Source organism: Pipistrellus kuhlii, unplaced genomic scaffold (assembly GCF_014108245.1).
Source record: "Pipistrellus kuhlii isolate mPipKuh1 unplaced genomic scaffold, mPipKuh1.p scaffold_m20_p_5, whole genome shotgun sequence".
NCBI lineage: Eukaryota > Metazoa > Chordata > Mammalia > Chiroptera > Vespertilionidae > Pipistrellus > Pipistrellus kuhlii.
In genome coordinates this window covers 31,946,226-32,148,245 of record NW_023425551.1, presented here as the reverse complement: position 1 = coordinate 32,148,245, position 202,020 = coordinate 31,946,226, and the positions used below count along the sequence as shown (strand labels likewise).

At 45.0% G+C, this 202,020-nt stretch overlaps 1 protein-coding gene across 1 annotated transcript; it reads left to right on the top strand.

Annotated features, from left to right (window-relative positions):
- The first annotated feature begins 2,020 nt into the window (after nt 1–2,020).
- Nucleotides 2,021–164,226, top strand: LOC118705740 (sine oculis binding protein homolog). The gene is made up of 7 exons (XM_045572786.1): nt 2,021–2,686; nt 16,058–16,196; nt 18,226–18,411; nt 46,243–46,394; nt 98,129–98,224; nt 144,024–146,060; nt 164,088–164,226. Exons 1-6 carry the CDS (start codon nt 2,591–2,593, stop codon nt 146,055–146,057), a joined length of 2,703 nt encoding a protein of 900 aa, XP_045428742.1. The 5' UTR covers nt 2,021–2,590; the 3' UTR covers nt 146,058–146,060; nt 164,088–164,226.
- Nucleotides 164,227–202,020: the final 37,794 nt, after the last annotated feature.

Below are 202,020 nucleotides of genomic sequence, written 5' to 3'. Positions count from 1 at the left end.
GGGGACTTAAATATGTTTCCAGAAGACAAAAAGCTCTTCTTTGTGTACAATTTACAACGTATGCTGCACTTTTAGAATATTCAAAAGTCCATAAAAAGTTTTCTCACTACTTCTCATTAAAGACCAAAAGGACAAAAACAGAAAACAAACTTATTCCAACCCACATAGTATCGATATTTATCAGATTTTTAGATGAAATTCAGACTGAAAACCACCGAAGACCTCCAGGTCTTCTCCCCCTTCCGGTAACAGCATTAGGATGGTATTCCTCACTGGGAAATGCACACACTCTCACGCACGTGTGTTATGTCGGTGCAGGAAGGGGCTGGGGGTGGAGTAGTGTTAGTGCAAACAGCTTTGGGCTCTTCTAGCTTCCTTGCTCACGGGTCATCTTAGGTTCGCTGTGGGCAACAGCAGGCTTTGCGACTGGGCCAGAGGGCTTGGCTCACCACCTGTGTACACCTGGGTACGTTCTCTGAAGCTACTGGAAAAATCTGTCACAGGGAACGCTGTGCGCTCCCTAACATCTCACATGCTCCTGGCTTTTGGGGTCCTGGATAACCGCCCCAGGATGTTTAACATTTCTCCTGGGGAGAGTTTCTCCCTGACAGGGGACCCCGAAGGACACACCCAAATATCTCTGATTTGACGATTAAGAAAGAAAAGGATGCTAAGATGCAAATGAGACAAAGTAACACCCAGAAATGAGCCTCGTTTGACAGGCCAAACTGATGTTTTAATGGAACGCTAACACATATCCCCCCAACGACGAATTCATTCTATCGTTTAAGTGAAAAATGATGTGTAATTTTAACTTCCACCACTGTCCTAAGAAACACCCCACAGTAACGAGCCGAGGAACAATGGACACCCCCACATCGCATTGTCAGGTAACGGCGAAGTGTGGCGGCGGGGGACCTCGAAGCCCGGCACGTGGGCGTGTCCCCCGCAGCGGGACGGGGTTCGGGGCTGCGCGGCTCACCGAAGCCCCAGCAAACCGTCCGTGCCAACGCCTCAGCCCGGAGAGGGACACACCGTCCCAGCTCGGCCCTGGAGGGCCAGCGAGGGGGCGCGGGGGCGCAGAGGGGGAGCGAGGCTCGGAGGAGCGGGCGCGCGAAGACAAGTCCGGGCGGAGTGGGGAGGACCCTCCGGGCGCGGCGCGGGCGTCCCGGCTCTCGGGTCTAAGGGGGTCCCTGCGCTCACAGAAGTACGCGATTTGGGGGGTTAAACTCCGGGTAGCGGGACAGGGTAAAGCTGAGACAAGTATGTGTCACACACACACACACACACACACACACACACACACACGAGGGACAAGAAGAAAAAGGAAAAGAGGCTGGATGCCCGGGTGTCCTGCTCCCGAGTGGCTCATTGAGAGGCAAAAGCTTTCTTGCAAGCGCGACCGCAGCCCGCGTCGCGCTGGGGACCAGCCGGGCAGGGTGCAGGACCTATCCCGGGGACCCCCAGCCTCCACCGCCCCGAGGGTGCCCTAAGGTCCCCCGCAGGGGGGTCCTCTATTCTGGGGAGGTCAGGGCGGTGGGTTCCTCCCCCGGGGCCCCGGCCCTGCCGTGGGAGGCGGCGGCAATGTGTGCTTAGTCGGCCTGGCCCCGGCTTAGGAAGGCGGGCGGCTGGCATGGCGACCTCAGGACCCCACGCCCTCCCACCGCTCAGCCTCCTCCCTGCACCCCCATTCATTATTTTTTCCTCCGCAGCTCCTGGTGCGGCCGCCCGCCCGCGGCCGGGAGCTCCGGGGGACGCCCGGGGGGGGGGGAGGCAGCAGGCCCGGTGGGGGGGGTGGTGATCGCGCGGAGGTAGCGGCCGCGGGGGGCGCCGCGGAGGAGCCGGGCGGCCGCGCGCAGCCCCCGGAGCCGCGCAGCCACGGCGGCCACGGCGGCAGCGGGGGAAGCCACGCCCGCTCCGGAGCCGGGGGCCGTCCCAGGCCCCCCACCTCCCCCCTCCTCCGCCCCTCCCGGCCCGGCTCCCTCCCTCCCTCCCTCCCCCTCCGCCCGCCGGCCCCGGCCCGCCCCCGGCTCGGCTCGCGGGAGGGAGGCTCGGGCGCCGGGGCTGGCGCGCTCCGGGGCGCACACACATCCGCGCACGCACCCCCCGAGCAGCTCTCCCCGCGCCCGCCCGGCCCTCGTCCCCCGCGTCCCCCTCGCCCATGCGGACGGACGGAGCGGCGGAAGATGGCTGACGACTCCACGGGGCACCGAGGATGCAGCCCGGCGCCGGCGGCGGCGTTGGCGGCGGCGTTGGCGGCGGCCGGAGCGGCGGCGGCGGCAGGGGCAGCGGCGGCGTTGGCGGCGGCGGCCGGAGCGGCAGCAGCGGGAGCAGGAGCGGCGGCGGCGGCATCCCCGAGCCTCCTCGAGCCTCCTTCCCCTCTGACAGCCTCTGACGTCCTCCGCCGCTAGGAGAGACCCCGCTTCCCCGGCGCCTTCCCTCCCCGCCCCCAGCCCAGCCCCGCGACACCGCTACCTCCGCCGGCGCTGCCACCATCAGCACCACCTCCACCGCCGCCGCCGCCACCGCCACCGCCACCGCCGGCGGCGGCAGCAGCCATTTCATCTCCCCAGAAACCAGACACAAAAACATGGCAGAAATGGAGAAAGAAGGGAGACCTCCGGAAAATAAGAGGAGCAGGAAGCCGGCTCACCCCGTGAAAAGGGAGATCAATGAGGAAATGAAGGTATTTTTTTGGGGGGGGCTCCGGGGCTGGAGAAGACCGAGCTCTTTTCTTCCGCCCGCTCCTCCCTGTCGGGCCGCGGCGTGGCTCTGGGGGTGCAGGGGGAGCGCTTGTCAGTTTTGGGAGGATGCCCCGGACGCCTCGGCGGCGGCTCCTCCAGGTGCAGAACGGGGAGGCCAGCTCGCAGGCTGCATGCATCCTCGGGGTTTGCCGACCTGCCGTTGGATGGGGTTGGGGGGGGGTGGCCGGAGGACCTCAGACCGTTTAACCGTGTGGACCCCAGGCTGGTGCAGGCGTGATGGAGGGGGAGGGAGGCGTCCGGCAGCCCAAGTGGCACGGCGGAGAGGCTTTCCTAGTCGGGGGGTGTAGTTATTTCCCCCGCTTCTGGATCCCTCCAAAGTTAGGAGCCGCCGGGCCGAGGCACCGGGGAGCGCTCCATTCCCCTGTCTCCCGGGTTCGTCTCCCCCCAAGCAGCCAGCTGTGCGGTGCAAAGAGGCTGTCAGTGCCGGGCGGCGCGGGTCTGGGTACCGTTTTTGACGTCCGGCTCGCCTCGCCCGCCCCTGCCCGCTCCCCTCTCTCTCGAGGCTGCCTCCGCCGCTCCTCTCTCTCTCTCGCCTTTGCATGCTTCACTTGTCCGTGAAGCAGACGCGGGCCAGCCCGGCTCACAGACAGCTGTCGGAGGGGCGGCCTGCGAAGAGCCCCTGCCCATTGTTCGCCGAGGCCAGCCCCGAGTCCGCCTGGCGAGGCCGGGCTCCCCGCCAGGCCAGCGGTGCTCCAGAGGTGGCGAGCGCGGCCGCCCGCTGCTCCAGCTGTGCCCGCCGGAGCGATTGCACCGAGCGGGCGCCGCTCAGCTCCAGACCCTCCTCGGCGCCCCCCCCCCCCCCCTTATTTTCCATGAAGTTGCAGCTTTTGCCCCGCGAGGGGTTTATTCTGTGATTACAGGAGCCTCTCCGGCTTTTTTTTTTTTTTTTTAAAGATTATTTTATTTACTTTTTTTTTTTCCTCTCTGAGTTATACACAAGTAGCACATGTGGGGGGACCTTCGTTTTCATCCTGCAGCTGTCTTAGGTCTCCCATCTTCTGCATAGAATCCTGAGCACTGCCGGCTGACATGGTCAGGGTGGCTAAGTTTGTATGTAAAAGACAAACTGAATGAAAACACAGCGCGCCACTGAGTTGGATTTATCGCATGTTGATGTTTTCTTCCTTAGGACAAGCATATTCTATGAGAGTGCCTTGTATGAAGCCCATGCTTAGAGAGGGACACATGGATACTATATCCTATATGTGCACCCCTGGAAAATTTCCATACAATCCACATTTTGAACTTAAGGCTCTTATTTTCTGGGTGAGGAACTTAGTGAGTGGAAGTAGGAGGTACAGGTTCAGTCCTAAGAGAGTGAAGAAAGATTTGCTTTGGAAATCAATGTCATTCTTTGGGATGGAAACCACCATTGATTCCAATCATAGTTTAAAAGAGAGAGAGAGAGAAAGAGAGAGAGAGAGAGAGAGAGAGAGAGAGAGAGAGAGAGAGAGACAGACCAGTAGTTGTCCTCCAAAGGGGCTGGAATTCAAACAATCTACAATAACCATTCTTCCTCACTTACCCTTCCTGCGTTTCCAGATCACTTTTCCATTTCATTTTAAATTGGGGGTGGAGGAAGAGGAGAGAGGTGAAGTAACCAGGAAATCAGTGTGCACTGGCCCTTTAAAACACTGCCTAATGTGATCTATATGGATGGCAGCTTTTAAGTTTCATAGGTTCTAGAATTACAAATTAGCTAATTTTAATCAAAACATGTGAAATGTTATCCCGGCTGGATATAAAGGCTGACTGTGCTCGATGCTCGGGGCTCGCGTTGTTGACTTTGGCTGCGGGTGCACTCCGTGGTTTGGGAGATAGTTGTCCTTCTACAGTATAACAGATGTTTGTCTGAACTGGTGAGGAAGAAACAAAAACAACATTGTGTGAAGGGGAAAAATTACACAGTTTTTAGCCAGTGCTACAGGACTAAGTATAGAATTAACCTCTGTGCACAGAATTTCCCTTTTGAAACTGTTATTTTCCTTTTAAATCACCACCTCCTATTTGAAGTTTTAATCCTTATTGTCTCAACCCAGAGCAGCAGTAAATGAAAAGTTTCAGCCAGCCAATAGCTGAGTTGCCTGTAGCATGGCGTTTCCTCTCTGGGTTGGAACAATGTGTCAGAGACCCCCCTGGCCAAAACCTTCAGTCCTGTCAAAGCACAGCACGCCAGGGAGTCGTGAAATCCCGTTCCTAGTGGAATTGTTCCTTGGGCATCCCTCTAATATGATAGCACGAAAAGTCCTCATTTTGAAAGGGATTTTTTTCAAAGACAAAAGGTGACAGGGTTATTTCGAACTCATTAAAATTGTTCCGTTTTTAAGGGTCATAACCATATCAATAAGACCCATCCCCAAACCTCATGGCGTAGTTACCCCTCCATCTGAAGTGTAGAGGAACATAGCAAGTCGGCTGCCCTGTGTAAAAATATGTGCAACAAAATGTCACCGAGAACACAATGTGGCCTTGTGCAGCTTCATATCGGTGCCGCTGGAGCTGCCTGGCTGTGTTTGCCTTCATCTGAACGGCTTTCATCTGGACCAGTGTAAACTAAGCCCTGGTAAGTAATCACTGCCCGGCAGAAAGAAAGGAATGTATACAGCTAGCACGGCCTAAGCTGTAAAAACGGAAACTTGAGCCCCCACCAGGATCACATATCAAGGCTGGAAGGTAGGGGAAATGAAAGGGGGAAAGAGGAGAGAGCGAATGGAAAAGTCAGCCTGGGAAGTGGAGGATCAGGAGGAGGCCCCCCTTGGGGAGATTTGGCTCCGGGATTAGGGAGTTTTATCATGGTGTACAGTGACCTACTCGGGTTTCAACACTGGTTGGATCAAGTTGCCTCTCTCTGCAAGCTGAAAGAAAAAGGGCTGGTGTGTATGTGATTTTTTCTCTCCCCCACCCTCCCTTCGGTAATAGAAAGGACATTGGTACCAGTGTCTATTTTAAGTACAGCCAATGCAGGGCACTGAGAACAAACAACAAAATTACCTCCTCATAGAGACTTCCTTCAGGGTTTCCTAAATGCGATGGTCACACATGTATTTGAAATCGGCTGGAGAAGACTGACGGGCTGAGGTTTCGCTGACACCAGTAATGGCATTGGGGATTGTCTTCCTGTGGCTGGCAGCTAATATTGGTTGCTGTTTCACTAGATCAGATATTGAGTTACATTTTCCTTATCACTGGTTTAATGTACATGGCAGTTGTAACAAATTTAAATTTGATACAATATAAATTTGTGTGTGAGGAGGACATGACTTGGCATAGCTAGCTTGGAGTGTAACTTCAGTGACAGTATCTTCCAGCAGAAATGTTTGTCTCATTATGACCTTTACAATGACTCTTTTATCTTTCCTCTTCTTCTTCCTCCCTCCCTCCTGGGTTTTTTAATTGATGAAAAAGACTCATTACTTTACTATATGTGTAATTAGTATGCCTTATTGAATTAGTGGCCAACAAAGGAAATTTGAAAAAAAAAAAGGTAATCCATATTTTGATTACTTTTGGTTTCAAAATTGAATATTGTGATTGTATCTAATGTAATATGTCTTCGTTATGCTGTCAACTCATGAGTATCATAATCAATGCATGTGAGGAGGGAATTCTGACATAGGGAAGGGTTAATTTGTTTTAGGAGTTCATCTAGAGCATGGTCGTTGTAATATAAAAACTGGTTTGTGTTGTTGGATGTGTAAATGTATATAGATGCATAAGTGTAAATAGAGTTCACTTACAGTTATGTATTGTGTGCACATAGATCTTAGGGAACAGATTCATTCAGTGGTTATCAAACAGTAATGCAACTAGAAAATCTATACCATGAGTAAAGATAAAGAGTTGAATTTTTACCTTTTAAAACTCTTTGGCAAAACCAGCATGATTACATCAAGCACTCTGCCCTGGGAACTTGCCTAAACAAACCATAATTAATGCATTTACAACGTTTGGCTACTTTATCAATTGCTAAACTACAAGATAATATATGTTAAACATCTAAGGTCTTCTCTTTTGCGGAGGAAGTTTTCTGTCTATAAATATTCTCAGTAAGTAATTTGTACCTAAAATTATGTGTCAGTCCTGATGCCTACAGCTAGAGTCAGTCACATCTGTTAGAGTTTAGTAGTAAACTCACCGCAAGATTTTCTAGTTTGGTTCCTGATGGTCTCCATTTGGCATTAAAAATGAACTGTGTCAGTTGCGTAGATGATAAAACAAGTTGCAGAGCTGAGCTGGTGACTGCCATGAGATATATAAATAGGTTGGCTTTATTAAAAAAATGAAAGGGAGAAATCAGAGTATGGATTAGAAAAGTTAGCATGGGTTAAAATCAATTTGTTATTAAAACTTGTATATTTTAAGTTTTGCTGTTGAAACACATCCTTAGTGTCAGACCCGGTAAGTCTCAGGAACCTAGGAAGTGGGCTCAGGACCAGATCACACGGGGGCCTTCACAAATGATGTCACACCTCTCCGCCTCAGGTGTGTCATGTGGCAGGACTGGGGGCCAATGTTAGTCGAGACATTAGTCCCAGTTCTTTCCCCTTGGGAGGTGGAATAGGATGTTCCTGAGCCCACCGGCCCTGTTCTCTGCATTGCTTTCAGTCTTCCAGCTCAATGCTCCGGTGCTAAGCCCCTGGGAGATGATCCCAGAAGGGCAGGAGAGCTGTGAATTCTGCTCTGTTTAACGGGAGGTTTTCTGAAGAGTCTCCATCTGTGAACCTGTGAGCATGATGTGTGGTGAGAGAGATTCTCCAAGCCTTATACAACTCGCAGGTTCCAGAGACAAGGAAATGGAAAGGAACCACTCCACTTCCTCCCAAATCTGAAATAAACATTTGAACTAGAAGAAAATGAGTCTGACAGACTCATTCCCTTCTGCGTTTCCTGCCTCTGTGCTTGCCAAGCACCGCTCTGAGAAGCCAAGCCCTACTCTCCTTGTGTGAAAGACAGACTTACAGAAACCAAGAGGCAACAGAGTTTTTAAAGGAAAGTAGAAAAAAACAAAAACAAAAACCCGAAAAACCAACAAAGCCTCAAAAAGCGTAAATATCAGTGAGGGCAAGTGACTATCTGAAAAAAGGGGAGTTCTAGGGACCTATAATGTCTTGTCAGGGGGGCCAGACTTTTTATATCTTCTAAGGAAGAATTCTTTTTATTAAGTCTTTTTTACTTCTTTTGAAAAATATTATTGGAAGTGGTAGAAGGTGGGTCACATAAAAATCTCTGAAGTCTACAACTTCCTCTTGCGGGATGGGAAGTCAGCCACAGCTGCACTCTCCAGCTAATAAGATTATTGAATATTTTCCTAAAATGAGAAAAAGCTAGAGTACTTTGTTTTTGCTGGTGCCAGTTGAAACATGTAAACAGACATGAAAGCCTGGGGCGAGTGAGATTTGGATATATTTTAGGATGTGTAGACTGATGGGTGTTAATATCTCTTGTGTAACCAAAGGGCTGTGGAACTCTGTCCGGCTTTAGGACCAGGGCCTTTGGCACAGCCAGGAAAACAATGTAGCAGGTCTTGGTGATTTTGAAAAGATAAGGACCCAGGTCCCAGCTGCACCCAGCTGCACACCTGCCCAGCCTGCCACCACATTAGCCCGAGGGCTGCTATCCCCAATTTCACAGCATTTGTTTGACCTTTCTAGGACAATTGATGTCTTGGCCAAAGATTAAAATGTGAGGACATAAGTTGTCTGCTCTGTGTTACAAGAAGACTGTAAACCAACATGGATTCTGTATGTGGAAGCACACAAGTTTGATTTCATATGCCAGTTACCATATACAACCATCCAATTCAGAATGTATCAGTAGGACAATCAGACTTTCTTTCCAGGCCTGCTGGAGGCTGGGGTTAGATGCTAGTGCTGTGATGTGTCCTCTGCTCGTAAAACTGCATTGTAGTAATTGTGTTGTGGCTGAGAACAATGCTGCAAAGTGACCCACATGGAGTGCTGTGGCCATCTTCAAAGGACTTCAAGCTAAAAATGGTGCCATTCAGGTAAAACCAGCAGGGCTCAGTGGGTAAAGTCTGCATCAGGAATGCGGACCTGGCTGCTCTTGTTATTTTATGCATGTGCATGACCCTCTCAGGGTCATCTGTGCAGGGTGGATGGTCCTTAGGATACCATCTGATCTAGAGGGATCATGAATGTGGAACTACTTGTGATCTCTAATGGGCTCTTCCAATATTTCTTTGGCACTGTTTAAATTTTACCTCCCACCTTCTTGGCAGAACCATAAAATAAAATCCATCCACTTGATCTGCATTAACAGAGATGATATATTATAGATTCAGCCCTAGACCAGACCTGGGTATAGAGGGAGGTGCTGCCTTCTAATCAAGTTCAACGCCTACTTTCTACAAAAGACATGGTCTCTCTCCTCTACCTCCTGTTTGAATCTCAATGAGTGAGTCCAATGATTCTTAACAGAAATCTACCTCAGAAGTTAGTACACAGGGAGGTAAAAGGGAGATAAAGTATTTTCCAGAAACAATTATAATTCTATTGTTAATAACCTTAACTAGTGAGATATTCACATTTCCCCCCCACCTTGTAAAATTGTTCAGGATTGGGGTTTCCTTTTCCTTTGAAAATATTTATCATATGCTCCACTTTCTTGGATGATGTATGTCAGAATGTTTTGAAGTTAAGTAATATAGCTGGCAGATCCTCTACTGTCATTAGGATTGTGAATTTGGCTGGCATGGTTGTCTATGAGAAGACTGTTAATTTTTAATTAGAACTATTTTTATTTTTACAAAAATAATACATGGACATGACAGAAATAGTAAAATAAGCAATACAAAAAAACAAAACAAAACAAAAAACCCCAAAACCTATAATTTTCCCACCCAGACACAATTACTGTCAACATTATGATATACATCCTTTCATGCCCTTTTCTATGTATTATATATAGTTTTTTTTTTAAAAAAACAAAACAAAATGGTCTTATAGTGTACTAACCTTCCTTTTAAAACTTAATATATTGTTAATATTTTTTATGGCAGTAAAAATTTATCGACAGAATATATTTTACTAATAAAATAGTATTCCATGACTAAGCTGTAATTTACCGTATTTAACCAAATTATTGTTTGGCATTATAGTATGCTTCTAAGAAAAATAACGCTGAGATAACTGAACATTGCATATTTTTATACTTATTTCCTTAGACTAGCTACTATAATGACTAGACATAATATTCCTGAATCAAGGGGTATGTACATTTTTAAGATTTTTAATGCATAGAGTTAAATTACCTTTTCTAAATGTATCAACTTCAATTCTCAACACTAGGAGAGTGCTCATTAACACTGGCTATTATAAATTTTTAATGTGCAAATATTTATTTTTAGAATCAGTTTTAAAAATTTTTGTTTGATCATTTCTCTGTACTTATACATTTTTAAAATATTTGTGAATGCATTCAAATGGATTAGCACATTTCTTGAGTATATTCTAAATGCCAGGCATGGTGCTAGGTGAGGCATAAAATGAAATAAAAGGTTTTTGCCCTCAAGTAACTTTTAGTGTATTTGGGATAGATGACACCTTTTATTAGAACTGGAAGTTGGGGCCCTGGCTGGGTGGTTCAGTTAGTTGGAACACTGTCCCTATAACACCAAAAGGTTGTGGGTTTGATTCCTGGTCAGGGCACACACACAAGTTGTGAGTTCGAACCCCCATGGGGATGCCCACAGGAGGCAAGTGAATGATCTAAAAATTGATGAAAACATATCCTCAGGTGAGGATTGAAAATAAAAAGAACTGGAAGTTGGAGGGAAAATGGGAATTATGTGGGGAGGAGGACATGGCGTTTTCTTTATTTCAATGGGTCATTGGGAACTCTGTGAAAGCTTTCTGCTCTCTTGGGTAGGATTGGATACGAAGTTGAAAACCCATTGACTTCAGTTATGTAAGGCCTGGGATGAAAGAAATCAGTGGTACTTATGCATACTTTAAAATTTGCTTGCTGTTTTAAAAATAAAATCATTAATCCTTTTGGAAGACCTTGAAATATTTGTGCTTCAGAGGTATTTTGAGAATTTGTAATAATTGTTATTTTCAAAGTGCCTTGAAGCCAAGTCTTTATTGGTAAAATGTTCAATTGAAAATCGTTAGATTGAACTTGCAGTACTTCCAGTTGAATTCACAACAGTGCCTAATTAATGTCCTGGGGATTCAGTTCTGATAAAAAGTAAAGTTTGCCAGTGTATAAAGAGCTCAGAGGAGTGGAGAAATAGTAAAATTTCCTGCCTTTCCACCATCTTTCTGCGATTTTTTTTTTTTTTTAATTCAAGGAAGAGATTATGCTTTCACACTAAATGTTAGGGTTGTCTTCTTACCTTAGGAATCCTGGTGGTGAGAGAGAGACTGTAAAGGGTGAGGGAGAGGAATGGGAGTAAGAGGCGTGCAAAGCAATTAGAGTCAGAAGTGATGTCAAAAACTGTCAAGTGACAAGGTTAAATTTTAATTATAAAATTTGAGCAACCCCATTTCAACAGTACACATAATTAAGGAGAGTAGGGCCTAATGATAAAACCTGAAAGTGAAGTTTTAACAGAGGTAGAGGTGCCCTGTCTTGAATATGTGATATTGACATCCTACGGGATGAACGCTTTGGTCCAAGAAGGCAGCTTCTGTGGAATTGCTGATACATTGGACCTTACAGAGGAGGTTATAACAGAAAGAGACCTGATATAAGAACTTGTATTTTCATGCTGACTCTCCTGGGTGATCTCTCATGCCTGTCTACCTTCTGGGTGCTTTCATTTCTGTTGTAAAATGAGGATGTTACATAGGTTCACCAAAAGTTTATTGTGGAAATCAAATACCCAATTCATAGGGCTATTGAAAGGAACAGGAGACGTTTAAAGGATGTGGAAACACTATAAAGTGCTATAAGAGTGTTAGACATTATCATTATAATTATAGTGACCTATTTTCCAAACCCAAATTGGACCACATGGTATGAGAGAGGATTTTTGTGCCACTTCCAAGGGCGAGAGGCAGTCTGCAAAATGTGGTTCAGATGCCAGGATATTGAAATTTCTGGCACATTTTGATGGTTTATGGGAGCAATGATAAAATATCTGAAATAGTGGCTGTTCAGTAAAATTTATGATGTGTGATCACTATAATTATATTTCTTTGCAAAAGGTATTTCATTTCTCATATAAGCAGAAGTTCGTTGGTTTAACAAAATCTCAGAGCCTGGAGAGACTTTCAAAAACTCTACTTCAGTTTCATATTCTAAGTCTCCAGAACAAATGGTGGGTGAAGATTAAGGGGGGGCACAAATTTTATAGTCTTCCTCGGTACAGTAGCTTCTCTTATTATTGAACATCATTACCTCAGAATCTCTGTACTTTAACTGTTAACACCTTTATTTTTCACCTTAAAAACAACACATAACTGACATAGCCTTATATAGGAAAAGAATAATTCTTTTAATAGAATTTTTTTTTTTTTGTAAAGGATAACAATACAAAAAGTTGAAAAAATGACTGTTGGAACTCTCTGGCAGAAGGGCTTAAACCCCTTATGGGCCATAAACATTGAATTCATTTTTCCTAGAATATATTATGTTTCTTGGATGATAACTATAAAAGTATATTTCATTTCCTTTGGTTTAGCACCATAATGAGTCCATATGATATCTGGCATCAAATCCTACCTAGAAATTAACATTTTTAAGTTATTTATTCCTTGGGGTTCTTTGATTTCCTTCATTATTATTTCTTCTTCTTCTTCTTCTTCTTCTTCTTCTTCTTCTTCTTCTTCTTCTTCTTCTTCTTCTTCTTCTTCTTCCTCCTCCTCCTCCTCCTCCTCCTCTTCCTCCTCCTCCTCTTCCTCCTCCTCCTCCTCCTCCTCCTCCTCCTCCTCCTCCTCTTCCTCTTCCTCTTCCTCTTCCTCCTCTTCTTCAATAGAGAGAGAAACATAATTTATTGTTCCACTTACTTATGCATTCATTGGTTGATTTTTGTATATACCCTGAATAGGGATCAAACCCACAACCTTGGCTTATTGGGACAATGCTCTGACCAACTGTAGAACATGTCTTAATTGATTTTTAGAGAGAAAGGAAGGGAAGAAGGGAAGGGTGGAGGGAGGGAGGGAGGGAGGGAGAGAATGAGAGAGAGAGAGAGAGAGAGAGAGAGAGAGAGAGAGAGAGAGAAAGAGAGAGAGAGAGAGAGAGTTGTGAGAAACATCAGTCGGTTGCCTCCTGTACATGCCTGACCCAGGCTTAAACTGGAAACCCAGGTATGTGCCCTGGGTTTTGAAGCCACAACATTTTGGTGAATGGGACAACGCTCCAACCGATTGAGCCACCTGGCTAGGGCAGGGCTGCTTTCTTAATACAACAGTGTGAAAGTCAGAGGTAATAGTCTATTTCTTGTGCTTACACTAAAAGGAAACTTTGGTGTTTGTTTTCCTTTTCTTTCAATGAAAGTCTTGTTCCTGTCATGAAAGGTTTGAGATTTATGGCTTGAGGCTTTATAAACCCTTTGTTTTCTACTTTTGAAGTCATATATTGAAACATTAAGGAGTTTATTTTCTTTTCAATGACAAGAAAGGGAATGTTTTAGAGTGTATTTTCACTGATACTTATAGTAACTTGAATATCATAGAATAGATCAAGTTCATATTGATTCATGAAGTGTCTGAGTTTTCAGCACAAACCATAAACTAAGTGATGCAGTTACGATGCCCAAATAATATGAATTTGGTGTTAATAATCCAATTGAAGTTTTAGTTTTTTATCTAAATGTGTGAAACTTCTGGATTTCATCCATGGGATTGGTTCTGAACGAATGAATGGATTTGCAGCTCAACTAACACAGACACATCTATATGCTGCCTGGAAGGCTGCTCCATGAATTATGCATCTGTAGTCTTTTGTGTCACTTCAGAGGTTCGGCAGAACTGGAGAGAGAGGTGCCCAGATTCAAATGGTCTAAAAAATTGGATATGGTGGCCAGGAGTCACTATTGCAGAAGATTTTCTGTCTTGGCACGGTTCTGTGAGAGATTGGGGCAAATAGCCCATAGACCAATAGGATGGCTTGAACTTGGCCTTTAAAACTGTTTATTTTTTATTTTTTATTTATTTTTTATTTTTATTTTTTAATGCAAGGTGTAATCCTTATCCTTGGAGATTTCTGCTGCCAGACCACTGATGGAGGACTTCGGGGTGTGTGCTTAGGGACTGTCATTCTCCAGTCCAGGCACTGAGCTCAGTGAAAGAAATTAAGTGTTAGGGGAGACTGAGGCCTCATTAAAGTGATCACATTTGATTGAGCAGAGCAGCATTTAGCTGAGTCCCCCTCAGTGGTATTCCAGAAGTTGCTGAGCTTATTATACATATCGATCATATCATCTTTGTGCATTCATGAAAGGAATGTCTATTTAATGTGGACATGACCAGCCATCAGCAAGAATAAATGCCTCACTAGAGCTTGCTATGGATGACTGTTGGCCTCATGGATGGTAACCCTGAATCAATCTGGCTAGATTTTTTTTTTAATTGCTTGTGCACCGTACCATCACAGGTTAACCCTGTTGGGGCTCTAAGCTTAAGTGAGCGCTAAAGCAAAAAATCTAGCATTCTGTGGGTAGTTGGAAATGCCAGGTTTGTTTTTGTGGAGTCGTAGTGTAATACCATTTAAAAAAAAATAATGCAACCTCTGCTTAATTCTAGTTGTGAAATTTAAGAGAACATGGAACTCACACGTTGAGCCTGTGAGCACTTTGGTTTAATCTGGGTTCTTTGTTTCAGGTATATAAATTATACATCCCAGTGTAATGCGGATATGACAGCTTCTATGGACAATGAGAAATGACTTTGAAAAGATAGAGAAGGTTAGAATATACAGATTTCTAGCTCAGACTAGGAGGCTCAGGCTGCCTTGTCAGATAGAGATGCTTTTAAAAATTAATTCAATAAACATTTATTAAGCTCTTACTCTGTAATGTAGACTCCTTCTTTTTATTTTAAAATTTTCCCACTTTATTGAGTTATAATTGACACATAACTGTGTAAGTTTAAGGTGTACAGGGGTTGGTTTGATACATTTATGTATTTCAAAATTATTACCACTATAACATTAGCTACTACCTCCATCTGTCACATAGTTTAACGTTTCCTTTTGTGGTCAGAACATGTAAGATCTACTTTCTTAGCAACATTCAAGTATGTGATATAGGATTATTAGTTGTAATCATTATGCTGTAAATTATATCTCCAAATTTTTATATCTTATAACTGGAAGTTTGTACCCATTTACTAACATCTCTCTATTTCCCTGGATAGAGATTCTTTAAGGCCCATGCAAACATTAAGATAATTAACAAACACAGCCTCCCGTTTTGCTTCCAGATCTAACAGTTGATAAATTCATAAAACACAGTCACCTAATAGAAAGGTTTTAAATCTGTCCAAGTAGATTCATTATTTTCACAGTTTGATAGCTATAATAACAACAGCACCTTATAGTTAGATATTAATTTATAACTCAGAAGGTTTTCATACGTTATCCAAAATTTGGGTGGGCTGGAAACGTTAAAGTTATTTGGTACTTTTATATTACACGTCAAAAGACAATCACAGTGTCCTTTGATTTCATGGAGGAAGAATCTGTCACTAAATGAAACTGATAAAGCAAATTCTGCATTTATTTTTAAAGAATACTCTTGAAAAGGGAAAGCAAAAAAGGGAAGCTTGTCACTCAGTGTTACTATTAATAACATTTTTCTCCATTCATTAAAATAAAGGGAGAACCTTGTAGCCTACTTACCTTTCTATGTGGTAGTGTACAATTAAATCATTTCTCTGCTGAGGTTTTGCTTTATCTGAAATGAATTAGAAAGCAGTTCTAACTTACATTCATCCGAGCCACAAAAGGTCAATTAGTTGTTTTCATTTTCAAAATAAAAATTTTTAGCTGTTTTTTTGCTATACCTTTCAATATTTTTGTATTAGTGTGGTATGGACTTTGTAGAGGAAGATGCTAAAACTGTGTTTCTGTTTGTAAGCAAAATGAATACCTTTTTTTCTTATTATCTTTAAATTGCAAATGTCTGAAGGCCTGTCATAGTTTGACATGCCACCCTGAGATTTAAATGCATTACAATTTTGAACAGGAGTTGAAAAATGAACATGCCCCTGGGGGAGGTGGGTCGAGGCTGGCAGAAAGCGGGCAGTGCAAAGGGGTTTTGATTTATGCATCCTTTTCAAATAGTTATCAATAATATAAATAAGTAGCTTCTGCTTCTCTTTCAGAACTTTGCAGAAAACACCATGAATGAACTCCTTGGCTGGTATGGCTACGATAAGGTTGAATTGAAAGATGGTGAAGATATTGAATTCAGGAGCTACCCCACAGACGGAGAGAGCCGGCAGCACATTTCTGTTCTCAAAGGTAATGACATTTAATGTGCCTGTGCTCATGCCAAGAAGGATTAACTATCTCAACTTGCCAGAATTGAGCTGCTTTGGGACTCATTTTGTTGATTATGCCAATGGTTGATTTACACGCACATCCCCAGTGGTGTTTTCCCATAAGCAGAATTCCACGGAATATAAGAGCACAACATAAAACAAAGGTAGACGCAGCCTGATCTTCCAGCAACGGGAGAACTAGCTAGACAAGGGCTAGGGACCTTGAGTGCTCTCGTCCTGCCCACATATGTATAGAAAGGGATAATATTTGCTAACTTCTCCTGCTTTTCTTGTCTTTTAAAAAAATATATTTTATTGATTTTTTACAGAGAGGAAGGGAGAGGGATAGAGAGGTAGAAACATTGATGAGAGAGAAGCATCGATCAGCTGCCTCCTGCACACCCTCTACTGAGGATGTACCTGCAACCAAGGTACATGCCCTTCACCGGAATCGAACTTGGGACCCTTGAGTCATAGGCCAACACTCTATCTGAGCCAAACCAGCTAGGGCTATCCTGCTTTTCTAAGCCCTTTGATATATGAATTGTTGGAGACTGGTGCTTTCTGTGATGTAAAATGCTAGGTTTAGATTTTCAGATGCAAGAGAGTATCATGGTCATTTTGGTAATTCCTCCGACCCTTTTTTGTTGGTGGGAATTCTAAAGAAAAGCCCTATTTCTGTTTCGTGTTTGAAGTTTTTACCCTTCCCACATCCCCAACATCTGTGGGTGGGGTAGGTAGAGGAGTAAGAACATAGTAGATGGTTGGATCCTGTATTATTCTACAAGAAGTTCCTTAAAGCTCAGCCAAAGAGTGGAAATTAGAGGCTTGACAGAGTTGAATTAACACTGATTCTGCTGGTGGTAGTAGAATCAGATGTCTCATCATCAGGGAGCTTAGGATCATTGGGAGGTGTTGTATGGATACTGAACTTATGAACCTAAATTTGGAAGGAATGTCCAAGAAAAGAAGAGGAATATGTGAAGAAGCAATTTGAGGAACTTTAATAAAATGTGGGTAAAACTAATTGTTTGTTGTCTTTGGCAATTTGATTAGTATTTGCATTGCTTTCTGAGATTATTGGCATAAACTACCTGTTCATGCATTTTGTTTCCAGTCTCTAAAATAGCATTTTTCCTTCTTATATGCCAAACCACAAACTACAAATGAGCTGTCCTGCAGGCATGTGGAATTAAATGTACGTGACAAATTTTACGTTAAGCTTGCTATGAAATTGTACACATCATGTTGTAGCAATAGTACCAATGTCACTTGTAAATGAAAAATACGAGTTATGAGTTCATATTCTATAAACTAATAGCTCATAAAATACTTGGTCTAGGTCATAATCTTTCCCTCTGTGGAACAGGGTACCAGGATATGTGACTAAAGGGACTAAGTTGTTTTCTATGGTTAAGGTATTTGTTTGTTTGCTTTAAATGATGGACACGCAAAGATAAAATTCACAAAGTTCATGCTATTGTACGTTTTATTTATTTTCATTTTTAATTGATATTGATGGGTTAATTTAATGGGTCTACCTTGTGCAACAACAGTTTTGTTCCTAATCATTTGTTTATTTTCTTTTGATTAGAGTATGGACCAAGTTTATAATACACTGGGACTTAGTTACAGTGCTGGGTGGGTGGGGCACTTCTTCAGCTTTCCCCCGCTAGACAGAGAGTGGTGCCTGCTATACATCACTTTGTACACGGAAAAGGTTAATTGCCTCTCAATTTTCTACGGGCTTTTATAGTACTAAAATTCATCATCATGATGCAATTGGGATGTTAGCTATCATAGCAGGGCAAATTATAAAGGAGCCCATTGGAGATTTATGGCAACAAGTCTGAACAGGTCCTGGATGGTTTGTAGTGTTCTGGTAAAGTGTTTAAAGGTTTGCTAGGAAAATGAGTTTTTGCTACACAGATATTTTACTTGAGAAAATGTGGTCATAAGGGAAATAAAGTTCTGTTGTCGTGTTGAATGTGATTTCTTTTCTTTTACAGAAAATTCCTTGCCAAAACCAAAATTACCCGAGGACAGTGTTATTTCACCATACAATATAAGCACAGGCTATTCAGGGCTTGCCACAGGAAATGGACTCAGTGACTCACCTGCAGGGTCAAAGGATCATGGCAACGTGCCCATTATTGTACCTTTAATTCCTCCACCTTTCATAAAGCCACCAGCAGGTAAGTCATGACTGGGGTTCCCAACAATAATGACTCATAGAAAGTTGTTTTAACTATCTTAAAAATAATGATCAAGCTCGAGTTAATTTTGGAAAAGACTTTTAGAAACTTTGTAGATAAGAAATGTGAATGCATGTATTCTTTAAAGTAGTATTGCCATTTTAAGCAAACTCTCCCATCTATTGCTTAGGCTGTAAACTTTGAACCTATAGTACATTTTTTTCTGCCACTGGCTACAAAAACGTATTTTCCTCCTCTGAAACCATCTGTTTGAAATAAAAAGGGATGAAATAATTTTTAAAATAAGATCTATACTGACGGGTTAGCAAGAAAAGAAGTAAGCATGGCTGGTAGTGGCTTGAGGGCCAGGTCTGCTGTGTGGGTTTCTAAAGGAAGGGGCAGTTTTGTAAAGCTCTCAAAGACCTTTCTAGGAATCAGAAAGAACTCTATGGCAGAGATGGGTAATCAAGGCTGTTTCTTAAGTGGGCTTAGAAGAAGGAACTTTGAAGAACATGTGAAATGGCTTTCTGCAAGACCCATTTTGCATAGGCCAACTGAAAAGGAGAGGGGTGACTAATTTTATAAATGTAAGGTTCATGCCTGAATGGATGTCCAGTGGCTTAGGTGAGTGATGACGACAGTGAGGGTATCATTAAGGCAGTGCGACTCAGTGAAAAGAACACAGCTTTCAGATTTAGGCAGCGTCACTTACCATCTTTGTGAACATGGATAAATTACATAAACTCTCTTCTCAGTGTCCCCATCTGTAAAATGGGGATCGTAGTTCCATACCAGGGGATTTGCCTTGTCCCTGAGCTGAGAAAATGTATGCAAAGCTCCTTAACATGGTGCCTGCCAAACAAAAGCCATTTAATTTTTTCCTTTTTTCAGTTTCAGTCGGCCCTAGAGTTATCATGCACATAATTTGTGCATGAAAGGTGTGCATCCAAATGCAAATTCCCTCCTAAGATTTATTTGAGCAAAAGCAAACAGCTTTCGAAATTAGCATAGCTGAGGCTAACGTGAGTTTGGCATGCCAAAAAACCTGCCCTGGAGTTTCCTGCTGAGCCAGCCACGTGGAATTCAAGCACACAGCTCCTATTTAATTCTAATTCCACATCAGATCAGGAAATAAATATGCAAAGGGATAGAGGCCAAAAACTGAGCCTTGGAAGTCTTAGACGTTGGAACTCGGAGGAATTACAAGCCAGAGTAACCCAACACCAGTGGTTTTATGCTGTCTTCCATGTGACTCCAAGGTGCTCATCTGTTCAAAGCAAAATGTAGGGAAGGACATGTTTAATTTTCTGTATCTGCTCTCAACCTGACTCGATCCTACTCCTGGGCTCTATAGGAAAAGACAAAGATACAGAAAGGTTCTCTGCTTTCAAGGCCCTTACCCTACTCGTTCCTAAGCAGAAATGAGCAGGAGAGATGAATTTTCATTTAGTCATATTATCTAATTCAGGGATTAGCAACCTTTTTTCTACATAGGGCCAGGTAGGAATTTGGGCTTGGGCGTTGTACTGTCCCTATCACAACTGCTGAACTCTGCTGTGCTCGCAGGAGAGCGGCCATGGGTGATACGTAAACAGATGATCATGGCTGGGTTCCAATAAAACTTTATATTAAAAAAGGCAGTGAGCAGGATTTGGCCAGGGACATAGTTCGGTAACCCTCACCTTAGGGTAAGGTTGGTAAAAGTCTCGTGATAACTGGAAGGTGAATAGCATTTCTAAAAGTCAGGCTGTGAGCTTTGCCAAGGTCCTCTGTACAATGGCATAAGGGACAGTAACAAGGGCTGGAAAACAGTGGGGTTTTCAGGGTATGTGGTGAGCTCTGACACACAGTGGGTGCTCCACCAACAGTTGTTGAATAAATGAATACTATTCAAATTCCTGTGGCCCACATATAAGACGGCACAGGCTACTCCGTTGTTGAATGAGTCCCAGCCTGTCTGACCTCGACCATAGTCTCTCCGACAGTTATGTGAGTAATTCCCTGTGGAGAAGCAAAGTCCACAACTTATCCAGAGACTTCCGTCTCGTTAATCACTTCAGTTCTTTCTTTTACTAAAACGTATACCAGAGTTGTTTGTTATTCAGGGTCATAGAGCTGAGGCACTCTCACTGAGAGTTTTGTAGCCAACTGTAGGTTAACCTGGCATTCCTGAGGTTGTCTAGAAGCAACAGGCCCCTCGATAACCTGCCCCTGAATAGTTTAGAGCTGACGGTATCATGCAAGTGTCCACCTCTCAGGAGAGGAAAGATGCGGGTCCTAGGTGTGCTTTGGATTCCTGGAGAGAAAATAGTGATCAGTGTTTGAATTATTGTTGTACTGTGAACTGACCATGTGAGAATGCTAATAATAGTACCTATGTTTGTATTAAATCCTCTACAGTGTATGAAACTCATTGATGCTTGCTATTTTATTTTATTTGATCTTTACAGTAGCCCTGGGAATTAGCATGTTTGATAGTACTACATAAAAAACTAAAGCTCAAATTGGTTAAGTGGCTTTATCGGGGCCATGTGATTTCTAAGTACTTGAGCCAAGACTAGTACGAAGGTCTTCTGACTCCTAATCCAATGCTTTTTAACACAGAGCTGCACTTCTAGCAAGAATACTTACTAATCTTCTACTTCCCCAGGGACAGGGGGTACAATTTATTCCTGCGAAAGGCTATTTTATTTTAAAAAGTCCACATCTTTTGGAAGACCCGATGAGCTCTCTCCCCCTGAGAACCCGTGGTTCTGTGAACTGGGGCGACCGAGCAGGGGCGAAACCCCAGTTTGGTGTGAAAGTGATTGCCATCCTGAGGCAAGCTGCTGCTTCTCCGAGGTACCAGAGGGCTCTGTCTGGCCGGGCGCTGGTTCCAGGCATGTTTCATGTACTCAGGCTGACCACTGGACCTCGTCCACATTTGGCAGGCTGTGGGCCCAGTGGAATACTCGTGATTGGGAACACGGTGATACCACATGCTCTTGGATTTCCCCTCTCCTCTCGCACAGCTGCATACAGAAGTGTGGGTGTAGCTTGCTTCTGTGCCTGGGGATCTGCTTTTTTGTTCCTGCCCCCTTTTTCTTCAGAGGAGGGGAACTCCCTGTGCTTTGGTGATCACCACAAGCATTGACCCTCCTTTGGCCACACATGTTTGTATCCGATTTCACCCGATTTCTGAGGCTAAGCTGCCCTTCCCCACTCAGAGACAGAATTTGGCCCTTGGTATTGGGTTTGTGACATCACAGTTGTTACTATGGTAATAGACTTGTTATAAACACAGGATAATAGCCCCAATTTTGCTTTTTTATTTTTTTCTCCCCTCTCCAAGCAGTGAAGGGAATCATCATAATCCTTAAATAAGAATCATAGGCTTTTTTGCAGACTCTAGGAGGTAGACCGAATAAGGCTTTGCCATACAGAGCAGTCATTAAAAAAACACTATTATCAGAATAGTATTAGAAAATAATCAAAAGTGTTAACCAACGCCTTCTTTTTATGCAAAGATTCGTGTGTTCTTTTAGTTTGAATGAATATGAAAACCTCATTCTTTTCTAATTTTAAAAATCACAGCATGAGCATAGTCTGAAGTGGCAGACTGCCTATCAGCGAGAGTTTTGAAAGATAACTCAGGTTAATTATATCGTAACCTTGCTGTAATTCTTCTCATATTAGAGATTTTAATATGAATCCAACCCTTTGGGACTTCATTCAAAGAGAACCGTGCTAGTAAAGGACTTTTCTGTATGAAACGAGTTAGAGTGAATCTCCCTCAAAATACTAGGCCTACTCTACTCCCCTGCAAGTTTGACTGTTGAAGTAAAGACATTCAAAATAAAGTCCTTACTAGTAGATTGGTCTTTGCTGCTTTACAAGTGAAATAGCACTTGGCTCCATTGATCTGCCATCAGTCTCGTGCAGTGGTTGGGCAGGTTTGGGTCTCCCCACTGAGTCTACCTCTGGTCAAAGTAACCAGCTGGGACTCAAACGAGGATTTTTTTTTATATCTCAGTCTCAGACTTGCCCTATAACAGCATTTTTTGCTCCCAAGAATTAAGTAAAAATCAATAAAAACTATCAGAGTCATTATTTCCCTTTTCCGGAGGAAAAGATGAAATGCAGCCACTTTCTAATGAAAGTTTTACCGAGCGCTGCTGCAGAAAACAGTGTATCTAGGAAACGACATTTTAGATCCCAGTCTTTGGACAGGTTTTCCCAGAGGCGTACAAGTTGCCTGTTGTAAGCCCAGACTCCCTCTTAGTCCCCGATTACTTTTAAATGAAATGAAATGTGAAAGAAGAAGGGGCTGTATTTCTCTGGATGCGTTTACGTGGCAATCTTGAATAAAACGTCTTTGACCTTAAATGGTAAACGATTGTATTCTCATCCCCCACCATGCTCCTCCGTGTGAGGTGAAGGGCAGGGCCCACACAGGACACGCAGGTTTGTGTGGAGGGAGATGAGATCAAGCCCCTGAGACGGGCTTGATTTCCTGTGTGCAGGAGCGTCTTGCCTTTCTTTGAAAACAATGACCATTTCCTGTCCTCCAGGATAGTTTGCTCTCAGTGAGCGTTCCAAATATGTGTTCAGGCATGGTCATGGAAATATGATATATTTTTTCAGGCAAATCTTGAAATTCTTAAGGGGTTGTAGGAACGGGGCTCTAAGGAACCATTAGCTTAGCTGAGAATGTGGAAACATTCACGTGATCTGCTAAGCTCTATGTATAAAGCTGAGTAACCCACAGTTAATAAGCATGTTACTTTTTGGCTCTTGTAATTCTTACATGGAGTCATACTTGCAGGGAAATGGGAATCAGAATGTGGTTTGCATTATGATCATTATTTATTTTATCTGTTATTCAATATTCTTGGGGCTTGCATATGCATGCTGTATTCCAAGTAGCCATCGAGAAAACAGGATTTAATCAAAATTGCTTTGCCACTTATTTGTGTGTCCAACTTTTAAAATATGATTATTAAATAAAATTACCTTGAGCTAATGGGATTTGGATGACTTACTGTTTATGTAACAGATACATTTCTCAAAGAAGAGGCTCACTGAACCCTCAGATTTGGAGTTTTCCAAGTCATGTAGGACAAGGACAGGAGGAATGAATGGCAGGACAAGAGTAGTTAGTAACAGTAATGATGTAATCTCATCACTGCTAATAATTTTTTGAGCACTTATTATGAGGCAGTTGTTGTTTAAACAGATTATCTCATTTGACTTTTTTTTTTTTTTTTTTTTTAACAACTCTGCGTGGTTGCGGTTGCTATCCTTAACTTTGTTTTATATCTGAGGAAACTGACACCCAGAAAAGCTAAGCAACGTACCCGAGGTCACACAGGTAATACGTGGCAGAGCTGATATGTGAACCTAGGCATGATGTCTTCTTAAACCACACTTACAACCACCAGGTTATCCAAATGCTATGTCAGCCTTCCAGTCACTTATGTATTTACTGAATGTTTTTCACATTGCACCAGATAATATCAATATCTATTATCATCATCCCTGGGCACCAAGAACTTAAGAGTATAGCCGGAATATAATCAGCTCTGCTTGGGAAAGTCAGTATAGTTTTAGCAGCCTGTGGATAGTGCATGGTGTGGGCAGACAGGCCAGGAAAGTGGAGTAGCAGAAGGTCTTTAGGCAGACAGGACTTGCTATATTTGTACAGTTGAGATGTGGGATCGGAAACACAATGTAGGCTAGAAGACAGTAATTTAAAATTCAAAGTGATTAAAAAGACACAAAAACCTAAAAATGTTATTTACTATGAGATGTGTCCGGTTTTATCTTTCTTTATATAATTAGGGGGTCTTAAAGAGTTGTAGACCAGTATGCTCAGTCATTCTTAGTGCCAAGTGGGATGTGTAGTCTGAATGGGAAGATTGCTGGAGCAAGAACCAGGAGGCCCGGGTTGTTCATGTCAGCTCTGCCACTTACTGGTCATGTAACCGTAGAGAAGTCACTTAGCTTCTGTGAGCCTCAGTGTCTTTGTCTGAAAGATGTATTTATTTTAGGTAATCTGTAATTTTCCTGCATTTATTAAATCCTGATTTATAACTTGTATAATGAACTTCCCACCTGATTCTATGATTTGAAAGGATCTACTTTAATATGCCATAATATGTACTTGTTAATCGATTGAACATATTTAAAGCAAACTCAGCTGTGTGTGTAGTTATGGCAGCCAAGATGAAAGATTTATGCTACTTAGGCCAGCTTTCAATGATTGTTAATTTTTACTCTGAAAGAGTGAATAACTTGAAATAATAGCTTTAGAATTTATGAAAAGTATCAAAAATGTGAAATGTGAGTGGATAAAAAAGATTATATCACACATATGTTATTAGTCCAAATCATTTGTTACATATAAGTAGTGATCATTGTGAGTAATTATGGGAATTTCTGCAAAAGAGAAGTCACATTATGTCTAACTTAATTCACCAAAACAAGAACAGGGAGAAATAGAAAACTTGAATAGTCCTACATCTATTTAATTAATTAATTAATTAATTATTTTTTTACAAAGAATATTCTAGACTCAGCTTCAGTGGTAAATTCTGCTAAACATTGAAGGAAAAAAATAGATTCCATCACATGACAAGGGCATTAGAAGTAAGGAAAATAATAATTTAATGTAACTGGGTTACATTAAAATGGTAAACTTCTATTTATCATGATCACTGATTAAAAAATTCTGAACATAATCGTAGCAAACTAAAGCCAGTGATATATGTGCAACAGGATATTACATCATGACTAGGAGTTATTTTTAGGAATATAAGAGTTAAAATGTAAAAACCAGTAAATATAATTAACCACATTAACAGAATAAAATAAAACCTCTTACAATATTCTCAATAGGTGCAGAAACATAATTGGATAAAACTTAACACAATAAATACTAAAAAACTCTTGGCAAAGTAAGGGTAGAATGGAACTTCCTTAATATGACAAAAAGTATCCACAAAAAACTTACAACAAACATTATACTTAATGTTAAATATTGAAAACTTTTCTTGAGATCAAGAATGAAATAGCTGAAACCAGTTTGGCTCAGTGGATAGAGCATCAGTCTGCGGACTGAAAAGGTCCCAAGTTCGATTCCGGTCAAGAGCATGTACATTGGTTGTGGGCATATCCCCAGTAGGGGGTGTGCAAGAGGCAGCTGGTCGATGTTTCTCTCTCATCGATGTTTCTAACTCTCTATCCCTCTCCCTTCCTCTCTGTAGAAAAATCAATAAAATAAAAAAAAGAATGAAATAAAGAAGACCACTATAACCAATTCTATTTAATGTTGTCCAATTACATAAATAATGTAATAAGGCAAGAAAAACAAACAAACAAAAAAAGATTTGAAAGATAGAAATGACGTTTTGTTTAGGACAGAATGCCTCCTCCACCAGCGGATAGGCAAACATCAGAGATAGTGTGGCTTTGGTTCCAGACCACCATACTAAAATGAGTATTGCAGTAAAGCAAGTCGCACGAAATTTTTGGTTTCTCAGTGCATCTAAAAGTTTATTCTATTCTGTAGTCTACTGAGTGTGCAATAGCATTACTTATTTAAAAAGTATATACCTTAATTTATAAAAATACTGTATTGCTAGTGGTGGTTCTTGCCTGGATATTGATGAAAATGCTGTATCTGCAAAGCACAATAAAGTGAAGCTCAATAAAATGAGATATGCCTATTATGTTTAATGAGTCCATTAATCAAGGTCTCTAACACAGTTGATATGCCCAAATCCATTATGTTTCTATATACCAATTACAAAAAAATTTAAATCTAAACTTAAAAATATCTACAAATTCCATTTATTTTATTTTTTAAAAAGCTGTTTAAAAAGATATTTTTTATTGATTTTAGAGAGGAAGGGAAAGGGAGAGAGAGAGAGAGAGATTGAAACATCAATGATGAGAGAGAATCATTGATTGGCCACCTCCTGCAAGCCCCCCAATGAAGATCAAGTTCATAACCTGAGCATGTGCCCTGACTGGGAATTGAACCTCTATCTCCTGGTTCAAAGGTGCTCAACCACTGAGCCACGCCAGATTCCATTTAAAATATCATCAAACTGTCAAATATCCAAAGAGGAAAAAATCTAACAAAAATATGTGCAAGATTGTTACACAGAGAATGATAAATATGGCTGAGAGAAATAAAAGAAGACCTAAGTCAGTGGAGGGACACACCATGTTTATGGATTGGAGACTAAATATCCTAAAAAGACAGATTCTTTCTAAATTGATTCACAATTTAATGCTATAAAAATCTCAGCATAAAATTTTGTGGAAATTAAAATGCTGTTTCTAAAATTTACATGGAGATGCAATGGGGAAAGAATAGGCAAGACAAATAGAAGAAAATGAAAAATAAAAATGGAAGAATTATACTGCCAGACCTCAACAATTATTATAAGACTATAACAATTAATAATTAAATAATTTCATTTTACTATTGGTGCTAATTGTTGATGCTGTTGTGAACTTGGAAGCTGCTTTTGATATGGTATAAAGTGGAGAGACAGGGAAGTGACAAGAATAGAATACACAATACACCATTGGTTCTTCTCAGGTTTTGCCCCCCAGAAGACATTTAGCAATATTTCAGATACTTTTGGTTGTCACAACTTGTAGAGGGGGCGCTGCTATGTATTGAGTAGAGGCCAGGCATATGGCGAGCAGAGGCTAGAAAGGATGCTAAACATTCTACAATGCACAGAACAGTCCCACAACAAGGAATTACCTGGTTGAAAATGTCAACAGCGTTGAGGTTGAGAACCGCTTAATGGTGATGACAACTCTAGGTATGGGACACTTCGAGTACACCACTCCAGATCCTCTGGCCCACATCTGACTCCAGTGATTATTTAGCTGTTATTTGGAGCACTCTGACAGCTTACGCATGTGCATTCTGAAAGGGCCTTGCCTCACACCTGTCTCTAGCTTCTAGTTCTGGCTTCTCTGATATGGCAGCATGGACATCGCATACATCCTTTCAACACTCACTCACACATGTGCAAACCAGAAGTGTGGGGGAAATGAACACACCAGACCAATGGGACATGAGAGTTGATGAATAAATACTTTTTTCCTTTGCCTCCTGTGTGAGTGGTTATAAAATGTATTTCACAAACTCCAAAAAATGTTCTTTATGATTGAATACCAGTCCCCTTAGTGGTGGCCAACTCAATAACACATTGTTTTGTTGGCTTCTCCACCTCCCCAGGTTCATTTCCCTGTCCCTCACTCCCACTTCCTGGAATCACATGCCCAATAGATTCACCTACATGTATGTCTTTGTCTCAGATTCTGTTTTATGGGAAACTCAAGATAAAAATACCATGTGTGGCAGTACAAGGTGAAAGATCAGAAATCAATGGAAAAGAATATTAAAATAGAATTTTAAGAACATTCATGTTTCTCCCTTTATAGTCAAGCATAAATATATAATAGAGGAGTAAAAAAGAGGGTACCAGGTTCTTGGTGGTGCAAATATTGGAGAACTTAGAAAGGGCCACTTCTAAAATTGTCCCATTAGCCAAGGAATTTTTTAATCCTCTTATGGTAAAGGCAAGGGACAATGATGGTGGCTATATAGAAGGAGAAAAAGGAAAAAATATTAATTCAGGGATTCAAGAAAAATAGGAAAGAAAAAGGAATATCCTGTGTTATAAATTCTTTTAAATGGATCTTGTTATTTTGAGAGATTTAGAATCCTAGAATTTTAATTAGAAGGGACCTGAGGGATCATTTAGCTAAATGTCCTGTTTTACAGATGAAGAAAATGAGGCCCCGTGAGGCTTAATGACCTTCTCAAGGTCATTCAAATGGATTAATGGAAGAATCAGAGCCAAAATTCACTTCTGAAGTGGAGACACAATCTTAAACATGAAATCTAAATCACACGTGTCTGATCCCTGAGGCAGTTCATAACTTCTCATGGCATTACCTCACTTTAGGGATGTATGACCTAGCTGGGATAATACTTTCAGAACACTCTGCCTCAGTTCACCAAAGAGCTAAGATGCTGACAGGAAACAAGAGGAAATGTCAATTGTGCTTTCCCTTGCTTGTGGAGGGTGACTGTATTTCTGAATTAACGTAGTTCAGTCTGAAAAAACTGAACTATTTGCTATTATTTGGAGGTACACAGTTTGGTTAAGAGAGAAATGATGAAGTTGGTAACTCTTGTTATTCTAGGGACATTCCCAATACTGACTTCTCAAAGTTCCTATTAAATTGAGAAGGCTTAGTTCATGAACTTGGCCAAGGAGAGTGGAAATAACGATTGCATTCTGTTCTGGGCTTTTAAGTGGTGTTTCCCTCTAAGGCAGCTTTGTTCTGAGTGATTACTACAGATGGTGTCTTTGGCTCCTCCTGCTCCCCTACTCCCACTGGGAGTCATTCAAGTGCACCTTGTAAGGATTCTGCTTTTCTCCTTTTTATGCTGAGGCCCAAAGTAGACATTATATTCTATTGATCAAGACAGACATGGCCCCTGTCTTAACTGGCTCACAATCTGGTGGAGGAGACATGTTAAAAAGAAATCTCAATCAAGTCTGAAGATGATCAGTGTAAGGGCTCTGTGAGATCTGACCAGGTTTGGGGCCAGGAAAAATCTTCCTAAAGTGAGGCTTAAGATAAGATATGAAGGAGCAATAGTATACTCAATCATTCAAGGATTTTGGGGTTGTGGGTGAGATAGCAGCACATAGAAAGGCTCAGAAAGGAGAGAGAGAGGTTCAAGGAAAGTAAAAAGAATCTACAGTCCTAGGAGTTGACAAGTTGAGAATGCTGGCCTGGTCATGGGAGTCAAGGAAGCTATGACCAGGAATTCCAACTTCTTGAGGGCAGTAGATGACACTAAGGGATTTAAAAAAATATATATTTTATTGATTTTTTTTTGCCCCCCTCCTTCCCTCCCACACATCCCCTCCCTCCCCAGGGTTTTGTGTCCATTGGTTGTACTTATATGCATGTATAAAAGTCCTTCGGTTGATCTATTATCTCTCCCAGATCTTCCTCCCCTCCCCGTTGTAATTTGACAGTCTACTTGTTGATATACTGTCTCTATATCTATCTTTTGGTTCATCAGTTTATAATGTTCTTTATCATCCACAAATGAGTGAGGTCATGTGGTGTTTCTCTTTCATTGATTGGCTTATTTCACTCAGCATGATGTTCTCCAATTCCATCCAGGTTGCTGCAAATGATGAGAATTCCTTCTTTTTTATGGCAGCACAGTATTCCATTGTATAGATGTACCATAGTTTTTGGATCCAATCATCTGCTGACGGGCACCTAGGTTGTTTCCAAATTCTGGCTATTGTAGATTGTGCTGCTATGAACATAGGGGTGCATATATCCTTTCTGATTGGTGTTTCTAGTTTCTTGGGATATATTCCTAGAAGTGGGATTAGTGGGTCAAATGGGAGTTCCATTTTCAGTTTTTTGAGGAAACTCCACACTGTTCTCCACAGTGGTTGCAACAGTCTGCATTCCCACCAGCAGTGCACGAGGGTTCCTTTTTCTCCACAACCTCGCCAACACTTGTCGTTTGTTGACTTGTTGATGTTGGCCATTCTGACAGGTGTGAGATGGTACCGCATTGTTGTTTTGATTTGCATCTCTCGGACAATTAGTGACTTTGAGCATGTTTTCATGTGCCTTTTGGCCTTCCTTCTGTCTTCTTTTGAAAATGTTCTATTTAGGTCCATTGCCCATTTTTTAATTGGATTATTCATCTTCCTTTTATTTAGTTGTATAAGCTGTTTGTAGATGTTGGAGATTAAACCTTTATCAGTGGTATCATTTGCAAATATGTTCTCCCACACAGTGGGCTTTCTTGTTGTTTTGTTGATGGTTTCTTTTGCTGCAAAAAAGCTTTTTATTTTTATGTAGTCCCATTTATTTATTTTCTCTTTAGCTTCCATTGCCCTAGGGGTAGCATCAGTGAAGAAGTTCTTTTGGCATACGTCTGAGATTTTGCTGCCTGTGGATGCTTCTAGTATTTTTGTGGTTTCCCGTCTGATGTTTAAGTCCTGTATCCATTTTGAGTTTATTTTTGTGAATGGTGTAAGTTGGTGATCTATAATAGTTTCATTCTTTTGCAAGTGTCTGTCCAATTTCCCAACACCATTTATTGAAGAAACTGTCTTGACTCCATTGTATATTCATGCCTCCTTTGTCAAATATTAATTGAGCATAGTGATTTGGGTTGATATCTGGGTTCTCAATTCGATTCCATTGATCTATATGTCTGTTCTTGTGCCAGTACCAGGCTGTTTTGAGAACAGTGGCTTTGTAATATAGTTTGAAGTCTGGTATTGAGATCCCCCCTACTTTACTCTTCTTTCTCAGGATTGCTGTGGCTATTCGGGGTCTTTTATTGTTCCAAATGAACTTTTGGAGAGTTCTTTCTATGTCAGTGAAATATGTCGTTGGTATTTTAATGGGGAGTGCATTGAACCTATAGATTGTTTTAGGAAGTATGGACATTTTGATGATGTTGATTCTACCAATCCATGAACATGGTATGTTCTTCCATGTCCTTACATCTTCCTCTATCTCTTTTTTCAGTGTTGTGTAGTTTTCCGCAAATAGGTCCTTTACTTCCTTAGTTAAATCTATTCCTAGGTATCTTAATTTTTTTGGTGCTATGGTAAATGGAATTGCTTTTTTAGTCTCTGTTTCTGCAGTTTCACTGTTGGTGTATAGAAATGCCATGGATTTCTTGGCATTAATTTTGTATCCTGCTACATTGCCAAATTCATTTATTAAGTCAATTAGTTTTTTAATGGAGTCTTTTGGGTTTTTTATGTACAATATCATGTCATCTGCAAATAAGGATAACTTTACTTCTTCTTTTCCAATTTGGATGCCTTTTATTTCCTCCTCTTGTCTAATTGCAATGGCTAGTACTTCCAGTACTATGTCAAACAGGAGTGGTGAGAGTGGGCATCCCTGTCTTGTTCCTGTTCTTAGAGGGAATGGTTTTAGTTTTTGCCCATTGAGTATAATGTTGGCTGTGGGTTTATCATATATAGCTTTTATTATGTTGAGGTATGATCCTTGTACTCCCACCTTGTTAAGAGTTTTTATCAGAAAAGGGTGTTGGATTTTATCGAATGCTTTTTCTGCATCAATTGATATGACTATATGATTTTTATCTTTCAATTTGTTTATGTGATGTATCACGTTTATTGATTTGCGGATATTGTACCATCCTTGCATTCCTGGAATAAATCCTACTTGGTCGTGGTGTATGATCTTTGTGATGTTCTTCTGGAGTCGATTTGCTAGAATTTTGTTGAGGATTTTGGCATCTATGTTCATGAGGGATATTGGCCTGTAATTCTCTTTCATTGAGTTGTCTTTATCTGGTTTTGGTATTAGGGTGATGCTGGCTTCATAGAAAGAGTTTGGAAGTGTTCCTTCCTCTTGGATTTTTTGGAATAGTCTGAGGAGGATAGGTTTAATTCTTCCTTGAATGTTTGGTAAAACTCTCCTGTGAAGCCATCTGGCCCTGGGCTTTTGTTTGCTGGAAGCTTTTGGATGATTGTTTCAATTTCTTCCCACGTCACTGGTCTATTGAGATTTTTAGATTCTTCCTGATTGAGTTTTGGCAGTTTGTATTTTTCTAGGAATATGTCCATTTCCTCCAGGTTGTTCAGTTTGTTGGAATAGAGTTGTTCGTAGTATCGGGTCTAGTAATAATTAATGTCGTTTTAAAACATTCATTTAAAATCTTGCTTGGCGTTGACTTGTATTGACATAACCTTCAAACACGTGGTATCTACAGAACGTGTGAAGTGCAATTAACAAATTTTGCTTGAAAAAGTTTGTGTTTGGTTTGGTTTTTGTTGCAAAACTAGGGCTAAGAAGATGGCGGATGAAGAGCATATTTGGCACTGCATGCTTTACGAGTTCCAATTAGGAAGAAAAGCAAGTGAGGCTGCAAAAAACATCTGTAGTGCTCTTGGTCAAGATGCAGTTAGCGCCAGAAAATGCCAGCGTTGGTTGGTTTGAGAAATTTCGTGAGGGAAATTTTTCGTTAGATGACAAGAGTGGTCGAGGCCGTGTGTCCAATTTTGATCAAGAAGCTCTTCAAGCTCTTTTGGTGTAAAATCCTCAAATTACCCAACAAGAGCTTGCGACAACTTTAAATTGTTCACAAAAAACGATTTCCAATCAATTGCGTGCACTTGGCAAAGTCCAAAAGTTTGGAAAATGGGTTCCTCATGAGTTGACCGACAACAACCGTAATCAAAGAGTCACAATTTGCAGTTCGCTCCTCTCTCGTCAAAACCGTTTGCCGTTTTTAGAGCAAATTGTTACCGGCAATGAAAAATGGGTGCTGTATGTTAATTTGAAAAGGCGGCCTCAATGGTTGGACAAAAATGAGGCTCCGCAGCCCACGCCAAAACCTGACTTGCATGCGAAAAAAGTGATGTTGTGTGTTTGGTGGAATTTTAAAGGAATTCTTCATTATGAACTTTTACCATCTAACCCAGGCATCTTCAAACTACGGCCCACGGGCCACATGCGGCCCGCAGAGGAGTCTGATCCGGCCCGCCAGGTTTTTTGGGCAGTGAGCGCAGCCGAGGTGTTACAGTCGGAAGTAGTAGTTCATATAGTCCGGCCCTCCAGCTCTCTGAGGGACCGTGATCTGGCCCCCACTTTAAAAGTTTGAGGTCGCCTGAACCAAACCATTACAAGTGCAGTGTATAGTGCCCAATTGGAAAGGTTAGCCTAAGCTTTAAGAGAAAAAGAACCCGCGCTGATTAATCAGAAGGGCGTAATTCTTCACCACGATAACGCACGACCGCATACTGCAAGAATCACTGCTGAAAAACTGTGCCAGTTGGAATGGGAAGTTCTCTCTCAACCTGCATATTCTCCTGATATTGCCCCTTCCAATTACCATTTGTTCTGTTCTTTGCAAAACTTTCTTCTTGGAAAAAAATTTAATAATGAAGAATGCCTCAAAAATGCATTGACCGAATTTTTTGCATCAAAATCACAAGAATTTTACAATAGAGGGATTAAAATGCTTCCTGAGCATTGGGCACAAGTAGTAAACAACAGCAACTATATTGTTGATTAAATTTTGTTGTATTGTTTAAATAAATTCGATTTAAAAAAGTATTAGAAAACGACATTATTACTAGACCTAATATTTTGTAACAATCCGTTGTATTTTGGTGGGGTCTGTTGTTATTTCACCTCTTTCATTTCTGATTTTGTTTATTTGGGTCCTCTCTCTTTGTTTCTTGGTTAGCCTGGCTAGAGGTCCATCTATCCTGTGTTTCCTTTCAAAGAACCAGCTCTTGGTTTTGTTGATCTTATGTATTGTTTCTTTGGTCTCTATGTCGTTTATCTGTGCTCTGATTTTTGTTATTTCCTTCCTTCTGCTTACACTGGGCTTTTTTTTGTTGCTCTTTTTCTAACTCTTTGAGTTGTAGAGTTAGATCATCTGTTACCATTTTTTCTAGTTTTTTGCAATAGGCTTGTAAGGATATGAACTTCCCTCTCAAAACTGCTTTTGCTGTGTCCCATAGATTTTGGATTGTTGTGTTTTCATTGTCATTTGTTTCCAGGATGTTTTTAATTTCTTCCTTGATTTCTCTGGTAACCCAGTCCTTGTTTAATAGCATGTTGTTTAGTCTCCATGTGTTTGATTTCTTTGGATTATTTTTATTGTAGTTAATTTCCAGTTTTATGCCATTATGATCTGAGAAGATGCTTGATATGATTTCTATCTTCTTGAATTTGAAAAGACTTTGCCTATGTCCCAAAATGTGGTCTATCTTTGAGAATGTCCCATGTGCACTTGAGAAGAATGTATATTCTGTGGCTTTGGGGTAGAATGTTCTGAAGATGTCAATTAATTCCATCTGGTCTAGTGAGTCGTTTAGGATTGATATTTCTTTGCTGATTTTTTGTTTAGATGATTTGTCGAAGGGTGACAGTGGGGTATTAAAATCTCCTTCTATGATTGTATTGCTATTAATCTCTCCCTTAATGTCCTCCAGCAGTTTTTTTTTTAATGTATTTGGGTGCTCCTGTATTGGGTGCATATATATTTACCAGGGTTATTTCTTCTTGTTGGATTGTTCCCTTTAGTATTATGAAGTGGCCTTCATTATCTCTTGTTATGTCCTTCACTCTGAGATCTAATTTGTCAGATATAAGTATTGCTACCCCAGCTTTTTTTCCATTTCCATTTGCCTAGAAAACTTTTTTCCATCCCTTCACCCTCAGTCTGTGTGCATCTTTTTTTCTGAGGTGGGTTTCTTATAGACAACAGATGTATGGGTCTTGCACCCTATGTCTTTTGATTGGAGCATTTAATCCATTTACATTTAAGGTTATTATTGATAGGTACTCATTTGACGCCATTTTTATTCTATACCGGTGTTCCTTCTTCACTTCCTATTTCTTTATTTTTACAGTAGACCCTTTAGCATTTCTTGCATTGCTGGTTTGGTGGAGATAAATTCCTTCAGTCTTTTTTTTGTCTGTGAAACTCCTGATTTCCCCTTCAATTTTGATTGATAGCCTTGCTGGGTACAGTATTCTTGGATTCAGACCCTTCCTTTGCATGACTTTGTATATTTCATCCCATTCCCTTCTGGCTTGATATGTTTCTGTTGAGAAATCAGTTGCTAGTCTGATGGGGGTTCCTTTGTATGTAACTTTCTGTCTCTCTCTGGCTGCTTTTAAGATTCTTACTTTGTCATTGTTGTTTGCCACTTTAATTATAATGTGCCTTGGCGTCTGTCTTCTGGGATTCATTTTGCTTGGGACTCTGCGGGCATCTTGGATTTGTGTGGGTTTTTTCTTCTCTATCTCAGGAAAGTTTTCTGTCATTATTTCTTGAAATACTTTTTCCATGTCTACCTCAGTTTCCTTTCCTTCTGGAACCCCTATTATTTGAATATTATTTTGTTTTGTATTGTCCCAAAGCTCCTGTAGGCTCTCCTCCTGCTTTTTAATCTTTTTTTCTAGAAGCTGCTCTATTTGGGTATTTTTTTCCATCTTGTCTTCTAGCTCACTGATGCGGTCCTCTGCTTCATCTAGTCTACTCTTGATGCATTCTATTGAGTTCTTCATAGTAGTGATGTCATTTTTCATTTCTTCTTGGTTCTTCTTCAGTTCCTCTTGGTTCTTCTTCAATTCCTCATGGTTCTTCTTCACTTCCTTATGGTTCTTCCTCATTTCTTCTTGGTTATTGTCAAATTTCTCTTCCATTCTTTTTAGCCAACCTATGATCATTATTCTGAACTCTTGCTCTGGTAGGCTGCTTGCCTCTGACTCGTTTACTTCCTTTTCTGGTGATGCCTGCTTTTCTTTCATGTGCGGGGTATTTTTTTGTCTTCCCATGGTATCTCTTTTCAGGATGTCTTGTTATGTGGTGTTCCTTCTCTTGCGTTGATTTAAAGCTTTCTGTGGGTAGCCGATGAACTCAGTTGAATCCACGCATTTGCGCCGATTGGGGCGTCACAGGTGCTCGAAGGACTCCTCCCCTGTGGGTTTTCCAGGCCTCAGAGATGCTCTTCCTTTCCTGGTAGGGTGGTGCAGCCTTTGCGCCGAGGCCGCTCCGGGAAAAGTCGGCAGTGCTGGCCGCTTGGTCAGGAAATCCTGTCCAGCGGACCCTTCCTTACTTTCCTAGAGAGATCCGCTGCCCCTTACCTGCTAATCAATATTCCCTGAGCTACTCAGACTCTGCCTTTATGTTTTGGGAACGGAGTCAGAACAAGTCCATCTGTTCAGTCGCCATCTTCAAGCTCCGCCCCCTCCGACACTAAGGGATTTTGAGCAAGTGACAGCAGTGATAGGATTTGTGTCTCAATAGAATTTCCTTCATGCAGGGAATGGATTGGACGGGAGTGAGATAGGAGGCTATATGTAGTAGGGGCAAGAGGTGTTGGTGGCTTCCCTGGAATAGACAGCAGTTAACTTCCTGAGGATGGAGCACCTAGAATAGTGTTTGGGACGTAAGTATACTTAATAGGTATATATTGAATGAATGAATGAATGAATGAGTATATTATGAAAATATTTAGGAAAATCTGGTGATTAATTAGAATGTGGGAGGAAAGCAGGAGGGAAGTGGCAGAAAAGATGCTTGGTTTCTGCTACCAGGTAACTGCATGGATGGTAGGGCCAGGAACTGAGAAGGGAAACACAGTGAAGGGGCAGGTTATGGGAGAGGTATGTGTGCCCTTTTGGATATGACAAGTTGTCTAGGAGGCCTTTGGAAATATCTCATGAAAGATGACTATTGATTTGGAAGTCTTCATTTCATGGATGATAACTGGAGTCACAAGAGTACATAGGTTACATGACCCAAGGGAATGTGAAGAAAGAAGAGAGGAGGACTCTGAAAGGTTCCCATTGGTGTGGCCTCCACTTTGCCCATGGCTGGCATGCTCTGTCTCATCATATTCCTGAATAAGGATTGGAATGGGTCCCTTTCAGAGAGTCCTTCCATCATTAATGATTCTCATTCAAGAAATCTAAATAAGTATTTCAAGATCAGAAGGATGAAGAGGGAAATAAATTATATTGTGGACAATGTTCCAGCAGGTTCACCTTGGTTCTTTTAACAAATTCAGTACAGTGAACTTCTTACTCTTCAATCTATTCAACTTGTACTTCAGAGCATGAAGGGAAGAAGTGCCTAGGAGGAGAGAAGTAAGTGCTTTATGTGAGCGCTTTAACCCTTCCAAGTATCCCTCTGACCTGAGGCTCTAGCCCGTCAATTCCTTTCCCGTGGAATGGTAGTCCCAGCATGGGATGCTACTGCAGGAACGACTAAAATGTTAAGGTGAGACTTGCCTGCTGATCAGTCACCATGAGGCTGCTTATAGCCCCTTCTGTGTTCACCACGGAAACCTGGCTTCTGTGACCTCCTACTGGTGACAGAGCCCTGGGAGAAAGCATGGCTTTTCCATAGACCTTTTCTACTGCATGTTGGCATTTTACACTGGGGGCAGCCATCGAAAGCTCCTTGAGGGCTGAGATCATGTCTGTTTTGTTCACAGTGTATTTTCCAGCTCCTGGTGCAGCGCCTGGCACAAAGTTGAGTAAATAAGTGAATTCTCTGTCTACAATTAAGGTTTCCCCTTTGGGGAGATTTGTCAACCACCGTGGGGCCCAGTGAGTGTAATTAATGGGAAAACCAGATTTCAGAAGGGGAAAGGAGTCCTTCACATAAATAGTAGGTGTTGGGAATACTTTTTTTGCTCTGACATCCTATATAAAGCACTTTGGCTCTTTAGTCCTATTACGCTGCTATTGTATTTCTTTGGCGATGACGCCCCTGTTTGCTCTGCAGGGGCTTGGAATTACTTTTCCAGCAGTGATGGATTTGCCGGTGCACAATCTTTGACCTTGTCCCCCGTCCTTAATCATGTTCATTTGTCAGCTAGCTGCTGGGGCTCAGTGACTGGTCTTCAGCCCAGTACGACAGAGAGGTCCGGTGTCGAGCAAACCCATGGTTACAGTGTCATTGTTGCAGGGCCTCATAGATTGGTCAGACCCAGGGCTTAGGGAAAGGGGACAGATTTTACTTGAGTTCTTTTTCCATACCCAGTGAACATGAATTATTAAGTGTCAAGAGCAGAATTACTCTTCTGCCTTACTTGGGATTTCTGTCATTATCTCTGTAGGACGAGAAGAGGGTGCCTTGTCTGTATTTGATACAGATAGCTTATGCTACAGGATTTTGTGTATCATGGGTGTGTTAGTTCAGTCTGGCAGTATTTATGAGGACTGGGAAGCATTGTTCAGCACACCTAGGATTGGCCAAATGGCCACAGGCCTTGTCTTTCTGCCCAGCACAGACAAAGGAGGCTCCTGAAAAGAAAGATCCAATTTTGGGCAAAAGAGAAGAAACCTTCCTGATAATTATGATCCTCGTGGAAGAGCTCATGCTTTGGTGCTAATATAGGGCAGTGGGGCAGCATGTCCCAGGGAAACTTTCTCAGCAGTCCAGTCTTGTGAATTCTCAGTGGAAAGACATGTTCATGGTCCAAATGGTGAAATACAGCATACTCTGTCTCCCCCTCTTGAAGATCATATATACATTATACATTCCAAAAAATCTTAAAGAAACTGTTATTTAACTTTGTTTGCCAGTATCTTCCATACATATTTCACCATGGAAGTCTTTAAAAAATAACACCATTTAAATATCCCATAGGATCAGTGTTCTGTGGCATGTGCTTTCAGAAATATTACATAGAGGATTCTGGGTTTTCCATAATCTAAAGTTCTAAACTTTTCTTATTCCAGTTCCTTAGGATGAGAAAGTTAGAAAAGACTAACTTTCTACAGTTAGTTTTAAGAAGTGGAGGTGAGGTTGGCCAAGAGGTTTACAAGCAGACATATCTCCACTGGCAAAGCATTGTAACTGTGGGGAGACAGTCAAGTTAATGCTGAGGAGCTGCAGGCCCCTGAGCTTAGTGTCTTGTCAAAGAATTCAAGTCAGTATGATGTTCAGGAGAGAATTACTACTTGGTGACTTTATGGGATTTCCTTTTGTTCTTCTTTTCATTTTCACTATTACTCTATTGGGTTGGAACTCATCCCTTTCCTCTCAATCATCTATCCATCCATCCATCCATCCACTCACCCATCCACCCACCTACCCACCCACCTATTCATCTGTCCTTTTATTCATTCACCCAGCATAATTTAAGCACTGCTATGTGGTAGGCACTGAACACACAAAGGTGAATGGTCATGGAGCATGCTCTCATGTTGCTTACTGAGGCTTCCAGATGTGGAACAAGATTCCAGTCTTTGCAAAATCTGATCTACCCTCCTGGAGGAACAGTTACGATCCTGTTATGTCCTACTGAGATGTATTCCAGACCTCTGTATGACCCGTGGAACAAAGATGAGCTCCTCCTGCCCCATAGCAGAATGCCATTCTAGCGACTCCTTGTTCAGGCTCCTCTGGCTCCAGTATAATCTCCCACTTTGTCTTCTCACAATTTTGGTCAACTGCATGACTTCAGGAATCCTCCCCATCCTTGACTCCTGCTGTTCCTTCTCTTGAAATTTCTCTCCCTCCAATCCTTCAAGACCTAACTCTGTGGGCTCTCACAGGTTTCTGAACCTATCTCTTCTATCTGCTACACACGTACCCATCTGTTCTCTCTCTTTGTTTCCTATCTGTTCTCCTAGCCATGTCCTATTCAAGTCAGCATTCTTGACCAGTTTCCTAGTGCGGGGACCTGCATGTAAATATTTAGTTCATTCTGCAGTCACATCTTTTACATGTATATATCAATATCTATTTATATATCTACATATCATACATGTATAAATAATGAACAATTGCTAGAAAATTTCATTAGAAAATTAATTAAAAAAATTTATCATTTTTTTCTGTCATTTTGTGTAATATATGCTTATTTCTGTAACTTACTGGAACTAATTATAGTTTTGTATAATGATTTAGATTTAATTTTTCTGTCAAATACTACTCTAGTTAGAGGGTTGCAAACTATTTAAATGTTTGAAATCACTTCAAATATAATTCTATTTCCAAAATAAAAATAGGGATAATTTTAGGTACTACAAAGAATCATAGTTGTGTGAACTGTTATCGTTTAATTGCATGTACCTTTTTAACTAACAAGTGCAATAAAATTTTATTAATTTGGACTCTATTACTTGGCAGTTTTTGATAGTTAAGATGGCAGACATTTTCAGTTGTTACTATGATGCTTTTTAAAAGAGCGAATTTCTCAGGCACTTAGAAAGATCCACCCATGTGTGGATAGTTGATGTAATAATTACAAGGAATTCCTATCTATTAATCACAGAATATTTGGCAGTACTGTGATATATTTGGCAACACCTTGTCAACTATTAATTCAAGTTAAGAAATTTTTTGAAAGAATAGCTGTAAATGAAGCTTTTAATAAATCTAACGGCTTTATTCTTAAATAGTTTGAGTTAGTGAAAATTAAGCAATTACTAGTTGGTTCTTTGTATTCAAAGATAGTGGTTCTAGAGATGCCATCCATGGGAGGGAATGTAATTGAAGTGACTGGTGCCTGGTCATCTGGCCTGTCCAATTGTATATAGCTGACACCTACCCTCTTATGGGTCTAATTGCCAGTAGTTCTAAGGAAGGCTTATTTACATGTAGAATGTTCCTACTTTCTCTCATTTGATCCTCACCACAGCTATACTTAGGTGAGCATTACTGTCCCCTTAGTGACTTGCCCAGGTTACACAACCGGGAGGGGCAGTTTAATACTTTACTTATGGCCTCTGTCTCTATGTCTCTGCGCTTCACCACACACTGTCTTTCAAATATTAACAGTGACTCAGGTTTGCAAAGCAGTGTTTATCTGTGACCTCACTTGCTTAAAAAAGTTACCCCCTTGAGACTGTAGTAAGTGGATCTGCCTGTTGCTTTTCTTTCCTAGTGATCCTTAGCTATATGCCATTTCTTCCTCCTCCTTCAACTTCTACTGTGGTTTATATTCACATTTAAAAGGTTCTCTGAAAATATTTCACATTGTGCCACGGTATGATTGCATTGTATTTTCCTCTGTCCACTCTGCCCTCAGCTTGCTATACCTTGGTCCAGGGAGAGACATAGCAAAGTAATGACCAGAGGTGTCTTGTGCCCTAGTACCTTCTATCTCTGCTTTCCATGTTTCTTATTAGAAGCCGATATTCAGCTCTTCTCCCCATTCTCTGGGGAAGCCCTCAGAAAAAAATAACTCATGTTAAAGCATAAATGATTGCTGAAAAATGTATATTAAACTTTCTTGCTTTCAGGGAACTTGTATTTTAATGGGATATAAGAAATATTTAGTCAAATAAGGTCTTCTCTAATGGTAGAACTTAATTTTAGTGAGCAGTTGAGGGATAATTTTTGAAGCGGAGATATTCTTATTGGGATCTTTGAAATTATAAATGTAAGTGATTACTCACTTGACCCACATGGAAAGTCAGTCTTATCCATGTCCTACTGTTGGTCCCCCTCCTTACAAAAGAGAAAGCTGGGAAGACTATTGCTTGCCTGTGGGTAGAATGACTGCTGCGATCCAGGTATTCTTGGTTCTTTGTCATCATTGAATGCTTAAGTGGAACTTGCTAGTGAACGTGCAGATAGAATGTTTGCAGCAAATTCAAGTCCCATAGTCATAAAGGCTTGCATTGCAGGCCTTTACCTTTTTTTTTTTTTTTTTTAAGTCAGTGGACAAATATTGATTGAGTAACATTTCAGCTGTCTCCTCAAAGACATTTTGACCCTTTTGGTTCCATTTTCTTTGTTAGTGTGTCCTGGAACAGTGTCCTGTGTACGTAGCAGAACCTGTGGCAGCTTTCTGTAGAAGGAAGTATGTGTGGATGGTGTGCAGCCTCCCATGCTTAGAAAGGCTGTATGCTTTAAGGTGTAGTGGTCAAGAGCTTGGGCTTGGCAGCAGATGGCCTGGTCTTCATCTAGGCTTTGGTATGTATTGGCTGTGTTATCTGGAGCAAATTACTTACCTTCTCAACCTCGCTTTCCCTGTCTGCACAGTGGGGATAATGTTAGTACCTGCCTGTGGTTAGTGGTTGTGATTAAGATTAAATGATGGATTTAAAGAATTTTGCATTGTGCCTGGCACCTACTAAATACTGAATAAGGCTAGCTACAATTATTTTCTTTTTGGATCAGTGATTCAAATTTTCTCCGACTATCCTTAAATGTTCATGTTTAGAACACAGGAAATTGTACAGAAGCATCTATAGAACTTGATGGAAACTTTTAAATTGGACTTCCCTAGAGCTTTTGGAATTGAATTATTCCAAAAAAGAGCTGATAAGAAAGCACACTTTAACTATAGTTTCTTGCCTGCCTTCCAGACCACATCTTCATTTTGTTCTTAAGTATAGCTGCTCCAACAAATAGTTTGACCTAGTGCCGCCCATGCCATAGCTCTAATTTATGGTAGGGAGAACTCGCAGGAGTCACTTCAGACTAACTTGTAACTTGCTTCAAATATGATTCAAGTCTTGAAATGAGTATCTGCACATGTACATTCTAGGAATTATTGGAGGAGAGAAATGTCACTAGCAAATATTTTCAGATTTCCCCCTTTAGTCTTGGATTCCCATGAAAACTACAAAGGGATGATAAATCTACAGTTTAATCACTTGGGGTCCATTAAGGCCCTTCTGATTGTCTTTGGGCTCTGTCACTTAAACTAGTATGCAAATTCATAGCCAATCCAAATGCCCCGAGAATGCCACTGGCCAATGGCCATCCTTATTTTTAATAGTCATCAAATAGTGCACTTCCTCAAACAACTTCAGCAAGGCATTCCAGAAATGCTTGACATCATACTTCTCTGCACTGTGCAAACACAATTTTGATTTCATCTCAGAGTAATTAATCTGAACTTCTCCTTCTGGGATGTAAAATAGAATAATTTTCTATAGTTCTTCGAACATTAGATTGGAAAGAAAATGCCCTAAACATCTTGCTTAATTAAATCCTAAAGAGGTAGTACAAACTTCATGATTAATTGAAACATGCATATTTTTACTGATGCATATTTATGTGACATTATCATATGAAAATTTTTATCATGTTATACAAACTATTCAATTTGGGAATGTGATTTAATACTATAAATATTTTGCATTTGTTGTTGCATTGTTCATTATGAAAAATACATGGGCTAATAGCAGTAAGGAAAAATATGTTCCATGAGTCTTTTTTGAGGTAATCTCAAGTCTCAAAATCTCACAGACCTTGAACCTAAATATAAGACAGCGTATCAGGTTTTCCCTAGTTTGAAGAAATACGTTTTAAATAAAGAAATTTGAATCAGATCAAATTAAAAAAGCTGAAGTGCTGGGGCCTTCTATTTTGCCAATATAAGGCATGTACATAAGTTCCAGGTTTCAGCACTAAAGAAAAGCTCACTTTTCTAGGGGTGCAGTCATCCTGCTTAAGGTGGGACACCATCTCATGTCTGGTGGCAGAATCTTGAGTTATGCTTTCACTGACAAAATTAATGTATATAATTGAAGATCTTTCTTAGTTTCCTAAATATACTATTAATAAAACTGACTTCTATTAAGACTAGAATACCTAAGACATGTAAAAATGTTTTCTTGAACTTGTGGAATAATCCATTTATCAGACTCTTCTCTGGAGCATTAGCTATTGATAACAGTTTGATGACAGAAAAAGAGAAATCTCATGGAAGTTTTCCAAAATGTTTGCCTTTATGAAGTGGAGTTTTATGAAAAAACGGATGGGAATACTGAATTATTTAACAAGACAGATGCTAACCATTTCCAATTTTCAGATACACATTTTTTTTTGTTTCATCTTCTCTTGTTGTTACTTCATAGTACAAATGATTTATAAAAATAATCTGCTTTAAAATTCTACTTTTTGTCCATTTGTTAGGTCTATTGTTTGTAGGGAAGTATCCTTGCCTCCCTTAAAAAGTGACAAATGGTCTGTCTGGTATTGATGGAGGAAGCATGAGGAAGACCCACCAGTGGCCTTTTTGTTCCAAATGTCATTCCTCTGGGCAGGCAATCGCAGGCCAATCACCACCCGTTACAGCTTTGTGCTCTGTTCTCTGTCATCTCAGTTTTAGATAATTTAAATGAAGGAAACGATGAGGGAAACCTAATGTATGTCCTAAAGTTCCTCCTTGAATGCCGAGGCCAAATAATTTCTCGCATAAAGTATTTTTCCTTACAGATTTCACCAGAATCAAGGTTATTGCCGACGGATCATTTGTGAGAGAGAGTTCTGCTGTACCATCTTCTTTTTTTCAGGAATTTAAGATTATAAAGCAGCTAATAGCTTGGGAAAATAAGAAACTATTAGTGCTAGTGAGTTTAGTAATGATAGATGGTTATTTAAAAGGTATAACATTTCTAATCTAATTTAAAAAACCCTCTGTACTATAAGGTAAATTATAGAGTTTTGTTATTTCTTCATACATGTACAATGTCTAAAGACAGATGCCATATTAGAGGTGATATAAAACACAAAGCTTTCTTTGAATAGAACAAATTATTAAATACAGTAATTGTATAATATTTGAACTCACGTTGACTCCATTTAAAGAAACTTATGTTATAAAAAATGTTTGATTAACATCAAAGGTCATTGTTACACTGTCTCATTTATTATTAATTGTAATAAATCACAATATGTAATTATAAAATAAAGTGGTGATTAAAATGACAATATTCCATTAAAGTAAATAAAATGCTGCACATGGTTCTGAGTGGTGATCCTCAGGGAAAAAAGCTGTATCACTGCACTTCAAATTAGTTTGCTTCTAATTTTGCAGGCTGATGACCACACTGCCTCAAACCAAATCTTTCCCCTGGAAATGGAATGATTGCATGACAGGTTCTGTGAACCATGAATATGTCAACAGCTCATGGACCAGGCCTTGCTTAGCAATTAGTCTTTGGGGGATTTTACTCAGAATCAGACAACACTATATCAGAGCTTGTTGGGGATTTTGTGATTACCCTTCAGGTCTGGAGCATGAGTCTGGGTTAATAATTAAAAAAATATATCCATAAAGAGATGTGGCTAATAGTGGCAACCAGTCAGACACACTTTGTCATTTGGGAGGACCAAGGAAACTAGAGATATAGCCAGAGCACACAGGAAATGGCAAGGGAATATTTCTCAGACCTGTACTTAAGATCTATGCTTAGTCACCCACCAAAGTTTCCCAGACTTCAGTCATTTGAATATCACCATCCCATGTTTGTCTTAACATCTTGCTACCTGCACTGTAATTACTATTACATTTCATTTACTGGCTCACGTTAAAAGTCTTTGTTTGTTTTAAGCCGTAGTATTTGTGATGTCATGGACTTGTACTACTTAAATTTGTTTCCTTTTCTTACAAAGGAAAAGAAATACAGCATTTAAAAATATTTGCAAACCACCTCACATCATTCTGAGTATCTCCATGACACGGGTGACAGGTCCCCCTGGAGCTGTGAGGACCACCCGCCTGGCCAAGAGTGATCTGGGCAGCTGTGTGAGCTCAGGGCTCATGGCTGACACCCCATGACTATCCCTCCATCCAGGGACCATGAGTCACACACATCTCACAGAGGAGAATTTCAATCAGGCCTGTGCCTGCCTGTCTGGGACCCCATGTGGGAAGGCTGCATCACAGGAGACCACCGAGTGAGCAGGGCCACTGCCTTTCTACCAGCAGAATCTGGCCACTCACATCTCTCTGTTGTTGACTAACCATACCATTTGGGAATCACTGTATTGCAAAAGTAAACAATAGTACTCCATATGTAACATGTGATAGGGAACATGCCAAGATTGGTCCTGGCTCCTGACTGTCAAGGTTCACATTAGGACATCACACATGTGGGTGTGGTGTCCTCCCCCATATGCAGATCCCATAGGCTGTCAGTGGCACCTTTGAAGAAATGGCCCATTCTATAAGCTTCATTAGTACTGAGCCTGCTATAACCAGGCAGAATAAGCATTTTCACCACGCTAAGCAGCCCCGGGAACTCTCATGGCTCTGTAGCCATGATCTGGTTTTTAAGTAAGTGATGTTTTTGGAAACTTAAAAGCCAACAGGGAAAAAAAAAAAAAAAAAAAAAAAGCACTGAGTCCTCCCCCAAGAGCTGGCTATTCTCCTAGGTCAGAACACGGTGAGATGCGGAGATTGAAATCAGGCCTCGAGTAGCTCTTTCAGGTTCAGGGTGTGACTTAAGCTTGAAGGGATGTTTGCTTCTGATATGAACATTTCTCTTATACTTTTATTATAGAAGATGATGTGTCAAATGTACAAATAATGTGTGCCTGGTGCCAGAAAGTGGGGATCAAGCGCTATTCCCTGAGTATGGGAAGTGAGGTGAAAAGCTTCTGCAGCGAGAAGTGCTTTGCCGCCTGCCGACGAGCCTACTTCAAGAGAAATAAGGTAAGAGCACGTAGAGAGGCGGCCCGCAGCCTCCCCCGCCCACGTGCGCATGTGCCTCTTAGCCTCTAGCTGGAAACACTGTGCACCTTTTATTCTTTCTGTTTTATTTTTATTTTTTTTCTGTTCTCTTTCTCTGTCATACTTAACCTTTTGGGATAAGGGATCCCCTTCTAATGTATGTAATAACCTGTTCTTCAGTGTCTCTGGTCTTGGTGTTTGAATTCTGAGAGGGTGAATGAATCTGATGAGGACACGGTGATGGCAGCTGGTACCCTAAGTGACAAGGACTCCCCAGCAGTAGAACACGCAAACTAGGATCTGGCAGGCTAAGTGGTAGGGATTCCTGAGGAGCTAGCCACAGGCCATGCATGGCCAGGAAGCTTCAGTGCACTCAGTTTCCTGGCTCCCAATGGGACTATTGCTCTGGCTCTTTCCAAAATCCAACCCACAAATTCTAATCAAGAAACATGTCAAGTCTCTCTTGACACCTTATATTAAAGTTGATTGATATTGAGAAAAGGTGAAAGAATGAATTCATGAACCAGCATTGCTCATATAGCCAAGCATTGAGAGGCATGGTGTCAACACAGGAATGGCCATAGTCATAGTTTTGTGGTTTTTGTTTTTTTGTTATGTTTTGTTTATTTTAAGACATCTCAGATTTGAAAATGTCCCTTTAAAGAACAGGATTAGCCACCACTGATGGGAAATGGAATGCATGATGGTTTTACAATCCCCCACATACATGTACACACACAGCTAATTTCTTAATCTTTAAAGAACTTCTATAGCATTTTGCCACCAATCACTGAAGTAAATTGCTAGTTCTTGATTATTTCCATTGATCTGTAAAGCTTCCTTAATTCATAAAACGGTCCACACTTTGCTGAGCATTTCCATTTCCATAATACAAGAAAGAGCAAAACCTGTCCTTTCTATAAGCAAATACAATAGTAATTATTTTTTAAGTCTGATATTCGCAATCCTGAAATGCTCATCTCGGGCTCATTGCATTACAAGGAGCACTGTTGCAGCAAATTATCTCCTGCAATTTTGGGTCACATCATTCTGCCAAAAAACATAACGCTGAGAGAATTAGGCTGCAGAATCCAGTAGGGTGGAATTTAGTAGCAGCCTCTAAGAATTAGGCTCATAATCTTCCCTGGGACAGGAAGGCAAGGAAGGAAACTGCAGTTCTTTTGGAACAGTCACAGTCAAGTTCACTTTCCCTTGTGTGGTAGGAGGGGCAGTGAAGCTTCAGAAGAGGGTGGTAAGAGCAATGCGTGGAGACATGGTTTGCTTTAATATACGGGGATGCAATGATCTCTGAGACCCTGGGCCCACCCTTCCGAATGCTGAGCGCTGGGGTAACAATCACAGGAACAGCCCCAGCGCTTCAGTCTTCAAAGCCCTGCTTACCACAACAAAATACTTGGCATTCCACCCTGGAAGATGGCTAGACAACAGGTTTTCTTTTTGTCTTTCTATGGTTCTGAAAGGTTATGGGTCTGAATCTTGATGGACTGCCTGTAGTGAATACAATCCAGCAAGATGAACTTGTTACAATCCTGGCGATACTTGTTATATTTTGCAAAGTGGTTTCACTTTAGTGAGCCTTTGAAGGAAGACACCTGACCCAATTGGAAAACAACTTAGACTAATCTACCTATATCTATATATCTACATATATACTTATATATACAATTATATGTGTGTGTGTAGAATATGAATATATATATTCTACACATATATATAGGTCTACATAGGTCTAAACATAGCTATATAAAATACCATATATAATAATACCATATGTAAATTTAAATAACTGTAAGTCATATGTAATATTACATCATTATAAAGTTTAAGGTCAACCTTCCATAGCATACGGTTTTGAAAACCGGGCAACTGGGGACCGAGATAAGAGTTAGCACGTGGGATACTTAGTCTGCTGCAGGGTTGTCCGAGAAGGCCTCTGAGCAGCCTGCAAGACCTGGGTGCCACCCTGGCTTGAAGTTTGCCGGCTGATCCCAGCAGCCCATTAGTGTACACATACCATGCCTGTCTTCTCCGCAGTCTTCATGCTTATTTATGTATCAAAAGCTCTGCCACACTATAGACGTTCTCGTTTTTCAAATAGAGAAATAAACCGGTCACATCACTTGCTGGGTTCTTTTTTTTATTTTTTATTTTAAGAGTGTTATCTCTGTAACAATATCCTCTTGTATTACAATAAACATGTACAGCTGCTGCATTTCTGTGAACTGATAGGATTTTGTGGTCATTTCATTTAGGGCTTGGGTTTCTTAATGGATTGTATTGGATCCCAGGCTCCATCCTGCCGTTTCTAAGAAGTGCTGTCATCAGCCCCAGGGTGTTCCCCACCGAAGACAATAGCAAACAGTTACTTCTCTTGTATCATTGAACAAAGTCTCTGGTCCAAATTATTAGAATGGCGGACTTCCTTAATCATAGAAAAAGGGCAAAAATTCTCCCATTCCTTCATAAAAGGTTTTCTGGCTAAACGCTACACTTTTAAATATTGAGAAGTGGATGGAAAACAGAGTGAGCGATGTGTGTGCAGAACAGAATTTTGCCTTAGGTATGATGTAGATTAAAAAAAAAAAAACCCACACACACAACCATGTAAAATTAACTATGCTGTAAATTATGCTTTATAATGACAGCCCGATTCTTAGCGGATAGCATGCTGGGATCTAAAAATGGTCTCTAAGTTGAACCCAAATTGCATGCATAACTTCACAAAGGAAAATCCTTGTGAAAAAGGTAGCTAATTAGGAGCAGTATTCAACTGACCTCTGTTTTGTGTCTGTGCAACACCTGCATTTGTGAATGTAAATTGGACAGCTGTGCCCGTGTTTTCCCTGCTCTCCTCTTCTCAGATGCTTGGGGGGTAGAAGCAGGAGCTGATTTTTCTTCTAAAAACAAGGACAAAAATAACCCAACTCTCAAAATGAAGGCCCCCTGAAAATTGACTCTTTAAATTTATCACTTGCTTCTCGAACCTTCTTCCTCTTTGATGGAGTAGTATAAGAATGTCACATCCCTCTCATACATACTCTGGCACTGTGAAGTAAGGTGGGATGGACTGAGGTCAAAGTAACCCTTTATGGCATGCAGCTGATATTTTTAAACCAAATTAGTTTTATATGAAGAGTTGTTTGGATTGCTACAAGAATGTAGGCTGTCTTCAGAATGCTTCTTCTAGGGGAGGACTGTGAGTCACAGCTGTGTTCATATCATGAGCCCAACTACCAGCGTATACAGTTCAGGATGTCAGCTCTAAGACATGTACAGTGTTAATTAATAATTGTATTTTGCGGAGTCCTTATTCCAAACAGGCTCACTTGCTGCCTCAAAAGTTTTTGAAGCAGTGGGTATGAAAAATAGTTTTGTAGTCTGTGGGCATTGGCTGAACAATGGGATGTCAGCTCATTACTAGATGCACTAGAGACTTATCATGGAACTAATAGCTCACGCTTTTCCCAGCCCCCCTTTGAGACACAAGTAGAGAAGGAATTGGGAACATTTCTAGATAGCTTAGTGATTCACCGAGGAGCTGGCAAGTTGCAGGGACTTCTTGGTGGTTTTGCAGGAGATGCTGAAGTGTTTAGTCCAACTAATGCAGGTTTTACTTTCTACCATAACACACACTTAAAACTGTTCTTTACTAAGGGAGTAATGTCTTGTAAACATTATCCCTTGAAGAGCGAGAGTAACAAACAGGACTACAAATAGTAATCATTTCTAAATATCCCGTGTTTGTGTTTTTCCTTCTGCATGGGAAATGTCCTGTTGTTTAAATCAAGCAGGAAATCAAAACTCAAGACAGATGGTTTGTGCAGGCAATGTCAAGGATGATTGTTTTCTGTCCTTGTTCAGATCTAAAGTCTATATAGCATTCTCTTAAAAAAAAAAAAGTATTTTTATTGATTTCAGAGGGAGAGAGAGATAGAAACATCAATGATGAGAGAGAATTATTGATCAGCTGCTTCCTGCACACCTCACACTGAATCCCAGGTGTGTGCCTTGGCCGAAATTGAACCTGGGACCCTTCAGTCTGCAGGCTGATGCTTTATCCACTGAGCCAAACCAGCTAGAGCTATAGCATTCTTTATGGATTAGGGGCATTGGTACTTCAGTCATAAACACAAATTCCTAAGAGCACTAAAATTTTGCTTCCTTCTTCTAGTTTTTATATAATTTGAGACAAGAATATGTAGAAATATTTCTTCAATATCATAATGTTGCTGTTTTCCCAACAAACAGTAGTGGGAAGAAACCTATGCGAATAAGAGATAAGGATAAGGATAAATCTTACTAATAAGAGCCTAGGTGGTCCTCACGCCATCACAAGATGACTGCATGCCCAGTGGAGGTGAGGTTCCCACGGCCGCGTGCGTGCCATGGAGGTGGGGTCCCAGAGGCCACTCTTCACGGCTCCTGCCAGGGTTCCTGTGGGGGCCCCCCCCCTCTTGTGCACTGTTCTCCTGCACTGTGAGAGGACACAGGCCAAGCTGGGGGACCCTCCCTCCCGCCCCCGAGTGCACAAATTTTATGCACTGGGCCTCTAGAAAAAAAAAAATAATAAAAAGATTATATAAACAAACAACATTTGCAGATGATGTCATTAAGATCTCCTAACAATCATGATAATAGTATCCAGTGATGGAAATATTGTATAAGCAGCATTTCTTTTACTTTAAAACTATATCCCTGGATACACAGCAATCTCTTCTTCTTAGATGAGCTCTCTTTTGGAAGAATCTGTAGCTAGTTAACATGTATCATCCTATTAGTTGGAGTTACGTTTTATTTAGACTTTTATTACACTTGAATATATCCTGGGAAAGATTCTCAGGTTCAGAGGTAATTATAGAACCTACTAGTGATGAAGAAATTGCAACAATTGCCCTGTTAATCTAGTGATTAACCTGTCCACTTTTTTTTCCTTTAAACACCTGCAAGATTTAATTTGCAAGAAGGCTATCAGTCATGATGGTTTGGGGAATGACATTTAGAAATTACTTGTAACTAATGTCCCCTGACTGCCTGAAGCTCAGGCCACACACTTGCTTTTGCCAGTTGCTTGCAAATATTCTTGATTGACAAGTAAATGTGCCCACACGGAGCACCAGCGTTCTTCCCCTGGATTCACCTTGTTTTTATGGGTCACCCAGGAGGCTGTCGGGTCTGTCTTTCTGCAGGGTGGTTGCGCTGGTTCTGCAGTGACCTTTGGAACTGTGCCTGCATCTAGGGTGGCCTCTGCCTCCCAGGCTTGAGCCTGCAGGCCAGGGACTGAGTTCCCTTTTGGTCACAACACACAGGGAAGCTCTGGGGAGAGAACAACAAACCCAGTGGTTTTCTCGTTCCCTGGTATTTTGGAATATGGAATGGATTATGATGAGCTCCTGAAAGTAAGAACCTATGAAAAAAGCAAGAGCAGAGGGAGGGAAAGGGGGAACACATTTAGGCTGGGGTTAGAGCAGGAGCATTCTGGCCTGGGAAGTAAGATGTAGGTCAGGTTAAGGTGATGCCTAGGCTCGTGAAGAAGCTAGAAGGAGTGCCAGGCCAAGTGGGACACCATGCCCTAGGAAGTCGTCAGAAGCTCTGGGGGAGACATATGTGATGGCCTTGTTCACAGAACACTTGAGAAATAGTGGTCGAAGGGATATCGGGAACAAACACAGGGGGCAAAGGGGTTTATTAAAAGAAAATAGCAACGACACCTAGTTTTTTGTTTTGTTTTGTTTTTTAAATATATCTTATTAAATTTTTTACAGAGAGGAAGATAGAGGGATAGAGAGTTAGTTAGAAACATCAATGAGAGAGAAACATCCATCAGCTACCTCCTGCACACCCCCTATTGGGGATGTGCCTGAAATCAAGGTACATGCCCTTGACTGGAATCCAATCTGGGACCTTTCAGTCCGCAGGCTGATGCTCTATGTACTGAGCCACACCGGTTTCGGCGACACCTAGTTTTTAATGGGCTACATTTAGGGAGGTTGTGAGGGAAATACAAATAATTCTAATCAATTTCCCAGAATGGATGTCAACTTCTGAACAATAATAGACATTTAGATCAAATACGAAGATACAACAAAAATCCAAAGAGCTTCAAGTCCCAATCTTCGTTCATTGTTTCCCCCTCCCTAACTCTCCCAATGAACAGGAGGAAGAGGGGGATTTTTAATAGCTCTGAATTCAGTCCCCTGGAGATCAATACACAGGGCTATTGACATATATGCTTGAATGTTAGTTTTCAGACACAGTCTCTGGTGATAGCTCATGCTCTACCCTTAAATCAAGTTTTTTCTCATCCGAACTGCCAGTAATTATCCAATCCATCTCACAGGCACGCTCCCTTTCAACATTAACCACAGTGTCAAATTGCATCAGCTGCATTGTGTTCTGGTGGCTGCGGCCGCAGAGTGATGAATGCGTGCGCTTTGAGCTCCTGGTCCGGTTGCCTGTTTGGACACCGGGCAGCTCAGTGCAGCAAATGACCGGGAAGGGATCTCGTTATTTGGGACATGCATCCTCCTTATCGATCTAGTCACTTGCATTGCCAGCTACCTCACCCTGCTGTTAGCAGTGTTCAGGCTTATCTGAGGAATAAGCATTTAAAGAATTATCTAATGGGCCATTTTAATGCCCTTTCCCCAGCATCTCTAAGCACAGCGCTACTCTTTGTGCCTGACTATAAAAGGAATGAGACATTATTATGTTAAAGTAAAGACCAGAGGAAGGAGACGTTTATAAGAGGTCTTAGCACGCTGTCCGGAGAAACCAGTGAGAGAATGATTGTGCATTTTCCTTGTTATACTCGGTTAATTAAAATGTTTTGTTAAAAAAAATGTTAACTGTCTAAATAATTGCATGCATAAGACAGGCCAGGTGGTTTGTCTTGAGATATTTTAAGGTAGTAGTTTGAGTCCAGAATTTCTCTCATATACTTGCAGTATCTGGTCTCAAACCTGAATCCTCTCAAGAGTGGCCTATGCAGGAGATGCACACAGTAGGCACACCGTGCTTATTTTTATTTCTCCTCCATCTCGGTATCCCTGGATGGCTTTTGCTCACGTCAGATTGGGACTCGAAGCTCTTTGGATTTTTGTGTGAACTGGGAAGGCCCCCTCGGAACTCTGTGTTCCTTGGGCTCCTTGCTCGTTGTGTGTGTTATCGCAGATGAGGATGGAATAAAGAAGATCTTGTTGTGGATGGCCACTTAATTTCTGTCCCCACAGTTCAGGCGGAGAATGGCAAATGCTCTGTGCTACAATCCACTCTTCCCACGACCGTGCACACAGTGGAATCTAATGTCTACTGACAAGACTGCCTTTGGAGATTACAAACACCAGTCTGTTGCGTTCTCTGTAAACACAGGCTGTGGGCACTACTAGAAGCTCTAGAAGGCAGATCAGTGGTTTAATGAATCTATAAAAAGATGCTTGAACTCAGCTGCAATTTACTGAGCACTCCAGTTAAATGAAGCTCCTGTAGTCTTTAACAAAGATAGAGGTAATCAGTGGCCGGGGAGGGAAGCCAATGTCCAGTCACAACAAAACCTCCCAGAATTTGTGTTGTCATCTCACTGCTCACAGAGGTTAGGCCGGCTCAGGCTGCGAGGTTTGAGCTGCATTTCGCCCAGAGATGACATAATCATAGTAGCGTTGCTTCTGTGAGGAATATTTTTTAAAAAGCAATGAAATATTATTTGAATAATATTTCTTTAAAGCAACAAGATTAAGCTTAGGAATTAAATTTATTCTAACATGGAGTGTCTTTGTCAGGCATCCCCATGATGAAAAGTAAATAAGGGAATAAAATTCATTCATGATTAAGTCTTCAAAATGTCAAATTGCTTCATGTTAGAGAGCCCTGATTAATCCTTCCTGGTAAAATATTCCTCATTAGTTCGCTATGGCTAAGAGTTAACCACTCTTATTATAAATTCAGACATTAATGTATTTTCTGCTTAATTCGTCTTCTAATAGAGGAAAATATAGTTGGAAGATATTAATTTTTTACTTCCAAATGTGCTTTGGAAACATTATACTGATTTATGAGAGAGATTGGGGACATGTAGGAGAATTGCTTCATAAATATGTTGAAATGTATTTAAAAGTATTTAACCACTTTTGATTGTCGAAAAACTACTGCCCTGACTTTGAAATGATTCCCCCCTTCTCCTCCCCGCCTCGGCCCCATAGAGTTAGAATTAATAATATAATCCAAAGATTTTTATATCTAATTTTGGTCACATGAACTTACTTAGTGTTTCACTTTCTTGATTAGCTAATTAACATTCAGAGCTGGATCCAACCCCAGTAAGTGTATGTGGGAGGTTCAGTGGGTAATAGGAATTTTGAAGTCTGATAACTGTTGATCAGCTTCACGGGCCTTTTGCCAAACATTTCGTGACAAAGTAGTGACTTATCTTGTAATCTGTTTTGATACAATGACTTTGTATTTTAAGATATGGTGAGCAGTTCTATGATTGCACAACCAACTCTGTTATAAGAACCTTTGAAGGCCCTGGCACTTTCTGTGATCATCTGTAGGGTTGTATGTTTCCTTAGTTGGAGCAATTTAAGTTATTGGTGTCAAAGGACTTAGGGAGGCAGAGACTCCGGGGTAGGTGAGATAAAGCTGGGCAAATAGTTGAAGACCAGGATATTTGCCCAACAGAAGGCAAGTTCCTCTGTGATGATTTTTTGTTTGTTTTTAGCCAAGATTAAAAAACAAAACAAAACCTTGTTATTTATTTATCCACTTATTATTATTGTTATTGTTATTTTTGTTAATTCTTACCCAAGGATATATTTCTATTGACTTTCAGAGAATAGGAGGGAGAGGAAGGGATATATAGAGAGAAACATCAGTGTAAGAGAGGCACATCAATTGGTTGCCTTCTGCATATGCCCTGACCAGGGCCAGGGATTGAGCCTGTAACCCAGGTATGTGCCCTTGACCGGAATTGAACCCAGGACCCGTTAGTTCACGGGCCCATGCTCTATCCACTAGGGCCATCCATTAATTATTTGGAAAATAAAATAAAAAGACATATTGAATGCCTATATCATGTGCTATGCACTGTTTTAGGTTTGGTGGATTATTATTAAATAAGAAAAAAGTCCCTGCCTTAAAGGGACTTACATTCTATTCTCTAAGGGAGATAGTAATTTATAAGTTAAAAATATGTAAATATATATCACAACTTCAGGTAGTGATAACTGCTGTGGAAAAAAAGGAGGGTGGAGGGATGGATAGAGATTAGATGTTGTTACATCTGGGGGTCACAGAGGTTATCTTTGAGGAGGTGACATGTTGGGTAGGGACAAAATGAATTGGTACAGCTAGTCATTTGAAGAGCTTATAGCAGAGTTTCAGAGAGGAGGGGAGCAAGTGAAAAGCAGAGATCTTTGGGCAAGAATAGGCTTGATATTTCTGTCAAGGAAGTCAGGCTGCAGTTGAACAATCAAGGTTGTCAGGGCTTGAGCACACAGGCAAGAGAAGTAATAATTTGAATTTTATCCCAAATGTGAGGGCAGCTATTGGGAAGTGTGACATATCTGATTTTCTTTGTTGCTTGAATCTCTGTTAAGAAAGTAATACATTTAAAATTTAAGATCCTGGATGCAAAGGGGATTTGGAGAGCAACAAAGGCAACAGCATTCTCATTAAAATTGAGTGTGTCTGGCAATAGAAAACTAAAAATATAATATTCACTGAATTATTCACTAGTGGTTATGAAACGTTTCCCAGTAGCAAAAGTGTGTTGAACCAATTTAGTTAGTTTTTTTTTCAAAAGTGTTGGAGAAAATGAACCAAGGATGGACATGGTAGGCTAAATGCTGACACAGTGATTTTACTTCTCTACAGTAGACGGAGCTTACCCCCAACAAGGTTGTGCAACCATAGCACTGCTCACCATATCTTAAAACACAAAGTGGGAGGTTAAGGCCTCAGAAGGCAAGCTCAGCACAGAAATCAAGTCTTTAGCATCCACAGTCCTTCTCAAGCCCTACCCCTAGACGTGTTGTGATGATAAAGAGATGGGACTTCGAAGGGAACATCTTTGGGTAAAGGAATTATTCTGAAGTTTATTTTATTCTAAGAGTAGACTTCATTTGTTGATTACTTATAAGATGTATCAGGAATTTTTATGCAACTAACAGAAGACTCAGCTCAAACTGGTTTAAATATTTAAGGCATCTTTTCTTTGGTGGAACTGTGGAGTCCTGTAAGTTAGGGCATACTTCAGGTGGGTTGATCCCGCAGGGTAGTGGTCTTAGCATGGTCTCATGTCTTCCCATTTCTGTATTCTTCTGCACAGAGTGTTGGCTAGTTTCTAAGACAAGTTCCTCAGAGATCATGGGATAACTACTGCAGTGATCAGGGCTATGTGCTTCTTTATCACATCCAATAGAAGATAGAGTGACTAGCAATCCATGCAGGAATCTTGAAATGTCCACTCTCTATCTATACTTTGGTCACATACTCATGCTTGAACTGGAGATTATGACAAGAGCAATTGATTTTTTTAAATTAGTTAAGCCACTTAGAGTTTTCTTCAGATGTTGGGGTTGGATTCATTTTCCTCTAAAGCCTGCATGGGGAAGGGAAGTCACCAGAAAGAAAATCTGGAAACTGTTACGAGAGGAAGGGGTCAGAATGATAGCGGATGGCAGGTGCTAGCAAATGCCCACTGGAGAGAAGAAGAGGTGATCTCCTGAGGTTATCCCATGAAGTTGAATTCTTTACCCAATGAACATCTACTCTTGTCATATGGAGGAAGGAATCTGGAATCCAAGTGTGGATTGAAAGATAAAAAATGTGGTCACCATTCATCATGGGGCACTTAGATGAGCGACTTCTTCCAGCTAGGACCAGAGGCTTTGCAAACCTGATTAGAATGTTGGCTTTAGTGCCCAGACCAAAGTGATGTCCTTTTCTGTATTTTTTTGTGCTCTGTAGAACATGAGATTGCTCAAAACTAAGACGAAGGGATTGTGGTTAGCTATGAGATGTGCTCATTTATGAAGAGGGAACAATGGTGCAGTTAAAACAGCAAGTCCAGTAAATATGGGTTAGGCACAAGTAGGATTACAGTTACTTGTGTGAAAAGTAATAAAATAATTAATAAATAATAATATAAGAATAAGCTCTGTGTCTCACATATGTACAAACTGCAAACCTACTTTGCCCTACCCTGTAGTTTCTTCATCGGTGTAAGTGGCCGGGGAGGTGTTGGCCAAGGACCATATTGAATGTAGGGAGGCAGATGCCTGGGATGGGATGCATGATGGGACGACGCAGCTGTTAACCATCAAGAGTCAGCCTGCCCACCCACACATTTAAGCTACTTCCTCTGTGGCTGGAAACTGTGTGCGCTAAACAGAAGGGAAAGGGGAGTGTTCAAGCAAATTGTGATTTAGTCTGAGGCTGAATGCATTAAGTGCAGATGGCCCATGGAGCAGAGACCATGAAGGCTGCAACTTTCACAGTTATTAAGTTCAACACATATTTGTTGAACAGCCACTGTGCGCCAGGCCCTCTGCTAGTTGTACTGGATTTCATTTCAGATTTTCATTCAACAAGAACCTGTTTCCTACCCTCAAGAAGCTTATAGTCCAGTGGGAGACATTTATTCAAAGAATAACACAGATGTGAAATTGCCACGGTGACCAGTGCTATGGTGGCGTGGGCACAGTGCTAAGAGAGGCTCTGGCAGGGAGATCTGACTAGTCAGGAGATCTGGAAGGTTCCCTACGGAAGTAGTACTTGGACTGAAATAATAAGGATGAAGAGATGTTAAGTAGGTAAGGAGGGTAGGAAAGAGTTTTTGGGCTGAGGACACGGCAGCATGATATTGACTTCTGGCCCCAATTTGCCACTTTTTTTTGCTAATTTCACATAGTCTGTGAAGGAATTGAATATTACCTACAAACAAGAAAACAAACAAATATCCCCTGGAACGATAAATCCCATTTACCTATTTGTTTTAGTAGTCATTCATTCATTCATTCATTGGGGATTCATTGGCTTCTGCCTTCCCTGACTTCACTCAGCCATAGGTAGCATATTATTATTATTAATTTATTTCAGGGGTTATATTGACAGCTTGTAACTCCTGGAGGCAGACGCATTTTATAAAGAAATAAAATAATAAAAATAGTGATAACTATTATATAAAAGCACAAATATTTTTAAGGATCAAATGTATCAGAAAAGCAACAATGGCAACAGAGAAAAAAAGATTGGGTGAAAATGCGCTGATGTGAGAGAGGGGATAGTGTAATTACTATCTGACCAACCTGGTTGGATGATTGAAAATAAATGGGGTAAGTTACTGTTTGATGGGAAGAGCCACAGAAAAGGCAGATCCTGCGTTCTCCCTCCTGCCAGGTGTGGGGAGAGATGTGGTTTTGTTACAGAGAGAAAGAACCACAGAGCAATGTTCACATCAATGCGAGGGCACACAGGAAGTGGGGGTGATCATACGTGCCGGGAGAGAGGACTGCTTATTGACGCTCAGGTCCCCAGACTAGACGACGGTGATAAAGTGGAAACAGAACAGCATGTCTGCTGGCACAATGACACAGGACGGTTCTCATGGCACAGCAGTGTGGCGGGCAGGAAGGAATCTTCCCGCGCTTCTTTGTGTTCTTTGTTTCAGCTTTGTATCTCACTGAGTGCGTAGGTTCGTGATGACAGCTCCGTAGACATGTAGGGATAAGTGAATAGGCAGGTAATTCAGATTTTTATCATCCGGGGTCTTCACTGGGTGATGTGGAGGTGTGTGCCTCCAGTGAAAGGCATCTGTGTCGCTCTCTATGATGCCAAAGGGAAGACCTGACTCTCACCGAGGCTCATCAGGCCTGCACCTGCCTCCGATGGCTGCGTGGGGACCGCAGGAAGTTCAGCGGGAGGCTGCGGCCCCTCTCCAGTTCCAGTAACTTCTGAAAAACCTCATCGAGTGATGGTCGTTTCCAAAAGAGGCTGATTTTAAAACTGTGATGAAAATGGCTAACAGCAGGCTGAAGGTTAAAGTAAAAAACTTAAAAACCATAAAATCTGCCTGGAGGCTATTTAAGCAAACTGTTTTAGAGGCACAGATGGTTCATATACCTCTGAGCCAAAAACAAAAAAAGTAAAAAGGGGACAGTAAAGCTGGCGCGATTAAGCAGACAAATATGAAAGTTTTATTAGTACTAAAAAGGCATCCTTTAGAAAAATGAAAAATCTATCTCTGGAAGCTTGGAAGACCTGTTAAAGCCAGTGGGAAATGGAGAGGTCAAACAGATGACACATTAAAGTGCAATCAAAGGTAGTGAAAAATTACAATATGCCTACGTCCAGTGGAGGGATGTGCCCTGAGGAGATCTGACAGTGTCAGACATCAAATAATCATAAAGACTTAAATGTTTAGTAATAGGGAATTATTCAATAAATTGTGCCACCTTTTATTGTGAAATACTGTGTATTCATGTAAATATGGCCTTGTAAAAATATTTAATGATGTATAAGCATATACATATTTATGTGTTATATACATATGTATATGTAAAACGAACTAAATATCTGCTCCTATCTTAATGTAATCCATTCCAAAGATTTTAGCATGCATATTAGGAAAGTATAATTCATCAGGATAAAATAGTTGGTCAGAAGTAACATGACAATATGTGTTTGTAACTAAATATTTGACCACATTCATAATTCTGGTGAATAAATACATATGGATGAATATATAGAAATTTCTATTTAGAATAAATATGTAGACTAAACATATAGAGATGGCATTGTTGGATCAATGTAGCCTATATAATAAAAGTCTAATATGCAAATCGACTGAACAATGGAACTGCCAGTTGGAAGGGAGTGGGGTGTGGGCTGGTGTGAGTGGTGCCAGGACAGCCGAGGCAGGTGCCAGCAGGCAGAGGGAGTGGACAGCGATCAGGGGGCGGTGTTGACCAGCGGTGGCAAGGCAATGGGGAGCAGGGCCAGCCCCCAGTCACCTCCTGCAAAAGGAGGCCATGGATGGTGGTAGGGCCGTGATGGGCGCAGTCCCCCAGTTGGACCACCAGTCACCTCCCACAGAGAGAGGCCACCAGTGGTGGTGGCATTTGACCCTCTGGTCTCCTACCATGGACTGTGGCTTAGGCCAGACTGTGGCTTAAGTACGTTCCCCATGGGAGTTGTCAGTCAGTTGGACATCCCCCCAAGGGCTCCTGGACTGTGAGAGGGTGCTGGCCGAGCTGAGAGACTCCCCCCCCCCCCCCCCCCAGGCCTCTAGTATACAATATTTTAAATTTTGGTTATGAATATCAAATTCTCATTCAGAAATTCTATCAATTTATTGTACATTCCTATAAACACAACTTGGAGAAAAAGAAAGAAAGAAAGCAATGCAAGAGAAAGATACAGTATGTGGACAGTGGGTGTGGCTTCCCTGCCTTGTATTTTTTATGTAGAAGAGCATTTGTAGGGATTTTGATGCAACTTAAATAGTGATTCAAGTCTCCGAGGAAAATCAGCTTGGAGCAAATTTGAGGAGCTTAAGTGCCATAAATCAGAAGGTCCAAAGCATGGGAGGAAATAAAGTATGGGGTTGCTGGTAGTGTTGTTAAACATTATAAGCAGTCCTGAGAACTGGGAAATCTGTGGGGTTGGAGGGCCCCCAGCCTCCTCCAGGGGGACTGCTGAGTGCTCCTGCATGCAAACTCCACGCAAGTTCCTGTGCCCGCCGGGGCGCACACATACCCGCACAGACAGTCACTGGGGTTTCCACTGGTGAGCTGCCATTATAATTTTGAGAAAAGTCAGACTCTGGAGAATAACAGAACAGTTTGCAGGATTGCTATTTAAGAAGCCTTTTCTGAGGAAAGAAAAACAGTACTTGTGTCTTGAGTTGGCATTCAGTATAAACCTGTATAAAAGTGACCAAATATAGCCACGCAGAAGGTAAGGTAAGTTGTCTGGCTTTTCAAAAACCCAAAGTATTCACTTAGAGTTTGGCCTACTCCCTCCCAAAGGACCCTTGAGGAAAATAAATAACCGAGGCAAGGAAGGAAGCCTTGCGTGGGATTAAGAAGCTGGGTAAGGAGGGAATGCCATTCCTCCGAGTACAGGTGAATTCACAGACAACACCCCAGGGATTTATATTAGGAAGAGTGACACTTAATGCGCTGGTTGCTTATTTGGAAGGAAATGGCAGGAAGGAGGGGGAGTTTGCTACTTTCTCTAAGTTGCTTTCATTTCAAAAACCACAGAGGATTACCTCTCCCTCCCATCCCCCCAGAAACAAGCCCTGCTCTACAGATATATAAATGTAGAGAGGTAACCCGGCTTTAGACGCATTTTCATTCACTGAGCTGTCAGCTAGCTCACAGGAACAGAAAGTTCCGCCCTCACACTTCCTGATACAGGCTGCCTCTCAGCATCCCCAGCGAGGGAGCTTGGTCCAGAGTGAAGGGGGCTCAGTTGTGTTTCTTGAATAAAGAAATAAAAAAATTTTTTTTTGAAGGGTTTGCATTAAAGAAAGTTTAAAAAAGTGGGCAAAAGTACATCAACCAATGATCATCAGGCTTTGTCCCAGCTTCAGAGGAAATGTGTAGTTCATCCTCCTTTAACCTGTTTTTTACAAAAAGGCTAAGGCTAAACTTTAGGAGAATTGACATAGAGGATTAAATATATTTTCATGAGACTCCAGCCTATACACATATGGGATACAAGAGCCCGAGAAGGCATACTGCCTGTGGAGGACAAAAGATCCAATAATAAAATGAAGGAGTTGGGAAAGGTAAATGGAGTGAAAGTGTACTCTGCCTCCTAACACTCAGGGGTAACCTCTGTAGTTGACCACCTTGGAGAAGGACCGGGTCTAACCTCTGGCAGATGGTTTAATGCCTCGTGCATCTATCACTCCACCGAGGCGGCCCTGGAAACGCAAGCAGGTTGTCAGGGATCGTGGGCAGCAGTTGTGATGCTCCCGCTCTTCAGATTCACGCTTTGGGGCTGGAGCGGAGTGTTTCTGGTGGAGAAAGCATTTCCTGTGTGTTACGGCACAGCGGGTGAAGTGTGCTCGGGGAGGGGTGGCTTAGACCGCGCTGGGTGGATGGAAGGGAGAAAGTGGAGTCACACCCCAAGCACACGGTTTAGTTTCACGACTTCTTCTGGATGAAGTGGTACCATAGAGAGTCCATCAAGTATGAGGAATTTGTGAATCAGATGTGAAGGCAGCAGACACGATTGCTGTAAATCTAATGGCAGGTAGAGCAGGATATTCAAGTCAATACTGATCTAAAAAAAAGAAGCAGCCTCAATCCCATGGCCTGGTGGCACTGCCTTGTACCAATGACATCTTTTCCCGTTTGCTTTGCCCTAAATTGTTGAATAAGTAGAAAAAAAGATATTGGCCTCCCAATTCCAGAGCATTAAACTTGACTTAAAGAGTAAATTAAAAACACATAAACCCGGAGAATTATGAGGAGGCATCCACCCAAGCCCTCTACCAGGCACGGAGCTCGTAGAAAATACTTGTATTTATTGAGACTTAAATCAAGACAACCAGAATTAAATAGAAAGCTGGGTGAGATTTAGGGCACTGTGTCGTCGTAAATGTGAGGAGAGAAGAACATTAAAGGGCATGAAAGTAAACAGAGGTAGAGCTCAAGTGAACATTTCCATCCCCCCACAAGCAGAGCTCCCCTCCTCAATCAAGCCCATCTGCTCACTTCCTTTACATTTCTAATGCAGCCATTTAGCACTTAATAAAGATCAGTTACATTTAATTCTCCAGGACCCTGCCATGCAGCTCTGGCCAAGGAGGTTTGCTGCATCCCCAGGGCCTACATATTTGGCTGTGGATGTGTTCAGCATTGGTAATGGTGATGTGGACCTCAATTGCTTCCTCCCTATGTAGATAGGGACATAGGGTGACACATTGACTAAATCCTATGCCCAAGTGATTATTACAGTTTGCCCCCATCACCTGTGCTCCTTAGGGGACGTCCAGGGGCAACTGCTGTGGTGTGCGAAACCAGCTGTGCCTGGGAGGAGAGGTGGAGAGATGGGCCTCCTTCACTCCTGGCAGCCCCGCACCTCTGGGGCCTTCTTGTCCGCACCTGGAAGGCTGAGCTTGCTCCTAGTGCGGACAGGAAAGAGATTGGTTTCTTCCATCTTGACTTGGGGTCCTCAGGCGAAAGTCTGGCTGACACTCAGCCCCTTGCCAGGGGCTGCAGTTAGCAGGGCCCGGGCCAGTGGGTTTAGGCCAAGGTGCTGGAATAGGATGGGGGAGTAAAAGGCTGGAGAAGGGCACAGCGATGCGTATTTGGGTGCAGATCCAAGTCTGTGCAGCTCGCGGAGGAACCAGCCACTCAGCTAACCCTCACAGGCCGGGACCTATCTCAGGGCTGACTGCCATGGGACACAGAAACCTGAGACTCGGTTTTTGCTCTCAAGAATATCTGCCTGACCAGGTCCGAAGCAGCCGGGCCCGGAACAGCTCGCTCCTCACCTGCCCCTGCCCCACGGCTGCCTCTCAGACATGGCTGGAAACTTTTGGGGGAACTTGAGGATCTGCTGAATCAAGTGATGAAGGCTTAGATCTGGATGTGTTGAGTTATTATAGCGCTGGGGTGTTGATCTGTGAGTGCCTTGTGTGGGGTCTGGATGAGGTTGGTTGATCTATTTGGAAGTGTCTTTTGTGTGAAGTGTATCCTTGGGCATGTGGAGGTATTATTGATATGAGAAAATACTAAGTAATTGATTTACTACCTGAAAAATTTAAAGTTCTGATAGTTTAAGGTCTCTTGCCAAAAAGAGGTTTTAAAGCTAACACCTTAATTTCAATGGAGAAAGGGGAGGACAAGCCCTTCCTACCCAGAACAGGTAATCCAATTCCAGACAGCAACTATCTTGCTAGCCTTTTGATAGCCTAAGGGCAAGTTTACATGTAAACAAGTTTGCTTCTCAGTTCCCAGGGCAGAAAAAACAAGGTTTAAAATTATTAGATTTTAAAATTTATTCTTAAAAATATAAAAGTTTATTAATTAAAAAAAACAAGGAAATTAAAAAAACCTGATGAACAATATTAACTGTTGATTATAATAGAATCAGAGATACGGGAGGGGAGTGGACTGACAATTCTCCGGGGGAAAAGGGGAGTGGGGGGTGCGGGAAGAGACTGAACATAAACTGTGCACCTATGGATGAGGACAATGGGGAATGGGAAGGGGGCGGAGGGTGGGGTGGAAACCTGGTGGAGGGGGGAAGAAATGAGGAACCCTTGTAATAATATGAACAATAAAGATTGGTTAAAAAAATAATAAAATTAAATTAAAAAAAAATAAAAAGGAAACAAGCATATTTTAAAACAGAAAAAGGATTGAGTAGGTTCACCATTTGACCCAAGGGAATCACTTTGTGGTCTTCTTTCTCCAGCTATAAAAAAAAAAGAGGAAATTATAGCAATCGTTTCAGAAGGTGTCGTAAATACAGCCTACAAAGGACAACACAATTGTAGAAGAAATATTAATAAAATAATGTAAGCTCAAAAAAAAAAAAAAAAGAATGTCTGCTTGAGTGTGCGCGTTCTCCTGTGCTTGTGTGGAAATGGGCCTCATGCTGCACATTTACTCACTTATTTACTCAGCGTCCTCCGCACGCTGGGCATTGTTCTGTGGCCGGGGATGCAAAGATAAATAAGGGAGGCCTCGAAGGCTCGCATAGTTGAATAAGGAGGCCAACAAGTAATCAAATGGCGTCCTCCCCATCCCAGGGGCCAGGCTCTGTGCCCGAGTGAGCACCTGCTAGGCCGGAGACTGACATACAGATTCAGGAAATGGGATGGAGAGGAAAAACGCCAGGGACAGGGAGGTGGAAAAAAGGATCCGAGTCAGGAGGGAGAGCTCCACATCACATATTACATTTTTGATTCTTATATTTCCAGTAGGACATGATCTCACTCATCTGGGGGAAATGGTGAACAACATAGACTGATGAACAAGAACAGACCCAGAGATAAGGAGCCATGGGTCAGACTGTTGGACCTCAGAGGGAGGGTGGGGATAAAAGGGAGAGATCAACCAAAGGACTTGTGTGCATACATATGAGCCTAACCAGTGGTCAAAGACAATAGGGGGGTGGGGGCATGAGTGGGGAGGGGTGGGGGATTGGAATGAGGGGTTGAGGATAAATATGTGATACCTTAATCAATAAAGAAATAAAAAAATCAAGTGTATAATCCTATTGTAATTCCCACGTTATATTTTCCCATTTAAAAACATCACAAGATTTATAGGAATATTTAAAGCCATATGACACGCCTTAGACGTTGGTTTTTGGACATCCTTTTGTCTTCGGGTTGTAGCTGAGGAAGCCTACCAGAGTAAAGGGGGCAGAGAAGCAGAGAACAGTCAGCTGGGGCTCCTGGCAGACGTGTGAGGAGATGGATGCTTGTCTCTATGCTTTCCGGACTGTTCAGGCTGAAAGTGCTTTTAGAAAGATGTTTTCCTTTTACGAATGAGAGAGAGAACCGTGTTCCTGAGAAGGGAAGTGACTGGCAGGGGTGACACCGTGAGTGAGGAGCTAAGACAGGGGTGTGGTCTCTGACGTCAACAAGGGGAGAATCGTAATGGCAGTTGTCCAAAGGGCAAGAGAAATGGCTCTTCTTTAGGTTAGATGATACTCAGTGAGTATCATGCACAGGTAAACTCTGGAGAAGGGCGCATTGTGCCATTTTTTAACCTGAGCCCGGAGTAGTAAGAAATACATTTTTGCTTTACAATTTAGTTCTCATTCTCTCTCTCTTTCCCGCTCTCTCTTCCTTTTCATTGTCTCAAAGTCTCTTGGATGCTGGCATTTTTTTGATTTTACCAGAAAGTGTCAACAGAAGATTTTCTCAGAGTTATGTCACAACTGCAACCTAGCTGACAACAATTGTAAAATATATCACGATTTCAGTGTTATTACAATATGAAAAGTGGTTAGAATACACAATACAGGATATATCTATTTCAAAGTAAAACGCAGATTTCATGAAACGATACTATATTTCTGTGTGATGCTCTTTGATATTCTCTGCTTTGTTCTATTCTATTTCATTAAAAAATTGCCTGTTGGGACTCATTAATGGGCTGAGAACCCAGCTTGAAAACAATAGATAAATAGATCAATTTGTATGAAATGTAATTATTGTGGCAGAATAGCGGGGCCTTCAAGGTCTCACCACTGGATTCTTCTTTACCTTAACACTGCACATTAATCTGAGTATTTCTATCAGTTATTCTAAACTTTCATTGTGGGCTCTCTTAATAGGTCAGATTTATCTCTTACAATGGTCAGTGGCTGCTCCATTTATCATTTGTTGTAAAGTATGCACTTGTCTTGATGGAAAACTGGGGGTGATGGTGTATTGATTCGACAGTAAAAGAAGGTGCACAAATTTTAAAATGTGCAACGTCCAGCACTTGTACCAGGTGAGAGGGAAGTACAGGAAGGCGGAGATGGGGAGGGGAGAAGAGCAAGGATAAGAAAGCTGGGAGTGGAGGAAGACTAGATAGGCAGAGGCGCCAGACCAGTGGAGTGAAGGAGGGGGAGGAGCCTGCAAGCAGCTGCCCACTGCAGTCCTGAGCCTTGGGCCAAGGAAATGAGGAGTGACCTAGAGGGATAGACTCTTGCCATGATTGGTTGGTCTTCATGCCATAGTCAAAGAGAGGATGCCGAAGCCTGTTCTGCAGAGCTGTGCTATTAATTGTGGCCCCAGGCGTTCTCTCTCTCTCTCTCTCTCTCTCTCTCTCTCTCTCTCTCTCTGTCTCTGTCTCTGTCTCTCTCTCTCTCTCTCTCAGGGCTGGCCTACATCAGGGAGCTGTTGGGAAGACAAATTGGCTACTAAGGAGAAAGAGTGGTTGAACCTGTTTCAAAGTAGGCTGATAAATAACAGCTAATGCTTCCCCATTTAAATAATTAGATACTCACAGCCAGATTGCAGGCAAGGTGGGGGTGGAGTGAGGCATAAAACTGCATAGAAAACTGGGGCAGAGGTGCTTCACCTCTTTAAAATTAAAAAAAAAAAAAAGATTTCAGAGAGGAAGGGAGAGGGACAGAAAGATAGAAACATCAGTGATGAGAAAGCATCGTTGGTGGCTGCCTTCTGCACACTGCACACTGGGGATTGAGCCTGCAACCCGGGCATGTGCCACCCGACTGGGAATCAAACTATGACCCTCCTGGTTCACAGGCTGACACTCAACCATTGATCCATGCTGGTTGGGTAGTGCTTAACCTCTTGTTTGAATCATGGCCTTCTAGGATAATCCAAAGACAACTTAAGGATAGACCCCTACCCCTTCTCCAATAAATATATATACACAGAGAACTTTACAGATCATTTCATGGATTCAGGCACTTTCTGAATTGAAATTTATTTTTGGGCCTTTTGAATCCAGGTTTAGAACCCTACGTAAAGATTATTGGATGTGGGTGAATTCAGCTCCCCATCTACTCTCCTAAAAACTACAGTCCTTCCCTTAAATTAGAGATGGAAGAGGGAAGGTTTTTGACCTCTGCAGCCTGGAACGGTGGTTCAGAAGAGGTGGAGGTGAGCTGTAAACCTGTCCCCAGGAGGGGGAGTGAAAGCAGACAAGGGGTAGCTAAGTACCACTTGGTGTCCCGAAGCAGATTTCTGGAATATTAAGCATCCAACAGTAACCTTCACAGCACAGGAGAGAGGGCCGTGCCTCAGTGCTGGAGACGATGCTTCTTGTACCATATAGAACTTGAGAATCAAATGACACAGTTTTTCAGCAACTTGTCCAATCCTCAGAGCAGACATTCTTCTCAAAATGGATGTCAGTAAAGTCACAAACCAGGGATATGATGGACAGATTCTTCCATTCGCATCTCAGGGACATACAGATGTGGGAGGCCCCAGCCTTAGCTAGCTGTTGGGTTAAACAGTGTTTGCTGTCTGCGTGTGCTGTCAGATGCATTGGAATGCTTAACAGAACTTGCCTCCTCTTCAAGGAATTTAAACTGACAGCCCATTTGCCGCTCATCACTAATGTGATGTTTTTTTTAGAGGAAGCCACTTAGCTTGATTTACCAAGATAGTGCTTCCTGTCTAGGGGAGGAGTCCATTGGTGTTGCCCCTTTGCAGAAGCCGGGGACACATAGGACAATGCCATGGTCCCTGTGGCATTTCTTCAGAAAAAGCAATGCCACCCTGCTTTTGTCCGCACTTCTGCTCTGGAAGAAACTGACATTCATGCCACTGTTCCAATAACACGGGAATGGTCTCAGGCAGTTTGTCTTGAGTTTCTGGAATGGTCCAAGCATTGACCACTTTTCCTCGTGGAGTCCGGAGAAGCGATTGCCTGGAGAGCCTGCCTGTGGCTGCCGCGTGAGGTCTGGCAAGGACAGCAGCATCTTCGTGCTGCAGTTAGCGCTTTTACTCTCCTCACCCACCCCCAATCCCCCTCGGAGGGAAATCTGTGATTACATTTCCCCCCCTCTGCACAGGTGCTAGCATGCATTGCGCAAATACAAACATATCCCACTTCATGAGGAAATTTGGAAGTCATTTTCCTTCCATCTGTCTGAAGTAAACCGAGCTCTAAAACTGGCCACCCACCCACCCATTCTCCCACGCACCTTCCCGGTGACAAAGAGGAGATGGCATTGTAAGAGAATGGAAAGAAAGAAAGAAAAAAAAAAAGACAAACCCTGCAAGGCTTGACAAGAATGGCTTGTTAGTATCCTTTGGACAGCTACGAATAACACACAATATTACCGTAGCTTCTGGGACTGCCTGCTATTCGCGGGAGAGGAGCCTTCATTTCCCCCCTCTCCTCTTTGCCATCCCAATGTGCCTTTATCACAGATACCTTTTCCCATTTAATTCCCGAATCCTGGCCGAACCAGCGTGTTCTTTGATCACAGATCATTTTCTCAGGTCCACAGCGAGCAGGTAGGTAACGGTGACCTTTTAGGAAGGGGGTGGGGGTGGGCAGTGCTGCCCGTGTCCGGAGGACGCGGCAGCTGCGGGCGCCGCGCAGCCAGACAATCAGAGGCCCAGCAGGGCACCTCCGAGCGCAGCTGCACAGCCTCCTCGCGAGCTCTCCCAGGCTCCGCGCCCTACGTGCGGATTCCAAGCTACATTTAACACAATTGCCCATCAGCACTTAGGAAGCAGTTACCACAGAAACCCAGCGGAGACCAATTAGTCACATGATTAAATTAATTAAAATAACCCAGGGCATCTGCCATCTTGCCTCTTTCTGCAGCAGATAAGCTCGTGGTCCAGACAGACCCGAGATGGGTTAGCAGTCCTGTTGTGTCTCCTCGTCCCGGAATCGTCTTCTTCCCGGGGGGAGGGGCTCTCCCGATTTTGCTCCTCTTTCCACAAGGACTCTCGGTTGTTTTGGAAGAGATTTCTCCCCTGTAAGCCAGGCAGTATCGAATTTACAAAACATCAGGTTTAATAAACAATGGGGTTTGTTCTGTTGGGGATAAGAGGATTTGAAAACATTTTCATGTGCACCGTTGAAAACTTTTGGAGGGTTTTTTTTTTAATTTATTTTTTATTTTTTTTATGAGGGCTGTGAGGGTGCTCCGTGATACGCATTTACACTTGACCTGAGAATCCGGTGACAAGTCAGGGAAACCAGACCATGGCTCTGCTTGTTAAAATAACAGCGGTGTCGCACGGGGCACGGGTGGCCTGTGTTCTGAGGCAGTCCTTGGTCAAAGGTGGTGTCTAATGATCCCACTCAGTGGCTCATCATTTGTAAAAGGCAAGAAATTCGCATTCTGAAGCGAGTGCTGTGCATCAGCGCTTTGTTCGGGATGTGCTGAGTGACCCAATAATGGCCTCTATTATAGTGTACCAGTGCCATCCTTCCTACACACACACACACACCGGCTTACCTAGATCTCACAGTGCTCACAGCAGCATGTCAGGCACTTTCTAGAGACCCGATTCATTGAACCTGAGAGCAAACGACCGCACACAATTTGGAGATGCCACAGGAGGTAATGGTGTGGTTCCCCAGAGCTCTTTCTCTGCGAATGGGCTTGACAAAAGGGCCTAAGTTATCTAGTTCGGTCACATTGATCTCATCTACAAGTCTTGACTCTGAGCGGGAGGATCGCGGTTCTACATGAAAAAGAGGTAGTGCCAGCAGGGACAGGTCTTTCAGCAGCTGTAGGCACTGGTCTGGTTGGAGGCTTGCTTCTTCCTGGGTGAGTCAGAGTCTAGTCCGACCTCAGAGCAGATGTGTCCACCTGGCAGTTGTGAAAATCAGGTGGCTGGTAGAAGAGAGCCATACGGTAGTTAAAAAAGCCGTGGCCTAACTATCACATAACTAGCTTCAAAGGAAATTAATTGGTGGGGATATAAGCAATAGCAATAATAAGAATATATATTTGTATCACATTTTATAATTTATAAAGCATTTGCATACTTTCATAGTTCAATTAATCTCTCCTCTGATTTTCATTAATTCTCTTATTTAATGTATATATATTTTGTGTGCACTTGGCACACACTTTTATAATCTGTTCAAGTGGCTATTTTGTGAATAAAATAAACATAGCATGCATGCAAAGCAGAGCTAAAACAGTTATAGGAAATATATTTTTCATTTTAGAGAGTCTCCCTTTGAAATTAACAGAAAAAAAGAAAACATTTTTTTTTTGCATAAGTGATTAATGAATAACCCTGCTAGAAATGATTTGAAAAAGATAATTTTAAACCTTTTATTATTAAATACAATATTAATAAATGTTTATTAAATAAACAGTAGTGCTTCTGTGAGCTATCGACTTGCTTTTACAAGCAGATATCTGTTTCTACTATATATAAAATTGTTCTCAAACTATTAAAAACTACTAACAACTATTTTGAAGCTATTAATGACGACTGGTTGGGGAATGGCAAAATGAACCACAAATCAAAGCGTATATATCAGGCTTGGTCAAAATGTGTCAAGCGTTTGGAAAGTTATTACACAATGTTTTAATAGACAGACCCTGCATGCCATGTAGTGAATTTGAAACAGAGATTCGACTTTATTTGCTCACATTTGTATTGACTACAATTGTTACCCACGAATTGAGTTTTCACAGCAACACAAGGGGCTGCCTGTCCTCATCATTCTGAATTCTGGCTGCTGAGAGGAACTTTGAGGGGCTGACTGGTCATGGAGGGGGTATTGGCTGTGCATGTTCCATTGCAATTTTTAGGTTATTCTTTGTCTCACATCATGAAGCTTCCTCCCATTCTACCAAGGAGGATCAGCAAAAGATGCCTCTGCATCATTTATGAATCATTCCTCCCTTCCTTTGGCCCCTCCCCTCCCCTGTGATATTGACATTCATTGTCTACTGCTAGAATGCAACATATGAATGTTTTAGGATTAGGTTGTTGACTCACTGATCAAACCTGAGATGCTTCTAAGACTGATAACACTGTGGGGGGAAAAACTTACAAAGTTAGATTTCTATGAAAATTGCGATTATTAGAAGCACTTGCTGCCTGTATTGATTTTTAGCCTTTTCATTTCATCTTCCTGGAAAATCTTGGTTCTGAGTGCTTACTGCCACACTTAAATTGTCAAGGAAATCAACTTCAGATGACAGAAAATGAGATAGTTTAGAAACGAGTTTTTGTCTCTATTATTTTCATAAAGATTTAATAGCAAAGGGGCAGGGCAATTTGGGCAATTAGGAGCCTGGTAGGTCTGCCATAAATCCCTTCTGAAAGTCAATTCATAAAAAAAAGTTGAATAAGTAATACTGCAGAATATTATGGCCAGCATGTTTGTGCTAACGTGCTAATTCACACTCAGGAGATAAAGAAAAAATTTAGAAGTTGGCTTAGTGATATTACAAATTGGGCATTTATTATTTTATTCAACAAATACCAGTACCCATTTAGATCAGCAGCTGTCATTTCTCTGTCACTTCTTACAACTGTTTTTGTTTTTAGAAGATATAATAATACTAGCATATATTTTATAGCTGTTTGTCTATTGTCCATACTTCCTATTATAATAAACCCCCACGAAGATAGTGATTTTTGTCTGTCTTATTTGCTGCTCTATGTTCAATGTTTAAAACTGCGACAACCATATAAAAGAGTTTGATAAATATTCATTGATTGAATGAATAAAAAGGTTTGAATTAAATAAATCAGGCTCGACTTTTTAGAACAAAGAGCATTGAAAGGAACATTAATTTGTTTATAAGTTAGATTTATTAAATGTTAAAAAGAGTTGGTTTGGGTACAGTAAGTGTTGGGTGCAATTGTTGAAACTGGGAATCTGTCCATATAGAGGATGTGGAGGCTGCAAAATAAAGGGTAGACCAGTTGATTGCCCTGATTTTCTTTTCTTTTTCAATGTACAAATCCTTTAGCACAAAGAATCTAAATGGATCAGAGATAAAAATTCACATGGAATTTATTTTAACTTAGAAAACAATAGAGACAGCCATAAAATAAGAAAAAGAGGAGATATTGGTAAAAGACTGAGAATTATAATGCGTGAGTAATCCTGTCTGGGCTACTGGGACGCAGACTGAGGGGGTTCTTAATCTCCTGATCACTCATCCACAGAGCTTTGTCCCTAAACCATTGGTTGTATAAAACCTTTGCAGATTAACTAACTGTCTTCCCGGGCTGTAGTAGGAGGAATAATTATTTTATTCTCAGCCATGCAGTGGCGTTGCCATATAAAACTTTTATTTTGTATTGTGTGTAAGAGAATATGGATTTGGTTGACCCTCAGATCTGATTCCCCCCTCCTCCCCTTAATACTATCCACATGTAGTTTGTACCTTGAAGCAAACACAGACTTATAATCTAAAGGAAAAATCTCAGTCATCATTCACTCACTGGCTTGCAAAATACGCATCAATTTCTTTCTCCTTTGAAAAGGAACTGTGTTTAATGCATTGCATAGAACTGACTTATAACCTTAGGGAGGCACCTTTTTTTTGGGGTGGGGGGTGGTCTGATGCCCCTGTGTATATCAAATGGAACCCAGAAAAAGGTAGAAAATAACTAATTCACAATGACCTTATCAACCGTTGAAATGATGCTATGTTCCACAAAACAACTTTCTCCCCCCCCACCCTCTTGTCTGTCTGGTGGTTTCTACTTTCTTATTGGCTTCCTGCCTACATCTTACCAATTAGCTTGTAAGAAAGACAATTTGGGGAGTCTGACTTACCCCTCTCCTTCCCAAGTAATGTTCACATAAGCTTTCTGCAGCTCTTTCTCCTGAGTGCCCTGCTAGATCCTCATGGGAAGGCTAGACCAGCCCAGGGAGGATTTGAGGACCTGCCTGTGGGGCCATGAATCGCCAGGAGAGTGGTCAGCCTTGTTCAGGCACTCCCCCTGCTCCCCCTGCAGGGTCTCACCTCTGCCCACCCACCAGGGATTTGTTCCTCTCCTTCTAGGGCTTGGCTCCCAAGATCCATCCTCTCCCGAAATCCTGGCTCTTGAACTCTTCTTGCCCCTCACGGGTTAGCATGTTAGTAGCCTCTCCATTCACCTGTGGATACTCACAGTTCCTCCCAATTTAAATGTTCTTCTTACATCCGACACTGGGCTAAGAGTCAGAGAAGCTCAGTAAGTTACTCAGGTCAGAACGCCCTGTGACCAGGCTGGGAATGGACTCCATCCTCCTTCTCCATCAGATGGTGCTTGCGACTCTCCCTGAATCAGGCTTCGTAAGGCCAGGGGGGCACCGGTGCCCTGTACCTGGTCCCTGCCCTGTTCTCCTCATCTTGTCTCCTATGGACACAACTTAACTCCCTGGAAAAGCCCAACCACCTTTTCAGGCTTTTCCTGAGGGTCTCAGAAATGTGTGCTTGCAGCAGTGAGAACCTGCCAATGGCAGACTTGCTTTCGGTTTCATAAACACTTCCGATGCCCTCTCTCTGGAAAGGTCTCTGTCTGGGGAGTCTGACCTATCAGGGCTGCTCCTAATCTATCAGTTTAAAGACAGTTGGCATCTCCAGAGTCTTCCTAGAGAATGTCCCAGCTAGTAGATACAAGTTTAGGTGGTTGTTTCTTCCTTGAAACATTACAGCTTAATTTGAGCTGGAAGGCATTATGAAAAGGCTTCTTTAAATGGAAGAAAGAAAGGTAGGGAGAAGGAAGGTAGGAAGAAAAGAAGGAAGGAAGGAAGGAAGGAAGGAAGGAAGGAAGGAAGGAAGGAAGGAAGGAAGGAAGAGGGGAGGGAGGGAGGAAGGGAGGAAAAGAAGGAAGGAAGGAAGGAAGGAAGGAAGGAAGGAAGGAAGGAAGGAAAGAGGGAGAGAGGAAGGAATGGAGGCAGAGAGAGAGGAAGAGAGGGAGGGAGGGAAGGAGGGAGGTAGGGAGGGAGGGAGAAGAGAAGTCTAAGTTAAAATTTCATCATTGTCTGGAGAGAAGTTGGACTTAGTGTTTCAGCCAGATGTGTGGACAGTTTCTCCAACTGTAGCTCTTTCCTGGGAATGACATTTCCCACAGCCGCTCATTTCCTTGGAGATTCTGTGCTCGCAGAGCATGGCTTCCAACACCCTGCCCAGCTGAGGAAGCCTCTCGCCCTGGAGCTGAGGCCGCCACTGGGCTGGGCTGGGCAGGGCCGCTCCTCTGGGGGCGGCACTTTTCCTAACCATGTCCTGTTCCGTACAGAGCTGCCTGGTGAGGATCTGAATGTAATAAAGGAACTTGGCTGGCCAGATTCCTTGTCAAGTTAAGGAGCCCTTTGTTTCTGTTTAGTTTTCTGAAACAAGACAAATTATGATATTTTCTGTTAATTTCTTTCCATAATGAGTTTCATTAAACTCAAAGCTTCCAGTAGACTGCGCCTTGACAGCTGTCTGAGGGCTGTTTCATTTACTGGGGGCTGCTCGGACGGAATAATTATTACAGCTCGGTAGTTTAAAAAGAAATAAGAACAACAGAGAGAAACGTGTGTTACATGTTTCTGTTTCTTTCCCATGTCTGGGATGCTGTGGTGTTCAAAAGAGATCATTAAAACCGTGTATTCTTTGAACTGAAATATTACTAAATCATCACACGTTTGCTTCTTAATGGCTTCCCAGTTCTGAAATACTGAATTGCATTAAATGAAGGTATATTTAAAGGAAGCCTTTTAGAGGTTAATAAAGGAAATTTTAAAGGAAAGGTTGTCTTAGGCACTGGCAGGTCAGGATGTCTTGGTGAGAACATGGGCAGCAGCATCTTTTATCTCATGGTTACTGAGTAAGTATAGCAATGCACACTCACTTATCTCCACAAAATAATTTTAAAAATACATTTTTGTTAATTTCAGAGAGGAAGGGAGATGGAGAGAGAGAGAGAAACATCAGTGATGAGAGAGAATCATTGATCAGCTGCCTCCTGCCTGCCCCCAACTGGTGATCAAGCCTGCAGCCCGGGCATATGCCCTGACCAGGAATTTACTATGATCTCCTGGTTCATAAGTGGACTCACAACCACTGAGCCATGCTGGCTGGACTCCCCCAGATAATTTATATATGGCAACTTGCTGTAATAAAAAAGACTTTAAATTCATAGCCAGAATTCCATCTTTAGAGTGTTCTTATTTGTGAATCAAACTGCCCCCATGTTGAAATGCTGAGGTCTCAAAAAAGGAAAATAAAATAATGTCAAAATTAAAACCTGATAGAATGAAATTTATATTGCTGTATGTAGGGATGAAATGATTCAGAATTAATGCAAATATTTTTGTGAGGAAAAAAAATGAAAAGAAGTGATGGATGAAGTAAGTGGGTTGAAAATTTGATAATTGTTGAAGCTGAGTGATGGGAATTTGGAGACTCACTGTTCTGTCGTTCTTATTTTTGTACATATGTAAAATTTTATGATAAAAGTGTTAAAAATGATGCAATGCTAATAGAAACATGATAGGTAATAGGTAAGGGATGAAAAGAAAAGGAATTGTGGATTGTAAGAATTTGATGGACCAAAATAATTTCACAACAAAAGCTTTAAAGTGAAGAAAGAAAGAAAAAATTTGAGAAAAAGTTAATGAGATGCAACTCTAGAATCCTTAAGGTTCTGTTTTTTTTTGTTTTGTTTTGTTTTGTTTTTCCCTCACAGCAGATATAAAGTTAATATAGGAGAACTTAAGCTGGAGAAATACTCTATCTGGGGGAAGAATTTCTAGGAGCAGATTTAAATTTCACAAAGAAAGCACCATTAGTAAAAATGAGTTTAGTGGCTCATGTGGAGGAAAAGCAAGTAGGGTATAAATGGCGAAGGAACACACTGCAGAAAAGAATATGCATTTTCATTGTTCTTATTTTATCCCCAGCTTCTTAAAGAACCTGTAACAGAGAAAGGGGCGTTGCGGGAGGAGGCACCAGTGTGCCCAGGACAGCCGCACTCCGCAGGCATGAGGAGGTGCAGGGAAGCAGAGGGCGGCCCCCACAACCTGAGAGAGAGAGCCCACCAGCCCCCGGCCCTCCCTCTGGGGAGGAATCCTTCCTCTGGCTGCGGTAGCCCTTGATAACACCCCGTAGGACTGCTTTGGGCCACTTCCAAAGACCGGTTTCCATTTTCCTATCATTCTACGTGGCAATGGAGTTGGATGTGTACTTGGACCAGGGAGTCTCTAAGTGTCCTTTAGATTCTGAGATTCTGTGATTATGTAAGACAAAGAGAAAGGAAAACATCCTCAGCGGTAACAGTTGGAGGCAAGATAGGTGTGTCTGGATGCGTGTGGCTCTCCACGTTCCCCGTAAAGGAAGACGTAGCCATATTGTGAGCGGTGGGCTGGCTGCCCACCAAGTAGCAGACTGAATGTAATCTGGCCCTTCTAGTTCTTAAAGCTTTTAATACGGAGGAGCCTGGTCTCACTCAGGAACTCCTCATTAAAGTATAAAACACTCTCCCGTAGTGTCGACGCTGGGAAGGCACTCTCCCTCCACAAAGTCTATCACTATCTTACAGAAATCTCTCCCCCAGGAGGTCCCGGAGCCCAGGGCTGCAGCTGTGTTTTAATAAGGGCTGGATAATTTTATGACCAATAACATTTGTCGTTACACATGCTACAAGATGGTTAATCAAATCTCAGCCTTCAGGGCATAATCCGGATTCCCACAGGAATTTTCCTGCAGGATTCTGTGTTTGGCCAGGGAAGCTCACTTCCCTCCTTACAAACCAGTTGTTGACCATGGCTTCATAACTCTGGATTTGTGCCACGATTGTTTCTCTTACTGTCACCAGAAATTTCGGTATTAACATAGTTTTTGGGGGCACAAATCCGAAAACTCTCCTTTCGAAAGCTGGCTTTTTAGAGCTCTATGTTTTCAGGCCGATACTTTTATTTTTCAACTCGTAACTTTAGTGAGACTGGAATATTCAATCTATCTGTTTCATTTGGGTCGAGGAGCCAAAAGTTGAAGGCAACTTTCAGACCTGAGATACCAAATATTTTTCCAGCATTTCTCTGTTGCTTAGGAAACTCATAAACTGGTTCAAACATCTCACTTGGGGAAATATTGAAGTGACATTTAACTCAGAAACAAACTGCCTTTGGTCTGCTAAAGAAAACAGCATCGCTGCCTGAGAGGGCACCCGATCAAAAAAAAGGGTAAGAGAGAGAGAGAAGAGATGGCCATGGAAAGCTGAGGTGTGGATGCCTGCAATACAAATTTTGAGAACATCCTGGTGTTTTTTATTTTTCATTTTATTGATTTTTTACAGAGAGGAAGGGAGAGGGATAGAGAGTTAGAAACATCGATGAGAGAGGAACATCGATCAGCTGCCCCCCCCCCCCCCCCCCCTGCAATGGGTACTAAGGTACATGCCCCTGATCGGGAATTGAACCTAGGACCCTTCAGTCTGCAGACTGACTCTCTATCCACTGAGCCAAACCGGTTTCGGCGTCGTGTTTTACTTTGGTTTGGATTATATGCACAGATCAGCCTGTGACATTTCAACTGCTGTTAATGAAGGAGTGAAGTCTCTGTCATTGAAGGGTCTGGAGACCCCCAAAAGTCTTCTACTCAGAATTAAGTGGTGTTTCATGCAGCAAGGGACATAGACAATCAGAAGTAGGTCATAGCTGCTTTGGGTTCCAGAGCCTCTGTCCAGTCCTATGGAGCTGTTCTCTGTCCCAGTCTACTGTAGGCTGTTTGCACAAGGCTGCCCTCAGGCTCCATCTGATTGAGGCCAGGTCTCGGAGTCTGAAGCAAGGTAGGAGTTCTACCTATACCTCCCACTCCTGCCTCCTCACGCTGGGTTCTCCAAACCCAGTACAAGGCAGGTGCAAAGGGTCTCACTCAAGACGGAGGGATTACTGGAAGGTGTGTGTGTGTGTGTGTGTGTGTGTGTGTGTGTGTGTGTGAGAGAGAGAGAGAGAGAGAGAGAGAGAGAGACTAAAAGGACTCAGTTTCCATATGGTCATCTAGGTAGGAGGTGACTTGGGCCTATTCTAGGCTCCCAGGCTCATGAGCTGAGAATGGAGCAGGGCAGGTGTGGGAAGGGGTGGGTGGAGCCCAAGAAGAGGAGGTAGAGCTCAGGGAGTTACTCCTTGCTCCTTGGTACTTTCATGGATTTCGGCTATATGCTAGAGCTATCTGGAGACAAGTGGAATGTATAAATAATATTAACTAAAACAACAACAACAACAACAACAAAACACCCAAAAAACAAACACAGAAACGAGGTTCTATTAAATTGTAGACTAACCAAAGTGCACCTGAAAGTGAGCCTAATCTGAGAATTCAGATTAATCGACCAGTCTCTGTACCTCCCGAGACTCTGACCTATGAAATGGAAAAAGGGAGACCAGGGAGGGAAGGCATCCTGGCTCATCCACCCTCTACACTGTAGAGTCTACAGTGAAGGCGCTTGAAGTTCTCCAGTGGCTTCCAGCATAATCTTGTACTTTCCCCCCAGTGACTTTCGGCTCAGCCTGTGTCAGCTTATTTGTACAAACAGATTTTTTAAAAAATTGTCCCTTGCTAAGGGACCTGACATCTTGCCACTCTCAGAAATTAGAAGTGATGGATGCCCTGAAGGGTGAAAGGCCTCGGCTGATTTTCTGTAAATAATAGAACCCACCCCGACCCCACCCTTCACCAACAGACAGCGATGTCTAAATTGCACATTTAGTGGCCCGTCCAGGTACTGAAGGAAATAGCACAGCCTGGCTCTGCTTGTTCACACTGCTGTTTTCTCCTGCAAAGCAAAACCAAGGCCATGCACGCTCCTGCCTTCCCTTTCTCAGGTTTAATGCAGTGCCCAGTTGACGGGAGCCAGCAGGTGATGGAGGTTTCTGATGAGACACTTAGTGGGTCTGAAACCCTCATGCTTGCTCGCCCTTTGAGGGGCCTTCCACCCACAGTGGCCACGTCCCCTCTCCGCCGTGGGAGAGAAAGAAAACAAGCAGCAAGACTTTTGAAAGGGAAGGGAGTGGAGTTAAATTGAAGACAGAAGATGTTCGTGTCTATTTTAGCCTGGCTTTTTAGGAAGGGGATGGGGGGTGGGGGGCAGGAATTGGAACCAGAAAGCTGTGAGAACTAAGGCAGCTTTAGGGCTTGGCTTCTCTCCACCTCCTCTCTCATGGTTCTGATTTTCTCTGGCTGTCTGCTCTGTGTTTTTCTCTGTGTCAACCAGATTTCTTTGCTTCCCCGAAGTCCCTGGTCCTTATCACTTCAGCGTGCACACCTCCATCACGGTGTCACCAGCGCCTCCAACACTGTGCCCTTTCGGTTCAGGTCCTGTCATTACCTGCTGGAGTCTTCCCGTGTATTCTAGTTCTTGTTCCTGAGACAGGAAGTCTGAATCCATCAGTTTATCTTTTTTTGCAACAGACCATGTCATGGGTTGCTGGACACACCTAATCTAATAGTGGCTGCCTTTGGGTCATGTGCACGTTTTGTGGTCCAGCCAGCTGAGGCTGGATCACACGGCACAAAACATGGCACACAGCCCCTCAGAAGGGGATGTGGTGGGCAGGCACCTTGATTGCTGCCTCAGGGCCACTGTCCAACATTCATCGAGTGTTCACCTGTGTCAGGTACTGTGCTAGGTATCAAGGGAGATCAAAAGTCTTTCCTTCATTTCCTATTTAGGTAGTAAAGAGGGAAGGGCCACACCTGGAAGCAGATAAGAAATAGCAGGGAGCACGTGGGAAGATGGTAGAAATGTAGGCTTCATACGCGATAACCAAAACCCAGAACACACTTTCTTCCTCTGCAGTCTGTTCCTTGAGTGTGACTGTGGAAGGTGGATAGGCCCTTAACAATGAATAAAATTCCAATGGAAAGCCTACACCCAGGGCTCATCCCATTTCCTCCTGACTACTCCAGCCCACGCGGTTGTCCCTTCCTCCCTGCCTGGCCTAGCAACTACATTTCAGTAAGAATCTGCCACTACTTCTCCCCCCTCCTTTATGAGTACAATTAGGCAGGAAGCTCCTAGAACGGACCAGATCTTGAGTGCTTCTTCCCTACAGTCCCCAGGGCTGACATTCTGTGAATTGAGGTGAAATGCAGTCAGACAGCTGGAATGGGCTTCTCTAGGAGGAGCCTTGGTCAATGACTGAAAATACTATGCATTAAATGCAGTCCAGTCCCAGCCTTGGTTAGTAAAATTGTGATGATACAAAACAAAACAGCAGTCCTTGAGAAGCCCAGGAATATAGACTGTGAGGGGTGATTTCTTGATCGAGTGGGGACATGGTGCAGAATGTCGTTGCTCATAGAAGGGTGAGCTGTGATGCTGATGGTGCTGCCTTTGTCCCGGGAGGCCTGGCCCACCAGGGCAGCTCTGAAGACCCTGCCAGGAGCGGGTGTGTGGAAGGAGGGGCAGCATTTACATTCAACTGGCTGGTTCTCTCATGACCTTTGTGCAGAGGTCCATTCAAAGAGCCTGGGGCTGTGTCCAAGCATGTAGCAGTCCTTTCCCTTCAGTTCATATATACTGTTCAGAACCCTCCATCGAAGCATTTCAGATATAGCAACACCAATTACCACACATTAATCGTCCTAGATAGACTTAAATGGCAAGACTCATTTCCAGTTACTGATGTTACTATCGTTTCTGTGTATCTCAACCCATTTTTTTTTTTTTAAAAAGAGAAGGCAACCATCAACACAAAACAGAGAGGAATATAGCTGCACAGTGGGAAGAGCGGCAGGTTTGCCTGCGGAGTTCATATGAAACACCATCTTTTAAATATGCATTTCATTGTTTCTAGCAACTTGACAGACTAAAACCATATTGAAAACGAACATGTGACCGAAACGAGCCGGAGCATGCCTCAGGCAACTCAGCACTTCCGCCAGTTTGGGGTTCACCTCCCTCACTCCTAACGTTTGTGAGGGGGCGAGTCTAAATAACGTGGAAACGAAATCATGAATTCCACACGCAGGACAAATGAGGCGAGGAGCCACACATGCTTTGGCATGATTAAGCTTGCTGCTCCTCCCCAACCTCTGATGCTGCTCAGACGAGAGGTCAGGAGGGGAGAGATGTGTCCCTGAATGAGAAGGAGCTGCCAGCAGATGGTGGGGACCATGTGAGCCATCACTCCAGGCTCCCTCTGAGCTTTTCCTTTTGTATCCTAAGCAGCCAGCACCCTGCCCTGTGATGACCCCACATTACAATTTTTCTATACATGCGATTGGATCACCTGGCTACCTCTCAGTGGCTTCATTGTGAAGCAGGAAGCATCGCCCTTCTCTGCAGGCTGGAAAGGAGCGACAGGGGCCTTGATGCCTTGACCCCTGTTAAAAAATTGTCTTCGTTTATTAAAGAACTCTTCACATTCTCATGTTCTCCCCCCCCCTTCCCCAACTTGCATACAAGACTAGTAGAAAAGAAGACACATCTCTGAAGCAAGAAAGGATTTTTATATCAATTTCCTTCATGAGGGGCCAGCTGCTTTAAAAACCATTCCTTTATTTGGGGGTCAGGCAAAGATGGAAGGTCAGAACAGTCTGCCCCTTATGCTCCTTTTATATCCCACATATACAGGGAGCTCAGAACCCCATGCGGTTTTTGCTTTGAGAAACCCTTAGGAAGTGAAAATGGTAGCAGTGGCCTGCTAAGGGCAATGGCAAACCATTGCAGGGTGGTGGGCTGATGACCTCAAAACAAAATGGAGGACAAAAATAGCAATTTCATCACAATCCCCCCCCAAGGTAAATCTGGGAAATGTCACTGAAAGAATTTCCATATCAATTTTAAACGCTCCCCAAAACAGCAGCAGATGCCGGTGGCGGTTCCCAGAGAGCCTGTGTGTGTGGAAGGGAAGCCGCTCCCCGGGCTGAAGCACGGGGTGAAGGGTCATGAAGTAAACGCCGCCGCCAGGCCCCGCCGCGCAGAGCGGCCTTTGTTGCAATGAGTGTGAAGCACGTGCCTTAACTTTTCGTTACTTTTGGCTTTTTTGGCTCTGGTGTCACATCTTATAAGTCACAGTCTAGCTTCTCCTGTCCGTATCTTTACTGCACAGAAGGTTTCCCAATTTGCAAGCCTTTGCAGCACGGCTGGGCCTGGAGATAAAACAGAATGCGTGTGCAGTACAGTATGCATTCAACTGATGCACGAGATTCTTCCCACCATATGGGCAAAGTAGTGTGCTTTTCACTCGAGGCGGCCCTGCCAAGACTGCCAGGAGCACATGACTACGTGCAGGGACCTCCCTCCCAACACCAGGCCCCGCCCCTCCTTAGAAGGAGGTCCTTGCTTTTAGCAGCCGCCTGCATGGTTGTGCCCCCCTCCTCTCCCCTTTTAGCTCATTGGTCACAATATTTTCTACTCACCTTTACACATCCTTCCTAACCTCATCCTTTCCCTCAGCCCTGCCCCTGGTGTCAGCCACCATTGAGGTCAGCGTGGAGTTCGGGTTGCCCTGCCTGTAGGAGAGGAGAGGGGGTAATTAGCATTTATGCTAATGAGGATGACAAGACTGCGGTTAAAAACTCATCAGTTACATTAATGACACGAGCCAAACCAGCTGATGTTTTTTTCCTTCCCCTTCAATGTTTATTGTCCTTCATCTCAGGCAAAGCAGACCGTGCCAAGCCTTTTTGCTGGGAAGTAACATTGGTCTGGTCCTTGTAGATAAATCTTCCAGGGGAACATCTTTCAGGATCAGGAAAAAAAGGAAGTGAGTGATAGAGAGTAATTGTGTTGCTCACTCACCTCTTGGAATCTGTCTTGAATCTCCTTGTATCCTTTAGCCTATAAAACCCACCAAGAGATTTTTTTGAAAAAAAAATTTTTTTTTTTTTTTACTTCAATGTTTACTGCCTAAACTTTGAATCATCGCCTCCTTTGGCTTTACTGAAGAATTAATATTTGTTTGAAAGCATACAGTATTTCTGACCAAAAGATATCAGTGGACACCTAGCTCAGACTCTTTTCTTGAGCGAGGTCATCGGTGTTACGTGGCATGTACAACCACTCTCATTCAACCAAGTATGGGTAGCAAGCAGTAGCCCCACTTCACAGATGGGAAACAAAGTCACTGGCAGTAGCTTCCTTTCATCTGTCCTTCAACTTCTCAGCCACCAGTCTGGGAGATAGACTCCTCTACCCACGAGTCCTGCAACAGGGTATGTCCCTTGGACAAGAGTGGTTGGTGTGGTTTAAAAAAAAAAATCTATATATCTATATCTATATCTGTATATGTATATGTATATATATATTTTATTGATTTTTACAGAGAGGAAGGGAGTGGGATAGAGAGAAACATCAATGAGAGAGAAACATCAATCAGCTGCCTCCTGCACACCCACTACTGGGGATGCGCTTGCAACCAAGGTCCATGCCCTTGACCGGCATCGAGCCTGGGACCCTTGAGTCCGCAGCCGATACTCTATTCACTGAGCCAAATTGGTAAGGGCAATCGGTCTGTTTTTGATGAAGGTCACCTACGTGTAATAACAGTGCTATTAGAATCCATAACAGTTGCAAATAAGTAATTATCTCAACTCTCTACATCAGTGTTTCCCAAACTTCTCTCATGATGAGAATCACCTGGTGGAGTTGTTAAAATACAGATTCCTGAATCCCAACTAAGAAGTGCTAAACTAGAATTTTTGGGAACATATAGGTAAAATTGTATACTTAAGCTTAGAGCACTAGTTAAGTATACAATTTTACCTACTATATGAGAGAAGTTTGGGAAACACTGCTCTACATGGACCTCATTTCTATTATCTGCAGACATTCCCCCCAACATGTGAACCAATGACCTTTGTGCAATAGAAAGTGTGATGTGTGTGTGTGTGTGTGTGTGCGCGTGCTTACATTTTTCATGAATGCTAAAGGTTCACTGCTCCTGACTGTATCTACAACACAGAGCACTGCGCGGCTCTGTGAGCTATGCCACCTCTTCTGCCCCATAGACCCTGGGAATTCTTTGCCTGTGAGGGAACCCTGAGGATGACGGTGCTTTGGGGTTTTAGCATTGTCCTTGGTCAGTGTGGGTGTGGTGGAGGGAGATGTCCACCACAGGGGAAAGAGCAGGTGGAAGGTAGACCCTGCCATGTTCATGTGGACGTCTGAGTGGGAAGGGAGACAGCTGGGCTAGCGGGTGCTCAGAGAAAGGTGGGAGCGATGTGTTCTGGAAAGATCCAGGACAGGAGATGGTAGGAACGTTGAGTTGCCCGGGGAATCTGACAGACCATCACGCTGGCCCTGTTGGAATCTTCATTCCAGAGGAGAATATGCCTGCATTTTAGCAAATTCCCTGCAGAGCGGGACTGGCCCCGGAGCCTTGGAGGGCGCCCTTGGCCAGTTAGGGGCCTCAGAGCGCCCCCTGAAGCCCTGGCTTTGGATGCACATCATCACCTTGCAGGGGTGGTGAGTCACCTGGAGCTCGGCTCTCATTCACCCAGAAATTGGTTATTTTCACACAGACTGTGACTGAGGAACATGATTACACACCTGTCACCACATGACGGGAAAGAGAGCTGTCTGTGAGCTGAGGAACGGGCGTGCTTCCACCCGGTCTCCGTGGAGTCTCCTTCATCAAAGATGTCATTTTTCATTTTTTACCTCGAAACACGACAGACATTACGGCTACGGCCTTGTCTGTATCATTTAGAGGAATTGCTGCCACAGATGCTAATCTAAGCTAATACGATTTTGTTTTGATTATATCTCTGTAGACCTTGGGTCCCAGAGCACAGGCGGCGGGACATGGTATGAAGAAGCGCGTGTGGCACCTGTAGAGCAGCTTCCTGTGACAGAGCAAGGGGTGGGGAGAAATAGAGATGAGAACGCTTCACACAGGAGGACGATTTAAGATGAAATAAATCTTTAAAATAGAAGAAAGCCGTCTGTGAATGCACAGGTGACTGAGGGAGGGGATTCTCATTCATGGAGAAGAGATCGCCCAGTGACTCCGAGTCCTAAAGGAGAGATGATGTGTCAGAAATGGGGACGAACACAATAAAAGCAACAAAACTCAAAGGCAACAGTTTTGAGCTGCATGCTAAAACCAACAAGGACTTAATAGATGCTGCAACACTTAGTTTTTACAAAAAGCCCTAGCCTTTCCAATAAAAATATAATATGCACTCATTTGCACATGTGCTGAAAATGGTGAGCCAACTGCAGTGCTAGATTGTTTGGAGATGCACCCCTCCTCCCCCCCCCCCCCCCCCCATCTGGTCTGCACCTGTCTGGTTCTGCCGTTCAGCTTGGGAAGAGCCTGGGTCACAGTGTGTGCGTACCCAAGCCTTGCTGAGCACTTCAGTCGGCAAGCGACATGGGTATCCTCTGTCACTCCATAAGAAACGAGGTTGACACGTGGTTAAGTTCGTAGCTGGGAAATAAAGAATGAAGGGATATGGCATGAATGGTAATGAAGGTAACCAACGGTAAAACCTTGGCTAAGTTACAGGGACCTCCGTGTCCGCATCTTCACATCCAACAGTTCAACTGAGAATTGAAAATTCGGGGGAAAGAGTCATGTAGTTGTGAATGTGTACTAGGTAGTGAATATGTGCAGGTTTTCCCTTTGTCATTATTGTCTAAAAAACACAGTATAACAGCCATTTCCATGACATGTATAGCATCAGATCTTGTAAGTAACCTAGAGCTGATCGAAAGCACATGGGAGGGGGGTGTGTAGTTTATATGCAAATACCATGCCATTTTGTATAAGGGACTTAAGCATCTGCAGAGTTTTGGTATCTGCAGGGGGTCCTGGAACTCACAGGGACAATGAGCCGTGACTTCTTTCTCTGCCTTCTAGCAATCTCCATGGTTCTCGTGGCTCATGGTCAGCCACGATGCTTCTGTTGATGGTGCCGCAGTGGAAGGGCCAGTGTGGGGCGGGGGTTGAGCCTGTGCCTGGTGTCACCACACGCGTGTTCAGAGCCCAGCTTTGCCATTCATTTATAAGCTCTTTTTTAGCTTTGGACAAGTTACTTAACTTCCCTACACTTCAGATTCCTTGAAGGCAAAATGGAGGTGGGAATGGTAGCACAGACCTGGAAAGATTTGGAGAGCTTTAACGTCACGTTGTCAAGGGACTTCTATACTGAGTTCTCTTCCCTCTGGGTGACAGCTCTGTGAGGCAGGCATTGAGCTGGAAGTTTCTGGAAGTGGTGATAGTCTCTCCAGTCGGGTCCAGTCTGTGGTTCAAGAACCTCCTTCCAGTGTGGCTCCCAGGTAGCTCGGAGCTAGAACTGCCCTGGGCAGTGAGATAGCGGGGTTTGGAGGAATGGGCTCCATTGGGAATGTTGGTAACCAGAAAGGCTGGGTGAGGGAGGCTACGTGTCCTCTGATACCTTTTGGCCAGAAATACTGTATGTGTTCAAACAAATATTAAATCTTCAGTAAAGTCAAAGGAGGTGATGATTCAAATTTGGAGCAAATAGGAAGGGAGGGGCTGCTCACTGTGCAGGGAAAAACCACACCTTGTTCCCAGTTTTACACTAAAAAGCGAGATGATGTGGAAACTCGGATTACTTTTTGTCTTTTGTCACCTGGATTTCAATTCTATAAGATATATACCTCCTGGAAATGTAATAATAATAGTGGTAACAATGGTAACAATGAGACAGAGGAGCAACTTTTAGATGAGGTTATCATCTAAAAATGGACCTTAAACCGATTCTCAGCTGTTGGCTTCGACAGACGCTTCTCTGAGCACCCAATTCTGCTCCAGCGATTACCCTCTATTTAAACACGCCACACTCCCACCTTTTATTACCTCCATTCATCATCGGGCAGAATGGCTGGGATTTAAAGTTAAGACTCCGGAGAGAGCCATTTGAGCAGAGGCTGTTATTTCTGACGCCCCTTTGCTGCTATCTTTGCACTCGGCTCCTCAGACAGGCTGATTGGTCCCGGGTTTAGGCAATTTAGACTTTGCTCTTCGAAGCCCCTGTTAACAGGTCAGGTGCACATGGATTGTCATTGAAGTTGTCAGGAGGACCATCCTGTTCGGAGGCACACTTCCCCTCACCCAGGGACAGGGGGAAACAGAGGTGTCTCCCTGTCTTTCTCCTTCGCCTGCTTCCTCTGGCATCAATCACAGCCTCACCCCGCGTTGGTCAGGACACTCGTGTGGACAGTGCACACAGTCGGGATTTTACTCCTGGTCCTGGTCTTCTTCATGTTCAGGCCAATTTTAGATCTTTACAGACATTGAATAACTCTCACTTCCATTTCTTACGGAAGAAGTCTTATCATTAAGATGAATTGTATATGGGGCGCCATTGTAGGATGTTGACTATAAAACTGTCCCAGGCCAGAGTAGTGACCCTCTTGTGGTGTCCAGAGTGGAGGACTAGGGTGACCGGTCCAAAGTGATGTCAGTGAGCAAGCTCCAGCCAGGCCAACTGTACAGGCCAGAGGGCCCAGGGCAGGACAAGAGTCAGGGTGAAAGTCCAGAGCTGGGGATGGTGTGGAAGTGGGCTCGAACTGGAGCTGGTCGGGAACCAGTGACAGGAGTACAGGGGGATTACTGAGAGCACATTGAGGCACCTGTAAGCCCACTCTGTAGGTTGATGGGCACTCAGAGATGGGGTGGACTGAAGTTTAGTCTATGAATCATCCAGAGAGAATGTAGGCAGCACTGCTGTACCCAGACCCTGTTTATGGCATTTCTGTAGTTGCTGGTGGGAGTAAAGAAAGCTAAGTTGGGCAGAGGAGGGAACCTTTCTTACAGATAACAATTGTGACATCATGGTCTTTGAAAAGGATTGCAGCTAATTCAGAGCTTAGAGTCCTTGACCTCAGAATTAGAAGCTAATTCAGGGACACCCCTTGTTTTAGTCTGTCCATGGCCATCATCAGTGGGGTATGCCCTTTGAGTCATTTCTTCTGTACGTAGGGGTGTGAGTTGTGCACCAGTTCTGCACATCCTCTCCCATGTTCCAATGTCTGTCTCCTCTTTGCCAAGACCTGTACGTGTAGGATATGGCAGGCCATGAGGAAGGGTGACCGGGACACACAGCAGGCTAACTCTCCCGGGAAGACTGTGACCCAAGTCTCACTGGCCTGATCAGGTTGCATCACTGCTGCTCTGTCTCTGTTTCTAGGAGTGGAGGGGGTAGCGGTATTGAGCAGAGGCTGGTGAACTGGCCTCCGCATCTGCATCCCCGCACTGTCCAGCTAGGCAAGTCCGCAGACGCAGTCTCATCCATTTGTCCAAGAGTCTCCACAGCTTCAATGAACCGAATCATGTTAACCAAAGCCACAGTCCCATTTATGTATCAGAGAGCAAAGACTTGATGAGCTAAGACACACAGGCATCCTTTATAGTCTGTACAGCATCATTTATGGTATCAATGAAAATGATATAATATTGATAATGCTATTAGAAATTCGCCAAGGACATTGTGATAAAGGATCTGAATTGCTGAGTGAGCTGTGTAAGCATGTCCTTCTGGAATTGATGGACTCAGGTATCCGAGGTTACTTAACAAGAATCAGGTTAAAGAGGCCTGGTTTGTTTTATGAATTAATTTTATAAAATTTGAAGTACCATCTCCCTTAGGCTGTGCTAGAGACCTGCTGACTCATGCTCACTCTGGCCTCTCTTTTCCTAGGTCCTCGCAGACCACCTTGCCCCCTTCAGTTTTATTTGCCATTAAATACCCTCCTTTCTCCATTTCCTTGCTGTATTCACTCTTGGAATGCTAAAACCAAGGAATTATGAAAACCTACCTTCATTAATAACACATTTTAAAATTAATGACATTAGTATTTTCAAGTTATTCCACATTTATTTATCATTCTTCCCACTAGCAGGGTTTAGAGAGAGGACTCTGGAGGCAGACAGCTTGAGTTCGAATGCTGGTTCCACTACTTTCTAGCTGTGTGACTTTGCATAAATAACAGTCTCTCTTCGGAGGTCCAATTCGCTCATACGCAAATGGAGGCTAGTACCTACCTCATCAGTTCCAATTTTGGTTTTGGTATTTGTATGGGTGAGTGTTAAAGGGGTTGAAACATATACAGCACTTAGAATGGTGTCTGATGTATACACGTAAGAGCTGCAGGAATGTTAGCTGTTACTCTGAGTTCCTGAAAATATCCAGAGCAGTTTCTTCATCTGGTTCTAGTGTGTTTCCTATTCCCCTGGGAGACTGGGTTGCTTGGGGGAGACTTCCTGTGGGTAGTAAATCGCCTCCATGACATCTGGATCCTCCCCTCGCCTTGCAGATGGGTCCTTTCCTAGCCTTGCAGCCCCTGCCTGTTTCACATCATCTCTAATTTCTCAGGCTCATCACGAGGCCTGTGCACACAGACACGAGTCCAGTCCCTTCTGCCTCGTGATGGCAGGGAAAGGGAACAAAAGGGCCACCTGAAATGCCTAGATTAGGCCAATTATTGGAGCATTTTATAGGCGCCAGCCAGTAGCAGAGTGGAATCATCTGCATTTCCCTGCCTTTTGTTTCCCTCACGGGTCCCTGGGTAATAGATGCAAATGAATAGTAAAAAAAAAAAAAAAAAAAAAAGCAAAAGGCAGGCGGTGGACAGAGGCAGGAGGTGGGGAAGGGGTGTTCTCAAGTAGCCTGGATAATCCACCATGGATCAAGGGTCCTGGGATAATCAGGAGCTGCCTGGGATGTGATGGCCGTGGGCGTGGCTTTCGCAGAGAGAGAAGAGAAATGACCTGGACTGCGTGCTCTGGCTGCTAGGCCTTACCTGTGGACCCTTTGGAAAAAAAACACACAAAAAAAACCCAGTTCTTCCCGCAAACAAAGACACTGGGCTGACCTGACAAAGAGCAGTGCCAGATACATCCAGGAGGGCCACCTGTCTAATAAAGGAGAAGATAGATTAGGAAAAAGGAGAAGCAGAAACAAGGATTTTTCAGGTCCGCTTAGCAACGGCTCCGATGATTCCAGGCACAGCTGGAATGTGCTGGGAGGAGCATGATGGATTTCGGTCCGCGAGGTGGCTGTAATTCAGGCTGATGTGGGATCTGCCACCGTAACTGTCACGCAGTCCATTAGGGCCCCTGAGTGAGGGAAGCCATTCATCAGGCCCGGGATCAGCCTGCCGCCCCACAGGCCCACAGCGCCCTGACATCGTTTAGGAGATGCTCACGGAGGCTGTAAACATGATTCGATTCCCATTATCTTCATGTTGCATAGTCGTTGCCATTATTCTTTGAAGACACCAACTTGGATATTAAAAATTTATGATATATATAAAGGTTTGCAGGGAGTGGGGGGAAAAAATAGCTGCCGTCAATCAGTCCTCACCATCCATCAGAGACGGGTGAGCTGTCAGAGGAGCCACGAGGGGTGTGGAGAACCCCTCTGCCGGCCGGGCGGGGCGGATGGAGAGAGAACATCACTGGGGAAGCAGCTTCCCCCTGGGCCCGCAGGCAGCGTGGACCTTCAAATACATTTTGTTACAGAGTAAAACAGCATCACTGCAGGAACCCCGTAGCCAGTCTTCAAGGACGAGCTATTGAAAGGGTGGGCAAGGCCTCCTGGTGCAACGATTAGCAGTGACGTGAATCTGAGCAGATGCCTGGGTCCGCACGTTCGTGTGTCTGGGTGCCTGGGGTACCTCCAGCGTAGGGAACGGGATGCTGGGTGGGAGTCCTCTGTCCAGGAGAAGGGCCTCTACCCACGCTGCGTGCACATGCAGTCCTGTCCCCGGAGCCCTGCCTCTCTTCGACCTGTGCAGCCACCTGGATATTTGCATTCAGGCAATTCATAATTAAGAAGTATTCATTTTGGAAGTAGGCAGCTCACAGGGAGAGAAACAAAACACTCCTGAGCCCGCCCCTGGCTTTCAGAGGAGCAAAGTGTTGAAGAACCCATTTAACACGTATGTACAGGAATGTTGGTTACGCGGTGTGCTCTGCTGAGCATGGGGCTTCATCCGTAAGGCGTGGTCTCTGCCTTCAAGCAGTGTCCAGTCTGGCAGGGCAGATCAGACATGAGTCACAACCAGACCAGGATGAGCTACCCCAGGAGACCCAGACTAACTGGGCCACTATTTTATTTAAAATATATTTTATTGATTTTTTTTTACGGAGAGGAAAGTAGAGGGACAGAGAGTTAGAAATATCGATGAGAGAGAAACATTAATCTGCTGCCAAGGTACATGCCCTTGACTGGAATCGAACCTGGGACCTTTCAGTCCGCAGACCGATGCTCTATCTATCCATTGAGCCAAACCAGTTTCGGCTGACTGGGCCACTATTACCAGGTGAGATGCAGAAAGCAAGGCACCAGATTGGCTAATCTAGGAATGGACTTTCGGGGATGAGACAAAAAGCAGAGGTTAGATTTACCTTTGTTAGGCAAAGGTCAGGTTAGGGGGAAGCAGAAGAGAGAATCCTGCGGGACAAAAGGATTATTGGCCCACTATTGACTTGAGTACAATATCTGCAGTGAGGTTAAGACCCTTGGGGGTAACCAAATGGGAAGGATGGGTGTTGGGCAGAAGTGCATGGGACAGTCAGTGCAGGTCCAGCTGTGAGACAGGTGTGATCAGTCCCTGGCAGAGGCCTGCTGAGTCTCAGGTATGAAAACAACTCCTGAGGTTCAGGGGGCAGAACACTTACTTTTGGGGACTGAAGTGCAAGGCAGAATGCCTACTTGCTAGGGTTAAAGGATAGGAACCCATTCATTCATTTACTCATCATTTAAGGGGCCCTCATAATATGCCAGGAACTAGATGAGGCTCTAGAGATTTGCAGCTGCGTAGAACACAGTTCCTGCACTCACGGACCCCACAGATTTCTGGGGAAGGCAAACATAGGTGGTCCTAAGACGGTGTGATGGATGGAATGGTTATAGACAGGGACAGGGGCACAGGAGGAAGGGGTCTTGAATGGCTTCCTAGAGGCGCTGCAGTCTGAACTAAGGCTTGAAGGACGCATATGAATTTTCCAGAAGTGAGGAAGAGAGGTGGAATCTGGTTTTACCCTCAGAAAATGAGGTAAAGGACAGGAACGCAATTGAAGTGAACTGGGACATTAGTCATGAGGAGTTGGACTACCAAGATGAGAATAACTGGGCAATGACTCACGTGGGCACAGAGCTACTCTGCAGGCTTCTGCATGCTATTCCAGCCCGGGGAACGTCACTGAGGGGCAGAGAAACATGGGCTGACCTATGTCACATTCACAACATACTGAAAGGCTGCACCTGACAGCTGCTGTGTATTCCTCTCTGAGCCTCCCCAAGAGAATGTGCATAGGCATTTCATCAGGGAAGGATAGGCCAGACATGGGATATCATAACTCAATTCTAACAGTTTTCAGAAGTGGTATTCCCCCTGCTTTTATCTTGAATTTTGAAAAAGAAATTCTATTACTTTCGGTTCAAATAGTTATTTATAAAGTGTAATAACCCCCCCCACCCCCCCCACCCCCCCCCCCGCCCCACCACCCCAGAACTAGTTGTCTCTAAACTTATTCCCACGACACTGAGATGTACTATTTTTGAGGCTCCCAAGTCTGGGAGCAACACCACATGTGTGAGCTGCCATGAGCCGCATCTGCCGCAGCCTTGGAAGGCTGAGCTTGGAGGCTCTGCAGAGCTCGCCCAGCTCTCCTGCCAGCCAGAACCTCTCCTTGTTTCCAAAGGAAATTCTGGAATCACGACAACACAGAGGTGCAGACTCCTGTTCACCGCAGGGAGGTGGCGACTCTGTAGCCTGATGACCGTTAGACTGAAATGGCAACGGTGTTCACCTTTCCCTGGGGTCAGAAACAGCTCCCTTTTCTGGGGTGGGCGGGTGAAGCTGTGTTTAGAAGGTCCCGCCTTGTCTAGAGGAGTCTTCCTGAGGAGAAGGACTGTTGCTCTTGCTTGAATAGGCACAAGGCACCCAGACTTTGGCCCAAGGAAGAAGCAGGTTCTTTGAAAGAGCACGAAAGATTGGTGCGGGGAAGATTAAAAGTAAAAGAGTGAGTTAGTGATGACTCACAGGGAAAGAGGGGAGAAGACAAAGTCTGTTTAAGCCATGGATTTTTGAGGTAGAGAGGCAGTGAGTCTAAGTTGCTCACCTAACCTAGTATTTATTCAAATGCTACGCACAGCATGAGAACGGATGAATGGCTGTCAGCAAGATGGGGAAATCTCCTTGCAGTTTAATTTGAAGGCTTTTAATTTTTACTTCTATTTGATGGCAGAAGTAAAGATGTCTTAGAATAACAGAGCAAAAATGCACCTTTGGTCTGACAATCACATTTGTAAGTCAAAGGCAAAACGATAGTTTCCCATTTGCTTTTCCCCATGGTTGGCATACAAGTCCTAATATGTTAGGATGAGGCTGCTGAGAATAAGACACATGGAGAGAGTTAGTTCATTATGACCAGCTGGACATTTCTTATGTTAGGATGGGTCCTTCCAGAACAAAGTCAGACATCAACACGGTCTGGCCCAGTGGATCCCAAGAGCTGACAGTAGGGTAGTCTGCCCGAGACAGGCTATTAGAGAGGCATCGTCCGTAGAGAGTTTAGGAACACTAATAAGACAAGCTGAACGTCGACTGGCTTTATACTATTAACATGACCGGTGATTCTGAGCATCTTCAGGGCTCAAACACCCCTCTCTAAAGGGGTCATCAGCTCTCTCGGTCCCCTCACCTCCCACATGGCAGATCTTATTGTCTGCCAGCCCAAAAGGGACAGATGGAGAAGGTGGCCCTGGCTTCCCTGTATATGGGGTTCTAAAATGATTTGACATGGAGGGTAAGGAAGTTCCCTCAGATTTTGTCTACTACTGTCACCAAGTTGCTGCCGTGGAATGATGATGGAACTCACACCTGCAGAACACTTACTGCGTACCCAGCCGTGTCTCCACCATCCTCCCTCAGGAAGCTTCCAGTCTAGTGAAAGAGGCAAACATCCCACCAGCAGAAGGTGCACCAGTGCCTCGACCAAGAGAGGGCAGAGTGGAAACATGGGATTTGGTTCGAGAGGCCCAGGAAGTGTCTAGTAGTTCTTCTAAGATAATTCATTATACCAGAAACTAATAAACTAAACTAGTCAAGTCACTTCTTGAATCTTTAGGGTGAGACCCACCTCAGGGGCCACATCCTATCTCCTCCTAGTGTTGCGAGCAGGTCAATCCGGTGTGGTTAGAGAATGTTCTGAAGACTCTGCCAAGACCCTTCTCCTGATACCAGCCCCACCTGAACATCACCATCACCTGGGAGCTTTTTATTTAAAAACAAAAACAAAAACACCTACAAAAACACTCTGGACCAATTAAGTCAGGATCTTGGAAAGGTGAGGGGAGGTCAGGGACCAACATGTTAGAAAAACAATCAATCCAGATGATCCTAACATGCAGCCAGTATAAAGAACTACTGCCATACACACAAGAGATCAGTTTACTTTAGCCAGGTGAGAATAATAGAACATTTTACCATAAAAATCTTCAGGATGCACAGGGAGCCACTTTGGAGACAGGTGTGTGAGTGTGTGCATGCGCACACCCATGTGGGGTGGTCGTGCCTGTCTCCCTGCACGCCATGCGCTTTCCATCTCTGGCACGTGGTGGAAACATGTCCAGCGGCGTTCCCTGGGCCCTGGAGTCAGGTTGATTGTCAGAGGCAGAGCATGCCCAGGGCCCTGGGAGTTTGCTGCAGAGACAGATACAAGTCTCAATAAAGAAGCAAGTGTCCAGCGTTCTGTCTCCACTTCCAACCACCGCATACCCCCTTTCCTGTCTCTTCCGCTGCTGCTTTCCTTAACCTCCTGATCATGAGGCTTTATATGAAACCCATAGCCTTTTTGAGGAAGCACATGCAAGCCTTAGATTTGTTTTCTTCCTTTAAAACACATAAAAAGCCCTGTAAGCACCTTACATATAAGCAGAACGAATGTATTTTCCCCACTAATGTTGAAAATATCCCCAGGCATCTGGTGTGTATGAATGTGTATAGATAGTACATGCATAATAAACATATTCCACCTTATGAATATTTATACACAAGTTACATATATATTGAGTGTAGACGTATATATGTAAATAGTAGCCCTTGTAAACTATCTGCAAAGTGTGTTTCCAAGCATATGTATTCCAGTGCATCAGGAATATAATACACCTCCCACCAAACTTAGCATATTTTGAGGTGGCATTTTCTACAGAGTTGTTTATGGTAGGGTCTAGTTACAATCCTTGTATGGTTCCCCCCCCCCCCCCCCCCATCACCTAAATGTTAAGTATCGACTAAAAATAAGGCACTGGGCATGGTAGAGTAAGAAAGATAAGAAAGATGCCCTTGCCTTCGAAAGACCTGTGCCTCACAGAGTGGCTTACATTTCAGCTATGAGGAATCTGACATTGTCGTGCCCATCAGCATTTTACTGCCTTCTTACACCTGCCTTTGTGTATACACTCCACATTAACACAAGCCCCCTTTAAGGCGATGTGAAATCCTCATGGAGCTGCGAACTACCGGTAGTACCAATGCAGAGAGAAGGAACATCATTGGTTACTCTATCACATGCAGTTCAATCTTTTTTAAAAATATATATATTTTATTCATTTTTTACAGAGAGGAAGGGAGAGGGATAGAGAGTTAGAAACATCAATGAGAGAGAAACATTGATCAGCCACCTCCTGCACCCCCCCCCTCCACTGGGTATGTGCCCATAACCAAGGTACATGCCCTTGACCGGAACCAAACCTGGGACCCTTGAGTCCACAGGCCGATGCTCTATCCACTGAGGCAAACTGGTTTCATCTGTAGTCCAACCTTTTAACTGTGTTTTTATTTTACTCTGGGCGGCGGTGGTGGTGGTGGTGGGGTACCATACAAAGGAACTAAATCCCAGCGATATTAATCAACCTCAAAAATGAAACAAAACAGAGCCATTCTTCCCCCTCACAAACTTCTCAAAACCCACATATTACCGTCTATGACATAACACTTCCAAACTGAATCCAGTTCCCTCCCTGCCATGAGTAGCAGAAGCCTTTATTAAAAACAAGCTACCCATTCTCAATGGCACCGAATATGGATCCCTTTCTAGAAGGACAATCCCCGTCGGGCCCAGGAGCTCTGAGTGACACTTGTCAGCAGGAAGATTTCACTCCGTTAGGGGAGAAGCAACCCCTGGGCGCTGTCATTGCGGTGCCTCATTGTTTCCTCCGCCACCATCCATACATCACAACAGGTAGTTCTCAGCTGCTCCCTTGGTGCCAGACATACATTTTATCTAAAGAGACAGCAGACAGAACTACCTGCTGCTTCCTGTGCAGCTCTGCCTGTGTTTCTCTCCTCTTTCCTACTTCACTTGGGCTTTTAAAAACCAGCTGGCAGGGAGCCAGGATCTCATCATTTTAATGCAGTGCAAAATGGAATATGCATAATTATATGCAAGCCATATGTGAGGGAGACAGCTCAGCTGTGAATTTCAGGAGGCCAGGAAGGAGGGAACAGTTAGGGCTACGATGAGATGAGAGCAGAGCGGAGTGCAAGTGTCACCCAAATGAGTGATTTAATGAGTGTGCTGCAGCCACGCCTCCTTTCACCTACCTCTCCCTTCTCTTGGACTCCAAACCAGCACCCACCAGGGGGAGATTAGAAAGAGAAGACTGTATGCAAGCGGTGTTGCTGATGGGTTCTGTTCATGTCTCCATGTACACTTCAGCTTTCTTAATTAACAGCGTAGATCAAAATAACCAGTAACTTTTAATGCAGCTTCTTAATTAAATCCATTTTTTTACTGCATTTGATTGAAGAATCATTGTTCTTATGAGACCATTGCTCCTTTCGGATTTTTATTTAAAAATCAAGGGGAATCAGTTTATCTCTAATAGTATTACGATGCAAAATATAACTATGCCAATTGCTTTTCTTATGGCCTTGCTATCAGAATTTTTTTTTAAAGTGCATTATCTAGAGATTGCTTAAGCATGCCAAAAAAGTTTAAACACATATGTATGTCAGATAATCCTAAACGTACAATCAAAGTCAACGAAAGACTGTGAAGTGGTGGCAATTTCCAACAAAATTATTTTGTGTTGGTTTGCTTAGTATTTAAAAACGTTAAATAGTGCACCACAAGGAATTTGCATGTTCAAACAAAACTATGTAAAGAAAAATAAAGCCCAAATTTTGATATCAAAAAAGGCATACTGCGTGTTTAAACAAACTTCTTAATGATGTTGTTATTTCTGGATCCCGTTTGTTTAATGATCTGAGCTGTTATGCTTTTAGCTTTTTTTTTTTTTTCCTTCCATTATTTGTAAGTCCCTAAATAGGCCATTATATTTCCCTTCAGGCTAGAGATGAAGATGGACATGCTGAAAATTTCCCCCAGCAGCACTATGCTAAGGAAACTCCAAGGCTTGCCTTCAAGAATAACTGCGAACTACTTGTAAGAATAATATACTTACAACAAGTCTAGAATGTTACTTTAGCACAGTGAAAACAGTTTTTGAAAGGGTTTGTTCATTATTACATAATTTATGAAGTATTATAGTTTTTTTTTCTGTGTAGAGTTCTAAATGCTAATTCTGATATCACTGAATATTAATTATAAGATCTCAAGTTGTTTGCAAATCTTTTTATATCTGATTATAGAGCTTGGATGGCCCTGTCTTTTATTAGCTTGTTTTGTATAGCAGTTTATAAGCAGCCGTTTGGAGAATGGCTAGTAAAGTTAAAAATATAGAGAAATGCAGTTGATTACATGGAGCTTGGAAAAAAAACCAAAAACCAGTCCCACCCCCACCCTCCTCCTACTTCCTAATTGTACACTATTTTAGGAGACGACACGGTAATATTTTGTTCTGCGGGGAGAGATAGCGGGGTTGACATGCAGTACTCCCTCTAGCATTCAAGTATTCCTACAGCCTCTTGCCAAACTCAATCAGGCACTTTCGTCTCTCCTAAGCAGAAGTCAAAGCAGCGACAGGATGCGGGGATGTTTACAAGTCGTGAGAGAGAGAGGGTATCAGCTGTGACAGGGACTCCGTTCCAACGCAGGGTTAATTTGCTGTTCATTTTAGCATTTACAGCGAGAGACAAGATGAAAAGCAAGCAGGAATGCCTATTATATTTCTATTAAATGAATCTGTCGGGGCCTAATGTTTCTGATTAGCGTTTGAGAATGAGCACTCTGCAATGCGTTTTCTGTTTACCTAAAGTAAACAGAGAATGAATTGTCATTTATTTAGAGATGCGCATATTGCTTTGGAAAATGAAGCTTTATGAGGGATTGAACTATGCTGTCCCAAAAATGTTCTTTTCTTTTCAGTTGCATTGAAGCAACACATTTGCTCCCACTAAATGGAAACGCAGAGAGAGAGAGAGAGAGAGAGAGAGAGAACGAGGATGCCCGGTTGTTGCATTTCGAGGTAGTCTCTTATTCCTGTTCAGTTTTTTGGCAGAACACACTGCCGCTCTGCCAGGTCTCCGCATTAGGAAATCCCACATGGAACGGTGTTTGGACTCGGCTCTGATACCAAGTATTCATTAAACACAAAGTGTCCAAAGAGCAGGAGAAGAGAGGAAAACACAGTTTTTACCCAGGCCAGCCGCAGCAGTCAGATGCTGACAGCGAGACACTCCTTTCCCTGCCCCACCATCTGCGCGGCGACAATAGCACCCCTCATGCTTTGCATGGAGTCCCTGGACCAGCCACTCCGCAGGCACATTTGCTGCTTGTAAATGCAGTTTTTCCCCCTGAAAAGGGAGCTACCTTGTGTTTTATCTTAGGGCTCTTAAGCTCCCAGGCCTGCTAGCAGCATTACCTCTCTGGGAGAAACCCTTTACATATGGTTCTGTTTGAATGTCATCCGGCAGGAAACCAGAGGGGGCCATGGAGGCTGTGTTTTGGTGTCAGAATGTTTTGGGGAGTCACTTACTGCTTTTTGGATGCATTGTTACAAGTACTATGCCCTATTTGTTTTAGTTTTTTTTCTTTTTACTAGAAAAAATGAATGTGCCCGAGTCTCGGTGGTGGTCATTGTATACTAGAGGAAAAGCAAAACGTACATGTGAAGTGTCGTTCAGCTGTCTTTATGGGAAATATATGGTTAGCCCTTGCTGTGCTTAAGCACAACATTGTGTTGGCAGTAGTTTTGAGAGATTGGTACAATCTTAGCTCTCCTAAGCCACTGTTAGAAATGTTTTGTTTTGGTCAGCATATGATAAAAGAAAAAGGAGAAGAAGAAAAAAGGAAAAAACAAACAAATAAGTAAGTAAGTGTATGTCTCCAAGGATAAATCAGATTTTTTTTTTTTTTTTTTTTTTTAGCTGAAGAGAAGCAGTGGTTTTTGGCTGGTTAGGAGGCCCTGAGAAGCTTTGCTTCTATATGGAGGAGACCTGTTCGTTATTAAGAAAGAAATAGGAAGTCCTTGGAGTTTTCTTAGTGCAGCTCAGGGCAAATTCACGAGAGGAGATTGCAGGCTCGCTCCAAAGTGCTTTCTAAGCTTGAGGGTGGTTCTGCCGTCCTCACGGCAGCAAGAGCAGTGGGCAGTTTACAAAGTGGGAGGGACGAGTCCTGGGGGTGGCAATGGTTCTTAGGAAAAGCATTGAGGGCACAGGTGACTTCTAGGTGCCCAGGTGATCAGGAGCCCATGGGTGGAAGTCGAACCCTTTGCTCCAAATTTCAACACCAATGTTGGTCCTTTTACCATTATTGCCACATTCTTTTGGGACTAGGCCTTCTCATTTCCTCAATGAAAATGCTCATAACGATGGTGGGAGTTGGATGAAGAGTTAGAGAGGAGAACCTTCATCATATTATGAGCTCACACCTTCTCATCAGCCACTACTTTCTCAGTTCCAGAGAGCCAGCTGGGAGTAAGACCTGGCAGAGTCACAACATTAGCAGGGTCCTTGGAGGGAGAAGACTGTAGCTAGAAGAGAAATATTGAAAGGGTTTGGGGGAAGGAACTGAAGGCAACTGAGCCTATTCCCCAAGTGTTTAGGGCCAGTCCATAGAGCATCACTGCATTCAGAAAGAAGTTCCAACTATAGTCAAAGAACAGCATCAATGATGTGGTGTAATTTGATTGGAAAGAAAGCAGGTTCAGGAAGTCTGAAAGGGGAAGTAAGAGGAAGGAAACTCAGGGTGTGGGTGGAGTGGGGAGGAGAATCAGCCTGTCTTCCTCAGATTCAGATTCCCAAGACATTATCTAGACAAAGTCCGACTCTCTTGGCATTCTCTAAGGCTGTGAGGGAGGGGGTTCACAGAGGGAGAGGGAGGGACCCACAGCTGGGAGGTGAATAAAAATAGCACAGGGAAGAACTCTTTCTGGTCACTTACAGTGCCAGCAGAGGGAGAAGGTAACTATTTTAATTTCTTGGCCTTCTGGACATACTGGGAGATGTTGGGGAGGAGAGATGCTTAGGCAGTTCAAGGGGATGATTTCCATCTCATTTCCTGCAGGCAGATAGGTAGATGACAAGAACTGGACCAGTCCTTCTTCAGTGAACACAGATAGCTCTGTAGTAATACCGGGGGCAGTTAACAAGACATTATGGGGCATCTTCTGTGTATAAGGCACTACACCAGACCGTGCTTCTGGGAACACAAAATAGAAAAAGGCCCAGGCCCTGCCCTGAAGGAGCTCACAATTCAGTAGGAAGATGAGGCTCTACAGTCTTACAGTCATCAGGAACATGGACGCTCAGGTCTTTCTGAAAGTCAGAATTTTGTCCCAGCTAGACTTGACTTTACTCTACGTCACTCTGACAGGATGGCTTAAGGATCATGGGCACAAAGACTTAACATTTATGGCGCCACATCTGGCATCACATCACGTTGGATTTGTTTCACCCTTGGATTTCTCCGAGCTTCAGATCTTCACCTGTTCAATGTAATAATAAATGGTAGTAACCTCAGAGGTCGTTGTAAGGATTGAAAGTGATGGCATACTTCAAGTGCCTGGCACACCGTAACGTATTAGCTGCTATTATGATGATTCTTCTTATTCTCATGACTGTGATCATTACCCAGTAAGCTGTGCCCCAGGAGAGCACAGGCAAAGCTCTGGAGTCCACGGGAGGAAGAGATTACTTCCATATGCAGTAATAACAGACTTACCAAAGGGGATAGCTTTGATCTAGGCCTTACATGGGTTGGATTTTGATAGTCGGAGCAGGGGTATAAGGGGACAGGGGTTCCAGACAGAGGGAAATAGCATGGGGAAAGGCAAGGAGGTGGGAAAGTACAGGCCAGGTGACTCACACCTCACTTGGCATCTAGGTTGGCTGGAGGGTAGGATACTTGAAGGCTAAGTATCCTACAAGTATGGTGGTCCATTTGTAGGATACTTATGAATACAGTTGGCAGGTGGTCCATGTGCAGAGGTGTCAGTAACTGACCCCACGCTAGCAAGTCTGGACATAAGTAATTGTACTTCATGGAAACTCCTAGTACTTCTGTGGATTAAAAAAAAAATTATTATGGAATATGTCCAACATACACAAAAGTAGAATAGACAGTCATATGGTGAAGCCCATATACCTGTCATTCAGCTCCAACAATGATTAATTTTTATTGCTTCATCTATCCCTTTTCCCTCAACCCAACCTCCCTACCTCCTTTTATTCTGCTGGACTATTGCAAAGCCAAACTATTTGTTTGCTTGTTCTTCTGTAAACACTTTAGCACCCCACTTCCCTGTCTGGAAATAATTCATTGGGGGATTGGAGCTTTGGGACAATGTATACATAAAACAAAGTTGGTTACCCACTTTTCTTTTCCCTCCTGCTCAGCCCAACCTTGTAAGGCTGAGATAGTCAGATCCAGTTAAAAAAGCCCTTGTGTTGAAAAACATACCATGGTGCCAGTGAAGACTTGAGTCTTCTTCATGCTCAGGCCCCTGATTCTAAATGCATTTATTTAAAAACCAGAGGCCTAGTGCACGACATTCGTGCACTGGGTGTGTGTGGGGGGCTGGGGGGTCCCTCAGCCCAGACTGCTCCCTCTTGCAGTCCTGGACCCCTCAGGGGATAGCCAGCAGGCAGACATCCTCTGAGGAGTCCTTAGTGCTGCCAGGAGGTGGCAGAGACTCCCCCCCTGCCTCTGCATTGGCCAGTCCTAAGTTGGCTTCTGGCTGAGCAGTGCTCCCCCTGTGGGAGCGCACTGACCACCAGGGGGCAGCTCAGGCATTGAGCGTCTTTCCCCTGGTGGTCGTACGCAGGTTGGTCGATTTGCATATTAGCTTGTATTATACAGGGTAAGAGCAGCTGTTTTTGCAGCCCAGCCCAGCTCTCTGATGCAGCAATGAGGAGAAATTATGGCTCGCGGTCACACCCTAGCTGTTGTTAGAACTTTCCTGCTAGAGCACGGGGACATAATGGGAGCCTCCAAAAGGTGAGGGAAGCTGCCACATTTCACCCAAAACTTGATAAGCTTTTCAAAGTGGGCACAATTAACCAACACCCCCTCGGCCCCCTTACAGGAAGCCAGATTCATGTCCCAGCTCAACTTGAATGTGTACAGTTTCTTTGATGTTGCCGCTGAGGACCACTGGCACTGAGAATTCAAATTCCTGGTGACACCACTCGGCCTCCTGTCATAACATAAAGTGTCATATGACATATGCATAGATATAGTACTCTGTGTACCAGTTTCCTGACAGAGAAATAATAGTGAAAGCCCCCAAAGGGTAAAATGACCCAGAAAAACCCTTGAGTGTTCTAATGCCACTTCTTCAAAATAGACTCTCCCAGGCCAAAAACTGACTTCTGCCCCTGGGCCACAAAGTTTCAGTCTCACTGTACGTACACACCCACACATGGTATTTTGTGGCAGAGCCACAGTCAAGGGGCCAAAGAGCCACATGTGGCTCGTGAGCCGAGGTTTGCCGACCACTGGCCTAGCCCACCACTTTTCCTCTCATCCTCTAGTTCCCTTTAGTCGGGGGGCGATTGTGCACCTCCAGTTTTCTGAACTATGCTTGAGAAAAATAAAACTTTTTAGAAAGACATGGATCAACATGAGATTGAGCCAGGACATGTCCAATAAAGGTAGCACAGAAGGTAGACCATCTAGGCTTTAGCTCAGCGAGAGGGGTGGAGTCTGCATAAGCCATCCTGTCACCTGCTCATTCCTCAGCTTCCATCTGTGCCTTGTTTCACCTCACTCTCCAGCTGGGTCTGCTGCTTCTCTCTCTTTCTTTACAGCCTCTTGGCTCTCACAGTGGTGACGGTCTCGTGGTTCCAGAGCCTTCGTGTCTTATACAAAGACCCTCTGTACCACGGTAGACCATCTGCCTTCACCTCCCACCCATGCAATCCCCTTTTTAACTCGTTATTTTTAGTGTGTTTGGAGGAGAAGCCATCTGGGGGAGGACTAGAGTTCCCCAGCCTCTGCCCTGGTGAAAGGATTTTTCTTAAGGCCAGGGAGCCTGATTTGCTTGGCGATCCTGGTTCCTGGCATGGAGATCTTTGCCTTTCTAGTTTCATGGCCACTGCACAAAAATATCAGAGGCATCGTGGTTTGGGCTTCATGCTGGCTTCTCACACAGTGCACTGCAGTGGTTCGTAGAGCCAGAGAGAGGTGCCAGGGACCATGTGTTCTTCCAGGGGGACCCCATGGTATGATGGGTAAGAGTGGGTGCTTGATCCCAGCTCTGTAGATACACCAGTTTGCAACCTGAGCACGTTTCTTATCTGCTCTGAGCCCAGTGTCTTTATCAATAAAATGAGGATAAGTTACAGTATCTTTCTCCTGGATTCATTTTGAGGAGAAAGCAAGATCATGTCTATGAAGGACTTAGTATGCCTGGCATGCAATGAAGGTTTAGTAAGCAGTAGTCTTATTACTAATAAAATGGAGCTAGAAGGTGGCATTAATTTATTTGTAATCTTAGGCAGGTGCTGGGAGTACTTGCCTTTATTCTGTAACCAGAGTCTCTTCCTAACTGGTTTGGATAGAAGCCCATAGGCAATATTTTAATTTAGAATAAAGAGCTTCAGAGAAACCCCTGGCCATCCTCCCAGTTGCCTGTTTATGCTGAGGGTACTAGAGATGCTGTTGATTGGATAGCAGACGTTGCTGATTTGTGAGGTACCATGATGTTGGAATACTTTTCAAGAAGAATAAAAAAAAAATTCCAAGAAATAGTATGGTATTGGAGTGAAGAGCTTGGACTCTTGAGCCTGGCTGTTTGGTTCAAATTCAGGAATCTCTACCACTCCACCCACTGGCCATGAGACTTTGGGCAAGTCACTGGATCTCTCTGTGTCCTTATCTATAAAATGAGGACAGTTTTACCTATCTGATAGGATTGGTGTGAGCTCTAAATGAATTAATACCCATAGATACTTAGAATGGTATTTGGCAAACAGTTGGCACTCAATCAATGTTTCGATTATGATTATTTCTTCTAAGGTTGCTTACTTTCAAGCATAGTATAAACTACTGCTTGGCCAAATTTTCTAGCAATAGGTTATCTGAAAATCTTGAGTAGACATATTTACATGCAAATGCCACAGAATTTCCTTGTGGACAGTAAGTTGGACAAGATACATTATGCAGATAATTCTTTGAGCTGAAGCTTTTATATATATATAAAAGGCCAGTGCACAAATTCATGCATGGATGGGATCCTTCAGCCTGGCTGGTAATTGAGGCCTTTTTGGGGGGCCCCCTGGCCTGGGGGAAGGAGAATTTGGCTGGCCCCCTGGTCAGGGCCGATGGGGCTGGCTGGCCCAGGGGGTAGGCCTAGTGGAGGTAGACCAGCCAGGGGGAAGGGCCAAGGAAGGTTGGCTGTGGAAGCACACTGACCACCAGGGGGCAGCTCCTGTGTTGAGCATCTGCTCCCTGGTGGTCAGTGGGCATCCTGGTTGACCAGTTGTTCCAGTTGTTCAGTCATAATGCTCACTTAGACTTTTATATATTTAGATAAAACTCTCAAGGAAGACTCTCTACATGATCCAGGAACTCTTCATCTTACCCTACCATTTAATAGTAAAATATTTAATCTTAGAAATATGTAACTAAAAAAAATAAATGCAAAGGAAAGGTAAAAATGTAATTTATATGTGGAAGTATCTACAATAGCAAAGAGTTGTGCATCTGATGATCCTGTGAAGGGAAGAAGACAGGAAACCATCCTTTATGGGATGCCTCCAATGGGCTAGCACTGTGCCCAGTCTTTACAGGCTCTTTTGAGATTCTTTATTCTCCATAGCTTTGCTAAGTTGGTAGATATTGCTATTTTCATTCTACAAGTGTGGAATTAAAATTCAGAGGTGCTACTCTTTGCTCTGGAGGAGGGAGGAGAGGGTAATAGAGCTGAGGCTTGACCCACATCTCTGGCCTATTCTTAGGACAAGACAGACTCACTGCCACCTTCTTAGGGTGGCAGCCAGGTGTGATGCAGTGTTCCTCTCAGGGCTACCGAAGGGATTCAATCTATGGTTTGGGGAATGAATGAATTAAGAAATTAATTCAGAATCACATTTCCTAGCTTCCTTATAGTAACAACTCATTTGTAGAATTCTGAAGCTAGAGAGTATATCAGTGGGAATATTAGGAAGGGGAATTTATTCAGAAAGACATGCCAGTGTTTGAGGATTCCCAGTGCATAATACATTGAAGGAAAAGGAATCAAAACATATGTTTTAATTTGGTAGACTATAGAAAACATACTTTTCAATGTGATATAAGCTTTTGAGTGTATTATTTTTATCTGACAGCAATACATCATGCATAAGTGCTAATGCTCCTTTTGAAGATTTTGATTTCTTTTTGTAATGAGTAAGGTTTTTTTTTTTTGTTTGTTTGTTTTTTGTTTGTTTGTTTGTTTGTTTTTTTTAAAGGCTTGGGCTCTTTTGATTTGTTGCAATTGTTTTCTGTAGAGTGCACTGATCTATTATCTAAGAGGATTCTAGCCAACAAGTAGCATACTGGAGTCAGATGTCAATCACATTTCATCTCATTGTTTTAATTGCTAAATCTGAACAGTTACCTAAAATACCAAAGAGAATTTGGCTTTGATGGCTTCATGGAAACACTAGGTCATATAGTAAGCAAAACCAGAAAATCAGATAGGATATCAGTTATCAATATAAAATTGTGCAAGTAACCAGCCAGAGCTAATATTAATCATATTCAGTCATGTGCTTGATTTATGGCTTAGAAGAACAAGCTAATGGATGTCTCTTGGGAGACAAAGGAAAAGGGTATAAAAAAAACATTTGGAGTTGAAATGAATGACATATGTGAGTAATAAAGGAGACAAAAAATTGGAGATGGGGATGTGGAGATGGGGGACTGGTGAGAGGGAATTTTAAAAGGGAAGAAGGAAGATAGAAGCCCATGGTTAAGCTGCAAGTGAGGAGATTCAGGCAAACTAGAGTCTTTAAAATAATGTACATTCTCATTGCATTTGGCTTGAAGTTTCTTTAATGATCGTGTTTTTTTTTATGCTTCTTGCTCCTCTGGTTCGAGGTGTCAGGCTTTTCTGGAGGGCTTTTTCCTAGCTGCTTCTCCCTCCTGCGTGGCCACAAATAACCAGGTGTGGAGATACCTTGTAATTCCAGACGAGGCTCCCTCTGGCTGAGGGCTCTGTGGGGCAGGAGCTTTCGTGTCCTCGCTGTGCCCCTGAGCATCCTGCATGCCCACACCGTGTTTCATGGAGTCTCAGAGACACTTTTCCTTTCAAACATTTTAGCATCTCAGACATGGGATTGCATATTACCATTGATTGCATAGCACAAATGAGAAAAACATCTTTAATCGGCTGTGTTTTTCCCTAGTGGTAGAACAGAATGGCACCTTAATCAATGGTGTTATAGATTTAATGAACTGCGGAGGGAGGTGCTCAGTTATACTTTGTTGAATAAATGTATGCAATAACTTATCCCCTTGGTTCTAGTTCGGGTAAAAAGGAAATGCTGAAGGTTGGTTCTGGATTGTGCGCCAGCCACTGACAAGGCAGAGCAGAGGGTTGGACTGTGGTTGTCCTGGCTGAACATGTTGCTGCTGTGTGTATACTTACCCTTCCATGGAGCTGGTATATGGCTTGCTCATTCTTTCAAGTGAAATGTTGGATCAATTAAGACATACTCTCTGAGTAGCCAGTTTTAAAATAATAAGCAGTGCTTTTGTCTTCATTGTCCATAAAGTGCTTAATGTTCTACTTTGGATTGAATATCTATGAATATTTCTCTTGAATTTCACGAAGATACATTGGTAGAGGAGCAATTATTTCTTTCAACAGAACAAACTGTATATTTCATTGGGACAAAATAACTGTTTTTAATAAATTAGGATCCCCATATTCATTATCCTTGCCTTTACCATCATCTCTTAGGTTCCCAACTGATAGAAGAGACGAGTAGTACACGTGGGAGCATTTCCTACCCTTCCAATTTTAGAATCCACACTCAAAACGTCAACTTGTGTAGGTAACATCCCACCCTAAGCTTAGTGTGTGGAATACTCTGCTGTTCTTTAGTGTTCAGATCTCAATATAGGGTGGTTTTCTTTGAATGGAAAATTTGAATCTGTCTCTGATATTGCAGCAGGATCTGTTATACACTTCTTTGTGTGAACAGGTCGGGAGAAACCACAGGAATATACGTACGCAATTGTCAATGCCTGAGATGGGAAGGGAGGCAGTGTGTAAATACTAAGCATGTGCTAGGGTAAGGCCTTTTTATAAAAGGTGTCTGCATTATTAAGATATATGAAGTACTTATATTGGGGGCATCTGTTATAAGCCATTTAAACAAGTGGTGCTTTTAACTTCTAAATTGTTTGATAAATGTGTAAGTAGACTCTCAGGGAACTAAACACCATTTGTGGCTTAGATAAATATTTATATATTTGCCAGGTAGCTTGAATTATGAAAATATGCAATATCGCTGCATATACACACACATAAAATGCAATATCTGAAGGCAAATGTGTATGTCTTATTTAGAAATATGTCTGGGATATAAAGGAAAATGAAAGTAGAACATTGTAGAAGTGCTTATCAGCTTATGGCAGTGACATCTTGATCACTGATGCAGTAGTTTTTCTATAATAATTTGATGTTTACATATGAGTACATAAAAGTAAATAACATGGAAAAAGACAGTTGTAATGAAGTTTTTATTTTCATTTTTCCCTTAGCATTTTAATTTTTTAAACACTGTTCTGACTGTCATCAAATCAGCCGAGTTGAAAATTGAGTTGCATTGATGGAGACAGCCAATTTTGATCATTCAGCCCCCAAAGACTCTTTCTTGAGGGATATTTCCTCCCTGGTTTATTGGGTCTGAATAGTTTTTTATATCTCTAATTTATTCTTTTGTACACACCGCATGAACATAATGTCTATAAAGACTTAAAACTGATTTTTAAAATCTGGGTATTTGGTGTCATGGACACATCTCAAAAAGTGGGAAGAATGTGAGACTGGGTGCCTGCCCCAGGTTTTGAAGACATTGGTCTTTCGGTCTCCCCAGTGCTGTCCTACAGAGTCAGTTGCAGTGCAAACAAAGTATAAAACTTGGGCCTGTCTCATCAGGAGTTTACTAGCAAACTGTGCTTATAGGAACTAACAGTGTAGAGTGCCGGATGGGGTGGGGGGTGGGGTGGTGATTAGAGAATAGAAATACATATTAACATGGTCTATGTGCAATAAGGAAGTAGAAGGCCCTTTGATGGGGAAGAGATGGCAGCTGGAGCCGTCAGGAGTAGATGCATAGAGGAGGTGGCGTCTGGGCTGGTCCTTGGAGGGTGGGTGGGAATGGGTGTCCCTGGATGGACTGATGGTGAGGGAGATGAGCAGCCAGTAGTACATGGGGGACCAGTAGAGAGATTGCCTGGACTGACATCTCTTTAAAAGTGGTGAGGATAGCAGTAACTTGGTAGGTTGTGGTCAGATAATAAAAACAGTGAGAACTAAGCAATTAATTTTACACTTGGCGTTTCAGGCGAAGGGGATCTATATTAGGTACCCGCGCCGGAGAGCACCGTTATGAAAGCAGTGCTTTCACAGGTTGGCAGCAGGGAGCCTTCAGGAAGGCGGCTGGAACAGTCCAGGCACATCAGCATGAGGACAGAGGCTTCTCACAGCTGGGAAGACGAGGACGAGACGGCAGACGATTGTCCAAAAGTATTGATTGCCGAGTTCTCATGGCCATGCGATATAAATAACTGGCCAAGATTTCATCTTAAGGCTTGTTTGTAAATTTAGATTTTGGACAACAGAGCAGCTACTTGTGTGCAATGAGAAAAACAGGGTCAGTGGAGAAGCAAGCAACGGAAGCTCAAAATCTTTCTGATCCAGAACGACTCAGGAATCGGTATGATTTAAACTGTAAAAATATAAAGCAGGGTAAAAAAGCTTCTTACATTTGGATAATTTCACAAGGAATGGAACCTCCCTTTACAAGAAGGCCTCCACCTCTGGCCCCTGAACACAGCACAAGGGAGGCAGTGTAAGATGTGGGCCCTGGAATGATCCTGGCCGGGTCCACTTCCTGGCTACTAGCTTTGTGGCCTTGGGAAGGCCCGTTTCTGCATCTCTAACACAGAAATAATAGCTGTATACGCCACTGAGAGTTCCTGCAAAAGCTGAAGGAGACACTCCATATACAGTGCGTGGCATAGAATGAGCACGCAATAAAAGGTAACAAAGGGAATATAATCTCTTTTTTGGTACTCAACTTTTCCCCCCAGTAGTTTATTTTTTTTTCTTTATTGATTAAGATATTACATATGTGTCCTTATCCCATTATTGCTACACCCCACCTCTCAGCTTGTGCCCTCACCCCCCTACTGTCTGTGTCCATTGGTTAGGCTTATATGCATGCATATAAGTCCTTTGGTTGGTCTCTTCCCATTCCCTTCACCCTGCCCTGCCTTTCCTCTGAGGCTTGACCATCTGATTGATTCTTCTCTGTCTCTGGATCTGTTTTTGTTCATCAGTTTATGTTGTTCATTATATTCCACAAAAGAGTGAGATCATGTGGTATTTTTCTTTCATTGCCTGGCTTATTTCGCTTAGCATAATGCTCTCCAGGTCTGTCCATGCTGTTGCAAATGGTAGGAGTTCAGCAGCATAGTATTCCATTGTGTAGATGTACCACAGTTTTCTAATTCACTCATCTGCTGATGGGCACTTAGGCTGTTTCCAAATCTTAGTTATTGTCAATTGTGCTGCTGTGAACACAGGGATGCATATATCCTTTCTGATGTTTCTATTTTATTGGAAAATATACCTAGAAGTGGGATCATAGGGTCAAATGGGAGTTCCATTCTTTAGTTTTTTGAGGAAACTCCCTGCTGTTCTCCCCAGTGGCTGCATCAGTCTGCATTCTCACCAGCAGTGCATGAGGGTTCCTTTTTCTCCACATCCTCACCAGCATTTGTTGTTCTGACAGGTGTGAGATGGTACCTCATTGTCGTTTTGATTTGCATCTCTCGGATGATTAGTAACTTTGAGCATGTTTTCACATGTCTCTTAGCCGCTGTATATCCTCTTTGAAAAGGGTCTATTTAGGTCCTTTGCCCGTTTTTTTGATTGGATTGTTTATCTTCCTTTTGTTAAGTTCTATGAGTTCCCTTTGTACTCAACTTTTAAGAAAAAGAAGGAAATGTCAATAAGTGAGACTCACATGAGAATTCAGAATCCTTGTCTTTTCAAAAGGAAGAGAAAAAGCTTATGATATATAGCTTTCGATTGTGTGGACTTAGCTTATTCTTTACAATTTGCGCCTGTATAGACTCTAAAAGAAGATCTGGGATTGCTCCAGTAATGATGCTAAAGATTTTCAAGGATCTTCATCAAAGAAAACTCATTTTATTGAATATATTGTGTTTACTAAGATAGAACATTAGATTAATAGAAAATGATTTGGGAGGAATGACTCACCCCAAAATCTCCCAAATTAAATTTCTTATAATCCTACGTTCCCAGATTCTTCTCAGTACCTCCCACTTTTCTTTTGGAAGTGAACACCATCACCCCCTGCTTTGGTCATCTTTTGTTCATATGTTGGTAAGTTTCGGAATATATCAATCAGATATTTCATTGATTTGATAAATCAGTTTTCTTTTAGTGTGACTGTCTGGAATACATTGGGATTTGTAACAGTTGTAAAAATGAAAAACAAAGAAACAAATCCAAAATAATGTGAGCAAGATGTCACTTAACTGATCATGATAAAACCAGAGCTTGTCTGCCTTGGTTAGAACTCTTTGAAAGAGTTGGGCTGCCTCTTCACAGATGACTGAGGTTCCGCTGAAGATTAAAATGAGCTGTGGGACAATAAATGACCCATTGCAGCAGCAAAACGTGCAATCAGAAAAAGAGATCTAATGTCTTTCTGCACACTCTGATTTTGTTTTTTTGTTAGCCTAATATACCTATTTAGCCTACTTTACTTTTGGCTTTCATTATGCTTTCTAAAATTACAATGTGTGCATGAAGATTGGAATGTTTTCCTCTAGCATAGGGGTGTCGAACTCAATCAGAGAAGGGGCCAAAATCTAAAATCCAGCCTAAATCGCGGGCCGAATGGTTTACTGAACAGTCATAAACTGTCATTGTGATGGAAACACAGCGGAGTGCAGTGATGACAGCGCAGTGCGGGCCACATTGCAAGGCCTGGCGGGACGGATTTGGCCCGAGGGCCTTGTGTTTGACACATGTGCTCTAGCAGGAATTAGGGTGTATGTAAAATGCTTTTCTCCCTGCTTTCGGGGAATGGTCAAGCGTCACATATCTCTCTTGCTGTCTCTATGTCTGGTCAGGCTGCAGTAGGAACACATCTCATGGGACCATGATGGCAATGGCGCCCCCCCCCCCCGCCCCCTCCTGGAACCAGCAGCCCCACAGTCTTGTATCTAGAAGACTGGCTTATGTCATCAAAGTGTTAGCAGCAGTAAACAAGGGAAGTACAACCATTTCTTTTTAGATTGTGAAACTAACCATACAAAGTTATTTTTAGATTTGGTACAAGTTTAGAAAATAAATGTGGTCGACTCTACTTTCTTTAAAAAAAAAAAGACAACAAAACATGGGTTTGCATTTTAAGTTTTAGATTGCAAGAGAGAAATGACAGGGCTGTTAAGAATGCTGATGGTTAGAGCAGAAACCTGGGAACACGTCAAGGTTCTGAAATCAGTTCTTCACTCTCAGCTGCCGCTATCACCATCTTTTTGGCTTATCTGGGCCAAGTGCTAACATTTCTGAACTGTTTCCCATAAATTATATAGAGAACTTTGAGCAAGTGCCACACACTCCCCTGCTTGCCTCAAAGCCCATGTGATTGATTCCTCCCATCATTCAGTCAGCAAGTTTTTATTGAGTGCCTACTATGTGCAGGGCACAAGATCACCTTGGATGGGTGCAAAATGGACAACATCTTGACAGAATTCCACCTCTAGTTTGAACGAGACCTTTGTATGTTTACTTTACAGTGTATAGATACACATAGATAGATAGATATAAAACCATCCTAACGAAGGCTTTGAATAGGAGCTCTAGAAACACGTACTGTAAGAATACATGAACGAACCATACTGGTGTGGCTTCCACTGGCACTTTTCCACAGCCTGCTCAGACGCCAAGGTCTCTCCTGAGACGGAAGTGTCAGGAACGTCAGGAATGCGGCAGCGTTGGCGAGTTAGTTCCTCTCGGACACATTTCTGAGCCGACCAGTTCCTTGGGCAGAATGAATAGTGGCAGATGATGTGGAAGCCACCTGTGGACTGTGAGAACTCTCCGTGACTCCCTCCCTGAACTCTGGCATATCCCCTCCTCTCGGCCACCCCAACAGCCCGAGCTCGTTTCCCCAGTGAGCGGGTAGGGGCTGGGAAGAATTTTCTCCAAATTACATTCAACTCTCCATACTCATGCTTATGTTTGAATTTAGCTACAAGAAAAGGCATCAAATGTAGTACTCAAGACATTAGGTTTAACAATATGTTTAGATTAATATTTTATTTTTAAAATTTTATTTTTCAATTGCAATTGACATTCAACATTATTTTATATTAGTTTCAGGTGTACAGCATAGTACATATGCTTTACAAAGCATTCCCCCTGTTTTTTTTTTTCTTTTTTTCTTTTTTTCCAGCACTCCCCTAGTATTATACATAGTGCAACATTATTGACTATATTCTCTCTGTTGTACTATATACATCCCTGTGACTATTTTATAACTACCAATTTGTACTTCTTAATCCCTTCACCTGTTTTACCCAGTCCTGAGTAGACAATTAAGATTAAGATTTTAAATGAAAGAATTACTTTGAAAACACTAATACATCTCCAGGCTGAAGTAAGACAGTCCCTCTGGTTGGTCTAGAATGACAAGCAGAGTTGAACACCCTCTCCCACTTCTATCTTCCTCTCCCTCAGGTGGTTTTTCACATGAAATGTTAGTGCGCCCAAGATATAGTTTTCTCTGGAACCCTCATTCAGCTGAATTTTCCCCATAGAATTATTATAATTCTTTTTGAAATGGAATATGCAAAGTCTTGAATTTTATTACAGAATTTAATATCAATAATTACTTAAAATTTAATGAACTTCACTACTGATTTAATTGCTTTTGAGTAGTTCCACTTAACTTATTAAAGAGAAGCAAGGACGTATTCATTTAATGAGCAGCAGAAGTCTTGCCCTCACATCTGCCTACATTCTCTTTTCAATTAATCAATTATAGTCCGATGGTGTGTAATTACACATTAAGAAAGTTATTGGATAGCTCAGCATGCCTGTCCCGGGGGGCTCCTGAACACACGAATATAACACACCTGTAATGACCTACACTCACATCTGCAAATTACACTCATTTCTCTCTCTCCGCTAAATCAAGATGAGAGCAATTACCATTAACTTTTCCAGTTACATCTCATCAGTGTGATATGGAAGGAGAAAGTGGAAAAGAAGCACTGGAAGGAAAGTAAAATGGTGAAAGTAGCTCCTTAGAGGACAGTGGTCACCCACCTGACCTGTGTCTACTGAATCACACCAACACTGAAGAAAGCAGGCCAGCATTGTTTGAACACAAATAGTGACTTGCTTTTCAGCTTCCTTCGGTCTCCTGATGACAGATGCAGGAAAACTTTTTGAAATCACCTTCAGGCAAATTTGCCTGGCTTGTTTAAAATCAAACCAAAGTCTGGAACTGATCCCCATGCAGGAGCGCTAAGCCCCTGAATAGCAACTAAGCTGCATTTTTTTTTAAAAAAAGGAAAGAAAGAGAACCCACTAAAAATGCAACATAAAGAGCAAATTTTACTACATTAATGGCCTTAAGACTCTGGTTATGGGAAGGGGTCTATTCCACAATGTCCTTCTGATTTATGCTAAACCGGTAAAATTGAACAAGAACCTCTTAGTCCAAATGATAGAGTCAGAGGCGTTCTAAATGCCCACACCAACAGAGTGATTTTAAGTAAAATGCCCTGTTAAAATAAGCTTTCGATGGCTGCACAACTCCAACTCAAGAAGCAATCTGTTGACATTTTCAGCAAATGCTATGTTAGTCTGAGACAGAGGCAGCGGTGGCTTCTTCAGCGTAAGTACTTCTTCTCCCCTTCACACCCTCCTCCTCCTCCTCAGAAAAAAACCCTGCTTCTGTTATCCGCTCATTGAAGTACTGACAGGGTCAAGTCCACTGTGATTAATGGCCGTCCATCAGAACAGAAAGAGAGATACATTGATACTCAGCTAGCAGATGCTCATGAACATGCAAATGAATGTGGCGAGCCTCCTTGGTAGGGAAGGATTTGTTTTGTTGATGTTTTTTAACTGCAGCCAATTTGGGGCATTTTGTGTACTGTTTTCTCTGCTTATAGCCACTGGCTATGCACACCCTATCGTCACTGGGGCAAAGCCTGTCTCTCCGTGTGCCCCCTGGGGATGCCCAAGACCCCCTGGGCCCGGACAGAGGATGTGTGTCAGCAGCAGAGACGCCCGGTGTACTTTGAGGGTGTGTCCTTTCCTGGCACGCCGGGCCTGTTGGGACAAATGTCTGCGTCCGAGGGGCCGTCTTCCTGTGTGGGCTGCCTTTGTGGCATCTCATGGGCCTCCGTGGGGCTGACTTGTAAATAGTGGCCACCACATAAAACATGCCATCTGTGCCCCTGTGGGAAGTAGGATGGAACACAAAAAAGATCTATTCCAGGAATATGAACTGATGTTTACAGACATGCCAGGGCTGGCTTTTAAAACACAGTGGAAAACTGTCTCAAAAGCATTTTAAGTACCACGTAATAGAAGCGCGCCCCCCCCCCCAAAAAAAAAAAAAAGTGTTGTAGGAGCATGAAGGAAACCTCTATACCCAGAGAGAGGTACCAAGCTGGTATGTCCATACCAGTTCCCTCGGCCCAGAAATGTGAGCTACGGCGAGGTCTTGTCGCGAGCTCCTGGGAAAGCAGGGCCAGAAGCCAGGGGTCTCCTGTGGTTTAGGAGTCTCACGTGCTCTAGGAGTCTAGAGTCCCTGTAATGGTTTCTTCAAAACTGGAGGATAAGGAGATAAGCTTGGACTGAGCAAGTGTGATTGTTATAGGAAGACTAGAAGCCCGAAGCTTGAAATTCGTGAAAGGGACTCGGCCCTCGCAGCTCTGGCTTCGTCCAGAAGGTCGCCCGGACGGTTATCCTGCTGTTCGGTCTAATTGGTTCTTTATTATATAGGATTTCCTTAGTTCAGGGCTGTTTGTGGGGCATCCTTTATTGGGACATTATACCCATAGGCAGACAGAGGAACCTTGGCTGTGGGAGTGATGACCGCATGTCCCAGGATTTGCAGGACCTTCTAATTTCACATTTGTTGTCTGTTTTTATAAATCAGTGATCTACTGATGGTTTCAGGTGCCCAGCATTTGGAAATAGTGTCATTCCTGAAAACACCATGAATTATTGACCCATTGTGTGAACTGGGAGTGATTTTTGCCACCTATAATGCAGATATGAAAAATTGAGTCATAAACAGGTTCACAAATATATAATCAAGCTGTCTAACAAAGTGGATTGACCGTTTCTGGTTTCCATTAGCATTCCTTTGCCGCCTGCTTGTTGATTTTGCCATCGTTGAATGCTCGTTAGCAGAAACAGCTGCCTTGGTCTGTGAGATAAGTCCTTTCCTAATGAAGCTGGGCAATTCTTGTTTATGCATACTGCAGCTATTGTCTTGTGATGTGAGTCTATTTCCTGGCACATTTCTGTTCTGGAGACCTGGCTACTCTGTTTATGAAGATACGGGGGTGTCACCTGAAGGGAGTGGGTCTCATATTTCTAAACTCAACCCTGAACCTCTACCCTTACCCCTGTTGCCACCTATCACCCCTACCAAATTCCTTCCCTTCGGAAGCCAAGAAGGGTGCGGGCAGGAGAGGGAATGGGCAGGTTCTCTTGGCTTTCAGTACAGTATGTCTATGAGGGCGCCCCCTAGTGATATGTGGTCTTATAACACCCTCAGGTTCCTGGAGTTGGGTCCTGTGTCTGGACCCAAGCCTGCAAATTGGGCCTGTAAAATTGATATTTTAGAATCTTGAGCCAGACTTTGGTGTGTGTGTGTGTGTGTGTGTGTGTGTGTCCTCACATGTGTGCATGTGTGTATGCAATAAATTTGACTGGAGGCTCAAGTTATGAAGGCTTTTAAATAAATTCAGTGATGAGAGAGAATCACTGATTGGCTGTCTCCTGCACGGCCCTACTGGGGATAGAGCTCACAACCCCAGGCATGTGCCCTTGACCGGAGTTCAAGTTCTCTGGCCACCTGCCCCCCAGAATTCCTCCCTGGCCACATTTCCTGCAGATTTCAGTCACCTGTCAGCCTGGTTAGAGCCATCTTCCGCTCCTCCCACTTCCTCCTCTCATCAGTCCGCTTGCTCACCCCCAAGCGCAAATTTCCCTCAACTTTTTAAGCTGAACAGACCAACTACCAGCCAGGCAGCCTTTTCGCTTTCTGTATTCTCTGGGTACGTCTCCTTTTGTTCTCTCATATTATATGTTGTAGGCGTGCGTCCTATAATTATATTTCCCAGTGGAAATAAAGCAAGTGAAAGAGGGCTGATGCTTGTGCCGGAGCCCAGGCAGCTGCCATCTGCAGACCCATGTGGGCCCAGCAGGGCTGACGTGCGGGGAGCCCAGGGTGGTGACCCTCGGGGGTTACTGCCTCTTGCTCATTTAGCTGCCCTTCTCCGACCAGAGATTATCCTGTCATACCTAAATCTTGAGGGCTTCTAATTAAAGCTGAGGAAAAAATATAGGAGGAAAAAAACATAGATTTGCAAAATCAGTGCATTAACATTTCTCCCCAGTGGTCTGGGAGAAAACAAAAGCCGTTTGATTGCAGTAACAGCGCCAGCTGCCCAGCGCCCAGGCAAACGGTGTGTCCTCAGGAGCAGAGTTTGAGAACCACTCCCCCTCATCTCTGAGAATGTCCTCTAGGGCAATGGTCGGCAAACTGCGGCTCTCGAGCCACACTTGGCTCTTTGGCCCCTTGAGTGTGGCTCTCCCACAAAATACCACGGCCTGGGCGATTCTATTTTGAAGAAGTGGCATTAGAAGAAGTTTATGTTTAAAAAAAATGTGGCTCTCAAAAGAAATGTCAATCGTTGTACTGTTGATATTTGGCTCTGTTGACTAATGATTTTGCCGACCACGGTCCTAGGGAGTTCCAACCGTCAGCACCCTGGTGTGCCTCCCAGATGATGCCTCTGGTTCCAGGAAGCAAACGCCAATCTTTCCTTAGACGTTATGCCCTGGTTTGTTCTCCTTGACTGTGAGCTGACCCTTCAACCCCAAATGGCCTATAGCCCTCTCACTACTCAAAATGTGGTCCAGCCACCAGCAGTGTGTATGCCACCCAGGTCCCTGGCAGAAATGCAGATTCTCAGGCCCCACTTCGCCAACTGCATTTTAAATAGGTCCCCAGGGGTTTGCATCCATGCTGAAGTTTGAGAAGCTCTGGCCCAGAGTATGATGACAGAGTTTTACCCTGTAAACTTGGGTTTCATCAGTGGGCTCCTTATAATTATAGGACACAGGCCTACGACATATTCACCCTCCTCTCCCCACCCCCAGTGTCTCTTGCAGCCATTAAGAAACTTGTCATGTACAACAGAGCAGATTCTTGTCCGCAGCTGAGAGAGTGTCTTGCGGGGAGTCTCTAGAAGGAACAGCTGGGGGCGAGTGAAGGTGGCTGGCCACGGAGATGGGAGACACAGCCTGGAGAGGGTACAGTCCCGCCGGAAGTTCAGCCCACATTGCGCGCTTGATGTCTGAGTCTTAGGGCTCCAATTTAGGAAGAAAAAGGGAGGCAGCTCATGGGAGATAAATCCGAAACTGCCTCTGGTGCCTGGAATTTGGGCTTCATTGTTTAACCCCTGGAACATGAAAGAGGGTTCCCACCTGGGAGCTCATCATAGGGGAGGCAGCCTTTGTTTTCTCCTGCCCAGGCCGATGGGGAGCCACGTGCTGTGGTAGGGTAGCTGGACCCGCCCCCAGCCACAGCTTCTAAGTAGCTGCAGTGGTGCCCAGCTTGGGGCTTCTCAGCACCCTCACCTCTCCCCCCTCTCCCCGTCAGCACAATGAACACGTGAGGGAGCTCAGTGCATGGCAGACTGGGAGGCCTTGGGTTTCTCTAATCCAGTGTTTTTCAACCTTTTTTGGGCAAAGGCACACTTGTTTCATGAAAAAAATCACGAGGCACACCACCATTAGAAAATGTTAAAAAATTTAACTCTGTGCCTATATTGACTATATATAAAGTAATTCTCTTGAATAGGAATCAAATAAACACAAAGAAAGTATTTTATAATTACTTTATTATGAAATATTAAGTAAACAAAATAGTGAAAAATTATAAAATTCTTATCTTGTCTGCACCTACGGCACACCAGGCAACATCTCGCGGCACACTAGTGTGCCGCGGAACAGCGGTTGAAAAACGCTGCTCTAATCTAGGGACAGAGTCTGTTGTCCACACCAAGAAAGGGGATGGGGGAAAGGAATGTGTGATGAGGGATTGGGGCCAGCGAACATTTGTCCCTAAGTCCAGTCCTGGAGACATGTTCTGGGTGATGTCACTGACGTAGCTACTGTACATTTTCCAGAACACCTGGTTTCAGATGTGTTGTCACTATAATCACTGGGGTGATGTGGGGCTCTATCTCTACTTTCCAGTCTGCTTACCCATCCCACCCAGCAGAACGCATATTGGTCAGATCATATGTCTTGTGTTTTTTTCCAGGCAATTAGTAACAGTTTACTGCACAACTGGAAGTAGACAGTTAACTTACAACAGCACGTCTGGGGCCACCTGGGCTTTCAGGGACAGGCCCAGTGTGAGATGTTCTGGCCCGTTACCACTCAGCTCCCCCGGAACATGGATGCGCCTCTAGTGGACCTCCTGTTCTGCTGCTAGAGTCAAATACTGGCATTGTTGCAGGAAAAAATGAACTTAATGAGTATAATTTTTTGTTCCTTTAAGAGTGTCTCTTCTAATTTTTCTTAAGTATTTGATATCTGGGACCTATTGTAGCAAGCATATGCCCACACTTGACAAACCAAATAAGCAATAGAATTAATGCGAAGGACTCAGAAAGAGCTGGCCATGTGCCGTTCAACAGCCTTAGTGTGCATGTGGGAAGTAGGTGGCTTCAGATTGGGTTTTCTTGATTATGTACGTACAGTATAGTCAGCTAATCATTTTTTATTTTTACTTTATTTTTTGTGGATTAAAAAAATCTTTATTCAAATTATTACATATGACTCCTTTTCCTTCCTCATTGACCTCTTCTAGCTCCCCCCACATCACACTCTTATGCCCCTCCCCGCCCCCCCGCCACTCCCAGCTAAATATAATCATTATTTCTGGGTATGACATTGTCTTTAGTTCAAGTGATGCTTTTCATGGGGTTCTGGAGAGCTATCAGGTATAAAAGATCATGTGTCAATCCAGGCTCCTAAAGACTGCAGGAGCTTAGACCTCTTTAAGAACTAGCTCTAGGGAGAGGTGGATTAGTTTGTAGCTATAAATATGCTGTGATTTGAGGAGCTACTCAAGTGGAGGAATGAGGCCCCCTATTCACCTGATATCCCTCTGTTAGAGATTATTTTCTTTGGGTTTTGATGCTTTCTAAGCTAAAAGTCTTATAAAGATTGACATTTTGGGTTTCATTTGCCTAGAATCAAGGGCCCTGAAAGGATAGATAACCGAGGGGCAGACAGACAGATAAAGGAGCAGATGGGATAAATGTCTTCATCTTATGCATCAGTTCTGTTCAGACATGGGTTTGTCTCTCTCTTGATCACCCAGGGGAACAAAATGCTATCAAATATTTGGTTAGCATTTTTATGTTGTTGTTTTCCTTCACCCCAGAGCTTCCTGAGTGATGATCTGGGCACTGGGCATGATGAGTGAGGATGTTGTATAGGTGCATGTGAGCCACCTGTGCTTTATGCTAGGAGAAACCTGGCAAAGAAGGGTGCCAAGGTGGAAGAGATCACATCCTCCTGGAGAGGGGGAATCAAGTTGGTCTGCTAGATTTGGCATCAGGAAGCTCCATAGGTTGACATGATAAAAAGGGTTTTTATCACATTTTATTTATTACCCTCCCCAACAAAGAGCCTAGTATCATCAAACATGCCCCCCCATAGCTATTCACTCCCTAACCTGCTACGTTCAGTAAGTATTTCATGAACAGTGAAGCCAGACTGTGTCGCTTAAACTTGTGATCTCAGCAGGTTTTGCTTATACCCCTCATCAGTAAAAACGTAGATGTTCTAACCTTTCCTTTGGTTACTTCAGTGGCTCATCTTGGCACCCTCTGGGGTACCCCACTCCATGTTAAAGATCACGCTAGAGAAGTGCGCATAGGCTATTGAAGGAAACTAGGTTTGTAGGAATAGCTCTTATAGATAAGAAAGGCCCCAAGATGTACTAGTATTCTGTAGCATACACATCCTGTCCCTGAACCATCCTAAGAGTATATGGGTGTCCGTGGGTGGCAGAGGATAATTATAGGACAACTGTGAAACGCAATGTGAAGATTATGTGTCACAAGTCCACTTACGGTGTGGCGTTTGTGTCAAGCACATGGGTGGGTGATGCACTCCCAGAACCTCTCTGCTTGATCCTAAGGAGTGTTCAGGCTGCAGGAGAACATGGTTGGCAGCCCTGGTGAGTGGGGCGTTAGCGAACTCAGGTGGAAGGAGGAGGACAGAGGCTTCCGCATTCGGGATCCACTCAGCGGCCACACCTGCACCAGCCAGGCAGACAGCCTGCTCCCTCCTGCGCTCTGGGATAATTTTGTTTCTCGGGAATTAAATTCACACCTAGCAAATGGTAACTACGGTAATGCCGCATGTTGAACACATGTTCAGCTTTTCTCAAGGCAAGTGTTCCATTGCCTTTATTATTCTCTCTCCTTCTCTCTTACACGTGTGTGTGTGGGGGGGGGGGGCGGGAAGGGTTGGGTAGCGGGGAGGCCCCGTTGGCATTAGCAATCTTGGGTAGAAGGAGGAGGACAGAGGTTCTGGGAAGGCCTGGCAGGGAAGCCCTGCACCCCCCAGATCATCACTATCCCTGAGGGGGAAATTGGTTAAGACTTGGCAGTGGGATCATGCTCTGAACATGCTGCCCACGTATTTCAGGTTTGACAATCTGTGCCCTTTGACCTGTTCCTGACTAAGGGCCCCCAGCTCTGTGAGGATTCCCTCCACCAAAACCCAAACATCCTATTTCCATAAGCCAGGCTGGGGCCACCAAAGAACTCACTTCATAGGAATTCATTTACCGACACCTCATTTACCGACACCTCTTCTTAGTCACATGTCCTCTCTCAGTTGGGGGCCACCTGTTCTGCCACATAGAGCACAAGCTCTGGGGAAAACTTGAAGAAAACACTCAACACTAACAAACCTCTATCAGGCTCCAACCAAGTGTCAGGCACTTGGGAAGAGCTGGGAGCACAAGGGAATGAGACAGATTCTTCCCTTCCCACAGGTCTCATTTGGTCCAGAGCTGTCTGGATCCCCCTCTCCCGCTTCCTGCAAGACAACGGGGCCAGGACTGTCGAGATGGCCCATCTTCCTTTCTGGGGAGGGGCCATAACACCTCCTGGGACTGTCTCCCGTAAAATGCTTCATAGCCCAAGTCCTTGCTAGATCCTGACGACGAGGGCACATCAGAGGCACCTGGCCCGTGGAGGGAGGCAGCAGGGAGTGAGGAAGAGTGGCCTGGGAAAGAAGGACAGCTCATCTGAGCAGCCAAGAGTTCATGGCTGGCTCATGGCCTTTGCTTAGGAGGCCCTGCAGGGCCAGGTGGCAGCCACGCATGACCTCAAGGAGCCCGCTCCCCCCTAACTTCAGACAGGCTAAATCAGAATTCCACCCCACCACACACACACACACACACACACACACACACACACACACGTGTAAGAGAGAGGGAGAGAGAATAATAAAGGCAACTGAACACTAGCCTTGAGAAGAGTTGAACATGTGTTCAACATGCGGCATTTCCATAGTTACCATTTGCTAGGTGTGAATGTAATGCCTGGGAAACAAAATTATCCCAGAATGTGGGGGGTGGAGGCAGGTGAGGGGGGGCACTGTAGCAGGCTTGTCTCTTGGCTCGTGCAGGTGTGGTTGACAAGTGTATCCCAAACACAGAAGCCTGGCCTTGGCTTTTGCTTCCCAATCTGCCCAGCCAGTCCCACGAGGCTCTATCTTTTACTGTTGAAGATCAAAAGATTCTGCATTGGCAGCTGCCCCAGTCCCCCCACCATTGAAGACTTCAGGGGTGCAGGCCTGTGGTAGTAACTGGGGATGATGTGAGGCCTTTGTGGGACTGTCTGAGCCTGGGGTGTTTATTGTTTTTTGACATGGTGCTCTCCTACGGCAGGGGAGGAAGGGAAGTCCAAAGATCAGCAGCTGAAGAATAGTCATCTTCTTGGGGAAAGAAGGAAAAGGGCCAGCAATAGCAACAGAAAAGCCCTGCAGATGTGGAATTTGAAGGAATCTAGAGAGAGCAAACCTATTTTTAGCAGGAGTGGGTGCACACTGTGATGGGCGCCACAGGCTGTTGTCACTAACATTTGGTTATAAGCAACATTTTCATATTTAAACATGACAGCCCCGAAAATGAAAAAGAGCCAACACTTTACCTGCTTGCTGATTAAACGCTACCACCTCCCCTGAGCTCAGTGTCTGGCCCGGCGAGGCGTTGGGCTCACCTGTGTTGCCATGGCTATTTACATGTCAGCCACGGATGGCAGGCCACTCCACAGCGGGGACAAGATGCCATTCCCTCCAGGTGAAAATGCTGTGCAGTGTTACCTCAGTAGGAAAATGTTCAGTGCACTTTGCTCAATTAAGCATGCATGTGTGGAAATACAACACTCAAATGAGCAGGAATAAAAATATATTAAATCTGAAGAAGTTAAGTAATACCATTGGGAAAATCAATGAACTCGAGGTGAACCCAGCAATGTCAAAAAAACAGAATCCCAGAAATGTGAGCCCTTCAGCAGTTTACCAGACCCCAAATGAGACGTATGCATTACATCCGCTATGTCCTGTATGAATGAATATCTTGCCCAGATCAATATCAGGAAGCCTGGCACCCACGTTCTTTTTTTTGAAACTTTAAGCAGCAAGCACTTTCCTAAGTCCTACTAGAAAATCATTCACCGTTAAGGCAGTGAGTTTGATTATGGGGATGGAGGGCAAGATCTCTGAGGACAAGCCCTGGAAGATGAGCTTTCCACTCACCCACAGCCCATCGGACTGGCACCTGTTTCCCCCCTGCTGAGGTTGTGTTAATTGTTGGCACTCCTACTGGTCAGCGGTGGCTGAACACTGAGTGACAAGGAAAAAAGAAAGAAAATACCAGAGCAGAACCGATAGCCTCCAGTCCACCTGCATGCAGCTGTTTTTATTATTTCCAGCTCGTGTTGACACTGCTTTACTTGCAGAGAAATATGAGCTTTCCTAGACAATCAGCAAAGTGAAGCAAGATGAGCAGAGAGGTTGAAGGGTTTGCTCAGTGGGGCTTGGAGCAGTGGTTTTGAAATGTGGCCTCCACACCAGCAGCATTGGCATCACCTGGGAACTTGTTAAACATGAGGCTTCTCGGGCCTCACCCCTGACCCACTGAGTCAGAAATTCCAGGGGCAGGGCCCAGAAATTTATGGGGTTAAAATCCTATATAATCAAAGGGTGATATGCGAATAGACCAAACCGCAGAACAACCGAACAACCAATCAAAGCATAATATGATACTCAACTGCTCACTATGACGTGTACTGAGCACCTGGGGCAGATACTCCAACCGGTAGGTTAGCTTGCTGCTGGGGTCTGGCCGAATGGGACTGAGTGAGATGGGCTGGATATGCCCTGAAACCCTCCTGTGGTCCCTCCCCAGCCCAGTCCTGCACCGGTGGGGTCCCTCAGCCTGGCCTGCACCCTCTCGAAATCTGGGACCCCTTGGGGGATGTTGGAGAGCTGGTTTCAGCCCAATCTCGCAGGCCATTCCCCTTGGGAGGGTGCTGCTGCGACAGCCTGAGCCTCTTTCAACCGGGACTGATTGGGCGAGAGCCCACAGCCAGCACAATGGGGCTGGGATGAGCAGGAGCAGCAGGTAGGAGCTGCAGGCTGCAATGGACTGTGGGTTTCGGCCCAATCCCTGCAGGCCACTCAGAGGGACCCCACCCATGCACGAACGATTTCATGCACCGGGCCTCTAGTTTTTTAATATTGTGGTAAAATATATGCAACATAACATTAGCCATTTTAACCACATTAAATGTAAAAGTCAGTGGTATTATTCTCAATGTTGTACAGCCATCACCATTATCTGTTTATAAAAGTTTTCTTCACCCAAAAGATAAACTCTGTAATCATTAAGCAGTTTCTCCTCACCCCCAAGGGCTGCCTGGAGGGCAGGTTCAGAAGGTGTTGTTTCACCTGATGTGTCACACACATAGTGCAAATGAAATGGAGGTGAGATCCAGGCAGCCTAGATGATGATGATCTGGAAGTCATATGGACAAGGGAAGTGACTGAGGATGAAAGAGCCAATATCCCCATTGTCATTATATGAAGGGTGTAGAAGAGAATACAGTCATGCTGGGTGGCTGTGAAGGAGAGGACCAGGCCAATGGGTAAGGGTTGCAGGAAGGCAGATCTCTTCTTAGTACCAGAAATGGTTGCTATCAAGCATAAGATGGGCAGCTTTGTGAGTAAGATGACCAGCCAAGCATATTATAGTAGGGCCACCATCTGGAAGGTGGGATGAAATGACTCCCTGGTAACAGTTCAAGGCATTATGACCTTGAACTTGCAAAAGTTGCCAAATTATTATATGCTGAATGCAAAAGTAGTAGGGATTTGATATTGGTCTATTATTTTCACTTCTCAAAGTATGTCCCTCTTTTTAAAAATCATCACTCAGCACCACTGATGGAAATTTCTGAAATAGAGTTATTCTTTCGGGATTTCATCTCCTGCTTACAGATTGTTGGAGGGGAGCATCAACTTGAGTCTTCTGATGACTGTGCACTGCTCTGACCTATCGGCATTTCCCTTTTTAAGCTAGTAATTAAAAAACCCAAATGGAGCCACTCCATGGGTAAGGATCTTGGGAGACAGCAAAGCAGGAAAGATCCAACTGGAGCCCGAGGCATGCGCAGGAACTGTGTGTGTCATCTTTCTATTGCATTTGGCTTGCGTTAGTGAGGGCTGAGGACTTGGGTGGTTGGCGTGATCATGTTCTTCAAACACCGGAAGGATGTAAACACTGAGGATGGAAGGAATTTATTTAGTTCGAGACAAAGGGTATAATTAGGGTAGGAGCAATGGAGTGAAATTAAGCAAAGAAAGATTTAGATTGAATATTAGTGGGGTACTTCCAAGCAATAGATTTGTGAAGCTTTTATACATTTTCTAGGGAATGTTGTTCTGTATTTTCCAAGTGGGATGAAAATCAGAGGGATAAAGACTGAAATAATCTTGAAGAAACCGGGCCTCTGGGGATAAGGCGAATGGAGGAGAGCCTTTGCTTTCACTGCTTCCCTCTAGTCTTTCTTATAAACATGAAAAGCTCAGCAGGTGATTCCTTTCTGAATGACTGTCTACCAATAGCAAGTACTTGCTCTTCTTAAAACCCAGAATTATTAAAAGGATGGTGTGTTCCCAAAAGAAAAAAAAATTGAATGTGAGAATCAGAGGAAAATTCTGGAGGGAATCTGGGCTGACTTCCCCACCTGCTTGTTAGTTCTGCCTCCAGAAGGCAGGAAGGGGAGGCCAACTCCATCCGTTCCTGGGATTGGTGGGCAAGGGTCTTGAGCCATTGTTTTGTTTTGTTTTTTGAATATAGATCTTTATTGATTTCAGAAAGGAAGGGAGAGAGAGATAGAAACATCAATGATGAGAGTGAATTCTTGATTAGCTATCTCCTGCAACCCCCCACTTAGGACCGAGACTGCAACCTGGACATGTGCCTTGACTGGGAATCGAACCATGACTTCTTGGTTCATAGACTGATGTTCAACCACTGAACCATGCTGGTCAGGCAGAACCATTGGGTTTGAAGGAGAGCCCTGTTACCCGGAGCACTGAGCACTGCTGGTTGAGGAAGACGGAAGCCTCTGCCATTGCCGAACTCTCGATTAGCCCCCAGTTTTTCTTTTCCTCTGGAGCATTTCCCCTATGTACACGGAATCTACTAGAACTTGTCTTTTCCACAGTCCAGTACGGACAACTCTTCCAAGGTAGACCTGGCCTCTGGGCGCCTCCAGCCACTATTGTGGGACTTGCTGACTTTCGGGGCTAGCAGTGCTGGGCATCATGCATTGCCTGGAGGGTGCACCGAGCCCAGGTTTCCTTCTGAGATTTAATTAGAGACATTTGCATTTAGGTGTTTTGCATGAGCCACTTGACAGTATTAACAGGTAAAGCAATTGAAAGGTATGCTGATATTTGGTAGAGATTTTACGTTTAATCCCTATGCAGTGTCGTTACTCTCACTTCCCCTGTGGTCACAGAGCTGGGCACTCTTTTTCTATCACAAAGGTAGTGCCCGTGTAATTTTCCACTTTGACACCTACATCTTTTTTTTTATTGAATAAAATGGTGTTTTACTCTTTAAAACAGACGATGGCTGGTCTGTGCTGCTAGCTTTGTCTTAAATAGAAACCAAACTGGAAACTGTTGTGAGAGGCCCATTGAGGTGCCCAGCGCACAGGGGTCTCACGATTCCTCCGACGGCAGTAGCAGTGGGGCCACCATCTCCAGCGCAGTGACACTGCAGCCTCCGTGCTCCCGCCCTTGCATTTACACGGTCCTAGCCTGTCCTGCCTGGCTCAGGATCTCAGGTCCATTGAAGTCGGACCTCATGGCATTCAGGCTTTTAGGGAGGACTTTCTCTGTCCTCAGGGGTCCTGTGTTTGAGCCGAGAGAGGACAGCTGAGTTAGATTCTCAGCAGCAGAGAGAGGGACGGGAGCGGCTGACAGGGATGATGAAAGGAGAGGAGGGAAGGACAGAGCAAAGCAGCAGCTTTCGCCCAGGAGGGTGGCTGCTGGGCACCAGAGGAGAAGTGTACTGGCTCGAGGGCACTGGGGAAGGCAGGGAGATCTCGTAATGAGGTTTCTGTGTGCACTCCTGCTTTTGAAATTTTATGCTGGAGTCTCATCCCAGTGTGAGGTAACATCCAAGGAACTGCTCACAGGCCCCCGCTCATCCATTTCCTACCCCTGCTTCTGAAGAGGGCTGCGCTCCCACTCGGAGATCTCCAGGGGCACCGTGACACTCTCCGACGCAGACGGACCTGGAGTCTTGCTCATTTAAGACGTCGGTGTGACAACCAGGCCTGTGTGTGGTGAGAAGAGGTGGGGTGGTTTTGGTGTAGGGCTGGGTTCGCGTCGCACTTGCTGTCACTGAACAGCAGCAGACGTGTCTTCCGCTCCCAGCACAGTTGCCTGTCTCAGTGTGACTCCCGTTTACTGCATGTCGAGCTGCAGGAAGTCTAGCTGATGCAAATAGATTAATATTTAAAAAGTAATACAGGAGAATGAGGTTCCAAACGTGTAATGTTTAATTATTAAAAGCCCGTAATGGAATTTGAATCCACACTCACATCTCACTGGTGCAGAACAAAAAGCTCAATTAGCCCGAGAGCCTGCTCACGCCCACGGCTCAGGGTGACCATCCCAGCGTCCAGCCCACGTCCTCTTAAACCCTCTGGCAGCATGGATACGGGCCACTTAGGTCGTGTTATGCTTTCTCGTTAGACAATTGTTGCAACTCTTTTTTTCAGCCAGGTTGATGGGTAAAGTGACTGTATATTGTTAGCAGGACTTAGAAAAGAATTTGAGTTACTTCCAAGTGGTGGGACTTGGGAGGGTTGGGTTACCTGGTAGAAATCACAGTATTGGGATATCCATGCTGCCGCTGAGTTTATCGAGGCCGCCCAGTATGTGTTACAGGACGCAGGTGTCTGATTAGAAGGGTTTACTCGGTCCAGGGATACCTAATCACTGGCTTTCCTTTGAGACCACAGTTCTCCTGGCCCTGTCAGACACCCGTGTCCCTCGCTCGCTCTCGATAAGGGTGAATTTGCCCAGAGGCCTGTGGCAGAGAACGGCCAAAGGAAGAGATGAAATGATTGGTGTGACTCGGAGCAGAATAAACCCACAAAAACCAACTGAATCTATTTCAGAGTCAGTATGCCAGCAAGACTGGTTGAGGTAGCATCTCTCGAACTTATGTTTTTATGCAGCATGGCAGATAAGGAGAGTCCTGTGTGTGTGAATCTAAAACGATGGATATGCCACTGGTTGTGCATTAAGAGTTTGCCCCTCCGTGTGGTGGCTCGTTCCTGGTGAGATGCTCACGAACTCGTCTGTGATGCAGAAAATGCCACGGTGTGACCTAAGATGCTCTCGGCGGGCTCCGGGGTTTGGAAGGTCACACACTAGGTAGCGGTATTTATGACATGCTGCCAGGCTGTGTGGGGTAACTGGAACCGAGAGGACAGAAATTGAGTTTGTAGTGACTGCAGAAGCTGAAACCACAGGATGAAATGTAATAGGGTCTGGGGCTGGGTGAACACAGGAAGCTGATGAGAGGTGAGGGGGGAGCTGCAGGGCTGAGGAAAGTGCTGCAAGGGGATGAGTAACCTTGATTCCTGGCAGGACAGAGCCTACTGAGATGCAGAAGAGTAAACAGAACCACCTCCACCTTCCCTACAATTCGGTCCACAACCAGCAGCTGCATGTGGAACCCTTATCGTGTGCAAGACTGTATGCTGAGGTGTAGGAGTTCCAGGGGAGCCCTGGCGGCGTTCTGAGTGGTTAGTGCCGTGGTCAGCGAACTGCGGCTATCGAGCCACATGCGACTCTTTGGCCCCCTGAGTGTGGCTCTTCCACAAAATACCACGGCCTGGGCGAGTCTATTTTGAAGAAGTGGTATTAGAAGAAGTTTAAGTTTAAACAATGTGGCTCTCCAAAGAAATTTCAATCGTTGTACTGTTGATATTTGGCTCTGTGGACTAATGAGTTTGCCGAATACTGGGTTAGTGCATCAGCCTGCGCACTCTACGGTCGCAGGTTCCATTCCCAGTCAAGGGCATGTACCTGGGTTACAGGATGGATGCCTGGCCCAGTCCAGGTATGTACAGGAGGTAACCAATTGACATGTCTCTCTTGCATAGGTCTCTCTCTCTTTCTTTCTCTCTCTCCCATTTCCAATCTCTCTAAAAATCAATGGGAAAAATATCCTCAGGTGAGGATTAACAAAAAACAAACGAAAGTTCCGTGGGACCCAGGCCTAGGTTCTCATCCAGATCATTAAAGTAACATTTTCCAAAGTGTGTTTCTACAGGATCCCATGAGAAGAGGGGCTCTGTATTTGGAAAGCTGAGGAAGTGCTGGGTTAATGCCGTTAAACAGGCTTCTTTTCTGCAGGGCTTTTCAGAACGTGGCGACGCACCTTGAGAATCTCCTAAACTTTAGGAACAGGCCAGGCCGCCTTTCCTAAGTGCATGGGCCCATGAGTCCTTTTCTTGGGGGCAGAACCTTATGGGACGAGTGTTCTCCAGAACACGCTGTGGGCGATAGAGAGCTGGGCAGGTGCCGTCCCTGAGCAGGGGCAGTGCAGTGGGTTAGCAATGGGCAAGCCCTGATGTCGCGGCCACATTTCCTCTCTGGGGTGACCTTCAGAAGCAGTGCTGGTGTGGAGAGGTGTATGTGAGACGCCTGTCCTGGTGTCCACTTCCTGCTTCTGAACCTGCAGAACACACTGCTCCCAGCCCTGGGGTGTCCAATGGCCCGCCCCAGCCCTGGGCACCCCACTCCAGTAGCAGGGTGCACAGTAGGAATGTGTCCCCAGGGCCTTTTAACCGCAGGGATGAAGTATGAGGGGTTATGCAGGACTTTGAAGTCACTGCACCTTCCTAGATTTTCCTCACCTCTCAATAGAGAGCAATACCTGGAAGGGTCTCGGTGAGAATTAAAGCGGAGAAAGGGTGTAAAGCTGGGTTAGATCCTTGGCTTTCCTAAATTTGTGGAGACGGTATAAGGCCAAAGGGAATGCGCATCATGGAATAGCCTTTGCTGCCCATCATCATGTAGTGACTGTTCTGGTGGCAGAGAGGGTCCCGCGGCGCTAACTACCAGGCAGCCGACTCTCCTATTGCCCACAGGAGTAGGCAGCATTGCTCCCTGCTTTAGCACCTGGCCTCGTCAGGATTTGAAACTCCCTGCCATTTGACTTCTACTCCAGTCCCTTCAGGCCCTTCTCCCCACTCTGCCTGGTGACCTCTGCTACGCCATGGCTTCTGCTTACTCCCTGCCCTCTGTGGTCCTCTGGATTCATTCCACAACCAGTATCCTCACCGTGACTTAGTCTCTTGGAGTTCCCTTGATTCCCAACTCCCCAAAGAAGAAACTGGTGCCGAAACTGGTTTGGCTCAGTAGATATAGCATCAGCCTGCGGACTGAAAGATCCCAGGTTCGATTCTGGTCCAGGACATGTACCTTTGTTGCGGGCACATCCCCAGTCGGGAGTGTGCAAGAGGCAGCTGATCGATGATTCTCTCATCGATGTTTCTACCTTTCTATCCCTCTCTCTTCCTCTCTGTAAAAAAAAAAAAAAAAAAAAAAAAAAAAAATAAATAAAATATATTTTTTAAAAAGAAGAAGAAACTGCTATGGGTTTAACAAAATTTAATTTTGTTAAATTGCTCTGTGCCCCATTAGGCAGAGCCACACCAACGTCTTGAGATGTCTTAGGGTCCAGGCAGCCATGGCCAGGGGAGCAGAGGGGCGGTGGCCAGGGCATTCTCGCAGCATCTGAAGGGTTCTGTGCAGATACAAAGGTAGTTGTATCTGCACCTCCTCCTCTTTCTCCCCTTTTCTGTCCCTCGCACTTCTGCACATGCCAGTCTGGACCAAGGGCATGCCTTGGTAACACGGAATCTGCTCCACATGCCTGTTATTTCACTCTTAGATCCTGGGCACTAGAAGAGAGGCCCCCCTCACCTGTTTACATCACCCCCCAACCACGCCTTTCCTTCGTGTCTTACTGGAGCTCAGGCCCACGCACAGGCTGTTTGATTAGGCTCTTCTGTCACACATTTCTCTTCTCACCCAGTGATATAGTCGGCCAGGTGGAAAGTATACTTCCCCATGTGTTTCCTTCTTCAGAATAGAACACATAATGGTAAGATTAGTTTCACAAAGGCTATGTGATGGGGCCTTTTACCCAAATACTGAGAATCGATATATAATTGTTGCTAGTCTGAATTTACTTATCTCTAAAATAAGGTATGTTATCTGGCTGTCTTTTTACAGACTTTTGGTGAGTGGTATTGTGATCACATCTATTGAGCTATTTGAATTTACCAGAAGAAAGGAGTTATATACGTAACAGGTGTCTTTAAATATATACAGGTTGTCTCGCTTCACACCATTTAGCACTTCAGACATTCAGCCTGGATGGGGAGATTGGGCTGGGCTGCCCCTGGCTTTGCTATGAGGATGGAGTTGTAAGAGGGATACCCAGTGGAGAATCTAGCATTAGTGGACTGTAGGCTTTCAACCAGGTATTTATTGCAGCGGGATGGCTAAATTCACAGAACAAAGATGGAAGAGAACCAGGCAAACCAGCAGTTCACAAACATTCAGGAAGCTTTTCAGAAACAAAGGAATCAGGATGTAGATCCTAAATGAGAAGTAGTCCAGCATCTCCCCTCTCCCCCCCCCCCCCCCCCCCCCGCTAGATACTTAAGAAAGTATCACCAAGTGGGCACTCTCACACAAGTTTTAATTAATGAAAAAGACAAGACAATAGGCAACTAAATTATTTCATTTCCCAAAATTTGTGACCCCAGCACCGGGGGGAGGAGGGCGCATTTAAATGTGCAGTATTGTGCACCAGATGCCATAAATGTCACATTTGCACACAACTGAGCATAAAGGATTCCATCGGTGATTCTGGCCTGGGTGACTGGTGCTGGCCTGAAGCTGAGCCTAGGGCTAAAACACCCATGAGCTTAAGACCACAACCTGGCCTGCAAGCCTCCTCATTATTGCAATTATGTTGCTGTCAAACACTCCACCAGCATTAAGAACCTAGTGGAGAGTTTGGGGTCCAAGGTTTTGTTGATTTGGGTTTTATTTTTGTGGTATGCTTTTTTACTTGGAAGTACACATCATAGGAAAATTCCTAGTAGTGGAATTTCTCTTTGTTTTTTTATAACTGAGATTTAATAGAAGAATAATGGGTAAATAAGAGTGTAGGTGGACCAGTTGGCTGGTTTAAATATATATATATATATATATATATATATATATATATATATATATATATATATGTTATTTTTATGTATTTATAATAGTAAAATTAAAATATATTTACATGACACTGTGTTTTGCAGAGGGCTTCCATTTTCACTATTTGTTTTTGTTTGTTTTTTTAAATATATTTTATTGATTTTGTACAGAGAGGAAGGGAGAGAGATAGAGAGTTAGAAACATCGATGAGAGAGAGTCATCCATCAGCTGCCTCTTGCACACCCCCTACTGGGGATGTGCCTGCAACCAAGGTACATGCCCTTGACTGGAATCGAACCTGGGACCCTTCAGTCCCCAAGCCGACACTCTATCCATTGAGCCAAACTGGTTTCGGCTTCACTATTTGTTTTGATAGTCACAATAGATCTCGAGGTTAGCAGAGGTTCTGGGGGTGCAGAAACAGGACCTCAGGGTGCAGAGGAGGCAAGACGTGGGTTTCTGCTCCCGAGCCCACCTCTTTCCGCACTGAACCATGCTGCTTCCCAAGGAAAGAGCCAAAGCCTGGGCATCAATTGACAATCTGTATGTAGAGATTTAAGGTTCTAATCAAGAAAACTTTAAGTTGTGAGGTGCGGAAGAGAGGCAAAAGCTGTTCAGTAAACTTGTAGAACTGGACACAGTGAAACAGCAGGTACGAGCCAGGGAGAGAAGTGTATTGAAGACGGGGCCAGTCCTTCCTCAAGAGTAAGCAAGGTCAGGAGCAGGAATAAATGAATGGCTTTTGGCATTCCCCTAACAATGCAGGGAGAGGGAAGGGCCAGGTGACCCTGCACTGTGGGCATAAAGAATGAAAAAAATCTCAGTGACACCACTGAGACTTGGAGGGGAAGTAATGCCTAGAGAGACCAGAATATGAAACAACTGGTCCCACTAACTGCTTAGTAGGTGAGTACAATTCAGGAAGATATATCCTTGTATATATTGGTAGGCTCTAGAGTTTAGGGAAACCACATGATCATTTTCCAGGAACATGGGAAAGCAATAGCTCCTATACATGTTTGTTGTTAGAATTAGCAGAGGTAACTTAAGTGAAAGCTTCCAGCGTGGTCCATGACAGATGGTATATCTTTGTTTTTAAAAAGCAAAGACCGCCGAAACTGGTTTGGCTCAGTCGTAGAGTGTCGGTCTGCGGACTGAAAGGTCCCAGGTTCGATTCCGGTCAAGGGCATGTACATTGGTTGTGGGCACATCCCCAGTGTGGGGTGTGCAAGAGGCAGCTGGTCAATGTTTCTCTCTCATTGATGTTTCTAGCTCTCTGTCCCTCTCCCTTACTCTCTGTGGAAAATCAATAAAATATGTGGGTTTTTTTTAAAAGCAAAACCTACCAGCAGGATATGACTGTTAAAAATTACATCCTTTCTTGGGTGGCATGAATGGGGGGATGGTGTTCTGTGTGAGGGATTGGGGAGTGCCCTGACTCTGTGCCTGTCAGGCTGCTGCGTTCCACTCTGGGCTGCCCCCTTCAGGAGGGGCGTTACCAAGGTGAAGCACATGCCTGGGTAAAAGGCACGGGACAGGAGGGCCCTGGGAACTTGTCCCCTAGGGCAGTGGTCGGCAAACCGCGGCTCGCGAGCCACATGCGACTCTTTGGCTCCTTGAGTGTAACTCTTCCACAAAATATTAATACCACGTGCAGGTGTGCGTGTACAATGCAATTGAAATCGGTTTTCGGCCTGGGCGAGTCTATTTTGAAGAAGTGGCGTTAGAACCAAGGAACTGGAAATGTTTAAAAACAGCAATCCGGGGAAACTGTGATGGCTCTTTTTTTTTAAGTATTTGAAAGGCTGAGATTTGGAAGAGGAGTGTCCCCATGCTGGGAGACCTTGGTGAACAGAACTACTGTCAGTGGGTGGAAGTGGCAGGGATGTGGAGTGTCTAAATTTTCTAATAAAGCTGTCTGGCAACAACATAGGCTGCACAGGGCATTGCTTTTGTAGGGTGACCCACTTCAGAGTCCGCCAGAGAAGACAGGAGAAAGACCACCATGGCGTGAGTCACTCTGTGGGTCGACTGGATGGTTCTCCCTGTCATAGGAAGAATGAATGCCCCCTGAAGACCATCTACGTGTGAATGGAAACCCAAGCTCGCTGAAGGTGATAGGTTGTGCTTGCCTTTGATTCTGGAATCTCGAAATAAAGTTATTAGCAAATGTTAGTCAAACATTTTAATCCTATAGTTTTAAAGTAAAATGCAAAAAAAAAAAAAAAAAAAAAAATCCTTGAGATCGTGCGGGTAGTATCAGCTTTGAAGCCGGACAGGCCTAAATCAGAGTCTGCTTCTGCCATTGATTGTCTGTGTAGATAATCTTGGGCAAGTTGTCTAACCTATCTAAACCCCAGTTATCTCCATGATGAGGTACTTGTGGCTATTCATGAAGTAATCCATATGACATGCTCAGCATGGTTACCAGTGTTTAAATAGCACTGGCTATTGTTACTAGTATAATTTATTAGCAAATCAAATTGGGACTCCCATTAGGCACTACCATAAAAGCCATAATTTTCGATGGAGTGAGCCAGAGAGATCTGAGGACTGGTCAGAGATGGGCGAAAGTGGGTCAGTCCTGGCCATCCACAGGCAGAAGCTGGTTCATCCAGGGAGCAGAGAAGTATGCAAGAGGCTGATAAAAGAGGACGGGAGGAGGCATTGCAACCAAAGCCCTTAGCCAGGTGCCTGGTAGATTCCAAGCAATCCATATGGATGTGGTTGGTAAGTGAATGACAGGTCCCCAGGAGCAGCCCCAAGCTTTCGAGAAGCAGTGGCGAGGAAGTGGAGAGTCTGTTAATGCTGCCCAGCAGTGCCCTGGACCCGGACCACCTGCACACCCACCACTTTAGTTAGTATTATGGCATTTCAGGGGTGCTGCCCATCGCTGATGCCACGGCAGGTGAGGAAGCTGGGAGGCAGATGCAATAAAACCCCAAGGGGAAAAAGACGGCTTCAGGTGTCGCAGAGAATAACTACAGTCCTTCCCAAAATTCCCATCATTGATACATGACTAGCTGTGTTGTTTAACTAAAGCTGCAGGTTTTGAAGTACGATTTTTGACATTTTCTACTACGTCTTGTGAAAGAAGAAATGAACAGGGTGAACAACTGCAGGTAGAAGCCAGGTAACTGGTACGCTTCACTTTTAACGCGTCAATTTGACGGGTCTCCCTTTCTACTCAAGTACAACCCATGGTCCCTCCCCTCAACTTTGTCAGGTAGAGAAAGACTCTTCTAGTCACAAATAATGGAACATCAACCTCTCAGGTATGCATTTACGAAACAGAGAGAGTAGCGGTAAATGAGATCAAAGGTACATTTGAAAAGAAATCCAAACATATATTTTGAAAACAAGGAGAGTTACAATAAACATGGTAACTACAAATCTGAAAAAAAAAAAAAAATTCAGGGTGCATTTGAAAAACAGAGTCAGTGTTGGATTAGAAGAACAAAGAGGGGGTTCAATATTGAGAGAGTAAAACATTGACTATTTTTTAGTTAAAAACGTGGTTGAATTTTCACCTTTAGGACAAGTCTATTGATGGGGACTGTGGAGTACTTCCGGGGGCAGGAGGTGTGTGCAGATTTCTCTCATGACTGTCAATAGACAGATTCCGAGTCTTTCCTGCACTGGGTCCCAGGCCAGTGCCTTTCTGAGCGCATCTCAGCACTCATTTTTGAACAAGTACAAAACATTACAAATAGGAGCTCAGTTTTTCCCCAAGCTTCACTTTGAAGCAAAGATGATTAAACAAAACAAAAAATATGCAGATTGTTAAATAAAAAGAAAAAAATAAGCTGTATGAACGCAGGTGATGTTTCTTACTTTTAACATATATCCTTGCCCAGTGCCTGACACGTGGTGGGTCCTCAGTAAACGTTCCCTTAGGAATAAATAAATTGAATTAGGTGATGGCAGATTCCCAGAGCAGGTCAAAGTTACAGTATCTGGAATTGATTAAGAAAGAAAACAAAAAAGAGAGAAAATCGAGTCACGGGGCATGGCAATGGGAGATGGGGTAGGGTGTGCTGTCTATGTCTGCGACTACCCGCTGGTTATTTTGTCCGCACATGTTTCCCAGCAGTATTGTCACTGTTGATGATTTCACATCACAGCTGAGCACCTGAGGCTCAGAGTGATTAAGCGCCTGGCCCACCAGGAGCTGGAGGCTGAAGGAGTGGACTGGAATCTGGTTGGCGAGCACTGCTCCAAAGGTTTCCTTAAACCAGCGGTCGCCAACCTTTCGGACCTCACAGATCTCCATGGTCTACGGACCACCGGTTGGTTGGTGACTGCTGGACTGAATGAACTCTGAGGTACCGCCAGGCCTGGATGTCATTGCTCTGAGATGTCTTGGGCTATTTCTGTGTCCTCTGGGCCAAATAATTGGAAAACAGAGAGGCTGACATTTGGCACCAGGTAGACCAGATTTTCCAATGTTTGAGTTTTTTCACTTTCCATCTGGATAACTTGTGCTAGGAAGAGGTAAGTCGTCTTTGTCCAGCTTAAAGCAGAGAGTTTTGTGATGATATGCTAATGTTCTTAGGCAACCTAATACGTCAAACCAAAGGAAAAAATCACCTTCTGAATCATATTTGGCTGTGAGGATGGGCCCGTGGTCACTGAATAGAGGCCAGGATTCCATGTTTGCTTTGGCTGTGGAAACAGAAACTTGGGTCAGTAATGAGCCGTTTGTCAGTGCTCTTTGAGATCCAAAAACACTAAGTCCATCTCTGCTCTGCCTTTGCATGGCCCATGCGAGAGGGGAGGATCTGCCCTGCCGACCTGGGCCAAGATTTCTAAAATCCTGCTCAAAACTTATAAGCAGAACGTGAGGCACAGTATAAGGTTCCTACAGGGCAGTTTTCTTATGAGATTTTTCAGTTCTGACAAAGGTGCTCATTAGCCTCTCCTTGAGTTCCCAATCCCTTTTGAGGAGAGAGGAGAGAAAAAGAGAGACTCACAAACTACAAAGCAAAAATAAAAAAGAGAAAGACACAAATAAGACCCTTAAAAAGAACGATGTAGCAAACATCATCATGTTGGAATCTAATAAATCAGCAGAAAACTTATTTTGCAAATAAGATTCTCCATGAATTTGCTTTTTTTTTTTTTTTTTAATCTTCTTAAAAAATGACAATAACCCTGGTGGTTCTAAATCCCTCTCCTGATTTCTGCATGGCTTCACGTATCTATAGTTAGGTCATCTTTTTCCTTCCTACACTCTCTAATCCAGTTTTGCAAGGAAACTTGGGATGGTGGGCTTTGTCCCCCATCAGGTTTTGGATGCAGCCTCTCCCCTCCATGGAGGCTCCTCCTCCTCCGCATTCTGCCATTCGGGGCTTGGGTCATCCTGTCTTCAAGGTGTGTCACAGATCCAGTGGCTCCGCCATGCAATGAGTCAAGCGGATCGCTCATCAGCTCTACTTTTTAATAAAACATGAGTAGCACAGTTATGGCTTCCACTATTCAAACAGCAGTTGAGCCTAAGAGGAATTATTCATTTTAATGGTTCTCACACTCATTCCCAAGCAGCCGTGCTGTTTTATCAGCCTTTGCCTGAATTAGAGATTGACTGGCTTTGGAAAAAGAAGGTAGCTCAGCAGGAGTTGCATAGAGTGTGCTCAGGCAGCTGGACGTGGTTCCTTGTCACTGTAGACAGCCCCTCTGTTATCTCTGGGACCGTTTCCTAGAGGTGGGGTGGAGGGCTGGTGTCTGCCAGGTGCTGCGTGTACTTGCCCAGAGAGAAGCATGCACCATTCTGTCTTAAAACAGAGCAGGCTCATAGGAAAGCTGTGGGTGAAGATTTGCCTTTTCCTCCTTACACTGCCATAGAGACACCCTTCCATTAAATTAAAATGAACTTAAACATGTGGGATGTTCCTGGGACATCAGCAAACATGAGGGAAACAGGCTAAGGACTGAAAGAATGCACTGCAAATGCCTGACACACAAGCAGTACCTGTTACCACTATTAGCTCCATTCAGAGGAAGCAACTGATGCTGAGATCTCCATAAGATTTCACTGCTAGTAAATAAACAGTGGGGTCAAACCCACATCTTCTGATTCCATATCCCACGTGATTTCCACAGCATCCTTTGCCTCCCCAGTGCCCTGATGGAGGTAGAATCTAAATGCAAAGGAACAGTTGATGGTGGGACCATGGGACTCGAGGGTCAAATTAGAAGCAAGTGTTCAGGTGGGGTCAGTCTTGAGGCCCTCAACTTACGTAAGGTGACTACAGCTGTGGGCTCAAATCCTTCAAGGCATATTTGTGGAAAGTCAGGAGTATGTGAAGGTTTTGTTTTGTTTTTTTTAAATTGTTGATGGCATCCAAAGGATTATTAATGTCTTCTTATTTTCCATTGCTGAAAATGTCTTTGCCGAGGTAAGAAAGATGTCAGCAAAGGGGTTTCTTAATGAAACAGTGCCTGATGCCAGATTACCACTCCGAAGACAGTGCTGGGTTCCATTAAAGAATGAACTTCACTCTCACAGCTGACAGCTGATTAATGTGCTAATTAGGAACCCTGGCCCCCTCCCCCAGCCACCCAAATCTTCTCTCCAGCCCAGCAGAATGTGTATATTGTGCCCATGTGGGTAACCTTATGGCATACCTTGGCTTTGACTTCGGACGTGTATATAAAAATAACATGAATAGCTTTCTTTCTTTCCAGGGGAAATACAAGATGGAAAGAGTTATAGGAACCAGAAGTCCTGCCTTTCAGTTTCCTTGTATTTGAGAGCAAGTGATATTTCTGCTGAGGCGGTGTCTTTGGAGCCGTTTAGCGGTGTAGGTTGCCACACATTTATTTCACAGGAAAGGAGTGAATCCATCAGGCCACTGAGCTTATAAGTACTGCCCTGGCAGCCAGCCACCAAAATATAAATAGTCTAAATGGACTAGAGGAAATGTTCATTCTGTTGTTTAGAATTGGACACATCCCAGGAAGGTGAAGGTAATCTTTGTGAGGACTGCTGTTACGGGGTTGAATGGAATACCCATTTGTTTATCTCCTTTGTGATCTTTTTGTCGTCCTGGTGATACATTATGTATCTGGGATCCGAAGCATTTCAGCTGTCTCGCTCAGTGGCCTTGCATGAGCTGATTGTTCGGTCCCCAGATTGCCATCGTTAAACAGCATCAGCCTGAGCTCTGTCCAATCTGGGACCTGTTAGGAAGAGAGTGGAACCGAAGCGGCCAGATTCCAACAGAAACAAAGCCGGCGTGGAATGAGCGGAAACCATCCCAGAGCCCAGGGAGTGGAGCTCTGCACTTCTTAATCTTTATCTCTTAAAATATCTGAAAGGTTTTTGGTACTTCTTGACATAATGAGGAAAAAATGCCTTACAACGTTTAAAAAAAAAAAAAAGCCATCTGTGGAAAAAGGAGGGAAGGATACCTCATAACACCACAATTCAGACAACCCTAGTTCTTGACAGACATGCTGTGTATCCCATGGATATATAAATGTTATTTTATTAAAGAGAGAGATCTACAGTATTTCCACCTAACTACCACATCTTAAGTAATCAGCTCAGGCTCTTATGATGAAATCTTTAATTACTAGAAGTGTGCCATTAGTTAGATGTCGAATGAATGATGGTACTGCGTTTTATTGCCTCACATGATATAGCCATTTGTGCCATAAATTCATTGACCTCATCTTAAATTATGTCTCCTGTTAGAGACTTGATTCATTATGTCTTAAGTGACTTTTTTTTTTCTCTAATAATTTTTTGCTTCCTCAGAAAGATGGCTTTTTTTGTATTTTTAGATCGGTGTTCTAAATGGAAATGTAATAAGGATACACACACACATTCACACTCACATTACCCAAAACGAGATAGTATTACCTACATACTTTGTGATGTTGCAGAAAATCAAGCAGCTAAGTGTTAGGCTTTTTTGTTAACTGGAAAGTTTGATGAAACAGAATTTTGCTTGGAAATTTGATGTCTGTAGTTAATCGTGTTATAGTGGAGACTACCTATTTGATATTTGGGGTAGATGTATGAGCAATTCTTACTCATCGATGAATTATTGAAAGTAAAGGAAATGATGGGAGAACATTTAAGTTATATTTAGATTATTTTCTGTGACTCCACTTGAAAATATTTATTTGGCTTGAGGAAACAGAGGAATCCTCTGCAGACAAATAATCCAATCTGGCAATTTAAGAACCAATTAAGGATTTCAGAAAACTCTTTCCCCTTATGGTTAAAAAAGAAGATCCAAAAGAAATATGTCAGAAATTTTGGCATATAATTTCAATTAGTTTAATTCATTGATGATATTTTTTAGTCATGATTAAAGAAGTCATATGTGATCCTTCACTTCAGGCTTATAAATTGGTACTGTAGGCTTTTAATGACGGATGCCTAAAATTGGCTTTATTTCATATTGAAATTCAGATGTCATATCATTACACATTAACTTTATAAAAATATCAGATCTTAAAAATAACTTACATGTGTAAAGTTTCCACTATATCTTATTTAATCTTCTAGATGATAATTTTGAGAGTCTGCCAGATTGTGTGTTTCTCATCAGAGGCAATTGTGTATTTATGTGTAAACTAGACATCTCAACTATGATTTTTAAAAAAGTTCCCTTAATTCTGGAGAAAACTGAAACACTATAGTGAGACATGGGAGTATATTAACATTGAAATTATTTGTTTTTTGGCAGCAAGTATTTTGAAAGAGTAACTCAATATGAGGCCAAACAGAAAAACTAATTTGTGCCAATAAGTATTTCTTATTCAGCCTCACACTGTGAAGTATATTACCTGCAGATATCAGTGGAGGGGGAAGTAAGAGGAAAAAGAGTGAATTTCCACTTACATACCCACATCTGTGGTGAGTGTGTGCACCCACAATCACACACTGGCATGCCACCACTGTTTACAGTCAAGGAAAGCTGAGAGTTAAATGAGATGAATAATCAAATGCTCAGCATATGTTGTTTTTGCATTGTTGATGTGACCAATCATTATTGAAATTTATTATCTTTTAATGCTATTAATTTATCATAGTTTAAAAAAAAAAAAACAATAACAAGGGACCAGCAGAGATCTTCCTCAACAAAAGCAGGGTTCAATTTAGAACAATATTGGAACCAGGGCTTTAGAGAGGAGAGACTCAATTCAGTGGACTCACCATTGCACTGCATTTCAGAATGCTGCTGTGTGGATTGATTGGGTGCTCAGAAAATAATTTAAAAAATAAAGAACAAGAGAAAGGAAAAAAATTGTGTGTGTGTAATGTTCAGTCAAAAAAGTAAGACACTGAAAGAACTATTGAAAATTTTGACATCTGTTTATCTGTTTATAGCTATGGCAAGATTACTCATATTAATTCTTGTTTAAAATGCCATATGAAGGGAAGACATTTGTGCAAACAAGAGTCATATTTGAATTGTAGATCATGCCTTCACCATCTGTGAGAGCTGATGGTGTTGCAAAATTAATGTGTTAATGAAATCACAATAATTTCTCCAAAGTAATGGGTTCTGAAGCCGAGAATGACTATTTTTTGAACTTTGATGTCTAGTGATTTCCAATTGGGAAAAGCTCTCAGCCTTTAATTTGTTCTGCAGCCCAACTTTAAAATAAATTTGGTGATGCCTTTCTTTTGCCAGGAGTAGATTTGAAGAGGGGGGAAAAAGCCATAACAACTTTGGAAAGCGGTCTCTGGTGTTTGAAAAGTTGTTAAATAAGATCGCGTGCCAAGAAATGTCACCAAAAATTCTGACTACTGAGAGAGAGTGGGCAAACAGCTCAGAAAATAATTCTAGCTTGCTGCAACATCACAGGTTGGGAAGAGCTAAACCTCACACAGACTTCACGACCAATTCCAAGTTTCCCCTTGGAAGGCAGACAGAATGATGCCGGGCGCTTGTGTTATTGGTTAACACAGCACACCCTTTCCAACTGCATTATCGAGCGCAGTCAATAGTGCAAAGTGACTTTGCATGAGCAGAATGTTAAGGGGCTATTTCAAAGCCCATGGAACATTCTGGAGAATCCTTCTCTCCAACACTATTAACTTTGCATTTATGATGAGCGTCTTTGACAGGTGAAAATGTGTGGGCAGGTATATGTATTCCTTTTTTGTCCGATCCACCTTAAAGGGAAAAACAATTTCCCTTAAAAAAAAAAATAGGATATGGTGATAATTGTTATTCTGAAGAGTTAATATTAATAAAGAAATTCTGGCTTCCAGGGAGAAATCACTTTACAAACGTTTAAAGAATTGTCCCTTTTGAAAGGAAACCCTTTCGGCCTGTTTGAGAAATTGGGATAAAGTTTGAAAGAAATCTGTACGGGAAGCGTGAAGCGCCATCTACCCAAGGGCATTGCTTTTTTATTCTCTTACTTTTTCTTTCTATTGCTGTGTTGTAGGTATGTGACTGGTGTAAGCACATCAGACACACAAAAGAATATCTGGACTTTGGGGACGGGGAAAGAAGGCTTCAGTTCTGCAGCGCCAAATGCCTCAATCAGTACAAAATGGACATCTTCTACAAAGAGACGCAGGCCAACCTCCCAGCTGGGCTGTGCGGCGCGCTGCACCCTCCCCTGGAAAACAAAGCAGAAGGCGCCGGAGTGCAGCTGCTCACGCCAGACTCTTGGAATCTTCCCCTCGCAGATGCTCGGAGGAAGGCCCCGTCCCCGGGGGCTGCCGCTGGCCAAGGCCAGGGCCCCGGCCCATCCGCGTCCACCTCCACCACCGGCTCTCCGTCCGACACTGCCAACTGCTCCATCACCAAGATCCCCACGCCCGTGCCCAAGTCCATGCCCATGGGTGGCGAGCCTGCCAGCCTGCCTCCCGTCTCCGTCCAGCCACCTGCTGGCATCGGGCCCCCCCTGGGCGTCCCGCCCCGCAGCCCTCCCATGGTCATGACCAACCGCGGCCCCGTGCCGCTGCCCATCTTCATGGAGCAGCAGATCATGCAGCAGATCCGCCCGCCCTTCATCCGGGGGCCTCCGCACCACGCCTCCAACCCCAACAGCCCCCTGTCCAACCCCATGCTCCCGGGCCTCGGGCCCCCGCCCCCCGGCGGCCCCAGGAGCCTGGGCCCCACGTCCAGCCCCATGCACCGGCCCATGCTGTCGCCCCACATCCACCCGCCGAGCACCCCGACCATGCCCGGGAACCCCCCGGGGGGCCTGCTGCCCCCGCCGCCGCCGCCCCCGGGCGCGCCGCCCTTGCCCAGCCTCCCCTTCCCGCCCGTGAGCATGATGCCCAACGGCCCGCTGCCCGTGCCCCAGATGATGAACTTCGGGCTGCCGTCGCTGGCCCCGCTGGTGCCGCCCCCCACCCTGCTCGTGCCATACCCCGTGATCGTGCCGCTGCCCGTGCCCATCCCCATCCCCATCCCCATCCCTCACGTCAATGATTCCAAGCCCCCCAACGGGTTTTCCAGCAACGGGGAGAACTTCATTCCGAGCGCCCCCGGCCCCGGCCCCGGCCCCAGCCCCGGCGGCGACTCCTCGGCGGCGGCGGGAGGCAAGCCCGGCGGCGGGCGCTCCCTGTCGCCCCGGGACTCCAAGCAGCAGGGCTCGTCCAAGGCCGCCGACTCGCCGCCCGGCTGCTCGGGCCGGGCCCTGAGCCTGGCGCCCGCGGAGCAGGGCGGCCGGGCCGAGGTGGTGGACCTGACGCGGCGCGCGGGGAGCCCCCCGGGCGCGGGCGGCCTCCCCGGAGGCGGCGGCGGCGGGGGCTGCGGGCTGCAGGGCCCGCAGGACGGCGTCATCGACCTGACCCTGGGCCACCGCGCGCGGCTGCACAACGTGATCCACCGCGCGCTGCACGCGCACGCCCAGGCGGAGCGCGAGCCGGGCGCCGCGGAGCGCGGCAGGACCTGCGGCGGCGGCGGCTGCCGGGACGGCCACTGCAGCCCCCCCGCCGCCGGCGACCCGGGCCCCGGCGCCCCCGCGGGCCCCGAGGCGGCCGCCGCCTGCAACGTCATCGTGAACGGCGCGCGCGCCGCCGCCGCCGCTGCCGCCGCCGCCGCCGAGGGGGCCAAGGGCGCGGAGCCGCCCCCGGAGCATCCGCCGCCGCCGCCCGCGCCCCCCAAGAAGCTGCTGTCTCCCGAGGAGCCCGCGCTCAGCGAGCTCGAGTCCGTCAAGGAGAACAACTGCGCTTCCAACCGCCACCTGGACGGCGAGGCGGCCAAGAAGCTGGCCGGAGAGGAGGCCCTGGCCGGGGGCGACAAGTCGGACCCGAACCTCAACAACCCCGCGGACGAGGACCACGCGTACGCGCTGCGGATGCTGCCCAAGGCGGGCTGCGTGATCCAGCCGGTGCCCAAGCCCGCGGAGAAGGCGGCCCTGGCGCCCTGCATCATCCCCGCGCCCCTGCTGGGCGCCGGGCCCGAGGACCTGGAGCCTCCGCTCAAAAGGAGGTGCCTCCGAATTAGAAATCAGAATAAGTAAAAAAGGTTTGTATGCGCACCAGGCACTCCTCCGCCCCCATCCAGGGCGCCTCGCCTTCCTTTCTGGCAAGGCGAAGGCCCCCCCAGGGAGTGGAGTGGATGGATAATCGTGATTTTACCTTACATGTTTTACAATACAGTTGGTGTGGTCACTCACTGTCATCGTGTTTTTGGTCCAACATCATTCCCATTTTACAGCTGGCAACACTGAGTCACAGCATGGAAGTGCCATGCCTGAGGCCGCTTCCTGAATGGTAAAGCCCAGTCTTGAACCTAACTTGAAGCGCTAGCAGTCTCCTTAATGATACCTTTAGTATGGTCTGTAATAATTCACCATATTGAGAAAGGAGGATGTGGGGAGGAAGAAGAGATTGCTTGGGGGCAGGTAAATACATGTTCAGTCATGAGACTGGCAGGGCTGTGATAACCAGGTAAGCCGGGCCACTTCCTGGAGCTGGTATACACGTGGGCAGAATGTCCCAATTCACCAGATTTTTTTCTCAATAACCGCGGTATTCCATTTGCAAGATGAGCATGAAAAACGACCTTTCTCACATGCTTATGCCAATGGAACCCAAGCCTCTAGGTGCCCTTTGCCTGGCAGGGTGTTGGAGCAGTGGCTCGTAGCTCCCGTTCACGGGATCTCTTCCTCCGGTTGTCCCCAACCACCATTCCCCAGGACAGGCGTCAAGCGTCACTGACCAGCTTTGCTTTTTCCTGGTTTGGGGCTCAGTAGCTCAGGGGGTGGACTGCTCAACTCTGGGCCACGTTGCTGGTGTGGATGAGAGTGCATGCCTCTGACCTCAGCGGGGGATCCTGCTGAAGCCAAGTGAGCCTCTGATAAGGAGTCCAGAATGTCAGGAAGGGGAAGGGGACTCACATGGCTACTATGCCTCCAAGTAGCCAGGGGTGGCCTGCTCTGATCCTCCCACCCATCCTGGTGGGACAGGCAGCATTGCTCTTACCATGGAGGAAGAGGAGGCCTGGAGGTGCCACCCAAATCAGAGCCCGTGAGTAGGAGGACCCGTATGTAACTCGGGTCTGCCAAACCCAGAGCCAGAGCGTGCCCCCTTTCCAAAAGGGCAGGCACCAGGCTGGCATTCAGTTGAGGTTTATTAGCTTTATGGAGAAAAGAGGAAGGGAAATGAACAGTCACTGAGCACCACACGTGTGCAGAGCTCCTTCCAGGATCTGGGGAGATGGGGGAAGAGGATGCAGTGCTGCCCTTGAGGCATTTCCAGAGGGTGGGAAGGAAAGCCCAGGCAGGAGGAGGCCCGGGAGGGGAAGTGCGCAGGAAGATCAACCGCTCACGTTAGTGGTGACCAGGCCATCTTCTGAGTGCTTTTCAATAGTATTTATTCAGACCCAAGCCTGACAACAAGTAGTGTTGTCTTCATTTTACTGATGAAGAAACTGAGACAGAAATTGAGTAACTTGTCCAAGATCATCAACTGAGAGAGCAGAGTTGATATTCAAATCCAGCCTGTCTGACTCCAGAGCTACATTTTCCTTAAACCATCAAAAGAGAATAGGCTAGTGGGTCCCCTTATTACAGTGCTTGATAAAATTCTTTTACCCAACAAAGTTGTCTGAGGAGAAAGTCCCTATAGAAAAACCAAGCCTACCTACCAACTTCTCTAAGTGTTTGGACAGGGTTCAGTTTTGTTTTTTGTTTTTTGTGTTTTTTATTTTGTTTTGTTTTGTTTTGTTTTTGACAGTGTCCAATTCTTGTTTTCATAACAACAAACTTAGAATGACAACCCATTAGTCCACAGTGGGCAATGTAGGTGCGGACCAGAATACTCGATGTGGTGTGTCTAGACCATTGCCCCTAAGTCCGTGATCGGCAAACTGTGGCTCTTTCACCCCTTGAGTGTGGCTCTTCCACAAAATATCACAGCCTGGGCAAGTCTATTTTGAAGAGGTGGTGGTAGAAGAAGTTTAAGTTTTAAAAATTTGGCTCTCAAAAGAAATTTCATTCATTGTACTGTTGATATTTGGCTCTGTTAACTAATGAGTTTGCCGACCACTGCCCTAGGTCCAGCGTCTTTACAGGAGCGTGTGTGTAACTGACAGCCAGAGTGTGCCTGGGAAGCGCAGAGCCAGGAGGGGCTTGCTGGGTGGTAAAAGAAGGGATTCTCAGCAATCATAGTTTGAGGTTTCCTTTTCCATGGATGGCTTTGCCAGTAGGAGCAGAGTACTTAAAACCAATTCGCCATTTCCTCTCGCTTCTTTGTCTACAAGTTCTGCCGTCTGAAGACAGATGGCCTCAGCCTTCTCAGAGCTGCCGCAATTGAAAACGCCCCAGATTTCCCCACCAGAGTCTTTTCATCCGGGTGACAAAGCAGTGAGTAATGGGGAGACGTGGGACCCCAAAAAAAAGTGATGGCCTTCAGAAAGCCCGGGAGCACTGGAATTGTCATTTTAAACACATTCTAATATCATTCATTCAAGTGACAGAAAAGGAAAAAATGGGAAGAGGAAAGATTTTACTACCAGGACTGGAGTGAGAAGTGACCGCCAGGTCAAGACTAGTGCCTCTGGGCCATAGTAGCCTAAGTGCCTCTGGCCAAAAGCCCATAAAAGCATGAAATATAGGGTGGCTATTTGGATGATCTATGTTTCTGAATAAAGAAGCAGGTGAGGGTCTTGTGTGTGCACCAGAGTCGTTACCAAAAATACTAACCTGGCTTTAGCCAATTTCAGAAGATGCAGGCCGTAGCCCCTTGAGAGTAGTGAGTTCTTTTTACGATGGCCCCCGCCCCCAAGAAATTACAGCTTTCCTCTAACGCCTGGGACTCTCAGGCTTTGCCAGCTACCGCGGGTGACAAGGCACGTGATTTAAGATGGGGAAGCACCGCCTCTCCTCCACTAAATCACATTTTCTCTTGCCCTCTGTCGTTCCGAGTCACCTCGCAGCACAGTCTCAACCTGCCATCATTCATCACGCCCTCGCACCCTTCCTGGGCTGCTGCTGCTCTGCCTTCAGAAACCCAGCCCGTGCCTGTGGTTGTAGAGATTGGAAATGCATCTGTTAAATAAAGGGTCGCGTGGCTTTTGCACCCTGACAGTGAACACTGACTGTTTGGTGATGACTCAAAGCCAGAGTGGAACGCATTACAAACCTAAAACAAACCTGAGTTTGCTGGGTGGGGTGCAGGTGAGTGGCTTTTTCACCTGCTTGTTGGTGACTCGTTATAGTATTTCTCATAGTTCAGTGAGTCAGTAGCTTCAATCAGTGTTCTTTATTCTTTTCACTATACCACCACCCTCATACTGGATTACTCCCCCCCCCCCCCACTCCATTTTAGATAGATTCAAAGCAGTTGTATCTTTGAATCCAGGTAGCCATAGTTGTCTTCAAGAAAGTCATCCTATGTACTAGGTCTTGTCAAATTATAGTGAGGGGTTTTTTTTTGTTTGTTTCACACACACCCCCCTCCCCCCATTTTGAAGTTATCCTGTTCCTGGTTAGCTGACTCTATGCCTTCTTGTTTGTTGATATGATTACATATTATCTTAATGGGCAGATATTTCCCCAGATGCAGAACTGATGAAGTTTAGTTGGAGATTTTAAAAGGTTGTAAACTTTCTTTAATCTTTAACTTTTAAGACTTCAAATACCAGTTCTGCAGCTTCTGTAAGCTCGGGGGGGGGGGGGATATCCCCCCAAATAATAAGGAAAACAATGTATAAACATTTCCCAAACTATTCTATCCACAAAGAATTCCATTTATAAATGGGATACACCCTTCTCTGCCTTTGCCTTGGAGCTTGGGGATAACTGTTTGTATTTGCACATTTTCTGAATTTCTACAGTTTACACTTGTTTATGGTACATTGGGGAGTTTAGAGTAACCATTTGCAAATGTTTGAAGATATTCAAAAGAAAATATCCCCCCTCCTCGATTTTCCAGGGAAATGACATAGTCTCTTTAAGTAAAGTAACCAATGGAAAAAATGTGTACAGTGAATAACCCTTTCACCCTCACTTTTTCCATTCCTGAGGAGCCATAAGTCCTTCCCACTTCCGTGGCTCCTAGTTTTCCTATGTGTTCCTAAAACCAGAAAGAAAATCTGAGACTATCTTCCTCGGCTCCAGTTCCTGGTCTCCCTCCACAACTCCCCACCTTCCTCTCCCCCCACCCCCATTATTCTTCTGGTCATTGAGCCACAATCCCAGAAAGCGCTATTTCAGGAGGAGGCCAGGGGGCTCACCTCATCAAGAAAGCCAAAAAGGTAGAGGTGACATGCAACTCTTGCCAAGTTAGTTTCTCCAACTGAGAAGTTTGAGAGAGTAGTAGGCTTCCTGGGAAATCAAGTTCCTACATTTAAAACATTACTGTGGATGCCTACTTTTAAAGCAAGAAGAAGAAAAACAGAGGAGAGAAAAGCAGTACCAACGGGGTGGGCGAATCCTGTGCCAGACTTGAGATATTCAGTGTTCCAGGAGTTGGTTATTGGAAGTGCTCATTACTGACAGGAACCTTAATGTTAAAGTTCTGGCACCTGTCAGGATGCAGGTGGCTGGCCACTTCTGGGTGTAGGTCATTCAGAGAGCCAGGTCATGCATACACGAGTGGTGAGAACCTGGGAGAGTGCTTGCTGTAGCCATTTCAGACGCAGAGAGGAGAGATTTCTGGAGTAAGCAGTGTCAAGATGGGCCTTGGACACATCTTGTTCCATGCTGCTGGGTCCCCTTATGAGGAGGAAATTGAAGGACGGCTTTTCATGTGCAAGTATCTGGCTTTTGGTTATTCTCCCAATGCGATTATGATGGCGTAGGAAATGACCTATGTGACCGGGTATGTATTTCTTTCAGAGGTAGCCATGCCTCCCCATCTTCAGCAGGGCTTGGGACTGAGGTAAGGCAAGGACGTGCTTAGTGCACACACGTTAAAGAGGACCTCACTCCCAGGGTCATGCAAGGGCAGCGCTAGCCCTGGCCCTGATCCCCAGACTTCTGACCCACGTGGCCGCTCCCTGAAGCTGGTCTCCCGGCTCCATGGACTAAACTGTGGGTGGCCGTTTGCAGTTCCTTGTAGATTTGTGCCTAATGTCTTATGTGCCTGGGCACAGGGGCGTTTTTTGGGGGGAGAGGAGGTCCACAGAGTGTGGCTTACGCATGAAAACATCTGCCTTACATCTCTGAAGGATCATCTCCTATTGCCACCAAGCCAGATCAAAATTGGAGTTTTCCTTGTGACTATGAGGAAGCTGAATTAATTGTAAGTTCTCTTTAAGACTTAGAATTCATTTTCAGCAGTTTTTGTTGTGGGCCTACTATTGCAGATTCACTGAGGAGGTTACATAATGTAGCACTAGCCTCCCTACAGTGGCCTTAGAGGCAAAACGCAAAAGGTTATAGGCTTCTGTCCTGCACCCTGCCCTGTGAGTGCCCAGGGTGAAAGAAGGAAAGGGAAGCGAGATACTCCCCCGCCCTTGGACTCCCCACGTTCGTACTGTCCAGGGGACGTTGCCCTTCAGGGGAAAACCTTCCGCTCCGCTGTTGAGCCCAAGGGAGTGGAGCGGCCAGAGTCTGACAAACAGGGCATTGACGTGGCCGCGTCTGGGGCTCCCCATCCTCCCCAGCTCCCAGCGTGCTTCCTCACCTGCAGAGAGTGTGCTTGGCATGGGGCAAGCACTCCACTGGCTACTCACAAGCCATTGCCCAGAAGGGCTTTGCAAATAAGCTCCCTGTCTGGTTTCCAATGAATCACCACTCCCTTTGCGGCCTGAGTGGCTGCCTGGGCATCATGGTTCAATCACTTACACCTACCTTCATGCAGACAAGCCTTGTGGAGGGGCAGAGGTGTTTGAAGACCAAAATACACTGCGGCATGGAACACTTACCTCATGCCGTGGAACGCGCACCTCCACCCCCATCACGGCGTTTGCCAGACTCTCTTGTCAAAGGGATGGTGCCAACGGGGCAGAGGCGGGCTCTCTCCTTTCATTCGCCCTGTCATGGGGGGATTGTTTCGTATTTTTTCAGTTGCCATTTTAGATGCATAGCACTTACGGGGTGGACGCCTGTTAAGGCAATGCACTCTGCATGTGTAAACTTCTTTTTAATGCCTCAAAAAGCATCAAAGGAATCCATTTCAGGGAAACAAATACATTAGCTTTGAAAGTTAAACAGTGTACCGGCTGGCATCAAGGAGAAGGCGTAAGTGCCATCTCAGATGCCAGCCCTAAAAGCTAACCACATAGAGTTCTCCAGATTTGTGAATTTCCACAGCCTTGTGCTGGGGGGGGAGTGGGGGGGAGTAGGGTGGGGCCAGGATTGAAAATGTGAGGCCATCAACAAGGAGGGGAAACACACACATACACACACACAAATTATTTCAAGGGTCATTTAAAAGATTCTGGTGAAAATGGAGCAAAAGCAATAACAACAGAAACTTGGCATTAATCTCGTCTACTTTCTAATAGCTCCCGAGGGTACTAAGCATTCTTATTATATATTGGAAACCAGTCAAGCTGCCTCTGAGATCTCTTAACTCTGCACTCCTAGGACCAAGACCTGTGGCCTTGAGCAGCAACATGCTCGTGCAGTTTTGCCGTGTTGCCCCAATGCACAACTGGGGACAGGGAGCTGGGCATACGTGAGCAGGGCTGCCTGTCCGTGCAGCCGTGGGGTGAGGACTGTGACTAATCACAGCTGCCTCATGCTCCCAGCCTCACCCCGTCCAGATATTTGGCTGCCCCCGCTAGTTGTCTCATCCTTTCTCCCTCTGAACCTCTGGTTTGTTGTGTTCCTTCGCTAGCAAGCTGTGTTTTGTCTTGGGTAAAAAGGGAAGTAAGACTAGGACTGGTAGCACTCACAGAACAGAAAGGAGAAACATAACGTTATGGACTCGTTTGATATGAAACATTGACCTCACGTCCAAAAACTGCAATTAAAAAGTGTATCTCTTCCCTCATTTGCATGGCTCTCTTCCCCAGACATGTTTCTGGTGTTGAAAATGAATGGTATTCCCATACAACATGTGTCTCAATTTGTAATGATATCCTCCTTGCAGCTGGCTTGTTCTCCAAGTGTTTCTAAAATGTTACTGTCTTAAATATGAGCCAACCTACAATAACAAATTATCTAGAAGTGAAGTGGCTAAGCTGTCTTTGGTGAGAGAAGGGGAAACCCTATATTTCATTCTTCGACGCTTGTTTTAGAAATTCAGCCTGTAACGTGATCCTCTTCTAAAGAAATCTACACACGCACACTTTAAAAATCGTGCAGATTGGGTGTTGTGGGAGCAAGGGTGATCAGGTTCACGTCGCTCTGCAAAGTTCTGCATCCCATCAACAAGCCCTTTTGATATTTTAAACCCATATTTAGAGTAATTTCAAGATATTTGGAGCACATGTGGTTAAATGCAAAACTTTTGTCATTATGATTTGTTAGATGCTTATTCTTTAAATATTTATAAGCCATATTTAAGTACTTTATCCGAAAGCGTTCCCCCATTAGAATACTCTAATTGAGTGGGATCTGAGCATCACTATAAATAGAAGCTACAGGGTGAGGTCACTGCAGCACGCACGCATCTTCTTCCTGCTTTTCTGGTTTTAATTCAACTGCCGTTGTTAGTAGATTCGGCTTATTTTTAAAAATGTATGTAAAGTCATAAACAGGATTGGTTGTCTGTAATTAAAAAAGAAATCCTCTAGTGCGCTAACGGTAAAATGGTCAACTTGAATCCTCTTGCCTCCAGCTTCTTCTTCTTCTTAGCCGAGGAGTAATTAGTAAAATGTTCCCATAGCCTGTTGGATCGGAACCTGTGCCCATGGGCCATATTGTTCCTCCCAAATGTCTTAGGGACAATTTATTGGTGGTTAGATTGAATTCTTCACGACTCACTTCAGCCACTTTTGGAAACCAGGACATAGGATCCTGTCTTTATCATAGCTCCCTACTTAGGCACTTAATACGAAAAAAATAAGAGAGGGAAAAATTTTCCCCCAAACTTAGAATCCATTTAAGCTTAGGAGGTTATAAATTTCAAACTGACCACAGGCCTGTGGGGTTCACACTCTATAGCAAAATGCAGCTTCCTCACAAGAACGGGGGGAAGATGGCTTAAAAAGGCTCATAAACTTGCTTGGGCATCTAATAGCTCTTACCAAACAGAATTTTCAAGAGTTAAGTGTAAATGAGTCAGAAATGTATGGATTGACTGTGTTTTAAAATACACATGGGTTTATCTGAAACCAATAAAAATATATTTAAAAGAAAATACACGTGGGTCTAAAAATTAAGGCCAAAGTGCTTGGCAAAGTAAGTTTTGGTTTTAGACAAACCCCGAACGTTTGAAAGAATAGTTCCACAATTTGCCAAACGAAAAAGACATCCAGGTCCCTCGATTCCTCCCATTTAACAGGATGGCATCAGACACATGGGACTTAATATCTATTTTTCTATCCACCACAGTTGGAGCGACATGAATCCCAAATACTAATTGAAAGTCTATGAAAAATGTTGTGGAAAAAAACATTACGACTTTGAAAATGAGGATGAGGGGCCACTGGTTCAGGATTCTAGTTCTGATTTTAACAGCGTCCCTCACTGTCTGACCATCCGACCAGCTTGTTCTGTCTCGTGTGTGTGTGTGTGTGTGTGTGTGTGTGTGTGTTTCCTGTGCACAGGAATAATAAGGATGTTTTTTAAAATCTTATCTTTTGAGTTTTTTATTTATACTTAATTCGCATATTACGGTCCACAAAACTTAACAAACTCCTTATTATATCCAAGCACAAGGAGGCAGTCCCTTTCACTTAGTTATGGTTCAGAAATAGTCTTCATTTGTTTCCCGAGAGGGTGAAACATTTTTTTTTTTTTTTTTTAGATCTCAACAGAGGATATGCTTTCGTTGATTTTTAGAAAGAGAGGAAGGGAAAGGGAAAGAAAGAGAGAAAGATCAATGTGAGAGAGGAACACCGATTGGTTGCCTCTGTATGTGCCCTGACCAAGGATTGAATCCACAACCTAAGCATGTGCCCTGTCTGGGAATCGAACCCACAACCAAGTCACGCAGCCAGGGTGAAACATACCAGGTTTTAACTAACTGTATTGGACAGTGACTTCACGCAGGTCCCATCAAGCAGGTGATTCAGAATTAGGCTCTAAAACTGGGAGGGACGTGGACTGGTGGGCAGGAGTGGAGGAACAAGGATGCAATGGGCTGTCAAAAGCCATGGGTGCAGAGAAGAGTGAGTCACACCAGGGAGGACTGTCCCTTTTACCAGTGTGGCTGGGGCAACGGGCTGGAGCCGCAGAGGGAGAGAGGCAGGAGGCTGAGGAGAGCAGGGAGGCGGGGGAGCAGGAGGTTGTGGAATTTGTACTCTGAGCCTTAGGCAACATCGCCAAGACCTCGGCCAGAGGAGTGGCAGGAGGAAATCTGTGTTTGAGGACCATTACCTCCGCGGCTGTCCAGACCCCGAGAGGAAGCGGGAGGAAGATGGCGTCACTAAAGTTGCATTCTGATGACAGGGGATTACCGTCGGTGATTCTAAACACGGTGGCCTGTTATCCCTCCGGGGTGGGGGCAGCGGCTGCCCCGTCCATGTTTTAAGTATCTAAAGCCCTGGGGGCAGTGCCGTGTGGGGAAGAAACCCCTTCTTGGTGCCCAGAGTAGGATCGAGGAGGCTTTCGATGACATGGAGGAAGGAAACCTCTCAACCCAAGAGTGCACTGCAGTCCAAGCAAGAGGGAGGCTGGCCGGGCCCCCATTGCCACGGAAACAGGGGCGCCGCCCTCCTGATGGGCCAGCTGCCCTGAGCCGCGGGCCAGTAGGGGAGGCAGGCGAGGCGTGGGCTGGGGTGCGGCCCACACAGGCAAGTGGCAGCTCCCCTCGCCGCCTAGCGGACTTTCCGGACGGTGAACGCAGAGACTGGACAGGGGCCCCGTGAGGCCCAGAGCTCTGTCCCGGGGCTGAAGAGCAGCCATGGGCTTGGCTGGCTTGCTCTCCGTCAGACACCTTCAGACATTGTCGCACAGTCTGAGTCAGATCCTCCCCAGGCCGGCAGGCACTTTTATGGAAATTTGGTCACTGTTGGAAATGTCCTTTTATCTTTCTTGATGTCCCCGGCGGTAGACCTGAAGCTGCCACATGTGGCAACAGTGGGCTCCCAGCAGTGGGGGAAGGCAGCCATGTGGTTCGTGGGGAAGAACATCTGCCTTGGAGGGGGCTAGCCTGGGTTCACATCCCGGCAGAGCCGTTCCCTAGGTCCGTGGTCGGCAAACTGCGGCTCTCCAGCCATCCTCGGCTCTTTGGCCCCTTGAGTGTGGCTCTTCCACAAAATACCACGGCCTGGGCGAGTCTATTTTGAAGAAGTGGCGTTAGAAGAAGTTTAAGTTTAAAAAATGTGGCTCTCAAAAGAAATTTTATTTTATTTTTTTAATATATTTTTTATTGCCGAAACCGGTTTGGCTCAGTGGTAGAGCGTCAGCCTGTGGACTGAAAGGTCCCGGGTTCAATTCCGGTCGAGGGCATGTACCTTGGTTGCGGGTGCATCCTCAGTGGGAGGTGTTCAGGAGGCAGCTGGTCGATATTTCTCTCTCACTGACGTTTCTAGCTCTCTATCTCTCTCCCTTCCTCTCTGTAAAAAATCAATAAAATCTTTTAAAAAAAATATATATATATATATATTTATTGATATTTTACAGAGAGAAGGAAGGGAGAGAGATAGAGAGTTAGGAAACATCGACCAGCTGCCTTTTGTCCACCCTCTACTGGGGATGTGCCCGCAACCAAGGTACATGCCCTTGACGGGAATCGAACCCGGGACCTTTCAGTCCACAGACCGATGCTCTACCACTGAGCCAAACCGGTTTCAGCTCAAAAGAAATTTTAAATTGTTGTACTGTTGATATTTGGCTCTGTTGACCAATGAGTTTGCTGACCACTGCCCTAGGTGAAGGAGGAAGCGATTCAGCCTCTCTGAGCGTTAGTCTCCAGGTCACGATACCAGAGCTGTGAAGGACAAGAGAGAAAACACTTAGAGTGTGGCACATCACAGATGTCCTAGAATTGGCAGACACCATCCTGCAGGAAGGGCTGCAATGCCCGCTGGGGTTTGAAAACCAGCGGAGAACATTTGGACTAGTTTTATAATCTCTCTGTGCCTGCATTTCCTCATTCATCCTTGTAACGGCTAAGACTTATTGAGCACTTTCTATGTGTAGGCCACATTCCAAATGTCACATGCCCACAGTAACCCGATGAGGTCGCCATTATTAAACCCATTTTACAGATGAAGAAATGGAGGCACAGAGAAGCTGTCTCCTACCCGGTGTCATTGGCTACTAAATGGTGGTGCTGGGATTTGGCAGCCTGGCTGCAGAATCTCCATGCAAAACCACTGAGGATGTCTTACATTTTTTTTAAAATGAAGTTAATAACCCCTACTTCATAGAGTTATCAGGCTCCGATGTAAATAACAGAAGTTTACATGCCCAGGAAGAACCTCGCACATAGTAGGTGCTTTATTGAGACTTGCCATGGTGGTCCCTGCAGCCCGGAGCTTCTTCCCTCAGATGTGTACTGGTGGGTAACAAAACACTTGCGTGCTGTCAGCCTTGGAGGTTAGGGGAACCTCAAGTTCTCATAAGATGCCTGGTTCACTTTGCAAGCAGATACTGGGACAGAGCAAATGCTCAAGGTCGCAGAGTGGTGCCGCCTGGATTAGAACCGGAGTCCTCATTTGCCTTTCCTCTCAGTGGGACACAGGATACGCGCGAAGCTGCTTGAGTTACACACCCCGTGCCAAGGACCAGAGTCATATTTTTGCCACCCATGGCATCGCTTCCTCCCATCGGGCGGCTGATTTCGGGGAGGAACTAGGTTGTACCTAAACATATGAGGTTGACGGGTTGCAGAGAAGCAATTATGAACCACACTCTGTCTCCTTGGCTGGGTGGAGAGGGGTGTGGGGAGGGGGTGCAGTGGGAGTCAGTATGCTTGCTCTGACTTTTTATAGTGTAATTGCCTTTCTCTCTCTGCTAATGGGCTGGTTGCAAAGGATAAATAAGGTGTCAGAAAGCCCACTCTTTCAGACCTCACCTAAATTTTTAAAATCTATTATTGATCCATAGACCGTAGCAACTTGCCACATAAAGCTGCCTTTTTTTTTTTTTTTTTTTAACTTAGAATGACTGTGTTCAGAAAATATATACAGAGAAATAACAAACTCAGTCTTCACACAATGAACATCTACTTTTTTTGTCCAAGGCAGAAGTTTTAGAAGGCACATGCACTGGCATCAGCTAGTTTGTGTATTGATTGGACTTGAATGAAAACACAATTATCTCTTTCTTATTAAATAACTTCTCAGAATTATTTTTTGCAAAGGAAGGACTTGGACTGTGTATGTCTAGTGCCCCTTACAGCTCGGACATTCTGACCCGGCTTGTCAGGGTGAAGGGTAGAGAGGAAAGGGGACTCAGGCAGCGCCCCCTGGATGGGAGCATGGGCTATGGGAGCTGGACTCCAATCCAGCTTTGCCCCTTTCTGGCAGTGACCTCCAGCAAGTAATTTCCTTCATCTTCCTGGGAAGTTTCCTCATCTGTGAAATGGAGGTAATAATCAATACCTCAATAGCATTGTTGTTTCCATAAAACAGGTGAAATAAGTTTGTAAGATATACCTGGTTTCAAGTGGAATCGGATATGAAAGTGCCTCGCACAGTATTTGACGTAAAGTAGGTGTTCAATACAATTCGATTCCTTCCTCTGACAACATTGCCGCATTTTCCAAACCATTACAGGAAGCGCTTGGTCCTGACAGCCAGGCGCACAGGCTCTAGGCTCTTCTTCAAAAAAATGCGTGCAGAGCATTAACGACATCGTGTGATTCTTCTTTTTTATTTTCCTCTTGTGACTGGATGTAGCCACCTGCTCCAGTGCCTTTGTAGAAAAGTACACGGTTAGTCATAAATCCCTCCGTGCTTTCAGGAAAGGGCCAGAGACAGGGTCACTGGGTTTGCTTAAAGCCCCGGTTCCAGAAAGGATTTGCGGTCGGTAAAGAGGATCAATAGATCCGTTGTCCAGGGTGAAGATACTCTCTCTCTGTGAGTGCACAGAGTGGGTTCCGAGGTCCAGGGTCCTTTGTCCACCAGGAGCGCTTAGAGGTCAGCGAGAAATAGCAGCGATGCCTTGTAAGACTAAATAGACTTCTCTGCCCATTTAACCCGTACAACCAGCTAAGCAAAGGAAACCAAAGCTTTAATGTATAAACCAAAGAATTAAAGGTGGAATTATCCCAGGAGGGGGTCTTGTATGGTGGTGAGTTTTATTGATTAAAGAGTAAAATAAGGGATGTTGCTAAAGAAAAAAAATTATTCTTTTAAAACAAGGCCTGTGTTTTAATTAAAAAAAAAAAAATGTACACGAGCCTTAGTTTGTCAGAGGCATGACGTGAACAGCACTGGGGTGAGGAAGGTGTGATTCGGGCCAGAGCCAGTACTGAGCTAAGCAGCAGCTGACCCTGGGCCCCCACGCCTTCCTCCCCGTGGGTTGTGTCCCATAACAATCGTACTGGTAGGGGAAGGGATTTTTTTTTTTTTAATGACTTTCATCAATTACTGAACTGTACGAAAAGAGATGCCACTCATTTCATTACTGGAAATGCTTCCATTTTGGTAAAAGCCATTTCAAAACACTTCAGGAAGCAATGGTTGATGGAGAGAGAGAATCCTTTTTTTTTGGAAAACCTGGCCAAACCATAGCTCTTTCTGGAGTGGGCCTGGTTGGGAGACCACCCTCTGGCATCACACCCGGCTTATCAGTTGGTGCAGGTGGCTCTGTTCATTGAGCTGTGAGTGTCCTAGAATAGCTGCAGCTACCTGAGAGCGGTCTAGCCCTCAGGGACTCGTTATTGTCCCAGATAAACAGGATGGCCGAAGCCAGCAGTTAATGGCTGTATTTAACTGTGATAAGTGATGGGTCGACGTGCCTGAGTGAGTGGCATGACTGGTTAGGGCCTGGGTAATTGGGCAAAGGCAAGCCAGCTTGGCAGCAGGCATTCCTTGTACATCCTAGAGTTGGTGCCACAGGGTTTTGGGCTCCTGGGAATGAATATGAAAGACACGTGGAGCATGTCTTTTAAACAGGTAAGATAGGACAGACATACCAGATTTTGATTATGCGAATTACAAAGGTATTTGAGCAAGGAAAGACGAATAAAAGTTTGGGAAATGGGTCAGATTAATCAAAGCAGGCTTCCTGGGGAGATGGGCTCCAGCACCACTGAGCAACGGAGGGTGGGGGGGATATAGCATAAGACGGGTGTTTCTGTCTGAACACACGCTTATTTGGGTGAGTGGTTGCTTGGAAATCATACATTTTCCTTGTAAATGCAACCAGCTTAAGCCTTAGGGTGAAAAGGCCAAATAAGAAAAGGAAAGAATGGCCAGATTTTGACAGAATCAATGGAAAGAATTTATTAGCACTCGGGCACAACTGCATTCTCGGTGATTCTCTGAAGATTCATATGTGACACAGGAGGATGGGTAAGTCAGCCACATTCTCGACAAGGCTTTCCTGCTGAAGGGGCATGTGCCAGGCGGACAGGGCCTCTCCCAGTGCCCGTGGTGTGCAGCTCTGAATCTGGGAGGGCACTTCACTCCTCTGGGGGCCGGTCGGCTTGGAGTTCTGAAGGCACCCGGTCATAGCTGCCTGCTGGGGACCATGCAGTGTGGAGCTGGTCTTCATACCCAGCAGACATGGCTAGAAGGTGTGTGTGTGACAGTCCATGTAACAGGGTCCTGGGTTGTCTGCCTTCAGACAAACCCACAATGCGGAGGAAAACCCAAATGTAATGCACAAATACAGCCACTTCCTCAGAACCTCCTGCATTGAGGGACATTCCAAAAATCTCTCCCACAGGTGCATGTATGTGTATGTGTGTTGGAGGGGCACGGGGGGGAGTGAGAATGTGTGAATGAGTATGTGTGTGTGAGTGTGTGTGTGGGGGTCAATAGAGACTTTTTCTGAAACTTTGGATTTCGAGGTCCAGAAATTAATAGTCTTCCGTACACACTGATAACATATTAATATCCAGCTGCTCAAGTTTATAATCCTCCGTAACTGGTACTGGCTTTGGTACAAACATCCTATGATCAGAGAATGTGAGAGATGGGAGATAGAATAGAAAACTCACTCGGGCACCCACTTTAGAGAAGGGATCAAGGCTTGGGAGGGTAAGGAGCAGGATTAGGGGCACATGGCTAGTTAGGGGTCAGGCCAGACTGTAATTGAGTCTCTGTCTCACTTTTGTGCGATTTCCCCCCTTTGCTCTGATCAAGCAATTTAGATAAGATGGATCTTCTGTAAGATCCTTGGACTTGGGGAGAGCAAAATTGGAACCGCCTCAGGCTCTGGAACTTCCTGACATGATCACTTTTTAAAGCTCCAGGCTGGCTTCCTCCCCACTCTGGAGCTGCCTACAAGTACCTACCAGGAAGGGGGCATCCAACTTGGTTCTTCGTTTCAATTGGTTCCAGAGTTCATTCCTCTGACCCTGAGCCCTAGAACAAGTGAGGATGGCGTCAAGACCACTCCCTCCTGAGATGTTCTCAGCAGCCAGGAGCCGTGCTGCCACCTGGCCTTGGTGTGTGTCCCAGACTCAGCAAACACGTGGTGAGGGGGCAGGAAACAGCACGTGGGCTGCTTCGCAGGCTCTCACAATAAGCTGGGCGCGGGCTTTCAGCCCCCGGAGCGGGGCTGTGAAAACAGAGCGTGGTGCAGCTGCACCCTTCGGAACTTCGGGGAAAACACATATTATTCACCAGACAGTAATAGACAGCCGAGAATAATGCTTATTATAGTGTTTGGGATGGCACGTGCTGTAGTTAAGGTTCCAGAATGGCTCTCCTTATAATCCCGTCTTCCCGGTCCCTTATGACAGCCTTGAGATGGTCCCCACGCAGGCGATGCCTTGCCCAGAGGTGATTTGAATAGAAAGAAACTTATTGAGAAGGAATCCTCTTTTCGGAGCGGGGAAAGCTACCTCCTTGAAGAAGCAGGGGCAGTACTCTCAAGTGACTAAGAAGGGTGGTGCGTCCCAGGCCCGGAAAGGATGGCATTGTCTCCCCTTTTCCTTTCCAAAGGAAGGATTCGGAGGCTCCCTGGCACTCTAAGGTTTGATCACCGTTGGTCCCAAGCCCAGAGGTGGGGATGGTTTCCCTCCTCCCACAGCAAGTTTCAGCCTGTGCTCCCTCAGTGAGAGACGGTTATCCCGCAGAAGCCACGCATGTGCGTTTGGCTGTCTGTCCTTCCCAAGGCTCCTTCCCAACCCTCTGTGGTCTCTCATTTGATGGTGGCTCTTGGTGGTGTTGTTTTTATGTCCCTTCTTACTGTTATTTCATTCTTTCAAAAAGGAAAGGAAGGAGGAAGAGAGGAAGGGAAGGAAAGAAGGAAGGAAGGAAGGAAGGAAGGAAGGAAGGAAGGAAGGAAGGAAGGAAGAAAAGGGGGAAGGAAAGGAAGGGAAAGGAAAAAAGCAAAGTGAGCTCTTTAGTCAGAAATAAACACCACATTTCCCAATCTGGCCATGCCAAATAGAAAGGTTTCCATGCCCTGTAATTCCACCCCAGTGCATACTTGTGGTGTTTTGCATTTTCACTTTGGTTACTTAATATGCATATTAAGTGTGCGTAGATCTGGTGATTTAATGTGATTTGGGGAACTCAGGCATTTCCTGTCGTGCACATTCAGATTTCCAAACCTTGTTTTTGGTTGATCAGTATTGTCGGTACCATTGAAGCCCGGGTTCGGAGAGCAGGGCTCAAAGCACTTGCGCTGAATTCGTGCTGCAGACACTCTGAGCAAGTTTCCAGGGCTCTCGGTGGCCTCCCTCTCTTTGTCCGGAAAATGAGGAAATTGCAGTCTATTATCTCTGGGGTCGCTTCAAGTTCTAAATTCTATCACCTCTCTGATACGATTTGTTCTTTGTTCTAGGAGTAATCTCAGCAGTTGTCACGGTGTTTACGAGTCCTCTGTCACCAGCTCAGCCAGCCCCATTTTCCCCATGCACAGTTCCGGCATCCCCGCTCACAGGCAGGAAGAAAGGATTCTGTTTGGGGGGCGAGGGGTGAGAGCTGTTTGACCGTCATTCATCTGACAAATGTGTACTGAACTGACCTGGGGGCTGGGTACAGAGACGTGAGCAAAATCAATGCAGCCCCAGACCTCAGGGGCCTCACAGATGAGCTGGCAGATTTCTATGAGGCTACGTACTGGGAGTGATTGGGTGTCCTTAGGAAGTTATATTTTAAACAAGGGACTTATCGCAAGTGAATAAATAAGCCAGTAGGGATAGTGAGGCAGAGCCTAACGCCTGTGGTGAAAGCTGGGGTGGGCATTCCCCAGAGACGGACTTTCCTGGTGAACAAGGACCTGGGTGGTGTACAGCCTTTCCATCCCGAGCTCCTGTATGGTTTGACGTGGAGAGCTATGAATGGCTCACCTCTGTCAGGCAAGACCCACAGCCGGGGCATGTCTCCCAGCTCAGCTGCCTCTGTGAGAACCCTCTGAGGAGGAGTCTGGGTGCACAGGAATGTTTCCTGTGCTAAGAAGGGACTCTCTCGGCTTTCCTCCTTTGCAGCAAACACCAGGGCTTTTGCATAGGATACAGGGCCCAGGTCTGAAGCTCCAGGGTCCCGTGATGACCTTGCCTAGCTTCGAGGTGACCTTGGCAATTCAAAAGACCTCCTGCCCGTCGATGCTGTGGCACTGAGGGTGAATGTGGCCGGATCCGGTCACAAAGGATGCTCTTGTGTCCTTGGGCAAGGGCGTGGTGCACCGTGCTCCTGGTGGTATTCCAGACAGCGACTCGCGTTTATTTCCTCACACAAAGCTGGCAGGGCTGGCCCTGTGCAGAGATGTGAATGAAAGTCATGTCGAAATCACCTCGTGCTGCCTTCATTCCGGGGCCTCCTCGTGGGCCTGGCGGGAGGTTGCAGAGGGTGCTGCTCTGAGCGTGAGGGGGCAGGCAGTTGGTCCCGTGGGTTCTGATGGCCCTTCTCCTCTTTTCCAGGAGCGCTGGCTCTCAGGGCACCTTGCGTGGAAGGAGGGCGCAGAGCAAGCCACGTCGCGACCTCCAGTGGCACCAGCTGCTCAGTTCACCGACCTCTCTCTGGCTAAAACTCAAGCAAATAAAGCCGCTTCCCGTCGTTAAGCATCTCTCTCCGGGAGGAAGCAGCAGCCTCCCTCGGCGGCCTCCAGCCCAGAGAAGCACCAGTCCCCGGACCCAGTCAGCGGGCCCAGCCCTCCTGCTGCCACCGTCCCTGCTTCTCTCTCACCCAGAGGAATGAACGTAGCAGGGATTTTGCCCTCGGTTTCAAAACAAACAAAACACAAACAAGCCACAAGGACCAACGTAGGTATTCTCCCCGCTCCATCCTCAAGGCGCAGAGGGTGGGGCTGGGAGATGATGCGGATTTGAAGACAAATCTTTTTTTTATACTTTTTAAAAAAAACTGCTGTGGTTTTGCTGCTACACGGAGAATTGTGATTTGCATTGTACGGTTTCGGACCGACGCTGTTCCCGTTTGGACGGCGGAGAGGGATCGCGCTGGGGTCCCCAGCGCTCCGGACTCATCTCTGTCCTGCCCAGGATGCACTTTTAAACGAAGAGCTAGAATATTTTATCGGCTGATACACTTTTTCTTGTTATTTTTTACAAAGGCCATCTTTATCCTTTCTAACGCCATATTTTCAGTGTTACACTTTTATGGCTTTTAATTTTCGGGATTTTGACAGATGTAAGAAGCAGCATGAATAGTTTATACTGTGGTTTTTCAGAGACCGAATGCCAAGAGAACTCGGTAAATGTTTATTCTTCTCAGCTTTCTCTTTAAATTCCCCTAAATAGCGCCCCATTTGGGAACAGAGCAAAGAGTGTTGAACTGAAGACCAAAATGCCCTCAAGGTGTAAAATAAACCGGGAGGGGAATATTTGCTGGGCGTCACGAAAGACGTGGATGAAATTTCAGCCCTGATGGTTTTCGGTGATCCAGGAAGCCAGGGAAGCAATCTCTCTATACGCCGAGCCCTTTTCATGATAATTGGAATGGTATGGACAAACCAATGAAAACAAGGGGGAAAGTGAGAAAGATCGCCCATGATTCTGTTTCACTGTTTGCTTTCTCCTGTCATGGTTAAGAGAAATGTGCAATTCGATCCTCAGTCCGTGGGTGGAGGATAACAGGGTAGGTTTTCTTGTGTGCACTTGTACCGTGGTAGCTGCGAGTCAGAAGTCCTCTAGAGCATGTGTACTGGCACTGAGTTGGTGAGACAGTCGTGGAGTGTCCCATTCTGATGAGTACAGTCAAAAAAAAGAAAAAAAAGAGAGAGAAAAAAAATTAAGAAAAAAAAATCCCAAAAAAGAAAAAAAAAAAAATCAAATCACCTTGTGATTCAGTGTATCTGTTTACTAACTCGAATAAAGCAATTGTTCCCTCTGGAGGGGTCCAGGTGCCCCCGCCTACGAGGCTGTGGAGCCGGCTGCAGGAGGGGTGCCGGGCGTGCGGGCGGTGAGGCCGGGCCTGGGCCACACCGGCCTGGCAGTGCCACGCCCGTGGGTGCGGTGTACATACTGTATTTCTATATTCTCCTTTGTACAGAGTCACTTCACACGTCAAGCTACTGTTTTACAGGTGCTCCTTATTTATTAGAGCTGTGAGAGCTTGGGGGACACACCTGGCGAGCGAGCTCGCTTTTTAAAAATGAAATTGGGGGGCAGAGGGGGGGCGGGAGGGGAAGCTCGCAAGCCCGGGGAAGAGATTTATAAAAGTGAACAAAAGGAAAACTTCCAGCAACAAATTAAAACAACCCGCCCCAACCCCAACCCCAACCCTAACCCCAACCCCAACCCCAACCCCAACCCCAACCCCGCCCAGGCAGGGGGCAGTGGCCCTTCCTCTGGGCGCTCATTTCCCTGCAGGCTCCCAACATTCTCCTCTCTCCCTGACCGGTGTCAGATTCATCAAACAAAAATAAATCTCTACGGAAAAAAAATGCACTCACATGTGCTTATTTTGCTTTTCTCATTATTATGACCATTGTTATGTTCCTTGTTACGGAAAGTGTACATTTCTTTCCTCTGGGGAAACCTTTTTTATAAGGATATCTAGCGAGGCTGAGAGGATGTTGAGAGGTAGGGGTGGTGCTGGCCCTTCCCCACCTGCTGCAGGTCAAGGTCACACTTCTCTGCAGACCAGAGCCCACGGGTCTGCTGGGGACTCTGCTGCTGACCACACACAGGTGTGGAGCGGGTACCCGGGCCTGTGCGGGGCCTTCCCACGTGCTCTCCACGTCCTGACCACCTTCGGCTCCGAGGCTCAGAAAGCCCCTCTGGGCTGCAAAGCTCGCTCCTGGTTTCACTCCGCCGCGTACCCTCTTACTCGGGGGCTGGGGAGTGCTGCTGTTTAGCTTTATGTAAATGGGGTGGGTCACTCTGGCTTTTCCTCGGTACCTGAATTCAACATCGGAAAATTTCCAAGACAGAAAATGCGTCGATAGTTCGAATCTGCGTAGACCTCATCTAGCCCTCTCGTACTGCATATGAAAACACGGAGGCCTACCAAAGGAGCGGATTTGTGCAGTCCGACACTGACTTGGTTTAGCTTTTGCCAAAAGACAAACGCTCGTTAAACACTTGGGCACGATCAGCATTTTCCTCTAAGCGCCCATCCCAGGCGTGCGTTCTGGAGAGCAGGTGTGTTTCTCTCATGCCACCTGAGGGGCTCTCCGAGGCTCCCGGGGTGGCTGTGTTAATGACGACAACCGCGTCAGAACCCCCCGGGCCCAGCTGAGGCAGTGCCAGGGGCGGGAGCCCCCAGCTGTGCTGTCTGGTGCAAAGCTCCCTCCTGATAGCTTTATTCATCTGGACTTGGCCATAGAGACAAATCATCCGGGATATTGATTTTGCTTTTGTCTGCCGTCCAAGATGGTCAGGCAAACATTTTGACCCTTCTGGAAACAAAAGGTGCCTTTATTTCAACATGAAAAGACTCTGTGGCATCTCATTAGACATCAGCACACCGTTTCCTCCTTCTCTTTCCTCTCTTAGGCTGAGTGTTCCCTGAATACACAATCCTCTTGAGCTAGCAAATCAATGTATAAAGACAAATAGGAATAACAATGCAAAAACAATGCTAGCATGCACTGAGCATATGTTATTAGTCTCGTTTAATATTCATAGTAACCCTACAAGGAAGGCACTATTATTTTTCATTTATTATACGTGAAGAAGCAGGAGCTCAGTGTGTGTAGTAATTTCCCAAGGTCACAGAGCTATTGAATCCCAGAATGGGATTCAGACCCAGGGGGTTGGGTGCCAGAGGTCGCATGTCCAGTCTGGAGAAAAACTGTTGACATCTTCATGCAGTCATTTTTGACTTCCCATTTGCCTGTGGTAGTGATTCAGTTTTGTTCTCAAATGGCCCTCATGTTTTAAATGAAGCCAGAGGGGTTGAGTGTTCGTTATTACCACCCACCACACGTCTTGGGTCTTGGAAGTGCTGAGACCACTTTGCTTCCTGAGTCACAAGCCAGGTGGTGTCTTCCTTGGTGATTATAAACCCCCACTAGGCACAGAGCCCCCTGTCCGATGCTGGGGGCACCGTGGAAATGAATCAAGTTCATGGGCCCCACCACAGTGGCTTACACCTGGGAGGATGGGGCTGTGGAAAAAATGGGCCGCTTAGGCTCACCAGGACTCGCTCTGGCTGTTTCCAGAATTGCCCATCTGGAGCCCGGATTCACAGCTCTGCGCTGGAAGGGCAGCCAGAGCTGCAGGCAGGCCCATAGGTGCCAGCTCACACTGCCCACGTGGCACAGCCAAAGGCCAGGGCCGAGGCCCAGCTACAAAGACACGCAACACTCACATGGATTCCCTCTCCACCTTGGCTCTTCCTCCGCCCCAGGGGCTTGAGCTTAGCTTCCGTGACCAGCTTCAACATCAGTGGTTCCTGTGGCCTACAGAGGCTTCACCAAGGGCCCAGGATGACAAGCAAAGCCCTCCCAACGGCCCCTGCTCGCCTCTCAGCCCCATCCACTCCCTGCCCACTAGCCCCACCTGCACTTCACCCACTAAATTAGGAGCTCTTTCCAGTTGCCCCTGCTCTCTTTCTCCCTTTTGCATACGGAGCTGTCTCTGCCTCAATTGTCTTTCCCTCATCTTCCCTGGGCATTTCTGCAGCCTATCAAGACTCAGCTGACTGTTCCAGGGATGCTCTTCTGGGGAGCCTGCCAGCACCACTTCCTCCCTCCCTTGCTGGGACAGCTCCTCTCCCTGCCCACCTCCATCCCAGTGCACACCACTCTGCTCATCCTGCTGCTTACCTGATTGTGCCCTTTGCCAGTCTCCCAAGTCCCTGAGGATTGGGGTTCCCTTCTGAATTGCCAGTCTGGCCTAGGCCCATGGTCAGCAAACTCATTAGTTAAAAGAGCCAAATATCAACAGTACAATGATTGAAATTTCTTTTAAGAGCCAAATTTTTTAAACTTAAACTTCTTCAAAATAGACTCACCCAGGCCATGGTATTTTGTGGAAGAGCCACACTCAAGGGGCCAAAGAGCCACATGTGGCTCGAGAACCGTAGTTTGCTGATCACGGGTCTAGGCCCAACACATGGAAAGAGCCCTCTTTAAAAAAAAAGAGGGGGGTGGATTTAATTTATTTCAGAGAGAAAGGGAGAGGGAGATAGAAACATCAATGATGACCTATCTCATTGATGTTTCTATCTCTTGATATTGATTGGCTGCTTCCTGCGTGCCCCCTACTGGGGATGGAGCCCAAAACCCGGGCGTTTGCCCTGACCGGGAATTGAACCGAGACCTCCTGGTTCATGGGATGATGCTCAACCAACTGTGCCACAGTGGCTGGGCAAAAAGCCCTCTTTATTGCCATTATTGTTAGTATAATTAATAAGCTACCGGAACTCCCTTCAAAGCTCAGATTCCATGCCATCCCTCCGTGAAGCCACACCTGATTTCCCTGAGGTGTGATGGTCGCTTCTCCCATGGACTCCCGTGTCTCTTCTTTAGGGAGAAGGCCGCTTTTTGCACTGCTCTTCCCGCGTCGTCACTGGGCTCCGTGAAGGTAGGCACAGTGGCCCTCTAATGAGTCATCCTTGAAGAGTAACTTTTATCCCATTACCTCAGTGGTGGAAGGGAATGGTAAACCCTGAAAATCAGAGTAGTTGTGCAGCAAACAGAAAGATGGCGGCAAGGTTTCATTTTGTTTTGGTGTTCGGGGGAGAGAGGCACCAGAGCTGCCGGACCCAGCCAGTCAGCGGGCATGTGGGCTTCTCCTGCAGGAGCTGAGACCAGCCCTGCAGTGCCTGTACTGCGCAGTGACTCCAGGTCTTGGGAATACTGCACTTCTAACTCAGAAGAGCCATGGATATGAGATAGTTTCTTGACTCTTAGACACATGTATAGATGAAAAGTTAGTCTTCAATATCCAGAAAGGGCCTCTTGTTCTTGACTGTGGATGGCATGAACACTTGCCCCCAGCCTATGTCATTCTTCTAGAGCAGTGTTTCCCAAACTTTTGATATATGTGTATCCCTTCTATAATTTTCGCAATGCTAAGTACCCCTCGTACTCATGAGAACGTAGAATTAGGCGCAGCTAAGCACCGGGCAGTGCATATCCCCACCAAACTCCAGTGCAATGCGTATCCCCAAAAACTCTTCCCGTACCCCTGGGGGTACATGTACCACACTTTGGGAAACACTGTTCTAGAGAGAGGAGGGCCTCCCCTGTGACAGGAAAAGGGCTCACACCGTCAGGCGCTTACTCTGTGCCCAGCCCCGTGTACAGATTTTGCACACATTCGCCTACTGAGTTCTATCACAGCCCTGTGAGGGAGGTGCTGCTATTACCATCATCCCCATTTCATGGTCAAAGAAACTGAGGCCTAGAGGTGAAAGCATTTCTGTCCAAGGTGCCACACACAGTAAGAGGCAGATCCCAGCAGCGGGCTCCAACACCCACACTCCCTGTCCGCTGAACCCCGGTCCAGGCTGCAGACGCAGGTCACTTACTTGGTGCCTAAACCATGAGAGTGAGAGGTCTTGGACTTTTATATTGTGTTTGGGGCGCAAAGATATCTACTGCTAACTTCTCCTGACACCTGGTTTGGACAACACCCAAAATACTGCTGTGGATGTGTCTGTAGGTCAAGTTTGAGGAAGATGAGGTGGGGAGCCAGCTGCTCAGAGAAAGAAAGGAAAGAGAGAGGCGCTTTGGCACCCATGTTACATTTTCTGGGGCAGGGGGAAAGTGGGCCTGGGTTTCCACTTCCTGCTGCTTTGAGTTTTTGAGCTGCTGTTGGGCTGTCCCCGTGGCACTTGTTTAGACGCGTGGAGGGATGCGGGGAGTAGCGGTGGAGCTCTGAGGACCACACAGGGCTGCACCACTCTGCCCAGAGTGCAGGGGGCGGAATCCAAGCCTCACAGCCGAATTTGGGCTGGGCCGCTGGATCCCCCGTGGGCTAGCTGACTGAACAAGTGGAATGTTGACAGCCTCTATACGCCAGACACCACAACCAAGGCCGTCACTCAGATTAGCTCAAACAAATCTCACAAAACCACATGCTGGAGACAGTGTAATCCTCATTCCGGATGAGGAAGATACAGTCCAGGAAGAGAAAGTGATCGGCCGGGGTCCCTCAGATAGCAGATAATAGAGCCAAGGCGGTCCCTCAGACCCCACATGCAATGCTCTTCTCATGGCACCTGCCTGGAGAAATACCATCACCAATTTAGGTCATAATTCAATTTACATTGAACCAGCCAGTGGGGCACAGGCCTGATGATGTCAGTGCAACCTGCTTCCAGAACTCTGAGAACGGAAAATGTTCCCTGTCTTCACCCATTCCTCACATGCAGGATTGGGCCAAACCAACAGTCATTGAACCCCTTCGAGAAGCAATGGACACTACTGCTCATTGCCATGACATTTTCCCAAGGCACACTCAGTGCCATCCCGTTGCATTATTTTACATGTGCCTCACAACAGCCCTAGGAGATAATTGTTATTATCATTCCCATTTTACAGATGAGGAAACTGAGCACACAGAGGCTAAGAGTCAGAGCCTGGAACTGCACGTGGGCAGTCTGATACAGAGCCTGCACTCAGCAGGCACACTCACACTCAGTCCTCCTTCTTGTGGATGGATGAATGCCTGTGTGCGTGCCTAAAAGCATTTAATTGAATACCTCGCGGTGGCCAAATTTTACACCAGCCACCTTCACATATGTCACCTTATCTTGGAAGTGACAGAGAGGAGCACAGACGTGGCTCCCTTCGCTTGAGTTATGGAAAAATGCTGTTGCCCTTATCTTCTTGGCTTAACCTCCAATACATTTATATTGGGAATAAGAACTCTTCTTTGCAAACACTGCCAGCCTCAGAATCCAACAAATAGGAATGCTCAGGGGGATTCACTCCATAGCTCTTTACTGATTTCCACTCATTTGCTGTCCTCTGACAGCCCAGGAGCAAGGACCATAGCTTAGCCGCTTGCATGTCACAGCATTCACTCCCTGTTGAAGGTCGGAGCTGTTCGGTGTGTGCATGCTGGCTGCTGAGCCTCCCACCCACTGCAGGAGCAGGAGCAGCTGCATCTCAAATCGCCTCCACACCCTCTGTGTCTTCGAAACCCCCTTTTCCCACTTCCTGCTCCGGGCTTCCCTCCAGAGTTTCTGTCGTTGGGGCTGGTGGGAAGCTCTGGTGTCTGTGAGGCAGGTGGGGCACGACCCTCCCAGCTGTGCGGACAGGGCCAGCTGGGGAAGGGCACGGGGGAGGGGGGGAAGCAGGAAACGGTCTCAGCTGGGTTTGGGGATAACAAGGAAAACCTCTGATCACTTCCCTTTCCTTACTTCTCATGCAAATATCACATCCCATTTCAATGTTCCCTATAAGACGATTCCTGATATTGGAAACACTTGGGGGGGGGGGGGGAAGATTTGTTTAGAAAAAGCTGGCGTGTGATGGAGCAATGGAGAGCATGCCCTTTGACCTCAGTTAAGAAAGAGAGAACAGATGCTGAAGCTTATTTAGCCAGAACCTTAGACTATGGGGTAATTTTTCTCCTTTCTAAATTTATTTAAATAAAAGGATAAGATTATTACAAAATAAAAACAGTGAAAACAATAATAGAAAGAAAGAAGAAAGGAAAGAAGGAAGGAAAGAAGGAAGGAAGGGAAAAAAAGGAAGGAAGGAAGGAAGGAAGGAAGGAAGGAAGGAAGGAAGGAAGGAAGGAAGGAAAGAAAGAAAGAAAGAAAGAAAGAAAGAAAGAAAGAAAGGAAGGAAGGAAGGAAGGAAGGAAGAAAGGAAGGAAGAAAGGAAGAAAGAAAGGTTTTTTAAGACAGTACCCAACAGAAGCCCTTTTTATTTCACTCTCCCCATTCCCCCCGAACTCCAGGCTGCACCCAGCTCCACCATTTGACTCACAGTGCCTCCTTCACATACAGTAGCTGGATTAGAGCTCAGAACCGAAGGCCAGGAATGCAAGAAGATACTTTTATACTTATTGATCCTCTAAAAAAGAGTTTGTTTTCATGAAACTTTAATTCACTTTTTTTTTTTTTTTTTTTTTTTTTTTTTTTAGCTTTTTAGCCTAACTGCTACACATTTTATCCCTGTTCTTTGTGAAATGCTAATCCAGCCCGGGGTTTTCATTTTCCGGGTGTAACTTTTCAGAAATTGTATATCTGCATAGCAACCCAGCGAGGGCTGCCTATGTCACGGTATCATATGTCAGAAAGATGAAAAGGGCTCCAAATCTAAGCTCTCCACAAACTTGGCCCTCCAATCCTGGGGCAGGGAGCTCCTTGGCCTTAATATAAATGGCAGGAGAGCCATTTCAGGGCCAGAGAGGTGCAAACTTTTATCTTGTTGATGACAGAAAACGACACATGACCTCAGCTCGGCTCGGTGGGGACCATCAGACCACAAACAAAGGCCGTATTTTTCTCTGCTCTCGTCCCTGCTGTCAGCTTCCAAGTGCAACCTGAGCCTGGATTCCGAACCCAGTGTCCAGATTAGAGATTGTTGACTCAGATTTAGTGGTGAAACGTGAGCCCGGCTCTGTTGATGGCAGGCCTTGAAGGAGCAAGTTTACTTAAGCCAAGAGAGAGATTGGATGTCAGACGAGAGCCTGGCTTCTCTTTATCACAAACTTCCTGATCTGCCTCTGTTTTAATAGTTTCCACCACCACCACCACCAAAAGACGAGAGAGAGAGAGAGAGAGAGAGAGAGAGAGAGAGAGAGAGAGAGAGAGAGAGAGAGAGAGAGAGAGAGAGAAGGAAAGAGAGAGAGGAAGCATGCCCTCAGCTCCATCTCCTCCGTGTCATAAATCAGGAAATTAACAAGTGTGTAACTGGCCTTTGCCACAGTCAGAGACAATGAGCTTTTTGTGTTTCTTACCGGTGGCCAGCACTTAACCTAATCAATGACGAGCTCCACTCAGAAAAGATGAAAAATGGGGGCTTGATCTTGCTATTTAAAGGATATTTCCCAATACTCGGGCACATGGCTTTTATGAGGCTCAACGCATAGAAACTTGCCTTTCCATCTGAAGGAAGGTCATTAAGGAAAATCATTACATCCCTTTCCCTGTCTCTCTGTCTCCGTCTCCATTTTTACCTTGGCACTCTCCCTGCTTTTCCTTGGCTTCTGACTTCCTCCTTCTTTTAGATTCTCTGTGCCTTCCGTAATTTATGTGCAAGATATTTTCCCAACCTCCAAATGTTTTTCCATTTGGCAAACCGTGTCCCGAAGCCTCCACACGGGGACTGTGGAGCTCGTTTACACTAGAAAACGTAAGCTTGAAACGGAGAAGCCTAGCTCGCCAAGGCCGTGGCCCGGGTGCCACCCCTGGGGACCCAGCGGGGTGGGTGTCAGGGAGGAGGGTCCTCTCCAGGTTGCCACAGATGCTTGGCTTCCACCCTCCTTGTCTCTGAAAAGGAAGGAGTTCCTTCCAAGCCCCTTTCTCATATAGCTTTTGGAAGCTCCGGGGCACCATATGGAGAATCATTTCGCGATCCTCCTGATGGCTTTTACGTGAGCAGCTGTAACTTGGATGGCTTCCTTCAGGTCTGATAGCCCGGAGTACCTGCTGTACTGTGGGTTGTCGGAATTGGCGCTGAATGTGCTAGTCCTGAGCTGTTCTTGATAGGAAAGACAACCCAGACCCCCTCCTGGCAGAGAACACTGCTACTTTGGGAAATGGAAACTGAGAAAGGGAGAGTTGGGGAGGAGAGGGGGACGGGACATGCCATGAAAGCCTTTGCCATGGGTCACTAGGGCCTTTTGCCCCAGTGACTTTTTTATTCCAAAGTCGTGGAGTTAGGACTGGAGCAGAGTGGAGGGAATGCCTCATTCTTCCATTGCTCTGCTTCCTCCAACTGTTCCTTTTTCTCACCAGTTGGCTATTATTATCTAATGTGTTTTGATAATTATTTTATCAGTCAAGAAAGGCAAACAAAAGCCGGAGCTCAGCATCACCCAGGCTGGGCTGCGCCATTAGGTGAGACAGCGTCAAGGCTGATGGGCTGGGTTTATGTCCAGTTCCTCCCAGGGCACATCTGAGCATTTTGGCTTCTGAAACATGAGCTCTATCCGTCGAATTAACTGGCAGTTTTCTCTCTAAGCAGTTGCCATGATGCAAACTCTCGACATTTTATTTTTATTGAAGGAGGCTCATAAAGTGCTCTCTCAACTCTTGACCCAATACTTTGTTGATTTAATAAGCAAATGAAGGCACACACACACACACACACACACACACACACACACACACACACAAAATCATTCTAATAAGGATGAGACTGTAAGCAAGCCTTTTTAGGGTGTTTATTTTGCTTGGACAGCATTCCCTTCACTCGTAGAGCGTCTCTGTCTCTACAGATGAGTGCCAGGAGGGCGGAGGTGGGTTCATCTGTTCTACTGACTCACCGACAAATGAGGAGCCGAGCCCTTCAGCTGCCTCTCAAGGACATCTGGGGAAAAACCCACGAAAATCGGTCCTGAAGATTGGTTGGCTCTGGGAACTCATTCACACGGGTGTATTTTTAGGCTTTTGTTTACCTTTCTTGATTGATAAAGTAATTATCAAAACACATTAGATAATAATAGCCAACTGGTGAGAAAAAGGAACAGTTGGAGGAAGCAGAGCAGTGGAGGAAAAGCAGCCACAGACTCCACTTTGGGCTGTCTGAGGAGACCTCAGGAAAATTCAACCTCTCCTTTACCTTTCCCTTCTGTGGGGGGATGGGGGGGCTGGTCAGGGCTCTGGCTTGACAAAGCCTCCCCTATCACCCAGTAGCTAACTGCCTGGAAAGCCTGCCTCCGTCTTCCCTTCCTCCAGCTCGCCTCCCTCACCTGTCTCCATCCCTCTCCACTCCGAGGTCTGCCACCGCCAACCAGAACCCCCAGCAGATGTTTGTGTTTTATGAACCAAATGGGAGCCTGAAGGATCAACCAAATACCAGCCCCACTGAGACGTGGATCCCAGCCATCTGACATCAGACACACAGAGTCGGCCTGTCCAGCAGGGCCGGGACTTCCAGGGAGCAGACGGAGGGCTACACGAGGAGCTGGCACGGCCTGAGTTGGCCCATTGCTCTGCCTTCTCATGACATTCAGAGGCCGTTTGTGGGGGCTTGGGGAAGTTGGGCGAGGGAAACCCCCTCCCCCCCAAGAATCCACTGGCTGGCAATCCTGGCCCACAGTGGCCTCCCCTCGTGCCAGAGCACTATGTGGTGCCCTGGCTGTGGCTCCTGGCACAGGAACCAGCAGGAGGTTAAGGACCACTACCATTGGTAGCTTGGATGTGCCATGGGGCTCGATAGATGTCCCTTCCCCTCCCCACACGACTGCAGACCAAGTAAGGAGAATGGACAGAGGCTGGGGGTCCAGGTGGGAGACCTAACTTTCCACATCAGTTCCACCATTTTCTTCTGTGCTGCAGGCACTGCTGGTTCTCGCTGTCCCTGAGGCTTGGTTTCTCCGTCAGTGATGTGGAGCTCATATTACTGCTACTCATGGGGTCACTTCCAGGATTAAGCGAGAGGATGTGTGCTAGTCCGGGTTTGTTTTTCCTCAAACCCTCTCCTTAACGTTCCCTAATCTGCCCTGCAGGCGGGGGACCTGACCCTGGCTGAGGTCAGCCAATGGGAACCTGGGAGAAGGTGCTCTTTCCCTCTCCGCCTTAGATAGACGGAACGGGGTTTCTCCAGCAGCGGCTCCCTCTCTGCCATGTCACCAGGCCCCTTGAGAAGGCTTCCCCTCAGTATGGTAACTCCATAATGACCCCGTTGCTCCCTTCAGCCTCAGGGTTACTTCATGGTATCCCCTCTAAATTCTCAGCTCTGCATCACCGTAAGCCAGTCCCCTTCATTGAGTTCTCTTGCATGTGAAGGTCTGAGGTGCTTGCTGTGCTCCTGGTCGGACCTGTGGGTGACAGCATGTGTGAACATGTGGACATGTCACACGCCTCAATGGAAACAGACACCCTGGAGATCTCATTCCACCGAGTGCACGGGGCAAGGCTGCTCACCTGGCCTTCTCAGCCTCAGCATCAGATCCGAAGCTGCCACCTTTAGGCCAGGATCTTCCTGGGCCCGCTATTCGATCTGAACCATCTTTAGAGAGTTTCAGATTGTAAATCTTAGAATTTTATAAGGGCAGAAAAATGGGATAAGAACTATGCATGTTTTTAATCAGATATTCGTTTTAAAAGATATACTATAATTTTATTAAATATATCCAGCGACTTCTGGTATGCCTTCCTGTTCCTCTTTGCTAAGGAACCTCCAGGCGATATGATCCGGTGGTGTGTCCAGGCTCTGCTGACATTCTGCTCTGTCTCCCTCAATTCCTGGGCCTCATCGGGTAGTATTTTCTGGTTTCCTGGCCTTGTTCCAGTCTCAGTTGTGTGTGCTAAAAGCTGTCTCCTCACTGTACTGCTAGAAGGTTGTCTCCACCCACCTCCTGCTCTGCCTGTCCCAGACCTGCTCTGCCCCTGGTGCTGTTTCTCTCAAACCGCTGCTGCTGCTGTGCCGTGGGGCCGTGGGGCCGGGGAAGGCTGTGCTCCACTCCTTTTGGCAGGAAAGGCAACTTCCTCCTTGAGGTCAGAATTGAACGTGGATTTCCCCATTGGGCAAAGAGGAGCCACCATCCCTGTGCAGGGTTATTAAGCAGAGCCCTGCCCCTGCCTGGGGCTGCCCAGTGTCAGGACCAGTCAGTCCTACTTAACCATTCCCTGCCCAGCACCCTGAAGGCTCCAAAGGCACCCTGTGAGCTATAAAGTGCTCTCTATTGGATTATTATATGGTGTGGGCCATCATTCGTTGGGTATCAGGTGACCTGCATGTGCCGTGTGGGGAGAAGGGCAGGGCTGAGGGAATGAGGGCAGCGGTGCCCGGCCGAGGAGCAGATGGAGTGCATCTGCCTCGCTCCCATCCCACGGGCAGAATTATGTGCTTTCCTCCCAAGCTGACAGGTCTTGAAAGGCATTCTTTCCAAGTACGGTTTCTCTCCTGCCCTTTGGCTGGTTTCCCGTCATTCCTATTGAAAATATAGTAACAAACAACCTGGGGGCAGATAGCCGGTGAGTGGCAGTATCAAGATGAGAACCTGGTTTTCATGGGCTCTCCATCTAGTGCTGCTTCCAGGAGCCACCATGGCAATTTAAGCCAACTACAGCCGGGGCTGCCTTGATGGGCTTCTGTTGTGTTCCATAGGCGTAAAGGTCAGAGGTGAATGGCACACTGGTGAATCTTTAATTCCAGGCTCTCCGGAAAATGAAATGTGAATATATATTTGTATACATTTTGCTGATACAAAGGATACACAAATTACAAATGATAAAATATACTACACTCTTTGTTGTAAGTTCCATAGAGCCAATTGCTTCTCACAGAATGCTTTTGTTGACTTTTGCTGAATTCTTGTATCTGGTTGCAATTGCTGAATGAGTGTTCAACATGGTTTTTTGTTTGTTTGTTTGTTTGTTTGTTTGAAAGAGACACTGCTTTTTAAATTTCAACCATTAAAAAGATTTAAACCTGCATAGTAATCATTTAAAATATAATTATTTAATGTTCCACAATTAAACTATGCACAACCTAGTCCTGAGACATTGAAGTCATGACATTTTCTAGCGTGGTAACATATAAGACAAAAGTGACCCCACACAAACATAGATTAAGGTGTGGATTGTTCATCAATGACACAGGTCACTTCTTTTCTAAATCAGATATTCGTTTCAAATATGGGAAGATATTTCCTCAAAATTTTGTGCAATTTGCCATGAAACAGCCATTGATATGGCACACTTCTAAGTTTAATCCTCATTGTTAACATTTTTTTATAACTTTCTGAAATCTAGATAATCAATAAAACAATAAATCAAACCCTGCTTTCTAGAATATGCTGATTTCTGTGGTATACCTATTTCCACCCCGGTCAGTTTCAATGTCCTGGAACTCCAGGTTGGCAGGGCATGTGCGGTGGCCCCTCGTTCTAGACTGTAGTGTTTCCGTTATTCAGATGTAATAGCTGTAAATAACCTCAAGAGCATAGATGATCGTATGATGTGTGAAATAACTGGGAAGTGATGGGCTTTGAGCATTTATTACCTTTGTTCTTTTTTTTAATTTAATTTTGTTTTTAATATATTTTATTGATTTTTTATTTTTTATTTTTATTTATTTATTTTTTTTTTACAGAGAGGAAGGGAGAGAGCTAGAAACGTCGATGAGAGAGAAACATCAACCAGCTGCCTCTTGCACACCCCCTACCGGGGATGTGCCCGCAACCAAGGTACATGCCCTTGACTGGAATCGAACCCTGGACTTTTCAGTCCGATGCTCTACCACTGAGCCAAACCGGTTTTGGCTATTACCTTTGTTTTTAATGTAATTTGTTTAATTGTAAATACAATTTAATTTTTAATAATGCCTATATTTAACAACTCCGTTGAAAGTTTCTTGAAAATTTAGAATCCGTTCTTGTGAGTGGCTGGGCGCTGTGTCCAGCACACCACTTGAAAAAGGATGGGAGGGCGCTTCACTGCCGGTCAGTGGGTGCCCCAGGCCACTGGCCGAGGGGACCAGGCCAAGCACCAGCTGGGTAAGAAGGCCTGGCACAACCCATGCTGAGGGACAGAGGGTAAACTTAAGGACGTGGATCAGATCCCACATAATAGGTAACTAAAGGGTGTGTGTGTGTGTGTTGGGGGATGGGGTAGGATTGTACATTTATCCAAAAGCTACAGGAAATAAACAGTGTTAAAGATTATTGAAGGAAATTGGAAGAAAAAAAAGGAATGAGAGGGATATATAAAGGGGAAGAACTATGATATTTTTAAATGTCCTTTGTTAAGACAGTAATTTGTGGACATACAATCTCAGGCTGGCTTCGTGGGCCCTCCCTGGGTGTGCTACCTGCGTGCTGTGATGGGCTCTGTCGGGCCCTGACCTGGGGCATTCCCTCCGTGAGCACCTGACCTCTCTCTCACTGCCTTGGAAGGAGAGGATGAAATTACCGGACCTTCAGATCCATTTTTGGATCAAATGAAAAAAGACAGGCTAATCCTGAGCGTATTCCTCTCCTCTTACAGATGCTGACCTCGTGGTGGGGCGGGGCTCCCGAGCTCTGACAGCCCCGCCCCACCACCCTGCTCCAGGACAGTGGCAGAGTCTCGGCTGCTTCGAGGTCTATGGTGCCTCAGGGAACACCTGGTGAGCCCATCTTTCCACAGGACTCCAGGGTCACCTCCCCCATGCAGCTATCCACTTTCTCCTCCTTCCTCCCACCCACAGCCTTTGGTTCACTGTTGGTTCAAATCCTCATGTCATGGGTGGGGACACAGAGGGTTGGAGAGTGAACCACCGCTCAGGGCCCTTTGCTGCTTGGTGCAGGAGTCATCTTGGTGCTTTGAGACAGAACCGTCTTCGGTTCTTACTAAGCGATTTGCAGCCAGACGGGGGTTGCTGTTAGGAACGTTAAAAACACCTTGAACCAGAACCACGGCACACCGCATCTTAAAGCAGCGGCCCCACGCTCCCTACCGAGAGGCCTCTGCTGAAAGGGTACCGTGGCAAGGACAGAGGCACCCTCTCCTATTAATAGTCATGTGCCCTGAGAACTTGCAGTGTTTTCTTGCTGACATCGGGACACGTCCCCTGATGATTTCTGCCTCTCAATCGTAATTGGCCCCAAAGGCTGTCCCAGGAGGCCGCCTGCCACAGGCTCTATTTCCAGCAGGGTGTCCTCTGCCCACCTTCCCGTGCTTACAGCAGCCGACGCCGGGCCCCAGAGTGGACCCGGTGTTCAGGTGTCTGGTTCGTGCCTATTTTTATGAGCGAATCCTTGTTTCCTCTGACAGTTGTTTGGCGAGTGCCGTCAGTGCCTCTTACTGCCTTGGGGAGCAGGTGCCACCTAGAGGGCCCCGTGGCCACCACCTTAGCTTGGCAGGAGCTGGGCAGCCTGGGCCCCCAGGCAGCCTGCAGCCAGCCACTGAGGGTGACAACAGCCTCTAAGCAGCCCTGACACCACGGGTTCAAGGGAAGGAGCAGCAAGCGGCACCTGGGGAAGGTCAGAAAAGGAGATTTGGCTCCGTTCCTGGCACCAGCGGCCTTTCCCAGTGCAATTCTGATAGGAACTGGGCAGGAACTGTTTCTCAGCCACAAGGTGTCAGCAGTGGGCTGGCCAGGTGCAGCCGCCCCGGGAGGAAGGCCCCAGCTCAGGGAGAGGGGGTGCCAGCTGCTCTTTGAAATTCCTCCTTTGGAGAAGCTGCCTTTCTTATTAGCAGGGGCACAGGGATTGAGTTCCCAAAAAGCCCCCTCTGTCTTGCCCGTGGACTGACCACATGTCTCTGCCTTCAGATGAGTAGAACTGGCATCTTGAACTGCAATTTGAAGAGGTCAACGCAGACGGGCATTGGGGAACAACGCCATGAAAAGCAGTAATATGTAGTGTGTGGAAACCGTGGAGTGCAGGCAGTGATAAAAATAAAATAAAATAAAAAAATTGGAGCCCCGGCCTGTATACTAGTAGCTCAGTTGGTTGGAGCATCGCCTATAGACTAAGAGGAGGCTAGATCAATTCCAGTTCCAGGTTGCAGGTTTGATTCTCACTCAGAGAGGCAACTGATGTACATGTCTCTTCTCTCTCTCTTCTTCCTCTCTTCTCTCTCTCTCTCTCTCTCTCTCTCTCTCTCTCTCAACTGATATATATGTCTCTTCTCCCTCTCTTCCCTCCCTCTGTCTCTCAACTGATATATGTCTCTGCTCTCTCTCTCTCTCTCTCTCTCTCTCTCTCTCTCTCTCTCTCTACCGATGTATATGCCTTCTCTCTCTCCCCCCACTCCTCCCTCCCCCTTCTTCTCACTCTCAAATCTATAACAACGTGTCCTCAGGTGAATACACACACATCTGGACATAGTTCTGGCTTTTTTGCTTACTAGCTATGACTTGGAAGTCTGGGTTTGCTTCCCCATCTGTCACAGCCCATATTCTTTATTTTTCAAATGGCAGTAGTCATAGGGTCATATGTGGATCAAATGAGACAAACGATGTGCAAACTCTGAGGTTTGCAGTTGTTGGGGCTCATCTTTGTCCCCGAGCTTTCGCTGAGGGAGGAGCAGACAGGGGAGCAGGAGCGGGAGCCAGCTCCGGCGGGCGCGGCGGCCATGAACTCCTGATCCGGCCTGATAAAGTCATCTCCCAACGAGGTTCTCCCCGGATGCCTGTCCATGGCTGGTTTCCAAGCAGAAAGCTGGCAGGGGCTGCTCCCCTTTCGTCTTCGCTGAGCCTGCTTTTCCATATTAAAAGAAGATGAAATGCACATTTTAGAATGTGAGCTTTTCCTGCAGGACACTATCCCCAGCGGTGGCAGGATGGAGAAAAATATTAGATGAAGTCAGGGGATAACTGAGTAACACGCTGATTTATAAACTCATGGAATGAAATGAGGTGTCTTTTCCACTGGTGGGGTTATTTGTTGTGGCCTGGCTGGCCGGGTTCCAGGGTGGAACAGGCTTTGGTTCCTGGGCAATAGAAACAGCAGGAACCGATTTTCTTCCTTGCTCCTCTTTCAAAAACACAGAGTGCAGCTGATGTCAAAATATGTCCCAGTCATAGCCCAGCCCATCCCTTGGTTGGCGTGAATGGGGACGGAGGCTCAGAGCCGAACATCCTGGGATGGTGACAGAGAAGAGCTGAGGCTGTTGCCACAGGGCAGGGCTCTGTGGAGCTTTTCCTGTTGCTCGGTGGAAATGAATTCCTCTAAAAATATCCCATGAAATATCCCCAAACTCCATGGGGTTTTTTATTGTAATTTTACCAAATTATATGTTCATTTGTGGGAAAGTGACATCTTTAGGAAATAGAATTTTTCCTGCCGTGAATATGTTGTAACTTTTTCATTTATTCAATTTAATAAAAATTTGTTTCTTTCTTAAGACTTTGCACATCTTATTATGCTAGACTCATTCCTAGATAAATTATAGCTTCGTATTACTATTGTGATGGAATTTTTATAAGAATGCTTACATTTTCTGTTTGTTGCCAAAACTTGAGCAAATATTTGTGTTTGTGGGCTGATAGCAATTGACTGGAGCCTGATTAGTCCCAATAGTTTGTCTTTTAGAGTTTCTGTGTAAACAATAATATCAAAGATACTAGTTTTAGTTTTTCCTTTTTGATCCGGATTTGTTTCTTTTTATTTTCTTACTGTGGCTTCTGAGGGCATCCTACTACTACTCATCCTGACTTGAAGGGAAGTAGTTTTTTGGTTGTTTTGTTTTTTTTTTTTTTTTTTGCATAAATGTTTTCATTTTTAAATAATTTTAGATTTATAAATAACTTACAAAGATAGTACACGAAATCCTGGTATGCTCCTCATCCAATTTCTCCCCTTGTTAATATTTCACATGGCCGTGGTACCCACGTCAAAACCAGGAGACCAACACTGGTACAATGATATTAACTAAACTCCAGACTTTGTACAGATTTCACTAGATTAGCTTACAAATTTTGTTTCACTCACTGTCCTCTACCCCTGAAATACAAGGGATTTTTCCTAAGAAGCCAAGAATACCTTTTAATTATCACCAAGGAAGGTTATAAATCTGAAGGTTATTGCCTTTTAAAAGAAAGGAGGTAAGCCAGGACCGGTTTGGCTCAATGGATAGAGCCTCGGCTTGGGGACTGAAGGGTCCCGGGTTCGATTCCGGTCAAGGGCATGTACATGGGTTGCGGGCATGTCCCCGGTGGGGGGTGTGCAAGAGGCAGCCAATCGATGACTCTCTCTCATCGATGTTTCTAAGTCTCAATCTCTCTGTATAAAATCAATAAAATATATTTTAAAAAAAAGAAAGGAGGTAAGAGAACAGAGAAGCAAGGGGAGGGAGTGGTGATGTGCTAGAGAGGAAGAGGAGGAGTTTGGGCTAATTCAAGCCGAACTCCCCACCCAGCCAATCAAACACCTGCAGGAACTTCTATCATTTTGCACCTCATATCCTATTAGGATGGGAGTGGGGGACAGCTTCACAGGAAGATGCCGCCACTGCGTCTGAGAGGCGTGGTTGCAGAATAAGAGCTCTGGATCCTATGCCCACTGGGTGGACATTTACTTCTGTTTCCACAGGCTGTGCCCTCCCTTCCTCAGATGACAACACACTGTTCTCCGTCACAGACCTGCTCCTCCACGCCTGTGTCATTGTTTCTGATGAGGCCAGCAGCCCTTGTCCTCCGCCTCATGCCCCACCACAAAGATGGGCATGTGGCCAGGCTTGGCCTACTCACTGGACTTAGTGATGGGTCCGTACAGTGAACCGGATGCTCATGCTGGTTCCTTAGAATCCTTCCAAGGTGCTGTGATGTGGACGAATCTCCCTTTCTTTCCTCTTAGTTCCTGGGCTGGAAGGATGTGATTCTGGAACTGCCTGCTGTCAGTTTCCCTTTCCTCTGTTCTGCCCCTCAGAGGGAATGTCTTGAAGAAAAACAGAAGGAGACGGACGCCAAGGAAGAAGCTGAAACGGCAGACCGAGAAGCAGTCCTGCCGATGTACTTTGAGCCCCTGCACCTGCCCCAGTCCATTCCGCTTAGAAGAATGGAGAAGTGACTCCCCGTTTTTGCTTAAGCTACTTTGAACTGTATTTCTTGGCTCATTCATGGTGGAATCAGCTGAATGAAGACAGGACTGAGGGTACTGATGCTGCCTCTGTGTTCCCAGTTTACCAACCTTACTTGCAGTCAATGCAGCTTGTGACAGTTAGTAGTGATGGTTCAAACAATGACTGTGGTCATTCACTGGTGGGCAGCAAGTGGGTGGAGCCCCCGATAGAGACCCGAGCCTGGTTATGATAAAGAAACGCCGGAGGCTGGGCCATGAGAGTAATGAACAGGCCACATGATGGCTGGTGGCGTCAGCACACATGTGAAGTGTGTGCACACTTGGATTGTGCTCAGAAGAGGATGATAACTTAAAGGGGGTCCTCCCTCAGTGGCCATTGTCGCCAAGACTTATTTAGTAAAGGAGTGGGGGGTGGGAGGTCCATTCTGCCGTGAGGGAGAGCCTCGTCGGGCACATAATATCCCTGCTTCCCTACCCGCCACAACCCAGGCATGCTGCTGTACTGCTGGGCTTACTGTCCAATTGTACATGTCACGTGCAGAAGAGTGATGGAAAATAACAAAGGCCAAGACAGAAGTCCAATTAACAAAATGGTGATTTCTGTTTATTTTTTCTTATGATGCATAATGTCACTTTAAAGTTGTGTGATTTATGCCCCACCAGTGTGGCTTAGTGGATTTGAGCATTGTCCTGAAAACCAGAAGGTCACAGTTCTATTCCCTGTCAGGACACATGCCCAGGTGGTGGGCTTAATCCCCAATAGGAGGCATGCAGGAGGCGGCCAGTCAATGATTCTCTCTCATCATTGATGTTCCCATCTCTCTCTCCCCCTCTCCCTTCCTCTCTGAAATCAATAAAAATATACTTAAGGTTGAATGATTTATCTAGGACCAAAGAAAAGATTTTTCAAAAATATCTTAATTTTTTTCTGACATTAAGAAATACTAAAGTATTTAAAAAATGCAATAAGAATTAAGGAAATAAACATAATCTAAAATTCCATCACCTGGAGATAAAAACCATTTACAACCAGACTTATTTCTATCAAAGAACAACCTTCAAAGCTAAATCCAGACTAGAATTGAGGTCTCTTAGTGCCTTTTTAAAAAATATTTTTTTAATTTATTATGACATATTTCAAATATATAAGTATAGAAAATGATACAAAAATTTGGGGATCTAAGGCCCACATATAACAAAAGTTAGCATTTTTATGTTTACTAGGAGAATCATTGATTGGTTGCCTCCTGCACACCCCCTCCTGGGGACTGAGCTCGCAACCCAGCATATGCCCTTTACTGGAATCGAACCTGAGACCCTTCAGTTCATAAGCCAATACTCTACCCACTGAGCCAAACCGGCTAGGACTCTTTCTGGCACTTGTTCATGAAGAAGATGCATCTATGTCATTTTACTTACTGATTAGTATTCCACTAAATAAATATGAAAATTCATTTATTCATTTCCTTATCAATTGACTTTCAGGTTGTTCCAATGTTTTACTATTCAAACAATGTAACCATGAATGTATTTGAGAATTTCTATGTTGTAGTATAGGCACCTTAAACTTTATTAGGCACTAGAGGCCCGATGCACAAAATTCATGCAAAAGTAGGCCTTCCTTCCCCCACCCGGCTGCCAGCATTGGCTTCCCTCTGGCATCCGGGATCTGGGCTTCCCTTCAGCCCTGGCTTCATTCAGAAGGATGTCCACAATGACATCCAGTCTATTTAGCATATTATCCTTTAATTATTATAGACTAGTAGCCCTGCACACGAATCCGTATGCCAGTACCTCTCCAGTAGCTCACCAGTAGCTCTCCTATAGCTCCCTTTACCACCCCCACTACCCCCATAGCTTGCTGCCTTGCCCCCTCCTGTAGCTCTCCGCTGCCCGCTTGTAACCCACTGGCCCACCCTCCTACTGATCCGTGATCTGGTCGTTACGTGGTTGGTCATTTCACTTCATGGCGTTAACAACCATTTGCATATTACTTCTTTATTATATAGGATTGCCAAATTGTACTAGCCACCCAGAGCCACACAGTTGCCTTGGATTTTTAATTAGTTTGTGCTGCTCCGTCTGTCTGGATCCAGTTGGCTGCTGCCTCCTCACCATTGCGTGGACAAAGGGCCTGCTTGCAGGCATCAAGTAGCAATGCTTGCAGTAGGTTATGAAGATAGCTTCAATGATCCCTGCCATTGCTGCTGTCTGTCTATCCTACTCCTCCCAGAGGCCTATTTCCCCTCCCTTGAATCTGGGCCTTGTGACTTCTTTGGCCAATAGGATGAGCTTGAATGACCTTGTGCGCATACTGAGAAAGTGTTTCATTTGTGGCTGCCTTCAGTGGGCCAGGTGGCAAAAGATAAAAGCTCTGCCTAGCTTTGTGCTTTGTATCTCATTAGCTTTTTAGAGGCTTATCTCCCAAGTCCCAAAAAGGAGTAGAAAGAGGTTGCCTGGGCTGAGGACAGGCCTGTGAGAGCTGGTTCTTGCCGAGGACAGAGGCCTAATCACAAGACCAGATCACCAGGCCTTCGTGGTCAAGGAGGCACCACAGGCCTGACAGCCTCTCAGGTGTCCCAGTTTGCCCAGTAACGTGCCTGAGCCCATCCTCCATGCGCCCGCCTCACCCTCCGAGTGCCCCCAGAGCAGGGGCATCTGAGGAGTCAGCGAGATGCTTGCTGCACCCGGTGTGAGCCTGGCTCAGAAGAAGGACGAGTTGGTTGCCTCCTTCCCATCTGCTTCCAGCCGGAGTCAGACAACCTCTTTCCCAGGCCCCATGTTTCCTAAGGCCCTGCCCGGGAGTCTCCTCCCAGCTCCAATTGCACTCCGCTGGTCCGGTGAAACCCCCAGCTGGGAACTGGCTCATGTCTCGAAAGCTGCCTTGTAGAGTGGACGCCGCCCAGCTGCATAATCAAACATAAGGAGCCCGAATGAGAAAATCACAACTTGGAATCACATCCAGAGCCTTGACCAGCATCTCAAGTCATAAATCACATCCCGCTCCCCGAGAGCAGCGGTTACGAGGGCCTCCCGCCACCCCGCACAGAGCCAGTCACGCAACAGTCACAGTGTGAGCAATGGGTAGGAAGAGAGGCAATGACCCGTCCGGCCCCACACCCCCCTGCCGGGGGAGGGATTCTGTGTCAGCAAGAGGGAGGGGCGTGGAAACCCTGGTTCTAGCCTTCCCGGGGGCCCAGGCCTCCTCCTGGCCCCTTCCCCAGCTCCATGCAGCCAGAGGCCTACTGGGGATGCTCAGAGCTTTTACTGAATGAGTCTTTAAAGAGCCCAATTTTAATGAAGAAATCTTTCATCTGCCATCCTGTTTCCGGGAGACAAGTTTGGCAGGACTTTTCACAAGTCACCAAGGCCCTGGAAGTGTGTTTGCTGGTGGAAAATGTAAGGCTGTGAGACACGCACGGAGATGTTCTCACTGGGTTGGGGGTGGAGGCGGCGAGAGGAGGAAATAAAACACCAAGCAGCAGTGCTTCGAGAGCCAAGTGGAGGAAGGATGCAGAGGTGCAACTGAAAGGGGAAAGTGTTTGACTGGAAATGTATGAAGAGTCCTTCCTGCGGGAAATTACATGCAGCTCAAAGACATGCTGGTCACCCAGAGGATGTGTGGGAGGGTGGGCGAGAGGGGTGGTGGAGGAGAGGGGGAGGGAGGGAGGGAAAATGTCACGGACCCCTGGACCAAGGCAGAGAGACTCGGTGCATACACACGACACCCCGCACCAGAAAAACTCTCCATTGTATCCCTTCTGGAGCTTTTTGAGCTAAAAGGAAAAACAAACAAAACAAAACAGCTGAACTGGAACGTGGAGCAGCAGCCTGCTGGGCCTCCGTCTGGGAGCGTAGGGCCGGCGCTCAGACACTGGAGGTGATGCTGACCAGAACCCTGCACAGAATGTTCTCCTGGCTCCCACACACTTCCTCCCTGTGCTGCAGTTTGCACGGAGGGAACAGCTTTCCTCATCCCGTGGCTGAGGGCTCCCATAGCACGTCTCATCCGCTGCATTCTGCTCTCACCATCACACCACCTCCCCTTCCACAGGGGACATGACACTGCCGTCTTGGTAGGAGATCAAGGCTGACACCACCTGATTCTTCTCTGAGGTTTTCAGGCCCCACGGAAAAGGGAAGGGTGAATATGCATGAACTCGGGAAGAGGAATTTTGGCCAATGAGGCTGTGGGATTTAAACACCTGTAGGAGCAAAGGGATGGGGTTGGGAGAGGTGAGAGATCAGGGAGGCATAGTTCATAGGCTGCTCTGAGGGCTGTGATGAGATGCGTGGTGAGAGGCATTGGGGTTAATGGAGGTGGCTTTGTTGAAAGGAAGTGGCTCTCCTGCATCCCTTAATCACGGAAAGTCTCCTTCTATGTTGACGGGAGATGCGCCTGGGGGAGTGGGGGGTGACGGAGCAAGGCTTTTGCAAGCTGATGAGTGTTTTCTCAGTGGACAGGAGAGTGTGTCTCCTGCAGCTGGTGGTGAACAAAGAAGCTTCTTCCTACCTCTTTCTCATTCACAGCCCACACCAGCACCAAACAACGGGGGAGAAGATGAGTGGCAGGCCAGGATGACTGCACATTTGGGGGATTAAAAACATCAGCCTGAGTTGTACACAAATGGCATCTTCAATGTGCTTCTGTTTACCCGTTGTCTGCTAATAAGGTTCTACTTATAGATGCAAAAATTTAAGGATGTCATCCTCAGCCTGGAGAGAAAGAAACTGTAATTTGCAGCTTTTGCGAAGAGTGATAACCTCATTAAGTAATGGGATTCGCTGTTGAACTGCTGCTCACAAAACCTCCTTGTCAAACCTGTTAATCTGAAAACAGCAACAGAACTACTATCAGATTCACTGACACACACACACACACACACCCCCTCACCTCCCAACCCCAGGGGATTTTACAGAAATACCTCCCTTCTAAAATAGCCTTTGCCTTTCAACATTTTTTATTGTTTCCACTAATGGGTTAACGATAAGTTAGGAGCGACTCCTAGATGGATATCGAATTAACCTTGGTGAAGAGTTCAAGGAGAATAGCATGTCCGCTTAAAAAATGATTTTTTTATGAAAAGGGTAATGGGAAAATGTGCACGTTCATTGAGCACTATAATGAATGGAAGTTCTTAGCCAAAGATCAGAAGGCAAGATCTGTCTGCGCTCAACGTGTGCGATTGTGCTTTTGATTCCTCGAATGGAGCAGTCGATCTTCCGCAGTGGTGCACAGAGTATGCAGAAAATTCTCCTTTCTGTGACATTCCTGCAAAAGCCAACGCCACTGTGTTCTCCAGAACTACTTTCCTTGTCAGTTCTTAGGGGAGAGACCCCTGAGGTAGGTCACCATTTTGGTCCCCATTGAATAATCTCTCTCTTCCCCATGGGGCCCTGATAGATTCTACCATCATGGGGGGGGGGGGGGAAAGAATCTACTCATAAATGGTCTGTTCTGCTGCTCAGTCACAGATCCATGAGCTATTGGAGGGGGGCAGTGTAGGGGGTGGAACTCCCTGGGGTCTGATAGGTGAAGAACCTGCCCAATGCCCTCAGCATATCAGTGAGGAGAGTGGGACTAAAACCCAGGTTTGTGGCTTCTGATCCAATCTGGCTTCTGGCCCTTAAGACACAGGGAATGAGGTGGGGGCAGTGCATGTACATGCATATGTTCAGGTAGGTACAGGCCTGTACGTCAGCTTCACACCCGCCCATGCACGCCAGCTGTGCTGTTCCCCCCCTTCAGTGATGTCAGCTTCCCACCACACAGACGCTTTATCCGGGGCCAGATCCTCCCTTCATCAAGGGTCCCTCCTTCCTCTCCAGGTCTGCAGGTGTTCCAGTGGCCAAATCTATGTTCAGACGTGACAGAAAAAGACAGAAATTCATGTAACATTTACTTCAGGATTTCTTCCCCTTGGACTTTTTATGTTCAGGACAACAACAAGGAAAAAGCCATAGAAGCTGAGTGTGCAGAGTTTGTGTCTAACTGTTGAAGGAGACAAGGATCCTTAGGATAATTGCAAGTGGGTTTTCTTAAGTGGCTCAGAAACTTCATGCACATATGAGAAAGGCCACCTAGCTTGGACCTGTGTTGGAGGAGAGAGGAAACATGAGCCTGGAAATGGTTTTGTCAGGGCAGAGCATGTAGCAGGGTTAACATTTTCAGGGCCCATTAAATTGGAAGCAAACCAAGGGCAGGTAGGGAGAGAAGGCTTTGGCGTTTACACCCAGCTTTCCCCAAGAGCTGTCCTGGGCCTTCCTTGCTGGCCTCAGCCTGGAACAACACTGACTCACCCTTTTCCCCCTCCACCCAATAGTTTCATTGAAAACCGTGCAGCCTTTGTCGAGGATCATTGCAAAACACTAGAGTTAGGAGGGAGGCCTCTGAGAAGGGAACTGGTCACAGGGGAGCAGGATCAAAACCCAGAAGCCATCATGACCCCCGAGCAGCTACAGTCACAGGCCAGAAAAAAGACAGGAATACATGCCAACTGCCTGGAATCCACAGCCTAGAATAGGATTCCAGAGTCAACAGACACCGAGTGGGGGGCTTTCCAAGCACTGTGATTGATTTCAATCCTCCAGACTACCCGCGGGGACAGCCCTCTTAGCCCTGGTGACCAACCAAGAGGAAGGAGATCCTAGAAGAGAGACTCGTCCAATATGATGACCCTGGGCAGACACGTACTGGGGGCTCTGGCCAATCTCAGGTTCCTTTCCTGTCTGGGCTGCCCTTCGTAGTCCCAGGCCAGAATGGGAAGGTCGGGGAGATGGGAAGTATAGTCCATAGAGAGCCCTGAGCTCCTGCAACAAGTCACTCCCAGGCCAGCAGCACTGGCCTGGCCACGTGGAGGGCCTCCCTTAGCTGTGAATTAGGGCTCTGAGAGGCTTTTCCTTGCTGTCTACTTATGGGAGCTAGTTCTAAGGAAATAAGGGACACCAAGAAGTTGATCAGGTAACATACACAGAGGCTCATATAAATTCCATTCTTTATTAAAAATACAGAAATACTTTTTACAGCATGAACAGAAAATACTGCACTGTCTTGGAATCTTAAGACTTAGAAATTTTATTGAATCACTCTCAGGCCTGTGACACACTGTACTAGAAAAAACACACACTGCTTCCAAAATTAAAAAAACAAAACAAAACAAAAAAACACGCCCAAATATTAAAATCATTAAGGCTAGTATTATTTCTTTTTTTTAAATATATTTTATTGATTTTTTACAGAGAGGAAGGGAGAAAGATAGAGAGCTAGAAACGTCGAAGAGAGAGAAACACCGACCAGCTGCCTCTTGCACACCCCCTACCGGGGATGTGCCCGCAACCAACGTACATGCCCCTGCCCAGAATTGAACCTGGGACCTTGCAGTCTGCAGACCGATGCTCTACCACTGAGCCAAACCGGTTTCAGTGAGGCTAGTATTATTTCATGAAACTGTACATATCTGACTATAGTGTACCTACCAGTCACTGTTGAAGGGAGTACATAAAAAACAGACCTCTCAATAATGAAAGAATTGGCCCCCCCAAAAAAGTTACAAACAGCAAAAAGGCTTTAAAAAAATTAAAAGCACCTTTTGATATGACGTCTTATATATAATAGTCTATTCATTAAAACACTGTACCTAGTAAAAATGAAATGAGCACATCAACTCACTCCTAAAGAACGTGCTTTGCTGGGAGCCTGCTTATTGCAGAGGAGAGGTTTGTAAATATATGCAGCAGAATACCTGTATGTTCAAACACAGATAATGTATCTGTATAAACTGTACGTGATGAAGTTAAACTAGAGGATAAATACTTTAATAAACTATGCTTTGAGGCACATGAGGAATAAAATTTAGGTTGTCTCTAAGTTATGGACACAGCATCTTTTCTCTCCCTGGCTTTTGTACCTTCGTGTAATGCCTATTTGCATGTAACCTAGTTATCTTATGTTTGCATGCTTTGCAAACTGAATTACAGAACCAAATTGCCTGTTATAATTTCCCATTATGTGGCACAATTACACAGGAACACTTGGAGGTGAGGGGATTGTCCCAATATTAAGAAACGCTGATTGCATCATGCTTGCAAAGAGCAAACATTAAGGAAGGCTCTTTCCCCAGATGGCAGAGTTTACTGCTTTCTCTCTCCTATGTAAATGCTGTACCCCATTACAATGAGTTCTATTCATTGATTTCTGGTCTGCAAAATTAGATCCATTGGTATAAAAAAAAAAAAGCTGGGCCCTAACTCTACACCATTTCCTAAACTCAAAGCGCCACACTCCCAGAGCACTTCTAAATAAAGCACGGAGTTGAAGCAACGTTCCCAAATTACATTATGCCCACAAAAGGTGAAAGCACAATGGATTTTCAAGTAATTACTGGTAGAGTACCCACAGCACTTACACCACTTCCTTTGCACACCTGCCTCACACAAGCAAAGGATGCACAAACTTCTGCTCCATGACCATTGTCTCAAATTCTCTAACTCAACCTTAAATGCACATATGAATATGTACACACCCACCCTTTAAAGGTCTTTAATTAGAAGGGAGGGAAGGCCATCTAGGCAGGGAAAAGGAAATGTGGCCAACCGTGTTTTTCTCTTTGGGAGATGAGGAGGTGACCTTGGAGATGAGGTGGTGACCTTGGAGATGAGGTGGTGACCTATTTGCACCCTTGGTTCCTGGCTCTTTCATGCAGTGCACATTAAAGACAGAAGCTCTCCCAGAGAGAGGTTGCAGTTGCCACTCTCCCAGATGGAGAGAGATCAGAAAGCCTCCTGCCTGGGCATATCGGGCAGAGAGGTAGAATAAAACAGTAGAAACATGAGATTAACTAAAGCCGAGTTACAGAAAGAATCTGAAAATAAGCCCCTCGGCTTTCAAAACAAAAGGCATAACATTTCAATCATCAGCATTGAACCTCACAAGCGTAGAGACCATGGATTTCCGCTTACTCAGATGCCCTCATTATTTAGCGAGAGCCTTGTCAGACAATTACAGCCTCTCATGGCGAGTAAAACACCTTCGAGTAAAACACAAATCTTCGGGCCTCCTGATGCTTAGAGAGGTTACAATGGCACCTAATTAACAAAAAGTTTTTACTGCGACTATAGAGAGACAATAGCAACAGAAGACAATTATGATGAAATGATTTTACTTTATTCATTGATTTAGTTTTCTTGTATGTACAGAATAAAAAGTAAAATATCTACAAATGTAGGTCAAGTATAAAATCTTTATATTAACAAAATTATCTCTAGGTATTTACAGAAGAGAAACATTCTAATCAACTATGTCTGTAAAATGGAAATGTCCACTATATGAAGTAACTGATACTTCAAAATTTCTGTATGAGATGAGAACTCATTTAAATTTTTTTTAAATCTTCAAGTGATCAAAGATATCGCTGAACAATGACAGCAAATTCAGTACTGAGGTTTATGACGTGATAGAAATGCACACATGAATATGCACACAAAGCAGTCAGTCCTCCAAACTCTCTCACCCTTGGGCAGAAACACTCTGAGTTCCTGCAGAGGAAACAAGTTTAACTTCCAGACAGACCTCAAGGGTGTGTGATCGTGCTGGATAAAGACCAGGAATAGAGCATCCCCTTTCCAAAATTTTGCTGCCTTTTCCCCTTTCCTAAACCGCATTTCCTTTTGGGAAACACATCATCATCTTCCCTTGCCCGCACTCAAGCCACTTAATATTATTGCACACATCTCAGCAGACTTGTAAATGTCTAAAAACAAAACCTTCTCCCAGAAATGCTTCTGATGTCGTCATTTTGTGCCTCATCTTTGGTCCTGACTGGACCCTTCTCACTTAAACAGACCCACTGGCCTGGCTTTGGTCACTGACAGATGCAGTCAGTGGGTTTGGACAAGCTGCATGTTCTATAAAGGACTTGGAATGACCGGAATTGCTATTGGATGTGAGAGTGACTCCATACAGATTGTAGGAGGTAGCATGGCTGGGAAAAACAACTCAGCTCATGCTTCTCAAGAGGTGTGTCAGATGGGCTCCAGGTCACATGACTCTTGACCTTCAGGGCTGAAGGAGGAGGGAGACCCACCAAGTGGGACGGGTATTTGGGCTTGTGCTTGAGGAAAGCTGATGACGGTTATTAGTGAGCCGTCAGAGTGAGTCACAGAATAGAGCAGTCAAAAGGGATTAGACTCTTGTTCCCAAACCCAAGGCCAGACGGAAAGGACTAGACCTTGAAAATGGAAAGAGCAAGTATACAAGCTGGACGTATGACAGAGCCCAGGAGTGCTGTGGGCGGGTGATGATGGGACAGTGGAAGGCAGGCCAGGGTCAGGAGTTCCAAGCCAGGGAGAGAAGAGGCAACTTGCTAATTCTTTATTTCTCTCTCTACCCCTTTCCTTCCCAAAGGCATTTGAGCTGGTGGAACAGAGAAAAAGAAAAAAGAAAGAAAAAAAAAGAAAGAAAGAAACATGAAGAGACAGGAGCAGGAAATGGAAAGTAAAAAAATGATGAGAAGGGATAGCAAAGTGATGGTTACCAGGCTTTGAGGAGGAGTCACGAGCCTGGGAGAGAAGGTATCACCGTAGATGAGATCAGACAGGAGGAGAGGCAGAACCTGAAAGTCATGAAGCAGAAGAGTGAGAAACCAATAGCCCCAGGGCCTTTGCTAAAGAGCACTGTGCTGGAAATGCCTTTAAAGGTCCTCTGGATGCCGCCTCGTTTTCCAGATGGGGAGATGGAGGTGTGGCGCGCAGTAATCGGAGAGCTTGTTTCTTTTGCATTGCACCATACCTGCCCCTACTAGGCGGTGTGGAGCCGGTGAGAGAGAGGGGGAAGAAGTCTCGTCACTGGAGGTGAGCCATTCAGGTATCCCTCAAGCTCCTTCCTCCCAGTTCCTCTGGGATTCTAGCGTTCTAGGTAGGAGGGCTGTCTCTGTGTATTTGCACACACCACAATATCCTCAGCTAACAATGCCTAAAGGTACAGAATGAGATTCCTTTAAAGCAGACTTAATATTGGCCTTAAAGTAGTCTATACATTGCAGCCTCTCACACTGATATCTGCATATCTATTTAAATTAACAAGTGAATTGTGGTTGTTATTGCACAAACCATTTGTACCCCGTAAGAACACATGCAAGGAAAAGACCTAACGAGTCTGGAGACACATCACTTTATACCTGTTAGTCCACCAGACACCACCCCAGGGGCTTTGGCTCACTTCAGAAGAAAACATGCACCCTCACATGACCACAATGGGCTTCCAACATCACTTGGAAAAGAATGTGTCCTAGCTTCTAAAGATGCCCCAAAAGTACTAAAAATATTCGGAGCAATGACAACGAATTGGAACATGCACTCAAGCTTTTGAGGTGATTTCTTTGAAGGTGAAACACTCTACGTTATGGTGGGGAGAGGGGGAATAGTCATGTGATTCTATGCTCAAAGCTTGTATGTAACCATTTGGGGGAAAAGAGACTCACCTGATATTTCTAAATAATTCTGTTTTTAAGAGAGGATATGAGTAAAAAATGGAAGAGGACCTGGAAAGTTCTCATCTACCCATTTCCTGTGGGCTGCATATTCTCAGTCTTCCTACCATCGGCACATATCCCAGTGGCTTGCAGGGAAGGTCCAGCTGGGCTGACCTTTTTCCCAAAGTGAGCAAGATTTTGGGAGTATAGGGGTCACGAAAGAGCTCTCTGCAGTTCACCAGCTGATGGAAACCCTACTCATTTCTGAGAGGCATCATGGATTGAGAAAAGATGTTTTAAAAGTAAAGTTGTAAACAATCCACTATTACTCTCTAATGCTTGCAGTGGAGTATTAGGCCAAGCAGAATGGAAAATCTGAAGACAAAAAGACATGAGCGAGCCCAGCCGGCATGGTTCGGTGGTTGAGCATTGACCTATGAACCAGGAGGTCGTAGTTGGATGCCTGGTCAGGGCACATTCCCAGGTTTCGGGCTTGATCCTCAATGTGGAGTGTGCAGGAGGCAACCAATTAATGATTCTCCTTCATTATTCATGTTTCTATCTCTCTCTCCCTCTCCCTTCCTCTCTGAAATCAATAAAAATATATATATTTTTAAAAAGAAACACAACATTATTTAAAAAAAAAACACAAAAAAAACCATGAGTGAAATACAAGTCAGTGACTTTGGAGGGTGACCGATCTGAGCACCTGAAGAGCCAGAGGAAATGAAGGCCTTGTGCTCCTCTTGTGGTCTGCTCCTTTAGGCCATTTTCTTTCAGTGAAGATAACGGGCTTCAAGAAAACTAGTGGCTTTTGGAGAAAATATGAACACTGGTCAAACATTCATTCAGTCAGTCATCCAAGGCATATTAATGAGGTGCCTTTTATATGGCAGGTACTAGGCAAGGTGCTGGATAGTACCTACTTTCTCCAAGTACCAAGATGGAAGTATTTTTATAGAAAATCTGTCTGCTCCAGAATTTTATCTAAGCAAGCTACATCAACTACATACTTGGCATACTTTTGGGTCTGATTTATAAATCATTGCTAGGTAGTTCTCCTAAGAGAGAGTGCTCTAAAAAGCAAAATCTCCTTTGCAATCCCTTCACAACTCTTCCCCCATTCCCACTCCTTGTTGCATTCGCTCAAATACACACTCACTCATGCCTGGACAAAGCACGACATCTGAGTTGGGCAGAGGGGTCATAAACTGTCTGACTCTCCCATAAATTCACAAAATGTACTTTTCTATCATCAATCCTAACCTGCTTTGGTCTAAACTAAAGCTTCCTTCATCCATTATATCACCAGCCAGTACGATTAAGTGGCAGGGCTTCCGCGTGCCAAAGCATCTTTTTCACAGTTTAACAACTGGGAGCGCCTGGCCTTATCGATGCTTTCACACAGGCTTATGTAACTCTATCACATGTTCATGTGAACACAGCCAGATTTACAACGACACGGAAAATTCTCCGGGCCACGCTTTCCGTGTGTGTTTGAGGCCACAGAAATGCCGCTCGTGTTTTATGGCAAGGCCGATGAGCCCGAGGACCATGACCTTCCCCGAGTTCTGCATTTCTATCGAGTGTCTGCTCCTCTGTCCTCATGCAGCGGGGCTGGGATCGCTTGCCAACGTCAGTTTGTAATAAGGGGTGTGGTTACTGCATGGACAAGCTCTGTTAAAAAGGGAAAGATTGCAGGGCTGGCTCCCTCTCAAACGTCTGTGTCTGATTCACAGACATCTGTGTCTCCCTGAGAAATAACTTTCACAACCAGAGCTGTCCAACAAAGAAACAAGCCACTTCCTATGGGAGTGAGCTCCTCCGCATGGGAAGTGGCCGGGCAGGGCCTTTTCTCAGGGCCGTGGGGAGGGGAGAGGATGCTGCCTCGGGTCGCACACGCTTACTCTGAAGTGACGCCCACGGCGGGTCTGGTGTTTCACAGTGGGCTGTTTGGAGAAGTGAGGCCGAGGGGAGGTTTCACAGGAGGCTCCAAGGAATGGCATTTGGGTTGGCCTTTGCCATAAGCCTCCACGGAAGTGCCTCTCAGGCTCAGGTCATGAGGTCAAGCTACAGAGCAGAGCATGGTGGGCTGGCAGCCCAGAGCAAATCTAAGTGGAATTTAGACCCTTTAGGTCCAGGCGTCTTCAAACTACGGCCCGCGGGCCACATGCGGCCCGCAGAGAAGTCTGATCCGGCCCGCCAGGTTTTTTGGGCAGTGAGCGCAGCCGAGGTGTTACAGTAGGAATTAGTAGTTCATATAGTCCGGCCCTCCAGCTCTCTGAGGGACCGTGATCTGGCCCCCACTTTAAAAAGTTTGAGGACGCCTGCAAGTTTAGGACGAGCATGGCATGGGGGCCTCCCCCGACCCCCCACCCCACCCCGGCCTCGAGTTTGACATGCTTGCTTTAGGCAGAAGGATGCTCTGTCCCCGCACTGCCTGACATCATTATTTAATCGGCTGCTGAACAAGCTTGGGCTCTTGAGTGGGTCTCTGCTCCTCTCCTGCCCCTGCCTCTGAGAACCAACCCTGGCCCAGCCCTCGGACCCGGAGGAGGGTGTCATTCTTCAGCTCTGGGTGCTGTCTGTTCCTCTGGAACCCCAAGCTCTCCCTGTAGGGTTTCGGCGCGCAGGTCTGGGGCCCTGCGTGGGGAAGCAGAGGGTGCAGGGACAGCAAATGTTCCCCTGAAAACGTGCTTTTGCTTCCCCGTCGGGGGAATTTCCTGGCGCGGGGCGAGCGGCGCGGGCTTCCTTCTGGAGCGCAGCGTCCCGGTGCCGTCCATGTGTGAGCATACCGCGGCGACCGCAGAGGAATTCACCCCAGGAAGTGTCCCAGCTGCTGTCCATTAGCATTAGAGCAAATTACACAAAGCAAATTGTTAGCAGACATGTTTCCGTAATATTTAACTGGTGGCAATAAATAAGAGCGATTCCCTTTCAAATAAATGCTGCGTTCCCCAAAACTCCGGCTTCCAATTGTCCGTGAAGGAATCATCTCGGAGGAGGAGGGAGGACAGACACCCTGGGAGTGCAGGCTCCTCCCGGGAGGAGCTCAGGTGCAGGGTGGGTGCGGCTGCTGGAGTGACAGGGTGGGGCGTCTGCAGGCACCTGTGTGTCCCACCACCTGAACAGATGCAGCGCCCGCCCGGGCATGGCCTCCTGCCGCAGGAGGTGCACGTGGCACAGGACAGCTCTCCTCCGCGCTTGGAGTGTGTTCCTGAACCACAACCCTGGGCAGGCTTTCACTTTCTCCTTAGCAAGAGATTGCCTTTTTAAAAATGTATCTACTCCTTCACCATCCCATGTTTTGATATCTGAGATTTTTTTTTTTTTTATGAGACCCCATCGGAGAAGAATTGAAAAAGTGTCCCATTAGAACAGACATCGAACAGCACCGCCTTCTGCTCGCACACATGAAAACCTGGCTGCTTCTTCAGAGAGAAAACATCATTTCTCATCTTTCGAGACCTCCTGACAATGACTAAATTCCGGTTCCGAGTCACCTCCGAGCATTTCCAACTACCTTCAGATATATGACAAAGTGCTCCTAAAACAATCTCAAAAAACAACTTAAAATAATTTTAATATTTAAAAAAGTAAAAAACGTCTCATACAAGACGTAAATACAAAAATAGACTATTGCAGCTTCAAGGGCTGGGAGTGTTAGAAGAGGTGCTCTTTTCTTGTTTTCCTAAGAAATTCATAGTTTTGTCACACCCCCCTCACTGATTTCCTTTTCGAGCACGCCCACCTCAGCTCGGCATTCCTCTGCTGTGTATTTCAGTATCGTACTGATTCTCCAGCGGAGCCCTTCACTCCTTTTTTTCTGCTGGAAGGAAACAAGCTTGGCAGCCCGGCTGACGGAAATGCCAGGAGCCAGTGTCCACCCTGGTGGGCAGTGAACCAGACGCTGAAGAATATTGCTCCTTGCCTACAGGTCTCCCTGGCTGGCCTCTCCCCTTTGGTCACAGTGAGCCTCAGTCATCTCGAGTTGGGTAGGCCCAGAAGCCCCCAGCTGCCTCCAGGGCACCCCCTGCTGGCAATAGAAGGTAAGCTCTTTCTGCCTTCCTGTTACAAAGCTTGAGACACACATTTAACCAAACAAACAACAGCTGATACACTCCCAGCCACTTCCTAAGGCTCTTCAACTACAGTGTCAGGTCTCTCTCTCTCTCTCTCTCTCTCTCTCTCTCTCTCTCTCTGTCTCTCTCACTCTCTCTCTCTCTCTCTCTCTCTCTCTCTCACTCCCCCTCTCTCTCTCTCTCTCTCTCTCTCTCTCTCTCACACACACTCTCTCACACACACACACACACACACACACACATCTTTTACCTGAAGTCTTCACCAAAGGAATAATGTGCTTCATAAAACATTTAAAACATCTTAGGCAATAGAATTGTCTCTATATTTTTTTTAAAAAGTGTTTAAAGAAAAGTATAATTGAAAATATTTGGAACATGAACACACACTCTCTAATTTGAAAACACGCAAAACTATAGCATTATACGTCCCAACCTGAAGCAAAGCTACGACAGTGGCATAACAACTACAACATCTGTGCAAGTGCGGGGCCCCACATAAGCTCACATTTAGACAAGAGCGACTCTAAGGTCTGTTTGGAGGAAATGGCCTGGCATGTTTTACATTTGCTGAGCTATGTGGCTGCCTGGTTTGACAAGATTTCTGAAAGGGGTGAAAATTAATTATTATTGCAGCAGTGCCGCAATGGTTTGGTCGGCTAAGTGCATTCCAGTGCAGAAACAGGCGAGGGAGAATTCCCTCCCCGCGCTGCTCTCTGATACGGCAGCATTCGTTTTCAGAGGAATGAGATTTCCAAAAAGTCAAACCTTAAATATCATGGCTTCAGCAATCTGTCCTGCTTCAAGTTTAATACAAAACGAGATAGCACCTCCGTGAGAGCAGTTGCACGTGAACATGGATCCAGTGTTCCCCTAGACTCGAGATGGCCACATCTCTCACCCCTGAAAACTACCCACAGCACCCCTTTGGCGTTGTTTGGGGATGGTTTCGATCTGGGGGCACAGTGTTCATGTTTTTGTAGTGAGGGGGGTGCTAGTGAGGGTTGGTGGGGGGGCTGTGAAAGTCTCTCAATGAGGTATATGTTGATGGAAGAGGCACCATGAGTTCCAGAGGGTTGAGCAGAATCAGTGGAGAAGTGTGGGTTGTTGAGGGGATTCCGGACATCTCACAGCATGGCACAGAGTATTTCTTATGATCTTCATCTAATGCTAACCAGTTTCCAAAGAATCAGTTTCCAAAGCTCTCCGGGGCTGCCTTGGGGTTTGGGCAGGCCATGTCCTGCACAAGGGCACCTGGCTGAGGGGTGAGGGGCAGAAATCCCAGCCGGTTCCACTCTCCCACCGAGACCCCTGCAAAGGCTGCCCCCTGGAGGTATTTGGGCCAAGAGAAACCCTGGGGTTCTTTTTGATCCTCACCCTTCAGATGGCAAAGTCTGGTCTTCATCTCCTCATCTCCAACTACGGGTTTTTATTTATTTATCTTTTAAGAAAGAGGAAATGCCCCTGGCAAAGGTGAATTCATTTTAAAGATATGTTTCCTGTTCAGTGAGAGAGGAAGGGAAAAAAGAGAGAGGGAAAGGGCTAGAAAGAAGCATGAAGACAAAGTTGTCCTTCTGTCTAGCAAATTGTGGATGCACCGTCCTTCCCTGGACACAGCTGCAAGGGGTAGAAAATCAATTTTTTCCCATTACTCCACCGCGAAGAGGGGAAACCTATTTGTAAACGAAATTAAACCCAATAATCGCATGTCTGCGTGTTTGTTAAGGACTAGAAAAATTAGCCACAGATACAACTACACAATCCAGCAATGTAACTAGCAACCAACACTCCCATTTCAAAGCTCAGTTGAGACATTTTTCTTGTTTTTTAAAGAAACACCCATGGCTAAATGTCACTAAGACTGTTCGGCGGGCCAGCGTATCGACACCTCAGTAAGGATTCTGGAAGAGAAGAAACTCCAAAGCCCCATCTGGGATGAACGAACTTTCAATTTCTTGCCTTCGCTGCTTGTGCATCAGTCCGTAATAATGATTGGCTAAAAACCAGAACCTTCTAGAAGATGGTTTCTTTCCAATTACCTTTGGGAGGTAATTAGGTCTTCCCTAATCCGTCTGCAATCCGCGGTGCTGACCTTGGAATAAATTCCCTATGCTGTGTAGGCTAGATCTTGCTCACAGAAGCCCTAACCCTCCTACTGAGGACAGAATGATCAGCCTGCAGGAGTGAGGGTCCTGAAATCTCATTAGCAGCCTGCCCTCTAGTGGGATAACACAGTACTTCAGATCACTGGGAATAGA

Bases quoted from the DNA above. Each gene is read 5' to 3' on its own strand.
- LOC118705740 (XM_045572786.1), top strand. From the start codon at position 2,591: ATGGCAGAAATGGAGAAAGAAGGGAGACCTCCGGAAAATAAGAGGAGC. The intron at 2,687-16,057 runs GTATTTTTTTGG...CTTCTCTTTCAG, and splicing joins AGATCAATGAGGAAATGAAG to AACTTTGCAGAAAACACCAT. The intron at 18,412-46,242 runs GTAAGTCATGAC...CTTTTATTATAG, and splicing joins TTTCATAAAGCCACCAGCAG to AAGATGATGTGTCAAATGTA.